The 272790-nt window shown below is 37.7% G+C and overlaps 8 protein-coding genes, 1 long non-coding RNA gene and 2 pseudogenes across 16 annotated transcripts; 7 read left to right on the top strand and 4 right to left on the bottom strand.

Moving 5' to 3' along the window:
- The first annotated feature begins 2295 nt into the window (after window positions 1-2295).
- Window positions 2296-16726, top strand: uba2 (ubiquitin-like modifier activating enzyme 2). Its single transcript, XM_028448890.1, has 17 exons — window positions 2296-2498; window positions 4579-4662; window positions 4794-4864; window positions 4943-5007; window positions 5087-5187; window positions 6219-6340; window positions 6561-6628; window positions 7953-8074; window positions 8360-8459; window positions 9576-9727; window positions 10048-10141; window positions 10340-10452; window positions 11823-11978; window positions 12135-12231; window positions 13245-13350; window positions 13433-13575; window positions 15625-16726. The coding sequence occupies exons 1-17, from the start codon at window positions 2358-2360 to the stop codon at window positions 15819-15821; spliced, it is 1932 nt and encodes a 643-aa protein (XP_028304691.1). The 5' UTR covers window positions 2296-2357; the 3' UTR covers window positions 15822-16726.
- Window positions 16727-18371: 1645 nt separating this feature from the next.
- ca5a (carbonic anhydrase Va) lies at window positions 18372-37580 on the top strand. Of its 2 annotated transcripts, none has more exons than XM_028448900.1 (7): window positions 18372-18782; window positions 27374-27571; window positions 28277-28395; window positions 30040-30135; window positions 30248-30310; window positions 33463-33621; window positions 36685-37580. In XM_028448900.1, the coding sequence occupies exons 1-7, from the start codon at window positions 18641-18643 to the stop codon at window positions 36853-36855; spliced, it is 948 nt and encodes a 315-aa protein (XP_028304701.1). In that variant the 5' UTR covers window positions 18372-18640; the 3' UTR covers window positions 36856-37580. The 2 variants fall into 2 exon arrangements, with proteins under 2 accessions (XP_028304701.1, XP_028304702.1); XM_028448901.1 differs by lacking the exon at window positions 18372-18782 and adding an exon at window positions 27012-27272.
- An 18211-nt stretch (window positions 37581-55791) lies between these two features.
- LOC114464580 (uncharacterized) lies at window positions 55792-68110 on the bottom strand. Its single transcript, XR_003674234.1, has 3 exons — window positions 68100-68110; window positions 65171-65176; window positions 55792-55990 (listed from the first exon to the last, which is right to left on the bottom strand). It is a non-coding gene; the product is annotated as an uncharacterized LOC114464580 (long non-coding RNA).
- slc7a5 (solute carrier family 7 member 5) lies at window positions 57105-78578 on the top strand. The gene is made up of 10 exons (XM_028448894.1): window positions 57105-57911; window positions 60908-61033; window positions 69432-69537; window positions 69617-69661; window positions 69776-69899; window positions 70987-71090; window positions 71208-71304; window positions 72538-72687; window positions 73908-74085; window positions 76653-78578. Exons 1-10 carry the CDS (start codon window positions 57347-57349, stop codon window positions 76706-76708), a joined length of 1551 nt encoding a protein of 516 aa, XP_028304695.1. The 5' UTR covers window positions 57105-57346; the 3' UTR covers window positions 76709-78578.
- Window positions 78579-93141: 14563 nt separating this feature from the next.
- klhdc4 (kelch domain containing 4) lies at window positions 93142-102327 on the top strand. The gene is made up of 13 exons (XM_028448903.1): window positions 93142-93362; window positions 94752-94843; window positions 96236-96314; window positions 96429-96527; window positions 96831-96967; window positions 97060-97152; window positions 97965-98130; window positions 98219-98297; window positions 98369-98580; window positions 100865-101087; window positions 101182-101367; window positions 101566-101682; window positions 101837-102327. Exons 1-13 carry the CDS (start codon window positions 93264-93266, stop codon window positions 102007-102009), a joined length of 1755 nt encoding a protein of 584 aa, XP_028304704.1. The 5' UTR covers window positions 93142-93263; the 3' UTR covers window positions 102010-102327.
- An 8478-nt stretch (window positions 102328-110805) lies between these two features.
- Window positions 110806-175212, top strand: jph3b (junctophilin 3b). The gene is made up of 6 exons (XM_028448888.1): window positions 110806-112503; window positions 143667-144153; window positions 146268-146633; window positions 165542-165666; window positions 167242-168173; window positions 174200-175212. Exons 1-6 carry the CDS (start codon window positions 112122-112124, stop codon window positions 174278-174280), a joined length of 2373 nt encoding a protein of 790 aa, XP_028304689.1. The 5' UTR covers window positions 110806-112121; the 3' UTR covers window positions 174281-175212.
- On the bottom strand, window positions 130528-130646 carry LOC114466296 (uncharacterized; annotated as a pseudogene).
- A 4080-nt stretch (window positions 175213-179292) lies between the features above and the next one.
- Window positions 179293-212745, top strand: zcchc14 (zinc finger, CCHC domain containing 14). 4 transcript variants are annotated; one of them, XM_028449210.1, is made up of 14 exons: window positions 179293-180338; window positions 183160-183363; window positions 192236-192476; window positions 197217-197287; window positions 197434-197505; window positions 198838-198908; window positions 199651-199811; window positions 200673-200706; window positions 201560-201995; window positions 202751-202848; window positions 204368-204465; window positions 204588-204740; window positions 205668-206852; window positions 210613-212745. In XM_028449210.1, exons 1-14 carry the CDS (start codon window positions 179844-179846, stop codon window positions 210666-210668), a joined length of 3375 nt encoding a protein of 1124 aa, XP_028305011.1. In that variant the 5' UTR covers window positions 179293-179843; the 3' UTR covers window positions 210669-212745. The 4 variants fall into 4 exon arrangements, with proteins under 4 accessions (XP_028305011.1, XP_028305012.1, XP_028305010.1 ...); XM_028449211.1 differs by having other exon boundaries at window positions 183271-183363; window positions 201548-201995; window positions 210613-212744; XM_028449209.1 differs by having other exon boundaries at window positions 197220-197287; window positions 201548-201995; window positions 210613-212743.
- A 1396-nt stretch (window positions 212746-214141) lies between these two features.
- On the bottom strand, window positions 214142-228592 carry map1lc3b (microtubule-associated protein 1 light chain 3 beta). The gene is made up of 4 exons (XM_028449212.1): window positions 228322-228592; window positions 220777-220832; window positions 217748-217854; window positions 214142-215319 (listed from the first exon to the last, which is right to left on the bottom strand). The coding sequence occupies exons 1-4, from the start codon at window positions 228359-228361 to the stop codon at window positions 215148-215150; spliced, it is 375 nt and encodes a 124-aa protein (XP_028305013.1). The 5' UTR covers window positions 228362-228592; the 3' UTR covers window positions 214142-215147.
- A 20375-nt stretch (window positions 228593-248967) lies between these two features.
- Window positions 248968-266400, bottom strand: det1 (DET1 partner of COP1 E3 ubiquitin ligase). 4 transcript variants are annotated; one of them, XR_003674368.1, is made up of 10 exons: window positions 266185-266400; window positions 261185-261538; window positions 260788-261054; window positions 260501-260713; window positions 260111-260334; window positions 257312-257441; window positions 256618-256808; window positions 252684-252875; window positions 249388-249638; window positions 248968-249257 (listed from the first exon to the last, which is right to left on the bottom strand). XR_003674368.1 is itself a non-coding variant. In XM_028451383.1 (9 exons), exons 2-9 carry the CDS (start codon window positions 261431-261433, stop codon window positions 249449-249451), a joined length of 1656 nt encoding a protein of 551 aa, XP_028307184.1. In that variant the 5' UTR covers window positions 261434-261538; window positions 266185-266400; the 3' UTR covers window positions 248968-249448. The 4 variants fall into 4 exon arrangements, 3 of the variants coding, with proteins under 3 accessions (XP_028307184.1, XP_028307185.1, XP_028307186.1); XM_028451383.1 differs by having other exon boundaries at window positions 248968-249638; XM_028451384.1 differs by having other exon boundaries at window positions 248968-249638; window positions 261185-261533.
- A 1912-nt stretch (window positions 266401-268312) lies between these two features.
- LOC114466246 (uncharacterized) lies at window positions 268313-268430 on the top strand (annotated as a pseudogene).
- Window positions 268431-272790: the final 4360 nt, after the last annotated feature.

Here is a 272790-nt window from a genome sequence, read left to right as displayed (position 1 = left end):
TTTCTTAACTTTATTGATTTTTTTTTTGATTTTTTTTTACATGCACACATACTTTTTGCCTCATCCATCAATAATAATTAGTGGCACAACTCTTTAAAATACTTCAAAAGGTGAAGTTCAAATTCTAAAACGAGTAAAATATCAGAAATAAATTAATAGAAAGGCCTAAATTCAAGGTTAATGTTAGAAAAAGTTTAGACAAGCCTGCTGCAGACACAAATAAATGATGTATTACATGAACTAAGGGGTACTTGCAATAAGGAATAAATGTTAAGGGGTACATGGGGCAATAAAGTTTGGGAAACTGGTTTTTGCCATTTTGGCTTTTGTCTTTGAATTTTCAAACAGCTCTTGAAAGCAACACGTTAAGTGCCATCAAATATGTTGCATGTTACCATGGAGACAGACAGTCAAGCTACGCCTCATTAGTAATTAGCCCAGCAGGAGTTTTGGACTGAGCCATCAAAACTAATAAAAAATAATAAATCAATGAAGTATTACATAACTGTTTTTTTTCCTCTTTTATGAAATGCATTTTTTATTTTTTTCATTATTATTATTATTATTATTATTATTAGGTATTTATTTTGACCATTTTCTGCTGCAGTGGGTTGCACAGTCAATCTGAAGCCAGTTTAAACTATAGCAACCCTGGCCAAAAGAGGTTACTACAGTTCATTGTATTGTTCATGTTCTGCTGCTGCTTTGAGTAGGGCACAAGGTCATTGGCTCACATGTCTCTTTCCCTGCAAGTTTCCTCACAGCACAGTAAACATAAGATTAACACAGTGCACAGTGCAACATTTAAGTTAATAAACTCAACGGTAGGGCATAAAGAAGAAACACTGGATTTTTATTTTTTTTATCATTTGAGTTCTTTATTTTAACCATATCCTAATAAATAGGAGACAGTTGCTTTGAATTGTTCATGAAATTCATAAACATATATGTCAAAAATCATTTTGACACAAGACTGTTAAATATTCTTGACATTTCAACATTGATATTGTTATAAAGAAGTTAGTTTTATATGGAGGTAGAGTTGTGTATCTATAATTCAATCAAATAAAAATAAAAATTCTATTAAAAAAACTTTTTAAATCAAAATTAAAAAAGTTTACTTCAAGCAAAAATAAATATTTTCAATCAAAGAAAAAAAGTGTTCTATTCGAGACATGTTTTTCTTTGATTGAAAATGTTTATTTTTTATGTTTGAAGTAACCTTTGTTTTGAACAAAAAGATTTTTTTTTTTTTTTTCATTGAAGTCATCTTTCTTGTATTTGGGTCATATTATGAGTAGTACATTTGTGTCTTTATTATTCAATAAAAACATAAAACATTTAAATGAAATAAAAAATTTAAAAAAATAAAAATAAAAAATTCAAACAAAAAAGTTTACTTCAAACAAAACAACAACACATTTCCAATCAAAGGAAAAAATGCAATTTTTTTTTTCTTTGATTGAAAATATTTATTTTAGATTGAAGTAAACATTTAACTAACAACAGCAGTTAGAAACACGCTTATGAACTAAGATATATTACATTAAAATACTGCCTTGCTTGTGAACTGGGATGTAGTGATGTGTTTATACAAGTTGGATCTGATCCCATCATCAGACAGTGGAGGATACAACACTGCCAATGGAACTAACAACAGCTGGATTACCCTTGATGTAGAGACAAAACAAGGTGACATTGTGGATGAAAAGGGAAAAACCTTCCAAACACCTTCGAAAGAGGAACTATTCTTGAACTGGAGGAATGCTAACAACGTCTGGCAGGGAACAAGGCGAACACAAACAAAGATAGAGAGGACAACACTGAAATCAAGAATGTTTGACCAGAGAGACATGTAAACCTATGTAAATTTGCGATGGTAAAACAGGGGACGGGACCCGGATAAGCAAACTGCTTCTCTCGTCTCCTTTTTCGGCATGTACAAAAAAAGAAAAAAAAAAAAAAAAGTGAATGTAACCATGTCGGAAATAAACTGAATAAATAAATAAATAAATAAATAAATAAAATAATTTTTTTATTTTATTTACAAGGTTTCTTTATGATTGGAGTCATCTTTTTTGTATTTTGCAATATTATGGGTGGTACATTCGTGTCTTTATTTTTCAATCAAAACATAAAACTACGATTCAATCAAAGAAAATCAAATAAAACAAAAAACATTATTATTATTATTATTAATAATATTATTATTATTATTTCATTCCGACGACGACGAAGAAGAATGCTTGCTGAGTGATGGGTGGGACTTGACTTCGGCTCCGCAGAAGAAGAAGAAGAAGAAGAAGCTAACTGCTAGCTTCCCGGTGCTACAGGCTCATCCCCAATAGCCGATCAACATGGTCCATCTGGTGGGTTCCCTCCGAAAGGAACTGGCTGATTCCCTCTCTACCTGCAGTGTGCTGGTGGTAGGAGCGGGTGGAATCGGCTGCGAGCTCCTGAAGAACCTGGTCCTAACCGGCTTCAAGAACATCGAAGTGGTCGGTGCTGTTTGTTTGTGTGCTTCTGTTAGCTTCATGCTAACTGCTCTGTCTTTGTGTTGAGGTCTATGGGGGTGTGTGGGCTTCATCTAATTCAAAAGACTTTGCAGCACAATGTGGGATGTATAACACATTTTAGCACCATTGAAGGTTTTTTAACGGGGGCTCTTTGACCCGTAGTAGTGAAAATGGTACATTTGGCGCCATCATCACGTTAGCCGGTTAACTTCTTTGTAACGTGATGGCTGGCTAGCTAGTTAGCTGAGGGTTAGTTCTACCTGTCTGTGAACCTAAAGGCACGGGCTGGGAAGGCTTGTGAGAACCAGTAAACTCCGGGATACAGACAACGTTTAGCCTCTGTATGATTATTAAAACATGTTCTTGTTCAACAAAATTATCAAAAACCTAAATATGAGCGAGAATCAATGACGATGGAGGGGAAAAACTCCAGTAACAACCAGAGTCAATAGTTAGTGAACAGGAAGAAGACAACCGAATATCTCTGAAGGTTGAATACTAGTTTATATAGGGGGCAGTTCAGTCTGTGTCAATAAATTAAAAATAAATATGAAGGAAGCAGCTAAAATAAACTGTAACACTTGTAAAAATAGAGAAGCTTAGCACACAGTCACTGTCCACAGTACAAATGGGGACAGGAGTCAAAATGTGTCGAGCTCACAGTACAAAAAGAAGTAGGTCTGAAAATGCTTCCATAGATATACATTCAATGTCATAACCACCCATGTGTCAAACTCAAGGCCCGGGGTCCAAATCCGGTCCTTTAGAACATCCCATTCGGCCCGCAGGAGAAAGTAAAAATGTCAGAGAAAACATGAATTGTTGTGTAAATGACCAAATAATCCAGCAGTGGATGAACAAATTCAGCAATTTAATGAAACTTCATTTTATTTTTAGGGACTTGCATGTTTCCTTTTTCTATACCACACAAATGCAGCCTTTTTTTTTTTTTTTTTTTTTTTTTTTTTGTCAAATTGCGGAAGAACTCTCAATTCCACAAATCTTGAAATTTATCACAAACAATGGCACAAATTTCTCTTAATTACACTAAAATTGGTGACAAAATCAATAATTTTTGTGAATTGAACTAATAATGATAATCTGCCACCCACTTGAGATCAAAGTGGTTCGTATTTGGCCCCCGAACTAAAATGAGTTTGACGCGCCAGCCATAACCAAATGTTTACTGTTTTATCCATGATTTTTCCCAACTTTTCATTTTGATCGTTCAGCTTTAACAATCATTTTCGAAACATATGGTCATGTACATGTAGGATTTTTCTAGTGGCTGTGACAAACTCCTGTTTTTAATCTGTGTATAATCATTTTCTGATCTATTTGTCATATTTTGTAGCAGGGTGAACCTGTTTAACTAAGGACGGTAGCTTTTTTCAAACTAAATAGACGAAAAGTGCTTGGTTGGTTAAATTTCTTTCTATTACGTATTGGAACTGTGACATTTACAATGATTTAGCAAATATGTGTAGTTTAAGGTAAGAAAAATGCCCTTATTTTACGTGCATGTGTGTTGCAAGTTGCATTCACTTCCTGTCCTTTCCACTAATGACTGCTGTAAGAAATATATAATTTGTTATTTTCTTTTCCGGTGTCCATTTCGAGCCTTCCCAACCCCCAGACCTAAAGCGGAATTGAATAAACCAAAATAAGCCTGTTTTCTATGTAAACCTCAATTCGGCATTACTATTGCCATGTAAACACGAAGCAGAACACTTTAATTCCGAGTAATTTAATTTGGAACATCATGTAACCGTGGCCAGAGTTGTGTTTTGGTTCTTGTAGAGTTACATTTCTGTTTTTGGTCTCCTGTCGTAATAAAAAAAAGTGTCAATCAGCGTCAATCCAATATTTTCACAGTATTTCCTTCTAAGATGTTTGCTTTAATACACATTTATAGTAACTTATAAAGAGCAATCTGCTTAGTCAGCAGAACATAGAGGGCTAATTCTGTACAAAGGGCAGCTCTTTGGTAGTGGTCATTTCATTTGTCTTTCTCTGTGTGTGTGTGTGGGTGTTCGTGCTTGCAATCTGTGATTTTTGGCAGATTGATCTGGACACGATTGACGTGAGCAACCTGAACCGTCAGTTCCTCTTTCAGAAGAAGCATGTGGGCAAATCTAAAGCACAGGTATGCACAGTACAACTCACCTCTGGCACTGCTGGATGCTGTGAAATTGTATTTGAAGTCTTTTTCTTTTATGATGACAGCACAGTTTTATATTAATGTCCTTTGGTGCTATTGGAATCTTTTTGTTGCAGGTGGCCAAGGAGAGCGCCCTGCAGTTCTGTCCCAGTGCCAACATCACTGCCTACCATGACAGCATCATGAAGTGAGTCAATTACGCTTTAGTCTACAAAGCATAATCTGAATTACTTAAAATGATTTCTTTGTTTATACTCATTTACAGCCCAGATTATAATGTGGAATACTTTAGAAAGTTTATACTGGTGATGAATGCTCTGGATAACAGAGGTAAATATACGTCATAATCAGAACGGTTTAATGCCAACACGATAAAATGACCTGATGGCATTCTGATCTTCGTCCACAGCTGCCCGTAATCACGTGAACAGGATGTGTTTAGCGGCCGACATCCCTCTGATAGAGAGTGGCACCGCTGGATACTTGGGACAAGTCACAGTCATTAAGAAGGTAGGACGTTCCTGTACTGCTGATGTTCTTTAAATCAGTTGTGAAACCTAAGAGACAATCCTTTACATGTATCTTCATTGGACTGTATCTGCTGTGTCACTCATTGGAAGCTCTGAGATTGTTTCTTTTTTTAATAAAGAGTTTCTATCCAAGGTTAGGGATGGGTACGTTTTTAGTTACCCACCGAATTCCATAGGTACTTATTCACGTACAGGGTTTTCACCAGGATTTCTTCACAGCATAGGGGGATTGCGTTGCGATGCGATGCTTGCTTGGAAAATTTTGAATTGTTTGAGGGCCAAATTTAGTGACGTAAAGCTAAAGTTGTTGTTTTTTTTCATCTTTGTTACTGCCTTACTTTAAAGCCAAAAGTTATTTGTTATTACAAGGGGTAGGATCATAAGTTTATACTTCCTCCTACTCCTTTTCCAACATGTACAGGCTGTCCAAGTGTGCAGCAATTATTACGACGGTTTAAAAAATGAAAAAACAGAAAATCCTCCTCACGTTGCTGAAAATGGAGCGTAGGGGGCGGCATTGCTGTGTAAGAGAACAAAATTACAACCTCAGGGGATCCTACGCTCAAACAGTACCTAATTGTGTCCTTTGCTCCGACTAGCTTATAAAATAAGTTAATTTTCACAGGTTTGTCATAGGTTCTCACCTATGTGCACAAATGCGAGGGGACGATAGAGCCCTGTCACATAGTGCTGCTTATTAATGTGTGTATTATTAAGAAGAAGAAACGCTGCGTCCTCATAGTTCAGGGTTGTCATGTTGAAAAAGTTTGTGAAGCAAATGTTGCTACAATACAGTTAAATGTTGATTTGATGTATTTGTTAAAGTTTTATTATATATATAGAAATAAATGTGGTAAATTTTGAAGTTTTGTTTCCCATTTATTACCACACAAATTGGTACTAGTGAGTACCGATACCGATTCACAGGTTCCAGTGTGAAAGGTTACGGTATCCCTGTCTAAGGTTGATGATTTTTGTGTTTGTTTACTTGTTATGCTCCTCCCTCTGCAGGGAATGACAGAGTGCTACGAGTGTCAGCCTAAACCCACCCAGAAGACCTTCCCTGGCTGCACCATTAGAAACACGCCATCTGAGCCCATACACTGCATTGTCTGGGCCAAGTACCTCTTTAAGTAAGGCTTGACATTGGTTATTATCATTGACACTGGTTCTTATAAACATTTAGTCATGATTTAGCTTTTACATTTGAAAAGGAATCAAACCTAACACAGTTGAATTAGCATTTTTAAGATGGTCACAAGTATTCAGAATGAAAAGTTATCCATGGTTAAATGCTAAAACTGAATTTTATCATTTATCTGATGTGGGTTTTGTATTTTTTTAAATTTCCAGTCAGCTGTTTGGAGAGGAAGACGCTGATCAAGAGGTGTCACCCGACACGGCAGATCCAGAGTTAGCATGTAAGTAGCTCTCTGTTTGGTGTTGAAGGCTCTTCTTTATGTGTAACTCACTCGTCCAATGGTGAGTAGGGCTGGGCGGTTTACTGGTTCATACCGAATACCGGTATATATTTTTGTTATGATATTAATTTTTAATATAACGTCGTACCATTGTGTATTTGATTACACAACTTTCGGAACGCTACACTGCGCCACGTTTCAGACCGGACCCTTTTCAACGTTGGACTTCTAAATAGGAATGTAAACAGTAGCGCTCTGGTGTTTGTTGCGGTGTATATCATACATGTTAATAGATAAGAAAGAAACAATTGAAAGCTCTGAAGCTGCATGTTAGGGCATGCCTGCGTGCACATGCCTCTGCTACAGGAGAACAACACTCACAAGCACAGAGGCACGGTTAGCTTAGCATGTCTGCATTACTTTGGCAGTAATACACAAAAAAAGAGAGCAAAGTATTGCAATTTGTAATTCCTATAACGTGGAAATAAGTCCTGGTGGAGCTGCAAACAAAACGCCACATTATTCACCATAAGAAACCACCACACCACTGAGTATGCAGCATTTAAAGATAGAAATCAAGTAGGGATGTAAGTATTAATCATAAGGCAGTTAAAAATTGATTCATAGGTATCACGGTTCATATCGATACTCTGAAAATTGAATTGCAGTACATTTTTTAAACAGCAGAGGGCGCTATCTATTTATCCTTCTCTTGTCCAGAAGCGTAGGTAAACTGCATTGTTTTGAATAGTTTATCAAGGGATTCTTTTGACAATGAAAAATAAAAGGAAAATAGTACAGTTTTTTCTAGTTTTTCCCAAAAAAAATAAAGGAATATTTTTCAGTCATCATTTGTCTACAGTCCCATTTTGTAAAATAAATCGTGAGGGAATCATATCGTGAACCCAGTATTGTGAATCGAATCGTATAGGGAGTTGAGTGAATCGTTACATCCCTAAAATCAAGCTAATGCTAAAGCTAAGCTAGCGCCAAGAGCCATTGGACTGCTGTTGCAATTTTTTTTTATCACTACTAGTGTGGAATAATTCTACAATATTCACCCATCATGACAGTAAAATCGACCAGCCTAAGTCAATCTACTGCAGTAATTCCTCTCTCAACCAGTAGAAAATGCTGTGAACACCTGATTATGCATGAAAAAAAAAAATACCGTCATATACTGTGAAACCGTTAGAATCTTGAAAAAAACATGATATACATTTTTGGTCATACCGCCCAGCCCTAATGGTGATGCTAACTTGTTAACCTATTGCCCCACAATGATGGATAATGAATCATGTGAGATCTGTGTTTCTGTGAACAGGGAATCCTGAGGACACGGCAGCTCGTGCCACGGCCTCAGAGAAAGACGGAGACATCAAACGTATCTCCACCAAGGAGTGGGCTCGCTCCACCGGCTACGACCCCGTCAAACTATTCAACAAGGTACCAGTCGGTCACATGTCCTGTGTGTGTCCTAGTCGTGGATCGGCTGCATGATGTGTTTGATTAAAATGTTTTTTTTCACACACTTGACAGTTGGCAACGTTAAATTGTATTCGCCAATTACAGAGTATTAAAAAAAGTGTCCATTTTAGAAATTACACATTTTAGTCCAGTAATGACATCTGGAGTGTGTGCACTGTAGTTCTAGAATTCAGTTTGAACTAGTCATTAGTTTGACACTGACCCACAGTAACAGGCATGCTTGTGATTGGATCACATCCCCAGCTTTTCAAAGATGACATCATGTACCTGCTGACCATGGACAAGCTTTGGAAGAAAAGGAAAGCACCCACACCTCTGGACTGGCAGCACCTTGAGAACAGTGGTATGTCTGTTTATGATGTAGTTTTTCTGGTCAGACCATTTGTTAATGTTTTTGGAGCAGTCGGGATGACACGTTTTTGTGTAGGCGGGATTATTTTGACTATTTTGTTTGCTTTTTATGATAATGTGTGCGCTCCAAGGGTTGTTTTTTAGATTTTAGAGGTTAGAACCCTGCATTTTTGTTCATATCTTGCAAAATTATTTGGGTCCAAATCTTTTGCAAATGAATTTATAATTAGAAGTGACAAAAGACACTTGAAAATTGCTCCATATTGTAACATAGCGAGCCAAAAAAAAAAGGCATATTGGTTGTGGCTTTGTTCTACAAAAACAAACTGAAAGTTGCATGAAAATGTTACTAAAAGTCCAGCAACCACTGTGGCTTTGTTAACATTGCCAAAATGTTCCTGTGCTCTTTGACAACTTGGAGTAAGGATTTCAGAGAAATACACATTGTGCTGGTAATGACAAAATCACTGATCTACTTTTCATAATCTGCTTTATTAAGGGCGTCGCAACACTTTGGAATTTCTCAACCTTCCTTTTTCATGTTACATGCTTATAATGTGCATGTTATTACTTAATCAATTTCAAGGAAACTTTGAGCAGATTGTGCAACCTCTAAATCATCAACTTTTTCTTCCAAATGTTTTCATAAATCATCTTCTTGATGCCAAAACCTAATGCAGAGTTCTAAGTGAGGTTATCTGAAACTTTATTCTTTTCCCATGTGTTGATGAAGCTTTCTAGTGTGCTCCATTTATATCTTAAAATGAACTGTTAAAAACTTTTTCAGTCTTTGCACACATACCTTGCATGTGTTGACGTAGACGTCCACTGGAGGGCAGCTTGGAGTCCAGTTTGGACCAACAACATTGATGTAAACAAGCAAAGATAAAACATTACAACTGCAGAAGGGGAGTAAAACTTAGAGAAATTAAGCTTAGGTTTCTTTAGCAATTTGCTGATAAATCCTCAAAAAGTTCTTCAGTAATATTTCTTCTTTCTATCATTATAATGATTGAAACTAAGACCCAAAGCTTTAAACGTTTATTTACGGTTTCTTGCTCTGGTTTTCTCATCCTTGTTTTTTCTTTTTTTTTTTCCCATCAACCAGCATGTCCTCAAGAAGACAGTCCTGTCTCAGGTTTGAAGGACCAGCAGGTTCTGGGTTTGTGGGGTTACTGCCAGCTGTTCCAGCACAGTGTGGAGACCCTTCGCTCCCAGATCCAGGAGAAAGGGGAAAGTGCTGAGCTGGTCTGGGACAAGGTAATGGGATGTAAAACACAACATAAAGGTTTTCACAAAGAACAAGTTTCCTGGTCGTTAGATGTTCAGTGATTAGCAATATTACTTTCTAGTTTTTTAAGTACATGTGCACATGTTTTGTTTATTGGTAATTAATTGAAGACATTTCGTATTGTTTACATGACTAGTACAGCTACCCTTTAGCTGGAAGAGCTTAAAACATGCAGGAATGTTGTCTTAGATACTGAGTCAATTATCTATAATGCAGAAATTTTATAGCATTTTTTTATAATAAATTTCTTTATAATGCGTACGTGAGTCCTGATTGCTGCTGATTACAGGACGACCCTCCAGCCATGGACTTCGTCACTGCAGCAGCCAACCTCCGCATGCACATCTTCAGCATGAACATGAAGAGTCGCTTTGATGTCAAGTGTGAGTGCTTTTGTTTTGTACTTTGATGACCATCATGATTATACAGAAAGTATAATAGTGTCTTTAAATTCCATCATAATTACAGTGCGATGTGCTTTTAAAAGAAATGCTGAAAATAGGAAATGTTGGATAGCTGGTTGGTCAATAAAAAAAAATAAAAAAAAAACCTAAATACTTTATATCATATTTTTGTTGCAGCCATGGCAGGAAACATCATCCCAGCTATCGCCACAACCAATGCAGTCATTGCTGGCCTCATCGTACTGGAGGGGCTGAAGATTCTGTCGGGGGAAATTGAGTCCTGCCGCTCGGTTCGTATATTTGTCACCAAGTGTTTTTCACTCCTAGTATGAATAAATCATTATAAATCATGTAAATGTTATCATTTTCCTTTCTCACCTTCCCACATCCTTTTTTTTTATTTTTCTATATTTTTTATTACAGTTTTTAATGACTGCACTGAGAGATTTTGACTTTATCAACAAATGACAATGACAATTTTTCAAATTTCCACATATTTTTTGTAATATATAAAGATTTGAAGGTATATAGGGCCCTATATAATCTGTTTTATTTTATCCCAAATTCCCTGTTTTCCACTTGTTTTTTTTTTTTTGTTGTTTTTTCAAATTTCATTTTTTCAGAAATACTAATAATTTTTTTTTAGGAAATGAGTTTTTAGCTCATAAATACTAATAAATAAAAAAAAATCCATAATTAAACAAAAATGTATGTAAAAAATAAAGTGAGACACAATTAAAAGATAGATATAAGTTGTAGTGACATGGATTATTCTGACTGCTCCTTTTTGATTATTTATGTGTCATAAAGAGAGCAGCATTAATGTCACCTGATTTCCTCTCAGGGATCAATGGTTTACTGAATCTGAATAGGTTTATTTTTTAAGTTTGATCAACTTAATTTAAATAAACCTCATTTAAATTATCCTGATGACATCATTTCAGACTATAATGATTAAACAAAAATAAATGGACAAAAGGATGCATCAGTCATTTCACCACTAGGGGTCAGAATATTTTACAGTATCAGAAGTTATCATTAAACTATGATGTTTCAGACTCTACAGACCCTGGTATTGGTGGTCTCGTCTACAATAACAGAACAACTTTTCCCACAGATCTTCTGTAGCTCTGATGAGATGTTGTTCAAACACTGAGCAGATTAACCTGATTAAAGCTGATCATGTTTTGCTGCAGCGCTACATGAGAAATAGATGGAGTTTTACAGGCACAGCAAAGTTAAGGTGGCTCTGTATTCAGGAGTCACTGATGATTTGCGTAGTTTTTTTGGCAGTTTAGACGGTGTTTGTGGTGGTTTAGGCTGTGTTTAATGCAAACAGGACAAGAGGGGGGAGGGCGGTGCACCTAATAAGCGCTCCCCGAAAACATTTCCCCATAAAAACATGTTCCTTGCTTCACGGTGACGGCGTTTCATGCCGATTCTCTCTATTTCTGCGTTTAACTGTTTTCATTGGTCAATTCCGTGATTCCATTCGCGATTCCATTAAGGTGGATTTTACTGGGCCCTAGGTCTATCCTAGTGAGGGTGTGGTTGCACTGTTTTGTGTGATTGTTTCTCTGTTCTGTTGGAATTATTATGTCCAGTTAGAATTATTTCTTCAAGCTCCCTCATTGTCTTTTAAAACGTTTCTTAACACCAGATCTTCCTGAACAAGTGTCCGAACCTCAGGAAGAAGCTGCTTGTCCCTTGCATCTTGGACCCTCCAAGCGCCAACTGCTACGTCTGCGCCAGCAAGCCTGAAGTCACGGTTAAACTCAATGTCCACAAAACCGTGGTGCTCACTCTGCAGGACAGGGTAATGACAGAGAACCAGCATGCTACTCATACACCTGCATTTTTAATTTATGAAGACCATTACCCTGATCAAGTGTTGAGGCTTAACACCTTAATGCCTCAGGTCCAGCTGAACTACTCACATTATACCAACAATTTGACTTGTATTTTTCTGCAGATCCTAAAGGAGAGATTCGGTATGGTGGCCCCGGATGTTCAAATAGAAGATGGGAAAGGAACTATTCTCATCTCGTCAGAAGAGGGAGAGACAGAAGGTAAGAATTGAAATGCTGCATTCATGGTACATCTTTTAGAGTGATGTGTGTGTTTCTTGGACACGAATAAAAGACATTAGAAACTACATACTGTAGACTGATGAATGTAAGAATCTGCGCACACGTGGCAGATATAAGGTTTGTTTAAATGACCAGGAAAGAGTGCATGGACCTAAGGATAATAAATGGAAGTAAAATACAGTATTTTAATAAGACATCTACAAAATCAGGGGTGCCAAACAAACGACCCCCGGGCCTAAACCAGCTCATCGTTACATCAATCCAGCTCTTGGGCAGATGTAAAAATTGAATAAAACATGAGCTATAGATCACACTTGTATCAGTCGTATTGGTTATTATTATTCGAGAAATAAAATTTATTTATTTGCTTTAAAACAAAGGGATAAAGTACTGCAATCTTTTTATGGCAGCTATGCATGTTTTATTATTGCCATAAATACATTTTATTTTATTGCATAATTGTGACCATCACCGGCCTTTCTTATGGAAGGGTATGAAACTTTACTAGAGGGAGGATATAAAAAGAGAGGGCAGTGTTACACCTAGGTGAGGGAGATGGGAACAGGGGAGAAGGAGTTGGGGTGGGTCAATGGAACGAGTGGGAGCAGTCAGTAGAGTCTATTTTGGTTAGGCTGAAAGTGTAATGTGATGCTACTGTTGTGTTTATTGTGTTGTGGGGTGTGATCTATTGAGCCAATCCGGTGACAAATGTGGAGAGCTTGACTAGTGTGATGCAACATTAGGCTTAAGTATGATGATGGTGGCTGTGAACAGAGGGAGAGGGTGAGTGACTACTTTGTGAATGTTGAATATCAGTGATTCACAAAGCAGTTGCTTGGCATTCCCTCTGGATAATCTGCAAAATAAGATTTTTTTTTTTTTTTTTTGACAAAATAAATGTATCTTTAATCTGGGTGGTTCCTTTCTTTTTTTTTTATTTGAATTGGACAAGTATTTTGGTAAAGTGAGGCCATTTCTTTTTTTTTCAACAGCAAACAACAACAAGTTTCTCTCTGACTTTGGAATCCGCAACGGGAGTCGTCTTCAAGTCGACGACTTTCTCCAAGACTACACCCTCCTCGTCAACGTCCTGCACACGTATGATATTTACTGTAACTATTAAAAACAGACCCATTCGCTCTTTTAGCTCTCGTTGCTAACGGTGGGATTTTATCAACAGTGAGGAGTTGGAGAGGGACGTGGAGTTCGAGGTTGTAGGCGAGGCCCCGGACAAAGCTCCGCCCCCTCAGAGTAAGCCAGAGGAGGTTAACAGCATCACCAATGGCAACAAAGACTCCTCTCAGCCGTCCACGTCCTCCAAAGGTCTGCAATACATCTACTTGGGATTTAAAGAGTTTGATTAAGAGAAAGCACAGATGTGAATTTAATAAAAGAAGTGCCTGTTTAATATGTTGAAGTTGGTGTGTTAAAATACTGACTGACTGGATTAGGATGTTATTCACTCATCTCCTGGACATGAGAAAATGTAGCTCTCATATTCATTGGTTTCTTCAATTCCTGAAATGTCCATGCGTTGTTTAGCATGTGAGGGACATATTCATTATTACTGGCATTTGCAATTGTTGATTTGTGAAAAGCAGTACAAGTACAAACATTTGAGGGCTGTTAGTAAAAGTATCAATTAAAGCTAAGCTAAAATAATCAGTTTTTTTATTAATAAAACCAAAAAAATGGGTCTTAAATTACAAACGAAAGCGATATTGTGTGTGTTTGATTGTAATGTTGAACCAGTTATTGGTTGAATAACTTGAGTATGTGTTTAAAAATAGGAAAATTAAACCTCCTGCATCGTTTGTGAAGGAGGTAAAAATATATCCAAAGTTACGAATGTAACTACTGTTCTGTGAATCCCGAATGACCGCCAGAGGTGGAGCACTGAATGTTCCCTTAGCGCATGTATGCATACCAACAATGTCAAGAAAGGTAATAAGTTCAGGTGTCACCCATGAGGCAGCAGCACATATTTACTCCAGGGGCACTCCTTTAAGGGAAGCCCAAGATGTAGACACACTCCTGGTAGAATGACAACACACACCCGATGGTATAGGGCGGTTTGACACCTGATACGAATCGTGAATAGTATCTACAATCCAGTGAGCTAAACCCTGCTGCAGTTAAAAATCGATTCAAATGTGTCACGGTTCACATCGAAAAGGGTCTTATTTATTTAGAATTTGAAATTCAGTACGCACCACCGTGTTTTAAATCAGAAGTGTGGAAGCATTTTGGCTTCCCAAAGACAAAATGAAAGAGGTGAGAAAAAAAGAACATGTGAAATTCAAGGTAAGAGGAACACAGAGAGGAAAGGGAGAAACAAGAGAGAGAGAATGAAAGCCATAGTTTGTTTATTTATTTTATTTCTTTGATATGGGATTTGTTTTAAAGTCCAATTGTTAAGGCACAAATTACATTTTCAGTTGCACTTTTAGAAAGAAAAGGAACTAATATGTAGTTTTACATAGTTTACTGTAGAGCCAGAATTTAAATGAATAGGCTTCTTCTTCGTGTGTATTGTTTATTTATTTCATTCTGGATTTATTAAGTAAATTGCATTGTTTTGCATAGTTTTTCAAGGGGTTCTTTTGACAATGAAAGATAAAAGAAAATAGTGCAGTATTTTTATTTATTTTTTTCGAAGGAAAACATTTTTAGATTTTTCAGCCATTTGTCTACAGTCTCATTTTGTAAAATACATCGTGAGAGTATTGTATTGGGAGTTGAGTGAATTGTTACATGTTAGCGTTGAACAGTGGGGCGCTAACCGGGCCCTGACTCCAAAAGTGGGTTTACGGGTCATTACGGTGTCATAAACAAACATAACCTTCACCGTCTTACCAGTAAAGTGTACCTTGGGAGAAGAGAGCGCAACTGGTGTCGACCCAACAAATCACTACTTAAATACCATTCATCGGAACTTATAAACAAATTGCTACAATAACCTTATCGTGCACCGGAAGGTTAGAGCGTTGTTGGACTGCACTGGGTCTTAAACCAAAAGAGATGCCGCAGGGGCGTTAATCAAGAAAAGAGCAAGATACTACCGTTGCAGCCTCTGGAGGGCGAAACTCCGCTGCGCCGACCGACATGGTCATAAGGCTCCCAGCGACGGAGTGATAGTGCCATAGGCTATTCCCTTGAGCTTCTACTGTAACTGTATACACAGTGGTATATGTGGCACAAACCTCGTGTGACACCGGAACTTATTACCTTTGTTGGGTCACCCAGGGGTCACTGGTGACATTGTTGGTATGCATACTCGAACTGCGCATGCGCTTTAAGCAGGGATGAAATAGAATTTTTATTTTTAACTTCTGTTCAAATCTCAGTTAGCCTTTTTTTTTCTACTTTCAGTTCAAGCTGAGGACGATGACATCATGATAGTGGAATCTGACGAAGAGGAAGGAGCGTCGTCCAGCTCGGCACCAGCCACAAGCGCTACCAAAAGAAAGCACCCAAACACGGGAGGAGATGAAACGTCCGTCAAGCGTCCACGGACGGAGCAGACGAGCACCGCAGATGATGACGATGACATTATAGCTCTGGACTAAAACACCTGGACACTCCTGCTGCCTTAGAGGATGGAGGACTTATTCATTTTGACACAAGAACAATATTAGGATTAAATAAATTTCATCTTTTTTGAAGTACAGCCACGGTTTGTTTTTGGGTCACAGTTTCTCTCCACGTGTTTGTTCTTTCACTCTCTCTCCCTTCTCTCTGATGTAAATAGATCGTATTTTCAATTGCTTTGAAAGACTTTTTTTTTAATTATTATTATTAGTTTCCATTACGCCTCTCTTGAAAATATGTGCTTTTTTGTATTTTTTATAAACGTACTGTATTTCTCAAGCTACATGAGTTAGGGAAGTGTTTTTGTGCTTCGTTGTCAAGTTTAGAAATATGCGACCTAAAAACCAAAACAGGTTAGGGTTGAACTGGTGGATGGAAAGCTGAACTGGTGCAGTCGGTTGCTTTGGTCACTCCAGTCTAAAAGCTGGAGCATTGATGTCCAGTTTATACTAAGGGGTGATGGTTTGCTACCTCTTTTCCATAGGTTTGACTATAATTATCAAACTGCCCTCCATTAGGCCATCACAGTGGTGTCCAACTTTGAGTTAGAAGTTGCCCAATGCATCAGAAAATGTTTACTTTAAAAGACACAAAGGTTGAGCTCAGTCAAATCATTCTGATAGTTGTAAACATGTTGCAGTTGCTTTCATTTGGTTCTGCGTAGGAATTCAGATTTGTCAGTGGAGCTGTTTGGGTTAACGTCACAGGTTTAAACATCCAACAGTAGCGTTCATACGAAGTGTAACAGATGACCTCCATTAATCTGGGTTTATCTTCCATCAGTGTCCATTGATTTCTACCTGTTTGTGTTCTGACTTGGTGAAAGGTTTGAAAGCTGCTCAGACCAATTTCATGAAGAAAATAAATGGAAACTTTTGCAAAACTTGATTTGACATTTCTTTTTGGGAATGTATGACAATGTCTTAAAATGTATGGGGATGATCGTACAAGGAAAATGAGATCCTAATTTTATTGTGATTGATTTCTTTATATAAATGGTGTTTGTCTTAATTTTATTATTTATAGGTGGCTTACACAGGTGAACAATAACTAACTTAGACAAAATATCTAAAAGTTCAGGACTGTGTGTAGCGCTGCAACAACAACTGAAACTAGTTCTAGAAACTACTGCTGAAAAAGTGAAACAAATGATCTGAACATAAGTTTTTGGTTATTTTTACCTGTCAAACACAGATTTAAAAATGCTGTTATTGAGATGTTTTTCACAGTAAGGCTAAAACCATCAAAAAGCATGCGTTTTTTAATTGCAAGCATGTAAGGGCACTTTAATGAATATATGTAGTATATACTTATATATGTAGTGTATATATTCTTCAGTTATGCTGCCTTAGGTTTAGGCTGGCCTGGATAGCTATGGTGCACTGGGTGGCATTATTTAATTTTTAAAATATCATTCAAGTTTTTTCCTAATATTGTTCCTTTCAATGGAAGTGTACATTTTTTTGAAATATACATTTTAGTTTTTTGTTGCAATTATGTCCTATTTATGGAAACCTGTTTCGGCCACGAAAGAAACAAAATAAAATAAATCACCACGAAAAGACAATGAGTCAGTAAAGTCATATTTATGAGATAGAAAATTAAGCATTTGCAGCAGTCTACTGACACTCACCATTCTTAATTACATTTTTAATAATAATACATTCAAAACACATATTGTTGCTGTTTATTCAGTTCTTAGAATTCAACACAGTGTAGAAAATAGAAGTACATAAATACGTCTTTATTGCAAAAATAATTCTGTCACATTTTTGTACTTTTCTTTGCAACTTTCAATAATGATTTCTCATAATTATGACTTTCTTTATGATTTTGAGTTTATATCTCATATTTATGAATTTACTAACTCATAATTATGATTTTCCATGATGATTTTTTTAGTAGCGGAAACAGGCTTTCATATCATACATATCCAATAAATGGGAATACATCATATATTTTTCTATTTTGTATGATTATATATATTTTCTTAAAAAGTATAAATGTATATGGTCTGAAATATAGACATAAAAAACATTTCATGTGAGTGTTTATGTACAGTATATGACATTTTCCATAAAGTGTATCCCTTAAAGTTGACTAAAACTACCTTCAAAACACAACATTTTGTCACGTTATTAGATTCATTATTTTAGTTATTTATTGAATGTAGGATGTGTGCGATGTGCTTCGTTTTTTTTTTTTTTTTAAATGAATTACTTATTACTTTATTTCTCAAACAAACTTTTTCATCAATCATCCAGGCATGTGATTCTGTTTTTTTTTTTTTTTTTTTTTTTTTTTTTAACAAAATGTATTGACAAATTGCAAATTTACAAGTCAAAAATGTAACAAAAGGAACAAACAACAAAGTCAGGGGAAAACGACGTGAATTAATTCATTGGGTGGCTGTGTCTTTGTGCTACGTCATCGTTGACACCCCGCAGCGGCAGCTGCTGATTGGCCGGTAGCTCCCACTACACCCCTTCATTTACATGCAAATACCCTTCTCTAATCTTTCGTTTTCATAACATCAAAGGTTTTCACGTCATTCTTCCCATTAAACCTGCACATGTGGGCGCTTTTGATCCACCTTTAGCAGCTTTTGACAGCTGTGGACACATGTGACAGAGTAGAGAACGGGTACTGTCTCCGCCTCCCTCTCAGCGGAAGGAGACCCGGGCAGAAGAAGCAGGAACCCGCATAAACACACGGTGTTTCCCGGGTTCAGGAGCTCCCCGGAAAGTGTTGAAAGAACCCTTTAGGTACTGAAGCTGGTAGCGTTCTCTCTGTGAACATGGTGACTTTGTCCGCAATGCTACGACCGCTGGTTACACAGTTTCACCAGCAGCTCGTCAGACAGGCGAGGAGTCATCGGATAACACCCGTCCGGAGGTGTAACCTGACGGCGTGCTCCAGCAAGTATGTGCTCTCCTCCGGTGAGTAGTGTACCGCATGCTGGTGGTGATGATGTCAGCTTTTTAAAAAAATAAATATATATATTATTATTATGGTTACTATCACCCTACCCGTGTCCCTGTGAGTGTGAACATTGTTGTTGCTTTTCAAGGTGGTGACACTGACACACACATCAATAGCTTTACATAGCATCAGTAAATACAGCAGCAGAACAGTCACTGCCGTTGTTAGGAGAGTGTATGTGGAGCGGCTCAAAACATGGACTGGAATACACACCATTAGGATCAGGGTTTTGTTTTTTGTTTTTCTTTTAGAATTTTAATTTTCCTTTTTACATCTTTTAAACAATAATTATTTTCATTTATCTAGTTATAACTTTTCTAATGTTTTTATTTCATTTCCTCATTTTATAATTTTTTTTTGTATTTTGGAGCGCTATCATGTGCTGAGGCTCCATGTTTTCCAGAAAAAGTGGGTTTTTTTCTTCGTAATTTCTTTCTTTTTTTTCTTTTTCTTTTTTCCCTTTTACAGTTTTATTTATATATATATATAATTTCCATTTTTTTTTTTTTTTTTTTTTTTTTTTTTAATTTTATTTGATATTTCGGAGCAGTCACATATATGATGTGCTGCTGAGGCTCCATGTTTTCCAAAGAAAGTGTTTGTTTTTTTCTTCCTAATTTCTGTTTTTTTTCTTTTTCTTTTTTTTTTTTCCTTTTCACTGTTTAAAAAAATCTATATATTATTTTCATGTATTTTATTTTATTTTTTCATTTTATGTGGTATTTTGGATGACTCACATCTATCAGAATCAAAATTATTTTATTAATCCCTAGGGGAAATTGCTGTGCTGAGGCTCCATGTTTTCCAAAGAAAGTGTTGTTTTGATCTGATCACTGTCCTATGTAAGGGGTCATCAGAGGCCCTTTGACCCACATTTCTGCAAATCACCACTTTGTTATGTAGTCAGAGAAGCACAGATAATGCAGTTTATGGTGAACACTTGGAGAATAGAACACTTTTATTGATCCCCTGAGGGGGAATTCACATGTGCAGCAACACAATATAAGAGCAGAGAGTAAGAACCCAAATAAATACTAAGATGTGATAATAGTGCAAAATGTGGACATACATAAATTAGGAAAAACAACAACAGCAAAACACAAACAACAAATGTGCAAATGACAATTGAGGAATTGGGTTGGGGGGATTTCATAGTGATCAATAATTTTTTACCTCATTAATGAACATGCATGTTATACTACTATATATAATAATAGTACATGTTTTAAAAAAAAGGGTATGTTGAAAAAAGATTTCCATTTTCACCATGACATATATGGTGGCAAAGATGGTGTGAATTAATTGCCAATAAATATATATTATTATCCTAAATATGTTAATGTGGATTTTGTTGGGTTTTTTCTTTCTTATTCTGAATTTTATATTTTGATAAGCGCATTGATATGACTTTATTGTAATTTGCGCTTTACAAATGAAGTTGAATTCAATTGAATATGGAAAAGTGAAATCAATAAGGAAAGGGTTTGATGCTTTTGATAATAAATACAAAACAATATCAGGAGGAGCTGAAATGACTAATCTATCCAAGTTGATCAACTAAAATTGTAAAGTTATGTTTGTTAGATTCTGGATTATCCTAGGACCAATTGTTTATTTTTTTTTGTGTCATGTTTTTTCATAGGTGGAACCTGAATGGGCAATAAATAGGTTTTTACTGAAAAACCTGAAGCACATTTATGTAAATTAACCAAGCGCCATCCAAAAATTGAAAAGATAATGTTTTTTTGTTTTTTTTTAGAAATAATTAGACTAAAATCCTAAATGTAACATTTTCAGACACGATATTGACAGAGAAGAACAGTTAACTTTTTCATCCATCCTTGACAATGCATGTCCTGCTCATTACAAATCCATAGAGTCAATCAATCAATCTTTTATTTGTATAGCGCCAAATCATAACCAATGGTATCTCAAGACACTTTACAGTAGAGCAGTCTTAAGGACGGACTCTTCATTTTATGGATATACACATATGCATATATACGTATATACACATACATATGTATCCCACTCCCAACATGAATTCATCATGGCGGCAAGGAAAACCGTCTGTTAAGCAGCAGGAACCTTGTGTGGATCCCATTCCTATGATGAACAGCCATCCACGTTATGCTGTGTTGGGTGTGTGCAGAGGAAAGGGTGGAGACAGAGTTGTTGAGACTCTGTAACTCCACACTGAGGATCCCACGGACCTGCAAGACAAAAGCCAGAAGGAGTACAGGAGCAGACACACAAGGGAAGAAGCAGAGATAGAGGGAGTGTTCGAGGGAGGAATGGGACCCTCTCCGGTCCCTCTCTAACCTAAATGACCTCTCTCTTAACGCCCTCTCCAACCGAGCATGCCAGACCCCCCCGGCAGTCTATGCCTATTATGAGCTATGAGCTGGTTCCTAACTAAAAGCTTTACCAAAGAGGAATGTTTTGAGCCTAACCATAAAGGTAGAGAGGGTGTCTGCCCCCCGAACCGTGGTTGATAGATGGTTCCAGAGAAGTGGGGCCTGATAACTGAAAGCTCTTCCTCCTATACTACTTTTAGAGACAAATGGAACAACGAGTAGGCCAGCATTTTGAGAGCGTAGTGCTCTGGGGGGATTGTATGGCACTACAAGCTCCTTGAGATAGACTGGTGCCTGTCCATTTAGGGCTTTATAAGTGAGAAGAAGAATCTTGAATTCTATTCTATATTTTATGGGAAGCCAATGCAGAGAGGCTAATACAGGAGTAATGTGATCTCTTCTCCTAGTTTTAGTCAGTACACGTGCTGCAGCATTTTGAACCAGCTGAAGTGTCTTAAGTGACTTGCTCGGGCAGCCTACTAAAAGAGAATTACAATAATCCAGTCGAGAGGTAACAGAAGCATGGACTAGCTTTTCGGCGTCGCTCTGAGACAGGATAGATCTGATTTTAGCAATGTTACGGAGATGAAAGAAGGCAGTTCTTGAAGTTTGTTTTATGTGAGAGTTGAAGGATAAGTCCTGATCAAATAGAACCCCAAGGTTTCTAACAGTTGTGCTTCGTGCCAGAGTAATGCCATCTAGGGCAGTTAGGCTAGCATAGGTTTCTCTAAGGTGTCGTGGGCCCAGTACAATGACCTCAGTCTTGTCTGAGTTAAGAAGAAAGTCTTGAATAAAAACAATCTTTTTATTTTTTGTAACAAAGAGCATCTTCCTATGTATCTTGGTTGCTAAATCAGTTTCAGTTCTTTATGAACTCTTAGAGCTTTGGTTATTAGGGATGTCCCAATACAACTTCTTCACTTCAGATACGATACCGATAATGTCGCCTTGAGTATTGGCCGATACCGATATTGATACGATATCAGAACGAATCATACATACTTTTATTACTTATTTTGTAGTGTGGAAGGTTAGAAAAGGCTTGATCGTGTGATGTTACTCAGAGAACAATAGTCAGCAACTAGGGATGTAACGATTAATCGTAAGGCAGTTAAAAATCGATTCATAGGTATCACGGTTCATATCAATACTCTGAAAATTGAATCGCAGTGCTTTTTTATCCTTCTCTTGTCTAGAAGTGTATGTGGCGGCCATAATTGCCTACTACTCTTAAACATGTTAATAAATGATTCCTTACCCCTTTAGCACCGAAAGAATATCTGTAATATTAAGTGAATATCTGTAAAAGTCACGTTTTTCTATTAGCTCTGTCTGCTAGCATAGCATCTCTTCTTGACTGCGAGAATATCTGCATGCCAACCGACCACTGGTTTACCAGCGCCCTCTGCTGGTCAAAACAAATATCTTATGTAAATACAGTGTAATAACTGTGTGTCCAATTGTTAAGGCACAAAATACATTTTCAGTTGAACTTTTAAAAAGAAAAAGAACTATTATGCAGTTTTGCATTGTTTACTATAGAACCAGAATTTAAACTAATAGGCTTCTTCATTTGTATTATTCCTTTATTTATTTCATTCAGGATTTATTTTTAGGTAAACTGTAATGTTTTGAATAGTTTATCAATGGATTCTTTTGACAATTAAAAATAAAAGGAAAATAGTACAGTATTTTCTAGTTTTTTCTCCGAAAAAAAATAAAGGAATATTTTTCATTCATCATTTGCCTACAGTCCCATTTTGTAAAATAAATCGTGAGAGAATCGTATCGTGAACCCAGTATCGTGAATCGAATTGTATCGGGAGTTGAGTGAATCGTTACATCCCTATCAGCAACAGTAGGTATGAGAAAAACTGACCCATTTATTATTAACCAATTGGTTCCATAATATTGACAACATTCTTCAATTGTATATATCGGAGATTTTAGATGCAGTCCGATAAAATCCGATATTTGTTTTCTGGCTGATATCGGACATTAAATACAAGGTTTCATGTGAACTTTTTCTGGTTCTTTCTTACAAAAGACAAATAACAACTCTGTGGATGTCGTCAGTTCTAAATGTTGTCTCTGATACAATTCCTTCCCACAGTTTTGATGCAGCTGCAGAGACACTGAGCAGGTTGGACGGGTACCAACTGTTTCCTCACCACACCCTTAGCATTACTACTCTGATGCTCGCTAGTCACTACCAAACCACAGTCAGAGTCATGTTTCTTTGACACAGTCTTTAACAGGAAGAAGAAACTATCAATGTGTCTGTGATTAGAAACAAAGAACAAGTTTTCTCTGCAGTGTGCCAGAGACAAAGCTCACCCTACGTGACAGAAAAAGAACAAAGGGGAATCATCTCAGTGTTATCTTGCAATGCAGGAAGTACCGTTTTTCTCTCGACTTGTGGCCTCAAGACGCTGAAGTTTGTGTTGCAAGTTTTTCAACCAATGGCATCGCAACAAGTTCATCCTTTGATTTCCTCAAGTTCGGAAAAAATCTCTTGTGTGAAAATAAAGAATTGTTAATGAAGTAAAGAGAGACAAAATCACACACAATGAGGGGAATTAGACACAGTGAGGGGTGTGTGTTAGCATTTTAGCAATTGTTTACATCAGTGGGATTTCGCTTGTTTGATTCTTGTTGGCCAGGCTTTACAAAGGGCACGTGTTTGTTTGTTGCTTCACTGTTGTGGGACATATTTGACATCGACAATAATCAGCTGGGATGTTTACTGACACTGTGAAGCGAAATCAGTAAAGATAATACTAAAATAAAGTTTGGCACTTGCATTACTCGTTTAATCGCATTTGTTACTTCTTAAAATATTCGTCAAGCTTGTACATGACTTTTTAAAACTAAATTTTTTTAGGGGCGTCTCGATCCGATATTGATAGCGGAGATTGGTCCGATATCAGCCTGAAAACAAATATCAGATTCAAATTTCCGATTTTTGTTTTGTTTTGTTTTTTGCAATTTTTTTTTTTTTTTTTTACTTCATTCAGTTGTAGAATACTGTAGATATTATGTTGAAGGTTAACATTTATGTAACCAATTGGTTAATAATAAATGGGTCAGTTTTTCTCATGCCTACTGTTGTTGACTATTGTTCTCTGATCAAGCCTTTTTTAGCATTCCACACTACAAAATAAGTAATTAATATTTTTTTATGAAAAAAAAGTAATAAAAGTATGTATGATTCATGCTGATATTGTGTCGAATCAATAAGGGGAATCAGCTGATACGCAAGGCTGCAATATCGGTATCATATCAGAGATGAAAAAGTTGTATCGGACATTCCTAAGTTTTTTGTAACTCATGGAATGACATTCTCTAAATATGGTAGTACTTCCCTCTGTGTTTCTCTTTGTAATGGTTTTAAAGGGATACTCAACCTAAATGCCAAAGTCAGCACAACTGAAATACTATTATATGGAACCTTTCCTTTGGAATGAGAGGAGACTCAGAAGCTGCAAATGGATAAAAACAAAAGCACTTTAAAGGCACGTTTGTGAAGGTTGCCATATTTAACAATTTTTTTTTACTCAAGGAAGTGTGCTATGATGCACTGAAATCTCCAAAATGGCAGTGGCCACCCATAAAGAGATGTTACGTGTAGTTGAATGGCTAAAGTGGATATAAATGACTATTCTAATTCAGAAATGGTCAAGGAAGTTCATCATAGTCACATAGTTTGATCAAATTGGACATTACAGGATTGGACTGGCCCCAGAAGATTAAAGTAGGCTCTAGTTTTCCTATTTTTGGGAATGAATAGTTTATACAAAGACTTAATATGTCTGTGAAGATTCTCATTCATCCTGTTGATTTGCTTAATTAAGTTTTTCTTGAAAATGTTTCACATCTCATAAACCGCCTAGCTGTGAGTCCTGGTGGGATTTATACTGTGGCGTTGATGTGGCTGATTTCACATATTTCATTTTATATGCATGCGCACGCTTCATTAAGGATAAAGACAGGAAATACTATATTTCAAAAACTGGGATGGGAGGCTCACTGGATTTTTAAAAAATTTAATTAGTTTATTTAATTCTTTTCTTCCAGTATGACATCACCAAAAGAGAACTAATGATCAGAAACCACCTGTTAGGTTGTTTTTGACTGCGCGGTTGACTGGAAATTGGCGGATTATCTACTGGTGCTTGTAACTTGGTTTTAAACACACAAATATGATAATACCATCAGACTGTTTTTTGACGTATTGCGTTCTTATTTTGTTTTGTTTTTTCAACATAATTATGGACAATGATTCTATGCTACTGTTTGGATTGTTTTATAAGGTTTAAAAAAAGACAATATAGTAACAGTAGATGTTGGGCAGACAATTAAAGATATAAGGATTGAAGTGTTCTAAAAAAAAACTTTTAATAGCAGTACTTGATGTTTTCTTAAAATAAACTAAAGCTATGACGCTGAAAGGAAACCTCCTGTCCTCCTCAGAGCAGTTGTTGATAGATTACTTAATCTATTGGTAATTATCTTTGTTCTGTGTAGTCAGGGGGACATCTGTGGGTCAGATGTTTGGATGTCGGGTTTCTCTTACATACTGATCCCTCTTTCTGATAAGCTTGGGCTGCGTCAGAATAGTCCCTCCTATCTCCTTTCCTATTAACTTTTCCATAACCCTGTGGATGACATCACGGGGTTAAGGAAAGGAGTTAGGGAAAGGCGATCACCTTTGTTTTGACAATCAGACGCACTTTAACTAGGGGACGTAATAATCTGACGGCCGCGAAGGTTCGTGACGTCTGCCGTGATGGAAAAACTACAAATTTCCAAAAATAGACTAGTACTAAAAGCACATTTATAACACTTTCCACTGATATAATCTCAAAAATCACAAGGTTTGAATGTAAATCAAAAGAAAAGAGGCTACCAGGCTACAAGGAACAAAAGTGAAACTAAATGAACGTCACATTGAGAATGGTTGCTCACACTCACCTTCCACTCAGAAATATGAATTATGTTGAATAAAACATAATGTGGCTAAAAATGTCTCTGATCCCTATTTCTAGACCCACAGTGTGGCTGTTTTATGTCAGTTATAATCTGATAATATCATATTATAGGGGTTTTAGATAATTTCTTTTTAAAGTTGTTCGAGGCATATTATTGCATTGGTAACTTACATGATCACCGTTACTTTGTTGTGAGTTTCCATGACCGCTCGGACCGCAAGGAATTGTGGGTCAGCATTATCTGGTCTCCTTTGGTAAAGGATACATTAGTGTTTCCTTGGCTAAAGGTTTCAGTGTTTCCTGACCTTAAAAAGAACTCAGACGCTCTTTATCATGACCACTACTTAAACACTTCCGGGGGTGAAGGAACAGTGGATAGGAAAGGAGATAGGAGGGTCTATTCTGACGTAACCTTTGAGTGTTTTTAAGAAGAAAACTGATACACATGCAAAAATATCTTTGTTAGTGTCCAAAATATGAGGGTCAGGAAGCCGACTCTCCTCAGAGGAGCGGATGAAATCCGATAAAGATGAAAATCATCTCTCAGACAGACTTGTTTGGCGCTACTCGCTGTGGAAACCTTAGCCCAGTGCTGGACCAGTGAACTGGAAACAGTAGACCGCGCTGCGACTGTGCCCTTTTGACAGGGAAGCTGTGCCTGGTAAGTGTCTCCCACTGATGTTGGATTTCAGCTGAGATGAGGGAGGCAGTGTAAGCGATCAGCGAGTAATTAGAAGTCAAGTTTGTTGGCCGAGGTTGGCTAGCCAGGGGTCAAGGTCTGCTTCTCTTGCTGTGACGGGGAGCTGGGGGCGTGCCAGGACATTCCCTGTGTCACTTATGGTACAATAACCAGCTCACTTCTGTTTCATTTAGTTACATTCTTGGAAGACAAAAAAAAGAGTCAGAGGAGTACAAGGAAGAAACGTAGCTCCTTCGTAGAGTCTTTATTTAGTTCCTTCTGGCTGCTGAGGGAAGAAGAGGAGTGGTGTGTGCATGTGGCACTCTGTTTTTTTCCTTTCATGAGGGATCTTTGGCTTTTTAAAACATATCGAAATGGACTGTTTGAGAGTTCAAGAAGCAGCTGAGCACATCCAAAAATGTAGGTGTCAGCTTTTTGTCTGTTTTTTTTTCCTCTTTTCACTCACTCAGATGATACTGAACTTAACAATCCTCTTGGATTTCTCTCTCCTCATTTTACAGTCCATCCCATGTGGAAGGGACCTCTCGTTGTACCAGGAGGGGATCGTCAGTCTCCGATTGACATTGTGGTGAGGAAGAGCGTGCTTGATTCGGAGCTGAAGCCCCTCGTCCACAAATATGACCCAAAAACCTGTCAACAGATCTACAACAATGGTTACTCCTTTTTGGTAGAGTACGATGACACTACAGACAAGTCAAGTAAGTGCTCATTTGTGTCATTTTGCTGTGAATCACTCTGAATAGCAAAACTAAATGAAATAAAGGCAAATCTTTATTCATTTTCAGGTTGCTATAGTCAAAGTCATGCTTCCCCTTTAAATTCTTGAATTGAAAAAAAATGTATGGTATGAAAAACCCAAGAGGATAATCTTTTTCCACTCTGTCTTAGAGATGTTTGAAGTTGAACCAACATCTGAACCAATAACTGCCAGCTGACTTGTAGTTCTGCTGAGCTTCTTTTTTTCCTGTTAAAGGGCTTTTCAATAAAGAATACAGTGCTACTTTACATCTCAAACACATCAGAATAAATATACACTTGATTGTTTTCCTTTTACAAAGTCTCAGCGTAGCAGACGTGACCTGCTTACGGGTGTCACATGGTCCCAGGCTTTGTGTTGTGGTCTCAGTTTGGGGCTGACAGAAGCAAAGCTACATATGTTTATAAAGTTATCGGTCGACTGATAATGAAAATGTCATATCTCGTGTTACAGTTGCACACTTTGATAAGAAGCTTATAGAGCCCTAAAGATAGTTTAGAAATGATTGTGCAATATTCCCTGTTCTTTATGGTATCATTTCCTCTTTTGAAAAAAAAAAATAACAATATTCAGCAGAATGTCATGTGGTGTTTAGGATGTGAGGTCTAGTGCACTCATGCCTGTGACCCTGGGCTCTGTGTTGCAGTGCTGTCGGGGGGTCCACTGCGGGACAAATTCCGGCTGTGCCAGTTTCACTTCCACTGGGGCGAGAACAACGACTGGGGCTCCGAGCACACCGTGGACAAGAGGCTGTTTCCTGCAGAGGTAACAATAGCTGTCATTATTAACACACCTGCTGCACAGACAGCTCCAGTTTCCTCTTTTAAGTAGGTAAAAAAAATGGGATATGGAAAAAGCAATCTGACCTGTGTTTTTTTTTTCCTTTCTCCTTATTTAAAGGGTAAGTACACCCCTGCCTTCTGCTGAGCTGCCACTAGGAGGGAAATTCAAAAAAAGTCTTGATTATGGGCATTACTGCTATAGTATGAAGACACGCCCAGCTACTTTCAGTAACCGCCCCCTCCCCTTCGTCCCCGCACACACAGAATCAAAACCCATCAGAACTGCTAGCTAACGAGCTAAACATGAGCAAGTCCGACAGTGCGGACACTTTTGAGGCCTTATGAGGACTTTTCGCTCACTCTGTCAATCCAACCTACGCGCTACAGTTTGCAAGGAAGCGGGTGTCAAGTTTTATAGGAGAGGCGGGGCCAACAGTTAAAGTGATGATGCAGGAGTTTCAAGAGCTTACCTTTCAACCAATAGCAAAATTCAGTTGTAATAGCCTGCGTCCATGCGTACTTGCATTCGTCCACTGGAATAGAAAAGGTTAGAAGTACAGTTTCTAAAAAGCCAGTTATGAAAATAGAGCTTCCCTCTTTGTTCTCAATCAGGGTTGGGATCAATTACAATAAGTTTTCATCCTCAGTCAATTACAATTACATTCTCAGTTACTAAATTTAAATTACAATTATGTTCTCAATTACTAAGCCTGAAATAAATAACCTAATAAAAGTTAACCTTCCTCTTGTGTTAGCTTTCTGTTAGCATCTCTTATGATAAACCCTAAATCAGCTGTAAAATACACAACAACAAACTAATATCTATGATCTATTTTCTTTCCTATCTATTGGTTTCCTTGTTAGGATTCCTAATCAATGAGAAGATACGTTTTAATATTTTTGGTGTGGACATCTGAGCCTTTTTTGTGCCAATATATCCCTAGATTTCAATTTATTTTTTAAATGGTAAAATGTGGAAAAGCTTGATAGGAAACATATTTTAATAATTGTTAACTACATATTATTTTATAGAATTTTCGTGGCAATTACAAAGTCAATTACAATTTAATTATGACAGCAACATATTTTTTAGCTTATAATTACACCATAATTGTAATTAATGATCAAATACGCGATTACAATTATAATTGACTCCAACCATTGGTTAACTTCATCACCTCTGCAGCACAGCCCACTGCGTTAACTACAGCTTCTGATTTAGAGTCAAACAGGAAATGATTAGATCATGGAACAAGATGGAAAGAACAGGAAGGCTGGTTGCAGAAATCCAAGAGACATTTTTTGTAGAAGTTGTATCTGTTCTAAACTCTGCACCAAGTGTACTTGAAGGGAGTTAAAAGAAGAAATCAAAGGAAGCTGGTGCTGTGTTGTGAGCCATGTCTCAGTTCTTATCTCTGTCTGGAATTTCCTGGAAAAGTAAAGAAGTGTAGTTAAAGAGCCAAATTCATCTATGAATTCAAAGCAGCTTGATTAGATGGGAAAATCAGGAAAGATCAAACTGGATCAAACTGGGCATTGAATCTGGTCCAAACCCAGTCAAGCTTGTGGTTCAGTGTTTTCTTATCCACATTCAAATCTCACTAAATCCCTTTATGTGTTTTCTCAGCTCCACTTGGTTCACTGGAACTCAGATAAATACAGTTTATTTGAAGAGGCTGTGATGGAGGACAACGGACTGGCTGTTATTGGAGTTTTTCTTAAGGTATGACACTCAAACTAATGGATGCATGTACCAATGGTTCCCAGTCTTCCTGATGGTGTTTTACTTGGTGATTACCTTGGTGAATAAAACGTATTGTTTAATCCTCCTGTAGATAGGAAAGAGACATGAGGGGCTGCAGAAGCTCGTTGATGCTTTGCCTGCAATTAGACACAAGGTAGGTCTCACACGTCTGAAGATTATATTTACGTTTTTTTTTTTTTTTTTTTAATACTTTTTTAGTTTGTCTGCACATGCTGTCAAATGTCAACACGACAAGAAGTGCAATCTTTTTTAGAGACAGCAATGCATGTTATTGAAATTAAATAAATGAATAAACCAGCCCTCCCTAAGGAAGGGTTAGAAACACTTTATTAAACAGAGGATATAAAAAGAGAGGGCAGTGTTACACCTAGGTACCACCGACCCCAACCCCCAACCCCAAGGCCCCCCGTCAACATCCCGCCCAAGTAGGGGCCACTCCGCGCCGCACCTGCAGGCATGCAAGGATGCGGCCTGCGCCTCCCGCCCCAGAAGACCCCCACCAGGACTGGCCTAGCTAGCCGACCAAGCCCGCTGGACTCCAAGAGCACCCCCCCGGGACCGGGAACCCCCAAGGGCGAGCCCCCGCATTGCGCCCCCCCCCCATTCCAGCCCACAAACTGGCCACAGTCCAGCACAAGCCACGGGGCAATGCCCCCCACCGGCGCTCGACCGGCGGGAAGGAGGCACTCCAATGACACACACCCGGTGTGGAACCACAGCCCCCAACCAAGGGCGCCCCGGACCCACCCACCAGTCCGCAGATAGCAGGACAGACCTACCAGGTGGCCGACAGCAACCTCAACCACCGTAACAGCTAGCGCCGCCCCCCAGCAAACAGTATCATCCCGAAGTGCCAAGCAGCCCCGCCCCAACCCCGGTACAGACGCCAGCACCCCCCACACCAGCGTGGCAGGCTGTCCCGGGTCCGCATACCTCGGGGACCGCCCCCAAGGCAACCAGGAGACAAGACGAGCACCAAGCCACACCTGAAGAGAAGAGGCACACCCATGCCCCGCCAGGCCAACACTGCCCGGAGAGACCCCGCGAAGAGAGCCCCTAGCAAAATCCCACCACGCCCCCCAGAGACCCACCGCCCTGCCATGTCTGATTGCACCATCCTGATGTATTTGTACTCTACACGGTGGCCCAGCCATCTGTTATATTTACGTCTTTATATAGAACAGGGGTCACCAACATGGTGAGGGCCCTCGGGAGCTCTAGTCACCAATGAGCTCCATCTAAAATCCAGGATTGAAATTCACAAAGATAAATACATTTGTGAGATGTACAGTATTTAGTTCTTAGTAAAGTTAAATACCGCTGATAAAGATTTAGTGTTACATTAACCATCTTTAAATTGTGACAAATGATTTTGAATGTTGCAGGTCTGGTGTATGGTCAGTGGTATGTTATATATAATATGATATATATTGTATATAAGATATATTTATCAAAACACAAGGTGGATTTTCTAAAAATATAATGAAAATGAAACAATTGCATAAATTAGGAGAAACCTCAACATTTCCTACATTTAATATGTTTCAATTATCCAGACAACTGTTTTTCAGGAAATGTACTTTCATCTCCTGTCAACTGCCAGTCCTCTTCAGAGGCATCTGCTGATCACTTTGGTGTGAAAAATAGCAGTCTGAATGAATAAAACCTTGCCATATTATTCTAAAAGAAGACAAGAGGAACTTGCTAGAGTTAATTCCTAGCTTTTTAAGTTACTGCTAGCCTTCCTTATTATCATTTTAACCTCTTATTCATGCAAAACCATGAAAATGTAGTTTATAAGAAGTTATCCTCTAACCCCTTCAGACTATTCAGTACCTATGAAATAACTCACAGTTTCAGAAAGGTTGGTGACCCTTGATATAAAACATACACTGAGAATAGAATGACCATGATAAAATATCTATTAAGACGTTAATAAACTTCTTTTCAGAAGAGTCTGGCATCCCCTACTGGTTATAGTTCTTCTTTTATTGAATGGTCACTAGATATTAAAGCTGCTAGAGACACATTTTTTAATAAGATAAAGACATACAGTAGTGTAGACCTCATAGATCAATAAATCGAAGGTCATTTGCTCAAAAAAAAGATGTCAAAGTTGGAAATTGCTGCACGGAAGTTAGTTTTCATCTCCATAGTAAATACATTTTTTGGAAAAGTTTCATGCATTGCATTGTGGGATGTGGACTACAGTAATTGGATGCATAGAAGTGTTTTTAGTTCATTCTTACTAAGATTTCTGGCATCTGTTTATGGGACTCCACATCCCACAATGCATTGCAAAAACATTTCCATAGATGTCAATAAGGGAGTATTTACAGTGGAGACCAAAACAAACTTTCAAGTGTCAATTTCAACTTTTTTCATTACTGCCCATTCAAAAGTGTCAGTTTATAATGTAGAAAACAGCAGAGAGCCACAGTATGGTCCACGTAGCAAAAAAGTTATTGTTATTGTCCGACCGATTAATCAGCCGGGCTAATGATTGTGGTTGAATGACTATCTGTGATAGCTATTGATTTATGAGGCCTACACCAGGGATTCTCAACTGGTGGGTCAGGACCCAAAAGTGGGCCACTGACCTCTACTGGGTGGGTCGCGCACAGCTGATAAAAAATAAATATTTAATTAGTGTCTCATGTTGGACTTGCCTTTTCCTTTGAAATAAACTTATTTTGACAGGCATGCTGTGAAATGCATGTTGCACAGGAAATATATATAAATGAATGTTTTAAAAAAATATGATGCATGCGTGTTCTCAACAGCTATTTTAAAAAAAACTAAAATTGGTTGGTTGATTTCTAAAAAAATGGGTCATAATTTAATGATTTTGGAAAAAAAGGCGTCTCCAGCAGCTTTAAGACTTACAGTTTAGATGCTCTTTTGAACTGATTCTGTCCAAATTTAAAATGTACTCCAGATTCATGTCACACTCAGACCAACCGATTCCAGGTCTTATCTTAGCCATTGTATACTACCTTATCACACCCTTTCTAATCATTATTGGCCATATATTGATGGCTAATGACCAGTTTATCACGAGTGTTATCAAGGAACATTCTAACATGAGCCATGAAGTGTAAACCTGGTCACACTACAGTAAATCAATAATCAGCCAATAGGGACTGTAGTGGTACAAAGGCTGGTTAGTTTGTTTCAGTCCATGGTTACGTGGTGAAATTCTCGTCTTCTGCTTTGATGAATCAGTAATCAAAGCAACATGAAGATGAACTAATGGTGTGTGTGTGTGCGTGTGTTGCTCTGCAGGGAAGTGAAGTGGAGTTCACTCATTTTGATCCAGGGTGTTTGTTGCCAGCCTGCAACGATGACTACTGGACCTACCACGGCTCTCTGACCACACCGCCTCTGACTGAGTCTGTTACCTGGATCGTCATGAAGCAGCCCATAGAAGTCAGCCATGACCAGGTATTTTTTTTCCATGTTTTATTTATTCTATGAAGCTGCACCAGGTGTTACATTTCTATCAGCCCGTGCAATATGTTTTCTCTACACAATCTCTGTCCAAATCTGTGATGGTGCTTTAAAGTAAATGATTGTAAATATTAGAGAAGATAAGAACAGATGTTGCTTTGCTGCCCCCAGGTGGACGATGATTGTGAAACTTTAGAGGAACTGAAACCTCTTGATACTTCATGTTGGATTACAGAAAAGCAGACAATAAATTAATCTCCACTGGTGCGCAGCCTCTCTCTAAGTCAATAAAGTTGCAAACAACGATTATTTTCATAATCAATTATTTGGTCAACAAATTACTCGATTAATTGATGAATCCGATTTTTTTCTTAAGACACAGTTTATCTAAAAAGCACATTTAAACCCTGCTTAAGCTGAGTAAACTGAAATAAAAGTGCCTTTCCTGCACAAACAAACGCACACACAAACACTGGCGCGTGAAAACACAAACAAAAACTTGTGCGCGCACACAATAACACAAAATCACTCGCGTGCCCACACAGAAACACTCAATTGTGCACTCGCACAAACACTCGTGGTGCGCGTAAACACACAGACACTCATGCGTGCACACACAGGCGGTATGCTACAAAGCTAGATAATTATATCCTGGATTTATCTTCATTAGCTGGCTTTACCAAACCAAACATTGTCCGTCAGACAGAAGCTGTCCTACGAATCTAGATTACAACAAGCTGAGTTAATAGAGTTGATTTCAGTCTGGTTACTGGCACGCTCTAGTGACGGAGGTGGACATTACAGCGTCAGACCAATCACAATCACTGAGAAACTGGAGAGCAACTTACGTCAGAATTGACAAATAATTCTTTAAAATCATGAAGAATTAAAATCCGTAATTCAGAACAAAAACAACACTGGTGCTACAGTAAAAGCAGAAAGTAATTAATGCAGGACTTGATGAGTGTTAATACTGAAATTAGTGAGATCATAAACAGAGAATAGACAGACACTCTGATCAGTTTCACTTTTTCTTTTAACTTGTCCGTGGCTCTGATGCTGCGTTCATGCAGATCAGCCTAAATCACCACGGTGATTTAGCTCCGTAAGACATTAGCGAGCTTCGTAGGACAGCACACACTGATTAAAACCCAGAAGTTAGTGCAATAAGAGGTAATTTAGCTTTGTAGTTCTGCAGGTAAAGCAAATGCAATGAATCAATTATTACATTTGTTGACAACGCTTTTAATAGTCGATTTTTATCGATTTTATCAATTCGTTGTTGCAGCCCTAGAAATCAATAATATGCATCCCGTCATCACTGTTGACCACAGTTAAAAAAAGTACAAAAAGCTATTTTATATTTTACTAAATGAAACATCTGAATAAGATGTTGCACATGAACCTCGATATGTTTAATATTTCAGAAAGTTAATTTTTTCCAGACAGACTTTTTCGTCATTTTATGTGGTCTTCACATATGAAAGGCAGAGTGATTTTAATTTAAAAAAAAAATAAATAAATAAAAACTTGTTTGGCTTTATTTGTGTTCTGTGTGAATAAATGAGAAGTTTGCCATTTACAATAAAAAAAATAATCATAAAATAGTTTGATGTTAATGGTTCAAAGAAATTCAGGGTGAATGGATGCCCCCCCCCCACATATTTTCACCTCGCCAAATCTGGCCCTCTTTGCAAAAAGTTTGATCACGTGAGTCATACGTGAGTCAGATGCAAAGCTATCAATCCCCCTTTGATTAGATGGACTAAATGGCTTTTTACCAGAAATAACATCTCATCTTTCTTTACAGTCTGTGTCACGTGGTTTACTGTAGCTTATGATTGAAAGCTATGGTTTACCAATACAATAAGAACACTTTATTATCAGGACTATTTCAATGGATGTAAATGTGTGTCGAGAGCATGAGAGCAATCATTGTGTGGAGTATTGACCGTAAAATTCAACAAACAGGAATGTTGGACACCTCACCTAATGTTTCTATTGACGTGAAACACCAAGAAAGAGGAAATGACCTGCAACAGGAAAATGAGAAGGAAAAAAACAGTCACTCTTGGGTTTGTCCAACATAAATAATTACACCCTGCATGTGCACAGTCAGCTCTTTTCTGTCAGTCTAAAAAAACGAATTCAGAATATAAACTGAGCTAACTAACGGAATAAAAATGTAGTTAACGTTTGAGATAGAAATGACCTGCTGCACTCAGTTTTTAGACTCAAAACGCTACTGACTTTGTTCTTGTTCTTCTTGTTGTGTACACTAGTTAAAATCACTACTCCTCTGTTATTCGTGAACAGATCAGGCTGAAATTTGGGAGGTATAATTTGTGGATGTGTACGCATTGGCGCTCGGAACCCGATTTATGATTAAGAGCCCAGGGGGGCCCCAAGGAGCCCCAAAAGAAAAAAAAAAAACGAAAGTCGATTTCTAATCTATTTGCGACTCAAATATTATGATGGTTGGTGGTACCGAATCATTGGCACATACCAATATATAAATGGGACCCGTTATCCCGTACATGTCACGGGGGCGCCAGGGGCCCCCTGGGTGCCCCATTTTTCAAATGACTACTCCTTCGTTAGTTCACTTTAGATCGGAATGCAGTTTGGTATGAATACTCTATGAATGAATATGTTGAGACGCTTGAAGCCCTTTTTTTTTAAATGGGGCTCGGGAGCCCACTTCCCGTTTTTGGTCATTTGTGACATATCGTTTTAATGGTAATTCAACGTAGATTATGATTATGCCGCACACAATTCAATTAGGTAGCTCAGCTTTAAAACAGCAATTATAATGAATGATGCCATAATTGTAATTAATTATCAATTATGCAACTATAAATAATGATAATAAGTCAGTTTTATAAAGCAATTTTCAAAGAAAACTCAAAGATGTCTTACAGGAAGCAATAATGGACCCCAACCCTGGTAGTTACTAACCTTAATTCAACACTGTGTATGATTGCACCTCATAAGTAGATGAGGTCTTGCACTGGTCTCTAACAGTGTGTGTGTGTTTTTGTGTGTGTGTGTCCTCAGCTGGCCGTGTTCAGGAGCCTGCAGTTCACTTCCGTGGACGAGGACGTTCAGAAAAGTATGGTCAACAACTTCCGTGTGCAGCAGCCACTCAGGGGCCGCACCGTCCGCTCCTCCTTTACTCCATTCCTCCAGGGGCCTCTGAATGCAGACGGCAGCAAGCACAGTCACTGATGCTGCCCTACCAGTGTGCTCACTGTTACTGGGACCAACACAGTTTGACTTTGTTTTTTCTATCTCATCACAGCACGACTGCTGTAGATATTCAGTTTTTATGAGCTCCGATTACGCTGGGTGCAGATTTTAGATATCATTTGTAGGGTTTTACTTACAGGTGGTGGGGAGATATGTCTTTTAATTATTGACGCTCGACTACAACATTTTAACTTGTGGTTATCCTAATCCTAATGACCACCAGTTACCAGTCAAGTATGGTGATGGTGCAGGAAACATAGTATATGTTGTTTTTAATAGTTTTATCAACCTGAATGATAAAAAGTATGCATCTTTGTGCCTTTTTTTTACCTGGAGTTTTGCATTGGACGCCGTCTGCTAACATGACTCTGATCTGCTGGTTTAGATCTTTTTATCCACATAAGGCACAAGTGTCAAACTCGAGGCCCAGGGGCCAAATCCAGCCCTTTAGCGCCTCCAATTCGGCCCTCAGCAGAAAGCAAGAAAGTCAGAGAAACCAAATCATATCTTCAAAAATAATACACAAATTCATTAAAACTTCAAAATATTAGCAGGGCTCACATTCTCCTTCATGCTAATATCACGTGGCAGACATCTTTAATCTCAAATTGTTAAAAGAAATATAAATAAAAATATAAATATATATATATATGTAAAGTTTTCCAAATTTTCTTCAAATTATTCCACAAAATTACCCCAAATTACATAAAAATGGGTAACAAAATCAAATAAATTAAAAGTAAAGATCCTGCAGGGACTGATATCTGACGCTTTGACATTATCAGTGCCGTACATTTTTTTAATAATTTATTTATACATGGAAGTGAAAACTAGAGCATAATAATTATTAAATTACTCAGTTAAGATAAACTGCTTCGTCTTTGGCCCTTGAACTAAAATGAGTTTGACACCCCTGATATAAAGAGTTCAGAGCTTCCATAAGAAAAGTAGTAGTAGGCACAGTTGTCTTCTGTTCATCCACAGATTACTGTTGTTACTGATGATAAAATGCATGTAGCAGGCTGGGAGATGATTGATTATTATTATTATTTTTTAAATATCCTTAAAATTAATTGTATTTTAATTCATGTATATTTGTCATAGGGTGATACATCTTGGGCTGATCCAACTTAACCTTAGAACGAAATCAAAATATATATATATATATCTAGGGGGTGGGGGGCCTCAACTTTAATTTATATGCAAGATGCTCTTTAAAGTCAGGTATATATCAGAGTGTGGTATAAGAGACTGTATTGTGGGTAAAGGTACATCTGAGTTTTAAACTGTGTTCACCCTGAGACCTCTGTTCCATGTGTTGCTCTTATTTATGTACATGATATCAGATTGTTGGGATTTGAATATTTTGTTCTGGTTTTGTAGTTGTTTTAGAAACCACGAGTGCCTTAAATGTTATATATATGATTATAAACTCTTTAATTTCGCATGCATTTACAGTTTGTCAGCTTTAAATCATCATCAACAAGTCAAATATGACTTTATTCTGGTTCTAACTGTTGGAATGTCCCAACCGGGGTTGAGGTCAATTACTTTTTGAAGTTACAGAATGTTCAATTACAAGCATTTTCACCAGTTGCAATTAAAATTGAAATTACAATGATGATTTTCCTCCTGAAATCAATTACAATTACATTCTCAATTACCAAGTTCCATTAGAATGAATCACAAATACTGAGCCTTTAAGGAATAAACCCATAAAACGTGAACTTCCTGTTGTGTTACTCTAAAGAATATGATCTAATTTATTTCTCTTTTCTTTTTTTTTTTTTTACCTTTTTAGGCTTCCTTATCCATGAAAATATTGGTATTGATATTTTTAATGTGTCTGTATAAACTCGATTTACATTTTTTAACACTAAAAAGATCCTCAAGAGAACTAACAAGCAAACTTGATATGATATACTATCATTTTAATCATTGTTAACCACACATGTGTGTTTTGCATTTAATTAAATTGTAATTGGCAGTTTTATAGAATGCTCATGCTAATTACAATTAAAAAGTCAGTTATCTGAACTCAATTACAATTAAATCATGATTACAACAGCGTAATAGACAACAGTTAATTAATTAACAATTACGTGATGACAATTATAACTGACCCCAACCTTATACCATAAAATCCATTTGATGATTTCAAAATAAAATAGATACATCTTTCACCTACTCAGGTAGCCCTGCACATGCCACGCCGATGTTTTTTTTTAAATTTTTTAACTAAGATGAAAACTGACGCAAAGTTGCATCATTTGATTAGTCGTAGGGCTGGTAAAAACTGTTTGATTTCTGAGTAACGAGAGCAAACATCAAAAATTCCCCCAGTGCCACGTGTTCACAATGACTAACAAACCACACACAAAAAATGCCAACGTATGCATTTATCTTAGTAATTATGTAGATAGGAAAACTAGGTTAGTCAGATGGGAAACGTGTGTGTGTGTGTGTACACTATTGTGGGCGTGGAGCACTGTCTGAGTCAGAGTCTGAGTCAGGTCAAACCTGTTTTATTCAGTTCCTTTGTCTTAACACTATAGCTGGCTGTTAAAGCTCCACAAGGAAGAAAAAAAAAAAAAAACAAGATTAACGTTGACATATTTTCACTTTAGAGAGAGTTTTATTATTGCACTGGGTTTTCAGGGACTGTCTGTGTCGAGATTTAACAGATTCTTACCAATAAAGATTTGAGATAAACGTATAATGTATTTTTGACAATGTTTTGTGAAGAGGCACAGTTTTGTGTGAATGGGTAAAAAAGCAGCACATGAAAACATTAACGACAGTATCTTAATGTAATTTATGCACCAAAAGGTGGAAGTGGAGAGGCCTTTACACATGTTTTTTTTCTACAACACAATGCAGCCGTATCTGCTCTCGCAGTTTCTCTCAGAATAGACTTGAATGAACTGAATGATTTTAACTGGATGTGAAGGTGCAGTGTGTGTGTGTGTGTGTGTTGTTCAAACGTGTAACAAAGTAACCCAAGTTCTGCCTTCATTTCTTATAAATTCATGTAAAGTCGTGTTACACCTTTTTTAATATATAAGTTGGCAGTGCAATGTAAATGTTGATTCTTAAGAAAATGTCCAGTCAGCTGTTTTCTGTTGACCAAGGGCTTTCACACCCAACACTGACTTTTTCCACTTACCTGTCAAAGGAAATAGGTTTTTTTTATTCATGGTTGTGGTTCTAAGGCTACGTTTACATGGAGACGCTCTCCAACCAAAACGCGAAAGTGGCGTGTTGTTTCCACTTTTAATTCTGCGTTTACACGAGCGTGTTGGGGTGGAATTCCGCGTGCACACGACAACGCTAAAGCGTGTGAAACTCCCTTATTTATCCATGTACTGTGCGCGCCGGGTGGCAGGGTGGCAACGTAGAACCTTTCTTCTTCTCTACTTCCTGCCAATCCCTCCGCTGCTTCTCTGTTTCATCAAAAATGTCGTGGATGTGAAGGAGTGTTTTCCTCTGTTTTTCTCCCACCTCTAATAGGAGTCGTGACACTTGTCGACACGACTCTTCTACAGCATTTACCCCAGCTAAGGCTAGTTGGCGCTCGGTAGTCATTTTGGGGTTTCGTTTACCTCCACTGGCACGTGCTTGTGATGTCATCTGTTTGCAACGAGAACGGCGGTTTGCCGTTTATACTGTTTACACAGTGGCGTCACCAGGTTTCCCACTTTGGAAGGTGGTCTGGGATTTTTGTGTTTTTACCTCATGAAAACCCCGGCGCCGTCTAAACAATACGGACATCTGGGAAGATATTTTACAGTTTTCACCTGTGGGCGTTCTCGTGTAAACAGGGCCTAATTGTCATTTTTATTAGCTGTTCCACCATCTGCCTTGAGTTTGTACATGTATACATGCATTGGCTTCATGTTTTATTCCCTCACTGGAGCCAGCTGGGCCTCCTGTTGCTCAGTACGATGTTTTAGGTGCATAACTTCACTCTGTAGTTTGTTTGTCCAGCCCGCATTCCTGCGAGGCCCGTCCCTCTGCATAACTGGCTCCACCTGGTTGATTTCTTTTGTATCCAACGGTGCGAGCAGGAAGGGTCCTGCTCCCAGAAACCCCCCTGCTTCTCACGTTTTCACTTGTGTACGGAAACAATGGGAGGATGTATTTGATTCTAATAAAGTAATCAATGAAAGAAAGAGTGGTGTGAGGTTGTTCCAGCATGTTTAAAGTGGGGTACACAAACTGTCTTAGGGGGTACATGAATAAAAAATTGGAAACTAGAACTAGACAAATTTTACTGTAGGGCTACATGGTATGTGACATTATATCAATTTTAATATTGCAGATTTTTCACAAATCTTTCTAGAATTAGCTTTTGATTATGTTTGTTGTTGCTAGGGTTAGCAGCGCGCACAAAGATGCACTAGCCCAGATATTTTTATACAATTTTATTTGAAATAGATTTATATTAGAAAGTAAAAGTATAGAATACAGTTTAAAATTGTTTTGTATGGGGTGTTGTAATTTTAAATATATATATATATATATATATATATATATATATATATAAAACAATCAGTATTTATTATAAAGAACATGTGTAATCTGCAGGGATTGATCCGAACAGGCCAAACTGTTATGAGGCGCTGATTGTAAAGTTGCGCATGCTAAAATAAACATTTAGCAACAAACCACGTTTAAAAAAACGTGTACATTTTTCATGTTACTTTTGACCAGATTTACAGAAATATTTGTGAAATTTGTGATATTTCTCTTCTCATAACAATATAATGTCAATGTTAAATCTAAATATTAAATATGAATATATATATGTTAAATATACATGGTAAATCTAAATCTAAAAGGTAAATGTTAAATCTAAATGTCATGGGTGAAACTAAATATTTAGCTAATATGCAAATTTACCGAAAGTGCCCACATAAAAGCTCATTTTGGTGAATTTACATATTGGCTAAATATTTAGTTTCACCCTTGACGTTTAGATTTAAAGTTTAGATTTAGATTTAACATTTAGCATTTAGATTTAACATTGATTATATTTTCATGAGGAAAAAAAAAATATCACAAATTTCAGAAGTATTGTTGTAAATCTGGTCAAAAGTGACGTGTTGCTAAATGCTGTAAAACCTTGCTGTTTGTTTTTGCATTGTTGCTAAATGTTGCACAACTTCACTATTGGCAACCACATGCATTGTCACATGGCTACAAGACTAGTTTGTTCAACAGACAAAGGTGCAAAGGAATATGAATGAAAAGTTTGACAAAAATATGTAAAAAAAACAAAAAAAAACCACAAGGCAGATTAAGTAACCATTAAAGAATATACATTTTTGTTTGTGACAAAAAAATATTATCCACAAAAAGGATTCACAATAACGTTTTCATTTATATTTTTCTGCTACTCTCATTTAGAGACTATGATTTATAGAAGAAGATAAAGCCTGTTGTTGCAAAGCTGAGGGCGTAAAACAGGGCACACCCTTCACATGCCATCAGTTTTTCACATTGCAAACACATTAGAAACATTTACAAGCTGTTGCAGGTTCAAAACCAAACTTTAAATCTACTCATAGATTAATGTCTTGCTTTGAGGTGATGGAGCAGAACAACTCAGTAGCAAAGCTGCTTCTTTGTCCCTCGAGCATAATGAATTCAATTAATTGTTTCTATTAATGTTGGAGCTCTAAAACAACCTCGCAGAAAACCAAACAAACCCAACAGTTGAACAATGAATGAGGTTTATTTGTGCAGCTTTTCTCTGAAGTCGGACACTCTATCACGGGATGCATTTGGGTTATTTTTAGGCTTCTCATTATGAATCTACGAGAACAAATAGACAAAGTGTCCGCTTTTTGTGTGTGTGATGTGTTTCAGTTCAGTTCAGCAACAACACAAACCCACATATAAAACAAACAAAGAAATAAGAGAAATCCTGCAATCAAAAGATGGACGTTGTAATTTAAGGCACTTTGTTCATATTCATCTACAAAGCTCGTGGGTTGCTGCTGTTGTTTTGTACTGAAAACATTAGGTTTTCCTGGCAATCATTTGAATTAGATTATGTGTGTGATGTCCAAGACGTATGGCTTCTTATTTGTTTTGTTTTTTAATTGTCTGAACCATCAGAAATCAAATACTAAAGGATGGATAACAAATAAAATTGCTATAATTTGGACAAAAAAGGTGAAAAACTGTCCCTTTTACAAGCGTTTATCGTGTCAGAGTTCATTTTGTCATTGTTGTCATTGACAATAAAAACGCAACTCTAATTTTAGCACATAGGAGATGTAATATAGTGTATTTTTTATCAGGTTAATAATGGTCATTGAAAAATCTAAAAATGTTTGTCTTTATATTTGAATCAGATTTAGAATAGACTAAATTCTTAATGTCATTTAGTTGACTGAAACTAGACTGTATGGGGCGCCAATTGTAAAGTTGCACATGCTAAAATAAACAGCAAGTTTTTGCAACATTTAGCAACAAACCACGTTCAAAAAAGTTCCTTTTGACCAGATTTACTGCAATATTTGTGAAAGATTTTTTTTCTTGTCTAAATCAAAATCAAAATCTAAATGTTAAATCTAAATCTTAATGCTAAATTTTTGATCTAAAAGATAACTCTTAAATGTTATTTGTTGAATCTAAATTTTAAATGTTAATTGTTGAATTTAAATCTAAATGTTAAATGGTAAATCTAAATGTCACGGGTGAAATTACATTTTTAGCTAATATGCAATTTCACCAGAAGTACCGAAATAACCAATTTAGATTTAATATTTATATTTAAATGTTATGTTTTGGATTTAATGTTTAGATTTAAATTTAACATTTAGATTTAACATTGACATTAACGTTATATTTTTGTGTGAGAAAAAACATCACAAATTTAAAAAATATTGCTCTAAATCTAGTCAAAGATTCAACAATTATCATTTAAGATTTAGATTCAACAGTTAACATTTAAGATTTATCATTTAGATTGAAAGTGCCCCACATAACTGAAATAATGATGACTACATTTTGTCTAAAACTAAGTTGCATTTTAGTCAAAAGACTAAATCAAATTTTGCTGGCAAAAATAATAAAGTGGCACTTTGTTGATATTGTGTATATGAAGATTAGTTTGAAAGCACAACCTTATACGTGAGCATGGCTGGATTTTCTTACAAGGCCAATCCGTTTAATCTGATGGTTTTATGCGCAGACATTGTTCTTAAAGCGCCTGACCTAGTTCCCATCCAAACCTGAAACCGCTCATGGACACCTGCGGTCCTCAGTGTGGGAAGCACTGGTGGAGGCTGGTGAGTGTGTGATCTGGGTCTCCACCTGAGAAGCCTGTTGATGCTGACCCAAGATGGTGTTTATTGTACTTGGTAACAGGGGTGGAGGGGTGGCCTGTAGGCCCGTGTGGAATAAGCAGGGTTTCCCCTGATTGTATGAATCCATTCAGACGGACTGCAGAACCCTCAGTTTGGAACTGGACAGTGTTTGTAGCTGTGAGCGTGAGCGTGCCTTTGAAATAACACCTTAGACCTGCCAAACAACACCAAACATGATTTATTTTAAAAGCTTGAAGAAAAATGTTCTCAGACATAATGTAAAGAAAACATACAATGGAAATGTCCTCTTTTGTGAATAGCCTAGGAAAATATTTAACAACACAATAATATATATATGTGTGCAGAGGTGGACTGGGATGAAATTTCAGTCCTGGCATTTTCTGTCTAGATCAGACCACTACATTATGTATAGAAGCCGTTATTATGCCAGTAATGCTCAACATGTGGCTCTTTAAACCTTAAACCTTACCTATTTCCTTTGGCCATTTTACAACTTCCTTTGTCCCATTTTTGCCCATTTTGACACTTTTTTTCAGACTTTAGTTATACCTTTTGTCATCGAATATCCCTTTTTCATATTTTTTGTCCATTTTTGCAAACTCTTTTTAACACTTATCCAATTTTTCTCCTTTCTTTTCATTTTTTTGGCCACTTTTAATCCAGATAAGCTTACTTTTGTCTCATAAATACCACTTGCTTCATTTTCTTCCCCTACATTTTGCCTATTTTTGTTCCACATTTTGCCCTTTTTCATTATCGTTTGCCACATTTTGCCCCTTTAATCTACCCTTTTCCATTACATACCAACTCGTTCCTCTTCATTTGCCCATTTTTTGCCCACTCTTGACTGCTTTTGGCCCATTTTAGTCACTTTTCACTCTTTTCTTGCCACGTTTTTGCCACTTTTGGAACATTTTTGGCCACCCGACACCACTCGCTCGTCGGCCTACTTCGGCCTTGCATGTGAGTATGTTTAATGCTCTCAAAACAGAAGAGCCATTAACAGAGGCCTTTCTATGTGCTAACACATTCAAAACAATACATCTGGGTAACTAATGTAATTCTGATGTCTACATCAAATAAACTGGTCAAATAAATCTTGTCGTTGAATGCTTTTCTCTCACAGACTCTCTTTGTCTCACGCAGTCTAACAAATATCTGAGGTTGGTTTAATTAGAAGCTTAGAGATGAATGGGACAGTGTGTGTGTGTGTGTGTGTGTGTGATGGTTATCCTACGTGTGTTGGCTTTGGATGGGCCTACATCTGTCCAATGTTTACCTGGGGCATGTTTAACTTGCGCCACACTGACTTTTTTTTTTTTTTTACGATGAAAAAAAGGAAGATGAAAAGAAGATGATCATCAGAGACTTCAACTTCCTGCCATCTGAACGTTCTCCGCTCGATGGGGGATGATTTTAGATCAGAACTTGTCCGGATCTCTGTGCAGGAGCAGATGTAAACAGGAACCTCCATCGTGAGGCCCTGTCTCTCCTCGACGGCTCCTGTTTGTTTGCTGTTTCAGATACTCGGGACAATAGGCTAGGCTCTTTCCATTCATGTGAGTCCTGTTTTGATGCGAGTTCAGTCTAAACTGGTTCATTTGAGATGAAACACAAGATTGTCCCATTTGTGAGGGAACACATGCTGAGCTGACACTGATCCATTCCTGGAAATCTAACTGAAATGCTTTTTTTGTGTGAGAAACTTTAGACATAGCGTATCCCAATGAAATGACAATCTAATAAAACTCTTATTACTGGGAGTGAACATGTTAGCTTTCTAAAACCAAGGCAAATAAAATAGAAAAGATTGAAATTATTACCTCTTAAATCCTTATAAATCAAGTAATTAGATCTGCTAAACAATATTTGCCTGAGACTCCATAGACTATACTCTGAGTGCTACAGATTGACATGGATGCCTTTGTTTTTCCTTTGTAATTTTTTTTTATTTTTCATGTACTGTATATTTACTCTGTGATGGACTGGCGTCCTGTCCAGGGTGTACCCGCGCCCAGCGCCCTATGAGAGCCGGAGATTGGCACCGGCAGACCCCCGCGACCCTGATAAACGGGAAAAAGCGGGTATGAAAATGGATGGATGGATGGATGTATATTTACTCAAATTAATCCCAATCTGGGTAGTGATGTAATGCTACACTTGTTTACTCTCTGGGTGTTCAGTGGTTGGATTTTATTTTATTTTGTTTCTTCTTATAAAAACAAAGGGGGATGGAGACAAAAAAGGAAATATCCTTAAATATTTCTTTTTAATCATATTTGTCTCTTTTGAAAACCCAAAGGGTACTGTCTCCTATCTTTCAATAAAAATATAATGGAAAAAAAAAAAAAAAAATTAATCAAATATTACGTTTTCATTTAACATGTTGTTCCTAAATCAATGTTGTGAGTGGAACTATGGAATCAGAGGACAAATATTCACAATAAGTTTATTAGGGATTACTAACATGTACAAATATGATTAGTCCCAATGTGAGGTTGTGTACAAAACAGAAATGGCTAAATATTATTTGTGGTTGTTGAAAAATTGCTTACTCAAGCCAAGAATACAAATCATTGCTTATCAGTGATGAAATAAAATTTAGTGGGAGCTCTTGATCAATAACAAAATAGTTTTCATGACATAATAAGACTTTGAATTGCTTCCTTCATCTCACACTGCTGATTTTCCCAGGGTTTGGTCCTAACTCCACTTTTTGATGTCATACAGTAGCCCCTTCAAAGTCAAAATAGCCCAACACTGATCCTGTCCAGTGACCACACCTAAAAAAAAGGCTTATTTTTTTATAACTGAATGCTGTTTTCAAACAGTAAAAATGGGACAAAATTGATTTACTGTCAGATGATCGAGACTGAAGCAAAAACTGTGACAATAGGAAGCACAATAGCACCCTTTAAGTTTAATCTGTTGCCTTGTGTGAGCGACGTTGGAAAGGCACGAGTCGATTAAATGTTCTATGTTTGATGGATCCCTGATGGACCCGTATGTTGATTCCTATTGAGAGCAGCTGGAAACAGCTGGAAACAGCTGCCAGGAATGGACCTCTCAGTCTCCCACACCCACACACCACAGTAGCTCATCTTCAATTACAAAAGCATTGGCTTTTCTAACAGGCCTCTGAGTGCAGGTGGTCAGATAACACACTGGAAAGATGTAATGAGCTTCGCACTTGGAAAATGTAAAAAATGTACGTATAAAATAATTATATATATATTCCTCACAACCTGATGTGATGACAGCATGAAATGCTAAAACTGATTGGCTGAAATCTCCAAAATGGTAATGCCCACATATAATCAACTCAACTCAGCTTTATTTACATAGAACTTTATAAACACCTGCAGCTGAAACAAAGTACTGTACACAGACAGGCAAAACAATAGGGAAAAAATATATATAATCTAAGTAAAACAAGAATAAACAGTAAAGAAATAAAGGAACATTATGTGTATTTGAAGGATCAAAGTTGATGGAAACGATTCCAAAGTCATTCCTGACATGATTTTTTTTTATTCACCAAACATTCACCATCACAGAGCAGCTGTACTACAAAGCCGGTCATCAACATGTTAACTTAAAACAGGGTTTTCCAACATGAATGCGTGCACGCTCACATAAAACGGGCAGATATTGCAGCATCAGATCAACCAAAAACACAGAGAAACTTGTATTTTACAGCTGATTTACGACCCGTTACCATAAGAGATCAGAAGGGGGAGGTTAACTTTTATTAGGTTATGTAATTCAGGATCAGTGATTGTGATTAATAGTAAGTGAAATTCAGTAATTGAGAACGTAATTGTAATTGACTTTCTAAGTATAAAAATAATTGTACTTTAATTGTAATCGAAATAAATGCTGGTCAGGGGTCACTGTCATTGTAATTGAATTGTAATTGAACATGGATAATTGATAACGTACTTGTCACTGAAAAATATAATTGACCCCAACCCTGACTACGGTATATACTGTGCTACCTCGGCTTTGGTCAGAAGGTCTTTTAATTTTCAGTAATTACAAAAGACAAAGCATATAGAGCAGAGGTCTGCAACCCGCGGCTCTGGAGCCTAATGTGGCTCTTTGACTCTTATACAAAGGCTCCCTACAGCTTTAAAAAAAAAACTATTGAAGGAAATAGGTTTTTTTTTTTTTTTTTTTTTTTACAGAGGCTATTAATGATTAATGACAAATAAAATCAAGATATAACAATTTGTTAACCTAAAAATAGCATGTGTTAACCGACATGATCATGCGTTATTAAATTCAAGTTACTTTTTGTTGCCTTTCAAATATATTAACTAAAAAAAAAAATCTTCTTTATATAACGTTGTGTTTATGTAAACTGAGATGCGTAGGAATTTGAAGATGCAAGATACTGTTTTATTTCTTGATGTCAATGTATTTTATTTTATTTTCAACTGTTTTTAAGTTGCCATTTACATGATCAATATAAATCAAATCAAATTAAATCAAACATTATTCTACACCATTTTAACTGTATAGAATTTAATACACTGTATTTGTTTCATTGAGAAGGTATTTTTTTCGTCTCCGGGAGGACTTTAACCCAGGTGAGATGAGGTAAAATGGCTCCTTGTAGAGTAAAGGTTGCAGACCCCTGATATAGAGGATTATCACTTCAGTGATTGACAGTTCATTAAATCCTGCATGACACACCACTTCCTCCCAAAGGTACGGTTGAATTATTAGTTTCATTAACACCCATACAGACAAATGTGGTCTTTTGTCTTGAAAATCTGTTCTATATTCAGTCTCTCATGCCACCACTTAGGTTAAAACAACATTTGTTCCCACGCCTCTTGTGGGGGGTGAGTGGGAGATGCTCGCTGGACACAAACTAAATGAGTTGGATGAGTCCAGTAGGGGGTTTGGATTAGGATGTGTTTGGAAGTAAAGCTCCTGCATTCTTCAGGCTTTCTGCAAACAGATAGAGTTCATGAACACACCTTTAGGCTGCATTTATCCGTGAAGGGTTGACCCACCTGTCTAGACTCAGGAAATTGTCTGTCTGTAGTCTGTATATTTGCTAAGAATGTGTTTGTGTGCATAGTAAAGGTCAGTTGTTGATGTGAGTGTTTCAGCCTGCACACAGTGGTCAAACTATTCCTGTTTGAAAGGCTCCTGCTGCATGGTCAGCTGTTTATCAGTGTGTAACAGGGTTGGTATGACCATTAGCCGCAGTCAGAGTCAGATTGCAATGACTGTGTGGACTTGTCCTGGAAGCACTCCCAGTACCAATAAGATGCTCGTCTGTGTCACCTGCAAGTCACCCTCGCCACTTCCAAGACTCACATTTCAATCTCTGACACTTTATATGAAGTTATGCTCCAGCTGCTCAGCTAAAAAAAAAAAAGCAGCCTGATGCAATTCCTGCTCTTATTCCACAGCCTCTTCCTCCGCTCTCAAAATAGAAAGCATCTCATGGGCGCAGTTGGTACAGGAGCAGTTAGCACATGAAAGCCAATAGTAGAGGGAGATTAAGACTTTAATATCTGCTCATTTTACAAAGCCGATTTAATTTAAAACAAATTCATGCACACATGACTGAGAAATGGTAAGATGAGAAGAACCGAAAATGACATAATTCTATGATGTCATTTTGAAACTTTACGGTTGTAGATTTGTCAAAATGTTGTTGATCCGACACATTCCATTTCACAAACATAATGCATTATATTTCCAAGTGATTTTTTTTTCAAGATTAAATACACTTTTATTGTGAAGATATTGTGTGTTCTTAAAGGTGCAGTCTGCAACTCTAGTAAAAGTGACTTTTTATCATATTTGCTAAAGCTGTCACTATGTAAGGTAGGACATAGTGACATATATCGCGATATTTTTTCGCACGATCGATTTTCGATATGCTCTCGCTAAGTATCAATTTTTTTTTTTTTGCAAAACCTTTTCTGCTTATTCACTAAAGTGTGCATGTAGGTCTTCACAGAAATGTTGTCACTGTTTGTTGACGGAACCAATATATTGTTTACTGGAATATTGCACTATAATGGTGTCACTGGCAAGAAATACCATATTCTGTGTTTCCAGAAGGCACTATTGGAGATACTTATTGGTTTACATTGGTATGTTGACACTTATTTAGAGAAATGTTGCACTAAAATAGTGTCACTGTTCACAGGACACTTTTCCAATTTATTGTCTTTCAGAGATATAAAATAAAAATGGTATGGTATGTCATAGATTATTGTAGATTGATTTCTGACCAATATATCGATAATCGCAGTATCGTCATATCGTAAGAATCAATCAGAGCCATGATTGTGTTTGATGGGCTGTCTGACAGCTGTTGCTCACAGGCCCCGCCCCTTTTCCAGATCTAGAGCGCCATCTTTTTTTACAGCATATAGTCTGGAGGAGTAGAAGATGGAATTGGTGATTTTTCTGCTTGAAAGGTAGTTACTGCTGCTTGATTTACATTATGTTTAATTTGTAATTGCAAGAGAGCAGCGGGGAGGGAGGGGGAGAGAGGGATCTGAGAGTTGCGGACTGCACCTTTAAGTGTGTTCATCACAGTAGAATGACTTATCCCCCATTGTATCTGCAGTATTTTCATTCCTCATTCACCTGCTTATTCAGGGTCGCTCCAAACAGGCACTAATGCAGCATTCCAGACAGCTCGGAACTCTGGATTTTCTGACTTCCTACTTGAAAAAGTGCAGTTGATGGCCAATACCCAATAGGGGAGCTCCCACTGGGTAAAGCTGGAGAAAGAAATCTACCCCGACTTCTTCAAGAAATCATTTTCTGACTTCCCACAACAATGGTGATAATCTTGATAAAAACCTATTACTATGTATTACAAAAATGTCCAAACTGACCAAACATATCAATATTAATCTAATAATTAATATTCTTATAATAAGGATAGACATTTGTTACAAGCATTTTAAAGTGTGAATAGTCAGGTTCACTGATCCAGATAACTGCCAATATCTGTCAAGGAGAATGTTTGGCGCTTGGTGGAGGTTTGTGCTCTTATTTATTTTACAGATATATACAGTATTATTTTATAGCTTTCCCATCCTAACATTCTCAGACAACAAGACCATGCACTTTGTTTAATGTTCTTTGTACATTTGTTACTAAGTAACACTTAAGAGGACACCTCATTTACCATTAACCACACTGCTGGTTTACATGAGCTGTTTACATGAGCCAAACCTTGTCAGAATATGGAGTATTCTTATTAAAATATACATTTTTGGAACAAATATTATGAAATGTACATCCTATTGTTTATATACTACTATTTATGACTATTCTATCATTTGTTGCCTATATATATATATATACACTGTATATTGTATTGTTCTTTGTATGTTTTAAAAAAATTTTATTTATTTTTTACCTTTTTGTTATCATTGATTGTGCAGTGATCTTGGGTACCTTGAAATACGCCTAAAATGAAATGCATTATTATTTCTATTATTATTATGATTGTACATTTCTGGCACTTTTGTATTTTAGCTGTATGTAAACAGTAAGAGCTTTGTGAAAGCTCCTGCATGTGGCTGTGAAAGACAACTCTATGAAAGCTGGTGGACAGCTGTACTCTCTGCTTTGTGCTGTGTTTTCAATAAGCCTAACTCACTCGCCTTCATTTATTCCCTCTCTCTTTTCCTCCCACTCCTCTCCTTTCCCACGGAGAACAGCGCATTCAAAAGAGTGAACACAACACAGAATGCATATTTTGACAATGCTAAAACTACACCATTAGAAATGATTCCTACCTCTCCCACGGGTAACACAGAACAGGGGACTTTGATAGGGAGGAATGGGAATGGGCGGGGATTTAAAAAAGTCCCACAAATGAAATAAAAATCAATAAAATAATGACACAAAAGTTGCAAGATGTAATAAATTCCAACTGTAATAAATGTTTTGGTATAAAGTTGTTGGATTTAGAAGGGGATTAGGTTGCCATATTGAATTCTGTGCTGGTATATATGGCTTATTAGAGTGGTAATGTTGGTCTTATGCATTTAAGACAGTTGGCTAAAAGCAAGATTTGTCTGAAGCTGATCTCTATGAACTTTGTACATTTTTCTCCTTGTGTCAGTCAAGGGTTTAAATGCTGTGTGTTGGTGGAGGAGCCAGATGCTGAGAGAGGCAGCAGGCAGGAGTAGTATTATACACAACTCAAAGCTACAAAGAATAAAATAAAGGAGGCACGAGAAGAACAAAACTTCATCAGAAGACTTGGTGATTGGGAGACGCCATAGACGATAACAACAAACCAGCAAACATTCTGTGTCCAAACACTAAATAGTGAGATATACAAAACAAGAAACTTTTTACAGAGGGATTCAATATTGAAAATGTATTGGTCCAGTTTGATTGATTGAATGGTGCTCAAGCCAATTACAGCCAGACATTTGACGAAGATGCTGTTATAAGAAGGTAAACAAACCCTCAGCGATGAGTAAAGTGTAAGTAAAGTGACAAAAACAATGAGTAATAGGTGGCAAAAAAATTGTCCAAAAGTGGCAAGAAAAGAGTGAAAAGTGCCTGAAGTGGGCCAAGAGCAGTCAAGAGTGGCAAAAAAAAGACTAAAAAGAGAAAACAGGTGGTATGTTATGGCAAAAGGTAGCTTAAATGAGCAAAATGTGGCAAACAATAGTTAAAAAAAAGGAGCTACAAGAGGCAAAATGTAGAGAAAAGAGGAAACAAGTGCTATTTATTGGGCAAAAGGTAGCTTATTTGCAAGAAAAGTGGCAAAAAATGGTTAAAGAATTGACAAAAATCGGATAAAAGTGTCAAAAAAGAACTTACAAAAATTAGGAAAAAGGGATATTTATTGGCAAAAGAAAGCTGAAATCTGAGAAAACAAAAAAGTGTGAAATGGAAAATGGGACAAAGGAAGTTGCAAAATCCCCAAAGAAAAGGGTAAAAAGGCTTTAAAAAGTTTCCCCCTTTTAAGGTTTTCTGGGGAAATAATAATTAAAATGAAGACATACAGCGCCACATGTTGAGTATCACTGACTTAATAACAGCTTTATCATGGTTTTAGTAAATCAATTTAATAAACTAAATTGGGAGTTGATGGTTGCCCTACCCTTAGAGCACCCTCACTTTTAAAATCGCTGCTCCACCCCTGCCTTGAAGCACAAAAAGACACAAGAGTTAATAAAAACGTGAATTAGAAACCTAAATACTACACAAATATAATTAAACAAGGACTGACTGTAAAGGACAGTGGATTATCTAGATACAGTAGGATTTTAGCCTAAAATGTCTGTGTAATTTTTGACTTTATTACCTTTAGTAATCTTGAATTTGTGAATTTGACAAAATTTTAAGCAAAGACAGATCATACGTCGCGAAAGATTCCATGAAATTTTGCCGGGGATCTGACTCAACATACTGATGCTGGATCACATTTAACAAAATTCCAAAATGTATAACTCAGTCGTTGTCAGGTCACAGTTGTAAACAGCAACTGTGTCTTAATCTCTCTTGCCTAAAATAAATAATGGACCAATCTTTATTAAAAAAAACTGACTCAGTTATGTCACGTTGGTTCCTGAATTACCCCACCGAGTTTAATCCAGGTTGAATCCGGATTGCGCATTTGATCGCGATTCTTTGAAACATCCCCATACATTTGGACCTGTTGCATCGCTATTAATGAGAATATACATTTCTTCTAAGCCTTTAAAGTGTGAATAATCATGCTACCATGATAACTGCCAATATCTGGCATGATTAATAGTGTCATTTCTACTCAATAGTTATTCATTGTTGGAACGCAAACTACAAATATGACTTTTCCCATCATGCTAGACAAACAAAGCACCACAGCACGTGTTCACTTTCTCTCTAACTAAACACAATAACCAAACATGACCCATTATGCATTCGTCATTACATAGAAAAGTATAGGAAAAGTATATTTACATATGCCTCAGAGACCATGACAGTTTCCCTTCTAATTGTGTCAAACCTGTTAACGGCATGTGACCTAGCACGTCTCCATTCAGAAAATGCTACACATGGTAAAACCTGAATGGAGCATTGGTTAAAAATATTCAAAAGAATATTTTTGAGCGTATTTACTCTTGTGTATGTCTTCAGGGGCCAGAGAGCAGCTAGTCCTGGAGCTGTATGCGCAGAGATCAGAGCACACCAACAGAGTTTCAAAGTGTGTTTGATGATGGACGGCGCCATGCAGGAAGTAAACATTACAAGTGAAAATGAAGACATAAAACAGTCCCACTAACTTTAGAGACATAGAACAAGTGATCTGAATTCCTCTCATTTGCTTGTCTCTATAATAAGAATGTGTGAGTTTGCACATTGTTCATCGTTTTACTGGATCTCCTGACTGAATAAATAAAAGGGCTACTTAATGACGCACAGCCTTCATGGTGTCATCTACACTTCAGCTATATTAATAGTCTCTCTCTCTGATGACTGTACTATTAGAACTGTATAACTGGTTTAATTGATATTACATCAGCCATCATGATGTAATATTTATCCTCAGACTGGCAATCCGAGCTCATTTGTTCCTTCCATTAAACCTATAGAAATGGTAAGAGGTATCATCGAACCGTCTTTGGCTAAAGTGACTATTACGGGTTACATTATTGTTTTAGAAATGCTGACAAAGTCGTTTTCAATGATTTATCAGATAAGGACAGCAGCTGTAAGAAGGCATGGGTTCATTTCCCACAACAAAGACCATCATGAGACCTTTGCTTTGTGAAGTTTGCATGTTCTCTTCACATTTGAATGGATTTTTCCAGGTAACCCAATAACCCAGAAACATGTACGTTAGGTTAATTTGAGTTGATATCATTGTTCATAGGAGAGTGAACACTTTGCTTCAATGTGTTGTCAGACTGGTGACCTGTAAGGGGGAATAAGTGGGTAAAGAAAATGAACGGGATAGGCTTTTCTTAACTCGTGATTCAACTGTTCCACAAGAAGATGTGGTCATATAATTATATCTAAAGTAGCTAAAATAAGGTGGAGAGGTTTTTAGGTTTTAGGAGGAAACCAAATTACCCACAAATAAAACGAAACCCTCGTCTCGGTGGGACGTTGACTTGAAGAGGGACGGTCTGGTCCGCTGGAGGCAGACACGGTAACGGATGGCCAAAAATGGTCCAAAAGTGTCAAGAACGTGGCAAGAAAAGAATGAAAAGTGATTAAAATGGGCAAAAAACAGCTGAGAGTGGCCAAGAAATGAGCAAATAAAGAGGAACCAGGTGGTGAATGTAATAGCTAAGAGTAGCTTAAATGGGCAAAATGTGGAAAACAATAGTGAAATAAGGCAAAAATGTGGCAAACAATAGTGAGATAAGGCAAAAATGTAGGGGAAAAAAAGGCAAAATGTAGGGAAAAAGGAGGCAAGTGATATTTATTGGGCAAAAGTGAGCTTATTTGGATGAAAAGTGGCCAAAAAAATTAAGGAAAGGACAAAAATTGGATAAAAGTGCAAAAAATTTACAAAAATGAGGAAAAAAGGGATATTTGTTGGAAAAGGAACTAAAGTCTGAAAAATGTGTCAGAACTTTTTGAAAAGGGGCAAATATGGGACAAAGGAAGTTCTAAAATGGCCAAAGGAAATAGTTAAAAAGGGGTTAAAAGTTTTCCCCTTTAAGATTTTCTGGGAGAATAATGAATAAAATGAAGACATAAAGAGCTACATGTTGAGAATCACTGACTTAATAACAGCTTCTACATGGTGTTACTGATAATGTCGTGGACTGGTCCGAACAGGAAATGCCAGGACTGATTTTTTGTCCCAGTCCACTCATGCTTTTAGGTCAAATGTTTGTTGTTGTTGTAAAGTACAGATGCTACTCATACTATAATTTACTCTGTTAGTCAGCTAATAAATATGTCCATTAGCTGACTAACGTCATATGCAGTGACGTGCCATCAGGTTAGGCAAGGTAGGCAGTGGCTACCCAAGGGTGAATTGATATTTTGATTGTTTGTTTTAATTATTATATAATTATAAATTATTTATTTTCCCACTTCCAATAGCCTACAGTACCTATAAGTTTGAAAGTGTCAGCATTTTGTGCTTTTCATAGCCCAAATTACTAAACAGCGCTATTTCCTGGAACGGCTGCAGTCTCCACTCCGGCCAAGCCCCCTCCCAAAAGCACACGGCTGCTCTGCCTCTGTTCCCATAGCGTGTTTTTATGTGTTTGCGCATAATTATATTATAATTAAAACAAATAATCAAAATATCAATTCACCCTTGGGTAGGCACTGCCTACCTTGCCTACCCTGATGGCACGTCACTGACCATTTACATCCAAAGGCAGCGTAGAGAGCTGCCTTTGGACGTAACCGCGCTATGCTAAATGCTATACGTAAGTTCACAGTGCATTAGTGAATTGATTCCATGTGACCGCTGCTGCTACGTTCTCTCTCGCTCTAGCTCCGTGTTTCTGTGTTTCCAACACAAACAATGGATGCGCTGCCGTGTCATGAGATATATCTTGTTGGGAGAGAATGGAGGCTATATTAAATAATTGTTTATGTTTCTTTAATGGTGTTTTACAAAGTTGATTTTGTTAGATGGCTAAATGCTTGTTCATGTGGATCTTGTTGGGTTTTTTCTTTCTTATTATGAAATTTATATTTTGATAAGCGCATTGAGATGACTGTTGTAACTTGCTTTATACAAATAAAGATGATTTGAATTGAATTAACACTTGCCAGCAGAAACATATTACGGCAGAATATAATAAAATAAAAGGGCTTGGCTTTGAGTCAGCGCTGCTGGGAAGCGGCGGTGCAATAGCAAAGATTTTCCTCCAGGGGGCAGTAATACACAAAGCGGTGATAGGCCAAGTCCAAGAAGGAGGAACCCAGACATGCGCCAGTTTCCACACTGAGTCTTTGTGCTGTCAGACGACAGACAGGAGAGAGACCACGTTGTTGCGACTCACACACATCGTGGAGGAGCTGTGGGCCTCAGCATCAGTCCTCTGACACCGGACAGAGAGGAGAGGATAGAGCTCGGAGGGAGACAGGGGAGAGCCGGGGAGCTCAGCGGGAAATAAAGACACATCAGTGGGGAAGAGGAAGCTTATAGTCTACCACAGATGTCCGGGCTAAAGAAGAGGAACTCCAACTCCTCCCTGAACCGGGAGGAAGACAGGCAGCTAACAGAGAAGATGTTGTCCGGAGACAAAGGGGGAGCAACCGGGGAGGAGAAGAGCCCGGGTAGTGAGGTGGCAGGTGAGGGAACGGAGGACGGAGTGGCCCTAAAGAGGACCATCACGCTGTTGAACGGCGTGGCCATCATCGTTGGCACCATTATCGGCTCGGGCATCTTCGTCACTCCCACAGGCGTGGTGAAGGAGGCCGGTTCGGTGGGTTTGTCCCTGGTGGTGTGGACGGTGTGCGGGGTTTTCTCCACGGTGGGCGCCCTCTGCTACGCTGAGCTGGGGACCACCATCACTAAGTCCGGGGGGGACTATGCCTACATCCTGGAGGTGTACGGCTCACTACCGGCTTTCCTCAAACTGTGGATCGAGCTGCTCATCATCCGGCCGTCCTCGCAGTACATCGTGGCCTACGTGTTCGCCACCTACCTGCTGAAGCCGCTGTTCCCCGTGTGCCCGGTACCCGAGACCGGGGCCAAGCTGGTGGCGTGCCTCTGCATCCGTGAGTACCATCCTAGTCGCACCGACCGGATGATGCAACTCTACTACACAGCATGATTCAACATTTCATCATCTCACATACTGTACATCTATATCCATCACACATTTTAACCTAAAGTTACTTCATGGGCTCAGGTTTTCCAGAAATATACTCATCCATGAATATTAATAAAGAATAATTTAGTTAATATTTATTTTTCTCCTGATGAAGCTCATGTTTAACCACTTGAGAGATTGTTACAATAACTTGTAAGTTTTATCAATAAAGTATCCATGCTATGTGCCTCACAAAGCTCAGAGTATATTTTACCAATTTATATAGTCTTATCTAAAAAACAAACAACACTTAAAATATGGAGGCGAACTAAGGTTCAAACAATATTTAAAACTTGAAAATATATAATACATTTTCAAGTATATATATATATATATATATATATAATAAACTTGAGAGGGAAAAAAGGAGGTATAGAGGAGGCCTGTGGGTGGGGGCCCCCTCAGTTCCCCTGGGTGCCGGGCTCCAAGTTGAAACTACCATTTATCCCCTTTTCTTAACCATATTTGTTTTTGTTTTTATTTTTATTTAATTTCTCTCTTTTTTCCCCTCTGTTCTCCTAATAATAATTGTAATTAATTTCAATTGTCTGTTGTATGTGTCAAAAATAAAACACACACAAAAAAAAACTTGAAAATATACAGTATATCCTTAAAATTCCTGAGCCATCCCAAGGCATTGATAAAGTTCTTTATCTATTTATTTTTAGATTTCATGTCTTAACCAATTGATAAAATGTATTTTTCCATAAGACATTAATAATACCTATTATATTTTTTCTTCGTAGGTTTTTTTCCTTTGCTCATTAAACTCTGGCATCTTGCTCTCAATAAGTCCATTTTTTTTAAAAATTTATTTATTTTTAAATCTTCACCTTCAAGGCGTATCATTTAAACTACTTGGCTGAGCGCATTCACACCTGATGATTGTAAGTTCCTTTGAAATGCTATTGACTTTCATGTCAGAAAGCTTCTTTTACCCTGCACTGTTCGAATTATGGAGGAGGTATACATCTGTAGCCACAGCTGCAGTCTGACAAAAGCGGCTGCCAATATTTCAAATATAATAACCTTCATACATGGTTGGGGGGTGTCATACATGACTGAGATAAATGTAACTTTGAACTGCCAATGAATTTGGTTAATGCATGTCAAATTTGATTCTGTAAATACGTTGATATCTCTGCTTCCATAAATCATAAAAACAATGTAATTAACAAAATTGTATTTGTAAGGTCCTGGGTTCAAGCTCTGTCGTTGACACTTGGGTGCTTTCTGTGTGGAGTTTGCATGTTCTCCCCATGTTGCATGGGTTTCCTGCGGGTACTCTGGCTTCCTCCCACAAACCAAAAACATGACTGTTAGGTTGGTTGGAGTCTCTTAATTGTCCATAGGAGTGAATGTGAGCGGCTGTGTGTGTGTCTGTGTGTTGGACTGGCGCTCTGTCCAGGGTGTACCCCCGACTATACACTCATTGAGAGCTGGAGATGGGCACTAGCAGACCTGCGACCCTGAAAAAAGGAACAAGCGGGTCTGAAAATGGATGGATGGAAAATGGTATTTTATGTTTTTAGAAGTAGTAGCATTAGCCCTAAAAGTCTTTATTTCAGATTCAAAATGTGAAACTAAATTAGACGTCACATTTAAGTTCAACTCCAAACCAGAAAGTAACAAATTAGTAATTGCACTCCCTATTTAAACTCATGATGTAGTACTTTGATTCTATTGCCTCATTAAGATGAGTTTTAATAAGGCTTGGTTAATAAAGGTTTATTGAAGAATAAGGAAAAACTTGATAGTTGAATGTTTTTCATTGGCTCAGCATCTATTCCTGTCTTGCTTTTGGAGCCCTAACTAGATTACCCATGGATTACTTGCTGATTTACCTTGTTAGGGTCAATCCCTGCATGTTGCCCTTTACATCTACGCTCAAGCAGAACCACCTCACACACCCGCAAACACATTGGCACAGATTCTACAATCTCTGCATGGACACGTGAATACACGTGATATTTGGCAAGCATGTGCACTCAAATCTGTAGTGTGTGTGTGCCTGGTGTAAGGCTAACTGAGGCTAGTGTCTAATCTACACATTGACTGAAGGCTAAATCCTGACTTGGACCACATGACAGAGTTTGTGAACCTAGCGGCTCAGTCGTGTGTGTGTGTGTCTGAAGGATTGTTCGCTCCAGTGTGTATGCCTAAGTAGGGGGAGCTGTGGGGGTGTAGGACGGTTGGGGTTCACAGCCTAATCTCTCTGCTACACACACACAGACACGCTCCAGCACCTCAGGTCTACTTTGTGCCAGTTATTGTTCCATTTAACCCACTTTTGTTGGAAATAATGTAATTCCACGAAGTGTGTACTTTTAATTGTGTGTGTCTTTGCATTCACTCTGTATTTGTGTTTTGTGTTGATGCTGATAGTTGTGTGTCCAGTCCTCTACTGTACCCCTCCTCTCACCCTTTGTCCCGTTCCCGCTCAAACACAGAGCCTCATTGTGCTTCCATGCACCGACCTGATTTAGACGATTTGAAAGGACACGGTGCTTTAGTTAATCACGTTTAATGGGGTTCCAGGGTCAGCAACCTTTTGTGGGTCCTCCAACTGTACATAACAACAGTGGTGTCCAGTGGAAAGGATTTTAGTCCCAGAGCATTATTGTTTACACTCTGCGAATTCCTTTACGACATAAAACTGCCACGAGAAGGCCACAGAAAATCTAGCGATGTTATGTCTCAGAGGTGGGAAGCAACAATGTGATTATACAGACCCATCGTGTGAGTTTATCTTCAGTGCGAGTCCTTTTCTTGTTCATTGTTGTTCATGGTTTATGGACGATGCCCACCACGTGGTCCATTACAGACACCAAAGGGAGGGGGGGGTGGAAAGATGTTCTCACTCCATCTTTTTTCTTTGTCTCCCTTTATCTTCTCCTGCAGTGGTTTTGACTTTCGTGAACTGCTACAGTGTGAAAGCAGCCACCAGAGTGCAGGACTTCTTTGCTGCAGCCAAGCTTTTGGCTCTGGGGCTCATCATCATCATCGGCTTCGTACAGATTGGCCAAGGTACTGCACACCTGCTACACACGTACTGTAAACACCTGCACACCTGCTACACACGTACTGTATACACCTGCACACCTATACACCTGCAAACTTCCACACCAACACACCTATACATAGGGATGCACCAAAATGAAAATTTGTGGCCGAAACCGAATAAAATATAAACGCTTGGCCGAATACCGAATGCGGTTGTTAAGTTTTTCACTATTTTTTTTTTTTTATAGTGCATAAATCACTTTATAATGGTTTTGCTACAGTGATATACATCCCTTTAGCCTCATTCAGAGGGCCAAAGTGGAAAAAGTTCTGTTTCCTCCCTCCCTTGTTATTCCACATTTTGTAAAAAGTCAGCTTTAAACGGGCGAGTTGGATTTTGCCCACGTTGGCAGGTGATGTCACCTAACACGCTTCCTAGAATGTGAGCTCCTCCCTCTCCAACTATCTAACAGCTAAAACAAACACTGCGGTTTAATATAGAATATATGTTATACTTTATTGCCATATTTGTACTGTAAATGTAAAATGCACTACTGGACACCCAAACTCCACTACTTTTTCTGCTGCTGATCGTGTTGGGAGTCACTGCTTGGAGCCACGGCCATTGTTTACACACATCAGCTGTAATGCTACACCAGTCTATGCAGTGAGACCCGACATGACTTGTAAACTGAGGAGGATGGGGATGTTTACGGATTTGTGGCTCACAGCGCTAACAACGGACTAGGTTGTGGAATTGGACGGGTGACGCGGTGACGGAGAGCGGTAAGGAGAGAGTCTGGCTGTGTTTGTGTGCGGACAGGAGGAGCTGCTGCTGGTCATGCTGCTCTGGTTCTGCAGCAATGCTTACACACTTTTCCGACTCAAAATCACTGCACGTTGTTTGATTGCGTCATTGCGTCACACGTTACTGGGTAAACTGAAACACCCATCAGACAGGAACACCTGCATGTGTATCTACATTTAAGTCTGTGCATTTTTTTGTTTTGTTAGGTTGTTTTTTTTTTTTACACCAGCAAAGCCTGTAATAACTGCTGGGTGCCTTAATGCAGTGGTTCTCAAACTTTTTTGGCCTTTATTTCTCAATTCAATTTAACATGTTACGGCAGCCAAAGAAGCAAGAAAATTAAATACAAAAATGCAGAAAGGAAAATGAAGGGAAAAAAACAAAATAAATAGATATTGGCCAAAGTAACAGAACAGAAAATATATAAATTAAAATAAGTGGTAAGTAACACACTCTTTCATGCCAGCTAATATACATCGTTTCTGGATTTTTAGTCAAACACTAAAGTATTTAAACTTTGTGAACATTTTTATTCATTTAGGTTGAAATTTGAATCAAATTAATCTGCATCCTGACTGTTGTGAAAAGTCTCTTGGTGTGTTTTATGGCACCAAAATTAAACAGAAAACATCCAACTTTTGTACAGTTGGCATTAAAAAGATCCACGTGTCGGGTGAAGCACTACACGTGTTGGTACTGTGTGGTTGGAAACAGGAAGTAGTTTTTTGCTCTACTTGTATACCTAAGAAGAAAGATCTAAAAAAAAAACTAAGTTGTAAAAAAAGAAAAATGTAATTAAATGTGAGGATGTAATCATTTTAATTATAACAACTCTGAGATTAAAGGTCTCATACTGTATCATGCTATTTTTCACTAATCTCCATTTGTTCTAAGAACCCCAAAAACATATTATTTGAGGTTTATTTTCCCAAACTCGCCTGTTTTCCAGAGTTTTAGCCTCTGAAAAGTCACTTTCTGAGCAACTCTACACAAACAGGCTGATTTGCGGCCTACTTATGCATATTCATGAGTGGGCGTGTCTGACTTTCTCCTGACGTGGGGCCAGAGAACGGCCCTCCCTCCTCCCACCCACTCCGTTGCCGAGCTCATGCTGCTTTATAAACATGAGACAGAGCGTGGGGGCGGGTCATTCTCCGGTACATACATAGACTGTAGAAAATACATACATAGCACTGTGCGAAGGACGCTGAAATGCTCACCTTCGTGGGAGTGTCTGTTTACATGTCAATCACAGAAGAGAGCTTCCTGGAGGCGTGGCTTCTCCAGCTCAGTGCTGCGTCAAATTTGTCATCAAAGTGGGAACGCATCATCAAATTGGAGCGAGGTGTTTGGGCTCACCCTGCAGTAAGAAAGGAGCAAATCACCCTCTAACTAACGATTGAGGGAATCAATGAAAAAAACACTTTGAGCATGTGTATGAAGCCCTAATAGCGCTTTTATGATGTTTAAAGCACAGAAACGTCGATTTAGCTTAACATGGGCCCTGTAAAATCTAATCTTTTACCCATTTGATCTCAATTAATGCATCTGATTAAATGAACCATGATTCATTTCAGGACTTTCTCGCTTTATTCATTGTTGTCAAGTAAAACTACAAATAAAGTATGATGTGTGCAAGCAGGGGAGATGCACATAGTTATTGCAACTATTTGAACAAGCAACAACTCGTGTAAGTCACCAGAGCATGGTGCTGCGAGTCTTGGGGAAACTCTGCCCCCTAGAGGACAGCTATGTAACAGTTTTCCCCAGTTGAAGGAGTTCAATGTCAAATATGCTGGAACTATTTTGGTTTATGCTAACCAAAGCTGACATACAACTGTTATTTCTTCTCCTAGTCCATCAGGTGACTTTAGCCTTAGATTTCCTCCTGCTCGCTGCAAGACTGTCTACATTCCTGCTCGCTACGCTAAGTGTCAGAGGCAGAAGAGCAGAGATGCACAGATTAGATTAGTGACGGGAAACTAAACAAGTGAAAGCTGAAATGAAGTGAGCGTTCCAGCTCTTTAACAAAGCCACTGAATTGTTCTTGCATTAACAGATAAGATAACCTTACTAATGACAATAAAAAACCCTGCTTTCCTTCTCAAATAACATGTAATCCAATAAAACTGGTTGAAATCTTGATTTGTCAATAACTCGTTCCCTGCAGAAAAGTGAAGCTTTTAAAATGTTGGTTTACATTTACTACAGGGTTCCCACAGATCCTTATAAAGTCTTAAAAACCATTAAATTCATGAATCTAAGAATAAGGTTTTACTTGTCATTAAAATGTCTCAAATTTGAACACATAATAATTTTGATTTTATGGTTGTAATTAGTCTCACATTTAAAAAATCTTAACATTGCTTCTTAATGACTTCTCCTAATGGTTTTTATTTTTTGTATTTTTGTTGTTGTGTTATAGATTTCTGGCTGTTTTGGTAGTATGGCTGGGCAATATATTGTGATTCAAGATATATCGAGTTTTCTATTTTGTCAATATAGAAAATGGCAGTATCGCCTACATTGAGATATATCTATATTTGTTTTACTTGTTTTTATTTATACAATCACTCTGTACAAATCACTTCATACAAGTATTTAATATTATTCATAGATTACGGTCAAACAATGTTCTTTACAATTTTAACATATTTCTGAGATATACAGTATATTTGTATAGCTTATTTTGCATTAAAATACTCATCTCAGGAGTCTCTGCTTTCGTTACGTCTCAGAATAGCATGAAAAGCACAGTTAGATGTATTACTGAGTGCGTTATAACCCAGACCTTCATCTAAACAAGCCACACTTCAGAGCTCACTCATACGTGCTGTCCCATATTGAGAAAAAGCTAAAAGTGGCACATATAATGCAGCTGTTTGTTTATAAATGTGCCTGTGTGGTATTTTTCATCTGCAAATTTAACGTAGACTTGTCTTTCTGGTCAGACTTTATAGAGATTAATATTGTGTATTGCCCTTTTAAGAAAAAAATATTGAGATATGAGTTTTTGTCCATATCGCCCAGCTCTGTTTGGTTGTCATCTTGTGTGTTTTTGGAGTGATTTTGATTATTTTAATCTGTCTTTTTTTGTGTGTATTGTGTTGTAATTTTGCATATTTTTGTGTGTTTACTTTGTACGTCTGCACTAGATACTAGAAAAAATGGACCCTAACCTTATTAATCGATATGGCATTTTTTGTCCCCCCCCAATTGTGTTTACTGTGAAGTTGGTCTTACATTTAATTTTACTGAGTACAACTTAAAGTGTATTGTTCTTAGTGGTGTTTGAACAGCAGCAGTGAACTGTCAGACCATTCCTGCTACAACTGGGAGTCTAAAAGTACCACCTGTTTCTGTTTGTTGATGGATCTTAAGGGAGATTTGCCTCATTTGTAAACATATATGACAGACTTATCATTTAATTTCACATTTGTTGCATCTCTACAGATTGTCATCGCGCTGTTTTCTAATCACTGTTTGTCTGGGGAACCTAGTGCTGTGAAGATTTACTCTAAGACTCAGTGCGTGGCTGAAAATTATATCAACAATCTCATACGGGCTGCTGCAGCTCTTCCCAGCTTATAGTGAATTGTTGGAATGTTTCTTAGAAGAAGTTTACTATTGGAAATCCTTTCAACCAAGCTGTAACCAAGGTAGGAATTGCTTGTTAACTCCAGGAATAAGGAATGCAAGACATGTAGGGGGAAAAAAGTCTTCATTTGATTTCTAAATGTGGTGGAAGAAATTGTTAAGAGGATTAAGTAGATGCCTTTCAACCCAAACTCCTAACAGAACTACATGGGTGGTGTTCTTTTTAGCTTAGTTATGGCTCAGTTTAACAAAACGTTATACAACAACAACAATGACGAGCCTTGGGTGATTTGCACGAGTCTAAACAATGCAATTCCAATCAATTCAACTTTATTTATATAGCGCAAAATACAATAAAACGATTCAAAACGATTCATATCAGCAAAACAAAACTCTGCAACAAAGCCAGGCAGAACTTGTCAAAGCAACTGTAGCTCCACTAGAGCCCCAGCACCCTGGCTGACTTATAAAAGCAAGCAATAAGGTCAGAAAACAAGTTGCAACAACACCTGTTTTTAAAATGCTCCAGGGTCCACGAATGTAAGTGGATCAACTGGTGGTTGTGTTGGTGTCTGTCTGCCAGGCCAACATCCCTAAACCTGGAAACTTTTGTGAAACAAGATTAAAGAGTTACTTAACCCCAAAACTATTTAGACTTTGTTATTCTATATGCAGCAGGTGTTTACAGAGCAACATTTCATTTGCATGGGCTCCAGTTTCACCTTTCTTTGCTGAAAATGAATGTATTTGGGTATGAAGTAGTGTTGTTGATTGATTCTTGTGCAACTCTTGACATTTTAGTCAAAGTTCCATATTAGAATTTGGCATATTTCGTTGTAAGAGTGACTGCCCTCTGTGGGTTCAACCCTGCTATTACAATCACATTCTGCTATTGGTTGAGAATGGAAGTTTGTGATGTTTTGGTGGCTTCTTATGTCACAAACCACCACTGTTGGCCCTCAACAAGGTCAAAGAAAACCTTTTTTTAATAAAAAAAATAATAATACAATAATAAAAAATAATAACAATTAATACAAGAATCTACTGCATGAGACTTTTTTTTATTTCTTTGAACTGAAACACTGGTGCAGGGCACTGTTACTTTAAATCCCCTTTTTTCAACTTAAATGCACTTTGCTGACAAAGCGTTATTTATTTTTTGCATAAAAAGTCTGTTTTCACTTTCACAAAGAGTCTCTTATTTTAGCTTTTTGTGTAATGGCAAATACTAAGTTGTTATGGAAGGTTTATTTGAACTAATGAAGTAAGGACATTGAACAGGTGATGTTAAATATATTTAAATATTGTTATTTATCAGCTCCCTGAACCAGTGGAGCTCTTTTTACAGTGTGACCCTCGTTCTCTAAAATGTGGAGCAGCTTTGAACACAATGGGCTAACATAGCACATAGCATCTCTTAGCTGAGGGTGAACCCTGGGGTCTGCAGACAGTCTTCTCCGCGATTGGCTGTTTCCCACACTGCACTGCAGCGTCGGGCTAAGCCTTCCACTACCAACAGTGCCTGGAGTTGTTGGTTTAGCAACCGTCGCTGTGTCTGAGAATGTAGGTGCACGTAGAGGGGTCGGGAATGTGGCATGGTGGCCAGAAACCTGAAGAGAAAGACTGTAATCATAATATTAGGAGGATATAGAACAGGAATGGGCAACTATATCGCAGCGGGGGCCACAAAAATGTGATCGTCTGATCCGAGGGCCACATTACAAACATCAGCATTTCAAATAATTATATTTTTGTTAACAGTTTGTGCGTCTTTGGAACTATTCTGTAATTTGTTGATGTTTTTGTAGTAATTTTGTTAGTTTAAGATGTTGCTGTGTCTGTCTTTTGTTGTCATTTTCTGTTTCATTAGTCATTTTGTGTGTTTTTGTGTACTTTGTAATATATTGGGCTTTATATTGATTACAACTTCTCGTATTACAATTTTTGGAGATTGGCCTTGGGGGCCGCAACAAATTAAGCAGAGGGCCATATGTGGCCCCCAGGCCGCCAGTTGCCCATGATTGATATAGAACGTTGTTGAAATGATTGTTGATTAAAATGGAAAAGGTCTTTGTGATACAATTCAGTCTGTTAATTTTTTTGTGTTGACAGTGAGTGTAGGGACCTCTTTAGGTCTATGTGTGCCTCAGGTGGCATTATTGATTAGTCAGTGTTTCTGAAATGGGGTACGTGTAGGTACTACAAGGTAGGGCTAAACGATTAATTGCATCTGCGATATTATCACAATATAAAACACAATTTTGTAATTGCAAAGGCTGCAACTAATTTTTAAAAATTTTTTTTTTATTGTTTTCTTGTCCTGTCTTGTACTGTCCTGTTAAGTTCAGAGAGTGTTTAAGAAGTACAGTCCACATGTTTACATGAAAAGTGACGTTAGTTAGATATGTTGAAGAGGTAAAGCCACAGATTTGTTTGCTTTATTGTTGTAATCTGTGCTTTAAAATGTATATTTCATATTTATTTAAAGTTTAAATAAAACTGAAATTGTTTATTGTGAAACATATTGATTTATTGCTTGTGTTCATTGAAAAATACATGACAAGAGGTCCTTGAAAAATTAATCACATATTAAAGAAAAAAATCGCAATTTGATTATTTTCCAAAATCGTTCAGCCCTATTACAGGGGTTACGTGAGAGAAAGAGAGAGGAAAATAACAATTAACGTGTCAGAAATTAACCAGAAATTAAAAGAACTATTGAAATAAATCTATTCAAAAGCCACTAAATCAGTGTTTTTCAACCTTTAGGTCGGGATCCCGTGTGAAACTTCTGAAATATGTAATAGATTTTTAAATTTTTAAAATTAAAGCAACACACAATCTTAAATACCTGTGTTTCTATAACTTCACTTTTTGAAATCTAGTTAAACTAAAATGCTGTAAAAAAAAAAAATATATATATATATATATATATATCCATCCATCCATCCATTTTCATACCTGCTTATTCCCGTTTTTAACAGGGTCGCGGGGGTCTGCCAGTGCCAATCTCCGGCTCTCATAGGGCGCTGGGCGGGGGTACACCCTGGACAGGGCGCCAGTCCATCACAGGGCAACACAGACACAGACAACCATTCACTCTCTCATTCACTCCTATGGGCAATTTAGAGACTCCAATCAACCTTACAGTCATGTTTTTGGAATATTTATATATATATATATATATATATATATATAGATCAAAACCTATTTCTAGAAAAAAAATGTCTTTGGGATCACCAGAAATTCTTGATAGGGATAGGCCGATATGGATTTTTTTTTAGGGCCGATACCGATTTTTTTTCCATCAGCCTTAGCCAATGACCGATACGGACTGCCAATTTTCCAGCCTATATTTGGAGCCGATACTACTTTTTCTCATTCAATTACATCATAAAAATTACACATTTATTGAAATGAACAAAGGTGTGGTATAACGGCAACAAGTAAAAAAATATTTAATAAATATTAAAAACAGGTGATGTAGAACAAGAACAAGTAAAACATATTTCTGCTCTCTGTAAACAATGCAGATTGGCAAACGTAGCAGCCCTCATTGGCCGATGCCGATGCACGAAAAAAACACAAAGAATGGGCGATAATATCGACCGACCAATGTATCGTCTATAACTAATTCCTGATATGAAAATGGGGTCATGATCCAAAAAAAAGGTTGGAAACCACTGCACTAAATACTGTTGCTTTCCACTTATTTACAAAATGATATTCTTTAAAATGTGTGTTATAACATATTCATTCCATCATTACGCTCTATAGTTGTTTTTAAATAGTTTTCTAAGCAAAATGTTGTAGTCAGACAAAGGGTTTCTTGGATCCAGAAATAACAGAAAGGGGTAGTTAAGCCTTTGAGAACCACTGATTTAACACTGTTTGAACACTGTTTTATTAATGTTTTCCACACTCAGCATTCTGATTGGCTGTCGTACTTGATTTTCAGGACTTTATTTGTGTTTTCCACTTAAAAAAAATGATTGTGATCCTGTTCTTTATGTCCAGGGGACACAGAAAGACTTCTTCCAGAGAATTCATTTGATGAATCCAATTACAACTTTGGCAACATCGGCCTTGCGCTCTACAGCGGTCTGTTCGCCTATGGTGGCTGGTGAGTTTACGTCAAAAAGGTTACAATACACCAGCGTGTAGCGAACGTCACTTCATCATGTCTTCTTTCTGCCTTCCAGGAACTACCTGAACTTTGTTACTGAAGAGATGATCGAGCCTTTCAAGTGAGTTACGTTCTGCTGAGATTTCAGTTTCCACACGTTGGCAGCCATGTGCCTGAATAGAAGTCGTGTTGCATGCTGTGAGTCACGCTGTACGTCACACTCTTGTCCGCTCAGGAATCTTCCTCGTGCGATCATCATCTCTCTGCCCATCGTGACAGTGGTCTACGTTCTAACCAACCTGGCTTATTTCACAACGCTGTCACCCAAAGAGATGATTAACTCGGAGGCGGTTGCCGTGGTGAGTGAACTCAAGTTTTCAAAAACAATCATTGCCTCATGTTGGGAAAAATCGATTATATTTAGTAGGGGTGTGTATTGCCTGGCATCTGGTGATGCGATTCGTATCCCGATACATAGGTCACAATACGATACGATACAATATATCCCGATATTAAAGTATATGGCGATTATTGCAATTTTTTTAAGAAACAACTAATCTGTATATGTGTACACCTATATATATTTTTGAAATATGAAATATATTTTATTGGCATATTTTACACTCAAAACATTAGCTTTAACATGCCATGTGCCAACAACTTAAAATAAAAAATAACATACAATCTGCCTGTGGCTTTTAAACCAAGTTTGACTGTAGTGCAACTTAACTGAGGTATATGCCTAGAACAACAAATAAATGCAGATATTTAATACTTTCTTTTTAGATTTTATTGAAAAAACACAAGCTGGTCAACATGCCCAGGTTTCAGCACTTCTTTGTGCAGTTACAATGTCTCCTGCAGTGGAAAAGACTTTCCTAGTTAAATAAAGGTTAAAAAATAAAAAAATATATATATTAAAAAAAATTTTTTTTAATTTAAATTAAAAAAAAAATCCATATGGATGCATTTGAATCGATCTGAGAATCGCGCAACGTAATATCACGATATATATCGCCGAATTGATTTTTTTCCAACACCTCTAATATTTAGTGATTGTCTGATATAAGGAATTTAATGCTTTTCCTCACGTTTTGTCCATATCCTGATGTACAGACTGTGTTCAGAATGGAATTATGTGGACTGTGAGTGGTTAGAATCATGGTTGGAGTCTATATTACATTTTTTAATTACAATTATTATTCATGTTCAATTACAACTCAATTACAATCAAGGTGACTGGCATTTTTTTCAATTACAATAAAAATAATTACTTTTCCCCTGAAAGTCAATTACAATGAAGTTCTCAATTACTAAACTTAAATTACAATAAATCACAACTACTGAGCCTTTAATAAATAACCCTTTCTCTTGTGTTAGCTTTCTGTTAGCATCTTAAATAATGTATTTGACTTGTCTTTTTAACATTTTTGTCGTGTTCTGCAGGATTTTGGAAACTACCACCTGGGCCCCATGGCTTGGATCATTCCGGTGTTTGTTGGTCTGTCCTGTTTTGGATCAGTCAATGGATCTTTGTTCACATCCTCTCGGTAAGCACAACAGATTGCTAATTATGGCAAATTATGTGGAGGAAAAAATACAAATGACGAGAGGAGTAACACATGGATACTGTGCCAGCTCATTGTTTGTCTCCTCATCCTGCTCAGATTATTCTTCGTGGGTTCTCGAGAAGGTCACCTGCCCAGTTTACTGTCAATGATCCACCCGACTCTGCTGACGCCACTCCCCTCTCTTCTATTCACTGTATGTAGATATTTACAGTACATACTGTATATGTTTAGTTACAGTAAATATTAGGGGTGGGAATCTTTAGGCTCCTCACAATTCGATTTGATTACGATTCGATTCTAAATCGGTTATTAATGTATTTTGATGCATGTTTTATTCACAACATATCTGTTGTATTCATTGTGTCCACTCACTGTATAAAAATATATATTATTTTTAATTAGAAAAAAAGAGATACATTACCATTTATTAAACTAATGGAAGAAGTATGTGAACTGAAAATATACAAAGGTAGTAGCAGCCTTCCTTGTAATATAACTTCAATTGAAAAAAATGATGTATGACATTAGCTTCCAGTCATCAGAGATAAAGTGCGCTATTATAGTGACATAAGATTCAGTGGCAATTGATGTCCACGCATCACACGTCACCGTTATCCTACCCGCTTTCTGCAGCGATGCTATGACTTCTGTTTTGGTTGGTTTTAAAGCTTTGTGATGGCCGTATCAGTAAAGTACCATCGAGAAGGGATGGTATATCTCGGCTCCAAAGTATGCAGCAGCAACCAAAGCCCTGGTTTTCCACGACCGAGTAAGGACGTAAAGCCTGAGCAATAAATGTTGCAATCAACTTGTTAATCCACGTCACCTTTTCCGAAGAGGGTGGAAGCTTTGTTGTGACTTGTTGGATTGTTCTCTGGTTTGCAGAGTGCTATAGGGCTTCTCATGTTAGTTGTGTTCCCAAAGTACTTAATTATAGAGTAACAGAGCTTACATACAGTGTGGCTCTTGTCAAAGTGCTTCATCAGATTTTAAGCTGCACAAGGCTGGTCTTAACTCCTGCACGTCCATGCTTTCTTGTAATTTGGTGCCCTCTTCAAACGCGCTGCACGCCACAGTTCCGCAGCCTTTTTGTTCCAACCTTTAAACGGCCTCTAAAATTTAGATTTTCAATTACTGGAAATTTATGAATCTCCGAATTTCAATGCATCTAAGACTCGATTTTTTCTCCCTCCTCTAGTAAATATATTTGATTGTTAATGACAATGAATGGCTTCATAAAGGTGGAGGCAGTGTTTTTCTTTAAACAGATCTTCTCTATTGCTTCCTCACAAACACACATTTTGTTGAAGTTTAAAACAAAAAGTGACGTCTTTGTCTTTAAAAGCACAAACTCCAACAAATATCCACTGAAACACGCCAGTGCTTATTGCCTTTCAAACCTAACTGCTGCCCTTTCCATTAACAGTGTTTGATGACGCTGCTCTACGCCTTCTCCAACGACATCTTCTCCGTCATCAACTTCTTCAGTTTCTTTAACTGGCTCTGCATCGCCATGGCCATCATCGGCATGATGTGGCTGCGCTACAAGAAGCCTGAGATGGAGCGGCCGATCAAGGTGAGTCCAGGTCGAATATATGTTAGCTTATTGCATTCACTTGAATAAGAAAAGTTTCTGTTTTTATGAGTAAAGTATCTGTTTTTATGAGTAAAATGAATCCTGTTTTTATGAGTAAAGTTTCTGTTTTCACGAGTAAAATAAATTCTGTTTTTATGCGTAAAGTTTCTGTTTTTACGAGTAAAGTTACTGTTTTTATGAGTAAAATAAATTCTGTTTTTATGAGTAAAATAAATTCTGTTTTTATGAGTAAAATAAATCCTGTTTTTATGAGTAAAGTTTCTGTTTTTACGAGTAAAGTTACTGTTTTTACGAGTAAAATAAATTCTGTTTTTATGAGTAAAATAAATTCTGTTTTTATGAGTAAAATAAATCCTGTTTTTATGAGTAAAGTTTCTGTTTTTATGAGTAAAGTGTCTGTTTTTACGAGTAAAATAAATTCTGTTTTTACGAGTAAAGTTTCTGTTTTTATGAGTAAAATAAATTCTGTTTTTATGAGTAAAATAAATCCTGTTTTTATGAGTAAAGTATCTGTTTTTATGAGTAAAATGAATCCTGTTTTTATGAGTAAAGTTTCTGTTTTCACGAGTAAAATAAATCCTGTTTTTATGAGTAAAGTTTCTGTTTTGACAGAATCTTTACTCATAAAAACAGGATTTATTTTACTTGTAAAAACATAAACTTTACTCATAAAAACAGGATTAATTTTACTCATAAAAACAGGATTTATTTTACTCAAAAAAACCAAAACTTTTCTCATAAAAACAGAAACATTTTTTTATTCAAGTGATTGCAATATGCTTCCATACTTTTTAGCTCAGGAATATCTTCAAAGTATCGTGCTGTGCAGTGATGCTGACTATTAATGGAGGCAGGATTCCGCGGAACACAGATCATTATTTTACAGCTGATGCAAACAAATATGACGTGACATAGTAAATCCAGGAAGAAGTTGGCATGAGAGAAATGGAGAAGAAGCACAAAAACCTTCATTTTCTAAGAAAATAGGGATTTTATTTTTTGCAAAATATGCTATCAGTTGAAGTTATTTGCTCCCAATCAACAGCTGGAGCTTTGGTATAAACTCCTGCTCCCTTTGTGCAGAACAGCCGGATGCTAACAGAGAAAATTACTTTAACTTTACTGCAAACTGCTTCTTTACAGTTGAAGTATTTCTTCAATAAACAGAAAAACTTTAAACTCTTTCCTTTTGTCTGCAGGTGAACATTCTGCTGCCGGTGAGCTTCGTCCTGGCATGCCTCTTCCTCATCATCGTCTCCTTCTGGAAGACTCCGGTGGAGTGTGCCATTGGGTTTGGCATCATCGCCACTGGGCTGCCCGTCTACTTTTTGGGTGTGTGGTGGAAAACTAAACCCAAGTGGATGCTGCATGGAATCTGTGAGTAGAAGAAAAACTTTTGCTTTGTTTGAAACCAACATTCAAAAATAATGAACTAGGGAAACAAAAACAAAAAAAAAAAACTAGGGGGAAATTAAAAAAAATGCCTTGATTATGAACGTTCCACCTAGAGTAGTTGACACGCCCAGCCACAGCAGCCCCGCCTCCACGGCTCTGCACAGTTCCGCTTTGAACTGTCAATCAATGCTCACTGAGCGCTGTGAGAGGAGGAAACCAGCCCCTCCTCCCATCTTTTAAACTCACAGAGTTTAGGGCCTGTTTACAGCACCTCAACATGTTCACCTTGTTCTTGTTTTAGCTAACTTATCTTTAACTATTTGGTGGCTTTTATAGTTTTATCTTTCATAAGCTCTTACTCTGTGACTGTACTTTAATTGTTTTCATGTACTTGTCTTCTGTGCCATTTATTTTGTTTTAAGAACATTTTAGTATTATTTTAACACTGTAAATGTGTTTTATCTGCTGCTGCCAGGACACACTTGTAAAAGGTTTTATTAATCTCAATGTGGTTCTCCTGACTACATCAGTTTTTATTCTTGTTTTACTTAGTTTAATTTATTGTTTTGCTGTTATCTGCAGAGCTTCTCTCTACGTGCACACACCTCAGCAACAGAAGCAACAACACTTACACTCAGCAGCCCAAACGGAGGCTGCTGCGCACACATGAACAACACGTGCACCACAGAGTTCTAGTGTAACAATTACAAATTAAACATAATGTAAATCAAGCAGCAGTAATTACCTTTCAAGCAGAAAAGTCGCTAATTCCATCTTCTACTCCTCCAGACCATACACTGTAAAAAAGACGGCGATACAGCCCGAGAAAGGGGCGGGGCCTGTGAGCAACAGCTGTCCATCAAACACAATACTTGCTCTGATTGGTTCTTTTTTGCTCGGTTGCGGTGCATTCTGGCAATCTGCCAAAGGCTGCAGGAGCAACAGGAGGGACTCAATGATTCTTTTTATTTTCTCACAAACTACTAGTTTCATGTAAAGCTGTCCTTACATAGTGGCAGCTTTAGTAAATATGACAAAAAGTCACTTTTATAAGAGTTGCAGACTGCACCTTTAAGGTGATAAATGAAATATTATTTCATTTTTACTTATTGATTGTATCTGAAATAAGTGTGTTAAAAACTTATCAGTAGATGTTTGTATCTTGGATGCACATCTCACCATGTGACCATATAATTGCTTTGGACTGCGATTGTGCTCCTTAAACCACTTGCATTGGGATAATTCTCACATAACACAACGTTTCACAGTTTAAAACATGGGCTACAAATCTTGGAGAACATCGACAAGCTTGACCTGAAATGAAGCCGATCTCCCTGTGATGCAATGCTAATACATGTACAGCAGTGACGTGACGTGACCACTAGGGCTGGGTAGGCACGTTGCAAATCGAGACCACCAATGACAATTTCATATGTTTCTGCTGTCAAGTGTTAATTCAATTCAAATTAATTTTATTTGTATAAAGCAATTTCCAACAAAATCATCTCAATGTACTTATCAAAATATAAAATTCATAATAAGAAAGAAAAAACCCAATAAGATCCACCTGAACAAGTATTTAGCCATCTAACAAAATCAACATCATAAACCCCTTTAACAAAACATAAACAATTATTTAATATATCCTCCATTCTCTCCCAACAAGATATATCTCATGACAAGGCAGAACATCCATTGTTTGTGTTGGAAACACAGAAACACGGAAAAAATGACAACAACTTAGAACAGCCTCAGTGAGGAGCATCCACAAAGTCAATCCTTCCTTTTGTTCCATTCACTGTGAAAAGTATGAAACATGTTCTGACCTTACTTTAGCTGAAGCTCTGGTAGCTCAGGTGTTGGTCTCCATCTTTTAAAAGCTGTCGTTTTTCCTCAAAACAAAGTTTCTCTATCATCTCTAGTGCTGTCATCCACATTGTAGTGTTATCCCGCCCACTAGCTAGAGAACGTAGCAGCAGCGGTCACGTGTCATCTATTCACTAATGCACTGTGAACTTATGTATAGCATTTATCATAGCACGGTTACGTTCAAAGGCAGCGCTCTACACTGCCTTTTCACGTAAATGGTTTTCATCTTGGGGGCCTGACTGCGCATGCGCAAACACGTAAAAACACGCAATGGGAACGGAGGCAGAGGAGCAACGTGCCTTTTGGAGGGGGCGTGGCCTCCCTCTGCCTTACAGCGGAGTGAAAAAAAAAAAAAAGACTGTGCAGCTGTTCCAGGAAATAGCACTGTTTAGTAATTTGGGCTATGAAACGCACAAAATGCGGACACTTTCATACTTATAGGTACTGTAGGGTATTGGAAATGGAAAAATAAATAATTTATAATTATATGATAATTAAAAAAAAATTATAATTAAATAATCAAAATATCAATTCACCCTTGGGTAGGCACTGCCTACCTTGCCTACCCTGACGGCACGTCACTGATGTACAGTTAGAAACAGCTTAAGGAGCATGTTTTAAAACCTTTCTTTAAGCAAGTTAATTGATTCGATGTGTGATGGTCTTTCTTTCTTTTGCAGACTCGACTACGGCTTTCTTCCAGAAGGTGATGGAGGTTGTGCCTCAGGAGTCCTAACCGGCTCTGCACACATTTAATGTCAGCCACTGGCCAATCAGATTGCTCCAACTGTGACCTCCGGGATTTGACGATTGGAAATAATAAAGCCTTACCCCTCTCTCTCTCTCTCTCTCTCTCTCTCTCTCTCTCTCGCTCTCTCTCTCTCTTTCTTGCTCTCTCGCTCTCTCTCCTTTACACACCATCACACTCGTAGGGCAGGGTGCTGATAGTACCCAAAAAAAACCTGCCTTTATCTGTTACTGATATTTTGAGACTGGTAACCCATTTCATGTGTCATTTGTAGATTCTCGTGCATTGTCGTTATTTTGTACAATGTATTTCAAGTCTTTTCATGTTATGAAGTTCACTGTTTGAAGGTGTTTAAGAAACAGTGCCTTACCTGGCTAATGAAGAAGAGGCTGTTTCTTTAATAGTTGCTGCTGTTTACAGCTGTGGTTTTCCGTTCCGTTAGAAAATGACCATTTATGAAGCAGGTTTACTTGGGTGCTGGTTGTTTGATGGCCGGCGGTGGTGTCTCAGCGTCTCTGTGTTCACCTGTTTGAGCTTCAGCTCGCCGCCTGCCGTGGTTTTAAACCCTGTCTGTGCTGCTGTAGGAGACTTCTGAAGAGTCGGAAACTGACAAATGTTTTCAGTCCCATCAGCTGCCCGCGTGATCCTTGCTATAGTAACATTTCAATGATCATGAGCGCAGTCTGCTGATGGGAATCGGTTTGTAAATAGTTTACTGTACAGTAAACTATTTAACAGTACACTGGGAAGCGTGAGCTCTGATCACTGTAGATAAGATCAGTGTGTGTCAATAGTTTTCAGGAGGTTTGTGACGACATCAGTTTTGAACACTAATATTTTAAGTAGGGATGTCCCGATACAAGTTTTTCCCACTTCCGATATGATACCGATATTGCAGCCTTGGGTGTTGTTCGATATCGATCCGATACGATATCAGCACAAATCATGCGTACTTAAATTACTTATTTTGTAGTGAGGAATTTTAGAAAAGGCTTGATAAGTGTTGTTACTCAAACTGAGAACAATAATCAGCCCTTCAAGTTCACTTCCGTTATTTTTTACTGTCATTATATGGTGGGAGCAACTGAGGGCGGGGACAAAAACAACAAATGCTTATTGGAGCGCTTATATCGGAGATTTAAGAATTTTAAAATTCGATATTTGTTTTCTGGCTGATATCAAACTGATATCAATATCAGATTGGGACACCCCTATCTTTAAGCATTGTGAGCCTTGCCCTTATGCAGAGTTTTAAAGACGACTACATACTATTACTCAAACCAGCCACATTACTGTAACACGCACAGACTCAGGTCTGAGCTAAATTTGACGCTTATCTGTTACTAAAATGAGTTTTTGTGCGATTCAAGTACCTGATTAGTAATTGGGGTGCTTCTTCTGTAGTATTACTTTACATGTGACGTATTCACTGTTCAGTTACAAATGGATGTTCTTCAAACAGAGGTGGACTGAAAGTCAATGTTTCTGTCATTGCAGAGAAATGTACACAAAAAGTTTATTTTTGTAAAGCAGGTAACCAATTTTGTCACATGTGCTTTTTTTCTTGTCTTTTGCTTGATAAAACTAGTGATGTATTGAAAAAACATTGGACCTTCCTCTTGAAAACCTACCAAAAGATGGCAAATCTGTATGTGTGGCGACAGGAGGTTATAGTGTTCGTAGGGTAGAGCCTTCCTAACACTCCAGCCCATCGCACACAACCGATGGGAAACTAACCTGTAGATTGTTTATTTATTTATTTTTTAGAAAACTCATTTTCTTGTCATTAGTCCCTCTAATTTGTTTACAGGGCATTTTGTGAAAAGTGCTTTCAAAATAAAAAGATTTTTTTTTCCTATCCTGGTTCTTGTTTTGTTTACTTATTGCTATAGTTCAAAATAAGGACGACATGTGTATGACCTTGTTAATAGTTCTCTGTATTCATTTGCATTGACCTGTGAACTCTGCGTTATTTGGCACAATAACGAGGTGAAAGAAAGTGGCAAGTATTAAAATGCCAAAAATTAGAGGTCAGAGAAGTAAAGAAAGTAATAAAAGGTAGAAGTGATATGTACTTTAGTATATTGCAGGGGTGTCAAACTCATTTTAGTTCAGGGGCCAAACATAGACCAGTTTGATTTCAAGTGGGCTGCAGATTATAGGTGGGAAACTTTGATTAACAATTTCAACATTATTGTGCCCTAGTTTACACTTCAGTGTAAAAAATTATATGTTCAGTCACAACATCTAAGCAAAAAGTGGCTTTAAACTAAATTCAATTTATTTGCTTTAGTGACCAATTCTGAATAATTTAACTTTCAACAATTTTGCTATTAAAAATGACTGCAGTCATGTGACATAAGCATAGGAAACCTGTGAGCCTTGGCAAATAATGGGATTTCTAGGCAGGAAAATACATATTTAGATAAAATAATCATATTTAAGTGTTGATTAACTTGTGTTTGGGCCAGCATTTTAATAATTGTAGTGGTAAAACTGGACTCTAATTGTTTAGGGCGTCACACTCCCCGCCCATCTCCACCACCTATGGATTTTAGTTCAGTCTGAAGTTTCTTCTGATGCATTCCTGTCACTACCTGATGTGTGCTTTGAGTAATTAGGTAACTCCACCCTCTCCACAGATGTTCCAGCTATTTGCCCTCAGAATTATGTGTTAGTTCACACACACATGTAATAAAGAGAACCCGTTGTATAATCACTTTTCTATAATAGTTGTTATTAATAATGAGAATCTCATCTTCAGTGACTGAACTGGTCCAACATGTATTGGAATGTAGGTTCTGTTTCATTCTCTCCACACTGTAACCAGAAGAGTAAAGAGGATTCTACTTAAATAGAAGTACTGTTAGAGGTGAAAGTAACTGATTATAAGTACTGTAACTGAGTTGCTTTTATGGGTACTTGAACTTTTTTGAGTATATTTCTAAATCAGTTATTTTACTTGTACTTAAGTAAGTTTTAAAAGAAGTAAAGTTACATTTCCACACCCAACCGTTTCTGAGTAAATTATTATTTTTTTGTTTGAAAATCATCAACAGACATTAAGAAACCATTAAAAAAATGAAATGACCAGTCAACAATCAAATGCATCACATCATAGCCGACCAACCAGATTGAACGTAATGCGCCAAAACATCAGTGAATGGAGGTTATTTTCTCTGTACAATTAGAGCTTGAGAATTCTTTTTATATTTTGAATTGAATTAATTGGTGTTATTTTATTTTAAAAAATAATTTTACATTTTGACAAACCTTTTATTTTGTACAGGTGCCTTTGTGGAAAATGAATTAAAGCAGAACCAAGTAACTTTTTCACCTTAAGAAATCATTCTCATAGTCTCTGTGAGGGTAATACAAGTGTTTATGGGGTGATTGGGGGTCTTTATCTTCCCCTGATGTCTCTGGCCAGAAAACAGCACTTGCAACTTTCCTGCCTCTGACCCTGTGGCAAGGCATACTTTACAGTAGCCCAATACAAACTAATACTAGAGTATGACCAACCCGTGGCTGCACATGGTTGTCTACAAATTCATTTTTCTCAAACTTATATCATGGCGGAGTCGGCAAAAAAAAAGGCAGAGAAGACCTTCGTCTGAGGTAAGGAGCAACTCCATGTAGTGACAGCTCAGCAGCAGCAGCACACACACTGTCATCGTAGTGTGTGTGATTGCGCAACAGGCACGCACACACACTCGCAAGCCAGCACTCCATCAGGCAGCACACACACAAATATCCATAGTTTTTATGACAGTGACATAACCAAAAGGGACCTTTAGGAGGAGAAGTTACTTAGTTCTGCTTTAAGTTCCAGTTGTTCAAGATTTAGTCTCTTCCTTTTTAAGTTTATAGATGAGATGTTTACTGTACGCAAGGGAACCATGGCAAGATTTATTACCAAAAATAAACGTGGGGGGTGAAAGTAACTAGTAACTTTTACTTTGAGTACTATTTAAATTAGCTACCTTCTTATTTCTACTTCAATATTTTATGTATGGCTTACTTGTACTTGTACTTGAGTACAATTTCAATCAAGTAACAGCACTTCTACTTGAGTAGAATAAATCAGTACTCTTTACACCTCTGCCGATGGATGACATAAAGAATAGAGCCGAAATAAAGCCCCAAAGATCAGAGTAAAAATTTGAACCTACAACCTACAGACTGTGAGGCACTATTGCTGGCCTAACAGTTTTCTGTTTATTCTCAAAACGTTTTGTGAGCCTGACAGTGTTCACAGCCTCCCATTCCTCCGCCCTCCAAGCAGAAAAGTGCTGATCTGCAGGTACTCCAACATCCATCAAAGACTGTTAAGTAGTCGGAAATTCCTGCATCCCACTACTTTCCCAGTTGTTGGCTGCAGCTGAATGGACGTGGGAAGATAAAGCCTGTAACCTGCTTGGGAACTTTTCTATGGCACTGTAGCCATTGTTGCATTAACACAAGCGTGTTTGTTGTGGATGAGGGCCATCCGCACAAAGGGCTTTTTTATGCTTCCTCAACCTGTTTGTCTACTGTTCAGTGTTATTAAATGAGTTTAAGTTAGGTTAATGAGCTCAAGTTTCTCGACCCCAGAAAGACCCTTGACCTTAAAAACCCTGAGGCAAAAAAGTCATACCGAGGTGTCAAATACCTGCCTCTGATGTTAGAATTATGTGAACCTGCATTTGCGGTGAACTGCTGCGGAAGGTAAAGCAGGCCCTTTTTCAGGTTGGTCTTGGAAGTTAACATACCATGTCGCTGATGAATGTTCAGCGAAGCAAACCAGTTTAATCCTCACAAGTATTTAGAACATTTGATGCAGTATAGGTTCTTTAGTGGTCTCTGGTTATGTTAGGCCAATTAATAAAGAGAAACCCAACCTAAGATGACAAAGGAAAGTGACAGGAAAAGGAATTAAAAACATGTTAAATGTCTTGAACTTTAAAGATCAATAAATTTGTTGGAGTTCAGTGTATGCAGGCTTCAAATTTGACAGGTTATTATTGAGGTTGGTTGATTTATCAGTCCCTGCGATGGACTGGCGCCCTGTCCAGGGTGTCCCCCCGCCCAGTGCCCAATGAGAGCCAGAGATTGGCACCGGCAGACCCCTGCGACCCTGACAAACAGGAAGAAGTGGGTCTGAAAATGGATGGATGGATGGATGGATGATTTATCAGTCCCATTAAAGGGAGGTAAAGCTGCAGTGCCAACTCTGGCTTGTAAGCTAGATTCAAGCATGGGCAACTGGTGGTCTGGGGGCCTTATGCGGCCCTCGGACTAATTTTGTGTGGCCCCCAAAGTAAAACCGCCAAATGACTCCATAAATACACAAAATGACAGAAAAATACACAAAATACAACTGAAATAATCAAGATTATTTAAAAAAACACACAAGATGACAACAAAATTACACAACAATCTAAAAAAATAGACAACAAAATGACATATAAATACAAAAACAAAATTAGAACAGAAATACACAAAATAATATATTTTGCAAAATGGCAACAAAAATACATAAAAACACACAAAAAACAATACAAAATGAGAATTATACAAAACAGCTAAAAAAAATACCACAATGCTTCCAGAAATACACAAAATGACAATAAAAAACACACCTTTGTATTTTTCCTGCGTTGATGCTCGGATTGGTCATTATTCTTAATCACTGGTTCCCAAACTGGGGTACGTGTACCTCTAGGGGTACTTGAACACTTCTCAGAAACATTTCTCAGTTTATTTCTTAACATTATTATTATTATTTTTTATTTTTTTTGTACATGCACACAGACTTTCTTCTCATCTATCAATAATCATTTGTAGCACTACTTTTTAAAATACAGCAATAGATGAAGTTCAAATTTTAAAACGAGTGAAACATCAGAAATAAATGAATAAAAAAGGCCTAAATTCAAGGTTATTGTTAGACGAGACACAGGAAAGAGTTTAGACGAGCCTGCACACACAAAAAAATAATGTAAACCATAAGCTAAGGGGTACTTGCGGTAAGAAATAAAGGCTAAGGGGTACATGGGGCAATAAAGTTTGGGAAATAATGTTTTAAATGATAACATTAATGTTGATAATGTGGCACTCACTTTGACAAATGCAGAACTAAGCTAATTTGGAGCTTTTTTCCCCCAGAAGTTACAAGGATGTTTTGAAGAGGGCCTGACCCTGGGCCTTCTGGTCTTACTGGTGAACTTCTAACACGCTGCCCTATGGTTGTCGCACTGCTCATTAAAGAGAAAAAACATGCAGGTGTTGGCATGGAATACCTATAAAAAAAACAGCTCCTCATTGGAGAGCGACAGAGTCTAATGAGCAACAACAGAGGAACAACGACAGTGTTTGAGGAAACCGCAGGTTATGGTGACCACTGCAGGTTGCTGCAGTATTTCACACTAAAGTCTCATCTGACCACACAGGACTCCCTGTAACAGGATTACACAGGGGACGATCATGAGACGCTTCAAAGAATTCTTGGGATGTGAGGTTGCATGATAACTGTTTGTGAACTCATCAGTTTTTGTTCGCAATGTATAGTCATAACCAGTGTTTGGAATAACAGTGTTTTTTTTTTTTTCAGTAACGAGGTAATCTAACGAATTACTTTTTACGCCGTTACAACGCCGTTAACGTTACTGAACGTTAAATGCGGTGCGTTACATGTATTGATTGAATAAACTGTTATCCGAAAGCATGCCTGGCTTCATACGCAGCTGTAGTGAGGAGGTGGGTTAGAAACAAAGTGAGCGATTATGATTGGCTAAGGCGGCGTCATGTTTCATGGTAGCCAATCAGAGCCAGTATTTTTACATGTGCCAGCACACGCGCCACACACACACAACCACTACAGATATGATGACGCAGCAGAGATGTTGAGCGTGCAGCAGTCCGATGAAAAGTTGGTTTTTTTTTTTTTTTTTTTTCCAACTTTATTTATTTAATTTTTATCACACAACCCAACATACAGCGGAGGTTAAATACTGCGAGTCACATTTTCAAATAAACAGTTGTATGTCTACCACCCCACCCTCCTCCCCACCCAGGGCCAGATAACAGCAAACACACGCACACACACATACACACACGCACACAATTAATTACAAAGATATGAGGAGAAAGACAAAAATGAAATAAAAATAAATAAAATAAATACAGCAGAGCAATTAAAGAGAAAAATTAGATAAACATGCTTATTACTCATCCTCCGGACCAAAAGGAATATCTAGAGAGTCGATATATTGCACAAAAGAATCCCATGTGTCATGAAATGTTTTCACAGTGAACACCTCAGCTTCTCAAGCTTCAGGTTATACAGTACCTCTTTAACCCACCGGATATGTAAGGGGGGACGGGGGAGCCTCCAGAGAAGCAAAATTATTCTACGGGCCAGGAGAGTGAAAAGTTGGTATTTTTAAGGTGGCGATACAAACACTACTTTAAATTAATTGTGGTCAAAGGCAAGAACGTACATGTGAAGTGTACATTATATACAGGAGTGAAGACTTTGTCCACATCTGTTGTAAGCAACTCAAATTTAATGAAGCGCCTCACAACAACACAAGTATCTAAAAAAATCTGAATTATTTGACATATTTGACAAACATTTTGGACATTTTTCGGCATGTACAAAAAAAAAAAAAAAAAAATGTAAAAAAAAAAAAAAAAAGTGAATGTAACCATGTCGGAAATAAACTGAATAAATAAATAAATAAAATAAAAAAATAAATAGCAATTTTTTTTATTTTTTTTTATTTATTTATTTATTTTTTTTTAACAGTAATGCAAATACTTACTTTCCTTGGTGATGAGTTTCTTTTATTATAGAGTAATTCACACTCATTACAAGTCATAGAAGTGTGTGTGTGTGTGTGTGTGTGTGTGTGTGTGTGTGTGTGTGTGTGTGTGTGTGTGTGTGTGTGTGTGTGTGTGTGTAGATTAGAAGGTTTTTGTTTGCTTATCAAATCTTTGGATTGGTTTCCCAGGTCTTTTATAGGTATCGGTTTATCTGTGTGCTTCTGATTAGGTTTGTTGGACCTTAATCTGATTTGTTGGATTTATTTCCTGTGAGTCATAAAAAATGGAAGCTTGATGCTTACTGTGTTGTTTACCATTTCCTGCCATCAGGGTTCTCAGCAGAGCTCTGCAGAGTGTTTGTTAAGATAGCGTTCAGTTTTGGCTGTTGGTTCCGGTTGGTTTCAGTTCCAATTGCGTTTTCAATTACAATTCGATTACGATTAAAGTGACCAGCATTTTCTCCAATTACAATTAAATTACTTTTTTTCCTCAGAGAGTCAATTACAATTACGTTCTCAATTACTAAAGTTCAATTACAATTAATCACAATTACTGAGCCTGAATGAAATAACCTAATAAAACTTTCTGTTTGCATTTCTTTTAATAACATGTCCTAAATTAGATGTAAAATACACTAAAAACAAATGTATAGTTAGTTTCTCATCTCTTGGTTACCTTGTTAGGCTTCCTAATCAATGAAAATATAGTTATTAATGTTTTTGGTGTGGGCCTTTTTTGTGTCAGTATACCCCTCGATTAATGTATTTTTTTTTTAAAGGTAAAATGTGGGAAAGCTTTTTATGAAACATATTTTAATAATAGTTCACTCCATGCGTGTTTAACTGTACATAGAACTGTAATGTGGTTCCCCAGTTTTGTATTAAATGTCATGGTTTTTTGTAGAATTTTCATAACAATTCCAATTATAAAGTCAAAGACAATTTGACACACAACAAAAGTCTTTAAAAGCCATTAAATTCTCCCTGTTTCGCCTCTGAAATAGGCTGAATGAGGTTAAAAAGACAATTTGTTCACAGTTACAGAGAAACATCCGAATATTCTGATTCTATTACATGATATTGTATTCAGGAAATGGCACAAAACTATTTTGTATTTTACATTTCTGGATGTCATGACATCCCCCCTTTTTGCTGTTTAAAACTAGATATGAAAGAAAAGCCTTGCCGTGCTATCACTCTATTAGATATTGGTTTTGCGTTTCCATCCAACCGTTCCCACACTCTTCCACAGCTGCTGATGAAGGTCATGTTAGAGGAGTTTAGATAGCACTGAGGCTGGACAACAATAAACAGCCTGAATACAGACAACAAGGAACGCTGAAAGATGTACGCGCTTGATTTTCACTTCCCTTTATTTTAAAGGTCACATGTCATGCTATTTTTCACCCATCTCCATTTGTTCTAAGAACCCCAGAAACATAGTATTTGAGGTTTATTTTCCCAAACGCACCCGTTTTTCAGAGTTTTAGCCTCTGAAAAGTCACTTTTTGAGCAACTCCACACAAACAGGTTGTGGGAACGCATCATCAAATTGGAGCGAGGTGTGTGGGCTCGCCGTGCAGGAAGAAAGGAGCAAATCACCCTCTAACTAACGATTGAGGGAATCAATTAAAAAAAAACACTTTGGATGAAGCCCTAATAGCACTTTTATGATGTTTAAAGCACAGAAAAGTCAATTTAGCTTAACATGGGCCCTGGATCTAGAGAAACACATTAACACACCTATGCAGAGACAGATGCTTAATGTGTCTGACCATATGAGGCCCAAAGGACCCTCAAGTGAAGGCTGAACGATTACCGTAAAGCAAAGATCAATCAGTTTTCTTGTTTTTGTCGAGCTGCTTGATGAGTAAACACAGCAGCAGTCATTATACATGTTTCTATCTTTCTTCCCTGCAGCAAAAATCATGACCAGACGCAGAGGATAACCATCACAAGGGCAGTATTGACGCAACAGCAGCGTTGTGTAGGAGACACAGGTGCAACCTGGCCATCTGCTCTAATGTGTTCATCAGAAGGAATTACATTTGCTCAGTGATGACGTGCACGTTCACATTGGGGCTCTTCTTCTTTTCCTGCTTCTTCTTCATCTTTGTCTGCTTCATCCAAAATATAATAAGCAATCACATGAGCAAAATAAGACAAAAGCAGCCAAGGAAACGGCCATAATCACCCAACAGTAAAACTACCCAAATCCAACATTGACTATAAAAATAAATAAAAATCTCTAACTTTTATTTCAGGACATAAAAGACAGTTTATATTGTTGTCAATCAAATTGAAAGTCACTTTGAAGACAAAGCATATGAAATGTAGTGATTCTATAAACTGAAAAAAAAAATAGTTGGACCAACTTAAATGAATGTAAGCATTGGAAACTTTGAATCTGACAGATTACCAATGTCCTGTGGGGTTCCTCAGGGTTCTGTTCTTGGACCCCTTCTGTTTAGCCCAGGGGTCTGCAACCTTTACTCTGAAAGGAGCCATTTTGTCTAATCTCACCTGGATTAAAATCCTTCTGGAGCCAAAAAAATACCTTCTCAATGAAGAAAATATAGTGTTTAAAATTCTAAACACTTAAAATAGTATAGAATAATGTTGTGAGTTAATGGATTGAAAGGGTTACAAAAAATAACTTGAATTTGATAACACATGGTCATGTGATGTCACATGCTAATAAACATATCAAGCATGCATATTAAGCCGACATAAATAAATAAATCTTTCCCCAAACAAATAAAATCCCTATTTTCTTCCATAATAGTGTTTTTGTTAGTTTAGTTATCTTAAAATTTATGGTTAGCCACAGGTGCAGGAAAGTTGTTGGTTGATGAAGTAGGAAGGTGGCAGAGTTATTGCACAATGTGATTTATTTTTTAGCTAAACAAATTGTTTTATCATAATTGTATTTGAAGTTAATGTCATCAATCATCTATACCCTCTGTAAGAAAAATAATAATTAATTATTTTTTATTCTTTTAAAGCTATAGGGAGCCATTGCAAAAGAGTCAAAGAGCCACATGAGGCTCCAGAGCCGCAGGTTGCAGACCCCTGGTTTAGCCTGTATATGTTTCCTTTAGGACACATTTTACTGAACTGTAAAGTTGATTATCAGAGCTACGCAGATGACACACAACTATAACTATCACTGAACCCAGATGACTATGGTCCTATTGACGTGTTGTGTGACTGCTTAGAAAAAGTAAACTGCTGGATGAGTTCAAACTTCCTTCAACTAAATCATGACAAGATGGAGGTGATTGTCTTTGGTAACAAGGAAAAGAGGACAGCTGTCAGTGAGTACCTTGAAACTCGATCTTTAATAGCTAAAGACCAAGTCCAAAACCTTGGTGTTCTGATTGACTCAGATCTGACATTCAGCAGTCAGATCAAATCTATCACAAAAACAACTTCTACCACCTAAAGAACATCTTCAGAGTGAAAGTTTTAATGACTCAGAAAGATCAGGAGAAACTAATCCATCTTTTTATCTCCAGCAGACTGGACTATTGTAATGATCTTCTGATCCCCAAAAGAGCATCAGACAACAACAGCTGGTTCAGAACGCTGCAGCTTAAGCAGAACAAAGAGGTCAGAGCACATTACTCCAGTTTTATAGTTTTTACACTGGCTCCCAGTCAGCCTCAGAATAGACTTTAAAGTTCTGCTGCTGGTGTGTAAATCTGTGAATGGGTTTGGTCCACAATACATCAGTGAGATCAGGCATAGACTGGCCATCTGGCATACCAGGCAATGACCCTGAAGTGGGACGGTTTGGTGCGTTACGTTTTTTTAATGATTATTTTGACATGACCCATCAGACAGCATATGAGGCGATGCAAGTTTCTTCATTTTCTAAATTCCCTCCTATTGGGCCACTCATCATTAAGCTAGCAGTGTGTGGCAGTCATTGTCAGTCAACCATGGGCTCAGAAAGCCCTGTGAGTGCTGTCAATCACTACATGAGCCAGTCAGGGGCAGGATCTCATGGGCGCGATGGGAAAATTGTCTGCTAATTTTACTTAGTAGTCAGGAAAAAATGGACAGGTGGAAAAATGCCTGGAGAATCCTGGGTCAAAAAGATAAAGTCACTAAAGTCATCACCCAGCAGTGCTGACAACGCTGCTGCTGGGATGAGAGACAAGCAAGGAGGGGCCAACTCAGCAACGGAGGGTAATGGCGATAAAGTCTGTGACAAGTAAAGTTTAAGTAAAGAGACAAAAAATAAGGAACAGGTGGCACTAAATGGTCCAAAAGTGGCAAAAATGGGCCAAAAAAGTCAAGAGTAGCAAAAAGAGGAAACAGTTTATATGAAATGGCAAAATGTAGCTTAAATGAGCAAAATGTGGCAAACAATAGCGAAAAAGGGCAAAAATGTGGAACAAAAAGAGGAAAAGTACTAGGGAAAAAAGGAAACTGTATATTTATTGGAAAGGTAAGGTACTTGTGCAAAAGTAGCAAAAGGTGCTTTTAACTGGTTATTCTCTTGCATATAGGCTGCTTAACTTTAACTACAATGTAGTATGTTGTGTGCTTTTGCATATGGTAGTGGGCCACTATGGCCAAAGGGCGACTTTTTGGTCCAAAACCAAAACAACACGTAATCATGCATCAGATCCCGTCCATTTCTGTCCAAATCACAGAAAGGCCTATTCGCACAGGACTTTGGAGTTCAGCATAATATAGTAGGTAATTTGCGGGGTAATTTTTACTTTACAAATTATTGACATGGCCAATTCGCACAGTATTACCATCACAGACATTCTCCGCAATTATTACAAATCACATGTGGTCCCTAGGTAAAACTCATCCCTTGCGAATAGGGCTTTAGAGTAAATTTCTCTCAGTAAATATGATGTGGTGTGCACAATTTGAAACTCTGAAAATCCGAAAAAGCTTGTGATAATGATAACCAATGATAAAATGTGACTATCCTAAAGCCTGAAGTGCAAAATGTTTTTAGCTAACCCTCTAGCACTAACTAAGCTCTGTAGTTACACACATTTGTGCTCAAATCAGCTGACTACACACACAGCACATGACTTTTTTGGCCATTCTTTGTACTGCACTGTGTTAAGTCTGATTCTCTCTCTCTCTCTCTCTCTCTCTCAGTGTTTGTTAATAATGTGACGGAAATTAAATGTCCCTGCATGCTGACAGATGCCTGAAAAGAACAGATAGCCACAGCTAAAACTGGCCTCGAGCAATAAACAAATAAATCATCTCAGCTAAAAGGTTGAATGCTGGGGACAGATGAAGCAATGGTGATGGTGGATAAGGATGCAATTAAAACTGAAGGAAGTGTGTGAAGAGCATGCATGGACTGATAAAGTATCAACGCCAGTAAACATCAAACCCCTGGCCCTGCATGGAGCCATTACTGCTCTCTGAAACCTATTTCCTCCACTCATCAGGTACACATTGTTTATATATGAGTTCATATATGAGAGTATATTTGCTCTACATTGTGACGACAAACATCCATTCAGTGAAGGACAAATTAAGAGTGAAAGACCTGAAACAACAAATAAATCAAACAAACATTAATAGATGTTTTCAAAGAACATAAAAAAAGACCAACGTATCTAAATGACTTTATCCGAGTAAAACATCAGGTACTTTTTTTGATATTGATAAAAATACAGGCATGAAGAAGATTTATTTTTATGAATTTATTTATGTATTTATTTCCAACAAAATAAAAAAGAAAGATACAGAAAAATAAATAATCATCAGTTCAAATGGAAGTTATTATTATTTACATTACACACCTGTTAAGTCCCGCCCCCTTATCAACCTATAATTAATTCCAAAATGACTGCTACTTCCTAGACAATGTGATGGTGTTCACATACAATATGCATTATTATATAACTAATTACATAGCTGCACCAATATACAGTATAAAATGACACCCAATACATCACCAGCTTCAATACAATAAATACAATACCAATTATTAATGAATAGTGTTTGTCGAAATGTATGTTACAACTATACATGTTTACATACATATCAATAACCGATAGATTAAATAAACAATATACAATATTATTATATACATAACAATAATTAGTAATAATAATACAACCTACATATATGTTTTTTGTTCATTTGTTTAAACTGGTTATTGAAATAATTTATAAATTTCACTCAACAGAGCATTAACTGAGCACACTGTGTTTTAAGTGGAGTTCAAACTATAATCTTCTCTGTCACTAATGAGTTTTTACCATGAACATTATTTTTATTATTATTGCAGTTTTGTAGTTGATTAAACCTGCTATTTTCATGGCTTGTGATATTAGACACATGGTTTGTGTATTCCAAATATCCAGCTTATTGATTATCCTTTTTATTAAAAGAATGTATGAAGGCTGTAGATTACCTTTATATGTATTATGCCAAATATCTGCACAGTAAGTCATATTTAGGAGTAACAGTGAGAAACAAAGTGTGGACATCCGATTTACAATTTATGAGGTGCCTCGACTTCCAAAATGAGTGCTAGTTTAGATTTCACATGACTTAAGTGAGGCTTCCAACAGATCATGTGGTCCAACAACACACCCAGAAGTTTAATTTGGTGCATTCTCTATTTCAATAATAATCTATTTTGGATTAAAAACACAACACCAAAGAAAAACGTGAAAAATACCTTAAAAAAATCCAAACAAAAAACTGCCTTGATGTTTGCTTGATAATGGAAAATCTAAAGTAAGATCTCTGCAAGTACACAGCTGCCCTCCTTTGGTCACAATGAGCACTGTGCGAGCTCATCTTTACTGAAAAAGACTCAAGACTCATTTGCTAGCCTAAAAAATTCCAAATATTTTTTCATCCAGACTTTGACTTTTGAATTCAGATCTGTAACAATTGTGTCTAACATCCTGGTAAATCGTGTAGTTAAATATGTTCACCTGATATCTCCATTTTCAGACAGTTTGTGTCTTCCAACATCTGTCCTCTGTCCTTGTAAGATTTCATATCTCACTCCATTTTTCCATAAAATGTATTTCAGTGCCACAAGCAAACAAACGTGTTACATTAAAGAGTGTATTTGTACAAATTGATTCATTGAGTGAAATCTGTTGCTCCTTTCTTTGTAATACCAGGCAGTATTAAAACATAGATGTGTGCCTAATGTTTAGTTTAGTTTGGTTGAGCTGTTTACATTAATTTACTTACAGGAATTCCATCATTACACAGTAATGGAAGCTCAAAGGAGTCGGTGGAAGCAAGGAAGCTTACATGCGCCTACCCCTTTATTCATATTCTCAGCTCAGTACATTCCACATCAAACGTATATTGTCACAAGTTTATAAAGATTACTGTACATTGTTTGAGTTTTGTCGTGAAGGATAATATTAACACAGCATACTGCATATTTCTGTGTATGAAAGTAGTCATGATTTTTATTTAAATGCAATCAAATGTTGAAAGAAAAAAAAAAGATTGAACAAACTCATCACGTATCTTCTGTAGCCATTAATCATATTCGGGTATTGTATACAGGAGCTTAGGCCGGATTTCATTGGTTTCATTTAAAAAAAAAAAAAGATTCCATAAATGTGTTGCAGGTGTGTGTGTGTGTCCTTCTCCTAAAGCTCATATGACAAACAAATGTCATATTCAGGTGTCAAGATGCCCTTCAGCTAATGAATATCCATCACTTCATGTCACTGAGACATTCCACATGCTGTGATGATAAATGTTGTAATGCATGTGGACACAAAAAGTGTAAAAACAGTTTCAAACACCTCCAAATTACAATCTAAATACTTTTGATAAATTCTCCGAGCTGCTGAAAGTTGAAATGTTCAGTTCATTTAGTGTTTCCATCAAAGGCTTCATCTTGTTATTTGTTCTGCTTTTGGAATTAAAGCTCTGCCTGGTTACAACTGGTAACGTGTAAAACTACTTGTTGTTGTTTGTTGTCAGAGCCAAAAAATAAGCAACAAAGCGTAATATTTTTGAGAACATGAACTCTTGGATGAGCTCTAACTTTTCACAACTAAGATCCCTAATGTTATTTTTGATACTGATTCATCATTTAGCTTTTTATAATTTATGACACAAAGATTGTCTTCTTCCGCAAATTTGGATCAAAGTGATGTTGGGAAAAAATAAATAAATTATTGTGTCAAAATTTTAACGGTCAACCATGAAATTATATTTTCTTCCGTAGTAATATGTTAATTCTGATTTAGTGGTTATCGTTTTTTTTTTTTTAATATACAAATATTTAAGAGAAAATATTTGCTGATATATGTGCAGATTGTAAAATTAGCTTCATCAGAATCAGAATCAGTTTTATTTGCCAAGTACAGTTTAAAAACATTACAAGGAATTTAACTTGGTGGATGGTGCGAAGAACAAAAAACAAACAAACCAGAAACACTATAATTTTAATAATAATAATAATAATAATAATAATAATAATAATAATAATAATAATAATAATAATAATAATAATAATAATAAAGGACATATATATATTTCTCTATTATAGCTACTCTTTATCAGCGACCTCCTCTACTATAGGGGGCGCCCCTGAGTCATCATCTATGTCCGGATGTCCGGTTTGTTGCCGGAAGTGAACTCTGTTTGCCTGCTTTAGCTTTGACATGTGAGTGAGCAGAAACTACCACTCTGCTTTTATTTCATGTGGATTAAAGTGTCAAAGGCAAAGAGAGAGCCAGTAATAGATTGCAAAGATGGGTAAAAAAGGTAAGAAAGAGAAGAAAGTGTCAGGAGCGGAGAAGACAGCCTGTAAAATGGAGAAAAAGGTTTCAAAGAGGTCCAAACGAGAAGAGGTAACAACAAGATTCTCATTTACAGCTGTCAGTCTGATCTATTAATTAATTAAATTTAAATTAATTTAATCATTTCATTTCTCTTTATTTCTGTCTTTTTTTTTTTTTTTTTTTTTAATTTGTAACATTTCTTGAGCCTCTGTAATAAGTAAGTTTCCCTGGGATAAATAAAGACTTTCTGATTCTGATTAAAGAGTGACATTTAACTTGATCAAACCCAGGTGTGAAACATAAACGCTCTTATTATTAATACATTGATTTTCTATGTATTTTCAAAGTAGTTGATTTGATGCATAATGTTAACACATAAACACATACTGGTATATTAACCCATATAAACCTAAAAATATGGAAATGGTACATTTTGCTGCTGCAAATCATGTATGACATATTACTGGTGTTTTGTAAACAGGACACATGGTTGGATAACGACCATTGTAGAATAATGAGGTCATTCCCATGTTTATGAAACTAATTTGGGATTTTTTTTCTCCCCCAGCTAGAGGAAACTTTTTATTTTATTTTATTTTTTGGTTTTTTGCACTGATCCCTGGTAATAAACTTAAACACTATGGGAACAACCGTTAAAATCACCTGTTTTCTCCATTTTGATGCTGCACTTGATCTTCAGCTGTCATGTGAGTGGGTTATGAGCTATCTAGTGGTTATGTGATGGTGAACATGTCTCTAATAATATTAATTTGAAGCTTCTAATGTAGTGTGTGTCATAAGTAGAGCTGCACAATTAATCACATTTTAATCGTGGTCACCATTTTTTGTTGCCATGATTAAATAAACCTGATCGTCTGCAATATTTACATTTAGAATACGAGCTCTGCATTCTGTTATTGTGTATTCATTCAGTGGATTATTTTAAAGTCTTGGGTAAATTAAAAAAAAAAATCTATTCTATTAAAATTCTTATTTAAAGCTTCATTTTCCACTGTAAACTATACACATTGTGTGTGTTTTAAAGTAGTGTAATAAAAAACAGTTCAGTTTTTATAAACCTTGTTTTTTTTTTGGAATTTATAATATACAAACAACTTACAAATGTATCAAAATTAAAAAAAAACAAACAAACATAAAGTATATATATTTTTAACCAAATGTGATAAATAATCGTGATTACAGTACTGATCAAAATAATTGTGATTATCAGTTTGGCCATAATCGTGCAGCCCTAACAGAGCAAACTGACATTAACTAATGCAACAGTTTTCTGGTTGAAATTGTTAGTTTTTCACCTACTCTTTAATATTTGTGGTTAAAATGTAACATTTTACTCGTTAATGATTTGTGACATTCTCTTTGCAAAGCTACTCTTAGTAGCTGCTCAGGTTCACTACAGGTTTTCTTTTTTGACTCCGCCTCCTCTTTTCTCTCCAGGAGGACTTGGAGGCCCTGATTGCTGAGTTTCAGAGTTTAGATGCAAAGAAAACCCAAGTCGTAGAGACAACCTGTCCTCCTCCTTCACCCAGGTGATGAAGCTTTGAACACATTAAGTGATGAACATAAAATACTGTTACTAAGCAACTAAAATTACAGCAAAATGCAGCCAGGATTCATGGTCAACATCAGACCAAATAAAGCAAAAAAGCTCTTTGCAAAGATTGAAAACACAAACGTGTCAGCAAACCAAAGTAACCATCATGTAAAGCACATTGAGCTGCCTTGTGTAGGAAGTGCCTTTGCCAATTTTTCAGTTACGATTACATTTTTAATTACCCATATTACAATTAAATTATGATTACAGTGACCAGCATTTTTTTCCAATTACAATTAATTTTTTATCGTCAGAAAGTCAGATACAATGACGTTCCCATTTACTAAAGTTCAATTACATTATTTTAATCACAATTACTGAGTCTGAAATAAATAACCTAATAAAAGTTAACCTTCCTCTTGTGTTAGCTTTCTGTTAGCATCTCTGATGATACTTGTTTCAGCCGAGTATCCGGCTCCACACTACAAGCTTTCCTGCAATGTTCTGTGCAAATATATTGCCTTTGATCTCCGTTTACCAATAGGTGGCGCTATGACTCAATGAAGGTTGGGTTAAACCGTAACTCATTGTTTTGACATACAAAAGAAAGCTGCTTTAATAATATAATATACTTACCTCTACAAACTCTTAATAACGTCCATAAGCGTAACACATCATCCAAGTGAACAGGCTGCTAAGAGGAAGATTTCAATCTATAAAGATTCAACTTTATTTTCAAGATTGTTTTATAACACAACCAAAAAACCATGTATGTTAAAAATAAAAATATGAATTTGTACTTTAACAGTGCAGTGTTGGATGCAATATATGTGACCGTTAAATTCATTCCAGTGGGGGGTGAAAGAAGGTGTGTGTGTGCGTGTGCCTGTCTGTGTCTGTGTCTTTGTCTTTGTCTCTCTGTTTTTGTCTCTGTGTGTGTGTCTGTGTCTGATGATGTCATCAGTTCTACCTCCTATATCAGTCCCAGCTGGGAGCATTTATATTCCAAGTGGTCAATTTTCAAGGCGGTGCTATTGACTCATTTTGCCATTCACATATGCAATTCCCCCAAAATATCAAATTTTTGCCACTCCTAATATGCGTTCAAATTTTAATGAGATTTTCAATGTGTTTAGGTCCTTAAAAATGTCATAATTTCCTCTATAGGAAAAATAATAACAAAAATTAGGTGCATTACAATAGGGTCCTACAGTACAGTGGATGCTCGGGCCCTAATTACGCCTTAATTGTTATTAATTATTAATTACGTGATTACAAGTATATTTGACCCCAACCCTGGTATTTCTGTATCTATTGAGGCTCTACTGTTTATTGTCGCACTATCATCTACCATGTGTTTTCCTAAGTGTCCCCTTGATGTTTATAGACTGAGCGCCTCCCTTTCTGCTCATCCGGAGAAAGATGAACTCATCCTGTTTGGAGGAGAATTTTTTAATGGGAAGAAGGTGGGACCAAAACACAGGATCGTAAACTATATTACTATATTCCTACAAAGGTCTTTGGTGTATTATCTGTCTGGTTTCAGTTAGAAGAATAATGTGTTTGTTCGTTTTTTGTAGACGTATCTATACAATGATCTGTTTTTCTACAACATCAAGAAGAACAGCTGGGTGAAATCTGAGATTCCCAACCCTCCTCCACCACGCTGCTCTCACCAGGTATCTGCATTTACTCACACACTGTTTAGCAGCATTAGCTCCCCATGAGCCCCTAAATATTCCTACATTTGTTTTTCTTTCTGACTGCTGTTGCAATTCTTGATATAATATTTTAAGATGTGATTCTCAACATTCAACATAGTTTTGTAATTTATAATTTCGACCACAAGGGGGCGAACACCTACAGCAGCAAATGTACAGTTGTAGGTCACGGAGCACTAAAGCCTGTTTCAGTTTACTGTGGGCATAAAGTGGGGTTTGCCCTTATCCTGTTTAATCCCCTCTCTGCTCTGTCCCCCTCAGGCAGTGGTGGTTCCTCAAAGTGGGGGGCAGCTGTGGGTGTTTGGGGGTGAGTTTGCCTCCCCAAACGGGGAGCAGTTCTACCACTACAAGGACCTGTGGGTGCTTCACCTGGCTACACACACCTGGGAAAACATCAAGTAGGTACAAAGGGCTCAATAAATGAAGCAGACTCACATGGTTGTTGTTGTTGTTGTTGTTTATCATCATTTGACATAAAGTGGTTTTGCAGGGCACCTGGTGGTCCGTCGGGCCGCAGTGGACACAGGATGGTCCTCAGCAAAAGGCAGCTGCTGGTGTTTGGAGGTTTCCATGAAAGCTCAAAGTAAATGTTGATGGATGTGGACGTGCACACTGTTTGTAGAATAGAATAGAGTTTATTGCCATATGTACAAGTTAAAAACAACAATTGGAATTCTTGTGCATGTCCCAGAGTCAGATTGAAAAAAAATTGCAAACAACAAATCAGCCAAGACAGTATAAGTAGAAGGTGCAAAACATGGAAAGAACAGAAGAATACTCTACAAAAAGATAAATACGGTAAATGAATATAACCTGTTATATAGGAGAGCGTGAGGTAAATTGTCCAGCGGAATGTTTGTGTTTATTTTCATTCAGTTTGGAGGCTTGTCACAAAATTCAGGTTCAAGCCACACTATTCAGCTTTTGTTGTAGTTTTTAAAGGATTATTCAAGATGTGTACACACACACCTCACTTAGAGTTTCAACCAGCACTTCTGTAAAACTGGACTCTGAGCATGACTTTAAGGTTATTTTGAGCCAAATTCTGTTTAGAATTCTATACGTTGCTTTTGCCTCCTAATATTTTATCATCATCCTTCACTTTGAGAAAAGTTTGACTGGTGAGTAGAAAATGTCAACCTGTCGAGGACGTAATCGTCCCCTCACTCTGACTTGAAGATTTCTGGATGAAAGCTAAAAGATTGACTAAAGTTACAGTCCATGTTTCTCTATGACAGACGTGTGGATGGTATTGTAGCTTAAATTCCCAGCTTTGTACTGACGAGCTGTTTTCTGATGTACTCACGTTTTATGCTTATGTAGGAGTTATTATTCTGGAATCTATTGCTCCATGATGTTTTAGGTGCTGCTGTTGAATTTCTGTTTTTTACTTAGGGATTTCATCTATTACAATGACATCTACTCCTTCTCCCTGGACACTTTCTCCTGGTCCCGCCTCTCTCCATCTGGCACTGCACCGTCTCCTCGCTCTGCCTGTCAGATGATGACCTCCACACCAGACGGTTTGGGTGTCACTATCTACGGAGGATACTCCAAAGTGGTGTGTGTGTGTCTGTAAATGTGAGGGTGACATTTCTAATTGATTTATTGATAACTTTGTGAATTTTGGTGTGTTTTGATTCCTACAGAGAGTAAAAAAAGATATCGAGAAAGGAACCATTCACTCGGACATGTTTGTCCTGAAGCGAGAAGGAAAAGATGACCTGGGTACACAAACCTCTCACAATAATCCTCAGTCCCTGAGTTCACCTCTAAGTGGTTTTGGTCTCTCTGAGCAGTAGAGAAGTGGTCCTGGTCCAGAGTGAGCCCCTCTGGTAATAAGCCGCCTCCTCGATCCGGGTTCTGCATGGCGATGGGACCCACTGGGCGGGCGGTGCTGTTTGGTGGCGTTTGTGATGAAGAAGAGGAGGAGTCATTGGAGGGCGACTTCTACAACGACCTGTACTTGTATGATGCTGTGAAGAACCGATGGTTCCCCGGCCTGCTGCGGGTAAGATGTGGTCCTCTGCTGAACCCTTGCTCAGCTAATTTAAGGAGATATACTAAGGTTTCATTTAGGGCTGTCACTTTAACACGTTCATTGTGATTAATAATTACAGGAAAAAAAATAATGCTGTTAATCGCTTTTTTTAAGCTCTCCAAACAGCGCGGAACTTTTTTTTCAAGAGTTTTCAGTATACCCATAATACTGGTGCACAGGCTACAGTACAAGACGGGAGACTACCCTGAGACTACTGAGCTTCTCAACTTAGTTTGCGTTAATTTTGGCTTTTAAAAACACCGGATGGAAAATCAAGCAATAAAGAGTTTGCCAATCACAGGAATTTTGCAGCCTCCGCTACCACCTCAATGCTAAACATGTAGCAGCTAGCACGAACAGCTAGTGCAGACCCTCGGATAGTGCTACATGCTCCGAGCACGCCGTGTTGCCAAAATTGGACAAGATGACAGGGTTCAGAGCCAAAATGAAAAAGTCCTGATGTTTTATTTCATTTGTATTTTCTATTATTTGGAGATTGACTAAAGTACACCTGAATATGACAGGCAGCCCTTGGGACTATTAAATACAGCGTACTGTAAATGTCTGCATCTGTTTAAGTCTGTTAAAAACAATAAATGACTTTATAAAGACACTTTGTCATATATCAATGTTTTGATTTGATAGATTAATTAGATTAATATAATCCCAGAGCATAATTATTAATCTCACCATTTTTTTTTAATCTCTTGAGAGCCCTACTTTCATTTATTCAGACAACTTTTATCAGGAAATTTGCTTTAAAATGGGTAACACTTTATAATAACAATCTGTTATAAGTAGTTAATAGATCATTAATCAACTGTTAGTTAATGAGTTGTAATTTGCTGGTTGAATATACAGTTTAAGGATTAATAACTGTCTTATAGATAGCCAATAGATAATTTACAAGCTGTTAGTTAACAATTTATAAATTACATGTTAATGGTATGTTATTGATTTATAACTATACCTTTATAAATTAGTAAAAGATCATGAATAAGCTAGTAGTAAACTACTTAATTTATTTACTTGTTAAGTATCAGTAAACTTGCAACGTATGTAAAGTTATAAGTTGGTCAATAACTACAGGAAATGTCTGATATCTGTAATTGTTAACAAAGCTGCTGCACTAAATATTAAGTTCCATTCATTCATACAATGTGTTTATTTGGAGTTTTTTTTTTTTTAATATTCTCTTTCTCGCAGTTGATAAAACTTACTGATGTCTCCAGTATTTGGAAGTGGGAAAACTTCAAAAAAGCGTCAGTGTATCAAATACTTATTTCCCCCACTGTAGTTATAAATCATTAACATACAGTTAACATGTATTTTATAAATTGTTAACTAACAGTTTGTATGTTAATTACTGGCTATAAATCCTTAACAAACTGTATGCAAATATTTAATTTAGAACTCATTAACTAACAGTTTATTAATGATCTATTAACTACTTATAAAGGATAGTTAATATTAAGTGTTACCTTGAAATGAACTCGTTTTCATGTGTCCTTTGGAGTTCTTTCTGGGCGTGGCCCAACATCAACAGGGGTGAGGGAACATTTTTTATTCTCCCACACCTGGGAGTCTCTTCTCCAGAGACCATCAGGCGACAGGGGGCGTGGCCAGCCTGAGAGAACTCTCAAGATCGCCACACCCAGAAAAACGAAAATAAAGGACACATGAAAGAATCAGAAAAAAAACTTTATTAATCCCTGAGGGGTGATTAGTAAGGCAAAGAGTGGCATATTAAAAAACAGCACGAATAATAATTATACACACATGTAGAAAGCAAGGAGCAGAACTACACAAAGAGGTTGTAAGGTAAACTGAATGAGAAGGTGCAACGACGGCCATGAGAGCCAAATGCTTATGTATTAGTTAAAAATGTTGAAATGAACTAAAAAAAAAAATATATAAATACAGTTATATAAAGTTTTTTTTTTTAGGATACTCAGAGAAATGGTGAAAAAGAGTCATGTTATTGTAACACTTTAGTGTTCAGGAGAACAACAAAAAGATCAGTAGATGCTTCTGAGGAAGACTGAAGGTTGGCAGTCAAAACATGTCAGGAGATCAAAGTAAATTTTCCTGATAAAAGTCTGAATAAATGAAACCTTAACATATTATTTAAAAAAAGAATATAAAATAAACTTGCAGAATTATAATTTAAGGAGATTTTATTATTTCTGATTAGGATTTGAGATTAGTTTAATTTATTCATTATTAACTGCTTTTATATTATTCGTCTGAGCAGGGAAACAAGACGGAGAAGAAGAAGAGGAGGAGAGGGAAGAAAGGAGGAGTAGAAGGAGAGGGAGCTGAAAAAGAGGAGGAAGACATGAGCACACCTCGAGGACCCTACGAGATCATCAAGGAGATCGTCACCGAGGACGGAACGGTGATGACCATCAAAGAGACGATCCCTGGGCGTCAGGAGGAAGAGGAGGGTGACGAGGAGGAAGACGAGGATGATGATGGCAAGATCAGCCACACATGGAGCAGTTAGAGAAAAGTCTTCAGCTCACCTCTTTGTTCTTATTGGGACTTAATGATGATGATTTCTCTCATCAGGTTCGTCATCCCCTCTAATAGAGCCCTGCCCGAGGTCTGGCGCCATGGCAACGGTGCGTCAGGGAAAACTTTTCCTGTACGGCGGCATGTTTGAAACGGGTGACCGTCAGTTCACCCTGAACGACTTTTACTGTCTGGACCTACACAAGATGGACCAGTGGGAGGTTCTGGTGGAAATGGACCCAAGTAAGTCCAGGATTTATTCTCAGAGTGACAGAAAAGTAAAAAAAAAAGAAAAAAGCCTAACAACTGTTCGCTTCATAGCTCTGTGTGCTGTTCTGTCACGTCCAACATCTTCTGACGCAGAAGTGGAGAGCAAACACTGATTAAAATGTGATAAAAGCGTGTGAGGTTTAATTCAGGTTATTATTTCTCTCTCCTCAGAGACGCAGGCGTGGCTGGAAGAGTCTGAGTCAGAGGAGGAGGAGGAGGAGGAGGAGGGGGCTAAAGGTGGAGAAGGGGAGGAAGAGGAGTCAGAGGAGGAAAGTGAAGATGAAGAAGGCAAGGGACCACTTTTTTCTCCTTGTTACTTACTGACACTTAGAGACATAAGAGAGTCTGATAATGAGCATGTGCTTAGAGAGCCATGGGTTAGGGTTTGTATGTGCTAATGATTAAGGCTACTTCCTGTTCTGCTGCTTTGCGGTGTTAACAGATGAAGACGAGCACCCTACAGTACAGGAGGGGGAGACGGTGACGGACTACCAGACCCGCACAGAGAAGTACTGGATAGGAGTCGCTCGTGTAAACATGGGCCCAGATGCCAAGGACAGAAAGGTTGCCAAGGTGGCCGTTGCTATGGCAAAGGTCTTCTATGAAGACCAATAGTAGGATCCACAGCTCAATAAATGTGTACATGTAAAAATTCAACCGTTTTCTGATCCACTTGCTTTTTTTTCAGGGGTTTGCTGGTGCCTATCTCCAGTTTACATGTCAAAATATATACATTTTTTAATAAATACCTGTTTTATTACATGCACTGTGTGTGTAAATGCCATTGATGGAAGAATTCCTTCACTGAGATCTACCAATACTTTACACTAAACTCTTTCTCGTGCCAAAAAGCTCTGGTGTTTTATGTATATGTAGTTGTTTCTGTCACTGTGTTTTTTGCCTGGTTGTTTCATTAAAAATAATTTTACTAAAGTTGAATGGTATGACCCTGATGTATTTTATATATTTAAACTATTGATCAGGTGTCCTGTGCCTTTTTGATTTCACTATTCAAATGATCAATAACATTCTAATAACACAAACATGCTTAAGTCTGTTCCTGGAGCGTTCCTGTCCTTCAGACGTCCTTTAGATGTCTCACTGTTCCAACAAACCTGAATATTGATGGAGTCATCGTGCAGTTCTACAGGGTAGCGTCTAAACCACTGGTTCTTTACCTTTACCAACTCATGGGACCCCTGGGGTTTGGCAGACGTCAAGACAGTAAAAATATGTTGAACAAAATACATTTTGAGTATTAACTAGTTTATTAAAAGATAGATTATCATAGCAATGTTAAATTTTGAGCATTAATATTTAGAAGAAAAAAAATTAAGTGTTTTAAACAAAGCAAAAAAAATAAAAATAAATCGGCCTAGGCTTAAATGTGAGTGTCTGAATTAAATATGTTCGGTTCGGTTCGGTGCCGTTATATGCTGCCTTAGGATGTACAACTGTTAGTTGTTAGATTAGATCAGAATTTTTTTTGACTCAAGTACCCCGCTTCTCTTATTTCTGAATCCAAGTACCCCCTTTGTCTGGCTTCAACATTTTGCTCAGAATTCTATAAAAAAAAACAACTATGGGGCATACAAGTGCAATGAATAAGTGATAAAACACATTTGAAAGAATCCCATTGTAAGTAAGTTTTTTTTGTGCCTCCTGAATTAATATATTTCTATAGTTTTTACCATTTTTGGTCGTCTCCCACTTTATGTGGGACCAGGACTGACCCTTGTATTTTCAGTTCATGTTCTAATCAAGATCATTTCCATCATCATTATTATGATTCACATTTTTAACTTAAAAGTTTTAATGTTTTTGTTTGTTAATTTTCCACTCTCTATCAAGTACTCCTGTACTGCCATTTCAGAAACACTCTATTAGATGACTTGATCATAAGATCTTCAGAACTTGTGGAAAACTAAGAAAAACCATCACTCTTTATAAGCAAGGAAGTTCTGCGTGCGTGAGTGTGAGTGTGGAGCGTATTTCTCCCTGACGCCGTGTCTGTTTGACCTGAAACTTTTTTTAAACAGCTTCCACAAACCCTTTGGCACAGTCACGTTTACTCAGAAGTGAAACCTATTCAGCTTTTGACCTCAGTGTGAGGGGGCGCTAGCGCACCAATCTGTTCATTTACAACCTCTAATAATCAGTAGAAGAAGACCACATAGCCCCATGTTGTGCATCCAGTTCTAGTTTGGACTTGTTTATTTTTCGTGGTACTTGGGAGTGACACACACGCATTTCAACAACCTGTGACGGAGTATGTGCATGCGCGCGGCCGATGAGCGTGCGTGTGTGAGAGAGAACCAACGGAGGACAGGTAGTGAGTCACGCAGGCACACACCCTCAAAACTCATAAGGAATTTATAATAAAAATGTACTAAATGAGTAAAATAAAACAAAAAACTAAATATTTATACAACAAGTACACAAAATAACAACAAAGATGCACAAAAATACACAAAAAGGCTAAAAAAAACACACAAAATGACTCCAAAAAACATACATTACAAAAAAATACACCAAACGACAACAAAAAATATGAAAATGACTTAAAATATACAAAACTAAATATTTATACAAAAATACACAAATGGACTCCAGGATCACACTACAATGGCAACAAAAAAACAACAATGACTCCAAAAAATGCACAAAAAGACAACAGAAAGATACAAAAAAAAAAAAAAAAAAAATACATGACTCCAAAAAACATACATCACAGAAAAATACATCAAACAAAAAAAATATTAAAATTAGTAAAAAAAAACAAACAAACATATTTATCATATTTTATGCGTATGAATTAAACCAGGGAAATCGTAGATTATAACAGTACACAGTATGTACACCTCTTTGTACAGGCAACCTTCAAACACATACTCATTTGGACATAATTTACATCTCTACTTAAGCCACCACTATATGAATACATACTTCCGACAGGTACTGTATTAGTAGTTTAAATTCAGGGTTGAAAAGCTGCTTATAGAGTTTAAAGTAAATTCCTGATACATATTACAGGTATATGTGCTGGCTCAAAATTGACATTTAAAATACCAAAGCTTTTTTTGTAAGTTCACAGTCACTCCAGGGAAGAAATTATTTTTTTTTTTTGGGGGGGGGGGATAATATTGTAAGCTCCTCTATACCTGTTTGAGCCCCCGTTCCCTCTCTCTGTGGTACAATAACAAATACATGAGGGTAGTTTGGTGTGTGTGTGGTGATAGCTTGTAGCGTTGCATGCACTGTCTCACTTTTTCCTCTTCAAAACCTGAGGGAGGCTGTAGAGAAACAAAGAGGAGAAGTGGAGGGTGGGCTGGGCTGGAGCATTCAGCAATCGTCAAAAAGGGAGAAGCGGGAAGAAGGAGAGCGATCAGTGTTTGAGTCAGGTGGGATGAAGACAAAGAGGGAGAGGAAGACGGTGTGTTGAGACAGACATCAGTCTCTGTGAGCACCATCCATCCCTGGGTGACCTATTTTATCCTCCATCAGCATGCTGAAGGAGGGATGAGAACAGGCTAATGAATAATACAGGAGAGAGAGACGGATGGATGAGGAGGAAAAGGCTGCCTTCCTCTCTCACAGCCCCCTTTTCTCATTTCCCCCTCATTCTTTTAGAGATTTTCTGCAGGACAGAAAGAGGCTTTTATAAATAACTTAGGAAATCTTTTTGGGGGTACTGCTGACGTGGGAGCTCCTCGTGCATAATCGTCAGAGATACGTCAGTCCTGAGTGAGCGAGGACATGAAAGAAACTTAAAATATCATCATTGTCAACCATATATATATATATATATATATATATATATATATATATATATATATATATATATACCGGTATATATATTTATTCTCAACTTATATATTAATAAATCACCTGTTTGCAGGGATTTAAAGACTTTAACCAGTTTCCTTTAAAACATTTTTTAAGTAATGAAGAAAATTTCACTTCTTATTATGGAATGTAACAACACAAAACGTAAAAAGAAAAAAAGCTTCCAGTCGTTACTTTAGAACTATACTGTGTGACAATTCATCTAGTAAATGTTTAAACTTAAAATGTTTGAAAAGAAAAGTGTGTGAAGAATGGCTTGAGTAATGGCATCCAACAGTGTCCGACCACTCGTGTTACTTTCGTGTCACAAGTTTAAACACAAGGTTCACCAATGGTTGGATGAATTGACTTGCTTTTTAAAATCCCCAGTTTAACAGATAAGGATTCCTCACTGCTGGTCCTGGACAGTTGCTGTCCTGCTTGTTTTTAATATCCCCCTGCTCTCACACATCTGGATGTTGTGAGTGGCTTCTTCATTTGATTCAGATATGTTGAAGAATCAAACCAATAAGGCTGGGATCAATTACATTTATGAGTTACAATAATGTTTTCAATGACCCATATTCAATTACAATTGAATTATGATGACGGTGACCAGTTTACAAATATCTTTTATCCTCAGAAAGTCACAATTACATTATCAATTACTAAAGTTCAATTAAAATTAATTACAACTACTGAGCTTGAAATAAATAACATAACATAAAAGTTAATCTTCCTCTTGTGTTAGCTTTCTGTTAGCATCTCTCATGATAACGGGTCCTAAATCAGCTGTAAAATACACTAAAAACAAATATATATCATCTAATTTTTTTCCCTATCTATTGGTTATCTTGTTAGGCTTCATAATCAATGAAAATATAGGTTTCATTAACTTAGATTTACATTTTTTTAAATGGTAAAATGACAGAAAGCTTGATATGAAACATATTTTAAGAATTGTTAACTACATACAGTATGTGTAGTACTGTACATAGAACTGTAACATGGTTCCCCAGTTTTGCATTCAATTATTATTGACAATTTTTATAGAAATTACAAATTACAAAGTACATTTTATAAACTCATTTACAATATAATTACGATTACGACAGCAACAGATTTTTTAAATTACAATTATAATAACATGATTGTAATTTATTTTCAATTCCGTAATTACAATTGTAATTGACCCCACCCCTGGTTATCTCACTTTGTTGTAGTTGTTTTTCGCATTCATCAATTTTAAACTTTACAGTTTTTTTGTTTTTGCCATATGATGAGTGTAATTTCAACTGAAATTTTGGGCACCGATTGCTAAAATAAACAGCAATTATTCACAACATTTAGCAACAAACCACATTTTTTTTAACTTTACTTTTGACCAGATTTACAGCAATGTTTGAGAATATTATGTTTGATATTTACTTTTCTTATAAAGTAATGTCAATGTTAAACTGAAATATTAAATCTAAATCTAAATGTTATATTTAAATATAAATGCTAAATGTTAAATCTAAATATTAAATGTTAAATCAAAATGTGGAGTGCAATCACTTGCGGATAGCGCTCGTTTGCATCAATGAGATTTTATTTTGGTACTTCTGGTGAATTTGCATGTTAGCTAAATATTTAGTTTCACTCGTGAGATTTAGGTTTAACATTTAGATTTAACATTAGATTTAACATTTAGATTTAACATTAGATTTAACATTTAATATTTAGCATTTAGATTTACACTTAACATTTACATTTAATATTTTGATTTTGATTTAATATTTAACATTTAGATTTGACATTGATATTATATTTTTGCAATTTAACAAACATTGCTGTAAATCTGGTTAAATGTAACATAAAAAAATTCACGTGCGTTTTTTAAACGTGGTTTGTTGCCAAATGTTGCGAAAAGTTGCTGTCGGTGCTCAAAATGTTGAAATTACACTCATCATATGGCAAAAAACAAAAAAAAAGTTTTAGCATGCGCAACTTTACAATCAAGCCCGATAAACCCAATGCTCCAACAACTGTTGGTGGTAAATATAAATATCATTGTAGTATATTTACCAGCACAGTCACTGATTATACTTATGATAAAGACAGTAAATTTATATAGGCCTATGTAGTTTATTTTTAATAGTTTTTTCACTAATGTACATATTTTTCCCTCTGTAAAGGAAGGGTAGGTGATTTTCTCCAGATACATTTTTTAAGTTTTTGGTTGAAATTGTCCTAATGTCCTAACAAAATATCTGTCATCTGCAGCTGTAAACCTGTAAAAACTTCGATAAATGAAAAAAGACAGTTCATTTTTTTTTTTAACCAATCCCGTCTCCCTGTCTCCCTGCTCGCTGACTTAAAACAGTTTTTGGTCACGTTTTTTAACATATATAATGATAAAGTTTAGTTACTGCTGAATGATCATGAGACGACAAAGTTTCTACATAATTCAAGTGATGAGCTGAGCTCCACTATTGGAGAACCGGCGTTCGTGCATGTGAGTGAGGCGGAACACAGAGGGGAGGGGGGAGGGGGGTAAAGACAGAGCCTCGGTGAAGCTACATTCAAAATCATGCTAGCTTTCGAAAATCACCTACCCTGCCTTTAATCTTCTTCTTGTCGTTTTCCTGTTGTTTGTGAAGCAGTACATTCACTCGCTCATGTTGATATTTGTTAAACAAAACTGCATTGCCTTGCTTTGCCTTATTCAAATAAATGGCTTGTGTTATGCAAAAGCCCAACAACCACCTGTTAAAGCTTTCACTTACTTGGTAGAGCTTCACCATAACACTATGTTTTACATGTGCTAGCTGCTAGCTAGCTAGAAGCAATGCTAAAACAAACAATGAGCTAAGCATTGAGTTTAGGCTTTTTGTTCGTACAGCAACGTAGAGCTTCTGTTCTTGAAAAGACATGTAGTCAGAATCAAATAGCACTATCCTCAACTGGGAATCATTATCTTTAAACCATTCTCTTCAAATGAAGTTAAGGATTTAGGACACACGGACACTTGTGTTACAAACTTTTTTTTAATCCTAATCCTTTTGTTGTGGTCAGGACATCAGAGTGACCTGGTCCGACCTTTGCTGAATGGCGTCTCATTCACCGGCACGCCTCCTATTTCTCTCAGCCTCCTCCTACTCTTCTACTACCAGTGTGTTTCGAGGCCTATAAGCCTTAATCCTTGTCCTGAGAGTGATTTTATTACTGTAATCTGGTCTGGAATTGTGTTATCTCCTCAAGACACAAGCAGGAAAAAGGACAAGGACAAGAGCAACATGAGCAGTCATAGGGATGATATAGGAGGAAAAAGTAGGACGCGTTATAAAGTTTGTACAGAAAGGTTTTAGCCTGGACCCTTTAAAAATGTTCTCCATTTGTCAACTGTCTAGAAACATTTTCAGTGTGTGCATGTGTGTGTAGTCTCTTCTCTGTAAGATAACGCTGCAATGGACTGGTAACTTAGTCAGTTATTTACTAACAACAACCATCACCAGTGTGGTTTGGTTTTTATCTCCACTCTTTCTTATACACGCCGCCATTTTAAGAGGGGTATGTTTTTGCTTGACAACCGCTATTCACGCTTTTTACCGCGAACAACACAAAGTTTTTACTCAATGTCTTACGAATATTTCAGCAGATTAGAGCCAAAGGCCAAGCACCGATATGAAGGAAAGTTACATCTGGTTTGTTTACATATCTTTGTTTTTTTTTTTACCAGAACGTCTTTTTACATCCATCCATTTCTCTTCTGAGTTGTTTCCTGGTTTGTTCCTTCTGTCGGCACTAATCTCGCGAGAACTGCTACTCAGGCCATTTCAGGTGGCAGTTCTCGCGAGGCTAGCGACAGCATTAAGTTTAGTAAGGCAGAGGAATGTTTTTATTTATTTATCTTTTAAATGTTATTACATTAAAATATGGGACATTTACGGGAAAATACTGATACAAGATGATGGCGGGAAAGAGGGGTTAAATACAGGAGTTTCCCAGCCAAAATGGGATACTTGACAGGTATGTTTATTCCCTCTTTCTTTTTCTCTTTCTCATGGCCCACTGGGCCGTGTCATGCTTGGATCCATAATTTCCGTTTCTGGCCTTTTTCTGTAGGTATTCTGTAGAAGGATATATTTTCGTTCAACCAGGCGTGGTTATGACATTCAAATACTACGAAGGATTTGGGCATTCTACGATAAAAATCTGCCAGACTGCAAGATCTCCACCGTGTTGTCAGTGGTCAATGGTGGTTGTCAAGCAAAAGCATAACCCTCTTGAAATGGCGGCATGCGTTGCTAGGTCAAGTGCTGACGTCACGCGAAAAGGTGTATTGTTGCCCTTGTAAACAGTGTCTTTGCAATATTGTGTTCAATGTAGACAGTACTGTATTTGGCAACATACTTCATACACAACATTTATAATTTAATTGAAGACTCACACCACAAAGAAGTAGGTTTTGTCTGGTTCTTGTAGGTTCTTGAGCATACATGGGTTTAAAGCAAAGGCAGTGATTGGCTCATTTAGCATCCTTATGACACTAACATGAGACTAGCTCAGAATCTAATAATTCTGAGAATTCTAGCTAAGTTTAAAGGGTATATGTCTAGTTGTTAGTTTATCTCTTTATCTATTTATTTGAGAATGTGCAATGTATTTTATTTAGTTATGACCTCCACCAGGGAGATAATATTTTCATCTTGTCATCACCTGGGATGGGGTTGTCTAATAACCGACAATTTGGGGGTTTGATTCCAGTGCTATACCTGTCGGAATGTCCTTGGGCAAGACACGGAACCCTAGGTGGCTCCCAGTTGTGGACTATATAGAGCCTTGAATGGCAGCTCTCACCCTTTGGTGTGTGAATGGGTGAATGAGCTGATATTTATAAGCACTGTGGGACTACCTCAGTGGTTATATAACGTTATATACAGTAGATCAAGTCCATTTATCTAGACCTATTGAGCCCTAGCTACTGACAATATCTGTCAAAGAGGATTATTGGTGCTTGCTGGAGGTTTGTGTTCTCTGAGTTTATTTGCATTTAAGTCTAATACCAAAATGATGCAGAAAATACCCTATGTACTAAAATTTTGATTGAAGGTTAACTGGATCAACAACATTATTGACTGAATTGATTTTGTATTATAATGAAGTAAAACCATCCATCAGACCATTTTTGGGAAAAATATTCTGTCATTTGTTCAATTGGAGCAAATAATCATAATTTAGGAAGTTGTGTGCTAATACCAAAATCTTTGAAGAATGTCCATTGCTGACTTTCCATGCAAGAAAGCCCACTCATCCCATCTTGATTGTCTGACTAAAGCTGACTAAAGCACAGATTTGATTGGATTGGATTTTGCACATATTATTATGATTGTGACTGTGAGATCAGAAGAAACACACAACAAGTGCCAAATTAATGACCAAACACTACAGGTGGAGTAGTGAACAAATGTGTGTGTCTCTTTAAGAGCTGGAGCGTGCTATTGAGCAGTGGAAATGGGGGTGTTGGGCTGCATTGGAACAATCCTCTCTAATAAGCAGATTTTCACAGGGAGGGAGGGATAGAGAGAGAGAGGTCTAGCCTTAGGAGAAGAGATTTCAGGACCAGGACAGCAGGCGGGCTTTGCATCAGCTGGCATTTCACAGCAAAACATGGAGACGAGCAGGAGATGCTGAAGAAAACACAGCTTCAACTGGATCATATAGATGGATGTTATTTCATCAAGCAAGCAACCCACACAGCGGATAAACCACTTACGGACGCAGTGGATTAAAGACCTACAAGCAGACTAAAGGAGGGAGAGATGACATAGAGGAGGAAATTAATCCAAATCAATTGAGTTGCTTTTTCTCTCTCTCTCTCTGTGTGTGTGTGTGTTAGTGTGTGTGCACACTTTTTTTCAGGAGTGCCACCACATAGTGTGTGTATGTATCTCGTGTGCATAAAACAGGAGACAACGTTGCAGGTTCTTGGTACCACAGGGTAGACATACAAGAAGCAGTCAAGCAGATTACCTTCTGTTTATTTAATCAATGTTAGTCGAAGTCAACACTTGTTCCACTCTCTTTCTCTCTCTCTTTCTGTGCATTTGTGTGTGTTTGCTGTGAAGGAAAGTACACTATGTGATTTTTGTGACGGCTGAAGAGAAAATATGCCTAAAGTAAGGCACTGAGTGGCATCTTCAATTGTTTTCATATTGGACTAACATTGAATTTCAGAGAAGTCTTTTATTTTTTTGTAGGTTCTGATCAGGGTGGTGTCCATGGTGGAGGCTTAGGGATTTAAAGGGCTCCCATTGGGACAACTTCTGAGCTTTGCACTAAAGAGCTGCATCATCAGGTAGGAGGTAGCAGAATAAGTAGGCCTGAGCAGGAGTAGGAGGACGATCTGAGCGTGTGGGTTGTGGACCGTGTAGGCGGGTCGATGGCAGGCTGGTGGAGCTGCTGGATGGTTTTAAACTCTTGCTGAGGAAGGATAATGGCCACTTTGGACCTAGTCTTCTCCTCCCCTCTGACCTGCATGTACTACACACACAATTTGAAGTGCTAGCTAAAGCTAGGAGGAGGCTACCAGGAGGATGGTGTGAGCACCAACTTGTCTCCACAACACTTGGAGACCCCTGACACATGTGAGGGGAGACTTCTGAAGTACTTACTTCTTTTTCTTTATTAAACAGCTGTGAACTAATTAACAAAAGAAGCTGTGGACACTTCTGTTTAGCGTGGGAGTTTTCTCCCACTCCCTCCCACTCTCTCCTCCTCACCCCTGACCTCACCAAGCTCTATCTCCATGGACTGCTTCTAGCTCCAACCTGTCCTTCTTTCTCCTCCCTTCGTTTTATTTTTATTTTCTTTTTCTTTTTGCCGAGGCTTCAAGGCATTTGCCAAGACCTGTTTCATGCATGTCCACTGGCGGCAGGTTCAACTTTGACGATGGGGGGTCATATTGTGGAGGGTGGGAGGAGGGCAAGGCTCATGGCCATGGCATTTGCACGGGCCCCAAAGGCCAGGGCGAGTACTGTGGCTCCTGGGCTCATGGATTTGAACTTGTGGGCATCTACACATGGCCCAGTGGGAATACTTTCCAAGGCACCTGGGCGCAGGGCAAGAGACATGGCGTGGGCGTTGAAAATAAAGGCCGCTGGGTTTACAAAGGGGAGTGGACACATGGCTTCAAAGGACGATATGGTTTGCGAGAAAGCACGGGAACAAGTGGAAAGTATGAGGGAACGTGGAACAATGGGCTGCAAGACGGATATGGGACGGAGACCTACTCAGACGGAGGTAAGTGACACACACACCATGTATCTATCTATCTATCTATCTGTCTGTCTGTCTGTCTGTCTGTCTATCTATCTATTTATCTATCTATCTATCTATCTATCTATTGTCTATCTGTCTATCTATCTATCTATCTATCTATCTATCTATCTATCTGTCTATCTGTCTATCTATCTATCTATCTATCTATCTATCTATCTATCTGTCTATCTGTCTATCTATCTATCTATCTATCTGTCTATCTGTCTATCTATCTATCTATCTATCTATCTATCTATCTATCTATCTACACTCTGTATCTCTTTCCCGGTACAATCCCTTTTCTGTAATATGTGAACCTAACATATTTAGTTTGCATGCATGTACTCACCAGTATTCAGACATGATCTTTTATGCTACTGATAGGAGCTTTTTTCTGTGTGGCGTATTATTCATTTAGCAGTCTTTGCCTTTATTCATGCTGCACTTTTTTAGAAAAAAACTAAACAAAGATTATATAATAAAATATGGGGGAAAAAAGTGGCCAAGAATTGTAACATCGAGGTAACACCTATACCTCATATGCCGCAGCTTTTAAATATCAAAGATAACAAACACGTTATATAAATAATGACTTGAAAGTCTTGCATCGTATACAAATGCACATTTAGTCACTCTGGTTATTATTAAAGAAGAACACACACACACACACATCTGTAATCATACCTGACTTACTCCCGACACTGCTGTCAATCCCTCTGAGGACCCAGTGTGTTTTTATTCACTTATTCAAGTGATTTAAGCCATATTCTCTGGGCTTCTTTGTCTCAAAGAGATAATGAAAATATGCCCTAAACTCACTGTGCCCAACAATACGTGTGATTTATCTTTGTGTGCTCAAACAGTCGTCATCAGCAAAAGAAGTGCAGGCGCTCTGAATAAATGTTTAATAGGAAAAATAAGAAAAAAGAAAATAATATCCATTACATTTCTGCTGACAGCAGACATTATAATAATAATTCTGATTTATTGGATAGTCTTTCACACAACAGAAAGCGACTACTCTTTTCACTCCCAGGATACACAATGTTTTCATTCGTATTGATTTTATTTTTTTTTTCACTGACCATAAATCATTGCCCCACATCAATAATCCCAAATATCACGACAATCTGATCTCTGACCACAGCCCTTCCTCACGCGTACTCAACGTGGACGACCTTCTCTCAATGAATCATATTGGTATATATTATTATTATTATTATTATTATTATTATTATTATCTATCCTACTTTATTTTCTACTACTGTAATGTGTGTGTTTCTGATCCCTACTTTTAACAGTCTTTTACTTAATTATACACTTATTTATTGTTTATTCTTTCTTTGTGAACGTTTTTATTCTTTTATTTGTGATTTTTTTTTTGTCTGTGGCTGTAACAAAAGCAATTTCCCCCTGGGATGAAAAAAGGAATTCTGATTCTGATTAATAATAAATCAATGAAAATATTTCCAGGCTTTGAAGCCTTACCTAAAGGACTGTGTAATGTCCTACCAGGGATATAGAAACAAAATTACAGTTTTTCTCAGTTGCTTTAGAATTGAGATTCTAAAATCTACTTGTTCAATCTTCATCAATGTGTCACTTGTGCACATTAAACAAGTTGCTTTGGTACATCCATGCATATCCTAATGTATATACAGTATATATTTATATATATTTTTTTTATCATATAAGTCTTTACATGCAAAATGGTTGAACATGTCATAAAATGTCAAGAACATTTCCATTTGACTTTTTTTTCGACTTGGTAAATTGCTCCCAGGTGAATCTTGACTTCCTCTAACAAAGTGAAATGTGTGAAGTATTAGATCAACCAACACACAACACAATGTTGCAACATCTGATAATAGAAGGATAAGGAGTTAGACAAGGTTATATCAGCCGGAGAGAAGAAAAGTAAGACGAGTGAGGCTGTGTGTTGGAGGAGTTGGGAGGTAAAACAGAGGAGGAGGCAGAAGAATACACCAGTTACATTTGCACGTACTGGTGAGATCAGAGCCACAGGTAGAGCACGTTCTCGCAGAATAAATGTTGGGAGAACAACTTTGTCCTCAATCATTCAGATTTTCCATCAACAGCAAACTACATCACTGCATGTACAGTTTATCCTACGGAGATTGCCACATTTCTACTGTACTTAGGTTTTGTTCTTTGAATTATACAGTGTTGTCTTTTCATTTCTATATCACTATGACATAGTCCCTCAACAAATTACAATACAAACTGTAAAAGCATTCATGTGAATTTTGTCCAGTCAATCTCCCACATTAAGGCAGTGTTTCTCAAATGGGGGTAGATACCTAGGGGTACGCGACGGCACAACAGGGGGTACTTTAGAGAGAGTGAGAGAGAGAAAAATTAACAAATGAAAACAATGAAAATATTGGGTTTCATATTTATTTTGAGTTAAACATGATAATCATAATAAATAATACCAACAACACACAAAATAAGAGACAAATATGCTGAATAATAAAAAGAACAGACAACAACAAAAACACACAAAATGACACAAAGAACACACAAAATAATGATAGATGAACTTGATTAGAACATGAACTGAAAATGCAAGTCAGTCTTGGTCCCACATCAGGAGGGAGATGACCGGAAATGATAAAAACGATAGAAATGAATCTAGTCAGGAGGCACTTAATACAATTTTATCCCACTTAATTTAAAAAAATTTGATTCTTTAAAAAGTGTATCACTCAATCATTCCATCATTCTGCTCCAAAGTAGTTTTTTTCACAGAATTCTGAGCAAAACGTTCTCGTTGCTGCTATCCGGAGTTTCTGAGAGAAGTCTCGATGTCCCGCCCTCAACAGCTCTACTTCCTCTCCTGCCTCTGCCAATCTACCAGAAGCTACGTTTTTACGTTTGTGCACACGCATTGCAAAACCTAACAAAGTCGCATAGCTACAAAAACTACACATTTATTGTTAGAGTGCCATAACTTTTGATTAAAACATGTTCATTACCTGTCCATGAGAAATGTCGTCAAATCCTGGTCCGTTCGGAATCTTTTTAAAAGCAGCACCGAGATAAATTCTGTTGCGGTCACAAAGACGTTATCCACAAGTTTTGTACCCGGAACTTCTCTTTTCTTTTTCAGTAGAAGCTTTATACGTTGGCAATTTTTGGAATGGATAACTGGAGTTTTGGAGCGCTCTTCCATGACACTACGCTGCTCAGAGATATACCTCTTTGCTGTTGCATGTGCGCATTCACTTTGAATGACAGTGGTGCGCTCCAGGAAGTCGAAGCCTATTGGCTGGGCAAAGTCGGTGCTTTCTTGCATTTGTATAGGGCTCTATGGACGATACATTAATGTATATGAATGACCACCGGCAGTAGATTATAGTAAAAGACTTGTTATGTATTTTTTATACATAAATATAGATTTCTCAGAAACTCTGGATATCAGCTTTAAGATATAATTTACAATTTTCTTCCAAACTTCATCCATAGTCACAATATCCCTCCAGATAACACTGTTATTTTTGACAACATGATTAAGCAGTTTCACTGTCTTATCCGTACACATCTATACAAAGACATGTTATTTTGATGGCAATGACGTGTCCATTGACATGGATATTTACTGTTGAGAGACGACTGAATGATTTTGAGCAAGAGACTTGCTTTTAAGGTGATCCAATGTGTTTTGCTATCTGTACGAATCGTTTTGAGAAATGCACTTACTGTTGTGCAAATGGTGAGAACGATTCGAGAAATGTCCCCAAGTGACTGAGAAAAAGTATAACAGAGCTCGGCTTTTACAGGTAGAAAACCAGATCAATCAACTTGATGGACAAAATGCTTGTCATCCCTTGATGGTTAAACGCAAATATTGAATACAAGATTGGAATAGAATCTGATTGTCTAAGCCAAAACATTGAAAGCTTCTACGTTTTTGAAACAGAAACATTTTGACTCCCCCATAATACTTAATGAAGTGTGTTGTAATGCTAATCCATAAAAAGGTTGGCAGATATACACACATTTCTCTCCTAAACAGACCAGAAGATACTGGCAAAGGTTTGAGCTAATCAGCTTAATAATCTTTTGCACATACTGTATCGATTCACTCAGACAACTTGATGCCCAATGGTCATATTTCATATTTGCTGTACTTGAAACATTTGATTTAGGAGACAAATTTAGAACCTGCATCTAACCTTTATATGAAAAATAAAAACCATCAAGCTTTGATATTAATTAACAATACGGAAGTATCTGTCTACGGTTTCTGCAAATTAAGAACAATGTACACACACACGTTCTCCCCTTCATTTCCAAATCGATGCCTGTTAGTCAATGAATACCATTTGAAAGCAGGATCTTGTCCTTTTTTAACAGACTATACAATCCACCAACACCTCACAACTACTTCCATTAAAACCAACTGAGAGGAAGAGTTGGGAGGGCAGATCCCTGACAACACCAGGGAAGAAAGTCTTAAGGAGATTAGTACTGGTGCCAAAAACTCTAGACACTGTCTCAGACAGTTTAAAATGATTCAAAATCCATCTTTCTAATGTGAATCTTAATATTTTTTTCCCTAATCATTCCTTCAAAATGTGACAAATGCAATGTTGCTGAAGCAAATCTTCTCCACAGTTTTGCCCTCTGTCCCAAATAAGAAATATTCTGGACAGTTGTTTTCAAGACCAACTCTAAAATTATTTGTGTTCCAGTTAAACCTGATCCCAGGATAATTATATTTTGGGACTCAGTAACTCTACATTAGTATTAAACGGCACTCAGCAGCAACTCTTTTCCTATAGCCTAATTACTGCAAAAACTAATACTGACATTCTGGAAATAGAATGAAGTCCCCAAAGTCAAGCAATGGCTAAGTGAAACGATAAATACTCTCCATCTTGAAAAAAAACACGATTCTTACTAAAGAAGATTTACAGTAGTCCCTCATTTATCGTTCTAAAAAATAACCTGCAATAGGCGAAATCCGCAAAGTAGTCAGCTTTATTTTTTACAATTATTATAAATGTTTTAAGGCTGTAAAACCCCTCACCACACACTTTATACACTTTTCTCAGACAAGAATGAACATTTCTCTCCTGTTTAAACACTCTCAAAGTTCAAACCTTCGTATGTTAAAACATAAACCTGTTTTCAAACATACAGCACTTCAGAGTCACTCTGCTAGCGATCAGACATTGATGCCGAGCGCATTCAGAGTTTTTGTAGTCTGTTCACCCATTCAACCATGGAGTAGAAGCTGTGTGTGACCACCTGGAGCTGTATGACACAGCCTTTATAACTGGGACCGGACTAGGAAGGATTTGGCGTGGAGGAGAATCAGCGAAGAGGTGGTAGTAGCAGGTAAAAGTTCTCTCTGTAGCACTGAGCCAGGATAGCATTAGCCGCTAATCACACCGGCTTTTTTCACTGGTGGTTTATGTTTATGAGAGGAGAAAAAGGAGCGCAGCTCCTCGTTTCAGCAGGCAGTGAAACTCACCGAGTCAGGACGCAGAACACAATGCGCGTTCATACGCTGTAAAAAATACATCCAAGATTGCACTTTAAAAAAAAAATCTGTGAAATACAGAGGCCGCGAAAGATGAACCGCGATGTTGCGAGGGACTACTGTATTTAATTGGTTCTGGCCGATCTTTGTCCCCTATTATGGGGCACTGATTGTAAAGTTGCACATACTAAAATAAACATTTAGCAACAAACTACATTTAAAAATGTGTGAATTTTCTTTATGTTACTTTTGACCAGATTTGATTAGCAATACTTATGAAATTAATGATGTCATTAATGTCAATGTCAACTGTAAATGTTAAATTTAAATCTAAATCTAAATGTCACAGGTGAAACTAAATATTTAGCTAATATGCAAATTGACCAGTATGAGCTTTTATTTTGGTTCTTCTGATGAATTTGCCTTTTAGGTAAAAATTTAGTTTCACCCGTGACATTTTTGGCGCGGTTCTGGTCGTCTGCTGGGTGTGGGCTTCGGCTCCTCCGCTGGGGCCTCGGGCAGGGAGTTCTCTGGGCCCTCCCCTCGGGGGGTTGGGCGCGGGGGTGGGGTGGGGGGGTGGGGGGGTCGATGGGGTGGGGGGTCTGGGGGTTGGGGGTGGGATCGGTGGCGTGGTGCGCTGGGTCCTTGGCTCCTTGGGGCTTTCTCGGGTGTGTATGGGGGGGCGATGGCTGCCTCTCGGCTTGGGATCTTGGGGGCGTTCGGGGGACTGCTTGGCCGTGGGGTGGTCGCCGGGGGCCCTTAGGCTGCCTGCTCTTGCTGCTGGCCTGACTGCTTCTTCGGGCCCGGGGGCGGCTCTTGGGTTTTGCAGTGGCGGTACTTGGAAATACATTTGTCATGGATGCACTGGCCTTGGGCTGTGGGATAACACTCATACTGGGCTCAACCTTAGACACGTTGTTCCCAAATATCTGTTTTATGGAATTTCCACTCACCTCTTCCTCTGTTCACAGCCACCACCATTATTCCTAAACCACACACTGGTCACCAAACTGGCTTGACAACACAACAATAAACACAATATACACAACCACAATTTCACATCGCATCACTTAAAACTATTCCTCACCCATTCCATATCCTATCTTGTATCCCTCTTCCCTGCTAACTTCCCCACCCCCCTCCAACCCCTCACCTTGGTGTAACACTGCCCTCTCTTTTTTACATCCTCCCTTTAATAAAGTATTTCTTACCCTTCCCTAGGGAGGGCTGGTGACGGTCACAATTATGCAATGAAATAAATAAATTTATTTAATTGCAATAATAAAATATGCATTGCTGTCAAAAGATTGCACTTCTTGTAGTGTTAACCTTCGAAAGCATGTGCAGACAAGGTAAAAAAAAAAAAAAAAAAAAAAAAAAAAAAAAGATTTAATATTTACATTTGAATTTACCATTTAGATTTAACCTTCATATTTAACGTTTAGATTTGATATTTAGATTTAGATTCAACATTGACATTATATTTTTACAAGAAAAGAAATAACACAAATGTTTTTTAAATCTGGTTTTTTGCTAAATGTAGCAAAAAGTTGCTTTTTATTTTAGCATGCACAACTTTACAATCGCCGCCTCATACCCAATCTTTTTATTCTATAGTTGCCTCAACAGCTGGTTTCCTCTATTATTATTTATTCTTTGTTCCATTTGTATGCAACTTGAATGGAAAAATCATAGAGAACTTCCTTGTGAATTGGTGGATTTTGAACCAACCCTGTTGAATGAATGCCTTTTCTGTGATTTTAATTTAACTATGAGTAAAAGCTAAAAATGCCAAATAACTTCAATTTTAAAAAGTAATAAAAAAAATAAAATACAAATTTGTTTATTAAGTCTCAGCATCTAATTTAAAAACCATATGAGGTTAGCCTCGAGTTCAGTCCCTGCTAATACTTAAACACACACACGCACGTGCAGAAACATACTAACACACTTGCACACTGTGCGCGAGAAAATGCGAGCTCATCACATTTTGGCATACACGCAGGGTGCAGACAGTCACATACATGCAGCTAAAGCCTTGTTACATAACTCTGCGACTAGCAGGCAGAAGTTCAACGCTACACTCCATTGCACATGCGCAAAGGCTTAAAAAATCCACACTGGTTTCAAGGGTTGTTTGAGGATAAATGAGGAGAGGTTTGCTCAATAAATAACCAGACAGATGGCATTAACCCCACAGACAGTGACCACTAGATGTGATGGATGAAAAAGGGCTAAAGAAAGGAAAATGACACAAAATGAACTATTTGTTTTAGCATTATTCTCCAACACACGATCCCTCAAACTGCTTATCTTTCAGTTTTCCTTAGCTGTTTTTGTGCTTTTTTTTAGTTGTTGTTAATATTTTCTGAATATCTAGTCTTTAGTTTATGTTTAAAACCCTTTAACTTGGTCAAAATATCACTTAAAACACTGGTCTCGTCAATGTAGCCTTTACCATTCATCATAAATCTCTGGAATAGTTGCAGATAACATGTCACACATTGTGTGAAATAAAGTTTAGCATAAACACGAATGTCACTATTCATCCGTCCCAATTTGTGAAACGCAATATTTTTTAATTATAATTCACGTGTTCACAGACAAAGTTGGTCCCATTAGACTAATGTAACTATTGAGATTATTACACCTAAATATACTGAATGATTAAATCATCAGCTTGATCTGGTTTAATTATAGGAAATCAGAGAGTTATTTATCAATCATGACTTTATGTAACTCATAAGATGAGTGAAACAAGATTCAGCAACAGCAAAAACACTAATGGAGTTATTTTTGCTTTTGTTGTGCTTTTTTTTTTTAGAAAATAATTTAATTTCAAATGAGGAAATAAATGAATTACATACAATAACACTAATAGAGTGACCCACATGCACAAATATATTCCATAAAATATCAGCTCATGAACTCTTTGAATCAGCAGCTATTGTAGCCTTTTTAAATGTGTCTAATGTTGATGTATTCACATTTATTTGCATTTGTAAAGAACCTGTTTACACTAAGTTGTGAATTTTTTTATTTATAGTTTTTATTTATCGTGATTTTTATTGTTATCGCGATAAATACCAGAAAATCAGGATAATTTTTTTTGTCAATATCGCCCGTCCCTAAAGAAACCTATCACTTTTTAAAAAGTATCTAGGCTTTGCATGGACAGATGCATGCCTACATGCCTAAGGTTTCTGACATCCTCTAAGCAGAGTTTGTGGTTCCTTGTTTCAGCCTAAAAACCAAGGGCAACTGTGACTTATTGTTGTAACTCAGTAACAATCATTGAGTCAATGTGATTCTGTTGAATGTTTCAAAACAAACCTTATAGACCATCTGTAATCTGTAGACCTGCTTCTGCAAAATACACTTCCTAATCACATTTTATAAACCACTTTGTGATAGTATTTTATATGCCCTAAAAACAGACATCAATACATCTATCAGATGTAGCTGCATATCATGTTGAAACGCTTGCTGCAGATGCTGTAACTGCATTGATATACTGGTAGATGTCCTACATCTGCATCGGTGCTGTAAAGTAAACTCTGCTCGAAGGACGTCACAGTTCTTCAGTGCGTTACTATTTAATGTGGCTGAGCTTGAGTGACTCTCACACTAAAGCTGACTGTGCTTACTTCTGCAACCAAAGGGCGCTGTCCTGTCCCAAGCAATCATCGTCAATGGTCAAAGACACTCAAAGATGCATCGGCTCCACGATGTGAAGCATGTTGTGCACTTCCTGCTGAATTTCACCTCCATCGATCTTCCTTATTATTGCAAGCACTAATGCTGCCACGCCATTAGTTTTAAAGTACCAGTTAGCAGTTAGCTTGGAGTTAATCAAAAATGGTGGCATTTATTCAACACTTAACAAGCGATTCTATCAATGATAGTAATATCTGTCCCTGCCGATGTACTTGTAAATTACTACATATGATGCTACCTTAAAAGTAATCTATTCAATGTGAATATTTTCTGAAAGGCAGATGTGAAGTTTATAAAGAATAAGGGACATAAGAGTCTGTGCTGTGTGAGTGTATGGAAGTACATGTCCTTAGCAAGTCCATCTTGTTTTCCAGGGAGCGGACGTTGGCCAGAAACACAGACGGGATTAGTGGCCTGTTAGCATTAGCCATTAGCCTCTCCTTCCTCTCTGTCTGCTTACTCGCACAGTGCTTTCTCTTGCCCTCCCTCTGCTATGTCACTCTGGTGTTCTCAGGAGCCGTAGCCCGGCTGTAGGATAGCTTGAGGTCAGGCTCCGCTGTTCATAATTTTACCCATTTCCCCCAAGGGGTAGCAGTGGGCTGCCAATTGCAGGTGCCCGGGGAGCAGTTGGATTGGGGTTAAAGGGACTTGCTCAACATCCCACATTGATGGCCTGGGTGAGATTCGAACTCCATTATAAACTTGCTTCCTTTAACCACTAGGCCACCACTCCCCTCCCTGTTGCTGCTGTTGTTCAGACGCACCAGCACTGGTCAAAACACCATTTCTGTAAACGGATGCACAAGTTGTAATAGGCTACCAATCAGTGTTCGAGATTGTTCCATTTTATAGAAAAAAATTCAGATTTTTTGGGAAGGTCGTCATCTTTTTAGAGCAGATGGACAGTGTCTAAACAAGTAAAACTTTTCACATCCAACTTATTTGACTTCACCAGTCACACTGCTATCAGTCCTGATAAAGACAAAGGGCAACACGTACCATCAGAGAACAAAACGACAAGGAAAGACCATGGCGTCGATAAGCTTCCATCAAGAAATGAAAAAAATTGGTAAATTGTTAAATTAAAGAGAAACAAAAAGCTTAATAGAGATTATAACATCTCTATATATTGACATGTCATCCAAAGAGTCCACCAGTGTCTCTCGTAAAGTCTTTAAAATGAGCTCTTCTTAACGCTAGATCTCTTGTTAACAAATCACTGTTAATTAATGATATTATTTTGACATCACTTGGACTTTTTACTTCTTAATGAAACGTTGTTAAATGATGGGATCAGTAATACTGTTCTCAATGAAAGTGCACCACAAGATTTTATTTATTTCAATAAGTGTTGTCTTTGCAGGAAAGGTGGTGGAGTTGCTGCCATTTTTAAATAACCAATATTTCAGTGCAAAGATATAACGTTTGGTGATTTTCTCTCCTTTGAATATATGTCATTCTTACTGAAGGGTGATTCAAGAGTTCTGTTTTTAGTCATTTATAGACCACCAAAATATTCTGGACAATTTATGGATGAGTTTGCTGAACTGCTGTCAGTTGTATGTACTGAATACAACTTTTTTTTTTTATAATAACAGGGGACCTTAATATTCATGTAGACAATAACATGGATAATACTGCCAAAAAACTCTATGCTTTAATGGACACTTGGTCTTATACAACAAGTGACTGGTCCGACACACACTCAAGGTCACACTTTGGATTTGATTATTTCTAAAGGTGTTGATATCTCTGCTGTTGATGTAAGAGACTTAGCTCTGTTTGATCATTTGTCTTTTTTATTTAGAGACATTTGTTCCCCTTACTTCTTCGTGTTTTAAGAAAAGGTACATAAATGACAACACCTGTGCACAGTTGATGGAAGCCATAGCAATGACACCAACCTTGAGCGCTGAGACAGTTGATAATATTTTGGATGAGTTTAATACAAAAGTTTGTAATGTCATAGATGTGGTGGCTCCAATCAAAACTAAGAGAAAACCAAGCACACAGAAAACACCTTGGAGGAGGACTGAGATAATGCAGAATTTGAAATCTGATTGTAGAAGAGCTGAGCGTAAATGGAGAACAACAAAACTCCAAATTCATCTAGAACTATACAAAATAAGTCTGCATAAATTCAATGATGGCTTGTTCAAAGCGAGGCAGCAATAGTTTTCTGAAATTATTGCTAAAAACATCAACAAAAGCTCACAACCCCCCAGTCAATTAGTCAACTGGAAAATGCAATGAATTTGCTGTATATTTCAATGAAAAAATACAATCAATAAGGTCAAACATCAGAACAAAGCAGCAAAATAACAAAAAGCTTGAACATCTTCAACCACCGAGGAATAAGTCAACTACAATGTTCGAGTTTATTACAGCGAACCCAAAAACAATAGAGGAAGCTGTTCAGCAGCTGAATTAATCTACAATACAATACCCACAAACTTCCTTAAAATTGTTGTAAAGTGTATTGTCACTGCTTTGTGTCAGATAATTAACTGTCCATTCCAATCAGGCACCGTACCAAAATCCCTGAAAGTTGCTGCTGTGAAACCTCTGTTAAAAAGATAAAACTCTCTATACTGGCTAACTATAGACCAATCCGCAGCCTTCCATTCAGGGGCAAGATCATTGAGAAGGTGGTCTTCAACCAACCGAGTCAATTCTTAACCTTCAACAAAATATTTGATAAATTTCAGTCATGCTTTTATTCTCCTTAAAGCACAGAAACTGCTCTTATCAAAGTGATCAATATCATACGGTTAAACACTGATTCAGGAAAAGTATCTGTTCTCATTCTATTGGATCTAAGTGCTGCATTTGACACTGTAGATCATACAATTTTGTTGCACAGATTGCAAACATGGGTTGGACTAAATGGAAAAGTAATGCAATGGTTTAAGTCCTACTTGGAGGAGCAAAGTTATGTTGTAAGCATTGGAAACTTTGAATCTGACAGATTAACAATGTTCTCTGGTGTTCCTCAGGGCTCTGTTCTTGGACACCTTCTGTTTAGCCTTAATATGTTTCCTTTAGGACACATATTACAGAACTGTAAAGTTGATTATCAGAGCTAAGCAGATTACACACAACTATCTATCACTGAACCCAGATTACTATGGTCCCATAGAGGTGTGACTGCTTAGAAAAAGTAAACTGCTGGATGAGTGAAAACTTCCTTCAACTAAATCACTATAAGATGGAGGTGATTGTCTTCAGTAACAAGGAAAAGAGGACTGCTGTCAGTGAGTATCTTGAGTCTCGGATTAAATCAATAACAATAACAACCTTTTACCACCTTAAGAACATCTCCAGAGTGAAATATTTCTTTACTCAGAAAGGTCAGGCGAAACTGGTCCATGCTTTTATCTCCAGCAAACTGGACAATTGTAATGGTCTTCTGACAGGAATTCCTCAAAAGAGCATCAAACAGCTACAGCTGGTTCAGAACGCTGCAGCTAGAGTCTTAACCAGAACAAAGAGGTCAGAACACATTACTCCAGTTTTATAGTTTTTACACTGGCTCCCAGTCAGCCTCAGAATAGACTTTAATGTTCTGCTGCTGATGTATATATTTGTGAATGGGTTTGGTCCAGAATACATCAGTGAGAAGTTAGTCAAGTATGAATCCAGCAGGTCTCTCAGATCTATGGACACAGGTCAGATAGTGGAGCCCAGAGCTCACAGTAAACATGGTGATGCTGCTTTTAGTTGTTATGCTGCAAAGAAGTGGAACAAACTGTCACAAGAGCTAAAGTCAGCATCACATGTGAACATTTTTAAATCAAAGTTAAAGGAACGCTTTTTCTCTCCTGTGTATTATTGAGAGGGAGATTTTTGGTCATGTTGTTGTTGTAATGTGTTTGTTGATGATTTTAATATTCGTATTGATTTTTAAGCTGTTGAGTGTTTTCTGTTGCACTTTTTGATTATGTAAAGCACATTGAGTTGTGACTTGTGTATGAAATGCGCTATACAAATAAATTTGCCTTGCCTTGCCTTTTGAAAAAGAGCTGAAAAAATTGTTAAAAGCAATCAGTCGTGTGATCATCTATAGTAGTTTATTTCAACAGGAAATTGCTTTGCTTATATTATGTATATATATATTATATTATGTATATATTATGTCCATGTCCATGTGTATAGTATGTCCATGTCTGTATCTTTTATTGTCATTGGCTCATGGCTAAATCTGGCACATTTACACAAAATAATGTAATGGGGTTCATTAATGTGCGCTGTCCTCTCCAAATAAACAAATGAAGTAAAGTAAAAGTCTAGTTTGACTATAGGAGAGAAAAAAAGTGGGATTCACAGTGGGCGAGCTCGAGAACCCACTGCATTGCTGCGCGGCGCCTTCTTCGTTATCGTATTCTTCAGTTATCATTCCACAGAGATAAATTACTATTGGTGGCCAAGTGTTCATTACGCTTTTTGGTCCTTTGATGTCGGCTCTCAATGCAAAGCAGAATTGACCTTTCGCAAAACCCCGCCCACAAACAGTCATTGTCCAATCATACGTCCGAGCAACCGTTACTATGTAAGCAAGGTCCGACATACTCAGAGCAAGCACAATGGTGAAACGGTGTGCTCATGTCTTGTGCAAGTCGGATACCAGGTACCCCAAGAGTTTGGCTGGGGGAGTCGTGTTCTTTCTGTTCCCAAAGCTGAAAACACAACTGGAGCGATGTCTGCAATGAACTATAAAACTATAAACACGTCTCAGGGATGTGTATTTGTCAGTATGCGTGTATGTGTAGTATGGGAGATGTGTATGTTTTTAACGTTATCTCAGCTTGTCTGCACTAACGTGTACGTTCAGCAAAATCACAATTAAGCTTGATTTGATTTGATTTTGATTAAATAAGTAACGACGATGGCGGCGACGACTGGGGTATACAGTTATTAGCAACTATCATATTACTATCAATATTTCAGTCGACATCCTCCTGAAGCATACAAGCCTCCCAATCTATGTTAACAGGTTTTGTTACCACTGAGCAACATTAATAGCTGCTGTCTTATTAGCCTTGGGTCACCTGTAGGTTTAGCTAGCTAGCTAATGTAACAATTTGTTTCATTAAGATCCCTATTAGCTGTGATAATGCACTTATAGCTTAAAGAGGATACAAACAATATAATATAATAAAACTTAACCAGCAGTGCAGGAGCATGACTGGTCCGGTATGGTATGGCTTCTATAGTTGTAATTTCCCCTTTGTTGGTTATTTTAATATTTTAGATATATCCCTCCATCTACTGTAACCCCTTTTGCCTGGATCAGGAGGATATTGCGCAGGTATTGCTAAAAAAAAGTCACTAACACGCACCGGTGGACTTCTCCCAGCCATTACAGACGAGACAAACACAGGAACTTGACGGACATCCCAAAAGTAAATAAGGAGGCGGGGCTTTTGCTTAAGGTCAATTCACCAAGCGTCGGACTGTTCACCCACTAATAGGGAACAGGTTAGTTTTACCCTCATAATATGTTGTTGCAACACTAATCCTGTAGTATTCCTGCCGCACTTGTCACAATCGGTATTGACAATGTTTATCTTTTATCTGCCGATGAAATATTGAGACGGATTCATCCTTTCCATATGAATTGTAGTTAGTCTACTTGTAAAACTAGTAAAAGTAAATTCAGTAATTATTTGCTAGTGGGCATTCCATCCATCCATCCATCCATCCATCCATCCATCCATCCATCCCTCTTCTGGTACCTATCTCCAGCTCACTTTGGGGGTTGGGAAGGGAACATACTGGATGGAATGCCAGTCAGTCACAGTGCCAACATATAGAGACAAACAATCATTCACACATTCATTTGGTGGAAAAAATTCTGCAGTTTTGCTTTTAGATTGTGGGAGGAACCCAAGGCACACAGAAAAAGGTATGGTAAGGTTTGCTCACGTTACACATGTAAAACAGTAAATATATTCTCTTTAATGATTCCAAATGGACGTTACTGTTCTGTTTAATAATAATAATAATAATAATAATAATAATAATAATAATAAAAAAAAAAAAATATTTCCCTACAGATTTACACAGGTTTTGTATGGAAAATATGACTTTTCATGGAGGGCCACATGGGGACCACTGTTTGTGGTTTACATGTACGCAATGGTAAAAGCACACAGTGAAAATGAATGACAGGGATATACCTGAAGCCTCATTTCCATGAAACCAACCACTTAGGTTCTTTTCTTTTTTTGTTGTTTGCCAACATCCCTCTTTTCTCTCCTCCCACCTCTCTCCTACACCCGCTCCACTGCACCTCCACCAAGCTGCTCAGTACAGTAGGGTTTCCATAGCAACGTTCACCGACATGCAGCAGGTCACCGTGTCACTAGGGACTCAATGTTCCTCACAACGATTGGCTGCCTGGCCGACTTGAGCGGGGATCTGATTGGTTGGTCTTTCCGGGCTAATTGTGTTTACTGAGAAGAAGAGCTAAGCTGACTGATTACCACGAACACACACACACACACACACACACACACACACACACACAAAAGTTAACACATCAGTGTTCAGCATCAGAGAAGGTATTCACATTGTGCTTCATTACGTGACTCACTGTGGGTAGGAGGAATAGTTGTGTTTCTTGGCCTCAGGTTGCCACCAGCAAATACTCTACAACAAAGATGTCTCCATGAACTTGGAGCTCGCTGAAGGTTGCACTCTAAATATTCAAGCTCTGGTAAACTGGTACAAGAAATTAATTTCTTAGTTTAAACACACTCGGCAACAAATGCAATTGCCTGTTTGAAAAATTAGGTCAAATAACATGTTTTTTGGTTTGTTTTTTTTTTCAAATGTGTAAAAAGCGATAGAATTAAAAGAACCAAGAAAGGTGCATTTACATGTGCAATTGCAGATTTGAGCAATTTGAATCAAATAACCAGAGGTGTAAAGAGTACTACAGTATATATCCTAAGTCATACATAAACTACTCAAGTACAATTAAAAAGTAACTCCATTAAATAGTACTCAAAGTAGAAGTTCACCCCCCACATTTATTTCTGGTAATAAATCTTGCATACAGTAAGCATCTCATGTATAAACTGAAAAAGGAAGCGACCAAAGTATGGCGTCACATTAGTGCCACAAAGCCACACGCATAAAACCCTTACGTGCGCAGATTTTTGGCACTATTGTGATGCCATATAAAATCTTGCGAAATTGGAACTTGTCTTATTTTCCACAAAGGCATCTGTATAAAATAAAAGGTTTGTCAAAATGTACAATTCATTTTTAAATAATCTTACGTTTAATCTGGTTGGTCGGATATGATGTGAAGTATTTGATTGTTGTCTGGTCATTTTTATTTTTTTTTTAGTAGTTTCACATTTTAAAACAAAAAAAATAAATAATTTATTCAGTAACGGTTGTGTGTGGAAATGTAACAAATTACTTTACTTCTTTTAAAGCATACTTAAGTACAAGTAAAATTAGCAATTCAATTACAGTAACGTGAGTACTCCGTTACTTTCACCTCTGTAAATATTTTTTATTTTAGTAGTATTTTGTTAGCACACACAGTGCTGTTCTCATGCTGAGAGGGAGGATATACTGTACCAGTACCTACAGTCTGAACTTTGAAAAGTCGCAGTCACTGATTTGGGACAGCGATGATAACACATAAGCATCTGTGAACACACCTGAAGTGAGAGGTACAACAGCCTCAGAAGCTCTGCTTTTAGGAAAATGTTCATATGTTGTATATACTGCTGGACAAAGGACAAAGTGCACTGATAGTAGCATTCCTTGTGATAATCCTAAAGGTCTGGTTTTGAGGAAAACTATAAATAAATCATGTTATTACAGTGACTTACACCACAAGTAAAAGAAAAGAAAATCAGTGATTTTATCTTTATCTAAGCCAGTGGTTTTTTTCACTCTTTCTTTCTTTTATCGCTGATTCTAAGTACCCCTTTGTCCGACTACAACATTTTACTCCGAATTCTGTGAACAAACATATATAGAGCATAATGATGGAATGAATGAGTGATAACACACAATTTAAAGAATCTCATTTTGTAATTGAGTGGAATGAAACAGTATTTATTGCCTCCCAAAAAGATTTATTTCTTCAGTTTTTATCATTTACGGTCATCTCCCTTCTGATGTTGGACCAAGACCCTTGTATTTTCAATTCATGTTCGCATCAAGATAATTTTTATTGTTGTTTGTCTGTTGTTTTTATTATTCAGTATATTTTTGTCTTATTTTGAGTGTTGCTGGTATTAATGAAATTATTCTCTCAGTGTTTGTGTTTTTGGTGTCGTTTGGTTGTTTCTTATTTCATATTTTGTATGTAATTTTTTGTATAATTTGTAATGATCAGTTGTGTCTTTCTCTCATTTAGTGTGTCTTTGTTGCTGTTTTGTGTGTTGCTGGTAATAGTAAGTACTAGTGTGTGCGTCTGCTTTTTTTGATATTCAGTATATTTTTCGTTCATTTTGTGTGTTTTGAGTTGCTGGAAATGTTTATAATGCATCAATTTCATCTTGCGCTTTTTTGGACACCCAAAGTCACTTTACAGAATTAAGGGATTATACTTTCACTCCACACTTAGTGGTGGTGAACTACAATTGTAGCCACAGCTGCCCTGGGGACAGAATGACGGAAGCGAGGCTGCCATAGTGCGCCATCGGCCTCTCCGACCACCATCAATACACTACATTCATACTCGGCAATGTGGGTGAAGTGTCTTGCCCAAGGACACAATGACAGATACCACTGGGGTGACTGCCACCCCACTGTGGCACCTGGAATTCTCAGTGGTCTCCCATCCACCTACTAAACCAGGCTCAGACCTGCTTAGCTGCAGAGATCTAACGAGATCAGGCAATGACAGGCTGATATTGCCACAGTATTAGTATATCAGTAATGCTTTCATTTGGTAATTTTCCCCTCTCTCTCTCTCAAGCACCCCCTGCCATCGCGTGCACCCATTTGAGAAAGACTGATCTAAGCTAATGTTTAACAAACTCTTGGATGCAAGAAGACCACAGTCATTGTTGATTGATAACATGAACAACTAGAAAAGCACTTAGAGAGCGCAGACCTCTGCCAAGTGATTTATTAGACCACAGTGCACTATTTTATTCAAATGATGCTATATTTAGTCTTTTTAAGTTTTGTCACAAACACGTAAAGAGTACAGCACTAGTACCAGGCGGGACATACACACAATGCACTTCTCTACCACTACTACATTACCCATAAGCCACCACGCTTAAAGGAGCAGCCTCAAGCACGGCTCACATCCACCCATATTGTGATTTCCACGTGTGGTATTTTAAGATTTTTGGTAATGCAGAACATCACCAAAATTTCTTGTCCCATTATCAACATTTACTGAAAATTTCATCCAAATTCGTTCATAACTTTTCTAGTTATTCGTTCATAACGTTTGAAGTTATCAGGTGTTCACAGCATTTTCTACTGGTTGAGAGAGAAATTAGTGCAGTAGATTGACTAAGGATGCTCTATTTTACTGTCATGATGAGTGAATATTAACTCCACACTAGTAGTGATACAAGTTTGCAACAGCAGCCCAATGGCTCTTTGCCGCGCTAGCTTAGCTTTAGCATTAGCTTGATCTTTAACTGCTGCATACTCAGTGGTGTGGTGGTTTCTTATTGTGAATAAGGGAGCATTTTGTTTGCAGCTCCACCAGGACTTATTTTCGCCTTATGGGAATTACAAATTGCAATCTTTTGCTCTCTTTTTTTGTGTATTACTGCCAAACTGCCGACATGCTAAGCTAACCGTGCCTCCGTGTCCGTGAATGTTGTTCTCCTGTAGCAGAGGCATGCGCACGCAGGCACATGCTCACATGCAGCTTCAGAGCTTTCAATTGTGTCTTTCTTATCCATTTACACGTATGATTTACACCGCAACTAACAACAGAGCGCTACTGTTTACCTTCCTATTTAGAAGTGCAACGTTGAAAAGGGTCCGGTATTAAACGCGGCGCAGCATAGCGTTCCGAAAGTTGTGCAATGAAATACACCAATACGGCGGTATATTAAAAATTCATATCATAACAAATATAAATACCAGTATTTGGTATGAACCGGTAAATTGCCAAGCCCTATAACAAAAAAATGAAAGCGCAGACTTTCGAAAACGCTCATGTTTGCATGTGTCAAAAGCTGCAGATCGCATGACAAACACTTGAACTTTTGTTGTAGGTTAATGTCGGAACTCTTCGCAAACCAGATTTGATGGCCATTAATCCACAAACAACAGTAGGAATGATTTTCAAAGATGGTGGACATTCAACATGGATTTTTAACTGTCAAACCTGGATCAGGATCCAGATCTTGACCAAACTGTATCTCGTGATAGAGTTTAGTAGAATGAAGATATCCTGGCCATATCTACAAACTTCAACCTGCTGCCAAATCCACATTCTGGATCGGATCCATACGAAACTCGACATTTTGATAGAGGTCACAACCCGACATCAATCCACCAAATTTTAATGAAATCAAAACTTATTTAAACTGTATAGGAATTTTTGAATGTTAACTTTAAAAAATCGCTGAGTCAGCAATCTAGATCGGATCCGGATTGTGTTTGGTCAGATGTTGCATGTCATAGGCTTACATCAGCCTGCAAAATCTTGAACAAATCGTTGAAGATCTGACGGAGATATAAGTTTTAGAAATTTTTGCCCCATGCTAAAGACAGGGAATTTTGCTATTTTTGATATTTTTTTGTGACCTTGATCTTGAACCTACCTTCACCAAAATTGAATGGTCTCATCTGTGGCCAAAAACCAATTCACAGAAAAAATTGTAGTGGATTTGTCAACAATTGAAGACACTGTCGTGTACACATACAAACATGATGACCAATAAACCGTTTTCGAAAGTAACAAACAGACAGACAGACAAACGCAGGGTGAAACATAACCTTCTGCTCTGCGCTTGGCAGAGGTAAGGAAACCTAACCCATCCATCCATCCATCCATCCATCCATCCATCCCCAGAAATTCAACACTAGAAACAATCTAATTCACAAGCCTGCCCCTTCAGGAGTGACCCCACCACAATTCGAAGCGCCGCTCCCGCGCTCTGTAACATGTAAGCCTAGTCTGGACCCACTTTACACATGCACAATAGCTGGATGCTGCTTTGATTGCTGAATGCAGCACAGTAAATAGATGCCTGAAGAAAAACAACAGCACCTATTGGTTTTTCAATATTGGTGGAAAACTGATGCAACCAATATCACATCTTATGGCAAATATTGGCAAATAATATTGCTCATCTCTAGGAAGAAGTAGAAGTAGGAGGCATTTTTTTTTATTTGTTGCCAGAGTAGCACTCTACTATGTTTTTATGGGCCTTTTTCATAACATTTCTGAGCTGCTGAAAAGAAGGGAAAAAAAATCATCAAATGGAAATCTAAAAGACTCAGACAGAAAAGGGGCCCAGGCAAAATCTCTTAAACGGATAATGGTTCCACACAGATTTACGCAGGCAGAGGTTTAGCTCTGAACTGACGTCCCTTTGCTCTCAGCGTTGAGTGATTTGATGGTTCATCTCATCTGTCCTTGTGCCTGTGGGCCATCTCTGCTACGTGTTTTTTTTTGCCTGTTTATCGTCCTCTGCTTTAGTGCTGGTCTACCTGTCTTTAGGTGCCATCTGTTCATCCTTTTCTCTGTGTACCTTTCCTCACAGCGCTAGAGGCTCCAACTGTAGCATAATGTGTATCTGCATCTTAACACCAACTGAACCCTGAGACAGACTAAATCACAGTTCAGCTCAAGAAATCCGTCTCTCCAGCAGTGATTACTTCCAACCTGCTTCACTTTGACCTAAAAGAAAGCATTCAGAAAGATGTCATGCTATCCGACACTTTTCTAGGGCTGCTGCTGATTTGCTCGTGCTCACTACCACAGCCACCCCACTGTGGGGCTCAAGCTTATGTAATGGGAACAGTTCGATGTTTGTAGTGAGGATTAGCGGTGCTGTCTAAAACATTAAAACTCTAAATATCTATCTTGGAAGTGTGCCCTATACACTATTGCTGATGGCAATATAAAACAGGCAGATTTGCAACAGCGTAGCGTAACAGTGTCTCTATTAAGTCGAATGACATGTGACTCAAAGGAGGAGAAGGCCCAAATCCTGTAGATCAGAATATCTCTTTGATGAAATTGAAGTTTATATTTTTTTTTTATACCACCAACTGTCACCTAATGGACATATCATCCCTTTTTCTAAAGGTGTAAAAATGACAATGTATGAACTGTGTACAACACAATTTATTGTGTAAAAAGGACTCCTTAAATAAATACATATACGCTTTAAAATTCCATCCTACATCCATCATCATGTTTTAATTCATGCATTTATCTTCTAAACCAGCGTTTCTCAAATGGGAGTACGGCACTACAGGGAAAATTAACAAATAAGTTTTAGTCCCACCCCAGTCGTGATATGACCAGTGTCACGGACTGAGATTACCTCGTACTGAGATCGATTATGAGCATGCGCACTACCGGAAAATGAACCGCTGTGAGTTTTGCTAATTCAAAGCTAATGTCAAAAATTAATTATAGGAATAAAATGTCTTTGGTGTCGCTAGAAATTCTTAATATCAAAATGGGGACACGATCCAAAAAAGGTTGGGAGCCACTGCACTAAATACTGTTTCATTCATATTTACTAAATGTGATTCTTTAAAATGTGTGTTATCACTTGTTCATTCCATCATTATGCTCAATAGTTTTAATAGTAAATAGGAAAAACATTGTAGTTGGACAAAGAGGGTACTTGGATTCAGAAATAAGAAAAAGGGGGCACTTGAGCCAAAAAAGTTCGAGAACTACTGTATTAGACTGTCGTATAATGTTCCAACTGGCTGTATAACACAATTTATTGCATAAAAATGACTCATTTTATACATCTAAGTTTTAAAATTCCTTCATACAATGATCGTGTTTGGATTCATGCGTTCATCTTCTAAACCGCCAACTCCTATTCCGGGTCACAGGTGATTGCTGGTGCTAATCTCCAGCTCTCAATGGGCACTGGCGGGGGTACACCCTGCACAGGGCACCAGTCCATCACAAATGAATACAAACAGACAATCACTCACACACTCCTGTCCCACTTACGGGACATTTAGAGTAGAGGTCGACTGATATGGGATTTTCAAAGGCCGATGCAGATATCGATTTTTTAAAATTTTATTTCAGCCGATATTTGAGGCCGATATACTTTTTTTTTTTAAAGCACAATGATTATGAAAGACAATTGATATATGACATATGATATAAATGTTTACATTAGAAATTAAATTAAATACATCAATAGAACTCTTAACATTTATAGAACTTTAAAGGCACACTGTGTACTTTTTTACCTAAAGAGTTGACCCATATGAGTTATTTTAAAAGATTCCTTAGCCCAATATACAGCACTTGACAGTATCAATGCTCAGAGCGGGGCTTCCCTTTTGAAATACCGACTATATAAGTTTGGAGAGACGGACCGTCATTCACCAGGTCATGTGACCTGGAGAATGCCTGGAGAACGTTTCACTTTACGGCACTCACATGACCACAGGCTCGGCTATATATTTCCCAACCCGGGAGTCGGGGGGGAAGCGCCTAGGACGCGGTCCGAGCGCGGGATCTGCGGTGGCGGGGAGAAGAGTGGGCGGTGGCGGCTGCTCCTCCAGCCCATAGACTGTAGCTGCGGTGCGAGCCTAGCCCTGAGAGCCAATCCTTATCCCAGAGTTACAGGTCAACTACTGTCTGCTTGTGGCCACTAGGGGCGCTTGTGTGAAAGTTACAGATCTAGCACCCCTAGTGGCCAAAAGTTACACAGTGTACCTTTAAATATACCCATACACAACCAAGTACAACAAAACGTACAGGACGGGTAAGTAGCAGTAAATCACAACAACAATTTACAATACGCAATGTGCAAGTAGTCGGTTTAAACTATTTCAAACTTCTTTCTTAACTTAAAGTAATTCAGTTCACAAAATATTTTAAAATACATAATCAAACAATAACATGAAAAGTGGTTTCAGTGCCAATTGCTAGTTCAAGCATCTTGACTTCAAGTATCAAAGACAAACAGATCACCACAGAATAAAGCACACTACCACATGGTGGTAAAAAAATAAAATAAAATTGTAAACCAAAAAAAAATGAGATCTCGGAAAAAAGTCCATATATCGGTCCAATATATCTGCCGGCTGATATATCGGTCGACCTCTAATTTAGAGACTATCACTAACCTGAAACATGTTATTGGATGGCATGGGAAACCCAGAGAAAACCTATGCAAACACGTGTAGAACATGCATAACTATCTGGTATAGCACACCTAAAAAAAGTGACCAAAAAGTGTTCAATAGTATAGTCTAAATAGGACAAGTTTTACACTCAGTTTTTCTGAATTAGGTTAAATTCCAGTATAGTGTTGTTGTTGGAGCTAAACTAACTTAGCAGCCTATGAAAAGATCAAATGCTGCAGATTTTGACCTAATTCTGGTTTTTTCAAATAAAGATACAAAAATGTGTTGATGCAATAAGGGCTCTGCGGAAAGTAATGTAAGCCTTTTCAGACGATGTGCAGTGCAGGCATTAAAGTACTGAAAATGTCATATTAAGAGGGTATTTCAATGCATTATGAGGTAGACTACAAGGCTTGGCATATAATATAATGCAATATATTTTCCAAATAATTAGCAGAATTTTGAAGGCTTGTCCTTTGTGTAAAAATCTGTCAAGCTGTAATATCTTTGAGTACAGATGGTTTGTAAAATGTTCATCCAGGTTCGTAACCTTGATGATTTAAAACAGAAACCATTGGAGACCACAGGTTTTTAAACCAGTGCCCCTTTGTTAAAGAGACCGTTATAAATTCAGCTCAGGGGCTGGCATGTGATCAAGATGTTATGTCTCTGTGATGTTTCCTCCGCTTAGATCTGGTTGTGTTAACCCTTAACGTGCAGGTGCCAGGCCTGTGCCGCGGCTCTCGTTGGAAGCACATATGATTTGCTTCTTATTGGCCTCCAGGGCAGACTCAGTGAAATTGTTTTGGCGTGAGAGCTGTGAAACACATTCAAACTGTAAAGCCCAAGGTGACAATCTTGACAGGAGTCTGATTTTCACTGTAATCGTGGTTGGTGTATATGAGCTGATGAGTGGAGGACTTTCAGATTTAGGCATGACGTGCAGTCAGGGTAGGCAAGGTAGGCAGTGCCTACCCAAGGGTGAATTGATATTTTGATTATTTGTTTTAATTATAATATAATTATAAATTATTTATTTTTCCATTTCCTACAGTACCTATAAGTTTGAAAGTGTCAGCATTTTGTGCTTTTCATAGCCCAAATGACTAAACATCGCTATTTCCTGGTACAGCAGAGAGGCTGCACAGTCTCACTTCGCTGTAAGGCAGGAGGAGGCCACGCCCCCTCCCAAAAGCACATTGCAGCTCTGCCTCTGTTCCCATAGCATGTTTTTATGTTTGCGCATGCGCAGGCAATTCCCCAAGATGACAACCATTTGCGTAAAAAGGCAGCTCTCTACGCTGCCTTTGGAAGTAACCGTGCAATGCTAAATGCTATATGTAAGTTCACAGTGCATTAGTGAATTGATCCAGAGTGGCTGCTACAGCTGCTACGTTCTCTAGCTAGTGGGTGGGATAACACTACAGTCAGGATGACAGCGCTAGAGACAATAGAGAAACTTTCTTTTGAGGAAAAACGACAGCTTTGAAAAGATGGGAGACCAACACCTGAGTTACCAGACCTTCAGCAAAAGTAAAGTCAGAAAATATTTCATACTTTTCACAGTGAATGGTACAAAAGGAAGGAATGGCTTTGTGGATGCGCCTCACTGAAGCTGTTCCGAGTTGTTGTTGTCATTTTCTCCGTGTTTCTGTGTTTCCAACACAAACGACGGATGCGCTGCCGTGTCATGAGATATATCTTGTTGGGAGAGTATGGAGGCTATACTAAATGATTGTTTATGTTTCTTTAATGGTGTTTTACAAGTTGATTTTGTTAGATTAACACTTGCCAGCCAAAACATATGGGATTGTCATTGGTGTTAACATTGTTGGTCTCGATTTGCAAGGCCCTGCCTACCCAACCCTAGTGCTCATGGCACGTCACTGGATTTAAGAGTGTATCTCTGCCCTGTTAGAGAGCAGAGACTGGGTTTTGTTATTCATTAAGAAAAGGTGACAAAAATCCAGCCCTGGTACATTATCAGTGACACTTCGTAGAAGCCGTTATTAAGTCAGTGATGCTCAACATGTGGCTTTTTATTTCTTAATTTTAATTATTATAGCCCCAGAAATCCTTAAAAAGGGGAAGTTTTTAACACCTTTTTACCAATTTCCTTTGACCATTTTGCAATTTCCCTTGTCCCATTTTTGCCCCTTTTCAGAAAGTTCTGACACTTTTTTCAGACTTTAGTTACCTTTTGCCAATAAATGTATTTTTTTTTTCCTATTTTCTTGTCCGTTTTAGCAAGTTCTTTTTGACACTTTTATCCAATTTTGGTCCTTTCTTTAAAAAATGTGACCACTTTTCATCCAAATAAGCTAACTTTTGCCCAATAAATACCACTTGTTTCCTTTTTGCCTCTTTTTGTTTCACATTTTTGGCCTTTTTCACTATTGTTTGCCACATTTTGCTCATTAAAGCTATCTTTTACCATTACATACCACCTGATTTTTCTTTATTTGGAATTTTTTGGCCACTCTTGACTGCTTTTGGCGTCACTTTTCACTCTTTTCTTGCCACGTTTTTATTTTTTGCCACTTTTGGACCCTTTTTGGCCACTTGTTACCATGTCTTCCTCCACTTGCTCGTCAAAATAAAAAACGTAGCGGAGTGGACCGCGACGATAGCCAGTATGCCAGATGGCCAGTCCACCCCGGCTTCATATGAACAAAAAGTATACTTTACCGCTATTGAACGAACAAATGCCTCTTTCATTGAATTACTATGACACTAAGCCATCAAAACATGTCAAAAACTGATTGTAATTTATTTTTCTTCAATCTTTTTTTTCACTCTACGGTGGACAAATAATGTGATTTTCTTTAAAGCAGATTTTTGCTTGCAAACAAGTTTTTTTTTTATTTAAATCTGTTTTATGTTGATCATTTCCTTCTTTTGACTCTTAACTCACTCTCATTTATTGCACTTTAGGGAAGCCTTAAAAAATGTACATTATTTGAAAACTTGATATCATGCTATGTTCTGTACAGGTTGCATTGTGTGAGCCGCTTGGCCATGGAGACCCATCCAATGAAACTCCCTGGCAAAGTTTTTTGTGCTGATTTTATCTCAAGAGGAAGTTTGGCACTCAGCAGTATTGAGTCAGCAGAGAGTTAATCTCTCACATGCCCTCAGGAACTCTGCTCCATAATGTTTTCAGCGCCTTCGTGCTTTTAGCTGCTGAGCTTGTTAAACTCTTCTGCTTTGCAACCAGACCATTGTGTTTCTATGCAGAGTTCAATTCAATTGAATGACTGGATGCCATGACCCAATACTTGTTTGTAACTCACTTGTACAAACTAGCCAACTGCAAACGTGCTTCTATATTTCAGAACCATGGACAGTGGCTTTAAAGAGGCAGCTCACGACAGCGCAGATTTTTTTATTCTGCTAGACCACACATGAGCAAATGGTGTCGAATTTTAAGGGGCCCCCCAAGTAAGATAAAAATGCACAAAACATTAAATACATTAATACATAAATACATTAAAAAATACAAAGAATTACAGCATTGCCGAAAAGTACAAGAAAAACACACAAAACTACAACAAAAATGAACAACCTGACAACAGTAATACACAAAATGACTCCAAATAACACAAAATTACGACAAAAATTCACAAAATTACGACAAAAATTCACAAAATGACTCAAAAAATATCCAAAATGACAACAAAAGTACACAAAAAGAAAAGAAAAACACAAAAAATGACTCTGCAAACCCACAGTACTAACAAACAAGTCGCCTACCCTGACTGCACGTCACTGGTATTTTTATTTTTTTCAGGTATTTTGGTATTTTGTAATGTTTAGTGGATGTACATTGATAGTGATCAGGGTTGGGGTGAATTACATTTTTCAGTTACAATTACATCTTCAATTACCCATGTTTAATTACAATGATATTATGATTACAGTGACAAGCATTTTTTCCGATTACAATTGAATTACAATTGTTTTCCATCCTCAGAAAGTCCATTTCAATTATGTTCTCAATCACTAAAGTTAAATTACAATGATGTACAATTACAGACTCTAAAATAAATAACCCATAAATCTTGCTCTTTTGATGATGGGTCCTAAATCAGCTGTAAAATACACTAAAATCAAATATGTATCATCTAACTTCTTCCCTATCTCTTGGTTACCTTGTTAGGCTTCCTCATCAATGAAAATATTGGTTTTAATATTTTTGGTGTGGGTGTCATTCCTTTTTTTGTGTCTGCATACCCCTCGACTTCAATTTTTTGAATTGGTAAAATGTGGTAAAGCTTGACATGAAACACATTTTAATAACTGTTAACTACATATGTGTGGAATTGTACATAGAACTGTAACATGGTTCCCAAGTTTTGCGTTAAATATATCATTTTTGTCGAATTTTCATGGCAATTACAATTACAAAGTCAATTATCTGAACTCAATTACAATTTAATTAAGATTACGACAGCAACAGATTTTGAAAACTACAGTTACGATTATAACTACGCCCTAATTGTAATTCATTATCAATTACATGATTACAATTATAACTGAGTGATACCAGTTGCAAGCTGCAGAAATGTTCTTGGCGTTACACTTCATCCACAGCGCTCAGTTTGGTTTTCTTATGAAACTTTTGGCTTCAGTCACTTCTCAGTGGGTTCTCTCTTTGTAATTGCATGTCTCAGTCTGTGTTTGGCATTCTGTCTCTGTCGTCCGTCTCCAATGATAGAGTGTTTGTCACTGTTAGTCTGTCTCTGGATGTCCATGCCTCGCTGGTTGTCCCGCTGTGGCTTCTATATAAATGTCTCCCCTTGTGTTGCTCCTTTCTGTTAGTCATTTGTTAAAATGTGCATGTGTGTGTGTTTGTTGATCCGCCTGTCATATGGTCTTACAGCTGTGCATTGATGTGATTACAAAGGCCTGGCCAGATGTGCTGGCCAGCTGTTTGTGACTCAGCTTCTTTATTAATGTCTGTTTGTGTGCACAACGAGATTAGATTTAACACAAAAAACAATAACAACTTGCGAGCCCATAAAAGTGTTGTGTTTTTGTTGGCTTGCGTGCGACTGACGATGTGTGCACGTGCGCGGTGTGTCCCACTTTCTGATTGGCTAACAATCTTGGCTTCATTCAGCATTTCCAATTACCTGGCACTTGAGTTCACAAAGCAGAGGGTTGTGTGTTTGGGATGAGACAAAGAAGTCCTTTTATGGTCATGTAGTTTGGTTAGAGCGAGTGCGTTTGCTACTGAATGAATCAGAGTGCTGTTACATCAGAGGTACGAGCAGGCGGGATGGATCATCCCCCCGCCCCACACACATACACTTCCGTTTAAGAGTAAGAGAGAGAGAGAGCGAGCGAGAGGGAATGGACATAAACACACTCAATTGGCCTACTTTTCCAGCAACATAGAAAAGCAAGGACAGTAATGCAGCAGAGATTGTAGGCAGTGCTGAGGCTCGCTGTGAATCAATGAGTGACGAAACAGAGCCACACCCAGGGGTGGACTGGCCATCGTTTTTTTTCTTACGAGTGAGTGGAGGCAGACATGGTAACAAGTGGCCAAAAATGGTCCAAAAGTGGCAAAAAACGTGGCAAGAAATGAGTGTAAAGTGACTAAAATGGGCCAAAAGCAGTCACGCGCTGCCAAAAAATGGGCAAATGAAGAGGAACTATAGGTAATATGTAATGGCAAATAATAGCTTTAGTGAGCAAAATGAGAGAGACAATAGTGAAAAAAGGAAAAAAGTGAGGAACAAAAAGAGGCAAAATGTAGGGGTAAAAAAGGAAACAAGTGGTATTAATTGGGCAAAAGTTAGCTCATTGGGATGAAAAGTGGTCAAAAAATTTTAAGAAAGGACAAAAATCGAAAAAAATAAGGAAAAAAAGGTATTTATTGGCTAAAGGTAGCTAAAGTCTGAAAAAAGTGTCAGAACTTTTAAAAAAAAAGGGACAAAAATGGGACAAAGGAAGTGGCAAAATGGCCAATGGAAATAGGTAAAAAAGGGTTAAAAAGTTTCCCCCTTTTAAGTTTTTCTAGGGAAATAATAATTAAAATTAAGACATAAAGAGCCGCATGTTGAGCATTATTGACTTAATAACGGCTTCTACATGGTGTCCTCTAATAATGTAGTGGGCTGGTATGGACAAAAAATGCCAGGGCTGAATTTTTGTCCCAGTCCACCTCTGGCCACACCCATACACTTCCCTATTACCCAATATCAGTTAGTGAGAGTTTACGATAAATCAGTCTTTGTAACTCAATATTCTTCTGTTTATTGCGAGGAAAAAAGTGCAACCATAATTTCATAAAATCTCTCTGCTACCTTACTCCAGACCAGAGGGCTGCTGAGAACTTTGGCGCCTTCGGGATGATAGAATAAGAGGTTTGGATGAACGCAACGCTTGGTAAAAGAGCACAGATATTATGAGAATGCACATTTCTTTCAGCTTCAGAGCCCAAACCTTTACCAAGCTTCAAATATCCTCTGTTTGCCAGTTATTGTCAGTTATCTGGGTCAGTGATCCTGAAACTCATGGGGGTAAGTAAGGAACCAAACTGACTTAACTGAGTCAAATGTCATTAAGAACGGTGTATAACGAATCAAATTTTTGCAATTTTGCCAATGATGAGAGACAAAATATAATGGAATTTTCCATGGCCTAAGGTCTATCTTTGGTTAAAATGTTGTTTGCTCACAGACAAACTAACAAATAAACATTGGTGAAAATAGTGTAATTACAAGTAATTTGGAGAATGAAATTCAAATACATTTTTATTTTTTATTTTTGAAAAAAACATACATTTTTCACACATTTCTGCACTTTTGTTTTTAAACAGCAAGTGCTGAATGTTACATTAACAATACTTTCATATAAATACACAACAACAAAATTTTTATTCAAAAACAATAACAATGCTTTGATTCAATTGTTAAATCTTCACGTAAATGACAAACACATTAAGAGGAACAGGTAGTAAAGGAAAGGTAAACATCAATAATGGTAAATTTTGATAAGTTTAAAATACTTTTAATACTTTTAAAATCTAAAATACACACATTAAACTAGCTTTTGATAAATCAAAAAATTGGCTGTATTTAACCAGCTGACAAATACATTTCAGGATTAAATATTAACATTAAACGCATTTCCACGAAGATGAGAACAATATTTTTTTAACTGATTACAACAACATTAAAAACCAAAACGTTTTCAAATTTAGATTATTTTTAACTATACATTTTACATTTTGTAAATTATTTGTAAGCAGAAACCTAAAAGGTTCCTAGAACAAAGCCCTGAGAGACGCCTCAGAAAAAAAAGTTTGAAAAAATCTTTTTTCAACGTTTATTTGTGCAAAACAGTAAAATAACTGTCACAGTAAAATCATCTGTACATCTAATATTAACAACTTTCAGCTCTAGCGAAAATACATACATTTGAACTGGTTTTCTCCTCTGTTTGGGGAATAAAGAGCTAACATTGTTGGATATATACAAGTGTGCTTAAGTATCACTATAATTATGTAAATGCATTCATTGTCAAAGCAAAACATCAGTACGTTAAGAGTATTTTTAGGCTCTCTGTTAATTGTTCCATTTAGCGATCTAACATCTAACTTCACTCTTTCCAGGTACGTTCCAGGGTGAGTGGGTTGGAGGAATGCGACATGGATATGGAGTGCGTCAGAGTGTTCCCTATGGCATGGCGGCCGTCATTCGTTCCCCTCTCCGAACCTCCATAAACTCTCTCCGCTCCGGTTCAGAGCACAGCAACGGTAGTGCTTTACTGGACCGCACTGGAGCTGTGGTTCCCGGCCCTCCACCCGCTCCCGGCACCTTGACCACCAGCGTTTCCATGTGCAGTACGGGCAGCAGCGGCAGCAGTCCTGCAGTGTCCCGTGGAGGGTTTGTGCTGACGGCACACAGTGAGGCTGAGCTGCTGAAAGGGAAGAGGAAAAGTGGACTGTTTCGGAGGTCCATCCTCTCTGGACTCAAGCTAAGGAAATCAGAGTCAAGAAGCTCTTTGGCTTCTCAAAGGTCAAAACAGAGCTCGTTCAGGAGTGAGGCTGGGATGAGCACTGTGTCCTCTGCTGCATCTGATATCAACTCCACCATCAGGTGAGGAGAGGAGGTTTTTCATTTTGGTTTTGTACTGTATCAAGAAACTTCACGAATTATGGAGACCGTAGCCAAAGGTGGCACCATTTAAGTCTTTTTTGAGGAAGCCAAACACATGAAACACATTTTAACCTATTGTCCAAACTCCCCTAATATATATTTAGTGAAGGTTGGAACAATATCTTGTACGACAAGATCTTGCGATATTAACAGGTCACAAGATGTCTCGTCGTGGGAGGGATGATGACATCATATTAGCTGTGTAGATCTAGTTTCAGGCTTGCATAAAATGTCATTCTGGCATCTTTTTTTATATTTAGTTCGAAACTTAAAAATCCTAACCCAGAAGTCAAAGTCAAATAAATGTTATGTGTCCTCCTAACCTTAATGTTTAGGCATTATTTCATTGATGTAATGGGAGTATATATTATATTAAAACAAGGACAGGAGGATATCTCATAAGCTTCTGAATGAATGGATCCATCCACCTGCTGGAGCCTATCTCCAGCTCTCATTTGGGCCTTAGGTGGGGGTACACCCTGGACAGGGCGCCAGTCAATTTCAGAGCAACATGCACACAGACAACCAGTCACTCTCAATCACTCCAATCAACTTAACAGTCATGGTTTTGGATTCTGAATGGATTTAAATGAAAATTGGTGAGCTGATAGACAATATCAAAAGGAAGTTTTCGTGATTATCTGGAAGGTATTGTAGATACAGTATCCAGAAGAAGTTTTTGAGTAAGGATATTTCCAAAAGTTATGAACGGATTCAAATGAAAATTTGGCGAGCTGATCTAAACTTGGCAGATGTTTGCGCTCTCTGAGTGCTCTTGTCTGTTATCTGTTTTTGACCTTCTAACATATATTAAGTCTACTTCTTCATGTGTTCAACTATTGCTGATTTACTTTGAACAAACTATTGTCTTTCATCTGGGCGACAGATTCAAGGCAATATTAAGCACACGTCTGATTCAAATGTCCTTAGAATGGATTGACATGCTGTGTTCATGGCCAACAGGACAAAAGGTTAGTTTTAGAGGTCAGCTGACCCAGTGTCAGATCAAAAATGATGCACTTGTAGAGGATCTCTGACATCCAAGTCAAGTGCATGTGATTAAATGATTAAACTTTTCTGCTTGATCAAAAAGTACAATTTGTCCACTACTTACCACACCATAGACTCCTGATAAAACAACAATGTTGTTAATTCATTGATAATATTTTCATTACATAATTTCCAAACAGCTACAAATTTCCAAACAGCTACAAACAAAACAACATAATCAGAGGAAGATAAGTTATTGTTTATGCAAATCCAATGTATTTGTAATAAATTATATTCTCCGATGCATCAATTCAAATTAATTCCTCATCTGCCAATTCAGAATGTATTAAAAAAAACTAATCGGATGGAGAGCTTTAGGAAATTATACATCCGGAGTAAAAGCATTATTTGTGGACTTGATGACGCAAGTTGAATTCAATTCAGTTTTATTATTTTGGAGTGGAGAAACTGTGCAGCAGCTGGCGCTATGTAAAAAAAAACAAAAAACAGTCAGTGAAATTAACAGAATTGGATGCTCTGACTTTAGGACTTTGATTTCAGTGTTTGTCTTTTTATTAGGTCTATGTTAGGAACACTAGAACATTTATGATGGGACTAATTTTAGTTTTTATTTTATTTCAGTCCCTGAGTCCATATTGTTAATGACACAAAACAAGTATGGCCAAGCGGTTGCTAATCTGGCAGTTGTGCAGATAATTCAACTTGACTATATTTTGGACACCAGGGTATTTTCAGATCTTCTGATGTGAACAAAACAAATCACCTTTAGGACGTCAGTGAGATTGTGACAGCATTTTGAAGTGCATCGGTATTTAAAAGATGTAGCATTTAACCTTAGCGGGTAAGCAAGATGTCACTGAAAAATTATTTCCTTTTAAGTGGTAAGGTGTTTTTTTAAACAGCAGAAAACAGTTTATAATGGCACAATAGTAAAGCCTAAGCAGCGTTTTTAAATCCTTAGAATAGAATAGAATTCAGTTTGACTTAAAAGTGTGAACATTTATTCTACGACTTAACGTAACTCAAAATCTTTTACTCTCTAGCCTTGGAGATGCAGATGCGGACCTGGTCATCGCGGATGACGATGTGGATGCTACAACCACAGAGACCTACAGCGGCGAGTGGAAAAACGATAAGAGGACTGGTTTTGGCATAAGTCGACGGTCCGACGGGCTCCAGTATGAAGGGGAATGGCTTAGCAACAAGCGCCACGGCTACGGCTGCACAACATTTCCTGACGGCACGAAAGAGGAGGGAAAATACAAACAGAACATCCTGGTTAGCGGTAAGAGGAAGAACCTGATCCCTCTGCGGGCGAGTAAAATCAGGGAGAAGGTGGACCGAGCTGTGGAAGGAGCGCAGAAGGCAGCGGACATCGCGCGACAGAAGGCTGAGATTGCTCTCTCCAGGTAGGAGCAAGTTTTGGAAAGAGTGAAGATCATGGGGTTGGAGGGACTCAATAGCTTGGTTTCATTTACAGATTTTTGCAAAATAAAAGCAATATTTCTAAATGTCAACAAAGTCAAAAATAATTGCGCTTTGAACATGTTTCAATTGAAGGCTGTTTTAGGCGGGAGCCTCGTAACTCCCGTGAAATCTCGTGCCGCGAGACTTTGCTGCAGAAAGACAGAAGCTCAGAATCTCCTTACACTTTGTATTCCTTTGTTGTTTTTTCGGAGAGCAGTGGTCATGTCACGAGATACAGTGGAGATGGGGAAAAAGTGTTTCCATGGCGCTTTTGCGACCCATTTCAGTATTGAAACGTCGGAAATTCCTCCTCACGAAAGTGACAAAACTTTGCATTTTTTTGAGCACTTTTTCGAAATTCAGGTGTTTCCATTAACAGTTTTTATTGTGCTATTCAGATTTTGCGCATTTCCAAGGGTGACGGAAATGCAGCTAGTGTTTGGAATCTGGCATTAATATTAGGTGTCTTTTAAGAGATAGTTCCTTGCCAACACTTACCTTTCAATGAGGCTGTTTATAATTCCAGGTGTGAATTCTGTTGTCATGACAAATGTCATGAAATATAAAAATATGTTGAGTGTATTTTTATTTAATCTCATTACTTGTACTGATAAAAAAAACAATAAATTACTGCGTTATTACAAAGTATCTTGGATACACTTCAACTCAAAATGCTTTTAAGTCATGCTTCTTAAACATGTTTACAGTTTAAACTCCTAACAAGAATGCCTTGCTTAAGATTACAACGTTTTTGAGACCAGACACATGCTTGTATCTAACCAGTGACGACCTTATTGATAAAACCCATCAAGTAGACACTGCTCTTTTTGTTCAAACACTCTTGAAACAATGAACTGCACATTATACTTGAGATCAGTGACAATTTATGGATCGAATGGGGGTTACGTTTTTAGTAAGGTTAGGAAGGTTGTGGTGAAAAGGAAATGACAGTTTCAATACATCTGCTCTGCTGAATGAAAATGAGAATCTGTCCTCATTAAGACACTACTCACTGGACTAAAACAATGAGAATAGTTGGGGTGATGGTGTTAATGGGCACGCCCTGACATTCTTTACAGCAGACAGATACTTCAGGAGAGTAATAGAAGGAGAAAAATGATCCTTTCCAGCTGGGAATAACTAAAAGACGTGTCCTGAACACTGATACTTGCGTCATGTGGGGATATTAAAATACGAACCATGACTTGTTTGGAGACTATTATTTGTAACCTTTACTGGTTGTAATGGGAAGTGAATTAGAAGCTTTGGACATATCGTCATATGCTTTGTTGTGTATCGCTTTAAGAAGCCAATGCAAACCAAGCTACAGTATCCTACATAATAGTGTTGGGATAAGCGATAAAAGAGATATAGCACCTCATGCCCTTGATGTTAGGTCTTGGAAGAGGAAAGGCAATAAAGAGATTTTGTAATAACTAATTATTGATATCCAACCAGGGCAACCACTCTGGAGCCATGGCTGTCCGAAAAAATTAATCAGACTGTTTAATGTAATGACCTGAAAGTTAGATAATAAAAGTTTTGCTAGTATGAATCTGTGAGGGGTGTCTTGGTGTAGAGAGATGTGGCTTCCTTACAGTATTTGATATTTTCTCTGCTCATGTGGGTTCCTTCCACCTTAAAAAAAATAAAATAAATATTATCTTGTTCAAATAGAAATGCTGTAAATATGTACAGTATGTGATCCAGCAACTCTTTACCTCATGAAGAAAGGCAATCGTGTCATGAACCATTTTTTGTTTCTTCTTCTTCTTCTTTCTTTTTTTTTTTACCATGAAGCATAAATGACCACTTATAGAGGTTGTGAAAGAAAGAAGAAAGAGGCTGTGGTGACATCCTGCACTATATAAGGAGGGAAAACAATGTAGGATATGTGCATAAGATACATACTGTAAGTTAAGGATGGTTGATATTGACAAAAAAAAAATGTATCCCGATCATTTTATCAAGATAACGATAAAAATCACGATAAATAAAAACTATAAATAAAATTAAAAAAAATCACAACTTAGTGTAAACAGGTTACACAACAAATAAATCTCAGTACATCAACACTAGACACTTTAAAAAAGACTACAATAGCTGCTGATTCAAAGAGTTCATGAGCTGATATTTTATGGTATATATTGTATGCAATTTATTTCTTTCCTCACTTGAAATGAAATTATTTTCAAAAAAAAAAAGCACATGAAAAGCACAAATAACTATAATAGTGTTTTTACTGCTGATGAACCTTGTTTATTTCATATTTGATACTGACTTACATAAAGTTATGGTTGATAAATATATCTCTCTGATTTCCTGATGATGAAGCTGATGATTTAATCATTCAGTATATTTTAGTGTAATAATCTCAATAGTCACATTAGTCTAATGGTAGCAGCTTTGTCTTGTGAACTTGTGAAATACAATTTAAAAAAATTGCGTTTCACAAGTTGGGGACGGATGAATGGTGACATTCGATTTATGCTAACATTTCACAACATGTGACATGTGACTATAAACAAATCGGTGGCTCTCTGTGGCTTTATGACAGTAAGACGTGTTCTTTTAATCTTTTTACTTGGTCTATTCCTTAAATGGAGTGGTTAGCATTAGCTCTTAGCTTAGTCTGTGTGTCGGTGTGTTAGCTTAGCATAGTTAGCTTTAGTTGAGTTTCCAGGTCATAATCGTTGCTACAGGTTCATCTCTGTCCCTGTGTTTGTGGAACTTTGGGTGGATCTGACGGCAATGGCAGTGCATACCACGGAGGCTTTGTGCCAGAGCTTCTTTTGCTCCAGAGAATTTTAAGTTGTTGACAACAAACGGACAGTTTTGGTCTGTGGAACAAGGTTTTTTGGGGCATTCTTGGCTAAATTGAGGGACAAATGGAATTTATCATATATATCGTGGGATGACAAATTCTTACCGGTGAGAATGTTTTTGACGATAAATAATAAACGATAAAATATTGCACATTCCTACTGTAAGTCCCCCTTTAGTTGACAGCTATGCAGTATTTTGCAGTTTTTTATTAAGATATCTCTCATCATAACTCTTGCTGTGGGCGGGTCTTTCTGTCCAGGCTGACAAGTCGATACCTGTTCACACGATACCTCCTTGAGGTCGCTTTGTATTAGCAGGCTCGGGGAGTAACAGATTACAAGTAACAGTGTTACGTAATCAGTATACAAAAAACATGTAACTGTAATCTGCCACAGTATATTAAAAAACGTGTAATCAGATTACAGGTTTTTGTTTTTGGTAAAAACCAGGATTATTTCAGAGGATTACATTTTAAAAGCAAGCAGAATATGCATCAGTGCATAAACACAGTGCGTGCACACGCATTGAGACACTTTACGGCAGTTCACCACAACAAAAGAACACGTAAAACCAGCTGTAACAATGTTGTGATGACAAACAGCACGGTCACCGCACGCTTGTCTGGAAACGGACCAATGTGTCCGTAGACTCGGCTGGATTTTATACATCTGATCACTGAAGAGATTTCTAAGCAGAGTTGATGGATCAGTATGTGTTTTATGTTTCTGTCATGTCAACACTGTAGTGCCGTGGGACACCTACACAACAATCTGTAGCACGGCATGTATGGCGTTATATTTGCGCCACAACTCTGCTCTCAGTTCACATCTGAACTTTATCACGACTGTAAATGGTCCACGTTATAAAGATTATCTCTTGATTGGATTAAAATTAAACCAGCGTGCAAAAGACATGTACACAGAGCTGTGTGTGTGTCTAAAGAACATGTTTGGATAATAAATAAAACCAATAGAAGCTCTTGCTGTGGGCGGGTCATTGATTTGACATTGCTTTTACCGACCGCTTGAGTCATGAAGTAAAAGCAATGTCAAAACGCAAATGGAAAAGACAAAGACAAAATGGAAAAAGCAAAAACAAAATGGAAAAAGAATATTCTAGATTTGTATATTTTTTCATTATTGATTCTCTTTATATTTCCACATTTTTATTATTGATTCTCTTTTTATTTACAAATTTGTATTTGCTTTACATTTCCACATGCATTTCCTTTTAATTTTGGCACTCCTGTGATTCCATACAACTCATGCAGGAATTAAATTCAATCAAAGTCCACTTTTCTCTAGCAAGAACTGGGCTTGTGTATACAACTATTTTGGGATTTTTGTTAGACATTTTGACAATCCCATTTGTCAGATCTCACTGTACTTTTGGCATGCATGCGCAAGTCTGCTAAAGTACCTCATTGGAAAATAAAAACCAAGACAAACCACGCCCATATTAGACTTATGACCAAGTATTCAACACTGAAAAAAAAATGTGTAAATGAAGCCTGCAGTGATCTGCTCAGACAATGCAACAAGAAAAGAGTCGTTCATCAACCTGTTGCCCTTTCTCTGAAGTATACTATAAGCCTTTAAACTCAGCATAAAAATGTGGTTGAGGATTTTTTTTTTTACTTTGAAAGGATTTGACTCACATGAAGCTGCTCTGAAATATTATGTGCACTATTTATATGCTATAAAAAACAGTTTTTCCTGCGTTGGAAGGATGTGAGTGACGGTTGTTGTGATGAAGGGCTGCAGAGTGACAGCAGTCTATGACAGACAATGAAGTTAAATGAAAAAAGAAAATGGATCAGCTTTACTTTGTGGTCTCGTGTTAATGTTGAATTGGATCAATAATGTGGTAACATACTGTGCTGGTCAATGACTGTAGCCTACATCTGGTATATGTGTTTGCTACGTTGCATCAGGGGTGGACTGGGACAAAAAATACCAGCCCACTATATTATCAGCGACATCATGTAGAAGCTGTTATTAAGTCAGTGATACTCAACATGTGGCTCTTTATTACTCAATTTTATTTATTATACCCCCAGAAAACCTTAAATGGGGAAACCTTTTTAACCCCTTTTAATCTTTTTCTGTTGGCCTTTTTACAACTTCCTTTGTCCCATTTTGGTCCCTTTTCAAAAAGTTATAACACTTTTTCAGACTTTAGCACCTTTTGCCAATAAATATCCCCTTTTCCCTATTTTTTGTCCATTTTTGCAACTTCTTTTTGGCACTTTTATCCAATTTTTGTCATTTGTTTAATTTTTTGGGCCACTTTTCATCCAAATAAGCTAACTTTTGCCCAATAAATACCATTTATTTTTCACTATTGTTGGCCACATTTTGCTCATTTAAGCTACCTTTTTCAATTACATACCCCCTGGTTCCTCTTTTTTTGCCCATTTTTTTTGGCCTGTTTTAGTCACTTAAACTTACACTCTTTTCTTTCCATGTTTTTGCCACTTTTGTACCATTTTTGGCCACTTGTTACCATGTCTGCCTCCACTTGCTCATAAAAAAAAAACAAAACAAAAATAAAAAAACACGTAATGGACCGGCCCAACGGGACGATGCCCGGTATACCAGATGGCCAGTCCACCCCTGCTTTGCATGCATGTAGAAGTGGATGACTTGTATTCCCAAAGTCACTATTGTGACTGAGATTGTAAGTAACCCCTTCTCACATCCAGTCTCTTGCTTATATGCTTATGTGCATACAAGATGAACTGAATAAGTTAACAGCCAATCCTATTAGTCTCAACCCGATGACATGCTTCAGCTGAGGCTTGTAAGAACAGAGCTGCTGGTCTGACCACTCTCAGTTTATGAAATCACGCTTGTAAAGGAAAGACAACCAAGGCGTATAAATCTTAATATCTATCTCTTGCAATCAGACAGCTTCTTTTTCCCTTTACTTGTCCAATTACACATTAACCTAATTATTTAACATGGCAATTATCAAAATTAATTTTGCTCACAAAACTAATTCCAATTACCTTTCACTGACAAAATGTGTTAATGTACACCTTGTCGGTCAGTATTAGAATCCTGACCAACGGTTATGGTAAAACCAAAAGAATGATTAAAAGGTGCTGCTACACATTTTCTCTCAGTATGAACATACAGTAGGTCTCGTTTTCTTTCTTTCTTACTCGTTTCGTGTACCAAAATGTATAATCAATTATTATTTTGAAAACATCGTATCTAACAGTTCTAAATCTACAACTTCTTCTCTCAACTGAAACCTTGTTGAAGCCTGAAAACAATGTGTTTACAGTGAAAAAGGATTTGGAAATGGCATATTTTGATATAGGCCTTTGTTAGCACAGTCACTGTAACTGGACTTTTATAAAATATTAATGGAATTAAATTATCGATGATTCTCATAATTACCTCGGCCAAGCTTGAGTTTATATTTTCACTGATGTTTATTTGTTTGTTTGTCTATTGACTGTTAGTGTTCAATTAAGGCATTATTCTTTCACTCCACACTTAGTGGTGGTAAGCTACTATTGTAGCCACAGCTGGGGAGGGATGAGACATGAAGGCATCTGATTGGTTGTTTTCATTCGGACCAAATGGCAGGGATTGGTTAGAGTTTTTACAGGATTCACTACAGAGGTCTGATTCTTTTCATTCATTTTTCTGAATACATAATGGCAGAACCATTTCACCCTTTTAAATGGGGTTGTTTTATTCTTACTTACATAATTCATTATTAGTATTCTTTTAAAACTCGTGTGATCCAGAGCAAGTGGAAAATCCAAGGCAAGCTGTGTGTGCTCAGACAATATAAATGTCAGTAGCCTGTGTAACTCTATGAGCTGAATCTACTTGCGTTGGCATACGTTGTGTGCACCTGGTAGAAATTTTCATTGTAAACTCGCGAGGGGCCACTTTTACGTGACTCATTTCTTACTTGGCAACCAATATCCTGTTGCCTATAAATGTAATTTATGACTGAATGAAACATAAAACTGTATTAAAAGAGCACAAGGTTAGACACTCAGTAGCTCTGCTTCACTTTCAGGGAACTGAAATCATGTTTATAAATCAGAAACGGCTACTGCCTCTATCTTGAAAAAAAACCTAACAAACTGATAGCAGACTATTTATAACTTGGTAGTAATGCTGTGAATTTTTGAAGAGTACCAGATGGCCAAGGCTTGAAGTCCACATTGTTGTTGGTTTTGAAGGATAATTAGAGATAATAAGCTAGTACATACACACAGAAGGGACCAGCTCATTAATCGATCTTGCATGAAAGCGGGTGCAAATTCGTGTGCACATTTGGTCGTACAACAGGACCAATCCCAGCGTACGAACAATCGGGTGTTGTTAAATCTGCAGCTGAATTAAGTCGCCATTAACATGTCACCCCTTTAAATATTCCTGGTTCGGAGGCTCTGCCCACTGAGGTCAAGCAAACAGTAAAGAAACTTTTCCAAGATGAAAATCGGCATCCTCACATCTGAGGTGGAGCAAAACAAAGATGTGCTTTTTGGGCGTGTGAAAACTGGAATTAAAGGAGCTCATAAAAACGCTCTGTGGAAGAGATTAACAGAAGCAGTGAACAGCGTTGCCACATAGGAATGGACTTCGACTGAGGTTTGAATAAAAATATCAATAACTAACTAACAATGCCTAATGATTGTTTGAATTCAATTGTTTTCATCCACAGCATAAAAGCTTATGTTTGCTAATTGATCAAGACTATTCTTAACTTATAAGTAAAAACAAATGGACGAGTAAGGTTGGCGAGCATGTTTTCTTTTACTGACTTAAAACCAAAACAGAAATACAGAAAAACCAAAAACCAGACATGCAGTGTTTTTCTGTTTTAAATTACATTCTGTTTGTGTGATATTTGGATATTTACTGGGCAACTATGGACGAGAGCTTCATGTTTTAATCTTACCACACAGAGGGGACCCACAGATGGGGGCAGACTTTTGCTCCTGGACAAAAAAAATGAGCAACACATTACTGATGAAACATGATTAATACATAAAAAAAGAAATGAAAAATGGACATTTTGTAAAACATGCACATGATATGTGGTGTAATGAATCTACTGGTGCTCCTCATTTCTTGTGATCAACTTCCGTGTGTATTGACAGCTGCTGTTAGTGGCTAGCGGTATTAAAACGTGCAAAAAATATATTTTTAATGCCCTCAAAAAAACAGTAATAGTTTTTTCAAAAGTGTTGAATCGTAGAAATTCTAAAATCCATTGTTCCTCACACCAGCCTCAGAGTCAATAGTCAGTTACCAGTTTATTTGGATACTATTTGGACTGTGACATTGTTCGGTAAAGTTGGCACGATATTCACATTTATGGACTTCCAGCATCAATAACTTTTTAACAAAACGTCATCGACACACAAATTACACCTCTTCGCATTCGGTGTGAAGTCGACAACATGCGACAAGATCATTTTATCAAACGCAGCAGAGTAAAAGTCCTCCCCCATCTGTGGGTCCCTCTGTGTGGTAGGATTAAAACATGATGCTCTTCACCATAGTTTTCCCGTAAATATCCAAATATCTCACAAACAAAGAGATTTCATTTTGAAACAGAAAAACGCTGCTTGCCTGGTTTTTGATTTTTCTGTATTTATGTTTTGGTTTTAAGTCAAGAAAACAAAATACCCACACTGTTTATTTGTTATTTTGATTTGGTTTTAAAACAGGATAATCAAAGAACGAATTGTACACAGATTGCTGAGGTGTGTTAAATAATTATTTTCAGTCAGATTTTGCAGTGCTGCACCACAAATCCACATTTGATTTTTGTACACGAGCTCAGACCTGACGTGAGATCTGATCATAGCTTTACCTTCACCTCAAAATCTATAAATACGGAAGCTTGCCTGAATATGGTCTTACCACAGACCTGAGTAAACGAACGGTTGATAAATGAGGCCCATGGAGAACCAAACTGCTCTGACATTTTTAGCCTGCTCTTGCTCTCGTAAATGAAACCTAGATTCTCTTGGCGCAGGACATCCTCTATCTCTCTCTCTCTGAGCCCCAGAGAAGCTCAGCAGGGTATTTCCACATAGCAACAGTCAGAGAAAAAGTCAGAATTGAAACAGTCACAGCATAATTGCTCTAATTTGCTCATTTGGAGATAAACTAAGTCACAGCTGGTTGGGGGATGATGGGGTTCTGACATTCTTCTGTTTATTTCTGAAACTTGTCAACAGCTGTCGCTAAAAGCTAAAAGGTCCCCTGTTTAAAAATAAAATAAAAAAATCACCTGCTCATGTAAATGTACTGATGCTAGAGATGTTCGATATTAGCAACACTAAATTTCCGATATTAACCGATACCAATATACCCATAGACCCCTTCCACCTAATTGTATTTCACATTATATATCACTCCATGGAAATAACAGGTTAAGGCTATTTTTAATGTGATGTCTCACTGGATGTATTCCACAAATAGACATTCTCTGTGGAAACCCCGATACCGCCAATATAATCAATGGGCAGATATCATTACCCACCTCTAACAGATGACAGTCACATCCTGTGATCATCCTTCTTTATGTTAAAGGGCCCATGTTAAGCTAAATCAACTTTTCTGTGCTTTAAACATTATAAAAGTGCTATTAGGGCTTCATACACATGCCCAAAGTGTTTTTTTCATTGATTCCCTCAATCGTTAGTTAGAGGGTGATTTGCTCCTTTCTTCCTGCAGGGTGAGCCCAAACACCTCGCTCCAATTTGATGACGCGTTCCCACTTTGATGACGAATTTGACGCGGCACTGAGCTGGAGAAGCCGCTCCTCCAGGAAGCTCTCTGCCACGAAGGACCCTGTAAACAGACACTCCCACGAAGGTGAACATTTCAGCGTCCTTCGAGCAGTGCTATGTATGTATTTTCTAAAGTCTATGTATGTACCGGCGAATGCCCCGCCCCCACGCTCTGTCACATGTTAATAAAGCAGCATGAGCTCGGTTACGGAGTGGGTGGGAGGAGGGCGGGCCGTCCTCTGGCCCTATGTCACCGTGCAGGGAGGAGGAAGTCAGTGTCCAGTCTATAGAGAAGCCCACTCATGAATATGCATAAGTAGGCCGCAGATCAGCCTGTTTGTGTAGAGTTGCTCAGAAAGTGACTTTTCAGAGGCTAAAACTCTGGAAAACAGGTGAGTTTGGGAAAATAAACCTCAAGTACTAAGTTTTTGGGGTTCTTAGAACAAATGGAGATGGGTGAAAAATAGCATGACATGGGACCTTTAAGACAACAGACATGTTCTTCTTCTCCAATCTGCAAATACAAACTATATGCTGAAGTAGACCAAAAATAATGTCTAAATGATATGTCTCTATGGCAGTCTATCAACTGTTCATCTATGACCAGCAGTGGTTACTATTGATAACCCGGGAAATACAGGGTTTCTACTTAATGTGTTTGCTCTTGTGTCCTACTTGGTTTCAAGCCTTGTGTACCTGATCTAACTGCTGTCATCTGGCTACCTGTGATTAGTTAGAGTCACATAAATACACCAGTGACTCAATGGAGCCTCCGCTCATCATCAGGCCTGAAGCCCCCCCACACACATACGGACACACGGACACACACTCACAGACAGTGTTTCCATTACTTCGGAGGATTTTAGGCTGACTCACATATGTGTCCCTGTGACTTGTATTGAGTTGTCAACCTCAAATTTCACGATTTACCTTCAGGACGGCATGTGTGATGTTTTCTCCAATACAAAGGGGGCGAGTCCCTCCCCAGTGTGTTGACAGATTGAGTTCCTCACTCCATGAGTAACACAAACACACAGTTTGCTGTGATGCAACCCAGAAAACTCTGCAAGATATGAATCATCCTCCTCTTCATCATCAGCTGGTTCACAGCGATGACAGAGAAGATTTTCTCCAAACCGCTCTGCTTAACTCCCCGAATTGTTTTTACTCCCCCACTGCTGAGCATCTCCCCCTGCTCGTCTCTGTTTGGGTTCTGCTCCTTTGTTTCTTTTCTCACCTGTCCGTTCAGCCTTGTTATCCCCACTCATTTGCTGTTGTAACAGCAAAGTAACAACTGATGTAAAGACATAACATTTACCACTCTAAACAATCACTACACCTTTGTTTATTTCTGCCTACTACAGCTTTACTTATGAAGTAATCACAATTTGAATGGGCATTGTGCTTCTCAGAAAAAGAAATAATTAATTTTTTTTACTGACATCTAAACTTCATCCCCTAATTACAAACTTTGGTATTTCTACACCATTTCGAGCAAACATATTATTCATTGCAGTGGCGGATGCTTTAAGACTACAAGGGAACCTCAGCTTCCCCTAAAATCAGTGGTCAAATATGTAGTGTTGTGTGTACATTTCATTGACTAAATATATGACAGAACACATGTATGTTTAGTTCAGAATCAGCTTCTTATAACAGGAAACTGACAGTGACAGCGTGACGTTCTTCATTCATTACCGCAGCGTCACAGTGTTAATAAACAGTGGTGAAGTTCAGCTTCAATTGACTTCAATGGGACAGGGTTTAGGGGTTGATCCACTGCAGTCAAACTAGACGCTCATTGGGTAAATGCTCGGTTATGACGCACTTAGTCCCGCCCATCGGACGCCGGGCTTCACAGGAGGTCTATGGAGCAGTGGGCTGGATCTGTCTGTTCCGGACGCTGGAATAATGGATGATGATTGGATGATCTGTCTCAGGCTAATTCAATTTTGATTGACAGCGAAATGAGCCAATCAGAGAGTATGACGTTGTAAGCACACAGGCGGGTTTTTCAAATATTTCAGTCCGTTGCTCTGTGTTGACACGGAGACTTTGCTGATCCTCTCATAGCGAATTAACTTCTGACAAACCTAGTGTCTGTTTTTGGTGTTTGTGGAGACTGTTACTGCTTGTGTTGTGAGACTTTTGACCAAACACTCACACTACGCGCGTGCGTGCGTGATAATCTACAAATAGTTGTTGACAACAAAATGTGAATTCTACTAGAATTCACGTTTAAATAAACAGATATATTTTCTGAAGTAGGCAGAAAATGAGCTTCCCCTGCATGAAAGACCAGCAGCCGCCACTGATTCATTGCTATTATAAGTGTACATGGACCTTATATATTGTCTTATATTATATATAACTACTATAAGAGTTGCACATATTTATAACCTAAAACATGGTAATGCTTTTTACAAGAGTTTAAATATGATGCATGATATGATTTAAGTGTATTACAGTAGTCTTTTTAACAGCTTTTTTAATAGGACACCAAGTTTTCATATTTTAAAATTAAAACTATCTTCTGTGTCAAACACTTTTCCTTAAACTCATTCACTGCCATTGACTTAAATATACAGTACGTCATTTCTAATCCAAATGCCTGCTGCCAATATGTACGTCAATTGTGTTTTTTTGCTAGGAGACAGTGTGATGGAGCTCTTCCATGAATATGAGCCTTGTACTATGATGTAGTGACCAACTGGTGCCATGTAGGTGGCAGCAGCACACCTTTGGATGAGAGATTAGCCTTGATTATCACCATGTGGGGAGGGAGAAGCCGGGGACGAGGCAGAGAATGGCACTACAAGGGAGGATTGTGAAGCTCCCAGCAGCTCAAAGCAGCTCACACTGGAGCAGAGCATGTGTTGACCTAAGTGGACTATTGAGAGTGTCGCGATCGTGAGAGAAAACCATCAACAAACCGGGGCAATAGATTTTAAATTATATAGATACAGAATTATGTAACATATAAAATTATTTATATGCCAAGATTTATTTATTGAGGTTGATTATTTTTAACTGTATAAAAATCACACTGCACAATAGCATGCTACATTGAGCTCCGCCCCAAACTGCGGACTGAAACCCAGTAGCATGCCGAAGTTGAGCAGCGTTGAGTTCCGCCCCGAACTGTGGACTGCAGTCAGCGGTACTACGGCATGTCCGGGAGTAGGAGGAAGTTGCGTGTGTGGGGACTGGCGGGGGAGAGACTTGGAGGAAGACCAAAATACAGTAAGAAAACCATACAACTCTGACATAGATAGAAAAATAATAATAATCTCAGTGGTTTTTTTTTGGTAGTTTTATAGACGGAAACCAATGTTGAGGTGTCACTAAAGCAAAAAAAAAAATAGTTTCAGTCACTGACAGGATTTTTCAGAAAAAGCCTTTTTTCTCAGCTTTTTGCTCAGAAACTGGCATTTTGTGTAAAACTACCTATATTCAACTGCTGATTACCTAAGAACAAAAGCTAGAAACAAAAAAATAAATAAAATTCCAGTGAAAGTAGAGAGTCTAGTCTTTTAGAATCTGGTTTCAGATTTTAGATTGTCAGTACAAAATATTCTGTCTTTAAAAATCAGTGAAAATGCTCTAAAATGGCTGGCAGTGAATTCAGTTGCATATTATTTCCATGTTCTCATTCAGAGCTGTCAAACTTACTGGCTTCTGGGAATCCTCATATTGGGACTTTGAAAATTGTAAAAGCTGTACAGGAGACAGTAAAATAAAATTAATATTCAATATGAATGTTTTGACACCGCTGCTCTGCTCTTGGGAGGGAGAGTTTTTAAACTACATACTACATTGTCATTTTTGCTGCAGTATAAAGAACTTGCAGCATACCGTTTTGTTTCTAACAATCTGTTGCATTAAACCACATGGGCCGAACATTATTCTCTACACACCTTGTGTCAAACTCAAGACACACTGCCTAAAACCAGCCATTTATAATCAGTTTACACAAACAAACAAAAATCACCAAGGTAGAATTTATCTTTAAATAACAAACCTTAGTTTCTAAATAAGTGTTAGTTGATTAGAAGCAGGATTCTTTAAAAGTAAGTCATAAGATAGTTGATAGGATTTTTCCAATGTTTGCAACTTGAGCCGGAATCGAGCAAAAATATTGCCTCTCGACTTGAATTATTTAATAAATAATCAAAGGACACCCAAGCTCTAAGTCCACGTGTTCAAAGTGTTAATGAACCTTAACGCTGCGGAGATGAAAAAGACATATAAAGACCCAGTGTAAGCCTCATAAATCAATGAATAAAAAATAATTTGCTTGAGTAAAAGATGTAAAGGGTAGAAATTGCCACTCAAAACTTTATTGAAACTCCACTGTAAAGACAATTTATTGGCATTGTGAGATATGGAGTATAGAAGTGTTTTTTTTTTTTGTTTTTTTTTTGCTTTGTTCTAACTGTGATATCTTGTGTTTCTTCACCAGACAAGGAAGACAGGAATTCACTTGACACCGTTTTTGTTCTAGTTTGTTTTTGGTATTCCTTGTGATATCACCTCACTCTGCGAGACATTCTTTTTCAACCGGATTTAGATCTTTCTGTGTGAACCACACAATAAACATCCACCTTTGTTTTGTCACAACTTTAAGTCCTTGAAAAACTCTGAAAAGTGTTGGGAAGTCGCATTGGCAGCTTTTTGGGTGTAAACACAAGAAATCCTGGTAAGAATGAAGTAAAACAACGTCAATGCATCCGACTACGGGACTCCACATCAGGGGCGTAGAACCACATTTTGAGCCCTGGGTACAAACCATCTTGTTGGGCGGGCCCCTACTCTTAAGTTTCTTTTCCCTGCTGCTACTGTGCCTGAAACTGAAAGGTTGCTCCTATATTTTTACTGTGTGGCTATTAAAAGTATATTAACCATATTGCTATATTTATCTGGTTAAGAAAATGTAAATATAAAATGATTAGAATAATGGGGACACTCTGGCCACCTACTGAAGACTTGGTGGCAGCAAAATGTGATCTTCACAATATATATAATTTTAAGAATTTTATTTTCTAATTAAGATTTGACATGCAAAAGAAATGTTCCAGCATTTTAAATGCGTGAGAGTGCACGTGAGGGTTTGGAGCTAGGGCCCTGAATAATTGTTTTTTGTGCAAAACTTATTTTCACACAGGTCCCTTTTAATTCCAGTATAAATAATCTAAACATGTTTAAAATGTATTTTTGTACATATATATAAAACAGTACATGTTTTCTCAGTATCCAGGCCTTGGCCCCTGGATACTGAGTCACCTTTACCCTTTAAGTCCCACGCCCATGCTCCACATCCCACAATTCAATGCACAAAACTTTTCCAAAACTATCAATAAACTGAGCATTTATGGTGAAGATAAAAACAAAAATTTCCGAGTGGCAATTTAATTACATCTTTTTTCATGCAAGTGATCTTCGATTTATGAGGCCTACACTGTCTCTATCCGATAAAACAAATATTTTGTCCATCAGCATTAACCATTATTCTCTATGTTTCGCTAATTTTCTGCCCTTTTACTTTCTTGAATTACTTTGATCGATACTGACCACTAAAACCTTTTGACTCATGTTGTTGTTGTTAATTACACAGATTTGCTAAAAATGTATGTCCTCCTGCTTCTTTTTTTCTTACACACAACCCTTCTGCAATCCACAAGCGTGCGCGTGTACTAATGCTAGTGTAGGATTTATTGTAGAGCTGGCATGGTGGTGTTTGGCAGACAGCAGAATGGGGCAAAGAGAAACAGAGAGGCAGAGAGAGAATACATCAATAGGCATCGACATGCATCACTGCATCAAGACTGTTTCTACCCAGAGAGAGGAAAGGGAGGGACACGGAGGCTGTTGGATATGAGTGCAGAGTCCTTGAAACAGAGCGAAAGCTAGACGGCTGCTGGTGAGAGGATACATTTTAATTGGTAGAACAGATCTTTTGGATGTAACCAGAGAGGGTGGCACGAAAACCAGATGTAAAGGGCTCGAGATGAAGAGGGAAAGTTGCAAATAATGACAGGCAGGGAGAAAAACTGGATAGAATAAAGAGTGCGATGGGCTATCCAAAGGAGGCTGTAAGAGAGCTGATGTATTGGATGTCATTTTAAACCCTATTCATTCAAAATATAATAGTAAGCAGACCAATAAAGGCTGCCCTGTTGTACCATAGCCATGGAGTAATTTATGTTCTCTCTATTGCTGCTTTGTGAAATGCCATTTATTAAGCTTGTGTGTGTGTGTGTGTGGGTGAGTGCATGTGCTTGCACTCACTGATGTGTGCGCGCCTTGCCTTCTATAATGAGGTGTTGCACTCATAACAAGGCACAATAGCAGAGATACAGTCTCAGAGATGAGGGATTCACCGTTTTTAAGGAGCAAACTTGAGAATAAACGCCTCAATAGCACAGTAACTGATGAGGATGCAATCGATTTTCCTTATTTATATACAGAATGTGGCGAATGTAATCAAGGAGGTCATCTTCCATTCCCCATCGTAACAGAAGGCTTGAAGATCATGAATAACTTAATGACGCAAATCTCAATCCAGGCATGTACCATTCATCTGTAAAATTTGCATGTTCTCCCCATGCTCCTTGAAGGTAGTTTATTTGAGTAATGAGAAGTGTTGGATGAGGAACATTTCACTAATAGTTTATATATAGTGGCAAGGCTCATTAAAGTAAGAGTAAGAGAGGAGATTTTCATAGTTATTGCTTTTTGCCAATAACATTGGGAAGGCTTAAAAAAAGGTGAGCTATAATTTGGTCTGAGCTGGTAGAATGATGTCAATAAAACTGAGCATTACTGTTTTATTTATTATTTTAACAGCCCACATCTCTGTCCATAAAAGCAAGTCATCAGAATTGGTATTTTTTAAACTACACAAGGATAAATCCTGATCCAAGATAAGTCTGAGAAAATATTTCCGAAACTAGATAACGATTAAAGATCCCAACACTCAGGTATAAAAAAAAGACATTAGGAGATTTCCTTGTCAGCACCAACACAATGCTATGGCAGCTAAAACAAATCCACATCCATGTACTCATTATTTTTACTGCAGGGAGACAAGGTAGCAATAGTGCCTATGAATAAAAGTACAGCCCATTTTCAATAGAAGAACAGGTAGAACAAGGGTAAACTCTGGACAGAACGTCAGTCTATCAATGGACAAACACTCAGAGACAAGCAACCCCAACTATACCCATCAACTCTTTTTCAAGGTCCCATATCATGCTATTTTTCAACCATCTCAATTTGTTCTAAGAAACCCAAAAACATAGTATTTGAGGTTTATTTTCCCAAACTCGCCTTATTTCCAGAGTTTTAGCCTCTGAAAAGTCACTTTGTGAGCAACTCTACACAATCAAGCTGATTTGCGGCCTACTTATGCATATTCATGAGTGGGCGTGTCTATAGACGGGACACTGACTTCCTCCTCCCCACACGGTGATGTAGGGTCAGAGGACAGCCCGCCCTCCTCTCACCCACTCCGTAGCCGAGCACATGCTGCTTTATAAACACGAGACAGAACGTGGGGGCGGGGCGTTCGCCGGTACATACATAGACTGTAGAAAATACATACATAGCACTGTGCGAAGGACGCTGAAATGCTCACCTTCGTGGGCGTGTCTGTTTATATGTCAATCATGGCAGAGAGCTTCCTGGAGGCGCGGCTTCTCCAGCTCAGTGCCGCGTCAAATTCGTCATCAAAGTGGGAACGCGTCATCAAATTGGAGCGAGGTGTTTGGGCTCACCCTACAGGAAGAAAGGAGAAAATCACCCTCTAACTAACGATTGAGGGAATCAATGAATAAAACACTTTGAGCATGTGTATGAAGCCCTAATAGCACTTTTATGATGTTTAAAGCACAGAAAAGTTGAGTTAACGTAACATGAGCCTTTTAGGACTCTAGTTAACCGAGCTTACGTGTCTTTGAACTGTAAGAAGAATGAGGACAACACACCCTATGCTGAAAATGCACATTTAACTGTAGGTCGGAGAACAAAATATAGAATAAAAACAAAAGGAGTTGACCCTCATGAATGTGTGGTATCAGGTCACAAATTTAATTATTTTTATTACAAATGCTATATTTATTCTAATTTTATTCACACAGTAGGTGAAAAGGGCAGACCTGTAGATGGTCAGTGAAGGTTCTTAGTCATCCTGATCATTTTGGTAGTTTGGATGAGATGTGAAACATCTTCAAGCAAAACTTCAAGTTCAGGTGCCTCAACTAACCTACCAGACACACCTGGAGAATATTATTACCTCCACCAAGGAGGTCATATTTTCACTACTGCATATTTATTTGTTTGGTTGTTTGTTAGTCTGTTAGAAAATTTACGTCAAAAGTAGTTCACGGATTTTGACAAAATTTTAATCAAAGATAGACTTTACGCCATGGAAGATTCGATTACTTTTTGGAGGGAATCTGAATCAATATACTGATTCTGGATCAGTTTGAAAAAAAACATCACTTCAAAAATTCATATCTTGGTTTCCAATTTACTGATTTTTATGAAACTTGAAACTTGCAATCTTTTGAAAAAAAATGGGGAGTGTACGTACATTTGGACTTACTGTATAGTTATTATTAGGGATAGAAATTTTCTACAAATCTTTAAAGTGTGATTGATCATTGTACCATGATCAATGATTCAGATAACTAGCAATATATGGAAAAGAGGATTTTTGGCGCAAAGCGGAGGTTTTCTCGTTATCATCACTATGCGTAAATCCACAGATAACAAATGATACCACAGATACATGTAAACAACACATAGCAATGTTGCTGATTTTGGTTTAACAATGTTCATACTCAAGTTCTACACAACAGTTTGTACATACGTGAAAAAGTTGATTCTTCCAGAAATACTATGGAAGAATCTTCTCTTGACCTGCTTTAAACACTCCAACAACAGCAATGCTTATGGTAGAAAGAGTTCAACAAGTTGATGTGAGAATCACATCCAAATAATTCTGTACGGTTGAAAAGTTGTTCTGTGGTGCACTGTCAGCACTTTAATCGATCTAAAGGTCAGTCTGTTATGAGATTCCTCGCGTTCAGTTTTTTCTGGATGTCACTGTCAGGATTATATTGTGTCCTATTTTTTTTATTGCTATCCGAACAAAAATGAGCGTAGTGGGGTTTCTTTTGGCCATTTGAACGCCGGTAAATTTGATTGTCTTCCAGGACTTTAACAAATGTTTCTGTGTTTTAGGACGGCTCATGCACAAGGCAAGGCCGAGGCTGCGGTGGGAGCGGCTCAAAAAGCACAAGAGGAAAGCCGCATGGCGAGGATCATCGCCAAGCAGTTCTCCCCTTCTTTCCAGCATCCAGGAAATGGTTAGCTGGCACACCCACACATACACACACCAAGCCACAAACCTCCCAAGCATGCATGTATGTGACAACTCCTGAAGCACCACACGCGTAAACAAAATAAACACATTGGCATAGTGCACATACTAGCAATAAAGGTCAACATCAGCCACCCTGAAGCTTTGTAGCTCTGCCTCTGTCAGTCATACCTGAAGAGCTCTGCAGGGCGTCAACACAGCACAAGGCTCACACACACGCACACACACACACGACCAATGTAAAAACATCTCTGTCAACAACAATCGGCGCTGACATTTGTAATTTGTTCATTTTTATATCCCTGCCATCATGTTTTCCCTGCTTTTTTATTTGCATCTGCTCACATATGGGTACAAATTAATGTCTCAATCTGTGAGAAATCTTTAAAAATAAGAGGACAAATATTTTTTCCCCTTTGTGCCTCTCTGTACAAATTTCCGTGTTTGCAAACTTTCTTACAATAAGACACAATTGGTCAAGTAAACCTTTTCTTCATGATTTTGCCACAGAACTGTTATTGTTTCATTCCATTCATCATCAACATTTTATTTTGTGAAAGATACAGGTAGGATGACATTTTTTTGAGTTTTCTCTCAGGATTATTGTTAATGTTTTAAAATCATTTTGCCAGTTTTCCCCCTTATACTGTTTTTTTTAAAGAAGTTTAAAGACGTCTCCTTTCACTGCATTTAGTGCTATAATTTATCTGCCTTTTGGTCTTTTGTTCTAAAATAACTTTGAGACGGTCATCAGGAGAGATTCTGCTGAATTTCAGTGCAGTTAAAGGGTATCACCATGATGCTTAATTAGGCCTGGGTGAATAAACGATAACAAAGCTGGCCCCATTAGACAGTAATGTAACTATTGTGATTATTACACCAAAATATCCTGTTAGTACTGCTCTCAGTAAATAATGATTAAATAATCAAGTCTGATCTGGCTTAATTCTACGAAATCAGAGAGATATTTATCAACCATTACTTTATGTAACATATTATCTGATATGAAATAAACAACATTCAGCAGCAGTGGTTTATATTAAACAGTAAAAACACTATTTCAGTAATTTATCCTTTTCATGTGCTTTTTTTTTTTTTAAAAAAAAAAGGAAATTATTATAAATGAGGAAATAAATGCCTAAATTGCCCCCATAATATTTTCTTAATACATAGAGATGTTCGTTCTACCTCAGCTCTGCACTGATTTATTATTTACAAAATAAATTAGGCATTCATTTAATGTCTATATTTGTACATTTAACAGTTTATTTTTTTAATTGAGGTTTATTATTTTTTTCCATAGTCTTTTTTACCGTAAATGTTAAAAATTACATTCAAAATAAAAGTATTTAAATTTGGCCTCTTTTCTTCTGGTTCTTATTTTGAAAAGGTTAAAAAAAAATTAATCAATAATTATCAATCTCGACTGATATGAAACACTTATATTGTCATACATTTTTCAGGCATGTCGCCCAGCCCTATGCTTAATGGACAATATCATCAAGGCTTTATTGAGTACTGTGTCACAATCTTTTGTATTGCTGTAATGTGTCCTCTGCAGGAATGGAGGTGCAGCGTCCCAAACGTCAGGTATCCAGTGAATTTGAAGGCGAGGGCTTGTCCAGCAGTGCCGGTACAGCTGATAGTCCAGATCTCTATGTAAAAAGTGTGGCCTCTGATGACCCTTCCAATGATGCAGCCACTCCTGATCTCAGTCCACCTTCTTCGTCACCACCCCACACCCCGCCACCTCCTACTAGGCCAGCGCAGCGCAGCAAAAGTGCCCGTTTCCATCGGCAGAGTGCTGTGGACCATGGGGACAAGGGAAAAGAGAGTGTGGAAAAGAATGAGAAAGGCAACAGAGGGCAGACAGAGATCCAGGTTTTGATAGAGGGAGGTAGCGGTGGAGGTGAAAAAGTTGGTGGAGGGAAAGGAGGAGGGAAGGGGGAGTACCTACGAGCCAATAGCTGGAGCGAGGACAAGAAAAGAGGGGTATTGTCAAAAGGAGGAGGAGGAGGGCAAGGGGTCGGCAGGACAAATGGACACAAACACAGCTCCTCCAATCACAAGTCGCGGGAACACGGCTCATCCAATCACCGACAGGCCAGAGGCGACAGGTGGACCGAGGCATCATCGAGGGGTGTACATGGCCGCGGAGGCCGCCTGCTAGAGCAGGACGAGGAGAAAATTAGCAACTATGAGATGGAGATGAAGCCTTTACAGCCCAGAGACTCCACTACCCACAAGCCCCATGGGCATGGGGAGGAGAGGCCTGGGCACACGCATGGAGAGGGGCATTCACACACTGTGCAGCGACAGCGGCACAAGAACCGAGAAGGGAAGGAGAGTGGGAAAGACAAGCAGGACAGACTGGGGGAGAAGATGGACTCACGGCCTTTACGGCGGGACCTCACCCTCTCCCCCCCTCTGAAGTCCACTCCCATCACGCCAGAGCAGCAGGAGCAGCGCCTCCTGCAGAGCAAAGGCAACTCGGTAAGACTCACACTGAAGAAGGTTATGATATCCAGGTCTCACAGTGTGGCAGGTAAATAACTAAAAAAAATATACTAAAATTGCACAGTGTGCAAAAGTTAAGAAATTAGACATCCAATAATAATAATAATAATAATAATAATAATAGATTTTAGGTGAGTTTAGATGAGGGAGTTTCAACACTTAAGTATGATGAAGAGGAAACTGATTTTTAACATTGGGTATATACTGTGTTTATGTAAGTAAATCAGATTCAGATTCATCACTTATCGCATTTTGTATTAAGACAAACGCTCCATATTATGTATTGTGCAGCTGACATTTATTTATTACTTTAACACTAGGGATGTAATTGTTTTCTTCTCTTTTGGTATAATAGCGATAGTGTTAAGTGATTATTATTTTTATTTTTTTTAAATGATATCGAACACTATATATACTCAGTTTACATGGTGTTCAAATCAAAGTTTACTGGAACTAAATGTCTTTTAGCACCCCTCCTTTCAGCGTCTTTACTTTAATTTTTTTTACCCAGAAGGAAACCCATCTGCACCTTATTCAATAGCTGTTCACTGACTTTGCTTATCACTCAGTGTGGATACGAGCATGTTATCGAGCTAAGCTAACTAGTGGATCCTTTACAGAACAGAATGCGTTGACATAGTTTCAGTTGATCCGAACAATTCTTTTTAAGTTTTTCCTCCCATCTTTAGCGGCATGAAATTGGTTCCCTTGTCCGTCCATAAGTACATCTTCTGCTTGTCGCCCACCATCAATCTCCCTCTTCTTTCGGGGGAGGGTCAATGGACCAAAAGTGATGCGTGCGCAGAATGCCATATCTGATTCCTATGGAGCTCACGTGCCGACATGCACTATTAGCTTGATTGTCAATCACATTGTCTGGATGTGTTAATTGAACTAATTCCAGCCGAGCTTACCTGTTTACATACATTTAAAAATCCAGATACTATTGGACTACGTTTTCTCAAACTGCATGTAAACGCACTTTTTGAACTGGATATATTAGTGCTTTGCTGATTGAAACCTTGAAGATGATGTTTTAAACCAAAAAAGTTTGACATACTTGAGAGAGCAGCAAAGAACCCTCTGACTTTAGTGTATTGGGGTTTAATAACACACTGCATGGCCACTAAATGGTACATTTGTTGTATCTGTCATGTCACTGCCACACATTGATTTGACTAAAGGGATTTGCTGCTGCCCACAGTTATGAGGCTGCGTCCCATCCCTATGACATAACACAATGTTATCCCGCATATTAGGATAATCCCAGAGAGATGAACAAGGTTTAACCTTGTGATATAAAGAAAGATTCTTTTGGTTCTATGAGCAAGGACTGAGGGGATTACACTGTTTTAGTATCAATTTTTGGCTACATCTTGACTTTGGCCCATGAATGACATCAACTGTCGCTAATCCTGGACAAATGAACGCTCATAGCATTGGCAAATGAAGGCAACACAACATTCTGCAACCTAAAAAACACACACACAAAGGCACACACTTGTACTTTTGGCCCTTTCACACTGTCACTTATCTTGTGTGCACAATATCCAAAAATGGCTGAAAAACTTTAATTATGGCCAATGTGAGTAAAGTGGAGTGGTGCAGCTGCTACCTGCTACATGAAGAAGCCTTGAACATGCTCACAGACATGCACAGGCAGAGACACAACCCCAGCGGTCCTCTCTGCACCTTAGTAACAGTAGATAGGCAAACCAACCCCTTCCTCACAGAAGGCATCTTATTGGTTAACCAGTGCTCTGTTGCTAGGGAACAGCGTATGCCTTGCTTCAACGGTGGCCAATCATTGGGCATGCGTCAGTGGCAAGGGAGGTTTAGAGGTAGAGATGCACGCGTCTGTGTATTTGTGTGTGTGTGTGTGTGTTTTCAGCTGCAGAGAAGCAAGTTTAGTTTTGTGTGAGCGCATATACTACAACAGAAAAACACAAAAGGCACCAGCTCAGGAGTGAGAGGGCCATTCCAATGAACTGATATCTAGTCTCTCTTTCACTCTCTCTCTCTCTCTCTTACTTACACACCAACACACAAATAGTCAATAATTCAATCAATCAATCCAGTTATTCTTCTTCTCGTTTGATACTTTTCACTCTAGGTATCAGATTTGCTTGTTAATCACTCGAATGTGTTACACAGTCTTCATAACGCCTTGTAACCAACCTCAGTGCATCACAACAGATTACATTTAGAGGGAAAGTACAAAGAATATTTTGAAATATTTCTAATATTTCAATGAGAAACTAAAAACCTTCAAAGGATTTTAGTCATAGCAGACCTGCGACTTAATTAAATTTAGTCAAATTAGAGGTCTAGATCAAAAGTAGGGTAATGTTTTAAAAGGACAGGGATAAAATATCCATAAAAAAGCATTTATCTCTTTTGATCATGTTTTTTTTTTCCCCAAGCCATTGAATTTTTAATTAACATTTATAATATTATACCATGACCTTTATATATTATGATGTCTTGTATCACCAGATACTCGTGATTTTTCAGGTTGTTTAAAAATTGTGTGCAGCACAATTCTCTCATAATTTGATTGACATCTGATTTATTCTATATTACACAGTCTAGAAATTTGGGTTCATAATCAAAATGAAAAATGGAAATTGAGGCTTTAATGAATTGTACTCAGCACACATGCTGCTGGTGCAGCTGCGTGCTAGTCGCTTTTCATTAAAATAAGTAGAATGGCTGTTCACTAGCATGTAAGTGGTTGCATTTGGAAAGGTCTATGTTCTGTTTTTGTTATTTGTTTGAAGAAGTATGCTTTTTTTTTTTTTTTTTTTTTTAAATGTGTAAATACTTATTAAGTCTATTGTAATTCTGCTAAATAGTTTATATTGAGGTTGAGGAGCAAAGTCATTTTGTGATGGTGAAATATACAATATAAATGTTAGCTGTAAGAATTCAGTCAAAAAAAGAACTTAAAAAGTTATCGGAAATTTGTAAAGTTTTATCTAATCGTTGTTATAACGAAGCTGCAATAAATTAAGGAGATCCATGCAGACCTGCATTATATGATATTACACCATTCCTACAAGATTTATAGTATGTCCCGTAGCAAAAACTGATTGCCTTAATGTAATTTACAATGTATTAACTGTGACTAATCATGCTGCACAACAATTGAAAATGGTTAACTAGTTAAAACGTAATAAACAAAACATTTTGTATATTCAAATTTACTGTTTATCAGCGTATAGACAACTGGAATGAGACAATCATCTACCTGAAGTCCTGTAATAATCCACAACAGTGATCTGTGATAAAACCCTAATCAGCAGAAACCTAATTAAGATCCACTCTGGATGGAGTCATTCACAACAATGTTGCAGTAAAGCAGCTTAATGTCCATATGCAGTTTACAGGCTCTCATATTCCCTCTCTCACTGATGCTGTCATTGGGATTATTTCAGACGAGGTGGTCTTAATTAAAACCACAGTTCTGTGCAGGTCCCACTGTGTTAGTAAATCACTTGTGTGAGAACACAAGATGCTGAATATCAATCCTTCTAACAGAGCCTGAAAAGTAGAGTGATAGTAGCAGGGAAAAGATGCAGGCGCTCGAAAAGAGTGGCTTTAACCAGATGACCCCCAATTGTCAGTGAGGATCTGTTTCAGTGTCACCAGGAAAAAGACCCCAACCCCCATTCCTTTGTGTGTCCGGTCAACACATCAAGAAACAAATGCAGTAGTAATGGATAAGTGCATGTTATATAGTATAATGCTAATGCTGTCTTTGTGATGACGCACTGGCTTGTACTACACACACAAATCATTTTGAATTTCATCAATAATTAATTACTTGTTTTTATTTTGAGCATTTCTCATTTAGATGAGAAGTCAAAATCCCACTTTTGAATGATTCGATCAATATGTTGAGATCATACTTTGTAAATCACGACGATAAACCGCATGAAATACTTCCCTAATCTGATAATTATAAATTATGAAGTGAAATTAATGAATTTTATTGGTATTGCTTTTAAAGGAGGTGGGTTAACAGGTGGCATCATTTTGATATGAAATTTGACACAGCTAATAACTCCTAGACTAGTCTAACCTTGTTCATATTATATTTATTTTTCTTTTAATTATGTCAAGACTTCCGACTACAATTTCATTGTATGTATGGAAGAGTACGCGTAAAGACAATAAAAAGGACTCTGATTCTGCATATAATTAGGTGTTTTTTGTCACATAATGCTACATTCGTAAAAGGTCAAGCAATAATAACCAGTTTTTGATATTAAAGAAGTACAGATGGACTATCTCTGGGTGGATTTGGGGAAAGCATATAATGTAATGGACTGGTCAGGGAGAATAGAAGTGTTTTTACTTCATTCTTACCACGGGTTCTCTTTTTTCTTTTTTTGCCAGACAAGGAAAACAGTGATTATCTTGACACAATATTTGTTCTACTTTGTTATTTCAGAATTAAGTAAAAACACTTCTATGCATTAGGGCTGAACGATTTTGGAAAATAATCTAATTGTGAATTTTTTTTCCCTCAATATTGCGATTTAATATGCAATTATTTTTTTAAGGGCCTCTTGTTGTGTATTTTTCAATGAACACAAGCAATAAATCAATCTTTCATAATAAACAATTTCAGATTTATTTAAACTTTAAATAAATATAAAATATACATTTTAAAGCACAGATTACAACAATAAACTAACTTTGTTTTGAAAAGAGAATGTTTGACTTTTACGTTGAAGCCGGTCCCAGAGCGATTTTACATTCCCTGAATATCCGCTCACAATGCATCATGGGACGGTTGAGTATGACTATAGTGTGTCCACTAGGGGTGTGTATTGCCTGGCATCTGGCGATACGTTTTGTATTACGATGCATAGGTCACGATACAATACGATATGTCCCGATATTTGTAAAAAGTGAGTATTGCAATTTTTTTTGACTTAAGAAACAACTAATCTGTAAATGTGTACACCTTCATGAGAACATTATGTATGAAATATATTTTATTGGCATATTTTACACTCAAAACATTAGCTTTAACATGCCATGTGCCAACAACTTAAAATAAAAAAAAATAACATACAATCTGCCTGTGGCTTTTAAACCAACTTTGACTTCAGTGCAACTTAACTGAGGTATATGCCTAGAACAACAAATAAATTCAGAAAGTTAGTACTTTCTTTTTAGATTTTATTGAAAAAACACAAAATTGTCAACATGCCCAGGTTTCAGCACTTTTTTGTGCAGTTACAATGTCTCCTGCAGTGGAAAAGACTTTCCTGGTTAAATAAAGGTTAATAAAAAAATAAAAAAATTTCACGTGGATGTATTTTGAATTGATCCGAGAATCGCGTGACGTAATACCGCGATATATCACCAAATCGATTTTTTTCAACACCCCTATTGTCCACCATGCATACATAAATAATGTCCCAATATAGTGTACATACGGGTATTTCTCGCGTACTCAATCTTTCCCTAGTATCTAATGTGAACGCGCTACATACTAATTTTGACGTCATACTTAGTATGAGTAGTACGTTACCATGCTATTTTGAACATGGACAATTGCATCCTTTTTCCTTTCTTTTTTTGTCAGAGTAACTGATGTTCCGTTCACTGATCTATCAGGCAACTCAGTAGGGTTCCAGTTTATTGTTAAGTCTGAGAGCAGCAGGAAGGAATGATTGGAGGTGCCGCTCCTTCACACTCTGAATGGAGCTGCTAAAAGAGCTCCTCAGATCTGTCAGTGTGTCCCGCAGAGGATTGGCGTCATTGTGCATCATTGAAACATACAGCAGATTATTTTTGATCATGGATAAAAATGATTAAAACTGATTATATGTAGTGCAGAAATGGTTAAATCCTTGCATGGGCATTTGTATGCGTCATATTATACACTAAATGCACGTTATGGATGAGAACAGCCTGGCGTGTGTGTGAGCATTGTGTGTGTCCTTATTATTGACACTTTCTCTTCTTCTCTGTCTCCCACGCAGGCCTACAGCACCATCCTTGTTGTCATGGTGATCCTGCTCAACATCGGAGTGGCTGTTTTGTTTATTCACTTTTTTATTTAAAGACAAAGCACTGGCTTTTGGAGCAGGACTGACGAGGCTACAATAACTTTACATTGATACGAGTATTACAGAGAGACGGAACCGTTGTGTGTGTGGGTTGAAGCTTTCAGTGGGAGTTGGTCCCACTGCTGTTCCCAAAGCAAGTGTGAGGGGAACTCCTGGTTCATGGACTGCACATAAATAATGTAGTGCATTAACTGAACTAAAGTGAACAACAGTAGTTCATACATGTGCAGGCAGAAGTGACGAGTCAGAGTTTTTCCATCTTTAAATCATAGTTTTCAACAGATTTATATATAAAAAATAAATGATTTATTGCCATTTTCTTGTGGATAACACCTTTCTCTATGAAACTCCAGCCTTTTTAGTTGCTCCTCTCACCCTGTTGCTCTTACTGATGAATGTATAAGTCTAAATATACACATGCAAACTTTAACACTGCAAGGGATTTATTTACAGTATGTTTACATCTGAAGTGAGTTCAATTCTTGTCGTGAAAAACGTGTAAGTAAAATCCAGTTCCAAGCCCTCTATTGCTTCCAAAGTATAACAGTACATTTAATTTAAGCTTTATTTTACAAATATTTGAATCGGGCACTGACTTATGTTCATGGATAATATTTAGCCTGTATTTTATTTACTGCCTATGCCTAAAACTCTGCCCTAATATTCACAGAGTTATGTTTAACATAACCACAATATTTGGCCGACAGTTGTACTGTTTTCAAAAGTAAATTCTTCTGATATTTTTTGTGACAAATATTTTTTTTTACTAACCAAGATCATTACATAACTGTGTGACTTTGACCAATATGTCGAGAGCAGGGGTGTCAAAGTCATTTTAGTTCAGGGGACAAATACGCACAAGTTTAATCCCAAGTGGGGGAAAAAAAGAGAAATTTTAACATTATTGTATATTGTATCTTTACGTCAAAAAAAATATGTTTTGTAACCATTTTTTGTGTAATTTAGTTTAATTGTGAGAAATTGCAAGATATTTGGAAAAATTTTGATTTGCAATTAAAAATGACTGCATTCATTCATGTGCTATAAGCATGGGAAAACTTCAAACCCCTAAAAATATTGTGACGTTTCATTAAATTTGTGAATTTGAGATATCTAAAACTGAACTATTTGGTAATTAAGACAATAATTAATGTTTTATTGATCATTTTCACTGTCATTTGTAGGCCGAATTGGATGCTCTAAAGGGCCGGATTTTGCCCCCGAGCCTTGAGTTTGACACGTGGTTTAGAAAGACGAAACCCCTGATCACGTTTCATTTTTAAGGAACATCCTATGTCAAAAAATTTGGATTTTGTAACAAATTTTTTGTGTAACTTAGTTGAATTAATTGTGAGAAGTTGCAAGATATTTGGAAAAATTTAGATTTGCAATCAAAAATGAGTGCATTCATGTGCTATAAGCATGGGAAAACATCAAACCCCTAAAAATATTGTGGCGTTTCATTGAATTTTTGAATTTGAGATATTTAAAACTGAATTATTTGACAATTAAGACAATGCTTTATCTATCATTTTTACTGTCTTCTGTAAGCCGAATTGGATGCTCGAAAGGGCCCCCGGGCCTTGAGTTTGAAACGTGGTTGAGAAAGACAAAACCCCCGATCACGCTTCATTTTTAGGAAACATCCTAGGCAGCAACAATGGGAGTGTGCTCGTTTGACAGATTCTGGAAAGTCTGTCAAACTACATCATTTCATAAGTAGCACCTGCCTCTCTGCTTGTTTACATGTGTGCACATGGATGTTCATCAGTGTGTGAACATGTGACAGCGCAGCAGTGTAGCTGAGTTTGTTAACATTAGTAACAACAACAGGGTGATTTTCTGTTTGGATAATATTGATCAAACAATTGGAAGTTAAATTTAACCGTAATCTTTGGTGATTCTTTTCCTCCACATTGTTCCAAAAGCTCAGAATGTTGTGCCTGCACCCCCAAAAGGCAGAACAATGGATTTTTTTTTCTTTCTTCATTTTTTAATTTTTTTTTTTATGTGTGTCCCAGACCAAGAAATGCTTGGAAAGCTGTATTGTAGGTCTAACGCCATCAGCCTGGTGGTGATGTCCTGCACCTCTCTTAGTCTGCAGCATGCCACAGCATGCCAAACTCTCTCTATACTTTCACTCTCTTCTTTCTTTCTTTCTTTCTTTCTTTCTTCTTTTCTTTCTTTGGGAATTACTATGTTATGTTTTTAAGTTGTGGAGAAAATAATGAAAGTGTTTAAAAGGAAAATGACTTTTGTCTTTTATCGTTGTAGCCTATTTAGTGTGTGTGTGTGTGTGTGTGTGTGTCACGGTCAATTATAATTGTAATTGCATAATTGATAATTGATTGCGTAAATATAATTAATTGCTGTCGCGATCGTAATTTAATTGTAATTGAGTTCAGATAATTGACTTTGGAATTGTGATTGCCATGAAATTATAATTTAACTTGAAAAATAAGTTAACGCAAAACTGAGGAACCATGTTACAGTTCTATGTACAGTTCTACACATATGTAGTTAACAATTATTAAAATATGTCTCGTATCAAGCTTTCCCACATTTTACCATTTAGAAAAATATTAAAACCTATATTTTTATTGATTAGGAAGCCTAACAAGGTAACCAATGGATTTTAGAGCTAATCTAGGAGCCGTTATCATTAGAGATGCTAACAGAAAGCTAACACAAGAGGAAGGCTAACTTTTATTAGGGTATTTATTTCAAGCTCAGTATGCTTATTGTAATCATAATTTAATTGTAATGACCCCAACCCTGGTGTGTGTGTGTGTGTGTGGCATCCCCAAGGATGCAGGGATTGGTACAGGTCCTGTTCAAAGAGCAGAGAGGAGGGGTGCAGTTACTATAGCAACCCTAACTTTGTTTTCCTACGTCAACAAAGGGACGGGTTTAGATGAATGAGGGTGGGGCTTAAAAGGAGAAAAAAACAAAGAAGGGTGTGACCTTAAACGTTTCATTCAAATATCCTTTCTCAAATAATTGTGTGTGTATAAAGGAGCCATTAAAAAAGATGACAGTATACATGCAACATTACACAAAGAATTTAGTGGATGTGAATCTCAAAATGATCATCTAGCTCCACCTTCTGGTTGGACTTTTAAACTACAACACCAGGAAGGACAAAAGTATTCATTAGGGTTAGGTTATTATATTATATATATATATATATTATATATATTAACAGCATTTCAACAGTTTTGTTGGGTTGATTGTTGCTTTTTTATTTTAAGAAAATATATATATATATATATATATATATACATATACATATACAACTTAACCCTTTTCTTAAAAAAAAGCAACATTTAATCCAACAAAAACTGTATATTCCTATTGCTGCTATCATGCTCTCCTATAATACATTTTATTTAATATTATTTTATTTCATATTTTTACTAGCTATTGTGTTTTAATTTTATTTTTTTCTTTATACCTGTGCTCTTGCACCACCAGTGTTGTCCTTTAATTTCGTTGTACATTGTGTATAATGACAATAAAAGCCTTCTATCTATCTTCTTCTATCTAAATTACAGAAAAGGTTAAGTAAATTACATTATATTCATTTGATATTGATATTGCAGACATAACTAAAGTTTGGGTGTGTGGGTGGCTTATGTAATAATAATAATTTTTAAAAAAAACCTTTCTTAAGGGCAAAATAGCCGCTAGCTTAACTTAAACATAGGAATATTCAACAATTGATTGAAATTAATAAATAAATGAATTGGGAGACCCGGAAGAATAACTTCAAAACTAATGAAAACAAAGACTAATATCCTTTAAAGCAGTGTTTCTCACATTGGTGTAGGCAATGGCACTACAGGGGGTACACACACACACAGAGAGAGAGAGAGAAAGAGCGAGAAGAAAAATTACAAATAAAAGCATTAAATATATAGGGTTTTATAATTTTTATAATCACGCTCAATAACAGCAGTAACTCACAAAACGACAACAAAAACACACAAAATAAGAGAAACATACACTGAATAATAAAAAATAATTTAAAAATTAAAAAAAAAAGAGAACAACATAATGCACAAAATGACAATAACGCACACTAAGAGAGAAAAACACTTACCATTACCAGCAACACACAAAATGTCAATAAAGGCACACTGAATGAGAAAAAAATACACAAAATCACTACAAAATACACAAAAATAACAGAGGAACGTACAAAACCACACAAAAAACAACCAAACGACACCAAACACACACACACACACACACACACACACACACACACACACACACACACTAAGATAGAATTATACTATATATAATACTAACGACACAGAAAAACGACAACAAAAACATACAAAATGAGAGAAAAAATATACTGAATAATAAAAACAGACAAACAACAACAACAAAATACACCAAAAATACACAAGATGATAAGAAATGATCTTGATTATAGAACATGAACAGGGGTTACAATACAAATAGGGTTAGTCTTGGTCCCACATCACGAGAGAAATGACCGTAAATGATAAAAACTATAGAAATAAATCTATCCAGGAAGCACTAAATATTGTTTCATTCCACTTATTTCCTAAATGAGATATTATCACTCATTCATTCAATCATTATGCTGTTACATGGACATAAGGGGGTACTTGGATTCAACCGCTGCTCTAAAGTAATGGGAAACTATTAGCTTTACATGTGTAGCTTTATATTAAAACGTTAAAATGTCACTTACTGTTTGTTGAGGAATCATAAATAGCTTTCATGGACAAAGTGAAGTGAACATTCAGTGACTAAGTAACGCTTTAAAGGCCTATTAACGAGTTGAGATAAGCATGAACGCATGGTGAAAAGTTATGTGAGAGGGGGCGGAGCGTGCTCCACTTTTAGCCAATCAGATTGGCCGAGCTGAAGACAGACGTATTTTTCAGCCAATGGCAGGAATTGAGTTACAGAGTCGTTATAATGTTATTCCCAGCTGTTTTTTTTTTTGTTTTTTTTGTCCTGGTTTGAGGACTCGCTGCTGACTAGTGAGGACAACCCTCAAATAGTACGTTTTGCACGAAGTCCATTGACGGACACTGAGTGAGAACCTTTAATTACACATCTCTCCATTGCAGCTAATGGTGCTTTACCCGGCGGCTCTCAGCTCCAGAGGTGTGTGTTTTAGACTCACTCCGTGGCACAGGCTGAACCATGAGGACTAATGTGGACTTAACGTCTGTTTCTGGACACACCAGCTGAGCTTCGGGCGGACCGTGTCCCTGCATGTGTGCGTGTTTTTGCCGTGTTTGTACCGCTGTCACCCCGCCGGCGGAGGGGGACACGGCGGGGGTGCTCGTGGCTGACCTGTGCCGTGTTTAACGCCCACAATGCAAGGCGAGTTACACACCGGACTGTCCACAGTCCCCTGGACCAGAAACAAAGGCCAGCACTGCTGCAAGTGACACAACCTGGACTTTCAGCGAAAGTTGACTTTGTAAAGTTAGTTTTTTACTCCTAGTGTTGGAGTGGTTAAAATTGGAGTATCTCCAGGGTCGTGTCGTGTGGCGCGTGTGTCAGGATGGTGGAGAGCCGGGGTTGTGTCCAGAGGGAGGGGGTCTACCGCTGGTTCTCATCCCTCACCTCTGCCCAGAGAGCGGAGTTCCTGTGCGGCCTGCTGGACCTCTGCGTCCCCATAGAGCTGCGCTTCCTCGGCTCCTGTCTGGAGGACTTGGCCAGTAAGGACTACCACTCCCTACGGGACGCTGAGATCAAAGCCAACAACCCCACAGACCTGTCGGGTCTCACTAACATCACCGACGAGGTGGTCCGCAGCAAACTGCTGGTGTCACTGGCCCTACTGGGCTCCGATAACAGGGAAGCAGCGGGGGTCCTGTACCGGACCCTGACTCACATAGACACGGTGATCAATAACTATGGTCTGTCGCTGAACGACGGAAGGACAGAGGAACAGTTTCTGCTGCTGTTCACCATGGCGTCCAACCATCCAGCATTCAGCTTCCACCAGAAACAGGTGCTGAGGCAGCAGCTCAGCCACATCCAGGACATCCTACAGGTGAGAGGGGACATCCACCATCACTGAGGTACCAGTACCAGCTCAGAGAGAGCCACTGGCCCTCAGACATTATTTAGTCAAACAACAAATATCACATGATGGCAGTGAGCTTTAATCTCTAATTCAGAGGTAGGGCTGGGCGATTTTGCCTTAAAAGAAAGAAAAATTCGAGTTTCGATTCGATTTTTGATTTTTAAAAAATCCAATGCACTTAAAATTATGAGTGTGGCGATATCTCGATACGGCTATATATCGCGATATTTTTTTCCAGCAAGATCGATTATCGATATGCTTGCGCTAAGTATCAATTAAAAAAAAAAATTCTCAAAATCTTTTCTGCTTTTTCACTAAAATGTGCAGGTAGGTTTTCACAGAAATTTTGTCACTGCTTGTTGAAGGAACCAATAAATTGTTTACTGGAATATTGCACTGTAATGGTGTCACTGGTAAGAAAGACCCTATTTGTTGTTTACAGAAAGCACTATCGGAGATACTTATTAATTTACGTTGGTATGTTGACACTTATTTACAGAAATGTTGCACTAAAATAGTGTCGCTGTTCATAGGACACTTTTTCAATTTATTGTCTTTCAGAGATATAAAATAAAAATTGTATTTTTTCACTTAATCTTTTTTTCTCTCGTTATATCATAGATTATTGGAGATAGATTTCTGACCAATATATCGATAATTGCAGTATCGTCATATTGTGAGATAATTGTTATCGTGAGCTTTGTATTGTGTATTGTATCGTATCGTGAGGTACCCAGAGGTTCCCACCCCTAGTTAAAAATGACTGCAGACATCAGATATATTGTCAAAAGTGCAACTTTATTGCTGTGATTGTCCTCTAGAGTTTAAATGCATAAAACAATCCCAAAATAAAAAGTAAATGAGGTTCTGTCATTCAACAATTTCAAGCTTTAACCCAGGTTTAAGCAAAAGTACAACAGCAACTTCACAGTAGCTTCAATTTTCTGATTAAGAAATCAGATAACTACATATTTTATAACATATAACATTACAATTAAAAAAAAAATAAACTCTTCCATTAGCATCTCAGCATAGTGCGAATAAAAAAATTAAACATGCCTGTGGCACACATATCGCCTACTCAAAGGGTAAACACATGTAAACAAAGAGGGGGCTGGCTCACATCGCACTACGGTAACCCACAAGGACGGAAGGCGAAAAAAGTCTTAAAAAACTGTGGTGGGAAAAAATAAACACTTAAAACCTGTGGCCCACTTGAGATCAAACTGGTCTGTATTTGGCCCCTTGAATTAAAATGACTTTGACACCCCTGTGTTAGAGCAATAAGCATTCAAAACTTATAGGAGGCTTTTGTGTTCTCATCACTACTTTTTGAAGTCTGTCTCTGTTAATAATTGAGCTAATGCTCACAAAGGGTTTGGGAAGATTAGGCTTCAGCTTTCCCCTTCCTCCCACTTCAGTTTTACATTTTCCTAAAGTGTTTGAACATTGCTATAACTATATAATCATTAGGGGTGGCCCGATATCGGCCCGATATCGGCCCAATATTAGCCTGAAAACAAATATCGGATTCAAATTTCTGGATTCTCCGATTTTTTATTTTTCCCCCAATTCATTTATTTTTTTATTTTATTCAATTGTAGAACACTGTAGATATTATGTCGAAGGTTAAAATGTATGTAACTAATTGGTTCATAATAAATGGGTCAGTTTTTCTCATAACTACTGTTGCTGACTATTGTTCTCTGTTTGAGTAACATCACTTGATCAAGCCTTTTCTGACATTCCACACTACAAAATTTTTTTTTATTAAAAAAAAAATAAAAAAAAAATGTATGATTCATGCTGATATTGGATCAATATCAGTATCGGTCGATACGCAAGGCTGCAATATTGGTATCATGTCGGAAATGAAACCGTTGTATCGGGACGTCCCTAATAATCATGGTAAAAGTGAGAGCCCCTGCAAATACTGTGGAGCTTTGTTGAATTTGTCTGTTTGGAGGGGCTGGAATATTTACCACTGAATTAGTTGGGAATTAAACAACGATTCATGTTTTTTCTCACTCGTGTTTAATTTCTCCCGCGGGCCGAAATGGATGCTTTAAAGGGATGGATTTAGCCCCCGGGCCTTGACTTTGATACGTGCTCTGACAGGTTGTCAGGCAGGTTGGTTTTTGCTGTTCAGAGCAAATGTGAAAGTGTCATTGTAGCAGGTGGGCTACACACACATGCAACACATGTTATCATGACAGTAAATTACAAAGTAGACATTGTAAATGGCAGGGTGCCTGCTGCACATCGTCATAGATAAACTACAGGGCTAATGGTGAAAACCTAAAGCAGGGAGAAGAAGTTTATGATTTATTTTTTACCTTTTTTCCAGGTCATTAGAGCAATAATTAAAATACCGGTGGGAGAATAGAGTACTAAATGACTCGAAGCACACAAAATGACTGAAAAATATACAAAATAATACCAAGAGGACACAAATAAGAATAAAAATAAACAAAATGACATCAAAATAGGTAAGTAATGTACACAATAACACCAGAAACACACAGAATGACAACTAAAACAAATAAATGTAGAGAAGAATACAAAGAATGTCAGTAAAACAAACAACATGAGAGAAAAACACACAAAACGTCCCAAAAAACACACACAAAAAAACTAGAAATGTGTTAGATTCTTAATGATGGCATGAATTGTCATATCGTGGCCCTCCGATCAAACAATCACATTTTTGTGCCTCCGACTATCATCACAGTTGCCCATCTCTGCCTTAGTGAGTCCATACTGAGACTGAGAGAGTGTGTCGTTCCAGGGTAGCAGCATAAGCAGCAGAGGAGGAGGAGGAGGAGGAGATGTTCAGCCTGGAGGGTCCGGCTGTGATCGAGTGTGTTCTGCTCAGCCACATCCTCTCTGTCACCCACAGACCCCGTCCTTGCCTCTAGCTTCGATGTGCCCCGCTACCTGTGCCACCTACCTGCCTCTGTCGGCCTGCCAGCCCTGCATCTGCTGGCACAAGGTAGGAAGGAACACACTGTAGTGTTGCTGTTGCGTTTCCTCTAGCAGCTCACTGTAAAGCTTGTTCAACTATAAATGAAGATTTGTGATGAGTGACATGGATGGAACTTTTCTGCACTATGTTTTTACAAAGTTCTGCAACCATTTTGCAACTTTTTTAACACTGTAGATTTTTTCCTCACATATAACAATCTACCTAGAGCTGAAGTTTCTGTTTGTTGACAAATGGAAATAGTTGAATATTGAATGACGTCATGTAACTGGGAATGCCTTGATAAAAGTTTTAACAAAATAATACGTCAAACCATTCACTTTCTTCCCTCTTTGGCAAAAAAAACCCCACAAGAAATCCCCTTAAGAATAAAGTAAAAACACTTAAAAAAAAAAAAACAAAATTCTATTTAAATTTTTTTTTTCAATATTATTTTTCATATCCTTAAACTTTGTCAAAAATAAATGTAGTTCAAATAAAATGCAGTATAAAAATATCTGAGGTGGCGCACTCTGTATTTTTAACACACTTTAATGGCGGGTTCACACCAAACGCGTTTTGGGTGTCAAAATCATGCCTCGTGCTCCTAGTTGGATGCTTGTGCTCATTGAATCAGACACTTGTCACCAGCGTCGAAGATGCTCTAGACACGCGTCCAAACAAGTTGGGAAGAGAGCGCGTTTTGGGGAGGGGCTTCTCTGTTGCCGGTGGTGTTCATACAATGGATGATATTGTGGTGATCAATGTTCATAATTCACCCAGTGACTGTGATGTGGTGGGGAACATTATTGTGTTGAGAAGGCTGTGTTTCCGGTCGGATGTATTTTGATGTGACTCAGTGTGTGCACTGTGATGTTAGAGGGCTATAGAGAAGTGTGAAGAATGGAGAATAAAGTTTGGAGTTCCTTGCTGAACACTCCGCCTCCGAGTCCCTTTCATCGGCTCTACATTATTGAGAGAGTGGCTTCGCTTTATTTCTCAAATAAAGTGAGTCAACGTTGTCGCAGGGCACCTCGGCGGCGTTTCTGGATACACCAGAGCTGCACTCGGACAAGAGTCGCTTTTAGCGCTACTTCCGTCTCTCCCGTGCCCAGTTTGAAGATCTGCTGACCCGCATCAGCAGTCGCATCTCCTACCAGGACACCAACTGCAGTCGCTCTATTCCAGTAGAAGAGTGCCTGTCCATCTGTCTCTGGTTTGTGTGGTTTTTTTTTTTTTCAAAGTTCCTGATTGGTCGACGCACCGCGTTATGCCCCAAAAGTTCAACAATCCCAACTCTAAACTCCCAACTTTAAAGTGCTGGACGCACATCAAAAGCTTGAAATCACAAAACGCGCCACAAAGGCGGAGCGGGACGCGCAGCGGGACCTCTCAACGTTCCTAGGAGCACGTCCACCATATATTGTCTATGAAAACCTGACGCTTTCGACGCATTTGGTCTGAACGAGCCTTAATAAGATGATCGAAAACAAATTTGGGAAAAAAAAAACTCTCCACAAAATTCATTGCCTGAAACTTTTTCATTTGTTTGTGTGAATTATCTTTGATTTATTGATCTATGACGACTACTTGTTAAAAGGTTTATCATCACTAGCAGCTTTATCATATGTTCCTCCTACCGCAGGGAATGTAACGATTTCCTTGGTTGAGTGGAAATAGTCCAACAGAGAAACCTAATTTTCCATATTTCAAACCATCTTACAAGCCCACCCCATTAGTGCAAAGCTACTCAATTATAGAGAAAAGCGTCTGCAATACTCAATATTTTTCATCTTTTAGATGCAATAAAAAGTCAGAAGTGATTTCACATGCAGCGTTTGTTGAAACTACCTTAAGAGGCTGTAGATATTTGGTAAATGGGAGAAAATATGTCATTTTACTGAAAAACAACAATAACCCTGAAATCAGAGCTAAATAGCCTTCAACTGTTTTAACACTGTAACAAACTCAATTTGTGACCATGTCTGGAAAACTACAGTTATTCAGCAAATCACCATGAAAGACTCTCAGTACTTTAGGACTCATGACATGTAACCATCACTGTTGCTTTATGTTCACGAACGCTTTTGCAGATTTCTTTTCATTATCACTAGAGCTGGGTATGACGGCCAGTTTCCTGAATCGATTCGATTTCGATTATTAGGGTTTTGAATCGATTAATCACGATTGGATTCGATTTGATTTTGATTTGATTCGATTTGATTTCGATTCAGAATTGAATTATTTTTCAAATTTTACTTGGATATTATACAGATTGTCAGAGAAAAAGCTGAGTATGAATGCACTTTGTGAATTATTAGAAATATCAATATTTATGTAGACTAATTACTACAATGCAGTCTCAAATATGAAAGTTCTTTATTTTTTGTCCACAAACGATAAGAAAGAAAATGTTTCAGCCCAGCAGGTTTCATCGCCCTGTACCTTCTGATTTCATCTGCAGCTCTCGCTGCTGATGTTTTATGTGTTTTGCACCATGACGTAGTTTGGTTTGAGCACCTTCAGAAGCCGCTTGAAGCCTTCGTTTTCCACCAGTGAGTACGGGCGTAAATCTTTGTCAATAAAAGCTGCGATAGCCTCCATTATTTTTATGGCACGCAGATACTCGGGAGCTTGTTGTAGCAATTCCGTCATTTTCTTCTGTGTAAACCTGGGCGCTGTGCCGGAGGCGGACTTTACCGTATCAGAGTGGTACCTCATTAAGTGGTTTTTGAGATTTGTGGTATTTCTACAGTACCTCATTTCTGCTTGGCAGAGCTTGTAAAAAGCTTTACTTTGATCAAGCTCACTTTTTTAAAGCCAAAGTAGTTCTAAACTTCTGTTTCAGCTGGGGCGTCTTACCTAGGGAAGCACCGTCAGTGTCCGCCATGTTTGCAGCCTTGCACTGAATGCACTCAGCGTTGCGCTGCTATTGTGAGACTACTAGGGTTTAAGTAACAAAATAAGAAAATAATCTCTTCACCTCTGGATTGATATTTACAAGTTTTAATTAAATACATTCGAAATCGATGAAATCGATATTTTTACTTAGCTATAATTATCACTGTAGTTTTGATAATACTGAAAACAAAAGGAGAACTTCTTTATTTATAGTCATTAAATCAGTCATTTTTTGAAAACTTCGGCTCCACCTTTCAACGATCAAATCCATTAAATCATGAAGGCCAAATATAATTTTGCGTACTACTGCTTCAAATTAAACCTGTTTGTCCCAACTGTCCAACAAGTATAACAATAAACACATATTATCCCCAAAGTTAATGACAATATTCTGAAGTTATATTATACATTGATTCCTCAACACGCCAACTGCAGAAATAAGTTGGGGTGTGAAAAAAAAAATAAAAATTGATTTCACGGTATATTGCGATTTTTTTGGTGCCGATTTGAAATCAATTTATTTATTTTTTTAAATTGATTTTAAAAAATCTATTGCAATATATTGTGATAATATCGTATCATGACTGAGTATTGCAACATCCTTGCCAATGCTCACCCCCCCCCAGAAATAAGCTTATCATAAATGATACACTGTCAAGTCATTGCACTTCTTGCAATAAACAAATTCATGTATTTCATGTGTCTTCTTACAAACTTTATTTCTTCTTCTGGATAGAGTTGTTTTTTGGGAACTAATGAGTACATACTGTAGGAGGTCCACCAAACAGTCTTAAAAGTTTGAATAAAAAACAATGCAATTCTTAGGTGAATCTAAACAAAATGGCCAAATATGGATTATGAACATTTGATTAAGAGAAACTGAATTTCTTTCCAGCTAAACATCGCATTGTCAGTTTGCTATGACGACCGAATATGCATTTTGAGGAATCCGTTTGATGGAGTAAACTGAGTGACTCATTGGCTTCAGATAGAGTCACATCAGGTTCAGTCCTGCAGGGATATGAAGTTTGCACTGGAGTATGTGTAAATGAGCAACAGAAAGAAAGAAAGAGAGTGAAAATGTGCATGAAAAATAGGTCCTCAGTGCCATTTTCTTCACGTGGTTTAGTGACCACATGTGGACAGAAACACAGTTTAAAACATGTGTAAGCAGTGAAGGGAAAGTACCAGCTCAGAGAGGAGAGCTTGTATTTAGTGTTTTGTTGCCCTTGGCTCCTGCTTAGCACAGGTCAGCACATTTCTGCATGCTCAAATCAACCCACTGTGGTTTCTGTGTGTGTGTGTGCGCGCGTGTGTGTGTGTGTCTCCAGTGAATCCCCAGGAAGTTATACATGCTCCCTCCCTCTTTCTACCTCTCGCTCCCTCCCTTTGGCTTCTGTCTGTCCCTCTGAGCTCTGAAGCATCTGACTGGCTCATTGTAAACCAGAGCAACCACATACATTATCTCCCACAGAAAAGCTTTTAGTACTGGCATGTGATCCAGAAGCTCGATGTCTAAGTCGACCATTTGAAAGTACCGTACTCTCCTTCTTTTAAAGTCACAAGCACCTGAAATTACAGTTTGTTTGTTTTTTTTTTATCTTCTTGCTGCTGTAAAAACCCAAATTTCCCTTTTGTGAGACAAATTAATCTTTTCTTATCGTGATGACATTTTTTTTTGAGAATAAACAGTTTCCCCCAAGTAAATAAATACAGTAGTATTTATTCCCTGCAGATAGTGTTAGTAAGCCAAAATACCATTTAAAAAGTCATAATACTGACAGTTTTCCACAGTTTTATTTACATTTACTGGTAATTCAAAGCATTTGCTTTAAATTGTATAAACATTTAGTGTGTGAGATTGAAATATCAGTCCCAGTTTAATTGGTTTTAAAATCTTGTCCATCTGAAAGGGTTTTTGCAAAGCACTGCTTTGTCACTTTAAATAACTTTGCTCCACCCTTTCTTCTACTTTTTAAGTCATCTTTCGTCAGTGAGCGTTGAGCAGAAAAAAGCAGTACTGTCTTCAGGCGACGCCTACAAATATCACGCACAAAAGGCCGAGCACAGCGGATGGGCCTGTGCAGACCTGCACAATCACCTCACTATATGAGCGTTTATTAAGACAAAGATAAATAATATCCTTCTGTAGCATATTATGGAAAAGCAGAATTTTTAGTGATGTTTTAGGAGAAGCAGAAGGCGTTTCCTGTCCAGATTTTATGGTTTTAACCATTTTTTGTTTGTTCTTCATACTTTTTGGGGGAGGCTCACATGTTTCCAAGATATCTGGACTAGGACTGTTTGTTTTTATCTTCCTCACTATAGTCTGTGCTGATTCATGCTGTTGTCACGGTGCAGTTGTCTCTTCACATGCTGACAGTCAAAGAGTCAGAGTCTCCATTCCTCGCTCAGAGTGTGCAGAGGCAGCAACATGCAGATGTGGCAGCAGAACACATAATTGGTTTCAGATCTGCTTCCTGTTTGATTTCAGGCCATTGAACGCATCAGGTTTTTCCTCTCAGAAGTCTGGAAAGCAGCTTTCAGACTCACAACTCCATTGGGATGTTTATATTTAAAGTGTATTAATCACTAACTCCAGTCCTGACAAGTGTTGGGACTCACACCAATGCTGAAGCCTTTCTGTGTACAGCATTTTTTTTTTAGTGCACAAAGCAGACGAGTCACCACTTTTTTGTTTTGACATACTTAATTCATTTTCTTGGGGCTTTGTGGGTGGTGCTAAAACTCTTTCTGCACAGATAAATGTACTTTACAAACCACTGATGCAAACAAAGAATATTTTGTAACACTCTATAATACGATGCCTGTATTAAGCCCTAATAAGCAGTAACTAAAAGTTAAAAAGTCTCTTATTAGGTTATGAAGTCTTTATTAACAGGCTTATGAACATAAATACCGCTTAAATAATAAACATATTTTTAAGGAGCTTTTTTAATAACACTTTTATAGCCCTATTATTGTTAATTAGCATATAATAAGGCCTTATTAAGAATGTCATTCATTTCATTGTGTTAATAACATTTTTTAATATATTAACAAAGCGTTTAATTAATACTCATATAGCCTTGTTAATAGTATTTGAACAAGGCCTTATTAAATATTGAATTACAGCTTATTAAGGCTTTATTACAAACATCTTCTATAAAGTGTTACTGATTGTTTAATGTGTTTATTATAATCAAAGATCCCAGCCAATGCTAACAAAAACCTAAACAAACCCATAGGGGTGTTTCAAGTTTTATTGTAATTTTTTGTTTATTTTTTTACAAGCACACATTTTTTATTTTAGTTTTTGTATTAAAGATATGCTTATTTTCTAAAAAAAAAAGAAAAAAAAAGAAAAAGTCTTGCGAGCATGTGAAGAATCAATTGTATTAAACATCACCTCATCCATAAAAAAAATCAGAATCAGAAATGTTTTTAATGGCCATGTACAGTTTTAAGGACAGTACAAGGAATTTGTCTTGGTAGTTGGTGCACAAAACAAACAACAACAAAAAAATAAAGAAAAAAAACAAAGAACAACCCAGCAACAATAATAATAATAATAATGATAAATATAAAGGTTGAGGGATAAATAAAGGATAGATAGAGAATAAAGGATAAATAGGATATATATATATATATATATATATATATATATATATATATATATATATACAGTGCAGCAGATAATGTCATCATGGAGGTGGTGATCGGGTGGGGGGGGTGGGGGGGTTCAGTGGGTGACTTGGGGTGTGTTCATGTGGATGGTGGCAGAGGGAAAGAAGCTGTTTTTGTGTCTGGAGGTTCTGGTCCTGATGGGAAAGCTTGTCCTGAAGGAGAGCTGGGATTATAGTGTTGAAAGCAGAGCTGAAGTCCACAAACAGGATCCTGGCGTAGGAGCCTGGGGAGTCCAGGTGCTGGAGGATGAAGTGGAGATAATGATAATTAATAGCGTATGAATGTGTGTTCATTCATTCATTCATTCATTCATTCATTCATTCATTCATCTTCTGTAAGACTTATTTCTGGAGTCCCTGCTAAATAATAATAATAATAATAATAATAGTAATATATGTTTTTGCACAGTCTTCTGGACAATACCACCTCTTCAAAGTCGATTAGACATTTAACTGTAGGCTGCCTAAAAATATAGATAATGTCAAACGTTTTAATTAATTACAAATACCTACCTTTTTAATGTAGTTGTGAAATTTAAAAAGTGTTTTTCTTCTTATGTTACAAATATGACGAATACCATCAAGTGTTGGTTTGATCTGCTGGATTTACTCTGAAGATATTGTTTCCCTGTGGAATCACTGCTGGACCTCGTCTATAATGGTTCTATCCAAGAAAAACAAAGCTGACAGAATCAGACACACATGAATAAATAAAACAACCCATCTCAGATATACCATGACACCATTATTTCTCAATGAAATTAAGAGGAAATGAGTGAATGCTTCTTTTGTAGTTTTGTTCTCCACCTTGTTCTCTCTTTGTGCTACATACCTCACCATCTAACCAAGAAAAGCGTAAACACCGTTTAACATAAAACATGTATTTACAATTTATTGAGGAAATTTACGTGGGACACAGAATCGTATCCCAATCTACTAACTGTGAACCTATTTAAAACTACAGGGAACCTTTGTTTACATTGAAATGACTTTTTCCAAATTATTATTATTTTTTTTTAAATGTTTTATAAATACAATTGATACAAGGGGAAAAGTTCAGAAACTCACCCTAACTATTCCTAATGATTGTGATCTTGTGTTATTTGTTGACATGTGCTTTTAAAGGCAGACTATTTAGATAAAGATAACCAACACCCTGTTCTCCATTAATATTACATCTGCTCTTTCTTTTCCTGGGGGAAAAAACAGTTTGTTGGAGTTTTCCCAAATGTAAACAGTGTTCCTGAAATGTAATCATTGGAAATTTAGAATCACAGGTTGTTTGTCATGTTGTTTGACCTCACTTGTTCAGTGTAACTAGAACTTATGTGTATTATATGAAACTATATCAAGTGGCTTCAGCTCTGTCTGACTATTGAGCTGCACTATTACCTGTAGTTGTTACATTACCACTGCTAGTAGGAGAATGATATGGATAAGTGCCATCTGAGCACCTTCATAGTCCACATTCCAAACTAATACAATTCTTTGTTTATAATCCTACAAAGTATAAGATGGCCAACGAACATTTTCACCGGAGTTGGGGTCAATGACATTTTTCAGTAACAGTTACGTTTTCAATTACCCATGTTGAATTACATTTCAGTTACAATTACAGTGACCCACATTTTTTCCAATTACAATTAAATTACAATATTTTTTTACTCTCAGAAAGTCAATTACAATTTTGTTCGCAATTACTAAAGTTCAATTATAATAAATCACAATTACTGAGTCTGAAATACATGTAAATAACCCCATAAAAGTTAACCTTCCTCTCATGTTAGCTTTCTGTTTGCATCTCTAATGATAATGGGTCCTAAATCAGCTGTAAAATACAATAAAAACTATTATCTATCATCTAATTTATTTCCTATCTATTGATTATCTTGTTATTCTTCTTAATCAATGAAAATATAGGTTTTGGTGTGGGTGTCTGAGCCTTTTTTCTGTCAGTATACCACTGGATTGAATTTTTTTTAAATGGTAAAATGTGGGAAAGCTTGATATGAAACATATTTTAATAATTGTTGACTACAAATGTGTAGAACTGTACATAGAACTGTAACATGGTTCCACAGTTTTGGTCAAATTATAATTGACAATTTTTATAGAATTTTCATGGCAATTACAATTACAAAGTCAATTATCTGAATGCAATTACAATTTTGTTACGATTACAACAGCAACAGATTTTTTAAATTACAATTATAATGACACCATAATTGTAATTAATTATCAATTAGGCGATTACAATTATAATTGACCCCAACCCTGATTTTCACTGTACTTTATCTTCTGAATCTACCCTCTAGAGCCAGAGCAAAGAGTTGGGCCCCGTTCCTGGCCCGAGCCCCGGGGGTCCCTCAGGACAAGGAGACGTGGCCGTCACTCAGGAGCTCACCTCTCCTCACCAAGACTTCCGTCCACCACCTCTTCCTCCTCTCAAACCTCACCATATGCCTTCTTCTCTACCTGCTTTTCAAAATCAGGACGCACCAGCAGCAGCAGCACGGGGAGCAGCACCAGCCAGTCGCCAGGGAAAACCAGGGAAAGGTGGGAAGTATTTATTTATAGCTGTCGGTGTGCAAATTTATGCTTTAGCTGCTTTGATAGAGACGTTCTGTCTGACTGACTGACTGCATATATGTGTGCATTTATTTATAGTCTATATGTGGCTTCACACCCACCGACCGTCCACATGAATTGTTTGTGTGTGTGTGTGCGTGTGTCATGTGTGTCATGCTATCCATTCACTTAAGCTAAGTTAAACAAGATGTGGCCTGCTGGCACATTGGAAGATTACAACTAAAGCTTAAAGAATGCTGCCCTAAGGGGGGGTGTGTGTGTGTGTGTGTGTGTGTGCGTGCGTGCGCGTGTGTGTGTTAACTTGACTTATTGAAGCTCATAGTTTCAGGGTGATGTGTCAGTGCAGACAGACATGAAGAATCAGAGTCCAATAATGCCTATGAATAATCTTTACACCTTAATATCTACATGCTAACTATATAAAACAAAAATTTTCACAATAAAATGTGTCACCTCCATGACCTGCTCTGAAACTTGTAAACTTTGCTGACCAGGTGAAGAGGTTTTTTCTATTAAAACCTGAAATGATCAGTAGTAAAATCCTCCTTCATCACTTACTACCAGGCAGAGAGCAGCTGTTGTGTGCAGAGGTGAGATGACGCTGGCCATGCTGGAATGTTATTGTCCTGGCCACTCGCCTGTCTGTAACACAATGCTCAGTCATCTGTGCACCTCATAGTCTCCATCATAAAACACACATGCAGGGAAGAGGTGATACAGTTACTGTCAGATGACCTCATATAGACTGTATGTTTGCAGACTTTGTCACCTCTGAGAACACCCTGGGCTCTACTCTCATGATGGAGGGAACACATTTCTGGGAGATTTATCCACACAGCAACACCAATGTTGATACAGTGCACGGTGTGCCACCATCATCTTCATCTTGGGAAGAAAACGTTTTATTTTTGGCAGAAGGCTTCAGGCTCTGCTCTTTTCACTGTCTTTAAAATGCAGCTAAATGCTGTTTATAGACTTGTTTTACAGGGTTACTCATCCTGCCAGTTACTTATGATGTCTTACGATCTCTCCACTCCTGTGTCCCATTAGTGTAAAACATTGCACAAAGTTGCTTCTATCTCCCTCAGTGCTTTCAGTGTTATACATGTACTGTTGTATTGTAAAGCAATGCATTTTGCGTGTGTAAAAAAAAAAACACCACTTTGTGGCCAAGAAATTTAAATTTTGTGACACAAAATAAGTATAACGTGTGCAGGAAGTACTAATGAGAAAATGAAAGAAAAATAGACAAAATGACAATAAAGATGCACAAAATGACTCCAAACAGATACAAAACAAGAACAAAAATTACAAAAATACCCTAAAAACAATACATTACACTAGGGGTTCTCAACTGGTCTCACCCAGGGACCTGCATTTTACCAAGGTCATTAAATTGTGACTCAGTTTTTTTTAGAATTCAACCACAAATTATTTTTTTTCTCAATTAGCTGTTGAAAACACACATATATAATCTTTTTTTAAAACATAAATCTCTATATTTTCCTGCATTTCACAGCAAAGTTTCTTTCAAAATAAAAGACAAGTCCAACACGAGAGAAATTCAGTATTAATTTATGTTTGACCAGCTGTCCGTGACCCACCCAGTACACGTCTGCGACCCACTTTTGTGTCCCGACCCACCAGTTGAGAATCACTGCATTACACAATAACACACAATGGCAACAAAAATGCACAAAATAATTGAATAATGTTAATATAATTTAGCGTATAGTTTGCGTGGCCAGTTGCAACAGCAATTGCAGATGTTGTTAAAGAGGATGCCCTTCATGGACATGTCACATGCATAATACTGGACTTTTTGGTGCAACGTGGACTCATCGCGGCTGTTGTAAACAGGAAGTTATTATGTTATGTGTGTTAGTCAACCCTATGCGTTCTTACTGTATTTACAGTCTGCATAACTTGATGAATAATGAAACAATGAACATGTTGCTTTAACCCAGTATCGATCCTGCGCCATTTAGAAAAATAAATGATTGTATGTTATGTCCACTGTATTAACTACTCGGCTAACGGAGAAGTTATTTTGTGCGTACGTTACTTATTTCATTGCCTTAATTCATTATTTCTTTTTACCAGCTCATGTCTGGGGCTCTGTAGACTGGATTTCCTTTGAGTTGAAATCTTGTGGCTAAACCTGATGCTTTCACTGTTAACCCGTAGCATAGCTTTGTGTTTAGATGCACCTTAAAGCACATCATGGTACTTGTTAAAATGACTGTTTGACACTCAACCCGGGGCTCGGAGTGTTGGAGTGTGTGTGTGAGTGCATGGAGAAATGTGGAGAACGGACTCGTTCACCCTGTGTGCATGCTGGCCTATTAAAATAGAGCACTGTGTGTTTTGCTTTTAAATTCTATTCAAGTAATGCAATATTTATGAAGCATGCTATTTCCTCAGGTGAGAACTGAAGAACCTTCTATTAATCACATCACCAGACACACTGCATGATGTTGTTTGTGTGTCTGATGGATGTGTTTCAAACCTCAGATAGGCAGAAATCATTGATTGCTCGTGTAAAAGTGTGCGGTGTGTATAAAAGGGACGGTGTTTTCTTTGTCTCCTTTGTGGGGTGTAAAAAATCATATCTTGGTTTGTAATTGACTGATCTTTATGAGATTTGACTCAGTTATGTCTTTATTCAGATTGGATCCTGATTGCACTTTTTATCGTGATTTTTCAACAACAAAAACGGTGGTGCCCATACATTTGGACCTACTGTATGGTTATTAATTGGGATATACATTTCTTCCAAGCCTTTAAAGCGTGAATGATCATGATGCCATGACCAGGATCTGATCCAGATAACTGCCAGTATCTGGAAAAAAGGATATTTGGTGCTTAGTGGAGGTTTGCGCTCTTGAGGTCTCTTGTTTTCCTTAATAATTTTAGTTCCAAACTGTTCCTTCTTTATATTAAATTGATTTATGAAGTAAAAGATTGTTTTCTCATGATTTTGAGTCAGATCTTGAGATCAAGGAGTATTGGTGATTTTAAATAAGGATCGACCAATATGAGTTTTTTAGGGTCATTGCCAGTAATTAACAAGGAAACGATATTTATAGTAAATATCATTTGCTATAAAAATGTAATTTTGGTGTAAAAAAATACACTTTAAACTGTTGTGGAATAAAGTCTGACACAAATTACTTTATTATATAAAAACAGAAAGTGTAGAGATCTCTTAAAGTTCACTAAAACAAATAAATAAAATGGCTCCCAGAATTGTTATAAATCTTAGTAAAAACTGAGCTGTACAGTATAGCAGTGAAAATAAGTTTAATTGTCTGAAATCAAAAAGTGCAGCATTCGCTTCGTAGCCAATCAGTGGGGGCTGTGGGCGGGACAAATTGTTACAATTCATGGGAGAGAGAGAGAGAGAGAGAAAGGAAAGAACGGTGGAAAGAACGGCCAATACAGATGATGCTGAATTTTGGCCGATATAATCGGCTTTGAATTATTGGTCCATCTTTAGATTTAAATGTTCTGCTGCTTTAATCAACCATTTTTTCACTATTCATTCCTTGTGTAAGGCTTTTCCTGGTCTGTGTTTTGGGAAGATGCACCAGTGACAGTCTGGGCTGGTTGTGATTGGCAGGCAGCTTTCAGAGCTTTCCCACAGCTGCCACCCGTAACACATCAGTGAGCCATGTTTGCTGCTTTATCCATCTGTGCTCCAGTCTGCCCTCCTCCTTTTGCTTGTCCCTGCACGCCTGATGTGCTTTTAGACAGCGTTGTGTAGACTGATATGTCTGAAAGAAAGAAAACGCACAGACGCAAGCACACATACTATCCCGCCCTTGGTTAGCTTTTTTTACTCAAACTCATGCTTGAACACTGTCAATCAGCCCCTATTCACCTTTGTTTCCATTGAAGCACAATGTGAATATAATCCATCATGTGTACGTTATAAACACTGACATATAATACAATGAATGGCACATTTGGAAAAGTGTTTTTGGCAAAAAAAAAAAAAAAAAGTACAAAATTATGTGGAGAAAACAGCAACGTTGACATTCTTGGGTCTGAATTAGGGCTGATTTATTTTGCAAAACAATCTACTTGCGATTTTTTTTTTTCCCTCAATATTGCGATTGCGATTTAATATGCGATTTTTTCTTGTCGTGTATTTTTCAATGAGCACAAGCAATGAATCAATCTGTTTCATAATGAACAACTTCAGATTTATTTAAACTTTAAATAAATATAAAATGTACTTTTTAAAGCACAGATTACAGCAATAAAGCAAACAAATCTGTGGCTTTACCTCTTCAACGTAACTAACTTCACGTTTCATGAAAGATGTAAACATGTGGAGTGCACTTCTTAAATACACTGAACTTAACAGGACAGTACAAGACAGGACAAGAAAAATGAATAATAAATTTAAAAAAAATAAATTGCAGATTAGAAAATTGTGTTTTATGCTATCCCAAATGCAATTAATCGTTCAGTCCTAATCTGAATTTCTACTAATATAACATTACAGTAAAAATGGGATGCCATTCGCATCAAAGCCACAGACCCTCGAGTCCTCCAGGATTTACTTCACTTCAAGTGTCAACTGTGCTGAAGTGGCCTCAGGCCTTTTGAACTCATTCACTTTTCCTGTGGGTGAAGCAACTGCCCTGAGACTGTGACCTGTGGTTAATTATTTTTCCAATCATCTGTGCTCTTCCTCAGCAGTGATTGAAAAGGTGGCGCTCAGAGGAAAGACACACAAGTCTGAAGAAAGCCAAGAATACGTGTTTGAGGTTCGTCCAACACACAAGCAGCTCATTTCTTCCTTACTCTTGTCACATTTCAGATTTTTTCTTTCTAACGTTTCCTTTATTGGTCGATTCCTAGTTTACCAAGTTACCTCCACATGTCTATTTTCCTCCCTGTATCACTCCCTCAGGTAAACTGGTCGGACGGTTTTGTGTTATCTGTTGTCAGGACTCAACAGGAGGTGGCAGAGCTGATGTCTCAGGTGAGGATCCACATGAAACACACTCTGTAGATAAGTCAGATGAACAAATACATTGATGTAGATACTGTACATCTTCGGAAACTTTTTTTGTACGTACAGTATATTATTCGCTAAATTAAAGACAGGTTGACAATAAATGAAAAATAATGTCTAGTTCAATGTTGATGATAACCAGGGTTTTCAGTTACATTTACATTTTCAATTACGCATGTTCAATTACTATTACAGTGACCGGCATGTTTTCCAATTACAATTAATTTGCAATTATTCTTATTATCCTCAGAAATTAAATTACAATTACATTCTTAATTACTAATGTTCAATTACAATGAATTACTATCACCTCACCTGAAATTAATAACCTAATAAAAGTTAACCTTCCTCTTGTGTTAGCTTTCTGTTAGCATCTCTAATGATACCTGGTTGTAACTCATCTGGCCTCGCTGCCGTCATCGGCCCCCTTTGCCAGGGGTCAGCGTGGCGACCGGGGACGGCGTCGGGCAGAAGACGGGTTGGCGGAGGGGGCCGGGTCTCGGCGGCATCTTTTTAGCCTCCTCAGAAGCAATTTTACACTTTTTGCTTGCCTCGGCCATGACCAGGAGTCGAACGGGTGGAAAAATAGTAGCAAAAGCCTTAACCCAATGAGTATATCAGAGCCTGTGGTCACGTGACTGCTGTAAAGTGATACGTTCTCCAGGCATTCTCCAGGTCACATGACCTGGCCAAAGACGGTCCGTCTCTCCAAACTTACATGATCGGTATTTCAAGACGGAAGCCCCGCTCGGAGCATTGATACTGTCAATCTCTGAGGAATCATTTAAAATAACTCTTTAGGTCAAAAAGTCCACGATGTGCCTTTAAAAAGAAAACAATGTCTTATTTAATGTTGATGATAACACATGCTTCACTGCTCCCAACCATACACCTCCATAGCTGGAGATCAGGAACCTGTTAAAGCCTGTATTGAAATGAGATGAAATTTAAAATATTTATTCCAATTTTGTGATTTACGATAACTTTTTTATTGATTTCAGCTTTTGCAATGCCTGAATGGGAAAGGATCACTTAGCAAAATAATAGTTACAGTTTGACACAGCTTCTTATATAAGATAAAAATAAAGTCAACTACAATATGATATATTGTATTGTTATTATAATTTGACTTGGATGCATAATTATATGTACAGTTAGATAATTGAGTCCTTGATTTGTGAAACATTCCATTTTACTGACATCATGGTCAGCAATAGGAGATAGTTACTTTCTTGTCATTGTATCATTTATATATCTGCTAATCCATGTAGTTGTCCTTGTTGCATTTTGCACTCTAAGCTTTCACAGGCTTTTCCTGAAGAAGGTCTGGAGAACTTCCTCCTGCCTCAGTCCACAGAGCTGGATCCCAGGTTAGGCTCATAACAATCTGTTACGCTACTGAGACTGAAACCTACATTAGATGTAAATTAGTGCTTCTTCTTATTCCTGAGTCCATTACTCCTTTGTCCGACTCCAGCATTTTGCTCAGAATTCTATGATAAAACATCTACAGAGAATATTGATGGAATGAATGAGTGATTACACACATTTTAACTTTATTCTATTGTAAATAAGTGGAATGAAACTGTATTTAGTGCCTCCTGAATGAATTTGTTTCTATATTATATATAATTTTGGGTCATCTCCCACCTTATGTTGGACCAAGAGTGACTTTGTATTTTTAATTTTCATCATCATTATTATGATATATTTTCAAAACTAAAAATAAACATTACAAAACCCCATATTTTTTTTTACATTTTAATGTGTTAATTTTCTTTCTCTCAAGTATTTCTGATTTAACTGACTTGGTGACAGTCCAATGCGTAAATTGTCAACATTCAACATTTGATAAGGTTAACTATCTTTTACAACCGCTATATATTCTTTGTCCTTGCAACACATAAAAAAAGATACTGCATTTTTTATATTGCTTTTTAACTAAAAAATAAACATTACAAAAACATATTTTTAACATTTTTATTTGTTAATTTTCCACTTTTTCTCTCTCAAGTACCCCCCATAGTGCCATCGCGTACCCCTATTTGAGATACACTGGTGTAAATGATGGTCTGTATGATCCCATTCATGTGTTTTCAAACCTTCACACAGGTGTCTCAGCGCCCTACCCAGACAGATCCTCCAGCATCGAAGCGTCCAGCTGTTTTTCACCTCCACCAGGCCTCTATCACCCCAATGTCCATCTGCTCCTCAGACCTCCTCTCTTCAAAACTCCCTCATAGTCTCAACATGTCCGTTCACCTCCAACTCCAGTGAGTGTACGACATTATCTCGTGTTGTTCACTGAAGAGTATGACAGTCTATAAAAACCGGTTAGCTCATAGAAAACAGCAGGAAGGTGAAACAGGTGAAGTTTATTCTTGGGTGTGGAATAATGAGGCACCAAGGAGGGCCGAGGCTGCCGCTCAGAGATTTGGCTGCTTGTAATGAGGAGGTGAGACTATGGCTGCAGGAGATTCAGTGTTTCTGGACTGCTGGAAGGAGTAGACGTGGTCTATTTTAATCTGCTGTGGGAATTCAGCGTGGCATGTTTGTGTTGGAAAGCTTTGAGTGTGGTGACCCTGTGTGTGTGTGTGTGTGTGTGTGTTGTCTTTGCAGTGGGTTCTTATATAGTACCTGTACTTGTAGTGTAATGGTCATTTCTCACTTTTAACAGCAACATTCTCAGTGCATGATCTTGTTCTCCTTGAGTTTTAATGAGATTCCTCCTGGTATTTCAGGTTCTTGAAGCAGGTATAAGTTTACTCGAGTTTGTAAATTGGCCGTAGGCGTCATTTGAGTCTGTCTTTGAACTCTGAAATGTCCTGGCGTCATGTCCAGGGTGTATGGAGCCGGAAAATATCTAGTTTCTTACTCTAGTAGTTCCAGTGATCTATGTGTCAATGGGGAAAGTCAACAGGAGCACTGCAGTGTTTGTTTTACCAAGGAAACTAAATGAGACATTTTAAAGTAACGCAGGAAACTTTGATTAAATGAACTCTTTTTTACATTATTATTTAAAGTATCTGGAGAAATAAATCCAATTGTTTTGCCAACATAGAAGTAAATAGATAAACCTCGAGATCAATCCTCACTGCATTTGTGATGATTTGTGTTTTAATTCTCTCTCACAGATCTGGGCTTTATGCAGTTCAAAGGATCCAATCGGTAAGATCATTAATAACACGTTAATAACATGCCATTGAGCTGCAGCTGATATTTACAGGTTGTTGTGGCCTTTCACATTGTCCACGATAGTTTGTTGTGGTTTTGATGGGTTTTGTTTTTGTTTTTGAGAAGAGATAAGAAAAGGTTAAGAGCTCAATGTTGGGACCTATTTCATATCTTTATTGCAAAGTATCAGTAATCTTACATGACTGATAATTAGGGGTGTAACGATTCTTTTTAACGATTCGATTTGATTCCTTTCATGATTTGTTGTTGCTGTTTTGATTCAAGGATGTTATTGATTACTTTAAAACGATTTGATCCGAAATGATTCAGTGACTTGAAATCGATTCAGTCACTTTTTAGCCAAAATAGAAATTCAGTGTGACTGTGAAATAAATACCTTGATATTAGACAGTGCAGGTGAGCTTTCCTAGATTCTTGTTGTTTCTTGTAAGATAATCAGGTATAAATAATTATCAGCATAAAAAAAATGTATTCACATTTTATTTAAATACAGTGCAACCAACACTTCAGTTTGATTTAACAGGAAGTTGACCTTTTCTGCTTTCATTTTCAATACTCAATACATCGTGCTTACATCACGGCATTACTTTCTTGTATCTACACAATTGATTGGATCATAGGAATATAAATCAATGCATCGATCCAATAGATAATACCTTACACCCTTACTGACAGTGTTTTTCTTGTAATAAATGTATTCCTTTTGTATGTTCTCCATGTATTATTATTATCTTTGTGAGGCATATATTTAGTTTTTTTAATAAATGAAGTTATTAATATGACTGGATAGAGATGACTGTGTCTCCTCCCTCAGGGCGGTGTACAGAGTGGCCAGTGTCCAGCCAGTTGTCAGCACTCCAAGCTCTGTCCCGACTCGCTCCGTCCCTCACCTCTCCATCATCCCTCCTCTGCTGACTCCCTCCCTTCCTCTGTCCCACTCCTCCCCCCAGCTGTCCTCCCTCCTTCCACCTGTGCCAGCCCTGTCCACTCGGGGCTCTACCACCACTGGAAATGATCCCTCCTCTGCTCTGTCTTCTTCTTCTTCGTCTTTTTCTTCTTCTCTGCCGTACTCGTTCTCACAGCTCGACATTCACCCACAAACCAGCAGCCAGTCTGTGCACCTGCCCCATTCCCAGTCCCGTACGCAGCTGCTGTCCCAGTCTCAGCCCAACTCCACGGAGCAGAACAGCATCCTGGACTGGCTCCGCCGTCTTCGGCTGCACAAGTACTACCCTGTCTTCAAACAGCTCACTATGGAGGAGGTGTGTGTCATATGATGTGTGTCAGGCACTACAATCAAAGCATCTGATTATGTATATCTTCAACATTATTCATGTACAGTTGTCTTATTTTTAAAGGAAAGGATATAATCAAAGTTAAACAATATGAGACAAAGTTTAAAAATGATTATTTGTTTCTTTTTAGAATCTTTAAACTCATTACACCCTGCAAATATATTGAAACCCAAAGTGAAAGCTAAATGAACTCAAAATGAAAATAATGATGCTGCCTTTGATTTGTAATTTAACAAAACACTATATAAAAAAATTGTGAATAATTTAGCAAGTTTAGAGATTGAAGATTAGACTCCATCCAATATTTGGTGCGTAGTCTAAAGCTTGAATTCATCATTAGTATGTTTAAAAGTTCTTCAGTTTAGTTCTTATTTGTTTTATTCATCACTTCAACTTGTCATCAGTGTTTTTCTTGTGGCCACATGCAGGTTTGGTTCTATAGCTCTGTGCATCCTTAGCAAGACTGTTGTTTGAGGAACATCATGATGCTTGGAGACTTTAAATCTACTAAACTGGTCTAACCTTTCCTTTTGTACCAACAAACTGTTCTAGGTATCTATGCTTGTACACAAAGTTTCAGAAATACTAATGTAGGAACATATTTTCCTGTGTATCTCTCTCTCTCTTTGGTGATAGTACTGCCTGCATTTTTGTTTGGATCTGATTTCATTTAAAGATTCCAAACCTTTACGGCTTGTAATCTGAATCTGCTTGTCTTGCAGTTTCTAGCACTTACAGAGGAGGACTTAAACAAGTATGACCTGACTCAAGGAGCCAAGAAGAAACTCAAAACCCAACTTGAACTGCAAAAGTCAGCAGAGTAAGTACCACTTCAGACTGACTTTTGTTTGTCTCTTCATTCCAATGTGAGGATGTGAGCGTCACCTAACATGCTCAACAGCAACATCTGGAAATAATCCTCAACGTGGGTTTTAACAGAAATTGCATTAGTGTCTCATCTTAGAAGTGACTGTAAATGTTTGTTTGGTCTTGGTCTCGGCCTTAAAAAAAACAATGGAGAAGTGTTCAAGTTAAGGAGAATATAGAAATTCCAGCCAAGTAAAACAGTAATAAACCTGTCTTTGAATAGATTTGCATTTGTTACTCGCTGATAAACTGTACTTGCGAAATTCCACTTCCTATGTCTTGCAGTAAACAGTCCCTGCAACAGTGGTTAACCAGCCAAAGGTGGGTTGCAGAGATAAGATGTCCTTGCAGTAATGAACAGAAACTCACAAACACACAAAACACAGGCGTGCAGGAAAATGCGTCCACATGCTCTGATTCATGAACATGTGACCTCACGGCTCTTATCTTCTGATTATGTTTCCGTTACGAGTAGCAACAGGTTTCCATTGAACGCCTGTAGGTGTGCGTGTGTGCGTGCGTGTGTGTAAGTTAGTGTCTGTGAGTGTGTTTTTGGCAAATCAGGATAAATAGAGTGGGAAACTTTTCCACTGAGTCTTAGGGCAGCAGGGTTAGTTGTTGAGTGAAAAAATGTCGCCCCCTGGTGGTCAGGGGAGCACGAGTAACATGACAGCTGCTCAGGGTTTGTTTTTCCTTCACTTTAGGTTTAAAATAAAAATATGATTTTTAGTGAAAATTGAGAAACTTTTCCATCGTGATTCATTGAAGTTAGTTTTGACCGTGGATCAGTGGTAGAGTGGGTCGTCTATTAACCGAAGGGTTAGGGGTTAGAATCCTACTGAAGCCAAGTCATTGTCGTTGTGTCCTTGGGCAAGGCACTTTACCTACATTGCCTCGTATGAATGTGGTGAGTGAGTGAGTGAGTGAGTGAGTGAGTGTTGGTAGGGGGTTGGAATGATCGATGGCGCACTATAGCAGCCTTGCACAGTCTGCACCAGGGCAGCTGTGGCTACAATAGTAGCTTACCACCACTGTGTGTGGAGTGGAAGAATAATGCACATCAATGTAAAAGTGCTTTGAGTGTCTATGAAAAAGCACTGTATAAAATCTAATGCATTAATCATATTGATCAGATGTCTTCCTTTATTTTCACTTTGGGATCAAATCAAATTTTTATTAAATTTGCATTTTTTTGTGCTTCGACAAACTTTTCATGTATTTATTCAGTGGGTACCTAATAGCTTAAAATTTTTTTATTGTAGTTACCATAGCTACTTTCCTTTCACTTGAAACAGATTTAAGAAATTTTTTTAATCTTCTTTGGAAAGAAAAGTACATTATGAATATTAGGATTAAATATTATTCAAACTTAACTGTGAAAGTTGAAAATACAGCATATAGGAACATTTTCATATATTTCATATTTTATGTATATCCTCTGTATTGATATCAGTATGCCTTTGTGTACCCAGCAGGGAGATAAGGATGGACAATCGTTCCCACAGTGGGATTGCCAGGGTGACCCCCTCCACTCATACAGGACTCTCTGTTCACCCCACCTCCACTGCAGGTAGGGGAGCGGTGGGACACGGCTCGTCAACAATGAGAATAAAAACAGAATTAATCATTTTTTTATCAGCAGTGACATTTTGTATCGTCTTAACAGAGAAAGTTGCATTTACTGTTTTACAGGCGAGCTGCGAGTGGAGGTGGACGGTGTGTCACACCACCACACTCACACGGTCTCCACAGACAGCAGCTCGTCCTCCAGTTACTCCAGCTCCTCCCCTCGGACCCCGCACTGCTGCGACTCCAGCGTGGATAGAACCAGAGACCTTCACAGGCGTACGTTCTCTGACTGCCGGTTAATGTGGACACCAAAGCAACAGATAAAAAAGGACAAAACAGAACGTTTTGAAGGAATCTCTATCAGATCAATAGTTTTAAATATAGTTTTCTATTTGATATGTAATGCATTTCCTAGGAACTTCCAACATGTTTATTGCACTGTGAGAAAACACAGGGTTATTGTTGAACACATGACCAAGCAGCCAATAGGAAAATCTGTAATTTAAAAAAATGACTGGAATGTTTAACTCACTGAAATTTAACAAATACACGTAATTAGTTTCTGGTTTGAGGTTTAAATATTGCTCTTTTTTTCTTCTTTTCTTTTTTAAATATGGTTGACAATCATAAAACAAATCCATTAGCCCCATTAATGGAGTAAGTCATGTAACTTACTAAAAAGTATATATATTTTTAGCTTAATTACTAAAAGTTGGTTTGTAAATTATTTAATTCAAATGCAATTGAAATATTGAAAGTCTCTATTCATTTAGTAATATATTTATTTGTTTATTTTGATTATTTCTTGATTAATTTATTTATGTTATTTCACTGCTTTGATATATTCTCAAAAAAAATAATGCAGGTAAATGTTATAATTCATGATTATCTCTCAACATAATTATACAAGAAAAGGGTTTCATTTCCACTGCTGGTTTCCTTAAAAGTTTGATGTGAGTGAAATCACAGTTACAGATTCCTTCTGGTATTAGAGAAAGATCTCATACAGTCCCATCTTTGCACGACAGGCCTGCTGCATAAAAGTGAGCAGTGATTTGTTTTCAGTGGAGGCTCTTACTGGACTTCTGTGGTTGTTTTGCTTACTTTTTTAGAAGGTTTTTAGTTTGTAACTCCTTTTTTTGTCTGATGTCAGCACACACACTTGTTTTAACAGCAGTGAAAATTACGTTGTCCATGTTTCAGGAGTTTCTGGTCCAGATGCACCAGCAGGAGGTTCAGAGAAGGATCGTTCTGGTCTCTTCATGCTGAGCTCCAGCAGCCCTGCAGGTTCCAGTCGACCCACAGCCCAAGTCCTGCCTGTTCAAACCGATCCAGCTCCTCCCCTTTCTCCCTCCTGCTCCTCCCCCCACCTTCCTTTCGGCCTCCCTCCGTCCCCGTACCACCCACAGTCGAGCTACACCCAGACGCTGCTCTGTCCGGGCTCAAACCCGGCACGGATCCTCGCCGTTCCTCGTAAGCCCCGCCCTCCTTCACTATGCATGGACGACAGGACCAAGTTGCTGGGCTCGGTTCTCCCAGCACCAGGATCCAGCTTTGGGTCGGCGTATGGAGGTGTGAGGCTGGAGAACTTGTTTCCCGCCCTCAGCGTGGAGCGACCCTCTGTGCAGGACTCTGCAGTGGGTCGCGGTCTGGCAGTTGGTCTGATGGTGGAAACCAGTTCAGCTCTCACTTCCACCTCCAATAGCCTTCATCACGTGTCCCACCCTCCTCTTCACTTCCATCTGTCCTCCTCTTCATCGCCCTCTCCATCAGGGTTCTTCTCCCACCCTCCAACCGCCTCCTCCTCATCCTGCACAAAGACGGCTTCACAATCTGGCAACGCTGCTGCTGCTGCTGGTGGCGGCTATGTTACCATGGCAACAGCAAACTCTGTCCCTGTGGCTGCAATCCCAGGCAACTCCTACCACCCTTCCTTGCTGACCTGTAGCCCCTCCCCCTCCTCTGCCGCCACATTGGACCAGGGTTACCCTCACAGTTCCTCGGTGTGCGTGTGCAGCTCCTGCGGTTGTCGGGGAAACTGCGGTGCGTACGGTGCGTTGCCAGGATACGCAGCAGCCGGTTACCTGCAGCCCATCTCCTCCGGGCCGTCCCTGTTTACTCTGAGCCCTCTGCTCCACCTTGGCCCTCTCATCCACTCATCCAGCTCCACCTCACCCTTCTCCTACCCCATCATGGTTCCACCTCCGTTCTACAGACACAGCTCGAGGTCACCTGACCAACAGCAGGGCTTAGGCCTCCACCAGCCCCACGGCATTATGAGTACTGAAGGTGCGAAAGTTGCAGCAGGGAGTTTGTCGTGTTACAACTGTGGTGCCAGTGGACATCAAGCAGAGGACTGCAAACTGCCACCGATGGACCTACAGCAAGGTGAGAAGCAGTGATATTTAGCAACAGCGAAGGTAAATGTGATCTAGTGGTTAGCACCAGGGATGGGGTCAATTACATTTTTAAGTTACAATTACATCTAGAATTACCCATGTGAAATTACAATTCAATTACGGTGACAGTGACCAGCATTTTCTCCAATTACAATTAAAAATAATTTTTTATCCTCAGAAAGCCAATTACAATTACATTCTCAATTACTAAAATTCAATTGCAATAAATCACAATTGCTGAATCTGAAATAAAAAAAACCTATAAAAGTGAACCTTCCTCTTGTGTTAGCTTTCTTTTAGCATCTCTTATGATAACAGGTCCTAAATCAGCTGTAAAATACACTAAAAACTATCATTTAATCTCTTTGATATCTATTGGTTTCCTTATTAGGCTTTCTAATCAATGAAAATATAGATTTTAATATTTATGGTGTGGGCGTCTGAGCCTTTTTTGTGTCAGTATATACTCCTAGATTTCAATTTTTTAAGATGTCAAAATGTTGGAAAGCTTGATATGAAACACATTTTAATAATTGTTAACTACATACGTGTAGAACTGTACATAGAACTGTAACATGGTTCAACAGTTCTGCCTTAAATGAATTGGAATTGTCAGTTTTTATAGAATTTTCATGGCAATTACAATTCTAAGGTCATTTACCTCAACTCAATTTCAATTTCATTACGACAGCAACAGATGTTTTAAATTAAAGTTATAATTACGCCATAATTGTAATTAATTATCAATTACGCGATTACAATTATAATTAGGGATGTCCCGCTACAACTTTTTCACTTCTGATATGATATCGATAATGCAGCCTTGCGTATTGACCGATGCCCATATTGATCCGATCCGATATCAGCACGAATCCTACATACTTTAATTACTTATGTTGTAGTGTGAAATGTTAGAAAAGGTTTGATCATGTGATGTTACTCAAACAGAGAACAATAGTCATCAACAGTAGGTATGAGAAAAACTGACCCATTTATTATTAACCAATTGGTTACACACATTTTAACCTTCAACATAATATCTACAGTATAATTAAATAAATAAATAAAAAATGATAAAACCCTGAAAAATAACCTCAATAAATCAAATAAAAACAAATTATACTTTTAAAGTGCAAACAATTCAAGTTAACTTCAGTTATTTTTTACTGTCATATGGTGGGAACAACTGAGGGTGGGGACAAAAACATCATTAACAAATAGGATCTAACTCTTTGAAAATAAAAATAACATTTTGTCATTGTCAAAATAATCCCTTGATAAACTACGCAAAACAATGCAATTTAATTAAAAATAAATCCTGAATGAAATAAATAATACACATGAAGAAGAAGCCTATTCATTTACATTCTGGCTCTACAGTAAACTATGCAAAACTGCATATTAGTTCCTTTTCTTTTTAAAAGTGCAACTGAAAATGTGTTTTGTGCCTAAACAATTGGACTTTAAAATAAATCCCATATCAAAGAAATAATATACATAAACAAACTATGGCTTTCATTCTCTCTCTTGTGCCACTCTTATCCTTTCTTTCTCACCTCTTTCATTTTGTCTTGGGGAAGCCAAAATGCTTCCACACTTCAGATTTAAAACACAGTGGTGCGTCCTGAATTTCAAATTCTAAATAGACAGTGCCCTTTGCTGTAAAAAAAAAGAAGTAATATATATATATATACTGTAAATTTATTTATTATTTTATTTTTTTAAGTACTGCGATTCAATTTATCAAAGTATTAATGTGAACTGTGACACCATTGAATCGATTCTTTACTTTAATCTTTGCATCCCTAATAAACAACACAATATTGTCCACTGCTCAAAGTTATGAGTTACACAGCTCCAGTTTCAAAATAATGTGATCATTGCGCTTATTCTTCACTAATGTAAACAAATAAACATGTCAATCTAAAAACAGCAAACTAAATCAGTCATTTAACTAACTGCTGAAAATGTTATCGGAGGCGCTTATATTGGTGATTTTAGATGCAGTCCCATAAAATCCGATATTCGTTTTTAGGCTGATTTTGGACCAATATCATTATCGGGACACCCCTAATTATAATGAACCCCAACCCTGGTTAGCGTCAATGCCTCAGAGAGATCATGGAATCAATTCATGACTTGTGGTCTTTCTGTGACGTATGCACCACTCAATCACTGACATAAAGAAAACTCAATCACCGTTAATGAGGTCAAACCTGCACATGAAGGCATTTCTCTTAATAATACACTCCTATATTCTGTATATTATAATCCTTTTTTTTTTTCAGGCTCATTTTTTTCAAACTAAAAAATAGCATAATCAAAAAAGTTACTAATACCCTCCTTACCTCTATAAATACTGATAATTGAGTACGATATGAGTATCTATGATGCAGATAATACTGATGATGTGATTAATTAAATTACACATATTTATTTAGTATTAAATGTAGTTATCAGTCTCAATAACCCTTGTGTTTCCACTCATGTCTGACATGGTCATTTACAACCAAACTGCCTTAGGCTACAGTTACATCTGTGTTATCGGAGCATTTTTAGTTTTACGAGTACAAGTTACACACATATGATAGCCCATCATCCACCATCCCTAATTACTGTAATATGACATTATTTACACATTTTACATTCCAAAACTTTGCTTTTGCTGCTTCAAAATTTAAATTTAATTTGAAACATTTTCTGTATTAATACTTATTTTAGAGGCAAATGCACAGTATTAATAATATAATATTAATAGGGATGTAACGATTAAATCGTAAGGCAGTTAAAAATCGATTCATAGTTATTATGTTGATATCGATTTTCTGAAAATTGAATCGCAGTACTTTATCCACAGTGTAGGCAGCGGGCGGAGTCTGCTAATACTTTCTTTCTGGCCTCCTTCTACTCTTAAATATGTTAATAAATGATTCATTATCCCTTAAGCACCGAAATAATATCTGTAATATTACTTGAATATCTGTAAAAGTCACGTTTTTCTATTAGCTCTGTCTGCTAGCATAGCTTCTCTTCTTCACTGAAAGATATCTGCATGCCAACCGACCACTGTGTTACCAGCGCCCTCTGCTGGTCCAAACAAATATGACGTAAATCAGTGCAATGACGGTTTTTTTTTTTTAAAGTCCAATTGTTAAGGCACAATATACATTTTCAGTTTGCACTTTTAAAAGAAAAAGAACTATTATGCAGTTTGCATTGTTTATTATAGAACCAGAATTTAAATTAATAGGCTTCATTTTCATTTGTATTATTCCTTTATTTATTTCATTCAAGATTTATTTTTAGTTAAATTGCATTGTTTTGAATAGTTCATCAAGGGATTCTTTTGACAATGAAAAATAAAAGGAAGATAAAACAGTATTTTCTAGTTTTTTTCCCAAAAAAAAAAATTGTCTACAGTCCCATTTTGTAAAATAAATCGTGAGAGAATCGTATCGTGAACCCAGTATCGTGAATCGAATCGTATCGGGAGTTGAGTGAATCGTTACATCCCTAATATTTAATATAGTTGCCTAAAACCATGGCACATTTAAAAATGTGCTTATTTTTTGTAGTTCCTTAATTTGCTACATACCAAACATGCAATGGTTTTTATTGCACAATTTTCATATAAAAAGGATCAGGATGTTCACATTTGAATTAAATCTTGTTTTCACTTTTCTCTTGATTTGCTGTTTAGCCGCTCAGTGACTGAGTGTGACATCCCTGTTTTCTCTGCTGTTTCTCAGGAGGGTTTCGTCTGAAGTTCACGCCTCACTCTGACAGTAAAGACTCAGGAGAGTGAAGCACGAGGAGCAGAAGAACAATAACAAGAACATCGCTCGTGCTTCTGCTGAAACTACTGTGTGGGATCAATCAAAACCAACTAGAAGATACTGTAACTGAACGGTGGCATTGATCATCCTGCCTTACTTTTGACAAGAGACGCTTGTCAGAGCTGAGGAGAAAACTCATCAAACAATCAGTGAAAATACACACTTCTCTAAAGCAGCTTCACACACAAACTACTTTTGTATTTTTTGAGAGAAAAACAACCCTGCAGTGTTCAAATGTCCATCAGTTTGTGTTGTTTTAACTTTCTACTTGTACGTGTTTCCTCTCCAACAACAGATGTTCACACACACACACACACACACACACACCAGTGATCCTCTATAAGTGCAACTACATTACATCCACACACAATGTACAGTGAGGTATACTGTACCTCAACTATAAGAGACAAAATGAGAAAAAAAATCTAGAAAATCACGTTGTAGGACTTTTAATGAATTTATTTGCAAATTATGGTGGAAAATAAGTATTACATAACAAAAGTTCATCTCGATACTTTATGGAGGTGTTGATTCTCATCCCGGCCGTTTCACACTGCGAACCGATCCAGGTGAGAGTTGAAGGTCACGGCATGATGGAGTCAACAGGACCACATCATCTGCAAAAAGCATGATGCAGGGGGTCCGATACCGCGGACGACCCCCCCACAGGAATCCCAGAGGAACACGGTCGAATGCCTTCTCCAGGTCCACAAAACACATGTGGACTAGTTGGGCAAACTCCCATGCACCCTCAAGGACCCCACCAAGGATGTAGAGCTGGTCCACAGTTCCCCGACCAGGACGGAAACCACATTGCCCCTCCTGTATCCGAGGTTGGACGTCCGGCAGGCCCTGAATAGACCTTATTAGGGAAGCTGAGGAGTGTGATCCCTCTATAGTTGGAACACACCTTCCGAACCCCCATCTTAAAAAGGGGGACCACCCCCTCTGGTCTGCCAATCCAGGGGCATGGCCCCCGATGTCCACGCGATGCTGCAACAATGACAGCCCCACAAAATCCAGCGTCTGTAGAAAATTGAAATCCATGTAAAGTCTCCAGCTTTTCTACCTCAAACCCAGTCAGAAATCAAAACGTGCCTTAAAGTTATTTTCTTTCTCAAACAGCAATAAGTGTAAAAACACTACAAACACTTGTTTTTTTTAACCAGTTTTATTGTGAATTTAAGCAGATCTTTCACATCTTTGTGACAGTCACCTTCATCCAGCTGAGACGTGGTTGCATCTCTTATTGTAATCCCATATTGCAGCGCAAACTGTTTTTCATACGAAATTGTGATTTTTCTGGGCAGGACCCAGACAGACATGAGGACAGTATAATGTCCTTCATATGAATCTTTCTGTGCTCCTGGCGGGTACAGGACGCTTATTTAAAAAGTGAAATATTGACATGTGAGTATGTTCAACAACTTAGAGCTGTTGTGCATTGATTATTTGTCGGATAAGGGTTTAACCAGGGTTCAGTTATGTATGTTTGTGTAAACATATGTTAATGTATTCTAAAGAAATACATTTAGTTACATTATGTAAGCAGTAGACACCAAAGAAAGGCTGGACTGTAAATGTCACTTCATTGAGGATCTCTTTATCCTTTCTCAGCATGCTCCGCTCATATTTATGTTTATTTTGTTGGGTAACTTTTTTAAAAAGGCTTTTAAAAGTTCTGTCAAATTAAAAAAATTTAACAGAAATGTGTTGAACTAAAAAATGATTTCTCACTATAGCCGTTTGCACAGATTCATATCAGTAAAATACCTGTACTCATGCACTGCTGGCCTTCCTCACATCCACACTGAATCTAATCAAGTGCAGTCACATGAAATAATAATGACAATTTAAAAAATAAACAAATAATATACCCAAAACACTCAAAAATAATTCCCTATATGTATTTATTTTAAGTTATTATACTGTATGTAGCCCAGTGGTTGGGGACCACTGTAAAGGTAAACATGTGGTAATTTGCAAATATTAAAGATTAAGCAGCAAAAAACAACATGTATTGCAAATGTTTACAATAAAAGTTGTTTTATTCGACGAAAAAACAAATAACTTCCTTTTTTGGTGTACCTAGTATCTGTATTTGATTAAAAGCTGAATTTTACACAACTGAGATCTCCTCTTCCAAATAAAGATGAACTTTTATAACCATATTTTAGTTTCCCCTTGTGAAGATGTTTGACTTCTTAAAACTGCAAAAAATGAAAGAGGTATAAAATTGCCGCTTGAAAGTTTTTTTTTAATTTTTTTATCTCTACCGTAAATGCAATTAAGTTGTTCGTGCGCTGCATAGTGGGATATGAAGTCCTGTTAACAGAAGCATTAAAGTATTTTTCACGTTATTCTGATATCACGGGGAAAAGCGGGAACGAACCAAAACAAATACGGAGTCAAGCAAATCACTACCATCATTATCTCGCAAAAAAAAAAACCCCAATAAATAGCGCTAAGAATGAAGTAAAACTATGCGCTGGGTAATGGGACTCCACATCCCACAATGCAGTGCGCAAAAATGTCAAGTTCACGGTGGGGAAAAAAACCAAACTGTCAAGCGGCAATTTCGTCTTTTTTCCCTTTTCTTTTTCAAGTAAATAATGTTATAATCATTGATTAAAGAGTCATACACTATTATTTTGTCCAATAATAAATACATCAATAAAACTCAATATATGACATCATCAGCAGGGTAAAACAAACCTGTTTCATGAGTTTGGCTCGGAAAAAACAATGATATTGTTTATTCATACGGTTGCCGTACGCACAACCCACGGTGCTATTGGTACGTTTACGCACCTTCATCCCCTCCACAATAACTGCTATGAACAACATGAGAAACTATTTATATCTGTTCTTAAAATGATCCTCCTTGTGTGTGTTTAAGACAATTTATGTTTTATTGTGCAGAATGTGTTGCTGTGTGTGGCTTTCTGTCACTGCTTCAGGACAGACAATAAAGTTGATCTTTTTCTATATGCAGCATCGCCCCCATAACTATCCTACACTCTGCCATGGTTTATGAGCATTGTGCAACTATTAGTTTTTGGCAATTCCTGTGATGTCAGTACAGGTTTTAATTTAATTTGTACCAAACGTGGCATGTGTACATTCTCATTCAGGTGGATGTAAAATTAAAATGAAACAAGAATTCAACACTTTTACTTATTTTATTGTTTACAAAATACCAACATAAATACATAAAGGTGATGATGGATGGGTGTAATTCTGCTGCGTGTGTGTGTGTGTGTGCACAGCAGAGATAAATTCTCCACTTCTCTGTAACAAACATGGCAGCTTTGAACGATTCAGGAACTTTCACCTTTATATGGAACCGAGGAAATAAAATAACAATAAAAATAAACTAAAGTGATAAAATCCTGCAGTCGAACCATGCCCGTGAGAGAAGATAATGAGAACAAGCACAACATGAGAGGTATGATTTATTTGTTTGTGAGAGGGAGGGCAGCCCTTTAAAAAGCCATCGGGCTGGAGTGAGTTCTCCACCTGACACGTTTCAGAAAAGTGAAAGTTGATTGTTTGAGACCACGAATCAGGGGTGGAAAAAAAATGCACATGTGATTGGTCTTTAACCTGCTCAAGTGTTGCATCTGCCTCAATCACCCAAATGTTCAGAGGACAGAAAACTAAAAAAAACCCTCATTGTCACATTCACTCATGCAGTCAGACCCACTAGCTCAGTGTGACAACGTTCCCTTAGAAACCCTCAATAATTACAAGTCCAGATGTCTGTACACGAAAGGCATTTTTCTCGCAAACTACAATCAATCAGCAGTTTCCTCAAAATATTTTTCCTGTTAAAGTAAAAAAAAAAAAAAAACTTTAGGCTGCAAGACAGGGGAAGTAAAAACACACAGAAAGGATCACAGAGACACGCTCAATTCCTAAAGTTACATTTTTATGAAACAGAAAAAGCTTCTCAGCCTTTTAACAGTAATTAAAATTTTAAAAACAATCCTGAACACCTGAACATTCAGGCTAGCATTGTTTTACCTGTTTATATGTTAATATATATATATATATATATAATTCTCTAAATATGTATAGAGAGGGCGATATTAAATGGCGAGACTCATTATCCTCAATGCAAATATGAGTTTCTCAATGTATATACATGTGAACAGTGTACAAGTACAGCTGAGCAGAACACGACACTGAAACAGGCCGTCACAGTGACAGCAACGCGGGGTTAAATCAGGACGACACCGTGACGCCATCTCTCAGCCTTCATCGTCCCATCACGGCTTGATGCTACGACACTGACCACCTGTGTTCAGCAACCAGAATATGACAACAGGAACTAGATTTCAGCTATTAAAAAAAAAAAAAAAAAAAAAAAAAAGGAGGAACAAACATTGTGGTAGGAGACACAGAGGCTAAAATCTACTTCTGTCCAGGAGGAAAGCGTGCGAAGTTCATTCGACGATAGCTCCGAAAGTCTCCTGGGAGGCGTACATCATGTAGAGGAAGCCGTCCTGGTCTCTCTCTCGCTCGTACACCTCAGAGATGGCGGCAGACACGGACACCATGCTGTGGCCGTTGACGAGCAGGAAGAAGGCCTGGTTGGAGTTCAGCTGAAGGCGCCGCCTGGTGGGAAAACACGAGTATGACAACAAAAAAACACTTTTAATAAACACAAAGAAAGCTGTGTCTGAAAGGAGAAAAGAAAATACTTTAATATTTCTTACACCTTTTTCAATTTATTTAATTCATGCAAAATTATTCAAATTATATTACAATCGAACTCATTCTCCAATGATTTTTTTTTAAATTTAAAATTTTATTGGGAACAGATATTAGCAAATATTATGACATTACATCTTTCAGTCCCAAGTTTTAAATATGTATACAGTATCAAAACAACATATATGCATTTTTAGTTATATAATAATAATAAAGTAAAGAAAAAAAACAAGAAATAAACAGCATTGTTCCAATTTTTCAGTAGATTAGGGATACATCGGTGCAGTCACATCATAAAACTGACTATGGTGCTGAAATAAGCCTTTTTAAATTTGTCATGTTCTAATCTTACAGCATATTGATTCTTGTATATATATTTGTACATTTGTATATTTTTATTATTATTATTATTATATCTTATTCTATTTCTCTACTGTAATGTGTGCACTTGTATTTAATCCTTATTATTTTAATCAACAGTCTTTTACTTGATTATGTACGTTTTGTTTTCTCTTTCTTTCTTTCTTTATTTAGTTTTTATTCTTTTTATTTGTAATATTTCTCCAGCCTCTGGAACACCAGTAATTTCCCCGCTGGATAAATAAAGTATTTCTGATTCTGATATGTACCGGTAAGTTTTTCAACTACATATACGTTTTATCTTGAAGAACACAAATCTTGTCATCAATAGTGGGAATGTTGTCACAAAACCATTTAATAGTAATGGATTTCTTTGCAGCAGCTAATAGATTATTGCACAAATATTTATTCACATTTCCCCTCATCTGAACTGGTCTCGTTCATAAATATGAAGTCAAAAACTCATACGGTACGGCCACACCAATAACTCTCCTCTAACTGTTCCATGGCTGATTTTAAGGTACGTTTGATGTGAAAGGGAGGGACTTGATGTTAAATGAGCCAATCAGAGTCATCTCTGTGACCTGGTTGATCTGCTCTGAGGAGGATAAAAACTAGTAAATAAAAGTCATTTTTAGTCAAATAAATTCCTGTGAATTGACTCACATAAATGCATTAAAATCAAATAGCGCCTTAAAGACTAACTCATGTTTCAGAGTGAGCTCTCAATTAGACTTGATAACATTAACGAGTGAATCGGCCACATTTACATGGGAACTTTAAATCCCCTTTAATTCAGTGAAAGTGTGTTGATTCAGAACTACAATCACAATAAAAGTGAAATCTGTTGTTATTATGTGGTCTTCTATGTTGGAGCCAAAAAGAAAAGACGTGTATTTGTCACCTTCGCCCCCTGTCCAATCAGAAGCCTTCTCAACCCCCAGATCAGATCTTCAATTAAGGCGAATAACCGTGATTCCATGTAAACCTCAATTCGGAATTACTATTTTACTATGTAATCACTAGGGATTAGTGTTGTCAAAAAATTTGATACTCAATAAATTATTGATACCAAAAAGTTAGTATCGGATACGATACTCACTTGAAAAACAGCGCCATGTTCATCTCTTAATATATTTTTGGTTCATCTCCAGTTTTTTTTCTCTCGCCTGTTTCAATTGACAACTTTATTCGCTGCTGCAGACACAAACAGACACACAGAGGCCCTCCCCTCAGCTGCAGCTGAATACTAATAGGGCTCTATAATTCCCGGAATCGACCAATGAAAACGGTTAAACACGGAAATGGACAGAATCAACATGAAATTCCGTCACCTTGAGGCAAGGAATGTTTTTTTTATGGGGAAATGTTCCGGGGACCCCTGATAAGGTGCTCCGCCCTCCCCCCTCCTGTCCTGGCTGCATTAAACACCGTCTAAAATTGCCTAAAAAAAAAAAAACCTGAGCAAATCATCACTGACAGAGCCACCAGTGGCCGTTTAACTTACTAACATTGTGTGATAATGATAAAAATGAGGTTAATTTATTATCCTAAGCCAATAGCCACTTGACTTGTGGACTCTTTTTACTCAACTGAGTATTGTTTATTTGTTTATTGAGGATTCATTTGACTATTGTTTATTCTCAGCGGTGAATAATTAAGATTTATATTAATAAACCTGGCATTTATTGTAATAAACCAGGCTGTATTCTTTTCTGTACTCATGTACTACTTGTTTTTCACCCTATTTGAGAATCAATAAGATAATCGATAAAAAACCGGATTGATAAAGCATCAGAATCGCTAAATCCTTATCAATATACATCCCCAGTAATCACAAAACAGAATACTTTAATTCTGATTTATTTAATTCGGAATAATCAATTCTGAATGAACAAATATCTTGTAACCGTGGTCACTGGTGTCAAAATATGGGACTGGAATAGACAGGAAACAAAGACGTTGAGTTTACCTGATAATCTTGATGAGCTCACTCATGTTGACGTGGTCGGGAACCAGAAACTTGGTTTTGTCGAGGATGGGAAGCTGTTTTTCTCCTTTGTATCTCTCAATGATCACCTGCAGAGCACAGGCATGTGACCACCCTTTACATTTCCAGTCGTACCAGATGCTTTCAGAGATCTCACACAATCACCTTTGAAAAAGTTCCAGATCAACATTCAGAGGAATATTTTTTAAATAGTTCTGGCACATATCAGGTCTAGGGCTTAGCTGATCAGTCATCAGTGGAAGCATTGGTTTCTTGTTCCTGATGTTTTGTTCAGTGGTGTGTTCAAAATAAAATTCCCTGCCATGTGCCCTCGATGAGATGTTGATAAGCACAAAAAACCCCTAAATGTGCTGTAGCTCTGACAGCTAGCATCAGTCTGTCCTGTCTGCCTCCCTCCAGGCTCTTCTGAGGTTACAGCAACGTTACATGACACAGCTGCTTCTGCTCCCAACACTCACTCACACTGGAAATGGAAGCTTACAGCCCTGAGGAAAGCTGAGCTGATACTGTAATGCTGAAGTCCTGCAGGTAAAATGCAACGAAGGGATGAAAAGCTTCAAATCCTTTGTTTCTTCTTGTAAATAATTGTGATTTTTATTATTTCCAAAAATAAATAATAAGCCCAAGCAGGGTTGGGGTCAAATATAATTGTAATTGGATAATGGATAATTAAAGAGTAACTAAACACAAAACCCACTTGTTCTGCTGAATACATATGTATTTGGCTATTAAATATTATAAAAAATCTGTGAAATAAATGTGACATAAATCCATAAGGTCCTTTGTTTATGGTCTGTGTAAGTCTTACAACACAGAGACAAGTGCTCCGTTTCAAATTTTCTACATCCATGGACAGCGATATCTCCACACATGGACTCCACCCCCAACCTGATGAAAACTTTTGCCAAAGTCCGCCATTGTTTTTCCTCGCTAGCGAAAGAGTAATGACTACTGGTGAAACTAAATACAGAACTTTCCTGCTGCACCCGGTGCTGTGCCTCCACAGTACATGTACACTGTAGTGTAAGCACTATTTGTTCACACAGAGATGTACTGCACTCTTGTGGTTTCCAGTGCACCTTGTGGTTTGGTGTAGCACCAGGGAGCAGAAACATTTTTAGTATCTGTTCTATTGCCTCGTATCGCTGATCTGACGTGTTTGTGACACAATGTGACGCAACGGTTGGAGAAAACAAATGATTATAACCTTAAATACACTACTCCTGTAGTTGGAAGAGCAGAGGAGGAGAAAATGACTTAGCAGCTCAACACTCTCCTGCTGAGATAAAAACAGACCCTGAAGCGCTGAGACAAACTCACAATAACAATAGCCGCTTAAATAGCCATGTGTTTTACTGTAATGTGCAGTTTTTTGGCTGAAAACAATAACAACAGTGTGGATAGCAAAAATAAAATTGCTTTGGTGATCACTGATCACCCTGTAAAAGAGCGAGGCATAAAAGTCCATCAAGAATGTGCATAAGTAGGCCCCAAAATCACCCGATTTTTAGAACTGCTCAGAAAGTGACTTTTCAAAGGCTAAAACTCTGGAAAACAGGCGAGTTTGGTAAAATAAAGCTCAAATACTATGTTTCTGGGGTTCTAAGAACAAATGGAGATGGGTGAAAAATAGCATAATATGTCCCCTTTAAGTAGTGCTGTTTATTATTCCGAGTCCCACTCTTCACATTTTAGTAAAAGTAATTTAATTTTGCGTATTTAGTTGTAAAATGTCAGATATGCTGGCCTCTAAGGGTTGAACGCTGCTATTACATTTGAATTTTACTATTGGCTGAAACTGATTCTTTAAGATTCCCCTGCGTCATCAACTTTCATTGTTGGTCCCGGCCCTCCGATAAAAGCTGAGAGGAAGGAGGGTTTCCTCCAATCACAGCCCTCAGTGAGCATTGATTGACAGCCAATGAGGAAGTCCACTGTGTTCTGTGTGCAGTGATGTTTGACTCTGTGCTTCTACAAAGAGCAGATTCTGCACTAATCAGAGGGTTCATCAACCTATGTGTGTATTTACAGACACATTATGCAATGTGTGTATTCCCGTCTGTCTCTGCGTGTGCGCGGACGTGTGTGTACAGTACGTCAATATGCGTGAGAGCAGGGTTGTTTTCCCGAGTAGTATCTGTAAGGCTGTGTGAGAGCTTCACGTTGTGGCTATGTGTGTCTGTAGTTGTAGTGACACATTTTAGCTTATGAACTCACCATGTGTGTGTGTGTGTGTGTGTGTGTGTACAGACATACATGGTGTGTATTACTGTCTGTCTCTGCACACATCGGTGTGGGCTGACAGAGTGGGTGTGTCTTACTGCTACAGCAGTAACGTACATAATCAAGGCATTTTTTGAATTTCCCTCCTAGTGGCAGGTCAGCAGAAAGTAGGGGTTTAGTTACTCTTTAATTACAGATATGGCATAATAATAACTGTAATTAAAAAAAAATGTTGCAATTGTAATTAAATAATAATTGAATTTAGATAATTGACTTTGTAATTGCCATGACATTCTATACAAATTGTAAATTATAATTTAAAGCAAAACTGAGGAACCAGGTTACAGTTCTATGTACAGTTCTACACATACTGTATGTAGTTAATAATCATTAAAATATGTAGTATCAGTTGTTTTTCTTCCATAAATTCTATTTTTGTTTCTTTCAACCTTTTGCTTACTATATGTTTATTCCGTTTGTTTTTTTGTCTTTACGAGTCCAAAGAAATGAAATAAATAACTACTAGGACTCTTTTTTATGCTGGTCAAATGAACCTAAAACTGTTTTTAATGCTTCCAAAGCAGTGTCTGAAAAATGTTTTAAAAGTTTTTCATAGAAATACCAAAATGAGTGCGTGTACAAGTTTTTTTTTTTAAAACTAACTCAAAATGAAAGGAACCTAAACCACAAACACCAAACTACGCAGCAAAATACATGAAACACACAGGAAGCTCTTCCTCTCTGACACACGTTCTGCTGTGACTCACTGGTATCTTGTTGGGGTGCTGCTCTCGGATCAGTCTGACATCTTCTACTCGCTGTTCTGTAAAAAAGGAAACAAAGAGAGAATAATTGGACTGATGGGAAGGATCAGAGGTTTGTGTAAGCACAGAAAGTCTGATGACGATCAAACATCCTAAAGATCTGGAAATGAAACACCAACTTCCCAGCAACTGTGGTGTTTCATTTCCATTACAGGCCATGTAAGAATAAACTGTTTGCTGCTGTTTAATTAATAACTGCGTTAAAGAGTTCATGTTTATACTGTAAACATGCACCGTTCACCGTCACCTCTGTTGCTACTGTTGTGTTTATCTTCACAACCTGCAGTTCAACAGGTTTAAAAAATAAAAAAAGGAGTGGACGAGACATTTTAGGAAAACCTGCATAATTAATATCCAGGAGCTCAGTTTTCAAATGAAACAAACGTGCAGATATAAACAGAATGAGCTTTGCTAGAATTAATAGTCTGAATAAAGGCTTTGTTAAAGACTGGATAGGCACGTTGTTCAAGGAAGATTACACCACTCAAGTTATTGTGACTGTAATATTAATCCATGTTAATAAGGAACTATATTTAATGCTCTAATTTATTTTTTTTCAAATTGGAATACATTTATTTGAACAGAAAGTGATTTTTTTGGACAAATATTTCTACATGGAAACCCTAACTCGAACCCTATCAATTATAACAAACCATTAATTAAATAATAATTTCTTTCTTTTTCTAAATGTCTCATGTAAAGACAGAAACGATTCAACTCAGGAAGAACATACTGTTCCTAAAACTCTAATCAATACCTGCGATAACAAAAATCCTGGCAGAATGTTACATAATAGGTATTATTGTGTTTGGTATTTGGTTCTTATTCATTCAAATTATGTCGTTTTCAGACAACCTATAGGACAACTTTCTTTGCTAATAAACAAAGACTGCCTGCATTTTTTTTTAAAATTTGATTTCAAACATGAAAACAACAGCAGTGTATCTCAAAATGAAAATAATAATAATATTAATAAATCAAACAAAGCAAAGAAAGAACAAATAGTACAAAATCCTGCTTGTGAAGCCTATACATGTTCAAAAAGGAGTAGGAGGACGTATGAAGTTATATGATCCTAACCCTTGTAATATCTAGGACTATACATATGATCTTCTTATAATGTACACCTATTTACACTAAAAAATATTCATATATATATACACACACATAATTCATTGATATATATCTATATAATTATACAATTCATATGTCCACACATACACAAGTATATACACACCTATTTACAATTTTATCCCTGTAACACTTATGCTTTGAGAAGATAAACTTTACTTATTTATGTTTTAAATTGCTTTAAATTCAGACATAGTTTTTATTTCAACACACATACTGTTCCACAACCTGGTACCGCTTAATGACACACAAAAGCTTTTTTTTTTGTTGTCCATGAGTGTTCATTTTGTTTCTTAAGTTATAAGTCTCAGCTTTTTCAATAAATAGTATCTAAATATTTTTAGGGAGAAGTTTTTGTTGTGGTTTAACTGCTATTTTACTTCTTTGGAAAGCTACAATTTCTGCTAATGTAAGCCATTTTGATTTGTTGAATGGGGGCTCGGTGTGGTTTAAATATCCTGTATTATAGGGATGTAACAATTCACTAAACTCCCGATACGATTCGATTCACGATACTGGGTTCACTATACGATTCTCTCACAATTTATTTTACAAAATGGGACTGTACACAAATAATGTTTTTTGGGAAAAAAACTAGAAAACACTGTACTATTTTCCTTTTATTTTTCATTGTCAAAAGAATCCTTTGATAAACTATTCAAAACAATGCAATTTAACTTAAAATAAATCTTGAATAAAATAAATAAAGGAATAATACAAATGAAGAAGAAGCCTAATATTTAAATTCTGGTTCTATAGTAAACAATGCAAAACTGCATAATAGTTCTTTTTCTTTTTAAAAGTGCAATGTTTTTTGTGCCTTAACAATTGGACTTAAAAAAAAAAAAACAGTCTGCATTGTATTTACGTCAGATATTTGTTTTGACCAGCAGAGGGCGCTGGTAACCCAGTGGTCGGTTGGCATGTAGTTATTCCAGCAGTGAAGAAGAGATGCTATGCTAGCAGACAGAGCTAATAAAAAAATGTGACTTTTACAGATATTCTTTCGGTGCTAAAGGGGTAAGGAATCATTTATGAACATGTTTAAGAGTAGAAGGCGGCCAGAAAGAAAGTAGTAGCAGATTCCACCCGCAGCCTACACTGTTAAACGAGAGGGATAAATATATATATAAATATATATATATATATATATATATATATATAACAACCTCTGCTGTTTAAAAAAAGTACTGCGATTCAAATTTCAGAATATCGATGTGAACCGTGATACCTATGAATCGATTTTTAACTGTCTTACGATTAATCGTTACATCCCTACTGTATTATGAACATAACGTAGTGCTCGTTTTGGAAGTGAAACTAATGGTTGTAATCTTGTTTTGTAGTTATTTCCCCAAACTTCTGCACAGTATGTGAGATATATATTATGTCAGACTAAGACATATAATACTACAGCAGAACTACAAGAACAAATAAATACAGTGGGCAAAAAACTTATTTAGTCAGCCACCAATTGTGCAAGTACTCCGACTTAAAAAGACGAGAGGCCTGTAATTTTCATCATAGGTATACCTCAACTATGAGAGACAAAATGAGAAAAAAAAATCCAGAAAAATCACATTGTAGGATTATTAATGAATTAATTGGTAAATCCCTCGGTAAAATAAATATTTGGTCACCTACAAACAAGCAATATTTCTGGCTCTCACAGACCTGTAACTTCTTTAAGAGGCTCCTTTGTCCTCCACTCGTTACCTGTATTTTAATAGCACCTGTTTTATACTGATAACGAGTTCAAAGACACCTGTCCACAACCTCAAACAGTCACACTCCAAACTCCACTATGGCCAAGACCAAAGAGCTGTCAAAGGACACCAGAAACAAAATTGTAGACCTGCACCAGGCTGGGAAGACTGAATCTGCAATAGGTAAGCAGCTTGGTCTGAAGAAATCAACTGTGGGAGCAATTATTAGGAAATGGAAGACAAACAAGACCACTGATAATCTCCCTCGATCTGGGGCTCCATGAAAGATTTCACCCTGTGGGGTCAAAATGATCCACACGGGGGGACCTATTGAATGACCTGCAGAGAGCTGGGACCAAAGTAACAAAGACTACATCAGTAACACACTACGCCGCCAGGGACTCAAATCCTGCAGTGCCAGACGTGTCCCCCTGCATAAGCCAGTACATGTACGGGCCCGTGTGAAGTTTACTGGAGAACATTTGGATGATCCAGATTGTATTGTGACTGTGAGATTTGAGTGAAAACCTCCTTCCATCAGCAAGGGCATTGAAGATGAAACGTGCCTGGGTCTTTCAGCACAACAATGATCCCAAACACTGCATGAAGGAATGGGCCACAATACCAGCAACAGTATGTGAAAACCTTGTGAAGACTTACAGAAAACATTTCACCTCTGCCATTGTCAACAAAGGGTAAATTAGTTCCGTTTAAAAAGTGCAACTGAAAATGTATTTTGTGCCTTAACAATTGGACTTAAAAAAAGAAACAGTCATTTCACTGTATTAAGGTCAGATATTTGTTTGGACCAGCAGAGGGCGCTGGTAACCCAGTGGTCGGTTGGCATGTAGTTGTCTTGCAGTGAAGAAGCGATGCTATGCTAGCAGACAGAGCTAATAGAAAAACGTGACTTTTACAGATATTCACATAATATTACAAATATTTTTTGGTGCTAAAGGGGTAAGGAATCATTTATGAACATGTTTAAAAGTAGAAGGCGGCCAGAAAGAAAGTATTAGCAGATTCCACCCGCCGCCAATACTGCTGGTTAAAAAAAGTACTGCGATTCAATTTTCATCGTGATACCTATGAATCGATTTTTAACTGCCTTACGATTAATCGTTACATCCCTACCAAATAGTTATTTTCCACCATAACTTGCAAATAAATTAATTAAAAATCCTACAATGTCATTTTCTGGATTCTTTTTTCCTCACTTTGAACTAGTACAATTGGTGGCTGACTAAATACTTTTTTGCCCCACTGTACATAAATTGTCCTTATTTTGACATTTTATTGTGGGGAAAAAAACAGTTTGACATGAAACAGATAATGATAATGAGGAGCAGGTAGCTGTCACTACGGTGATGACCTGGTGGGTCACACTGACTGATTCCTCAGTCCACTTGTTTATCTTTTTCATTGTCCTGGAACAAAGTGGGACCAAATACACAATAACATATCTCACCAGCTACACTTTCAACTGACAACAACAACAACAGCATAACTGTAAGGACTGAAATCTGAGTTTGACCCTTCATACCATCACGACACCGATAAAAACTGTAAAAGTGATTGTAAAGACAGTAAAGTAGTTAGCCCAAAGTGAGCGTTAGATTAAATGAAACTATAAATCACTGTTTTATTTCTTTTTATGGTGTTTCTTAAAAAACTTCGGCTGGGAAAGTAAACGGCAACTTCAGACTGAATAATGTGAACCAACCAAATAAAGAAAAGTGCCAAAAGACCAAAGTTACAAAACATTAACAATATGAACTGACCTCTGTCACCATATTTTTATTCAATTTTTAAACCACAAAACAGGAAGTGGTTGTCTGGAAACATGCTGGTTTTTCTATTCTGTCATTAAATGGAAATGACTTATTTGGGGAAATCTTTTGCTCACTGTTTTTTTCTGCTACTCAACCTAAAAATCCAGATACATGACACAATGTTGTAATTTATAAAAGTAAGTAAAATCCTCATAGTGAACACTGTCTCTTTTGTGTGCACTATACAACATGCACTGCTACTCCAACAGCTGTTGTGTACATTAATCTGGTGTCACAGCACCTAAAAACATGAATTATTCATGAACTGCTTCATTTCTCTTCCTTTACACAACCATGTGATTAGTTGTTTATCTTTGCAGGTAAAGGAAGGCCTCATATGTCCCACTTGTGTAAATGTGGACCAATTACGTGACGCTCCCGTCAGTTTTTCTGAGTCATACCAGGAAATGAATTTCCAGGGTTTGAAGGGAAATATTTTTGAAAGGAGCAGCTCAAAAACCAAAACACACCAACGACGACGACAACATAAAGTGATAACTAAAACCTACTTTCTGTTAAAATCATGACAATTTACATGATATCGTTGCACCTCATTTTCTTACTATTTACATCTACTTTGAAATATCATTTTCTAAAGACTTTACTTTTAGGTAAACTACTACAATCAGTCATCATATCTTATGAACTATTATCTTGCCAAAGTCCAACCATTCAAAAGATCCATAGAATGATTTCAAATAAAAACAAAATGAAACTTTAAATAGGACTGGATAAAAGAGCATCAAGTATACAGTATATATATTTTTTATTATAGCGAATTGGTCTTTATCACCATGAATGACTGATTTTCTTTTCCTTTCTACAGCTGGCTACCATAGTTGTGCAGTTACTAAAACAGTACAAACAACTTATTTAAAAAAAAAAGATCTAGTCATTTATTTTAAATGTTAAAAGTTAAGAAAATAACATACTTTTTTTACAGCCAGCTTTACACTTAACTACCATAGTAAGTTTTTTTTATTTTGCTATTTAAATCCTGCACAAACCAAACCATACAATTAGACAAAGATGCTAAAAACAGTAGCACTGGTGAGAGCAGTGGGTTATAAAATATGTCAAACTTTCCCTCTAGAGATTTACAGCAGGGATGTATTCTAAATTAGATACGGCAGCAATAGCAGATCTCAAGTTAAAAAACAACCCCAAAATCAAACTCGCTATTAGGAGATTTTAGTGTTTTGTACTCACCCTAAGCTACTTTATCGCTAATCCAAGTAAACAACTGAAACTTTCACTTCATCAGCATTGATGGGTTCAACAGCGATCGGAATTAATTTTCATGTTGTTATCTATTTTATATGTTTCAAGGAGGTGTTCCTTTAAATTTAATTAGCAGTAGGTAAAACATGACTGAGTAAAGTTTACCGTTTCTGTGGTAAGAGGACGCAAAAGATTCTGCCAATATATTCCACCATGACTGTGCAATGAATCATGGCAGCTAAGACTTGCTTGGGATTGTTTTGGGGTTTTTCCCCCCTTTGCTCTTGGTCAACAATGCCAATAACTATTCTAATAATAAGGTATTTTCATTATTGAGGCCTAGATTTATGTGTTACAAAATGCTTGTAATACATTAGCTAACAACAGCAAAAGCACATTTTCTTCATTTAATATTATTATTATTATTATTATTATTATTATTATTATTATTGCTATACATCAAACAGGACATAGGACAACACAAGGTATTACATTATTATCAATATGTGGCATTATTTTTTTAGAGCTTGTGCAGTTTGAGGACCCGAAAAATTAAGATAAGCCCATTTCCGCCACTAAATAAGTGAAATCCACCATGGCAAGTTGTAATTATGAGTTAGTAAAGTCATAATTATGAAATAGAAAAGTCAGAATTATGAGATACAAACTGAGCATTTGCAGTATGACACTGACTGTTACCATTCTTAATTATACTTTGAATAACAGTTCATTTAAAACACATGTTTTGGCTTTTTATTTAGTTCTTAGAATTCAACACATGGTACAAAGTGTGGAAATAGTGGAAAGACATAAATACGTCTCTGTTGCAAACTGATTCTGTCACATTTGTGTGTGTTTCTTGCTACTTTATGTAAAAAAAAACTATGTTCTCATAATTATGAATTTGCTAACTCATAATATTTTTTTTTTGGCGGAAACTAGCTTCTATATAAAAAAAAAAATGATTTGAAATTGATGTCCCTTTGTAAAATGCAAATTACCTTCGTAGAACAACACAATATTTTATTAAAACCCCACATTGTAAACAAAAACAGACCCATTTAAAACACAAGTCTTGCCCTGCAGCTTTGAAGGTTACAAAGACACTTTAGAATGTGAATTCTGTTGTATCCTCAATGATCAAATGACAAAAACAAAGATTAATGTGAGCTACACGTGTTTGGTGTCCTTCTTTTTAGGCACCCCATCCCCCAATCCTGCAGCTCTCTCCCTTTCTGTCTGCTGTGCATTTCGACACCACTTTGTTTTTCTGCTGCTGCTCTGACACAAGTAAACACAGGGAGACGGACAGGCCCTCTGCCCTGTTTTATAACCCTTTATTATCAACATCAAACACTGCTTTTTCACATCCTTTATCTCGGAGCACGGTTTAATCCTATTATTAATTAACCGAACTGGCAACTTAAGTTTAGCAGAACACAAAATACATTAACACAATCGTGTGTGAATGACATTCTACACACATATTTTGTGTTTTATTATTATTACCATAATGGTTATGGGATAGACTCTATCAAAGCTGTCAAAACAGAACAGTCTGTAAAAGTAAAGGCCCGATGAATATCGCAGAAACCTACCGAAGGTCCGTCTTTGTTTGAAGGTTTTCTCTGAAGGCATACTGCGTCAGTCAGTCCGCCAGCTGGAGCACGAAAAGCGGCTTTAATAACACAACGTAGCCAGTCTACAACAAGCGGAGACGATGATAAAAGCTGTCCGTGTTCCGTCAGTGTAGCTTAGATACTGACAGTAATGTTGTTAGTGGATTGTAGGTCGATACAGGAGTTCAGCGTCGGTTTAATGTCGTCGCTTCCTGCCTCTGTTTTTATCTGGACCAGCTCGTGCCAGCAAAACAAACCGGTCAGCTGACCTGTGACGTCACCTCTCCGCCACCTTAATGTCTGTCTGTAACCGACATTAAGGACTCTCTTCATGTTGATGAAAACCTGTAAAGATATCCACTGTATACTTTTTAACTTCCTTTGGAAAAAACGCACACACTATAGAGGGGTTTTCACCTACGTCACTTTCTGGGTTATTACCAGGTGTAGTGTAGAATAAACCTACCGTGACAGTGGGCATGCGCACCTGGCGAACTGCGCATGCGCGTCCGTCATTTTGAAAAAAGGTAACGTTTTCTTTAATTTTTAGGGTTAGGGTTAGAATTAGGGTTTATCTAGTAGGAAAAATTATGGTAGCAAAATATTGTATGTATACGTGTAAATTAGTGGGCATGCACCTGTAGGAGGTTTTCACGCGTAGGATTATTTTTCACTACACAGGATGCTCGGCCATGTTGGACATAGGCAGGTGTTAACACCATAGGTGTGACGATATCGCGATACGGCAATATATCACAATATTTTTTTTTGCACGATCGATTATCGATATGCTGGCGCTAAGTATCGATATTTTTTTTTTTTTTAAACCTTTTCTGCTTTTTCACCACAATGTGCAGGTAGGTCTTCACAGAAATTTTGTCACTGTTTGTTGAAGGAACCAATATATTGTTTACTGGAATATTGCACTATAATGGTGTCACTGGTAAGAAAGACCGTTTTTTCCGTTTACAGAAAGCACTATTGGAGATACTTATTTGTTTACATTGGTATGTTGACACTTATTTACAGAAATGTTGCACTAAAATGGTGCCACTGTTCATAGGACACTTTTTCAAATTATTGTTTTTCAGAGATATAAAATAAATATTTAATTTTTTCACTTAATCTTTTTTTTTCTTGTTATGTCATAGTTTATCGTAGATTGATTTCTGACCAATATAACAATAATCGCAGTATCGTCATATCGTGAGATAATCGTTATCGCGTATCGCATCGTATCATGAGGTACTCAGAGGTTCCCACCCCTAGTTGACACTACATGTTGGAGGCTCACAGACGTGTACTCTGCAATGGATGAATCACAGAAAAGCTCCTCAAAATGTATTATAGATGCAAAGGCATACAAGGAAGGACTTGGTCTGCAGGAAAGGGCACAATATTTGGAAAAAATATAGTTTATTGGTGGTGCAGATCCATACGAGTCGGCTTCCTCGTCTTGGATCAATGACGACCCGGAGCGTCTTCCATCTCTTATGTATCCTGATATCATCAACTACCTGGATTTCACCAAGCCCATACACAGCGGAAGAGCTTAAATCTTATGTTTGGAGGTCAGCTGCGGCTGCAGAGGCTCACGTTAGTAACGGATATACTGTGTATCGGCAGATTACTCAGACAGTTGTTATAACTTAGATTTAGGCAAATCAAACAGTTATAGTTCGTTAGATGCGACTACTCTGGACCACGAGCCTTGGATTGCTAGGCCGGCTACATCCAGAGGCCTAGGAAGCAGAGGAGCCTCGTTCCAGCGGCGTCCGGCCAAAAACATGGAAATAGTTCACCATTTCTTCTCAAAATTTGGGATTTGCTAGTGTGTGTGCTGTTTGTAAACCTTCTGTTTATCTCCAAAATGGCGACTTCCGGGTTGATGACGCGCCGTGAAAACCCTCTTTATCAGGAAGAGTGTTGTACTGAATAATTATGAATCTGGTGGTCTCAATGTGTTAAATTTTACAACTTTAAATTATATGTTTAAAATTAATTGGGCTAAACACTTCCTTAAAAACCCAGTGTCCATTTGGAACTTTATTCCTCGATACATCTTCTCAAAATTTGGTGGTTTGGAATTTATTTTGGCTTGCAATTACAATGTTGACAAAGTTCCTGTAAAACTGTTTGGATTCCACAGGCAAGTTCTCTTATCATGGTCTCTTATCCAATAACACAAATTTTCACCTCATAGATACATTATATGGAACAATAGGGATATTCTATACAAAAACAAATCACTTTATTTCCCTGACTGGGTAGGTTATATTAGTTGGACAGCTATTTAACATCAACGGGCAACTTATTACAAAGGAGCATTGTAGTCAGTAAAAAAAAAATCAGTATTCCGAATTATTATAATTTTTTTAAATCGGTTTTCAGAAATAATTTTTTTTTATCCGTTTTTCATATTATTATTTTTTTAATCCGTTTTCTGAATTTTTTTTTAAATACATTTTCCAAATTAATTTTTAAAAAATCCGTTTTCCGAAATAATTATTTTTTAAAATCCATTTTTCGATTTATTTTTTAAAAATTCCGTTTTCCGAATTAAAAAAAAAAATTGAAATCCATTTTTTTTTTAATTCAGAAAATGAATTAAAAATTTTTTTTTTCTAAATTTACTGACTACAATGCTCCATTTTATTTCAGAAGGACGTAATTTCTATTCCATACATTAAATCATACTGGGACAGTTTTGTAGCTGATATAAACTGGAAAAAGGTTTGGTCAATCCCCAATAAGTATCTGATCACCAACAAGGTAAAAGAAGTGTCCTTTAAAACATTACATAATCTAAATTTCACGCACATTGCATGGGTGGTACTTCCGGTAAATTTGCATATTAGCTAAATATTTAGTCTCACCCGACATTTAGATTCAACATTTAACAATTAGATTCAACATTTATCTTTATATTTAACATTTCAGATTTAGATTTCACATTAAAAGATTTGATGTTTAGCATTTCTATTTAGATTTAACATTTTTATTTAAATTTAACATTTAGATTTAGATTTAACATTCCAAACACTGTCTTCTGTTGTAGCTACTATTGTTACAATACCTCTATTGGCCACTAGAGAGCAGTATTTACAAGGTCAAAATCCCGCCCTGGACAGCTTTTCCTCGTGCTCTGATTTGGGATTGAGTACAAAGTCTTCAGAGATAAATTAAATGGATATGATTAAACGACAATCCAAACAATGGTATTCAACCAATAGATAAATTATTAGAGGAGTTGTTTTGTTGCACATAGACCACACATGTCAACCTCAAAACCCGGGGGCCCAATCCGGCCCTTTGGAGCATTCAGTTTGGCCTGCAAGAGAAAGTAAAAGTTATTGTATGAATATAATGCAACGCTAATGGTGCTTATAAGTTGGTTGCAGTCATTTTTGGTGTTAAACTGTTGAAAAAACTCAAAATTCTTACAAAATCCTTCAATTTTCCTCAAAATATGACACAATATTTCCCTAAATCAAAAAAAAAAAAAAAAAAAAAATGGTCACCAATCTAGGAGATGTAAAGTGAAGATCCTGTTGGTCGTTATATCTATCACTTATTATTGGATATTGTGGGTTTCTTACTTATAGTGTCATTTATTTATACGTAGAAGTGCAAACTGTAGGGCACTTTTTTCCAGCGTATAATCTGTGGCCCACTTAAGATCAAACTGCTCCGTATTTGGCACATGAACTAAAATAAGTTTGACAGCCCTGACATAGACGAACAATCACAAGAAGAGATACACCAGGAATCCAAGGATGATTGAATTGAAAGCTTAATACAGTACAGTACAAAGTCTTTAGAGATATAGAAATATAATAATGGATATGATTCAACAAAATTGGTATTCAACCAAAAGATAGATTATTAGAGAAGTTGTTTTATTGAACATAGAAGAACAATCACAAATAAAGATGCGCTGAAATGAAAATTCTTGGCCGAAACCCAAAACTGAAAATGAGAAAAACCAAGACAAGAAACACCAAAATAAATTATTATGCCAATTATTAGTACGTACCATTGCATTTATGGCTGTGACTGTGTAATAACGTCACTAAACAAGAGCAGACAGTAAGAGACAAAAATCCATACCAACATAAATAAAAGTGCAAAAACTACAAGTTCACCGACCACTCATGCTGTGTCCTCAAATTTTATTGACTGTTTTGTGTTTAGTGCATGTACACTGAGGAGGTTTTTTCCTAGTTTTACACCATCTTCCCCAATAGGGAATTCAGTTTAGAACCTGCCTTTTCCCCTCACCTCTCCTTTTGTTGTTCTCCCACTTTTCATCTAAATATGGGGCGCTGCCCTTGTGGCGATCCACAGTTCTCCCGCTCCTGTCCTCCCACGTTATATGTGTTATATGTGATTGTCTTTTCTTGTTTTTTGGACAGGATGTAACTGAATTTAGATAAAATAGATAGATAGATAGATAGATAGATAGATAGATAGATAGATAGATAGATAGATAGATAGATAGATAGATAGATAGATAGATAGAGCAGCAGCCTGTTGGAGAAGGAGCTCAGCTGTCCCTACAGAAGGTGGTGGGGAGAATAGTCTGGGTTATCCATGTTGGATACCAATTTGTTCAAAGTCCTCCTCAGCACAGCAGCTTTCAGAGTGTCTGGTTTGCAGCCACATAATGGAGCTGGCCTTTTTATTCAGTTTGTTGGAGTGGCCAACTAAAATGCTGCTACCCCAGAACACAGAAGTTGAAGTAATCTACTCGGTCATGCTGGTAAAGTCCTCCCCATGTGGTATGGGGAGCACATCCCAGTCTTTGGACTCAAAGCAGTCCTGCAGTGCTTCATCAGCCTCCTGTGTCCACCTCATCCAAGTTATTGTTGACACAGACCGCCTCTTCACCAGAGGAACATACTGAGTACAAGGCTGTGGTCAGACCCTCTAAGTGGAAGGGAGGGCATTGGTATTGTATGCATCAGGAGCATTAGCATACACACAATAGGTCCAATGTCCACTCTCCTTAGCATAATGGAAAAGTGGACAAACTGATCAAAATTGGGAAGGACAGAGTCCAGGAGGATGTGGTTGAATTCCTCATAGTCTCACAGTATGATATGTGTATAGTATAACCTTATCGTTAGTATTGTAAATAATAGACATCAGTCTGCTGCATATTTCAGCTTCCAGGTCTTTATTTTTTTTATCTGTGAATGCCTGAGACCAGGGTTGGGGTCAATTACATTTTACAGTTACAATTACATTCTCAATTACCCATGTTCAATTACAATTCAATTACGATTACAGTTACCAGCATTTTTTCCAATTACAATTCAATTACATTAATTTTTTATCCTCAGAAAGTCAATTACAATTATGTTCTTAATTACTAAAGTTCTATTACAATGAATAACAATTACTGAGCCTGAAATAAATAACCTAATAAAAGTTAACTTTCCTTTTGTGTTAGCTTTCTGTTAGCATCTCTCATAATAACGGGTCCAAAAGCAGCTGTAAAATACACTAAAAACAAATATTTAATAATTTATTTCCTATCTATTGGTTACCTTGTCAGGCTTCCTAATCAATGAAACTATAAGTTTCAATAGTATTTTAAATGGTAAAATGTGGGAAAGCTTGATATAAAACACATTCTTATAATTGTACATAGAACAGTTTTGCATTAAATTATAATAGACAATCTTTATTGAATTTTCATGGCAACTACAGTTACAAAGTGAATTATCTAAACTCAATTACAATTTAATTACGATTATGACAACAACATATTTCTTAAATTACAATTACAATTATAATTGAGCCCAACCGTGGTTTTAGATCATTGTAGTTGTGTTAAAACAATGACTTGGGTCACTGTCACTTTGCTAATGATGCAGCAAATATGCCACAGTAGATTGCTATTTGTCACAGAGTACTAAGGTATGATAAAAACTAAAAGACAGGCAAAAACAACCACAAAAATCCATTAACAGTTACATAACCAGGTCATCAGCATGACCCACGAACCCTTTGATTGATTAAAGACTCCCAATGTGATGCAGATGACCTTTGGTATGTCTCCTGACTGACACTTTAGCTGTAAGAACAGCTGATTGACTCTTATCAAACCTCTGACAGGTGAGCGGGAAGACAAATCTATTTGTTCATTTATTTTCACTCAGGGACATTTAGCTACCATGCAAGTCATTATGGATTCAACCACTAATTAATCTATCCATCTATTGGTCATTATTAGGTGGTGTGTGTGTGTACTCATAGTGAATATGTGTGGAAGAGGAAGAAATTGGTCCATTAATCTCATGCATTTTTATATTTCTCACATATTCTACAAAACTATCTTATTTTATTGGCAGTGGCTATCCGTACGGTTGCCGTATCAATATACCGACATTCTATCCATACGCAGCGCCCATATTTGACCAGTTTAGGTCACTTGATATGTCAGTCATTGGCCAGTTTAGGTCACGTGACTAAGACTAAACCTAACCCTAACCCTAAAAATTGTTGCGATATTGGGTTATAACCTAATCCTAAACCTAAACCTAAACCTAAACTTAACCCATCCATCCATCCATTTTCAGACCCACTTATTCCTGTTTGACAAGTCACGAGGGTCTGCCGGTGCCAATCTCCGGCTCTCATTGGGCGCTGGGCAGGGGTACACCCTGAACAAGACGCCAGATTTATAACCTAAACCTAACCCTAACCCTAAAATTGTTGAGATATTGGGTTATAACGTAACCCTAACCCTAAACTAACCCTAACCCCTAAAAATTGTTACAATATTGGGTTGTAACCTAAACCTAACCCTAACCCTAAAAATTGTTGTGATATTGGGTTATTACCTAACCCTAACTCTAAGTCGCTACGTACGTGTAGCATCGGTGGTTGTTTGTACGGCAACCGTACAAATAGACACTTTCTATTTTCTATTAACTTTAATAACTAAATGTCATCATAATGTCATATTTTACCAGCTATCTAAATATTACATTAATAGCAGTACCTTTCATGAAATACAGTACTTGACTTGTGTTGTTTGTTTTGTTTCTGCGTAATAACAAAAGAAAGTTGCTAAAAAAGTAAGTATTTCTTTATTTGAATGTGTGCAAGTTGTTTGTCGGTTTACCCATTTGATCTCACGCGTGGCTGATGGGATTGATACTTGGTCTCTAAGTGAGTGAATCAAACTGTACCAGGAGCTGTCGTTATCATGAGTTTATTATAGAAAATTAAATCACAACATGACAAAGTCTGTTGTTGACCCTAAGAAAGCTACAAAGCAGATGGATGGGGGGGTTATTGGATTTAGATTAAAAGCATGTGACAGAGTTAAACATTCAGTGTATTTTCCTATCATGGGTTTCAGGTTAGCTAAATGAAAAGCTCTTCCTGCCTTTTGGTAGTTGGTATGAGAATGGAGGATCTTTATTGAGGCAGAAGTTGCAGTACCTGGGTGTGTTCAGCAGGTGGAGAGCTTTGATCACCTGTTGCAGATTAAACTGTTCTAGACGCTGTACTTCATCTCTGTTCTTTCCTTCCTTCTATAGAGGAATAAATAAACCCAGTAGGTTTGATTATACTAGTCCTAAGCTTCAGCTGCAAAGGGTTAGATTTATCATCACAAAATAAAGATTTTATTTGATTTTCTTTACTCCTGTTTGCCCAGCTTACCTGGTCTTACTCCATTTGTTTATCCACAAAAGCCTCCCAGTCCTTTTTATTTTTTTTTAGGTCGATCCTGCTGTGAAATCCCTCCTGTGATTTCCACCTGAAACCCTTTCTTTCACATCAGGTGCTCAGCCAGGCATGTGAGCTGTAACCGGTGTGTGTGTGTGTGTGTTGGCACCCAACAGGGTGTGCCTGGGCCTGAAATGAAGTCACTTAGAAATGATCTCCCAGTCATCTGGTGTATTTGTCTCAGGGTGGTGCAGGGCCTGAGGAGGATGTCCTCACATCTCCATCCACCTCAAAGACTTCTTCTCACTCATAAAGGTGTGAGCTTGTGCTTTGCTCATGTGGGTTGTGTCTCTTGCCTCTGCACGTACCTGAGAGTCGGGGGACATTGCAAGCCTTCAATCAAATATTAGCTGCCAATATTTGAACCTCCTTCTGGCTCATTAGGTGGAGGTGTTGGGGCTTTATATTTCTACCCTGGAGGCTCCAACAAGTGCAGAGCCGGTGTCTGTCAGCTGTGCCGATGGATCAAGTGCTAATTTGTGTGATATGAAATGTTGACACTGTTATCGTGTTATATGTTGCAGGTTGAAACAATACCAGTGCGGTCGATAATAATAACAGGCCAAGGATATGAAGGGTGCTACGGCGATGGAAGGCAAAAAACAGGCTTGAACCTGAAGAGGCTGTTAGTATAGAGAAGACAAGTCAGCTATAAGGTTAATTAAAAAACAAGCTTTATTTGTAAATTAACAATGGGGCCAGGGGAGACAATAAGACAAATGCACTTACCGGTAATTGAAAAATCCAGAAATCTTCTGAATATAGAATTTATCAAGACCCAGATCATTATGAACTGAGTTTGCATGTTTTCTTTGGGGTTTTCTTTGAGATGGTTTCCTTTTACAGTAGAAAAAACAGAAGGTATGTTTGGTAAGTGGAGTTTTAAAGGGATCCTCCACTGTTTTTACAGAAGTGGCCTAAAACCTTTGAAATGTCATTATTAGTAGATTTATGCCTAACAAAAGTCATTATTTTCCACCATATTTATTTTAATAACTTTTCAAAATGGGACTGCTTTACCGTTTTAGGACCTGTGCACCGCCATCTTGAAATCATGTGATTGATGACGTGAACAGCCCATTTTAGCCCATTGTTTGCTATTGGAGTGAAGCATTCTACCTGCTTTTGTATCATTTAGTAGCTTTTTCAGTCAAAATGACAACGTGCTGCTTTTAGTTGCGCTAACAAATCAGTAAAAGTTAAAGATCCTGATGTAAACCTCTAACATCACTGCAGACCCCTCACACCCTGGACACATTCTGTTCAAACTCCTCCCCTCCGGCAAACGTTACAGATCACTGTACGCCAAAACAACCCGTCATAGGAATAGTTTCTTCCCCCAGGCTGTCACTCTGATCAACGCTCAACAGACCTGTTGCTGTGTAATAACTCTGGAAGTAAATGTGCAACAACCCTGAAACCAAACTGTTACTGTGAATGTACATGTACATATACATACAGTATTTAATTTAAATGTTCATTGTCACCCTTCATTGTAAATGCTGAAATAGAATAAACTCATGTTTAATTCATCATCCCTTTTTGCACTACTCATCACTGTACTACTGCATTATTACCCTATTATTATTTTTAGTATCTTGTTATATTATCCTATTTAGCTCTTCTTAATGTTAGATCTCTTGTTAACAAGTCACTACTAATTAATGATGTTATTTTGACACATCACTTGGACTTTTTATTTCTTAATGAAACGTGGTTGAATGATGGTATCAGTAATACTGTTCTCAATGAAAGTGCACCACAAGACTTTATTTATTTCAATAAGTGTCGTACTTGCAGGAAAGGTGGTGGAGTTGCTGCCATTTTTAAATCAATATTTCAGTGCAAAGAAATAACATTTGGTGATTTTATCTCCTTTGAATATATGTCATTCTTACTGAAGGGTGATTCAAGAGTTCTGTTTTTAGTCGTTTATAGACCCCCAAAATATTCTGGAGAATTCATGGATGAGTTTGCTGAACTGCTGTCAGTTGTATGCACTGAATACAACTTTTTAATAATAACAGGTGACTTAAATATTCATGTAGACAATAACATGAACAATACTGCCAAATAACTGTATGCTTTAATGGACACTTTTGGTCTTATACAACATGTGACTGGTCCGACACACACTCAAGGTCACACTTTGGATCTGGTTATCTCTAAAGGTGTTGATATCTCTGCTGTTGATGTAAGAGACTTAGCTCTATCTGATCATTTCTGTGTCTTTTTTTACCTAGAGACTGTAACATCTGTTCCCATTACTTCTGTGTTTAAATAAAAGGTACATAAATGACAACACAAGTGCACAGTTTATGGAAGTCATAGCAATGACACCAACATTGAGTGGTGAGACAGTTGATGATCTTTTGGATGAGTTTAATACAAAAGTCTGTAATGTCATAGATGTGGTGGCTCCAATCAAAACTAAGAGAAAACCAAACACACAGAAAACACCTTGGAGGAGGACTGAGATAATGCAGAATTTGAAATCTGACTGTAGAAGAGCTGAGCGTAAATGGAGATCAACAAAACTCCAAATTCATCTAGAACTATACATAATACGTCTGCATAAATTCAATGATGGCTTGTTCAAAGCAAGGCAGCAATACTTTTCTGAAATTATTGCGAAAAATGTCGTCAACTCTCGCACATTGTTTTCTGTAATTGAAAAGCTCACAACCCCCCCAGATCAGATAGCCCCTGAATTACTGTCAGCTGGAAAATGCAATGAATTTGCTGTATATTTCAATGAAAAAATACAATCAATAAGGTCAAACATCAGAACAAACCAGCAAAATAACAAAAAGCTTGAACATCTTCAACCATTGAGGGATGAGTCAACTATAATGTTAGAGTTTATTATAGTGAACCCAAAAACAATAGAGGAAACTGTTTAGCAGCTGAATCCATCAACATGTTGCCTTGACACAATACCCTCAAACTTGTTTAAAACTGTTGTAAAGTCAATTGTCACCAATTTGTGTCAGAAAATTAACTGCTCATTCCAATCAGGCACCGTACCAAAATCCCTGAAAGTAGCTGCTGTGAAACCTCTGTTAAAAAAGAGAACACTGGATGCCTCTATACTGGCTAACTATAGACCAATCAGCAACCTTCCATTCATGGCCAAGATCATTGAGAAGGTGGTCTTCAACCAACTGAGTCAATTCTTAACATTCAACAAAATATTTGATAAATTTTAGTCAGGTTTTTGTTCTCATCACAGCACTGAAACTGCTCTGATCAAAGTGATCAATGACATAAGGTTGAACACTGATTCCAGAAAAGTATCTGTTCTCATTCTATTGGATCTAAGTGCTGCATTTGACACTGTAGATCATACAATTTTGTTGCACAGATCGCAAACATGGGTTGGACTAAATGGAAAAGTAATGCAATGGTTTAAGTCCTACTTGGAGGAGCGAAGCTATTTTGTAAGCATTGGAAACTTTGAATCTGACAGATTACCAATCTGGTCCAGAATACATCAGTGACATGTTAGTCAGGTATGAACCCAGCAGGTCTCTCAGATCTATGGACACAGGTCAGATAGTGGAGACCAGAGCTCACAGTAAAGATGGTGATGCTGCTTTTAGTTGTTATGCTGCAAAGAAGTGGAACAAACTGCCAGCAGAGCTGAAGTCAGTATCTAATGTGAACATTTTTAAATCAAAGTTAAAGGCAATTTTTTTTCTCTACCGCGTATGATTGAGAGAGAGATTTTTGGTCATGTTGTTGATGTAATGTGTTTGTTGATGATTTTAATTGATTTTACTGATGATTTTACTGATGTTTTTAAATGTTCTTATTGATTTTAAACAATTGAATGTTTTATCATGTAAAGCACATTGAGTTGCCTTGTGTATGAAATGCGCTATACAAATAAATTTGCCTTGCCTTGCCTTGCCTATTTAGTTTTGCACATATTAGTCTTTAATGACTGTTTATAATTTCTAGTTGATTGTTATTATTTAATGTTTACATTGCTAGAGAGAGCACAGTACACCAAGTCAAATTCCTCGTGTGTATACATACATACACGGCCATTCAAGTTGATTCTGATTCTTATTGTTTTGTTTACCGAAAAAGGTTAAACAAAATCCGTGACCCAAAAAATCTGTGATCGCAGTGGGCGACAGTAGAGGAGCTCTCTTAGGGATATTGCTCCCCATTAAAGGTAGGGTAGGTGATTTTCGAAAGCTAGCATGATTTTGAATATAGCTTCTCCGACAGGCTCCGCCTTTACCCCCCATCCCCCCTCCCCTCTGTGCTCCGTTTCACTCACATGCACGAGCGCCGATTCTCCAGAAGCAGAGCTCAGCTCATCGCTTGTATTGTGTAGAAACTTCGTCATCTCATTCAGCAGTAAGTAAACAATAAACTTTCTCATTATATATGTTAGAAAACGTGACTAAAGACTCAAGTTTTAAGTCCGTCATCGGTGACGAGCTTTCAGTGTGAGCTCGTGCACGCAAGGGGTCGAGAACGAGCAGGGATACAGGGAGACGTGATTGGTTAAAAAAAACAAACCGTCTTTTTTCATTGGTCAAAGTTTTTACAGGTTTACAGCTGCTACAGATGACAGATTTTCCTGGTTCCTTTTTCAGAGCACATAATATCCTGTTTTCTGTCAGGACATTAAGACAATTTCAACCAAAAACTTAAAAAGTGTATCTGGAGAAAAATCCTATTGTGTGAAGCGTTCTGGTCGCTTTTTTGATCAATTAACCAGCTTTTTGTCAGAATACCAACTTGTGCTGCTTTTGGTTGCTAAAAAAAAAAAACAGTCCTCTTTTGTTTCTCCAAAGAGGATAAAAGACGCCGGGCTTGGATGAATGCCGTCGGAAGATCGTTGAAGCCGAAAAATCCACATTTGTAAAAACAGTTTTAAGTGATCACAAGATGTATGTGTTAGCCCTGGATATGAAGAAGAAGAATGGATCTCTCATAATGAATGAATGGGTTTTCTTGGCTTTATGCATGATTCACAGAGCTCTGTAGCCTACGTCAGCTCCAAAAAGGGACAATGGGGCGTACGACCTGAACAGGCCACCAGTTCTCATCAGGAGCTCATATCGAATCACAGAACCTAGAAGTTCACCTAATGCTAAAGTTTCAGACCGTCAAAGACTGTATGCAACAGAGAAAAGCCACACACGCTTGGAGGTAATGACGACAGTGAAAGTAGATAAACTTTATGCACATTTTGCAAAGTTGCGCACAAAATCATTGCTAATAATTTATTCCCCTTACTTTGCCACAAGGCATATAAGATTAAGACCTCCTCAGAGCGCTTTGTAAAAGCATATGTTTCACAATGGGTGGCTCTTTGTGACTTCAGTTCCACTTAAATCTGGACGCAGTTTTGGAATTACTGGAACTTCAAATTGCTGAGCACGATCAGAAATGCACAGTGGAAATGGCCACCTTCTGCACAGAGAGCTTCAGGAAATGGTTTCCTGCGGCTACTCCATCCAAATTATAATTATATATGTAAAGCACTAGTTGTGTTGGTGTGAAACACGCTGGCACTGAAATCACAGCTGTAGTGTAGAATTCAACAGATTGACGAGCAACTTGTCATTGTTCGAGTATTCAATGGCTAAAGTTTGGGTTTGGGAGCCAGCAGGAGAACGGTACAAGCACAAGTAGCCATTGTACTAAGAGTGCAGAGTTCACCTTGGTTTTAATGGTTGGAAAATTGCCTACAATACAGCTTCTTGCTGTGAGATTTTTGGGACCGCCTCCTTCTGTTCTAACAGGATCTTTGCACCATCGCACAAAGCACGGTCCAGAAAAGGCAGGGAATGAACTCAAACTGACATTAACCTGATCGAACGGCGTACAAATGTGCTTCAAGATGAATGAGCAAACGTCTTACTAACCCATCTCTTACACACTTCGAAAGCCTTCCTTGAAGATTTGAAGCTTTTATTGCAGCCAAGGATTGAAGGCAACCCCTTCTAATCAAAGCCTACAAATGAAGAATGTAATTAAATTTCAAGTGTACCTCATTGACTACTGGCAGTCAAACTGCTTCAATAACCATGGACATCAAGTTTACTCAGACCAGAACAACAATCCCTGATAATAATTCACAACACACCAATGGCAAAACTCTGATTTTGAAGTCAGTATGAAGATTTTTGGATGTCCTGCAAGCTGATACGTGGAAATATTTAAGCGGTAAGTAAGATTATATAATTTGTGACAGTGTATTAATTAGACACATAAAAAACTTAAAAAACATAATTGATTTATCAGGAAAAAACACAGAAAAACCCCCAAATAAAACAATGACCACAAAACAAACAAACAGGAAAAAAGAAAAATGCAGCAAAATCCTTGTGTGTAATAAAACAAGCAGTCTGTCAGTCATCAGTGCACGTTCTGTCTGCTTTTTATATGTCACAGGATAATGAAATTCCATCCTGGTAAATCTTTCCTGACCTTTATTCACTCTTCCTGTATCCATCTGATTATCTGTTCTTCCATCTCCAGCCTGTCTACATTTTTCACCAGTAAGAGGCTCGTATACTACACCGAGCGGTGCACGGAAATCCCGCAGGGTGGAGTGCACTGATGCTGCTTCAGTTCGTTTTTCACAGAAAACAACAAACAGTTCTGCTGGAAATGTGTTTGTGCCACGGTAATTATACACATAGGTTTCCTAATACAGTGTCTGTACAAATGATGATGATGGCTCTTAGTATTCCTATAGAAATGATGTAATTGGGCTCAGTTTGAGCTCAGGAATCAGGGAGATGTTGCAGAATTTGGTGCATTCAAAACAAAAGATTTAGGAATATATTAATTGTTTATAGGTTTTTTGACCCCATCATGCTAATATTTTCCTTGAAAGATAAGTGCTATGTGTGAGAATAGTGGGTTTTTTTCTCATTCATATACATTTTCCTTTTTAAATCGTTTCTAGAATTGTGAATATTGTGTATTGTGAAAACATTAATATTCAAAGTAGGATTTCTGTCTCGGTTGAAAACTGTACACGTTACAAACTTGATATTCAACAAAAAAAAAAAAAAAAATGTAATCTGATTTCCAATTAGGCTTTAACATTGCTTTTTGATCAGTTTGGACAAGTTTGTAATAGATTTTGTCTTTAGTAGAGATTGGTTAATCACTGGCATTATTCACGTTTGTTTGTCTGTAATCAGGATTACATCAAATGTAACAAATTATAACAACATTTTAACCTAAATTAGACGATTCCATTCAGTTAAATTCCTTGTACTGTTCAAAACTGTACCTGGCAAATAAAATTCTTTCTGATTCTGATGCTGATTCTGGATAAATTTCAAAAATCAAAAAATTCCTCTCTCATCTTTGGCAAAATTTCAAACATTCATGTCTCAGTTCGTAATTGTCTCAGTTGTGTTGGGTTGGTTCCTCAATTATCCCACAGAGTTTTATCCGAATTGTATCTGGACTGTGCATTTCATCGCCATTTTTTTTTTTAAATAAAATGGAAGTGCCCACACATTTGGACCTTCTGTATTGTTATCACTGGGGTGTGAATGATGCTATGATCAGGATCACTGATCCAGATAACTGCCAACTGCCTGGGGAAAAATATAATATTTAGCAGTTTGCAGAGGTTTATGCTCTGAGAGCTCTTGTTTGTGACTGTTTTTAGTTATTGATGGTTTTGTTGTTGTTGAGCTCATTTTGGCCTTTGGCTATTTCTAAACTACTGGAAACCAAGGCTACTGGTGTTGGACTTTTGAAAGGTTGAGTAGTGGTTAGCATGTCAGTCATAAAAGATACAATCCTGGGTTGAAGCACTTAGGTCCTTTCTTTGAGCACTTTGCATGTGCGCGTGTGGTTTTTCTCCATGTCGAGTGTGACTTCCTCCCATCATTTGAAAACATATACTGTACATGAGGTTATTTGAGGTATCTACATTGCCTATGTGAGGTGTTGTCTGTTTGTGTGTAACGTGCAATGAACTGGCGCCCTGTCCAGGGTCTACCTGCTCTGCCTCGCAGCCGTTGAGAGTTGAAGATATCCACAGGCAGACCCTCGTGACCCTAATCAGGAATAAGCAGGTCAGAAGATGAATGAATAATACAGATGATCCCTTGACTCATGAGTTAATATTATAGCACTTGAACTTCTATCACAGCGGGGCAAAAATGTGTTTGTTTGATCGAAGGGCCACATTATCAACATTCATGTCAGCATCTAGAATAATAACCAATCTGAGCATTAACACAGGAAAAAACAAAGGGTTTTGTGTGTGTTTTTCTGTAATTCTGTGTATTTTTGTTGTAGTCTTGCTTGTTATGATTGCATTTTGTGCATTTCTGTTGTCCTTTGGTGTATTTATCCTGTAAAATGTATGTTTTTTGGGAGTCATTTTTGTGTATGTCTGTTGTGGTTTTGCTTCTTTGTTAGCACTGTGGGCTTGCAGAGTCATTTTTGTGTTTTTCTTGTCTTTTTGTGTACTTTTGTCATTTTCTGTAATTTTGTATATTTCTTCGAGCCATTTTGTGTAATTTTGCTTGTTGTTTTGTGTTATTTGAAGTAATTTTGTGTATCACTGTTGTCATTTTGTCCATTTTTTTCTGTCATTTTGTACGTTTACTTTGGGGGCCGCATAAAAATAGACCTAGGGCCGCGCCGCCAGTTGCCCATGTTTGGACTGGAGCGTTAAATGTGATACATGTCAAGAATCCTAACAGTAATTGAAACATATTTGGAATAAAGAAGCCCAATAAATTGTTCTGTAAGCCGTTTATGGATGAATTAAATATTGTTTTTCAAATATCTACTGATGATGATTACATGTGTCTGCTGTTAACCTCTATCTCTGGAACTTTTACAGATTTGCAACAACAAGAAAAAAAAAAAAACAACCAACACAAACATGTCTGTGTGCGTTCGAACCATCCCTGCAGCAGGAAATACTTTAGGATTGTGGCCTTTTCTGGATCACATTGGCTGCACAGTTGCCAAGACAACAGCAATTAGAAAAGACTAGGTTACCAAGCAGAGAGCGGTTATGTTTCCGTAGCAACCAAGGTCAAGGAGAAGGCTCCGAGGTTTACCTTATTCTTTGGAAAGAAAGACAGATGCGTCATATTTGTCATTGCACTAAGTGGAGGGAGGCATCGGGTACATGTAGTATTCTATTTTCTATGCTTGTATGGAGGACTCCAGTTTCAGTTCACTGCATCTTCACTGGCTTTCATAAACAGCAGCGAGTGGATGAGTCCCTCTTTACAAATAAGGCCAGGCAGGGTTTAGAAAAAGGAATTACTTCTGTGGCTAAACTGCGGTTGGACATTTTAAAAAAAAAAAGAAAGGAACACACTAGATCCAATCCCTGTTTTCAGTCCCTCTGCTGTAGTAGAGATGAGGCTACCGACAGCGTGTCCTCCTTTATGCAGGCCTGCCTCAGCTCGCTGTGTGCGCTTCCTGTAATTAGTTGATTATCGCAGCTTGTTGTCACACTGCAGCTTACACAAACAAACTATAATGACAATGACATAACATGGCCTCCTTAAGCCTTGGTCCACAAGATAGTATTTAGTGTGCCTAGCAGCTGTATATAAGACTGCTTGCACCTCATTGACTGTCATAGCTCGCCGTCTCTCGCTCCTGTTTTTCTATCCATCCATCTTTCTGTTTGTAAATACCTCCCTCTCTTAGCCTTAAACCCTCGTTAGTCTCACAACCCTCCCAGTTTCACAGTGGTGTGTAACCAGAGGCTATGAGAACACTTAATCCCTCAGCACCTGCTTCTTCTACCACACTGACCTCCCTGCAGCTGTCAGTGTGCTCCTGTCCTGTGTTTATTATACATGTTCGGGGGTGGGGGTGGGGGGGGTAAAGGTGTTGGTGTTGGTGCCATTTCATTTGCATACTAGTGGGTCGTTTTTTTTTTTTTTTTTTTAACTGTACGTGGTGTTTAATAACACATTTGAGGTAGCAGATGCCTGATGTAATGTGTAAAAAAAAAAAAAAAAAAAAAAAAAAAAAACAGATGGACCCAGAATAAAATAGTAATGTTGTCATTCTTTACAACAGAGAACAAATGACAGGAAACATGATTTCATTCAGTATAGTCACACACCTGTAATGTCTCACTTTCTATGTGGTTGAACGAAGCTGATTATGGATGTTTATAACGAAACACTTTAAAAATGTCATCATCATCATTCATTCATGTTAGCATTTAAAGAATAACGACCAATTTGAGCATTAATAGGAAAAAGAACAAAGGGTTTTGTCTTTATTTCTGTTGTTTTTTTTGTGTTTGCTTGTCATTTAATGTGCTTTTGTTATCAATGTTTTATATATTTTTTCTGTTAATTTTGGTAGCTGTTCTGTATATTTTTCTGCACTTTGGTGCTTTGGCGACAGTGGTTCAGGTGGTAGAGGGTCGTCTTCTGATCGAGAGGTTGGGGGTTCGATCCCAGTACCTGACTATGTGTCGAAGTGTCCTTGGGCAAGACGCTAAACCCTAAGTTGCTCCCAGTGGTCGACTAGCGCCTTGCATGGCAGTCCTGTCCCACTGGTGTGTGAATGTGAGAGTGATTGGGTGAATGAGCTGATATGTAAAGCGCTTTGAGACTGCTTCAGTGTGGTGATAAAGCGCTATATAAAATCAAGTCCATTTATCCTTTGGTGTGTTTCTGTAATTTTTTAGTTTTCTAGGGTTATTATGGGTATTTTTGTTGTTGTTTTGGATATTTTTCTAAAATGTTTGTTGTCGTATAGTATATTTTTGTTATCTTTTTGTGTGTTTCTATAATTTCTGTTTCCTAGGGTCATTATGTGTCTATTCATTGTTGTTTAATATATTTTTCTACATTTTTTGTAGTCATTTTGGTTTTTTTTTTGTTATCCGTTTGATGTTTCTGTTATTGATTTATATTTTCAAGGTTCATTTTGTGTATATTTATTGCTATTTTGTATATTTTTCTGGAATTTTTGTAGTCGTTTTGTGCGTTTCTGTTTGTACATTTTCTGCTGTCATTTTTTGTATTTTTATGTCAACGTGTTTATTTTTGGAGGAATAGTGCATTCTGGTTATCATTGTTTCTTTTGTGTGTTTTGTACAATACACAACATTAGACCAAGGGCCACATGAGGCCCCCAGGCAGCTAGTTGCCCATATCTGCACTAGACAAAGCCTGACTCTGCAATCCATTAATGCTATATTGCCAGTTTTTTTTTTTCATCATAAAGATGCACACTTTCGTTCAGTCCTAAAAAGCCTTTGGGTTGGTCTCAGCAGCACAGTCTTTAAACATGAGCCTGGCTTATAATAGCAGTCCAACTGAGGAATATGAAAACCAAATCTGAGCTGTACACACCAGCTGTGTCCTCCATCCTAATAAAGGTATAATAGAGAACAAATAAGAATAATGAGCTCTATGGAGTAGTTTAAGCAAGAGGACTGCTGCTCAAAACCTTGTTCCAACCTTTTCCAATGCAGTTTGCATGTTTTCCACAAGTGTTTAGCATGTTTTATCTCGGTGCCTTTTCCAGTTTCCAGCTCTTAATTAGCGTATGCTCTCACCAATGATTTAAAGTCATGATAAATGAGTCTTAATTTCCTTCTTCTCCATGGCAACTAAAGGAGAAAAAAAAACAGTTGTCGCACTGCGAGGCGCCTGGTTCTGGAGGAAAAATGATGGCTGCATTTGAGACAGGTGGGCTTTATTAAGGCAACACATCTAAATAGGAAAGGTGGATTATTTGGTATTTATTTAGGATCTGAGATACACGTTTATGGTTTTCCTTTGAGTGATATTTCAGCTTCACATACCTGCCAGCTTCTGATTGGCTTGAAATATCATTTTCAGTATTCTTAAAGTCAGTGTGAAGCAGAAATAAATGTGTGTTATCGTTTTGTCACACCACAGCAACATGTGTCATTGACCACTGAGCCAAATTTGAAAGATGAAAAAAAATTGCTACGTACAGTATATAAAATGAGGTCTCAAAATCGTGGAAAAACAAGCACTTCTCTGTGCTCTGAAATGCTGGGGGCGTGTCAGTTAGAGGCACTGAAACCACACCCCCGCAAGGGAAGGGCACCACCTTCGTGTACTGTGTCTATGGGAGAGATAGTGCTTCTCCCATTGGTTTTCCAAAAGGGCCAAATGAAGTGTCAGTGGAAAGGTCTGCTCTGCCCGAGTCGGAATATGTGCATCTTTCTCGAGCAGAGTCAGAACTGCACCCGCGAGAGGCAAAACACTCAATTGCGGTGTAAAAAAAAAAAAGCGCTCATTTCATGGAAAATGTGGAACCAGCAGACGCGTTTTATTCCCCCCCCATTGAGTCTGAATGTGGTTTGTTTTTGGCTAGGAGCCGCGAAGTTTGGTGTGCGTCAGCAGCAGGGTCAGGCTTATGCTAATGATGGCGCCGTTACGTAACGCGGCTATGATTTCTGACCCGCCCATTAAATCCTGAACACAGAAATTTAAAACAGTTTGTGAAGCCTAGCTCCACAATTAAATTATAAATGATTGGATGGCTTTTAACATGTTTTAAGGAATACATTTATGAATTTGCTCTATCTATTTTAATCTAAACTACTTAGCCTCACAAACCAATAACTCTGACGCTAAACGGAGTTAAAAAAAACAAACAAAACATATCTTTTAATGTAAGCAAAAACAAATAGGACACAAACATAACTAGAAAATTGAAAGATGCCAATATTAAATAGTAAAAATACTGCAAATTTTAGTCAAACCTAAAACCACTGTTTGATGATCTTGGAAAAGAAAACCAACAACAACAAAAAGTTAATAATTTTATTGATGTAAAATATTTACAGAACGTTCTATGTACATTGATTAAAAAAATTATGTAAAAGCTATTTTTAAAAACGCTCTTTCTTTCCATGTATGAAAAACAAAGTCTTCACTGGAAGGACAATTTTCATTTAAATGTGCACTGCTGGGAAAAAGAAAAACACTTCTTTGGCAGAAGTCCGGCTACCTATGGCTCCCACCTTCCCTGCACATCAATCACTTTCCCCACAACTCCATTTACACTTATTCAAGCCTCTCCACCTTACAGGTCTGTCTTTGTTCTGTGGAGGAGGAGGAGAATGAGGACACAGAAGAAAAAGACAGAATTGCAGCCTTGTAGTTGGAGGGGGAGGGACAGCGGCGGGGTGACCACTGTGTGTGATGGCGAGGAAAAGGAGAGAAACAATGTTTCCCATCAGGAGGGAACAGAAGAATTCTCAGAAAAAGCCGTCGCAGGCAGCAAATGATTTGTGCCGCTTTGTGAACAGTGTGTTTGTGATACCGTCTTTCAGTCGGCTGCTCAACGACGCCCGACCGTCCTTCCCCGTTTGCAGACGGGATCCTCACGCAGAGATGTGTCGCATGTGGAAGTTGACCACATACTCTGCGTTGGTGCGCTGGACTGAGATGGCGAACGGCTCGAATGGATGGAAGGTGAAGGCCACGAGGCGGCGTACTGTGTGGTTGATTGGTCGTCCCAGCAGACCCGCCTGGATCTTAAACTTTAAGAGGCCTGAGTCTCGGGCGTAAAACCTGGTAATGAAGAAGAGCTACGTTTAAAAAAAAAAAAAAAAAAAAAAAAACAATCCACTGGGTGCGAGCTTATCACCAGGGCCGTCCAATCAAGTGGAAGAACAAAATAGGGCTGGGCAATATATCAAAATTCAAGATACTGTATATCAAGTTTTCTATTATGGTGATATAAAATATTACAATTTTGCTTATATCAATATATATATTCTTTATAGCTTATTTTGTTTTAAAAATACTACTTCTCAGAACAGCATAGTTTTACTCACACGTGCTGTCCTTTTCAGAAGAAAAAGCCCAAAGTGGCACATTTTGTGCAACTGTTAATAAATGTGACTGTGTGGCATTTTGAATCAGCAAACATTTCACCTTTATTTTTCCTTTGAAGCCGGTTAATAAATGGTCCATGAACCGGTACTGGTCTGCAGTCCGGTGGTTGGGGAGCACTGGATAAGTCAGTTTCTGTGCAGCTCAGGTATTTATCTTTTCTGACCGCTGAGTATCAGTTCAGTACAACTCAACACCTAATATCCATTTAGTAACAAGACTTAAAGAGTAACTAAACCCCTGCTTTCTCCTGACCTGCCATTAGGAGGGAAATAAAAAAAAGCATTGATTTTGGGCGGGGCTTTTGGAGCAGTTAAAATGGTAATGGTAAATGGACTTGATTTATATAGCGCTTTATAACCACACTGAAGGAGTCCCAATGCGCTTTACATATCAGCTCATTCACCCAATCACGCACACATTCACACACCAGTGGGACAGGACTGCCATGCAAGGCGCTAGTCGACCACTGGGAGCAACTTAGGGTTCAGTGTCTTGCCCAAGGACACTTCGACACATAGTCAGGTAGTGGGATCGAACCCCCAACCTCTCGATCAGAAGACGACCCTCTACCACCTGAGCCACGGTCGCCCGTTAAGACAAGCCCAGTCTATACTATGAACAATCTATGCTATGTTAACTAGCTACTCATTACTCACTATACCTCAACTCACTCTTCTCTCAATCCAACCTACTCATCACAGATTGTAGAGCTCACAGGTATTAGTTTTTAGAAAAGGGGCGGGGCTAACAGAGCTTGTTTGTGATGCAAGATGCTCCCAAAACATCACATGATCTTGTTCACAGCCAATAGCAAGAATCAATTGTATTCGCCGAAATTCAACCATAGAGGGCAGACACTGACATAAAATATGACAAATTGAAATACTTTGATTAAAACGTTGAGAGTTGGACCAGGATCAATCAATACTTGGTTTTGGGGTTTAGTTATCCTTTCATCATAGAAACACTTGCCACTGAGGATGAATGTCCCTTTGTTGAGCAGTAACCAGGCCTTACAAGTTAGACTCGAGCACGAATGAAACCGATATTTTAAAGCCCATTACCGTTACAGTCCGACACTGTTCAAATCTGTGCAGCTTTCAGCTCTTTTGCCTTTTGTCAAGAATGAGTCGTTTATACGTTTTTAAACAACGTTTATTCATTATCCAGAGGCAAGCCTTCGGTTCACCTCATCAGCATCCATTTCTTCGTTATTCCAGCGATAATAGAAACGCATCACATGACCTCATTTACTGAACAGCGCCAGAGCTCAGGATAGAAATTAAAAATGAATCTGACCCGGACCGTCAGGTCAGAGCAGTGTTTTTCAACCTCCCATGTGGGGGTCACCTGAAAAGTCTAGTAAATGGTCAAAAAAAAAAAAAACTGCTTAAAAATATATTTTTTTTACAATTTCTGAGATAATATTCTTTTTCAAATTAACACAATAAATATCAAACAACTGTTATTTATACTTAACCTTTCTCAAGTATAAATGCAGATCAAATAAAATAGAGTATAAAAATATCGGAGCTGGTGAATCGTGTCACTTTCTGCACTAATCCTGGCTCCTCTGTATTTGTAACACACTTTGATAAACATGATCAAAAACTAACTGTACAGTATCGCTCACACACCTTCTGGCTCAGTGATTTTTTTTTTTTACTAACTAACCAAACCAATGTAGAAACAGAGCAAGAGTCAGCCTGCAGGGAAGAGAATGAGCTCTGACTAGGAGCTACTTTTAGATTACATAAAAGTAGAGTTATTAAAAGAGACCAGCTTTTATTTGACCAACAAGTATACTATTAATTTATTCTCAAGTAAACTCTGCTTAGCGCTAACCGACATTTTAAAGGTCCTATATCATACAAATACACTTTTTTGAGCTTTTAACCTTGTTACATTGTTAATTCCTCATCAAAAACACCCCCAAAGTATTATATGGATTCCTTCCTCCATCTCTGAGAAACCCTCAATAATCCTGCTCTCTGAGCTGCTTCTCTGCCCTCTTCTGAAAAACGAGCGGTTCAAATTCTCATGACGTCAAGAGAATTATGAACCGCCTCCTCCAGGAAGTGCTGCGCCTCCACGGTGAACACTGCAGTGTTGGCACCCAGGGAGCAGACATCGTATCGCCTTCGACTTGATCTGATGCGTTTGTGACCCAATGTGACGCAACGGTTGAGGTGATAAACAAATGATTATCACCTTAAATGCACTATTCCTGTATTTAATAAAGATGAGGAGGAGAAGAAAGTAAATTAACAGCTTAAAACTCAGATGAGTGTTTGAAGCTGCTGCTGTTGCTGCTGGATGAACACACAGCGTGGAGATGGACTCACAATAGCCGTTTAAATATCCATGTGTTTTAGTGTAATGTGCTGATTTTTAGCTGAAAACAATAACAGTGTGTGGAACGAAAAAGAAAATCACTTTGGTGATCACTGATCTGCCTCAGAGCGAGTCATGAAAGACCCTCGCAGGCAAGTCAGTACATAGACACGCCCACTCATGAATATGAACATGCATAAGCAGGCAGTAAACAGCCCGTTGGTTAGAAAGTAACTTTTCAGAGGCTAAAACTCTGGAAAACAGGCAAGTTTGGGAAAATAAACCTCAAATGCTATGTTTTTGGGGTTCTTAGAATAAATAGAGATGGATAAAAAATGCATAATATGGAACCTTTAACTCAACTACTTTACATGGGCTCTGTACCTGATGGGGTGGTCTCCACATGTTTTGGGCCTCTCCATCACTGACACCCACTTGTCATCATAGCTGAAGAGGGAGAGGTCCAGGTACGGGCTGCTGCTGTATGACTGGGCGCTGATGGGCAGCTGGCCCAATAACCGCCGCACCGCCTCGGTGTGACCCCCATATTTGGCGTTGACTATGGTGTCCTTAAACCTAAAGTGAAGACAGACATACAGCATGTTTTCTCACTTTTTGGAATGGATTAGGATTTTTCAAAACTCCAGTTTTAAACTTCAAATGTCAAGCTTACCCTTTTTGTGAGAAGTTTGGCACCGAACCTTCACTTTAAATGTTTGCTCAAACATTTGGGAGAATTTATTGGCTAAATTAAGATCTCCAAGCTTTCTCTGCACATTTACAGCACTCAGCTGTGATTCTGGCCTATTTTCTCACTCTCTTTTTACTCTCTTTTTTACTCCCTGAATCACTAAATCCAGTTTTTTTTTTTTTACCGTGTACCATCAGATTGATTTGTACAACTTTACCTTCAGTTTGAACAACCTGCCCGTTGGCCTCTGCCTGGCTACAACCTGCTAAACTCACTGCTGGTCAGTTGTAAGCGTCACAAATCGGGTTTGCTGAATGCACCAGCAATCAGCGTCTCCTTTCCTTCTATCCAACATCAATTTTCACCACTCCAAAACCCAATTCACAGTCCTTTTTTGCCTCAAACCATCCTTTACCTCCTCATTCGTGCTCGCAACCCTCCTTTCCACTCTGCTTTGGGCTCCAGAGAGGAATCGGGTGAAACCAGCACAAGTGAGTCAAATTTAATCACACCTCCTTTCTTCTATAACCAGAGCCAAAAACCACATCCTGCTTTTTCTCCTGAACCCCATAGACCACTACTGAGGGCCCTTAAATCCCCCTGACATTTTGCTTAATGACAGCAGGAGCAGTTTTCTCTTTTCCTTCTGAATCTTCATCTGACCTGAAGTCTTCCACCGGTCCATTAGCCCTCAGCACAGCTCCAGCTTCTGACTGTGCATCTACCTGTTGTTTCAGATGAAGTATGGATCGCCCTAAAGTGTTTCTCCATTTCTGCAGACAAACAGTTGGCAATTGGGCAAACAAATAAATGCACATGGGCGACAGTGGCTCAGGTGGTCGAGGGGTCGTCTGATCGAGAGGTTGGGGGTTTCATCCAAGTCTAAGACACTGAACCCTAATTTGACCAGCTCAGTCCCATTGGTGTGTGAATGGGTGAATTAGTTGATGTTGTAAAGCGCTTTTCAAGTTCATTACCATCACCATAAAATGAGGCTGCACAACTAATTGAATTTTAAATTTTGGCCTCCATGATTAAATTAACCTGATCACCGCAAATTTTTACATTTTAAAATGAGGCTCTGCTGCATATCAAACCAGGCACTTTCTCAACCCCAGTAGCCAGTCAACCACCAGGGGGTGAACACATGATTAAGGTTTCATTAAGCTGCCTTAATAACAAGCGAACATTTCAACGACTTCCACCACTTCCTAAACTAGGTTGATGAGAGCGAGTGATGTCGAGCAACCAACCTGCAGCGCTGCTTTCTTTTACTGGTTTTTATTCAGAAAAAGCAACATGTAGACATGCTCTGGGCTCAGCCTGGTCCGTTAACCATTAGCCCCGCCCCTCTCTGCTTTAGCTGTCAGCTGGGATGAAACCAGGTGAAAATAAAGCATGGATCCGTCATCCAGATATCAGTCTTTGCCTCTACCACCTTGTTTTTCCTCACACAGAATGGATATTATACCTGACTCGAGTCCAATGGAACCAAACGGGCTGGGCCGGATTTGGACACACATGTAGATCGCGTCAGCTGCGAGCGCTTGTTGCCCCGTGTGTGTCGGCACTACAGGTCGACCGATATATCGGCCGGCCGATATATGGACTTTCTTCAAGACTGGCCATCGGCCAAAAAAAAAAAAAAAAAACATCACCAGCTCTCACTAAGGAAGGGTAAAAAAACACTATTATAGGGAGGATATAAAAAAAAAAAAAGAGGGCAGTGTTACGCCTAAGTGAGGGGGAGGGGAACACGGACGAGAGACTCAAGGTAGGAAATGGAAATGAATGGGTGTTGATTATTTTAAAGTGAGAGAGAGATGTGATGTTGTAGTTGTGCATATGGTGACAAGTGTGAAGCTTAGGTATAATGGTGGTGGCTGTGAACAGAGGGAAGGAGTGAGTGGTTATACCGAAAACAGGCATTTAGTTTAAATCGACAAGTTGACATGATAAAAAGTGATCAGTTTAGGGGTTTTTTTTTTTTTAGATAAGGAGGGCACTCGTGTTGCATGTGTAGACACGTCCCCATGAGTGGATTGCCAACAGAAAATGTTGATAAGCTGCTGTTTCTGGCTCAAAACCTGTAGGCTTAAGAATAATGTCCTTAACTTTTCTTAAGTCGCTGTAATTATTTTCAAAGAGTTGCACTCTGTAACAGTGTATTTATAGTTAGCCAATCGTAAATTTTATAGTATTTATCATGATTCTTGTTTAAAGCTTTTATTTTGCAATCTAAACTATTCAAATATTGTGTGTTAAAAAGTAGTTCAATAAAAATGCGTTTTTCATAACACGATGAATAATCGTAATTAAAATTTTTATCCAAATAATCGTGATTATCATTCTGGCCATAATCGTGCAGCCCTAACATAAAATATGTTTTCTCACTGTGTATGCCAGGGGTGTCAAACTCATTTTAGTTCAAGGGCCACATATGACCCAAATTGAAATGAAACAGACCGGACAAAAAAAAAAAAAAAGAAGTATGTTTTTATGAAGGAAAAAGCACAAATTCAAATAAAATCCTGAATGTTAAGCAACTGGTCCAAATTCCTTGACTTTGCAATTTCCTGGAAATTTGCAACATAATTTGGCAGAATTATGTTAGCTAATTTGTGAGAATTTTCCAGGTTTTTGTAAATAATTGCGATTTAATACTACTGTAAATAATGTAGAACTGCACCCTCCATCATATTTTATCTACAATTTATGATAAACTACACAAAGTCCTGTTTTTGCTCTATTTTTTTTTTTTACCTTAAACATAATCTTCCTGTGGGCTGGACTAGATGCGGGCCTTGAGTTTGACATATGTGGTGTATGGAAATAAGACAGAACTAGTTAGTTTCTACCCTAATCCATCAGTGCAGGTTTACAGGTACAGTTACATATCACCTGACCGACATCAGTTGATGTGTAAATGCATGTGTGTATATCACAAAATATTTACAACTATTTTAAGAGTTTAAAAAGGTTGGTTAATGTTTTAAAAAGAAGAAAACAAACTTTCAATGACTAAAGTGCAACAGCTTGTGCAACCAACTAAAATTTTTACAGGAGCTGGGTGCTTTATCAGCAACGACATATGTATGGAAATGCTCTCATCGCTCAATATCTCAAATAATGAATATGGATTTTCTAAATGTGGTGTATAGAAAATCAAATGTCATAAGTAAACACTAAAACTTAACTGCTTCATAATAAATAAACAGTGTTTACTGTTGTGCATCCTTTAAAACAGTGTAAATACTAATATATTTTACCTTGCTTACAAAGAAAGATTGCATTACATTTTTAAATTAGAATTGTAAAGTTGACACTATGCCTTAAACTGTTCCATATGACGAGTTTAATTGTAAAAGCAGACAACTCATTTTTTATAATTTAGTTTTTTTTTCATAATTTAGTTCAGGTGATGCAAGTTGTTATCAAAGTTCAGTGGCTATTCCATAGTGATATCCTCTCCTTGGTCAAAGCTACTCAACTTAATTTTGCCTCATATCACTTGAACTCAATCACAAAAACTGAGTTATTTGCTTTTGCAAATGAACTCTTCATATAAACTATTCCATCAGAACGGTGTTGGTACATTTGAATACCTTCCAAAACATCAATGATTACCTGCGCTGCACCTGCCGGGCGTAGTTATTGGAGGAGGCAGAGCACGGGAACTGGACAGCCTGGCTGTGCAGGGTGGCGTTTCGGAAAAGGTCACAGAAATTCTCAAACAGCTCGAGCAGCTGGTCCGAGGTGTTCTCAAAGACAGCCAGCACCTCTGTCGACACCATGTTGTAAACGACGAAAAACGACGGCTGTGAGTGAAACGGAGATGCTGTGAGGGTTTGTACAGACTGAGAGCACTAACATCATGATTATCTAACAAATCATCAAAAATACTGGTTAGATTACATTAGATCAGGAAAAAACAACAACAAAAAGCCCAGTGCGAGTACTGATTATTGTCACTGAATTAGCTTTAATGCCTCCCACATGATATTAAGAACTACAACAGGTTTACAATAAAGTTAACATTTTTCTTCTTTGAAAGAGAGCATACAATTATTTATGATTTTTTTTTTTAACTAATTAGATTGTGTTTTGTCACATCGACTCAAAGATTCAACAGATTCTACAGCACTATGGTGTCCTTGGAGATCATGATGAACAATTCAGTGACATACATACATAACAAAAGACTGCGCCAGGGAGGCAACAAAGAGAGCAGAGGCAGGAATCCATACTATCAAGTGTGTGTGTGTGTGTGTGTGTGTGTGTGTGTGTGTGTGTGTGTGCGTGTGTGTGTGTGTGTGTGTACCTGTGAAGGATCCGTCACTCTGAGTGTGACCACATCTTCGCTGGTGTATTTAATGAAGAGGTGATGCTCGTCTAACAGCTGCATCTTCCACATCCTCAGCCGCCTGAGCTGATCGAAAAACTGGAAAAACCTGATGATCAAAAGTGGAGACTCGGAGGTTTTAACACAATCATGGAAGATTGGCCAGCTCGTCGCTCGCCTACGAGACTGAACAACAGACTCTTGCATAAACAATACTTACAATGAGCGTTAGGGCTGAAACCAGGCTTGGGGTTAATTATAATTGAAATTGTGTAATTGATAATTAATTAGTTACAGAACAATTACAATTATAATGTAACTTTTGTCATTGAGATTGTAATCAACTTTTGGGGGAAAAGTGCTTTTTTTTTCACAGAAAAAAAAAATAGAATTATCATTTTTTTGTAAATGCCGTAAATGAACATGGCTAATTAAAAAAATGTAAATGGAATTGAGAAATGGGTAACACTTTAGTTAAAGTGTTATACATAAGGTTGACATTATCTTTGATTTGCATGAATAAGGTGTCATGAACGCTGTCATTAAGTGTCGTTCGCTAAATTATGACACCTTTGGAGCTATGTTGACATTATTTGGGTTGGGTGGAAGGATCTAGTGGGGTTAGGTTAGGGTAATGAACACTTAATGACAGTCTTCATGACACCTTATTCATGCTAATGACAGATCGAATAGCACTTACCATGTTCCCAAGAATTCAGTGAAATGACTCGGTTTTACAGAGTAAAATAATTTCAATTGTGTGACGTAAAATCGTAATCTACGTCAAATTGCCTTTGAAACAATAAATCACACGACTATGTTCCGATAAATTGAGAAATTATCAAAAAAGGGGGCCCCTTTTAAAAAGGTCTCCTAGAGCAGTTATTCTCAACCATAGAGCCGCAGCCCATTCTCGAGCCACGGGTGCTAACTACTGGGCTGCAAAAAACTCAGTTCTGCACCTGTGGGACTTGAGGGCCATGGGGCCGTGGCAGTGAGGCGTCATTCAGTTTTTGAACACACTCCAATAAGCAGCAGAAGAAGAAGACAGGTGTAAACTTTTGGCTGAAGTTATGGAAAAGTTTTTAAAATAAAAAAGTGAGGAAGGGGTGGCATCACTTTCATCTTCAAAGGTAAAATATATCCCAAAGTACAACCCTGACTTTATTAAGTTTGGCTTTGATAATGGAAGCAGCCAGTGAGGCAGAGCCGAGAGCCCAGTGTGTTGAGTGTGGGATAACGCCAGCCAACGAAGCACTGAAGCTTTCAAAATTAAATAGTCAAATTCATCAGCAGGTTATAAGTTAATATTTTCAATTACACTTTATTTAAATTCTATTTACAGTTTATTTATTTAATTTGATACTTATTATTTTGAATGTATTTATTTTATTACCAAATCATTTTATTTATCAGAATTTTTCTTCAGTTTTTTGAGTATCTAAATCAAAATATTTTGGGATTTTTTTTTTTTTTTTTGTTAATAATATTGACTTGATCCTTTATATTTGTTCACAGTGAATCATATCATTTATTTAACAAGGTATTATCTTGTTAAACTGTAAATGGGCTTGATTTAGTTACTGAATACATATCAAACCAAGATTCGGATCAATTGAAATCAAAGTGTTAATATTTAAATGGGCCCCAGGCCACTTTGTATTCGGAAAATTGGGTCCCGAGGTCAAAAAGGTTGAGAACCGCGTCCTAAAGGGTGTTAATTGACATCCACTCATAAAATATCAATGTAAAATTACAGCCCGATTCAACGAGCATTAATGGAGGAGTAGTCGTTTAAAAAATGGGGCCCCAGGGGGCACCCTGGCACATACGGGGTAATGGGCCCCATTCATATATTGGTATGTGTCAATGATTCTGGACCATCAACTGTTGCAATATTTGACTCACAATTAAATGAGAAAACGACTTCAATGGACATTACCAAAAAAAGGGGGGTGGGCCCCCGGGCCCCAATTAAATTGTGGGAGGCATAATTGTAATCTACGTTGAATTACCTTTAAAACGATACATCACTCGACTATGTTCCCATAAATTTGGAAATGACCAAAAATAGGGGGTGGGCCCCCGGGCCCCATTTAAAAAAAAGGTCTCCGAGCATCTCATCATATTCATTCATAAAGTATTTATACCAAACTGCATTCCGATCCAACGAGAACTAACAGAGGAGCAGTCATTTGAAAAATGGGGCACCTGGATTGTTAAACTGAACATACAAATACATATTAGTGTTCTTATAAATAGGAAATACCACTATACAAAAAGTCTGCTAGCTTCTGCTAACGTCGATGGGAAAACCCATGTATATGCTGATGCTAACATTTACCGCGATTTAGCTGTATTCATATAACACACTGTTTATGCTTAACTTTCACAAACAGCCTTAGAAGCTTTATCAAACAGTACACTTTAACATATTCACAAGCATATGTTTTTTCAACCCAAAAATACAAGAACTTAGTAGAGACAAGTAGGCCATGGGCTTTCAAGATGGCGATGTCCGGCTACTACGGCAACAGTGGTAGGTCAAAACACACAAACTCACCCAGAGTAAAGAAAAACGGAACAAGGGCAATAACTCTTGAAAAAATAATTGCGAACTTCTCATTTTCAAACTCAAATCTTGATATAAGCAATATTGTCATTTTCTATATCGCCAATAGAGAAAACTCAACATATCTTGAACCTTGATATATTGCCCAGCCTTAACAGAAGATAATTAGATTTCATCAGATCTGAAGAAGAAGAAACACCCATTACCTTCGTTTAGCAGTAGCACTGCCATCCTGCTCAGCCCTTCTCCACAGGTAGACCAGTAGCCTGTGCTTTAGGGAGTTGATGGTTTTGTCAGTGTACAAACGGGGAACACCAGGCTGGCTTTCAGCTTGAGCCTCCGTATACACAGCTGAGAGAGTCAGGAGGTCATCCTCGTAGCAAAACCGGCCGATGGTGCGCACGTCAAGAAACGTCCCATCTGGAGTTACCTGAAATAGTCAGAAACAAAATAACCATGAATAATCCCTTGTGCAAAAGAGTTGACACTGTCTTATTACAGCAAATCAGAACAAATCTTTAAAAATCGAAATGGGTTTTGTTTGTAGGTAAATCTAAATGCAAGAAGAAAGTAGTGCATGTGCTCTATCTGCTCACCTGAAAAACATGAATGGTCTGCTGCTGCACTGACAGCACAGCCAGGATGTTCCTGTAGAGGTAGAGTCCTTGGTTGTGAGACAGGATGATCTTATCACATTTAAAAGACCTGGTATCACAAAGCCTGCCAGTGTGCAGGTCGATGATGTGAAGGGAATAATCCTCTAGAGGAGACCGAGGGTTCGGAGTGACAGACTCATTGTTGCGATACACCTGGTGGAATATAAAATATGAGTGTGACAAATGATTTTCACTTGAATCAGAACAAACTGGATGGATGCTGTTACCTCAAAGAAGTAGGGTGGTGGCTCCTCGGGGACATAAACTGCCGAACCCACGATGACATATCTACAGTCGTCAGTGAAGAGGCTGCACTCCCGGTTTAAGTGTTCTCCGTTGGAGGCCACGTTAGTCACATGCAGCAGAGAGAAGAAACGCTCAAACAGCCGTCCTCTGATGTTTAATGAGCGCTGGTCATTTGTTGTTGAAAGTGTTTCTCCATCTTGGCCTCTCAGCAGGTCCTGAGCTGCTTGGCAGCCTTGGTATTCATAAATCTGAACAATAAAATAAAGATATAAAGATAAAAATAAAGATTGAAAGATGTAACATCTTTTGAATTTAAGAGAAAGAAAATTAAAGATGGTGCTGTTTTTTTAAGAGTATGGTCAGGTTTTCTCTGTTTACCTCCAGGGAGGTCTGGTCCGATGAGAAGGCAATAAAGCAGCGTCCATCTGGTGAAAACTTCCTGAGGAAACAGGGCGGTTTCTCCACATTGACCACAGTGAAGTTGGGAAAGAGGTTCTGATGAAAGCAGCGCACTCTGTACCAGTGAGCTCCTGCTCGACCGGTGCAGATCCTGCGCCTCTCCAGGCGGTGGACAACGTTCTGATTCTGGATCCGTCTGGGCTTTAACGTCGGAGTGTCCTCGTCCATGGCTGCTGTTATAGAGATCAGTCCTGAAACTCGCTCCTCTTTTTGAGCCCTTTGACTGGTGGCATCAACCAAGAGGATTACATCACAAGTGATGTTTCACCTAAACTGATGTGAAAAAGGCACAAAAAGAAAAATAGAAATAGCGGCTGCATGTCAGGATGCTCTATTAATGTAATACCACCACTAAAGTATTGGTGTAAGTATCGTTTAGGAACCGGAACCATTTAAAAATAAATAGTAGTTACAGTGTAGTAACCGGTATCGAAACAACTCAATCAATACCCAACCCTACTATTAACCATCCTCTAACTCAGTGGTTCTCAAACTTTTTTGGCTCAAGTATTTCTGAATCAAAGTACGTCCTTTGTACGACAACATAATTTTGCTTAGAAAACTATTTAAAAACAACTTTAGAGCATAATGATGGAATGAACGAGTGATAACACACACTTTTTTTTGTAAATAAGTGGGAAGAACCAGTACTTAGTGCAGTGGTTCCCAACCTCTTTATGACCATGGCCCCATTTTGATATCAATAAGTTTTTTCTCGAATTACTTTTTGATCATGTTTGATCGCAGATATTTGTATTTCATTTTATATTTACTGCATTTTAGTTGAACTAGATGTATATTTCACAAAGTGAATGTATAGAAATACAGTTGTTTTTTTTTGTTTTTTTTAAAAGAACAATAATTAAAACATTTAAAAAATCTATTTAAATTTTTCTGAAATTTCAGGTGACCCCACATGGGGTCCCGTCCCCAAGATTGAAAGACACTGATTTAGTGGCTACTGAATAGATTTATTTCTATAGTTTTTATCATTTCCGGTCATATCACGCTTTGGTTGGAACAATCAGTGTATCCTTCGTTTCTTGGTTATTCCGTTTCAAATCAAAATAACAAATAAACAGTGTGGTTTATTGTTTTATTGACTTAAAACCAAAACAGAAATACAGAAAAACCAGATAAGCAGTGCTTTTCTGTAAAAAAAAATAAAAAGATACAATAGGACTGTTTAGGATTTGTTTCAGCAGTTTTCTGGTCTGCCTCCTGTTTTCATGCAGTCTGTGGATGTTTTAGCTCGTAAAAAGCTGCTCACACTGTAGTTTTGTTTTATGGTGTTACGGTCCAAATAGTATCCAAATAAACTGGTGACTGACTTATCGACTGTGAGACTAGTATGAAAAACAATAGATGTTACAATTTCTACAATTTGACATTTTGCAAAAACAATTACACAGTTTTTTTGAGGGCAGTAAAAATGTTTACTTTGCACGTTATAATACCGTGAGCCACTAACGTAAACACAGACGTGAGTTGATCACAAGAAACAAGGAGCACCAGTAGATTCATTACACAACCTCTGGTTTCTTTAATCACATATCATGTGCATGCTTTTCGTAACGTCCACTTTTTGTTTTGATTTATTAACTAATTAGTGACATTTCAATTCACTAGTTGATAAGTAATGATAGTTATTGCTCCTTTTTTTGTCCCGGAGTAAAAGTCCGTCTGTGGGTCCTAGGCTTGGGAGTAAGGATGTAACAATTCACTCAACTCCCAATACTATTCGATTCACGATACTGGGTTCACGATACGATTCTCTCACGATTTATTTTACAAAATGGGACTGTAGACAAATGATGACTGAAAAATATTTCTTTATTTTTTTGGGGGGAAAAAAACAGAAATACTGTACTATTTTCCTTTTATTTTTCATTGTCAAAAGAATCCCTTGATAAACTATTCAAAACAACGCAATTTAACTACAAATAAATCTTGAATGAAATAAATAAAGGAATAATACAAATGAAGAAGCCTATTCATTTAAATTCTGGTTTTATAGTAAACAATGCAAAACTGCATAATAGTTCTTTTTCTTTTTAAAAGTGCAACTGAAAATGTTTTTTGTGCCTGAACAATTGGACTTTAAAAAAAAAAAAAAGTCATTGCATTGTATTTATGTCAGATATTTGTTTGGACCAGCAGAGGGCGTTGGTAACCCAGTGGTCGGTTGGCATGCAGATATTCTTGCAGTGAAGAAGAGATGCTACGCGCTAGCAGACAGAGCTAATAGAAAAACGTGACTTTTACAGATATTCACGTAATATTACAGATATTCTTTGGGTGCTAAAGGGGTAAGGAATCATTTATGAACATGTTTAAGAGTAGAAGGCAGCCAGAAAGAAAGTAGTAGGCGATGCCGCCCGCCGCCAACACTTCTGGACAAGAGAAGGATAAATATATATAGCGCGCTCTGCTGTTTAAAGTACTGCGATTTAATTTTTACAGTATCGATGTGAACCGTGATACCTATGAATCGATTTTTAACTGCTTTACGATTAATCCTTACATCCCTACTTGGGAGGTATCCAAATGTTGATAACGTCAAACCTCCTCCCTATTTTACTGTGGTATACGGTATTGCTGTGACTAATTAAAAAATATGACGTATGGCTCACGGTGCGTTCACACCCACACACGGTTTAAATGATCAACTTACGGAGTAATTAAATGATGAGTTCTCTCTCTGTAGGCTTATTCAAGGAGTTAACCACATTCATTTTGCCTCGGTAAGTAGAGGAAGCCTCCGCTGCAGCTGTCTCACAGCGAGAAGGAGGGGCTGCAGCCTCGGCTCTACAGACAGTGAAGGATGGGGGAGTTGTCACTTGAAAAGTTAAAATTTTTCAACTCTGAGCGACGAGGTAGCGCTTGATCTAGTCGCTCAAATCACGCAAGTCATGTCGCTTGAGGGGAGTTAACTTGAGGTTGCATTATTTACATTGATTTAAATGTAATCTAGTCGCCTCTCCGCGTTGTCACATAACAACAACCCTTTCGACACATGAGTGCTCATGAACATAGAATCATGTTTAGGCATTAAATAAATTATATTTAATCCTTAACTCCTTTTCTGGTATCTGGTTTTTGATTTTTTTGTATTTCTGTTTTAGTTAAAAGTAGGGATGTCTCGATACAACTTTTTCACTTCCGATATGATACAGATATTGCAGCCTTGAGCATTGATCCGATACAATATCAGCATGAATCATACACACTTTTATGACTTATATTTTGTAGTGTAGAATGTTAGAAAAGGCTTCATCAAGTGATGTCACTCAAACAGAGAACAATAGTCAGCAACAGTAGTTATGAGAAAAACTGAATCATTTATCATTAACCAATTGGTTACCTACATTTTAACCTTCAACATAATATCTAAAGTATTCTACAATTAAATAAATATAATATATACATAGGAGATTTCAGATGCAGTCCGAAAAAATCCAATTTTTGTTTTCTGGCTGAAATCCGTTATCACCGTTTATTTATTATTTTAATTTGGTTTTAAAACGGAATAACCAAAGAACGAAGGGTACACGAATTTGGAACCAAGACTGACACTTTATTTGTTAATTTCACACTCTCTCTCTCTGTCAAATACCCCCTGTAGTGCCATCACAAAACCCTAGGTTTACACATACCCCCATTTGAGAAACACTGCTCAAACTTGATTACTGATGTCTTCTTTTGGTCTGTCGCTGTACTCTATATTCTAGAATGACTTCATTATCTTAAACCAAATTGCTATTAAATATTGTTTTGAAGTTGTATTATGCTCAATAAAGAAAGGCTAAGCTAAACCTGCACTCAAAGACTACAAAACTGACACAAAAACAAACTACATTAAGACTATAAACATTATGAAAGCCATCACTGAGCCAGGGCCTCTGCTTCCATCTTAAAAGGCATTATTCATAAATTAGTGACGTGTGATGAGGTTCATGGCAGGGGACGAAATGTAGCCCTAAGTATTAAAACATATTGTATGCATTAAAGGGAAAGTACACTTAAACAGGCTATGAAATATGTGGGAATCCAAACCATTTGGTTAAATTCCCCATCATTTAAACTAGAAGTGTGACGATATCTCGACGATCGATTATCGATATGCTCACGTTAAGTAGCGATTTTTTAAATATTTTACTTTTTTCCTTATAACCTTTTCTGCTTTTTCACTAAAATGTGCAGGTAGGTCTTCACAGAAATTTTGTCACTGTTTGTTGAACTAACCATTATTTTGTTTAGTGGAATATTGCATTATAATAATGCAATATTATCACTGGTAAGAAAGACCCTATTTATTGTTTACAGAAAGCACTATTGGAGATACTTATTTATTTACAATGGTCTGTTGACACTTACTTACAGAAATGTTGCACTAAAATAGTGTCACTGTTCATAGGACACTTTTTCAATTTATTGTCTTTCAGCATTAGAAAATAAAAATTGTATTTTTTCACTTGTTTTTTTTTTTCTTAAGTCATAGATTATCGTAGATTGATTTCTGACCAATATATTGATAATCGCAGTTGTTATAATCGTTATCGTGAGCTTTGTATCGCGTATCGTGAGGTACCGAGAGCTTCCCAACTCTAATTTAAACGACGCACAAAGTAGACGATACAGCTCATAAATACACTGTCTGCTTCCGCTTGTTTGAACAGAAAATACGCAAATTCAGTGATATTACTTTTTTTTTTTTATGACTAAAAACAATAAGCAATGCTACGTGTTCCAACCATTAATTGATGATGTGTTTATTTTGTTTTAATCCGTATTAATTCAAAGTTGGTCGGTCGTGTCTGCCCTGACTGCAGGTTTCTGTATAAATAAAGGCTGAATATAAAAAGTCAGTCGCATCGCTTTAATGACTAATGGACGAACAACGATAAGCCAATACTCACGTGTCACTGTTTAAGGCTACCCGGGTCCTCCAAGTTCTTCTTCTGTCGTTAGCAGCAACTTTAAAACACAAGCTCATAGCTAACTAATTCTTGAGCATTTTGGACAACCTCCCTGTTCCTTCACGTTCTCAGCCATGATTATTCTTCTTTAAATCTAAAGTACCGTCCAAGTAAAGCACATTGCAGCAGGTTTGTGACCGCCTGACGTCTCTGTTGTGACCGAGCAGCAAAGGAAACCAAGAAGAGACTTAACTGCTGCTCTTCTGCTAGCAGCGCCGCCTCCATCACACAGGACAAATGTGGTACTGCAGCACCGTCCGTTTACATAGGTGTGGGAACAAGAGTTTCTGAGGTGGACAAACTACTCACCTTAACTACTTTAAAACAAGTAAATATAGCTCAGTCAAAATATTACCTAAGTGAAAGTACTGAAGTATTTGTATAAAAATACTACTGAAAGTAATTAAAAATCTCCAACAAACTTTTCTTCATCATAAATGCAAATAAGAGAATCCTGATGTACAGACTGTTACATGCATTATTTAATATTGTGATTCAACTGAGTAAATAATATCAAACCCACTAAATCACAATTACTCACAGAATGAAAAAAGAGCTGTTCAATACAAAATAATAAAAATAATAATTTAGTGTGTCTTTTGTTTAGGTATCAATTGCTGGATGGATGGATGGATGGATGGAAAGATGGATGGCCCCGTGAACCTGAAACAAGGGGCGAGCAGGTCAGAAAATGGATGGATGGATGGATGGATGGATGGATGGATGGATGGATGGATGGATGGATGGATGGATACATAGATGGATAGATGGATGCATAGATGGATAGATGGACTCCACCTGCAGGTGGATCACAGACTTCCTGTCTGATAGGAGGCAGCATGTGAAGCTCAGAAAAACCATCTCTGCTTCCCCGGACCATCAGCACTGGATCTCCTCAAGGCTGTTCTTTCTCCTCTGCTCTTCTCCCTGTACACCATCAGCTGCACCTCCTCTTACCAGTCGGTCAAGCTACTGAAGTTTGCGGACGACACGACCATCATCCGACTCATCTCTGATGGAGACGAGTCAGCCATACAGGTGGGAGACAGACCAGCTGGTGTCCTGGTACAGCCAGAACAATCTGGAGCTCAGCGCTTTAAAGACAGTGGAGATGATAGCTGACTTCAGGAAGAACCCAGCCCCCCTCACCCCCCTCACCCTGGGAGACTCTACAGTGAGCTCTGTGGAGTCTTTCTGCTTCCTGGGGACCATCATCACCCAGGACCTCAAGTGGGAGCTGAACATCAGCTCCATCATCAAAAAAGCTCAGCAGAGGACGTACTTCCTGCGACAGCTGAAGAAATTCAGTCTTCTAACAAAGATGATGGTGAACTTCTACAGCTCCGGAAACATTGTGACTGACCACTCCCACCCCGGTCACAATCTCTCCCCCCTGGAAGGAGGTTTCGGTCCATCAGGACCAGAACCTCCAGACACAAAAGCAGCTTATTTCCCTCTGCCACCATCCTCATGAACACAGCCCCAGTCATTCATAAACCCCCCTTCACCACCACCTCGCCCCCCACCCCTGCACCTTCATGAAGTCAATATTACCTGCAGCACTGTATATATGTTTATATATTTGTATTTTTTATTATAATCTTCGAGGGGGAAAAAAAAGATAAAAGTAAAAAAATGAAGAAATAAATTATCTTTTATCCTGATCCTCTATCTATCCATTATGTATCCTTTATACCTATCATTATTATTATTATTATTATTATTATTATTATTACTGTTACTGGCTTGTGTTTTGTTTGTTTGTTCTGCTCACCGACTACCAAATCAAATTCCCTGCGCTGTTTTTTAAAACTGTACTTGGTGAAATAAAATTTTCTTCTGATTCTGATTCTGATTCTAATTTTGATTCTGATTCTGATTCTGATTCTGATTCTAATTTTGATTCTGATTCTGATTCTGATGGATGGATGGATGTATGGATGTCCCTGCGACCCTGAAACAAAGAGCAAGCAGGTCAGAGAATGGATGGATGGATGGATGTATATTGAACAAACACTAAAGAACTAATAAATAGAATGTTCAGTGTGGATGGATGGATGGATGGATGGATTGTGGCCATACCAGCCTGACATTGCCCGATCCCGTTAGATCTCGGAAGCTAAGCAGGTCTGGGCCTGGATAGTAGTTGGATGGGAGACCACTGAGAATTCCAGGTGCCACAGTGGGGGACAGTCACCCCAGTGGTATCTGTCATTGTGTCCTTGGGCAAAGGCACTTACACACATTGCCTAGTATGAAAGTAGTGCGTGAGTGAGTGTTGGTGGTGGTCGGAGGGTGATGGCGCACTATGGCAGCCTTGCTTCCTTCAGTCTGCCCCAGGGCAGCTGTGGCTAGAACAGTAGCTTACCACCACTAAGTGTGGAGTGAAAGAATAATCCCTTAATTCTGTAAAGCGACTTTGAGTGTCCAAAAAAGCGCTATAAAATGGATGCATTATTATTAATATTATTGGATTGTGATTACATTTGAGAAGTCTTGTAATGTCAGAGGTTTACCTGCTGATTTCATAAAGGAGTCAATTTCCAGCACAGCTGGTGGATTGGCAGGTGAGGCGTTCAAGTGCTCCCCAGGCTTGTTAAATAATTACAATTGTGTTAATTTAACTGCAGTGGAAAAACTAAAGACATCGACTTACTGTTCTTATAGTGGTTGTGCAACTGCTCTGTCTGTTTTTGTTGTTGTATTGAAGTGATTTGTTTATAACCATGAATGGTATACATGCACCCAAGGTGAACTAGGTATTGGTGAATAATTAAATTACAATTATCCTCTTTGGATGAGGCACGTTCTCACGGATAGAGAATGGTGTTAGAAAGAAGAAAAAAAAAGGAACGTGCTCCAATTGCGCTGGTCTTGGACAATTGCTAATGGTTTCTTGTGCAATTATCTCTGACCAAAGAGTCTTGATTAAATGTTGTAATTTTCCATAAAAGCGTAGGCATAAAAGGCCAGTTTGAAAAGAAAAATGAAGAAATGAATGGAGAGAAGAATGTGAAATTATCCACTTTAAATCTAATGGCATTTCTTTTTTCCAGCAATGTCTGTTTAAACCTTTGCTTCTAGATGTGTGTCTGTTCAATGCTCATGTGCACATTTTCACATTCAGCCTTCAAAAATTGCATGTGTGTGCGTGCACGTACTGTTAACGTGCTCTCTGAAAATAACACACCGAGGGATAATTCAGAATAGAAGCTGCGCACTTTCTTCTGGTTGTTCTTGTGTTATTTTTGCTTTCACGAACCGCTCATTGCCCAGGACACTCGCCTGTGCTTTTAGCATCAGCACATGAAGTAGAAAGGACACGGCGAGCCTACATGTGAGAGTTTTTACATGTGAGGATTTATTTATTTATTTATTTTTGTTTGTTACATGTGAGGGGTTTTAGTTGTTTCTGCAAAATAATAAGCTTTCTAATTGATTAGTATCTTCTGTATATACATTTCGACCATAATTGTTCACTGTGTGGACTTTCAACATGTCTTAAACACAGTATGTAGTTTAAAAATGGCAACTAGTTTGTTCTTTCCATTATAATAATAGCTCCAATCATGGATTTCAAGAACCATTTGTATTGCAAAGGACATATGGATGTCTTGCAAAGAGGGTAGCCATATAGGATTTATAAAGCTCTTGTATAAAATGAGGCACTTAGAAAAGGTTATTCAAAGCTTGGAAATAAAATGAAATCACATTGTTTTATCGTCTTCCCCTTTCCTTCTTCCTTCCTACTTCGGCAGTTGTGTTTGGCATTTAACAAAAGCTTTTAACTTTTTGATCCAGCGTATTTTCAGAGCACAATAGAACATTTTACCGCAACAACTTTTAAATCCTTATGCGCCTGAACTTTTCAAGACTTTTGCGACGAGGACGGTTTCTGCATTTTTATTTCATTTTTTTTAAGGAAATTACAGTGTTCGCCAATGCATTATGGAAGGCCGGCTGGCTGCTACTTTTCTTGTGCGACACAGGGTGTGAGCAGAGGAGGAATGAGGAGGAGTGGGAATTGTGTTTCCCTCATAAAAACAAGAAACAAGACCATGCTGATGGAAGGACTCAAAAGAGTCTGCAGGAAGCTTTGGATGCTAGTTGACAAGTAATGTGCAGACAAACATAAAGAAATATTGCAATATTACACCACTGTGGCACATATTTTTTGGAAAGGAGATCAGGTATACCGCAGTGGTAAATCTTGGTAGGCTTGGTCATCTTAACCTTAGGGATCACAGCTGATAATAAATCCAGGTTATTTGAAATTAAAGAGTAAATAAACCCTAAGGTTTTGGCTGATGAAATCAAAATTAACACCCAGACTATACTATAGAATATTCTCGGAACAATCAAATAGCTACTCAATACCAGAGGTAAAAAATATGAGTCTTCAGTACTCAAGTAAAAGCATAGATGACTCTAGTAAAAGTAAAAGTATTGAAGTTACTCCTTACTTGAGTAATCCAAGGATCCAGATTTATGTTTCTTTTGTAGGTTGCCATGACTGTAGAATGTATTTTCAGAAATTCCAAGTATTGGGTGTTCCTGATGCCAAACTACTGGACCAGATATGAGAATGAGACCATTGAATTATTTTGAAAGATGTGCTTTAAGTGTGTGATGGCCCTCTCTGCTCATGTGCGAAGGTGAAGTGTTTTTTTCTTTTTTATTTAGTAGTAGGTCTGGATTATTCCATAGGGGTGTGAGTGTGGAAGGTGTTAAAGTGGAGTTAGCAAGGTTTGTGAAACTTCCACCAGGCTGTCAGAGCTGAGGATATTGTAGAGATTTTGAAACAGGGGTGGTGTTGAATGGATTTACTGATAAATGGATAAAAAGTCTGATATTGGAATATTTTTACAAAATGTTTGTTCTACTGCGCGCCATCTGACATCTGAGGGTTTGTGATGAATCCTTTTAAATATGTATTGTAGTTGAATTGCAATTGAGTAACTACTGAAATTTGGAGCGGCTTGTGATTTTGATTTCTGTAGAGTGGAAAGTTTTATTCGAGGTGTTGTGTTTTTCCAGTAGAATTTTGTAATGATTGAATCAAAAGATTTGAACCGGGCTTGTGTCGGTGGGGTTGGAATCATGCAGAGAAGATAGTTAATTTTTGGAAGAATGGACATTTTAATTGTTAATATTTGGCTAGCTAGTGAAAGTGGTAGATTCATCCAGCGATTAAGGCTATCTGTAACGGTTTTGAGAAGCAGACTGAAGTTGAGGCAGAATAGCTTTGACAGTCTGGGGGAGATATTTATGCCGAAATATGTGATATGAGTTGTGCACAAGGGGATAGGTGGGGTATGGACTGCCACATCCCAACTATTCTTTGTTATTGGAAGTGTAATGGAATCGTCGGAAATTTAAAAAAATGTATCTATGAGTGCTAATGTTTCTGTTAAGGATGTGTATGGTTGTTGTAAATACAATAATATGTCATCTGCATATAAACTGTTTTTATGATGAGCAGTAGGTCATTTGTGGGTTCTGGCGGATTGCAGCGACAAGAGGTTCAATCAATATAGTGACGAGAGATGGAGGGAGTGGACATCTTTGCCTTGTCCCCCTGTGTAGTGAAAATTATTGTGAGATGAGTTCATTTGTTAGTACTGTGGCGGTGGCTGAGGTGTGCAATATGTGAACCCAATTAATTAATGATTCCCCAAAGCCAAACTTTTAAAGTGTGGATGTTAAGAATGATCAGTTAACTCGATCGAATGGCTTTTCAGCATCTAAAGAGACTACAATTGTTGGTTGTTGGTAAGTTATTGCAAATTCTATTAAGTTAAACAGTGTGTGTGTATTATTTGAGGAATTTCTACCTTTGATAAATTCAGTTCGATCAGGATGTATTATAGATAAAATTACTTTTTTCTATGCGTTGAGATCACAGACTGTAAAAAGAATGAACGGGACAAGCTCCCCGGTGGAGTGAAGCTTTTATTTTTAGAGCTCCCCCTGCTGACTGGCTGCAGTATAGGTCATAAAACCCGCCTCCTCAATGATAACAGATAGGATGTGGCTCAAACTGTAAAGTTAAAACACTCATCACATGATTTTTTTTCCAAACCTAAACTCTGCTGTGATCATTAGTTATTATCAATCTACAAAGTGTTCAAGTGTTAATTTTTCTGTGAAGTTTGTTTTAAAAACGGGATTTTACGTCACATATGACAATGACTGATAGCTGCAGATCTTGCTTAGCTCTCTTTGTGAACAGCAGTTACATCGTGAAGGAAAGCCGAGACACCATTTAACTTTTCCATTCAGTTTTTTTGTCTTGAGTGAAATGAATGAGTTCTAAGCCGTTAGTAGAATTTCCAACGGGAAAGACACTTATGTTTGTGGCGTAGCTGGGCTGCGTCAGTCATCAGGGCAGCACTCTACATGGGCTCCTCTCGCCAGACCCTACTGTGCAGACTCTGGCTCCAAATCTGCAAGATGGAAGCGCCCCTAAGTGCCGTATTTTGGCTTCAAACAACGGGAGCTGAAATTAAGTTGTAAAATTAGTTAGCAAAAAACAAACAAACATGT

This window comes from Gouania willdenowi, chromosome 6 (genome assembly GCF_900634775.1).
Source record: "Gouania willdenowi chromosome 6, fGouWil2.1, whole genome shotgun sequence".
Classification (NCBI taxonomy): Eukaryota; Metazoa; Chordata; class Actinopteri; order Blenniiformes; family Gobiesocidae; genus Gouania; species Gouania willdenowi.
The sequence above is the reverse complement of the archived record's forward strand: the minus strand, read 5'-3'. Positions and strand labels throughout refer to the sequence as shown.

Coding starts and splice junctions, on each gene's coding strand:
- slc7a5 (XM_028448894.1), top strand. CDS start 57,347: ATGTCCGGGCTAAAGAAGAGGAACTCCAACTCCTCCCTGAACCGGGAG. Junction 71,091..71,207: donor TCTTTGTTCACATCCTCTCG/GTAAGCACAACA, acceptor CATCCTGCTCAG/ATTATTCTTCGTGGGTTCTC. Junction 74,086..76,652: donor GTGGATGCTGCATGGAATCT/GTGAGTAGAAGA, acceptor TTTCTTTTGCAG/ACTCGACTACGGCTTTCTTC.
- zcchc14 (XM_028449208.1), top strand. CDS start 179,844: ATGGTGGAGAGCCGGGGTTGTGTCCAGAGGGAGGGGGTCTACCGCTGG. Junction 204,466..204,587: donor TCACCCCACCTCCACTGCAG/GTAGGGGAGCGG, acceptor ACTGTTTTACAG/GCGAGCTGCGAGTGGAGGTG. Junction 206,853..210,612: donor ACCGATGGACCTACAGCAAG/GTGAGAAGCAGT, acceptor GCTGTTTCTCAG/GAGGGTTTCGTCTGAAGTTC.
- ca5a (XM_028448900.1), top strand. CDS start 18,641: ATGGTGACTTTGTCCGCAATGCTACGACCGCTGGTTACACAGTTTCAC. Junction 27,572..28,276: donor TGACACTACAGACAAGTCAA/GTAAGTGCTCAT, acceptor TCTGTGTTGCAG/TGCTGTCGGGGGGTCCACTG. Junction 30,136..30,247: donor TTATTGGAGTTTTTCTTAAG/GTATGACACTCA, acceptor ATCCTCCTGTAG/ATAGGAAAGAGACATGAGGG.
- map1lc3b (XM_028449212.1), bottom strand. CDS start 228,361: ATGCCTTCAGAGAAAACCTTCAAACAAAGACGGACCTTCG. Junction 220,833..228,321: donor CAAACAAAGACGGACCTTCG/GTAGGTTTCTGC, acceptor CCTTTTTTACAG/AACAGCGAGTAGAAGATGTC. Junction 217,855..220,776: donor AGCACCCCAACAAGATACCA/GTGAGTCACAGC, acceptor TGTGCTCTGCAG/GTGATCATTGAGAGATACAA.
- uba2 (XM_028448890.1), top strand. CDS start 2,358: ATGGTCCATCTGGTGGGTTCCCTCCGAAAGGAACTGGCTGATTCCCTC. Junction 8,460..9,575: donor GCAGCACCTTGAGAACAGTG/GTATGTCTGTTT, acceptor CCCATCAACCAG/CATGTCCTCAAGAAGACAGT. Junction 11,979..12,134: donor TGCTCACTCTGCAGGACAGG/GTAATGACAGAG, acceptor ATTTTTCTGCAG/ATCCTAAAGGAGAGATTCGG.
- det1 (XM_028451383.1), bottom strand. CDS start 261,433: ATGGACGAGGACACTCCGACGTTAAAGCCCAGACGGATCCAGAATCAG. Junction 256,809..257,311: donor GAGTGACGGATCCTTCACAG/GTACACACACAC, acceptor TTTCACTCACAG/CCGTCGTTTTTCGTCGTTTA. Junction 249,639..252,683: donor TGTGGAGACCACCCCATCAG/GTACAGAGCCCA, acceptor CTTCATTACCAG/GTTTTACGCCCGAGACTCAG.
- jph3b (XM_028448888.1), top strand. CDS start 112,122: ATGTCCACTGGCGGCAGGTTCAACTTTGACGATGGGGGGTCATATTGT. Junction 146,634..165,541: donor GCTGAGATTGCTCTCTCCAG/GTAGGAGCAAGT, acceptor TCTGTGTTTTAG/GACGGCTCATGCACAAGGCA. Junction 165,667..167,241: donor TTTCCAGCATCCAGGAAATG/GTTAGCTGGCAC, acceptor TGTCCTCTGCAG/GAATGGAGGTGCAGCGTCCC.
- klhdc4 (XM_028448903.1), top strand. CDS start 93,264: ATGGGTAAAAAAGGTAAGAAAGAGAAGAAAGTGTCAGGAGCGGAGAAG. Junction 98,131..98,218: donor ACGGAGGATACTCCAAAGTG/GTGTGTGTGTGT, acceptor TGATTCCTACAG/AGAGTAAAAAAAGATATCGA. Junction 101,683..101,836: donor GGAAAGTGAAGATGAAGAAG/GCAAGGGACCAC, acceptor CGGTGTTAACAG/ATGAAGACGAGCACCCTACA.